Here is a 269,766-nt window from a genome sequence, read left to right on the forward strand (position 1 = left end):
GCGGTCCGCGCTCGCTCAGCGTCCCGCGTTCAGCCCAGGCAGCCAACACACAACCAGCTGCGCGCAGTAGGACCGCGCGGGCAGTGCCCGGAACCGCCGCGCAGCCGCGGAGCTGCTCGCCAGCGTGCGGACGCCCAGCGCCTGACTGGAGAACGGGAGGGGCGGGAAGGCGGCTGGGGCACAGCGCCCCTCGCAGGCACCCGGCCCTGGGTTCGAGTCTCAGCACCAGCTCCGCAGACAATGCCGGAAGGGCGCCGTGGCTCCGGTGGTAGAGCGCCAGCGCCCGGGCCCAGAGCTCGAGCCCAAGTAGACGCACACCTGGAGGGCGGAGGCAGAGGGGCACAGCGCCCAGGCTGAGCACCCACCGCACATAACGGAATCAGTTTGGAGGGTCCTGGGTTCGAATCCCAGGCCCCTGCGTGCTAGACAGGCCCTCTACTGTTGAGCCGCGCCCCCCGTCTTAATGTCCAGAAACTCCAAGAAGAAATCAGTGCTTTCTATGGGGTGCTTGTGTAGAAACGTTACATTTGCTCGCTTGCCAGTGTCTGAACTGCTCTCTCCTCCTCCTGGCTCGTTGTCTAGTGGGGACACATTCCTTCCGTCTGTTGCAGATTTTGCCCGTCTTTATCCCTGTCCTATATGCTGGTCTGTGCATTCTCCCACACTTCCCAACAGTGTCTCCGCAACAGAAGTGAGAGGGCCCACGGCTGGGTCGAGTGTCCAGGCCCTGCATACACGCCCCAGGACTGGTAGAAAAGAACCAAAGCGAGGAGAGAGAGAGAGAGAGAGAGAGAAAGAAGAAAAGAAAGGGAAAGGAAGGAAGGGAAAGAAGAGAGAGAAGAAAAGAAAGGGAAAGGAAGAAAGCAAGGAAGGAAGAGAAAGAAAGAAATTAAGGAAGGAAGGGAAAGAAAAGAGAGAGAGAGGAAGGACGAGAAAGAGGGCTGGGAAGGTGGCTCAGTGGTAGAGTGTTTGCCTTGCATGAAGCCCTGGGTTCAATTCCTCAGCACCATATAAGCAGAAAATGCCAGAAGTGGCTCTGTGGCTTAAGTGGTAGAGTGCTCACCTTGAACTGAAGAGCTGAGGGACAGCGCCCAGGCCAAGTTCAGGCCCCATGACTGGCAAAAAGAGAGAGAGAGAAAGAAAGAGAGAGATGAAAAGCTGAGGGACAGCACCCAGGCTCAGAGTTTGAGCCCCACGACCGACAAAAAAGGAAAGGAATTGGGGTACAGAAAGAGGAGGAGAGGTTGGGAGGAAATCAGTCCCTGGAGAATGGCCAGTCATGTGGGGAGGCCTTCCGGCAGAGGCATGGGGGTCTGTAATGCCCAGACATGAGGAAACTGTGACTCAAGCTCCGCTTCTCTGACTCCCCTTGCCACCAGGGCGTTCTGAGGGTACCCCAGCTAAAGAGCAGCCTCCCGGCTGCCCTGACACCTTACAGGCCTGACACCTGCCAGTAACCCTCCCGGGAGGGCTCACAGTTCACTTTTCTGACTGTGGGGTGTGAGTGTGTGGAGGTGCATGAGTGTGTCTGTGTGTCTGTGTGTATGAGGGGGTGTGTGCTGGTACTGGGGCTTAAACTCAGAGCCTGGGCACTATCCCTTAAGATGCTCTACCACATAAGCCAAAGTTCCTCTTCTGGCATTTTGCTAATTAATTGGAAATAAGAGTCTCACAGACTTTTCTGCCCAGACTGGCTTTGAACCTCAACCCTCAGATACCAGCCCCCTGAGTAGCTAGGGTTATATGTGTGAGCCACCGGTGCCTGGCTCTGACTATGTAATAGAAATAAGCATTAGAATTGGTGCAAACCATGGGAAGATGGTTAGCTCTCATGCTCAGAGATCCATGGGGCTCAGTACCTGCCTTGGAGACTCCCAGAGCCACCCTCAGTGCCACCACCTCAGACCCAACCCTGTCCACATCTCTGGCTGCTCATGTTCACACCCTGGTCTGAGGGTCTGCAGGCTGCACTGTGCACCTGTTTCCCCACCAGTAGCAGAATTTAGACTCAAAGTGCAGTGCTAGCTCTAGGCTCTTTCTAGGCTCTCACCGTGTCTCCTGGACAGAAGACTATCAACTAACTGCTGCACCCAGCAGGAACATCCTCAGACTCCTCTCCTAACACCCCACACCCCTAAATCCTGATTTCAAATGAAAATAACTTGGTTTATTAAATGATGTTTTTAAGAAAGTGGACTTTTGGAAACATGCTTCCCTCCTGCCTAGCAATCCCTTGGGTGGGTCAGAAACTGCTTGGGCACTGGGCCTATCAGTCCTGTCACTTGGAGGGCCAGAGGACTGGGAGCTGGGCCTATCAGTCCTGTCACTTGGAGGGCCAGAGGACTGGGAGCTGGGACTTATCAGTCCTGTCACTTGGAGGGCCAGAGGACTGGGAGCTGGGCCTTATCAGTCCTGTCACTTGGAGGGCCAGAGGACTGGGAGGGGTGCACAGACCCTATCTAGGACTGGCTTCCCTCCAGAGGTCTGTCCCTCCAGAGAGAAGTAAGGAGAATAATCTTTAATTCTCCATACCTTGAGCTCCAATGGCAACAGATGATTCTTCCTCCTGCCAACATGTGGCCTAAGGTTAACATTTCTCACAAAGGTTAAAGCAGTGAGGCTGGAACTTAAAAAGTTAGCATTTGGGGGCTGGGAAGGTGGTTCAGTGGTAGAGTGCTTGCCTTGCAAGCATGAGGCCCTGGGTTCGATTCCTCAGCACCACATAAACAGAAAAAGCCGGAAGTGGTGCTGTGGCTTCAGTGGTAGAGAGCTAGCCTTGAGCTGAAGAGCTGAGGGACAGCACCCAGGCCCAGAGTTCAGGCCCCATGACCAGCAAAAATAAAAATAATAATAATAATAATAATAATAATAATAATAAAGTTAGCGTTTGGGCTGGAAATGTGGCTTGGTAGTAGAGTGCTTGCCCAGCATGCATGAAGCCCTGGGTTTGATTCCTCAGTACCACATACACAGAAAAAGCTGGAAGTGAAGCGGTGGCTCAAGTGGTAGAGTGCTAGCCTTGACAAAGATGCTCAGGGACAGAGCCCAGACCCTGAGTTCAAGTCCCAGGACTGGTTTTTTAAAAAAAGTTGGAGCTGGGGATTTAACTCAACAGAAGAACACCTGCCTGGAGAGCGCAAGGCCCTGAGTTAAGTCCTAAGCTCTGGAAAAAAAAAAAAAAAAAAAAAAAAAAAAGCTTAGAGTTCCCACAGTTCCTCACCCATGGGCTCAAAACGGGCCTGGAGCTTGGAATTTTGCCCAAAGACCTGCACAGACTCAAGATCCTTCTGTCAGAGATATCAAGCCTGGTCCAAGCCCAGATGGAATCTAGCCCACACCACCAAACCATCAGGCTAATTCCTTGTGGACACAAGCCAGAAGCCAGTGGCTCATGCCTATAATCCTAGGTACTCAGGTGGCTGAGACCTGAGGATTGAAGTTTAGAGCCAGCCTGCCAAGAAAGTCCATGAGACTCTTTTTTCCAATTACCCAACAAAAAGCTAGATGTGGAACTATGGCTCAAGTGGTAGGGCACTAACCTTGAGCAAAGAAGCTCAGGCTAGCACCAAGGCCCTGATTTCAAATTTTTCAACACACACACACGCGCGCGCACACACACACACACACACACACACACACACACACACACACACGGACACTGGTAGCTCATATCTATAATCCTAGCTAGTTGGGAGGCTGAGATCTGAAGACTATGGTTCAAAACCAGCCCAGGCAGGAAAGTCTGTGAAATTCTTATCTCTAATTATCAAAAAGCCAGAAGTAGAGCTATGGCTCAAGCAGTAGAACACTAGCCTTGTGCAAAAAACTCAAGAGACAGGGGCTGGGAAGTTGGCTCAGTGGTAAAGCGCATGCCTTGCATGCCAGAGGCCCTGGGTTCGATTCCTCAGCACCACATAAGCAAAAAGAAAAAAGCCGGAAGTGGCGCTGTGGCTCAAGTGGTAGAGCGCTAGCCTTGAGCTGAAGAGCTGAGGGACAGCGCCCAGGCCCAGAGTTCAGGCCCCATGACCAGGCCCAAAAAAACAAACAAACAAACAACAACAAAAAAAAAACTCAGAGACAGTGTGCAAGCCTATGTTCAAGCCCCATGACTGATAGAAAAGATGAAAGAGAAGTAAGGAGGGAAAGAATAAGAAAGAGAAAGAAAGGAATAAGATGGGGCTGGGAAGGAGGCTCAGTGGCAGAGCGCTTGCCTTACATTCATGAGGCCCTGGGTTTGATTCCTCAGCACCACATAAGCAAAAAGAAAAAAGCCAGAAGTGGCGCTGTGGCTCAAGAGGTAGAGCACTAGCCTTGAGCTGAAGAGCTGAGGGACAGCGCTCAGGCCCAGAGTTCAGGCCCCACGACTAGATGCAAAAAAAAAACAAAAAAAAAAAAAAGGAGGCTCAGTGGTAGAGTACTTGCCTTGCATGCATGAGGCCCTGGGTTCGATTCGCCAGCACCACATAAGCAAAAAGAAAAAAAGAAAAAAAAAGCCAGAAGTGGCGCTGTGGCTCAAGTGGTAGAGTACTAGCCTTGAGCTGAAGAGCTGAGGGACAGCACCCAGGCCCAGAGTTCAGGCCCCACGACCGGACCCAAAAAAAAGAGAAAGGAAGGAAGAGAGGAAGGAAGGAAGAGAGGAAGAAAGGGAAGGAGGGAGGGAAAGAGAAAAAAGAAAGAAAAAAGAAAAAGGAAGGAAGAGAGGAAGAAAAGGCAGGAAGGAGGGAAGGAGGAAGATAGATCATGGACATAGTTCATAATCTCCTTGGACCTCCATTTCCTTATCTTTACAAATCCAATGACAATAAAACAAACCTTCCTTCACAGAAGAGCCATGGGTGCAGTATGGAGAGGCTTGATGCTGTGCTCAGAACTTAGGAACCCCCTGATAGATACTGGACTCACACCACACAAATGGTCCAGTGTAAACTATTGCCAAGTGCACGGGTCAGTGAAACAAAGCTGTCTTTTTCATCTTGGCTTATAGGCACACATTTTAACCTGTGTGGGCACGCGCATGGGTGTGTGAGCCAATACTGGGACTTGAACTCAGATCCTCACATTCTTGTTTGGCTTTTTTTGCCTAAAGCTGAAAAAAGTGCCCAACAGCATTTTCATACTAAAAATAAGCAGGCCAGGTACCAGTGGTTCATACCTGTTATCCCAGCTACCCAGAGGCTGAGATCTGAAGATCAAGGTTCAAAGCCAGGGGGCTGGGAAGGCGGCTCAGTGGTAGAGTACTTCCTTCGCATGCCTGAAGCCCTGGGTTCAGGGTCTCAGCACCACATAAGCAGAAAAACCCGGAAGTGGCACTGTGGCTCAAGTGGTAGAGTGTTAGCCTTGAGCTGAAGAGCAGAGGGACAGCGCCCAGGCCCAGAGTTCAGACCCTACGACCAACAAAAACAAAAAAAGCAGTTCAAAGCCAGCTCAGGCAGGAAAGTCCCTGAAGCTCTTATCTCCAACCGACCACCATAGCGGCCAGAAGTAGAGCTGTGACTCAAGTGGTAGAGCGTCAGCTTTGAGCACAAAGCTAACAGACAGCACCCAGGCGCCGAGATCAAGCCTCAGGACCATCACAAATAAATAAATGAATAACGTAAGTAACAGTATTGTACAACCACTGCCCCAGTCTAGTCCCAGGTCATTTCCATCCCCTTGCTCAGTACTTACTTCCCCTCTTCCCTCTCTCCAGCCTTGACAACTATAGCCAGGCTCTTCAGGATAGGTCATGCACATGAAGTCATATAACATATAGCCTTTGTGTTTAGCTTTTTTTCCCCTTTATCACTGTGGATTTTATTTTTTTTTGTTGTTATTGTAGAATTGATATACAGAGGGGTTTACAGTTACATGAATCAGGTAATGAGTCCAGTTCTTTTTTTTTTTTTTTGGGGGGGGGTCCTGTTGAAGGGCCTGAACTCTGGGCCTGGGCGCTGTCCCTCAGCTCTTCAGCTCAAGGCTAGCGCTCTACCACTTGAGCCACAGTGCCAGCTTTTTTCATTTTGTTTATGTGGTGCTGAGGAATCGAAGCCAGGGCCTTAGGCATGCAAGGCAAGCGCTCTACCACTGAGCCATCTTCCCAGCCCCTACAGTTCTTTTTTTTAAACTATCATTGTGTTTTCAAGGTTCACTATCTTGTTGAAAGGGTGATATTGACCAAGAAACGTTGTATTTATAAACTATTTTGTTGAATGGCAACACCTTGGTACAACTACTTAAAAATAACAAAATTTTTCAAAAAAAATTCTGAGGGAATATAGGACACTATGTGAAAGGAAACATACTTACTACCTGACGTATGTCACCTCTAAAACAACAGTAAATTAGGAAGAAAAATATTTTGTGTTTATTTTTTCTTTTGGTGTTTGTTTCCCAAATGACATAGCAGTTATGAACTTATAAAACCCTGTGCAAATGTATAGTAATATATACATGCTGATGTTTATATATTTATGCGTTTAAATATTTGTATAAATATACACTTATACCTTCAGTATTAGCCAAGTTTAATTAATATTTGTTGTCTTAATTCGATAAACCAGTTAACAAACAAAGAAGAAGGAGGAGGAGGAGGAGGAGGAGGAGGAGGAGGAGGAGGAGGAGGAGGAGGAGGAAGAGGAGAAAAAGAGAAGGAGGAAGAGGAGGAGGAGGAAGAAGAGGAAGAATTAGTCTAATTAGAAAAGAACATCCGGCTGGGAATGGGGCTCAGTGGTAGAATGCTGTGGCTTCTCCCAGGGCTTTAGTTCGTATTCTTCTTTTTGGTGCTACGGACTGAACCCAAGGCCTCACTTGTGCTAAGCGTGTATCCCACCACTGAGCTTCGCTCAGGCCCGTTTTGGATAAGTTATCAGACATGATTATTGAATGTTTTCTCTCCTATGGGAATGACTTATGTTAAAGCTGCCACCATCAAGACATTCTGGGTGTGGTGAAGGATTGATGACAGACCAATGGGACAGAGGGCAACCAGGCAGTGTGCTGCACTCCTTCGATTCTAGCACTCAGAAGGCAAAGACAGAAATACCATGAATTTGAGACCAGCCTCGGTTACATTGTAAGAATCTTTCTCAAAAATTAAAAATTCTGGGGCTGGGAAGGTGGCTCAGTGGTAGAGCGCTTGCCTTGCATGCCTGAGGCCCTGGGTTCGATTCCTCAGCACCACATAAGCAAAAAGAAAAAAGCCGGAAGTGGCGCTGTGGCTCAAGTGGTAGAGCGCTAGCCTTGAGCTGAAGAGCTGAGGGACAGCGCCCAGACCCAGAGTTCAGGCCCCACGACCGGACCCCCCCAAAAAAAAATTAAAAATTCTGGCTGGGTGCTGGTGGCTCATACCTGTAATCCTAGCTACTCAGTAGGCTGAGATCTGAGGATAGCAGTTCAAAGCCAGCGCAGGCAGGAAAGTCTGTGAGACTCTTATCTCCAATTAACCACTAGAAAACCAGAAGTGGAGTTTCCAGTACCACAATCAAAGTGGTAGAGGACTAGCCTTGTGCAAAAAGCTCAGGGGCAACACCCAGCCTGGCATAAAACAAAAAACAACGCCGGGCGCTGCTGGCTCACACCTGTCATCCTAGCTATTCAGGAGGCTGAGATCTGAGGATTGTGCTTCAAAGCCAGCCCAGGCAGGAAAATCTGTGAGACTCTTATCTCCAATAAACCACTAGAAAACCAGAAGTGGCGCTGTGGCTGAAGCGGTAGAGCGCTCGCCTTGAGCTGAAGAGCTGAGGGACAGCGCCCAGGCCCAGAGTTCAAGCCCCATAACCAAAAAAAAAAAAATCTTAGCCAGCCCCTGGTGGCTCATACTTGTAACCCAAGCTATTCAGGTAGCTGAGACTAAACAGCAAAATTTGAGGGCAGCCCAATAAAGAAAGTCCGTGAAATTCCCCTCCAAAATAACCAGCAAAAAGCTAGGCTGGGCTAGGCGCCAGTGGCTCATGCCTGGAATCCTAGCTACACAGGAGGCTGAGATCTGAGGATCACGGTTCAAAGCCAGCCCGAGCAGGAAAGTCCATGAGACTCTTATCTCCAATAAACCACTCAGAAAACTGGAAATGGGCTGGGAAGGTGGCTCAGTGGTAGACCGCTTGCCTTGCATGCCTGAGGCCCTGGGTTCCATTCCTCAGCACCACATAAGCAAAAAGAAAAAAGCCGGAAGTGGTGCTGTGGCTCAAATGGTAGAGTTCTAGTCTTGAGCTGAAGAGCTGAGGGACAGCACCAAAGCCCAGAGTTCAAGCCTCATGACAAACAGACACACAAAAAAGCTAGGCTAGAGGCTTGGCTCAAGTGATAGAGCACCAGCCAATCAAGCAAACTGTTAGTAAGCTCAAGACTCTGAGTTCAAACTTTGATTCTGGAAAAAAGAGAGAGGGAAGGAGGGGAAAGAGAGAGACACCACAATTCAAAAATGAGCAAAATACCCAACTATATATTTCACTAAGATATATGAATGACAAAAAGCACATGGCAAGAGCCTCCACTTCCTTAATGTTCAGGGAAATGCAGTTTGAAATAAAAAGCTCATATTAGTACACATCTGCAAAAAGAGCTAAAATGCAAAAATGCCGACAAAGATGATGAGATACAAAATGGTAAAACTACCAGAAAATAATTTGATAACTCCTTATAACAAAGTTAAATGTGCACTTGCGTGTGCGCACACATGCACGTGTTGGCACTGAAGCCTGAACTCAGGGCCTCTTACTCTCACTTGGCTTTTTCCACTCTAAGGATAGTGTTCAACCATTTGAAACACACCTTCACTTCTGGCTTTTTACTAGTTAACTCTAGAAATAAGAGTCTCATGGACTTTTATTCCCTGGCTTTAAACTGGGATCCTAAGATCTCAGCCTCTGTTGGGCGCTAGTGGCTCTCTCCTGTAATCCTAGCTACTCAGGAGGTTGAGATCTGAGGATCGCAGTTCGAAGCCATCCTGGTCAGGAAAGTCCATGAGACTCTTATCTCCAATTAACCACCAGAAAACGGGAAGTGGAGCTGTGGATCAAAGTGGTAGAGCGCTATCCTTCAGTGAAAAAGCTCAGGGACATCACCCAGGCTTGAGTTCAAGCCTCACAACTCACAATATATATAAAATAAAATCAAGTGACGATTTGTTTCATAAGACAATGGCCAGTACGGAGGGCTGCTGCAGCCCCAACCCTAACTCATGGATTGCAGTATCAATCCTAAATCTCTTTGGCTGACCTGCCACCTGCTCCTGATGGTCAGGGTGGACCTAATGCTGGGGATACAGGATACTTGCTTTTTTTTGGAAGAAACCCAAGAATCAGAGACAGTCAAGTGGATGGCACAGGTAGCATGGTTCAGTATAGAGCTGGACTTCAGACACAGTAATGAACTCCTAGGATGGTTGGGCCCCTATCTGTCCTGGATTGTGTCAGACTACGGCCAACACCCCTCTAAGGCCAAGGGGCAGGCAACAGTGATAGCCTTCAGCCCAAGTCCCACCAGGCCAGGACTCCTATTGTCCCTAGGTCTGATAACAAACCGCACCCTGGTGGCCCCCTCGCTGCCCCCAGTCAGTGGCCACAGCTCGTCAGGGTCTCTACTCTGTGTATATAAGAGACCCTGGAAATGAACCCCAGCAGGCTAGTCTGGAGAGCACTTAGCTCCTGCACAGCCACCCCACCACCACCACCATGTCTCTGATCAACAGTGAAAGGGCCATCGTCAAGTCCATTTGGGACAAGATCTCCTCACAGGCTGATGCCATTGGCGCCGAAACTCTGGAGAGGTGAGCACCAAACAGGATAGCCTGAGTAAGCAGGTCAAAGGCCAGGGAAAGGGCTGATTAGGTGGAGAGGGTGACAAGGTGTGGGGAGGAACAGTCGGGAGGGATGATGAAGAAGTGGTGAGAAGGGTCTCACACAGAAGGGTGCAGGAGGGCTGGGATGTGGCTCAGTGGTAGAGTGCTTGCCTCGCATGCATGAAGCCCTGGGTTCAATTTCTCGGTACCACACAAACAGAAGAAGCTGGAAGTGGTGCTGTGGCTCAAGTGGTAGAGCCTGAGCTGAAGAGCTGGGTGGGGAGAGGAGGAAAAGCCTTGAGCAGGAAAGCTAACCAAAGGGGCAGGTGAGGATCATGGAGGGCAAGGAGCGGGAAGGAGTCAGTGAGCCTCGGAGTAGGGCAGGGAGGCGGGCAAGACCAGGCAGGACTGGGCTGGACCAGGGAAGACATCACACGGTCCTCCCAAGCCGGGCCAAGGGTCTGGACAAACCTGTCCAGTGGACAGACAGACAGATGGATGAAGGGATGTGGGCAGTGGATGGATGAAGGGATGGTGGGCAGTGGATGGACAGACGGATGAAGGGATGGTGGGCAGTGGACGGACAGACGGATGAAGGGATGGTGGGCAATGGAAGGGGAGGCCAAGCCCACGTGAGCCTGGGGCAATAGGAAACCCCAGCCAGTCGTGTCTTTATGGAGCTTAGCTGGGCCTGAACGCCCGGCCTGGGCGGCCCTCGGCTCTTCAGCTCACTGCTGGGCTTCACCCGCCTGAGCCTCGCTTCCACTTTCTGGCGGTTTCTTGGAGATCAGAGCCTCACAGGCTCTCCTGCCTGGGCTGGCCTCGAACCGCGGTCCGAGTGGCCGGGATGGCAGCGTGAGCCTCGGCGCCCGGCTCGCCTTCGTTTTAAGCACCACCGAGGCGTCTTTCTCCTGGAAGCCCCGCGTCCGCGCCCCTCGCGCGGACCCTCACCCTTCCCTCCGCACGCAGGCTCTTCTGCAGCTACCCGCAGACCAAGACCTACTTCCCGCACTTCGACCTGCACCCGGGGTCGCCGCAGCTGCGCGCGCACGGCGCCAAGGTGCTGGCCGCCGTGGGCGAGGCCGTCCAGCACATCGACCGCATGCCGAGCGCGCTGACCAAGCTGAGCGAGCTGCACGCCTACATCCTGCGCGTGGACCCCGCCAACTTCAAGGTGGGCGGGGCCGGCGGGGCGGGGCCTAGAGGCGTGAATGAAGGCGGGTGGGCGGGGCCGGGAGGGATGAATGGAGGCAGGTGGGCGGGGCCTAGAGGCATGAATGGAGGCGGGTGGGCGGGGCCGGGAGGGATGAATGGCGGCGGGTGGGCGGGGCCTGCGGCGGGGCCCGACGCGGGGCGGGGCCGGGGAGCCCAGAGCGCCGGTCGTCTCGCCGAGCCCGCGCCCAGCCCGCGCTGAGCCCCGCCCCGCCCCGCCCCGCAGCTCCTGTCCCACTGCCTGCTGGTCACCCTGGCCGCGCGCTTCCCCGCCGACTTCTCGGCTGAGGTCCACGCCGCCTGGGACAAGTTCATGTCCATCCTGTCCTCCATCCTGACCGAGAAGTACCGCTGAGCCCGCCGGCCTCCGGGCGGGCCGCGCCCCTGCCCCTCTCCGCCAGGCCCGCGGCTCTTTCCCGAATCCCCAATAAATGGCTGAGCTCGGAACGAAGCGCGTCCCGCGTGATGTGTTGGGGAGAGGCGAGGGCGCGGGGGCCGTGAGCGCGCGCCGCCGGGGCCTCGGAGCCGAGGACGGTTCTCCCCGAGCGCCGGGTCTCCCGGGCCCGTTTCCCCCGGGGCCCCTGCCCGTTCCCCCCGGGCCCTGCCCGTTCCCCCCGGGGCCCCTGCCCGTTCCCCCCGGCCCTGCCCGGCCCCCCCCCGGGCCCCTGCCCGTTCCCCCCGGCCCTGCCCTGCCCCCCCCCGGGGCCCCTGCCCCCCCCGCCCTGCCCCCCCCGCCCGGCCCCCCCACCGGGCCCTGCCCGTTCCCCCCCGGGGCCCCTGCCCGTTCTCCCCCGGTCCTGCCCGTTCCCCCCCGGGGCCCCTGCCCGTCCCCCCGGCCCTGCCCTGCCCCCCCCCGGGCCCTGCCCGGCCCCCCCCGGGCCCTGCCCGTTCCCCCCGGGGCCCCTGCCCGTCCCCCCGGCCCTGCCCGTCCCCCCCCCGGGCCCTGCCCGGCCCCCCCACCGGGGCCCGCCGGCCTCACCTTCCCCACACGTCGAAGGCTCCGCGTGGTGCGCGTCCAACTCCTCCTGGAGCTTCGCGTCTCAGCTCCCGGGCGGGGCCGGGGCCGGGGCCGGGGGGCCGCGGCGGGACGGCGGGTCCGCTCGTCCTTCTCCGTTCCCCGCGGGGTCTCCGGGCTCCAGGCTCCCGCGCGAGTCCGTGGAGAGGAGGCGGCACGGGGCGCGTTCAGCGCGCGCACGCGCCGTGTGTCCGGGCTGGTTCTGGAGGCTCCCGGAGGTCGGAGGTCACGGCCTCCCGGCCCGGGTGGCTTCGAACCGCGGCCCTCGGCTCTCGGCCCCGCCCCGCCGGCCAGGCCGCAGCCCACGGGCCGTGTGCTCCGGTGAGACCCCGCGGGCCGCGCCGCCGCCACCCGCGAGGACCGCAGGGATCCTTCGGGAAACTCCTGGAAGCCAGGATTTGCCTCCCGCGAGGCGGGGCGCGGGGAGCCACGTCAGGGAAACCGAGGCAGGCCGCCAGTCAGGGAAACCGAGGCAGGCGACACGTCAGGGAAACCGAGGCAGGCGACACGTCAGGGAAACCGAGGCTGGCGACACGTCAGGGAAACCGAGGCAGGCCGTCAGTCAGGGAAACCGAGGCAGGCCGCCAGTCAGGGAAACCGAGGCAGGCGACACGTCAGGGAAACCGAGGCAGGCGACACGTCAGGGAAACCGAGGCTGGCGACACGTCAGGGAAACCGAGGCAGGCCGTCAGTCAGGGAAACCGAGGCAGGCCGCCAGTCAGGGAAACCGAGGCAGGCCGCCAAGTCAGGGAAACCGAGGCAGGCCGCCAGTCAGGGAAACCGAGGCAGGCCGCCAGTCAGGGAAACCGAGGCAGGCGACGCGTCAGGGAAACCGAGGCAGGCGACGCGTCAGGGAAACCGAGGCAGGCCGCCACGTCAGGGAAACCGAGGCAGGCCGCCACGTCAGGGAAACCGAGGCAGGGCCGCCACGTCAGGGAAACCGAGGCAGGGCCGCCACGTCAGGGAAACCGAGGCAGGCCGTCAGTCAGGGAAACCGAGGCAGGCCGCCAGTCAGGGAAACCGAGGCAGGCGACACGTCAGGGAAACTGAGGCAGGCCGTCAGTCAGGGAAACCGAGGCAGGCCGTCAGTCAGGGAAACCGAGGCAGGCCGTCAGTCAGGGAAACCGAGGCAGGCCGTCAGTCAGGGAAACCGCAGCGGTGGTGCCTGCGGCGGCTCTCGGTTCAGGCCCCCCTCCCCCGCCCCCCCCCGCGGGCCGGGCTCTCGGTTCACCCCGTCCCCCCTCCCCCCGCCCCCCCCCCGCGGGCCGGGCTCTCGGTTCACGCCCCCCTCCCCCTCCCCCGCCCCCCCCCGCGGGCCGGGCTCTCGGTTCACGCCCCCCTCCCCCTCCCCCGCCCCCCCCCCCGCGGGCCGGGCTCTCGGTTCACGCCCCCCTCCCCCTCCCCCGCCCCCCCCCGCGGGCCGGGCTCTCGGTTCACGCCCCCCGCCCCCCCCCACGCGGGCCGGGCTCTCGGTTCACGCCCCCCTCCCCCTCCCCCCGCCCCCCCCCACGCGGGCCGGGCTCTCGGTTCACGCCCCCCTCCCCCTCCCCCGCCCCCCCCCACGCGGGCCGGGCTCTCGGTTCACGCCCCCCTCCCCCGCCCCCCCCCCGGCCGGGCTCTCGGTTCACGCCCCCCTCCCCCTCCCCCGCCCCCCCCCGCGGGCCGGGCTCTCGGTTCACGCCCCCTCCCCCTCCCCCGCCCCCCCCCCCCCCCGGCCGGGCTCCTCCCGCCGGTGGTGCACATGCGCAGCACAGGCCCGGGGCCACGGGGCGGGACCCCGGCGCGGCCCGGACCCTGCCTCCCCCTCCCCGCCTGGCCTCTTCCCCAGCCTCTCAACCCCGCGGCAAAGGCGGCCTTGGTGGAGGCCAGGATCTGGCAGACCCTGGGCCTTGAACCCAGCCCAGCCTGGGCGGCCTGAGCTCTGGACTGGCGGCCCATTCCAGACTCCGCAGGGCTCCTCCGGGTCTCTCCACACTCTCATCTGAAGATCTTTTCTGGACACAGACTGGGTTAAGAGAGTGGAACAGGAGCAGGCCTGGTGAGGCACACCTGTAATCCTAGCTTCTCCACAGCCACCAAGGCAGAAAAGTCCAGGAGACTCGTCTCCAATTAACCAGCAAAATGCTGGACTGCAGATGTGGCTCAACTGGTAGAGTGTCAGCTGGAGCGAGAAAGCCAACAGTGCGAGACCCTGAGTTCAAGCTCATGTACAAGTATGAAAAAAACAACCCACAACTAAATAAACAAAACACTGGAATCGATCTGTATTTTCACATATACCTTTTTTCAAGCTCTGTGTGTGTGTGTGTGTGTGTGTGTGATTTCAACTAGGGGGAATCCCTCTGCTCTACCTCTCCATCCTGAAAAAAGCCAAAGTGAAGTATAGGATATTGCCCAGTGGCTTCCATTTGAGCTGAAGAATCATGGGCACAACTCCACTGACACTCTCACTTAGCTGTGTTTTATTTATGTCACTTCCTATTGTGACACTAGGGAATGAACCCAACATTGTTCCTATGATAGGCAATCATACACAGTTGATATATCCAGATCCTCTTGTACTTCATTTTATATGATGGGGTTTCTACTTACACAAACTTGTCTCCAAGTGATGGGCTCAAGAATTTCTCCTGCCTCAGTCCCACATTGTCTAGACCTGTAGGTGTGTGTTATCACAACTAGCTCCCTGTTCTTTTACTTACTCTTACGTGAGAGGTCTTTACACATTAGGATGCAAGTCAAATTTGGTGAGGTTTACCAGCTTGGTCCCAGCTACTCAGAGGGCTGAGAAGAGGGCTGGGAATGTGGCTTAGTGGCAGAGTGCTTGCCTAGCATGCATGAAGCCCTGGGTTCCATTCCTCAGTGCCAGAAAAACCTGGAAGTGGCACTGTGGCACAAGTGGAAAAGCACTAGCCTTGAGGCTAAAGAAATTCAGGAACAGTGCCCAGTCTCAGAGTTCAAGCCCCATCACAGACAAAAAACAAACAACAACAACAAAAGACTGACTATGCCAGGCTTTGGTGGTATATGAATGGAGGTAAACCAAGGATCCAGTGGATGAGGCAGGGGGGTCATGAGTCTAGGCCAGTGTGGGTTACATGTTTAGACCATGTTTAAAAAAAAAATTAGCTGGGTTCTGGTGGCTCACACCTGTGATCCTAGCCACTCAGGAGGCTGAACTGAGGACTGCATTGCAAAGCCAGCCCAGGCAGGAAAGTCCATGAGACTCATCTCCAATTAATTGCCAAAAAGCTGGCAGTGCAATGCTCGCCTTGAACAATAAAGCTCAGGGACAGTGCCCAGTCCTTGAGTTCAAGACCCAGGCCTTGTGCCTGCGCGCGTGCGTGCACACACACACACACACACACACACACACCATCTTCCCCAGGAAGCCTGCTCAGGGTCTCCCGCTAACCCAGGGCTCCCGGCCCTTCCTCCACACACTCAGGGCCTTCCCAGGACCGACACCTCTCTGTGAACCTGCCTAAGCCCAACTGCAGGCTGCGGCCCTGATGTTCAGCCCGTTGCTTTGTCAATTAACCATGTTTTAACTAACAAGTCTTTGGACTTGGGTTGTTGCTGTGAACCAGGGCCACTGGGCCACGGGTGGGGAACAAGGGACAAAGGGTGGGGGCGAACGAGGCCTCCCCGCCGCGTTCTGCCCCGGCTCAGGGCCCGGCTGCTGCCATCCTGGGTGAGGGCGCCTGGGTCTGGGCCCTTCTCCGCCCCGCTGGCCTCTCGCGCCCCAGGCCATGGGGCGCGGGCCCGAGGGCTTCTCCTCGACGGCGCCTCTGCGCGCGGGGCCGAGCTTCCCGCCCTCCCTGCCGTGCTCCGCGGCGCTGTGGAGCCCAGGCCCAGGCTGGCTGCCCCCGGGGGCCCTGGGGCCTCCCAGGCCGGCCGCCCGGGTCCGGAGAGAGGCCCGTGGGCTCTGCGGAGGAGGACGGCCGGCCGCCCCGGCCGGTGGGCCCAGGCCTGGGGCTGTGATGCCGGGTGAAGGCCGGGTGCCGGGAGCAGGACGCGGTCCGGCCCGGCCCCGCCTCGCGGGCGCCCCCTCCCGGCCGACCCCGCGCGCAGCCCCCGAGTCGGCCAATCGGCGCGGCCGCGGCGGGCGTGTCCCCAGCCGCGGGACATAAAAGCCGGGCGCGGCTGGGGTCCCGCACACTTCTGACTCGCACAGACTCAGAAAGGATCCACCATGGTGCTGTCTGCCGCCGACAAGGCCAACATCAAGGCCGCCTGGGACAAGATTGGCTCCCATGGCGCCGACTACGGCGCGGAGGCCCTGGAGAGGTGAGGACCCCGCCGGTCCCGGGCCCCGACGCGCCCCGGGCCCCGGACCCCGCGGACCCCGGACCCCGGACCCCGGACCCCGCGGACCCCGGGCCCCGGACCCCGGACCCCGCGGACCCCGGGCCCCGGACCCCGCCAACCCCGCCAACCCCGGACCCCGGACCCCGCCAACCCCGGGCCCCGGACCCCGCCAACCCCGGGCCCCGGACCCCGGACCCCGCCAACCCCGGGCCCCGGACCCCGCCAACCCCGCCAACCCCGCCGGCCCCGGACCCCGCCAACCCCGCCAACCCCGCCGGCCCTCTTCTCCCGCAGGATGTTCCTGGGCTTCCCCACCACCAAGACCTACTTCCCCCACTTCGATCTGAGCCACGGCTCCGCCCAGGTCCAGGGCCACGGGAAGAAAGTGGCCGAGGCGCTGACCACCGCCGTGGGCCACCTGGAAGACCTGCCCGGCGCGCTGTCCGCGCTCAGCGACCTGCACGCGCACAAGCTGCGCGTGGACCCGGTCAACTTCAAGGTCGGCGGGGCCCCGGGAGCGGGGGGGGGGGACCCCGCACGCACGCCGCCCCTCACCCGCCCGTCTCCTCCCGCAGCTCCTGAGCCACTGCCTGCTCGTGACCCTGGCCAACCACCACCCGAGCGAGTTCACCCCCGCGGTCCACGCCTCCCTGGACAAGTTCTTGGCCGCTGTGAGCACCGTGCTGACCTCCAAGTACCGTTAAGCGGGGCCCGGCGGCCCGCCCCGCCCCCGGCCAGGCCCCGCCCCGCCCCCGGCCAGGCCCCGCCCCCGGCCAGGCCCCGCCCCGCCCCCGGCCAGGCTCCGCCCCCGGCCAGGCCAGGCCCCGCCCCCGGCCAGGCCCCGCCCCGCCCCTCTTCGCAACACCCCTCTTGGTCTTATGAATAAAGTCTGAGTGGCGGCAGTCTGTCTGTCTGGCTCGGTGTTTACGGGTGCCCGGCGTGGGAGGGCGGCGACTGCGAGGCGAATCCACAGGGTTCCCAGCGCGGCCGGAGGGCGCGGGGCTCCGAGCCCCTCCGCTCGCCCGCGCCGCCCGGCCGGCGTCTCCCCGGACCTGCAGGTCCGCCCCGCGCTCCCGCGTCCCCCGCAACGCGCTCGGACCCCGGCTCCGCCCAAAGAGGGCACTGGAGGCGCGGGGCAGCCGCGCCGCCCTCCCGGCCCGCCTTCGGTGTCCCCGGTGGACCGGAGGCGCCTCCCCAGGCCCCGCTCCAGGCACCTCATTGCGGGGACGGCTCCGCGCGCGCCCAGCTGCTGGATCCGCACGCCGGGAGCTGCTGGGCCCGGCGCGGCCGCTGGGCAGCCCAGCCCCCCCCAGCCCCGGGTCCCCCCAGCCCAGCCCCCTGACCCCCAGCCCCCTGACCCCCCAGCCCAGCCCCCTGACCCCCAGCCCCCTGACCCCCAGCCCCCTGACCCCCAGCCCCCTGACCCCCCAGCCCAGCCCCCTGACCCCCAGCCCCCTGACCCCCCCAGCCCAGGCCCCTGACCCCCCTGTCTCCCCGCAGCCAAGCCAGGGACCCCTGGGAAAGCTCGCTGAGCCGGCGCCGGTGGCTCAGGCCTGTCATCCTAGCTGCTCGGGAGGCTGGCGTGTGAGGCTTGTGGTTCAAGGCCAGCCCCGGCAGGAAACTTTTTCTTGTCTGTCATGGGGTTTGAACTCACAGCCCTGGGCGCCGTCGCTGAGCTTTTTTGCTGAAGGCGAGCGCTCTACCACTTGAGCCACAGCTCCACTTCCGGTTTTCTGGGGGTTCATTGCAGGTAAGAGTCTCACGGACTTTCCTTACTGGGCTGGCTTTGAACCGCAATCCTCAGATCTCAGCCTCCTGAGCAGGTAGGGTGACAGGCGTGAGCCACCGGCTCCTTGAGACCCTCATCTCTAATAAACCACCAAAAGGGCTGGGAAGGTGGCTCAGTGGTAGAGCACTTGCCTTGCATGCCTGAGGCCCTGGGTTCAATTCCTCAGCACCACATAAGCAAAAAGAAAAAAAGCCGGAGGTGGCGCTGTGGCTCAAGTGGTAGAGCGCTAGCCTTGAGCTGAAGAGCTGAGGGGCAGCGCTCAGGCCCCCCCAAAAAATAAAAAATAAAATAAACCACCAAAAGCCATCGTGGAGCTGTAGCTCAAGTGGTAGCTTGCAAGGCGTGAGCACAAAAGCTCAGGGACAGTGTCCGGGCTCTGAGTTCAAGCCCTAGGACCACATTTACAAAAAGAAGGCTCCCGGCAGACTGCTTGAGCAGTGCCAGCAGTGCCAGCACTGCCTGAACGAGCCTGAGCTCCGGGTCAAGCAGCCCTGTTACTCCACTAGGAAGAGCAGAGGGTGCCTCAGCCAGTGTGCCTCAGCCAGAGGGGAAGCAAAGGGACTCACACACATAGAATGAGGTTTTCATAAAATATGGCTGACATGGTGACATACCTGGAGGAAACACAACATGGAAGGAAAAGTCCAGGCTGCACATTGCATGAGTCCATTTATATGAAAAGTCCTTGGCAACCAAAGACCAGTACTGGCTGCCAGGGGCTGGAGGTGGGGAACTTGTTAATTTTAAGATGACTAAGATGGAATTTACGTTCAGTGAGCCTCACAATTCACAAAGTATACAGGTGGCATTGAGTTACTGCTGTATGGATGTTTACTATGATGCTGGAGAGACATCTCAGGTGCTCTGTGTCAGTTGTGCTGAACGGAATATCTACTGAGCCTGGCACTGGAAATCACAGCTTGAAGCCAGCCCAGACAGGGAAGTCTGTGAAACTCTTCTCTGCTAAATTACCAAAGGTCCTGAGTTCAAGCCCCAGGACAGACACATGTTTGGGAGGGAGGTTACACGGGGGGGGGGGGGGGGGCACACAGACATGCAGTCATCACGCCCAGTGTCCAGATGTAAACCCTGAACTCAAGGGTAAGGATGGAAGGAGGAAAATGGGGAGAGGGGTGTTGGTCAAGATGCCCTGGAGTGGGAACCTGGCGTGGAAGTGTAGCCTGTGTAACTACCAAATGAGGAAACAAATTGAAAAAGATCTTTGCTGTGGGTCGTGGGGCCTGAACTCTGGGCCTGGGTGCTGTCCCTGCGCTCTTCAGCTCAAGGCGGGCGCTCTACCACTTGAGCCACAGCACCACTTGCGGCCTTTCCGGTGGTTCATTGGAGATCAGAATCTCACGGCCTTTCCTGCCCGGGCTGGCTTTGAACCACCAGCCTCGGATCTCAGCCTCCCGAGTAGCTGGGATGACACGGAGAGGGGCGGGGCCGGGTGGGCCGCGCAGGGGCGGGGCGGGGCCAGGCGGGCCGCGTGTGGGCGGGGCCGGGCCGCGCTGGGGCGGGCAGGGCGGGGCGAGGCCGCGTGTGGGCGGGGCCGGGTGGGCCGCGCAGGGGCGGGGCGGGGCCAGGCGGGCCGCGTGTGGGCGGGGCCGGGTGGGCCGCGCAGGGGCGGGGCGAGGCCGCGTGTGGGCGGGGCTGGGCGGGCCGCGCGGGTGCGGGCGGGGCGGGGCCAGGCGGGCCGCGCCCCCGGAGGCCTCTGAGCGCAGCCGCGCGGCGGGGCCGCCGGAGACGGCGGGGATGGCTCTGTCCGCGGCGGAAGGCGAGATGGTTCGCGCGCTGTGGAAGAAGCTGGGCGACAACGTCGGAGTCTGCGTGGCTGAGGCCTTGGAGCGGTGCGAGCGGCGGGTGCAGGTCTGCGGGCCCTCGCGGGCCGACTCCAGGGCACTCACCCCCCTCCTCCCGCAGGACCTTCCTGGCTTTCCCGTCCACCAGGACCTACTTCGCGCACTGGGACCTGAGCCGCGGCTCTGCCCGGATCCAAGCCCACGGCCGGAAGGTGGGCGCCGCGCTGACCCTCGCCGTGAGCGCCCTGGACGACCTGCCCGGCTCGCTGTCCGCCCTGAGCGACCTGCACGCGCGCGCGCTGCGCGTGGACCCCGCCCACTTCCAGGTGAGCCCGCGGGCCGCGCCGCGCAGCCCACCTCCGGATGGCCCGCATAGACCCCGCCCACTTCCAGGCGAGCCCGCGGGCCGCGCAGCCCCGCCCACCTCCGGATGGCCCGCATAGACCCCGCCCACTTCCAGGTGAGCCCGCGGGCCGCGCAGCCCCGCCCACCTCCGGATGGGCCGCATAGACCCCGCCCACTTCCAGACGAGCCCGCGGGCCGCGCAGCCCCGCCCACCTCCGGATGGGCCGCATAGACCCCGCCCACTTCCAGGTGAGCCCGCGGGCCGCGCAGCCCCGCCCACCTCCGGATGGGCCCGCGTAGACCCCGCCCACTTCCAGGCGAGCCCGCGGGCCGCGCAGCCCCGCCCACCTCTGGATGGGCCCGCGTAGACCCCGCCCACTTCCAGGCGAGCCCGCGGGCCGCCGGGCCGGCGTCGTGGTGACCCGCGGCGGGGCCGCGCTCCTCTCCGCAGCTCCTGGGCCACTGCCTGCTGGTGACCCTCGCCCGGCACTACCCCGGGGACTTCAGCCCCGCCATGCAGGCCTCGCTGGACAAGTTCCTGAGCCTGGTGACGGCGGCGCTGGTCTCCGAGTACCGCTGAGCCCAGGTGGCGCGCGGCGGCCCTGCCGAGGCGCGAGTGCGAGGGAAGCTCCCGGATGTGCACGCGCGCGGGGTGTGAGCGCTGCGGTGCTCGCACGCGGGTGACCCGCCAAGGACGACATGGCGCCCTTCCTCGGACTAGAGCCCCACGGCCACTGGGTCACTGGGGGCTGCGGAGCGCCGTGTGCACAGCCCATGGCGGCCTGCCTTGCAGGGGTGCTCCGGGGCTCTAGCTTGGGGTACTGTCTGCCCCAAACGCAGGGCAGTGCTCTGAAGCCGGCTTGACCTCAGGTGCCCTGGCCGTCCAGAGCAACATGGGAAATTAAAGAGAACTGGAATTACAGCAACATCTCTCTCTCTCTTTGGTGCAAGTATTAGGAGCGTGAACCCAGGGCCTCTTGTTCTTGCTTGGCTTTTTCGCTCAAGGTTGGTGTTGTACCACGAGCCACACCTCTGCTTTGGCTTTCTGCTTACTGGAGATAGTCTCAAAAGGACTCTCCTGCCCTGGCTGGCTTCAAACAGCATCCTCAGATCTCCGCCATCTGGGAGGTAAGATTGCCGGTGTGAGCCACCATCAGTACCCAGCTCTACACAACTTTTTTTTTTGCCAGTCCTGGGCGCGGTCCCTGAGCCTCTTGCCCAAGGCTAGCACTCTACCATCTGAGCACAGCACTACTTCCTGTGTATGTGGTACTGAGGAATAGAACCCAGGGCATGCTAGGCAAGCACTCTGCTAAACCATTTTTCCCAGCCCAACAATGTTTCTTAAAACACCCCTTTCCAGATGAGTCAAGAGGCAGGAAGGCTTTCTGCAGCCCTGGCAACCCTGTCCCTTATCAGGTTCTAGGTGTTGCAGGAGGTAAAGGTCTGCCCACTTGTCACATGCCAAGTTTCATACCTGTGTCCTCTATCTGTGTCCTCCCAGACTACCCTCCAATACACAGGGCGTCCAGTTTCCGTCAGTCAGTCATACTTCATAAAGGGATGAGTCCCCTGTGAGCAGCAGCAGGAGACAAGTAGGAATCCGACAGCCCACCTATGGCATGGGCCACACAATGCCCCAGGATGTTCGCCCTAAGGCTGCATCTCCTCCCACAAAGACCCTCTGGCTGTCCAGTGGACATTGTCCACAGGCCTATCTCCGGCCTCCTCTTCCTTCTAAAGGAAAGGGTTGCAGTGTAGCCCCCACCCTCAACCCACAGCACCAACCCTGTGGTCTGTACTAGCGGGATAAATAGCTGAGACGTGGGGCATGAGCCAAGTGGGGCACTAAGGACCAAACACATCTGGCTCAGTTAAGGGTGTTTTCTAGGAGTGCCCTGGCATATGGTCAGGTCCTGTGAACTGCCTCATGTAGAAGACAGAGAGACCCTAGCATAGCTGACAGAGGCAGCCCATTAGGTCTATTTATTCCTATACAATATAAACCCACACACAGGAGCAACTGTACAACTTGAAGTCACAGCTAGCGCCAAACAACAGAAATGTTTAAACTACAAAAGATGAGTTGTATTCAGCAAATATAGAATAATTTTAGGCTGTGTTGAATGTTTTGTCAGACTATTTACAGCTCCAGGACTAGGGTTCAGATCTCTCCAGCCTCCTTCTCCTCTGACTTCTGAGAAGTTGTCTTCCCATTGGAGCTCTCCAGCCTCCAGTCAGAATACCCTCGCTCACTCCGTCCGCACTCCCAGGACTTCTCTCTCGATGTGCGCTCCCTGGAGAACCTGGGAAAGGGGAACCAGAGGCTAAGAGGAGGCTGCTGTCCCCCTCTGGATGGCTACTCAGGAAGCAACACCAGGCTAGTCAGTCATGCCACCACTACAGCCTAGGGCTACCCGCCTACCACTTGGAATGTTAGGCAGCCACAGAAAAATGACCTTTACAAAGATTTTTAATAAGAAAAACAGAAAAGGAGAATGCAACAAAATTATGGGTGTAGAACATAAAACACTAGGTAAAACTACAATGGGGAAAAAAAAAAGGTCAAAATGAACAACAGCCTGGTCAGAACACAAAGCCTTGGACAGGATGGTCTGTACACCAGGGGAATCCTGGTTCAGTGCAACACCACCCAGAGGGACAGGCAGGAGCTGCTCATACCTTCCTCTCGTCTCAAGCCCTGCGTCCCACAGTTGCTTGGACAGGGTCCCCACAAACTGTGTGGCCACTAGATGTGGCTAAAGGACCCACTGAGAGTCTCACAACACCCTGGGAACACAAAGAGCTCACTCCTGGCTGCAGGTACTGAGTCAGAGTAGTTACTTGTATTTTGCACTCATGTCCCTGGAAGCCCGGCGGTGTCCCCGGCTGTGGCTCTGGGAACGGCTGCGATGACGTCGGTGGCTGTCTCGGGACCGAGACCGGGAAGATTTGCGCCGTTCTCTCGAGGTAGATCTTGACCGTCTCCGACGTCGATCCCGATCTCGGGAGCGTGACCTGAGATAAATCAGAAAGTGCTGGGGGCCAAGCTCGCTCCATGAGAGACAAACCCCACTAGGTTAACCTTCAGGCTCCTTTTCTGTCCACAGCATCACTATTATGTTTCTCCTTCCTCTTAAAAATGTACACAATGTTTGTAATTGTCCCATGGATTAATCTGACTGTTCCTCTGAATGATGTCTTCTAAAGAAGGATCCAGGTACTTCTAGTCAGCCTGCAGGCCTTTGAAAACTTCCTTTTCAAAATGAATTGGGGCCTAGAGATAATTTTTACTATGCTGAGCCCCAACCAGCATGTCCTTCTCAAGTCAGCCCAGATAGAAGTCATAAAGTGGTAAACATCACGTATTAAGAAAAATACTGGGGGCTGGGAAGGTGGCTCAGTGGTAGAGTGCTTGCCTTGCATGCATAAGGCCCTGGGTTCGATTCCTCAGCACAACATAAGCAGAAAAAAAAAAAAAAGCTGGAAGTGGCTCTGTGGCTCAAGTGGTAGAGTGCTAGCCTTGAGCTGAAGGCCAGCACCCAGGCCCAGAGTTCAGGCCCACAACCGGAACCCCCCCCCTAAAAAAAAAAAAAAGAAAAAGAAAAATGTTGCTGGGCACTGGTGGCTCATGCCTCAGGAGGCTGAGATCTGAAGATCATGGTTCAAAGCCAGCCCAGTCAGGAAAGTCCATGAGACTCTTACCTCCAATAAACAAACCACCAGAAAACCTGAAGTGGCATTGAGACTCAAGTGGTAGAGTGCTCACCTTGAGCTGAAGATCTGAGGGACAGGGCCCAAGCAGAGTTCAAACACCATGACTGACAAGAAAAATGTTACAGGGCACTGGTGGTTCATACTTGTAATCCTGGCTATTCAGGAAGCTGAGATCTGAGGATTACAGTTTGAAGCCAGCTGGGGCAGAAAAGTTTGAGACTTTTTTTTTTTTTTTTTTGGTCGTTTGCCGGGACTTGAACTCTGGGTTTGGGCGCTGTCTCTGCACTCTTCAGCTCAAGGCCAGTGCTCTACTACTTAAGCCACAGCACCACTTCCAGTTTTCTAGTGGTTTATTGGAGATAAGAGTCTCACTGACTTTCCTGCCTGGGCTGGCTTTGAACTGTGATCCTCAGATCTCAGCCTCCTGAATAGCTAGGATTACAGGCGTGAGCCACTGGCACCCGGCTATTGAGACTCTTTATCTCTAAGCAACAAAAAAGACACAAATGGTATAGCTTCAGTTGTAGAGTGCCAGTCATGAGCAAAAAACTAAGTAAGGGACAGCAGCCAGGCCCTGAATTCAAGCCCCAGTAGGGGTACCCAAAAAAAGCAAACCACAACAAGTGCTTTCAGAAATAAGACATTCAACTAAGCATTGTGATGGATCTAGAAACCTACCTCCTGCGATCTCTGGTTCTTGAGCCAGACCTAAAAAAGGAAAAAAAGACGAATGACATCCCTAAAGCATTCTAATTCACTGCCAACGCAGGGGTGGGGTCCTAAACGTAAGGTGGAGACTTAATACTTTCTTAGGCATCTGAAATTGAATATGGACAAAGCTAAATTTTACCCTTTACGGGGCTCCTCCATTCTCCCTGCTCCAGTAAGTGGCAATCACAGGCCAGAAATGGCAAAGGTAGCTTCCTTCCTCATTCACACTTCACATGGTCAACAAGCAAATACCATGCTTTACCCCAGATGCCCATCTGCCCCTTGCTTGATTCACACTGCCACCAACTTCATCTGAATCCCTCCCACCCTCAGAGATATTGCTGCTCCACCGGCAAGGGGCCGGGCGCCGGTAGCTCATGCCTGTAATCTTACTCAGGAGGCTGATATCTAAGGATCGTGGTTCTAAGCCAGCCCACGAGTGAGCCAGTCTATCGTGTTGTGGCTCAAGTGGTAGAGCACTCGCCTTGAGCTGAAGAGCTCAGGTAAAGCGCCCAAGCCCAGAGTTGAAGTCCTTCAACTGACCAAAAAAAAAAAAAAAAAAAAAAAGAGTGGCAAGGCATCCTGAATCCAAACCCCAGCCCTCACATATAGCTGTTCAGTACTCCCAAATCACAAAGTGCCACGCCGACCCCAGTAGAGTCTGCTTAGCATGGGAAACCATCTATCAGACCATGATAGGGGCCTCGAGACCTATCTCCAAGTTTTGGGACTTCACCGAAGTCTACCTCAGAGAATGGGGCTTTACAGAAACATATCTCCAAGTTTTGGGACTTCACCGAAGTCTACCTCGGAGAATAGGGCTTCTAAGAGGCCTACTCCTGGGAAAAGGCTGGCAAAACCCCTGGAAAAGATGTGTTTCTGCCTATCTTTTCCTCATAAGAGTGCCTATTAATCTTTTACTGCTTCTACTGCTCTTTGTACTTACTCATTGTCAACGTTCCCTTATTCAAAGCTCTTTCTTAAGAGTGTTGACGACTCCAATATCTGATGAGTGTCTTAAAAATATGACTAACTCACCAGAGTTAAGTGCTACCCTGAAACCCCTCTTATGGAGGCTAGTAGACAAGTTATAAGTAAATATAAAAGTATTGGGGGTTTCACAAAGTCACTCCAGCAGAAGGAATTGTAAGAAATTTACAAGAAGCTGTAGGTGCAGCTAGAACAGAAAGAATGTATGGCAATTGCTGAGATAACTACTTAGGAGAAAGAACTTCCTGTCACTCTCTTTCATTTGTCAAAAGACTTGCTAAATCTAAGTCTCCTTGGTGCTTACAATTAAAGAAGGAACAGGAAAGATCTTAATGGGACAGTTAAGGCCTCTATAGAATAAAGTAGTGGTTAATTGGTGACAATCATCGAAACCAATTGTATTTCTTAAAAATAGAGGTAAAGCCGGAAACAAGTGCCTATCAGGCGACCAGCTGGTGACGGCCCAAGAATGAAGCCCTGCAGCAAGATTATGTAACCTTTTGCCCTTTCTTATGGAGACTTTTTGCTATAAAAGTTTGTTATTCTCTGCATTAAATCGCACTCAGCACTCAGCATCCACTCCTAATGTGTGTGAGTTGTCTGTTTGCCATCTCCCCGTCCTATTCCAGGTTCCTCCCCTAGGTATCCTCCGTCATCCCGACAGAACCAGGTCCGCGGCAACAAAGTAAATAAATACCACAGCCCATACAAAGCCCTTTCCTGATGGGGGCTTAAGACAGCAACCTGGGTCAGGCGCTGGTGGCTCACGCCTGTAAACCCTAGCTACTCAGGAGGCTGAGATCTGAGGATCATGGTTCAAAGCCAGCCTGGGCAGGAAAGTCTGTGAGACCTTAACTCCAATTAACCACCAGAAAAGTGGTGCTGTGGCTGAAAGTGGTAGAACGCTAGCCTTAAGCAAACTAAACTGCTCAGGGACAGTGTACCAGCCCTGAGATCAAGCCCCATGACTGACAAAACAAAAAATACCCAAAAAAACCCCCAGCACCTTGGCTGCTGGAAGATCAGTTTCCCTATGTGCCTAGCCGTCAAAGGAGCTGGTTCTTAAGGGGAGGAGGAACCTCTCTTTCAGGCAGGCACATGCTATATTTCACTGGACTGAATATATTCCTGCACTCCTTCAAGTAATACAGCAGTACACGGAGCAGAAGCTGACTGAGGCCGGAGGACGACTGTGGCCACTGGCCACCTATGCTCACCTCCTGCTCAGCCGTTCCTCTCGTTCTCTCTCCTCTCTCCTCCTCAAGCGATCCTGGTTTCTTTTTTCTTGCTTTTCAGCCACAGTTTTCTAAAGGAATTAAAAAAACGAGCAAATAAAAATGAGACAAGCCGGCCAACACAGGTTCACACCTATAATCCTAGCTACTAGGAAGCTGAGATCTGAGGACCACGGTTCAAAGTCTGCCCGGTCAGCAAAGTCCGTGAGGCTCTTACCTCCTATTAACCACCAGAAAACCAGAATTGATTCTGTGGCTCAAATTGGTAAAGTGCTCTCCTTGAGCACTTGAGCAGAAAAAGCTCAGGGTCAGCACTCAGGGCATGAGTTCAAGCCCAAAAGCTGACACAGACACACAGACACACACGAGAAACGAGAAACCTGACTGGTCCTGAGGCTTAAACTTAGGGACTGTGCTCTGTCCCTGAATATTTTTGCTCTCTAGCATTCTACCACTGAAGCCACAGCACTACTTCCTGATTTTTACTGTTTTTTTTTGTTTGTTTTTTTGTTGGTTACAGGGCTTGAACTCTGGACCTGGGCGCTGTCGCTCAGCTCTTCAGCTTAAGGTGAGTGCTCTACCGCCTGAGGCACCATGCCACTTTCAGTTTTCTAGTGGTTTATTGGAGCTAAGTATCACGGACTTTCCTGCCCAGGCTGGCTTTGAACCACGAACTCAGATCTCAGCCTCCTGAGTAGCTAGGATTACATGTATGGGCCACCAGCGCCCGGCTAAGATATTCTCTCACTCTCTCTCTCTTTTTTTTACAGGACATGGAGCCTGAACTTGGCCTGGGCGCTGTCCCTCAGCTCTTCAGCTCAAAGATAGCACTATACCACTTGAGCAACAGCAACACTTACCACTGAGCCACCTTCCCAGCCCTCTCTTTTTTTCTTTTGTGCAGGTCTTGGGGCTTAAACTCAGGGACTAAACACTGTCCCTGAGTTTTTTTCGTGCTTAAAGCTAGCACTCTACCACTTGAAGTACAGCTCTACATCCAGTTTTTTGGTGGTTAATTGGAGATAATGTCTGGGGACTGGGAAAGTGGCTCAGTGGTAAGTGCTTGCCTTGCATGCATGAGGTCCTGGGTTGATTCCTCAGCACCATGTAAGCAGAAAAGACCAGAAGTGGTGCTGTGGCTCAAGTGGCAGAGCGAGCGTTCACCTTGAGCTGAAGAGTGCAGGGTCAGAGCCCAGGCCCAGAACTAAGGCCCCATGACTGACAGAAAGGAAAAAAAAAATCTCCGGGTGGTGCCCAAGGTGGCTTCAAACCATGATCCCTAGGGATGGGAATGTGGCTCAGTGGTAGAGTGCTTGCCTAGCATGCACGGGTCCAATTCCTCAGTACCATATAAACAAAAAAAAGATGGAAGTAGTGCTGTGGCTCAAAAGCTACAGTGCTAGCCTTGAGCAAAAGCAACTCAAGGGCTCAAACTTAGGGCTTGGACAGTACTGAGGCCCTAAGTTCAAGTCCTAGAACTGGAAAAGAAAACAAAACAAAAAAACAAAGACATGATCCTCAGATCTTAGCCTCCTGAGTAGCCAGGATGATAGGTATGAGCCGCCAGCACCAGAACATAAAGCTCTTATTCAGGCTTCTCCAGAAACGGACTATATTAACATACCCTCAACTGATCAAGCTTCTCTCGGATCTGAATGAATCCCAAATGTAACTTGCCCCCAAAATGGTCTGCTAGACGGCGGTCATTGTCGTGAAGGCCAAGGTAGGCTGAACAGACTTCACAGACACGGAGCTTTTGCTGCTGAAAACTGGATGCAGGCATAGAATTTCTGTATTCTTCCTGGAGAAAGAGATATGAAGGTGACATCCAGAATCCACTATATAGTATCAACATCTTAAATGGAAATAATTTGACAATAAAAGCGAGTTTTCAAAAAACACTGCCTGTGCCTCACACTTGTAATCCTAGCTACTTAGGAGGCTGAGATTTGAGGATTACAGTTTGACCGCAGCCTATGCAGGAAAGTCTGTGAAGACTCATCTCCAATGACACCAAAAAGTTGGAAGTAGAGGTGTGACTTAACTAGTAGAGCACCACCAGTCTTCAGCAACCCAAGTGTGAACTGAAGCCCCAGGACCAGTAACTAAGAATATAAGCAAAAATAAAACAAGCCAGGCACTGGTGGCTCATGCCTGTAATCCTAGCAACTCAAAGGCTGAGGATCTCAGTTCAAAGCCAGCCTGGGCAGGAATGTCTGTGAGATTTATCTCCAATTAACCACCAGAAAACTGGAAGTGGTGTTATGGCTCAAGTGGCAGACCACTTGCCTTGAGCTGAAGAGCACAGAGATAGCGCTCAGGCCCAGAGTTCAAGCCCTTCGACCAACAACAAAAAAGTAATAATAAATAAAAACAAATAAAAACCCCAACCAACTAGACAAGTCAGAAGTGGTGGTGCCACCATGCCTGTAATCCCAGCCCTTTGGAGGGGAAGCAAGAGTGTCTTGAGGGCTGAGAGTGGTAGAGTGCTTGCCTAGCATGCATGAAGCCCTAGGCTCAATTCCTCAGTCCCACTTACACAGAAAAATCTGGAAGTGGTGCTGTGGCTCAAGTGGTACAGTGTTAGCCTTCAGCAAAAGACGTTCAAGGACAGTGCCCAGGCCCTGAGTTCAAGCCCCAGGAGTGGCAATGAAACAGGTCTACACCAGCCAGGTACATACATGCATGCAAACATACATATCATCTCCCTTTTCTCCAGCCCATCTTTCCACCCCTATTGTTTTACTCAACTCAGTTTGTGTGTGGGGTTAGGTGGTTTTAGCTAAGGGGTTTTGTAGGATCATCCCATTCTACCTAGAGACTACCCCCAAGGAAGTCATTCATACCCTCATAACCCCATCTCTGGTACATTTGCCTTCATGAAATTAATACATGGAAAAGAAGGGATAACAAGTACTCTGTAAATTGTTAGAGTGATGGATATGGGTTATTATATACTTTCCCAGATCTGTAGAATATGCATCAACCCAACCTAAACTGGCCTTTAAATTGAAATCATATGTCAACACAGGTCCACTGATGGTACCCTACTTTACTCTATGGGAGATGTTGATAACATGGGAGGGAGGCTGGTAGGGAAATCTCTGTCTTGCTCTTATCATTGAACTCACAATTGTTATAATCCGTTATCAGTGCCCCATCTTTCTACTCTGCTACTTTAGCCTCCTTCCGGAGTGCCAAGATAACCAACAGCAGCCACTATACCAAGCCACTAACATTTCTCTTTCCTAAGACACTTTTCCACCAACCTCAGCTTCTTTTTTCTTTGCACGAACTTTCTCAACTTCCATAAGAATCTTCTGGGATTCGTCCACATTTCCTTCAGCTCCTAGCTGTTCAGCTTTAGCAAGGAGTTTTCCTATTTCTTCATTCAATTCATGTACCTTTTCTGCCTGAGGGGAAGAGAGATTCAAATAAGCAGAAACCAAGTTTTTTGTTTTGCCAGTCCTGGGGCTTGAACTCAGGGCCTGGGCACTGTCCCTGAGCTTCTTTTGCTCAAAGCTAGCACTCTACCACTTGAGCAACGGCACCACTTCCAGATTTTTCTGTTGCATGTGGTAACTGAGAAATTGAACCTAGGAGCCTCATGCGTGGAGGTAAGCACTCTACCACTTAAGCCACCTTTCCAGCCTCAGAAACCAAGTTTTGAATGCAAGGGAAGTAACTTTTTCTCTCAACACATTCCTGAGGCTCAAACTCAAGGCCATGGAGCTCTTGGGCTGGCTTCAAAACATGATCCTTCATTTACGCCTCTGATAAGCCAATGCTCTGTTCAACATATTTCTTTCCCTAACACTGAAAATAAACCAAACATCTTAAGACCCACAGATAACCACATGTGCATTTTAAATATCATGAGTTTTCTATCACTTGCAGAAATCTGAGAGCTAATGTTTAGAGCCAGCCCCAACTCTTTATCTTAAGAAATTAACCAGCAAAAAAGCTGTTAGTACCGGGCATTGGTAGCTCACACCTGTAATCCTAGCTAGTGAGGAGGTTGAAATCTGAAGACTGCAGTTTGAAGCCAGCCTGGCCAAGAGAGACTCTTATCTCCAACTAACCACTAGAAAAGTAGTGCTGTATAGCTCAAAATGGTAAAGTGCTAGGCTTGAGTGAAGGAGCTCAGGGACAACACCCAAGCCAAGTTCAACCCCTACTGGCTCATGCCTATAATCCTAGCTACACAGGAGGATGAGGTCTGAGGATGGCGGTTCAAAGCCAGTCTGGGCAGGAAAAGTCCGTAAGTCCGTGAGACTTTTTCCTTGGTCAGTCGCAGGGCGTGAACCTTTAGCCTGGGTGCTGTCCCTCAAGCTCTTCAGCTCAAGGTGAACACTTTACCGCTTGAGCCACAGCACTACTTCAGGTTTTCTAGTGGTTTATTGGAGTTAAGTCTCACGGACTTTCCTGCCAGGCTGGCTTTGAACTGTGATCCTCAACTCTCAGCTCTCAGCCTCCTGAGTGGCTAGGATTACAGGTATGAGCCACTGGCACCTGGCAAATGACTCCTTCCTTCCTTCCAGACATACCTTTGCCGAAACTTCTGCACTGATTTCCTCCTGTGTTTCCGCCAGTCGTTTCTTGGCAAGCTCAGTCCTCCTGTCACACTCTGCAATGAAGGACTCCAAATGATCCATTGCCTAGCTCAGGGGAAAGAGAGAGCGATTACTATTTATACAATCTCAGAATCAATTTCTTTTTTGTCAGTCATGGGGCTTGAACTCTGGATCTGGGCACTGTCCCTGGGTTCTTCAGCTCAGGGATAGTGCTCTACCACTTTAAGCCATAGCACCACTTCTGGTTTTCTGGAGGTTAATTGGAGATAAGAGTCTCACAGACTTACCTACCCAGGCTGGCTTTGAACCACAATCCTCAGATCTCAACCTCCTGAGTAGTTAGTTAGGCTTATGGGCATGAGCCACGGGCACCAAATGTTACTTTTCTTTTTACCTTTCTGTTGTGGGGCTTGAACTCAGGGGCTTGGACTAGCACTCTACCACTTTGAGCCATAGTACCACTTCTGAACTTGTAAACTCAAAGCTAGTACCCTACCACTTGAACCACAGCTCCACTTCTGGCATTTTTGCTGGTTACTTGGAGATAAAAAGTCTCATGGAATTTTCTGCCCAGGCTGGTTTAAAACTGATATCCTCAGAACTCAATCTCTTGAATAGCTAGGACTGCAGGTGTGAGGCAGCAATGTGTGGCTCAAAATAGCTTTAATTTCAAAACAACTTCTATCCTCAATAATCTTACCAAAAAACCTCAAGGAGAATGAACACATTGGCCATACTCAGTTCTCTGGGGACAGAAAAGGTTGAACAAGGGCCAGTGTTAAAAGGCTGTATGAAATGCATTCAGTCTTTGTAAGCCACAGAACGTTATTCCCTCATGTTGAGGGCAAAGTAGCCTCTTTCACCTAAAATATGATAAAATAGGCCATATGCCGATGGTTTGGGCTTGTAATCCTGATTATACACAAAGCTAGCTATCATTTGAAAATTAAAGTGTGGAGCCAGCTCAGGCAAACAAATCCAGGAGGGTCTTTGATTCTTTTTCCCAGCAAAAAGCTGGAAGTGGAGCTGTAGCTCAAGGGGGAGTGACCAGCCATGAATTTTTGAAAAAGCTGAGCACAGGGCCCAAAGTCAAGCCCAGTATAAGCATAAAAATAAACAAATTTAGAGAATAGATAAAAAGACACAAACAATTACAACAACTAAGGAGTGATGATCTGTGTCCTGTCCATAGCGGGTTAGTTGTCAGAAGGTATACCAGAGGGCTGTAATCTTAGCTATACAAGAGGAGGCAAAAAGTTACCAAGACCGGGAGCTGGGAAGGTGGCTCAGTGGTAGAGTGCTTGCCTTGCATGCCTGAGGCCCTGGGTTCAACTCCTCAGCACCACATAAGCAGAAAAAGGTAGAAGTGGCGCTGTGGCTCAGGTGGTAGAGCGCTAGCCTTGAGCTGAAGAGCTGAGGGACAGTGCCAAGGCTGAGTTCAGGCCCCATGACCGACAAAAAAAAAAAAAAAAAAAAGTTACCAAAACCATCTCAACAAAAAATATGGACATGCTAGTGTACATCTGTAATTAGTTATGCGGCTAAGAAAATCAGTCTGGAGGCTGGCCATGGGTAAACATGAGAAATCCATCTTTTCTTTTTACTTGAGACCAGGACTCAAACACTGTATCCGAGGCTTGGCTAGAACTCTGCTACGTGAGCCATGCCTCCAAACATGTGAAATCAACCTTACCTGAAATACAATGGCAGGAAAGTCCCTGAGACTCATCTCCAACAAACTACTCAGAAAAAGCCAGAAGAAGTGCTGTAGGTCAAGAGGTAGAGCTTAGCCTTGAGCACAAAGAGGCTTAGGGACAGTACCCAGGCCATGAGTTCAAGACCCAGACAGGCAAAAAAAAAGAAAGAAAGAAAGAAAAAAAAAGGCAGAAAGGGAAGGATAGGGATATGGCTCTATCAAGAAAAACATGATGATAACTGTAAGGTCCGCTCCTGGATAGCTAGCAGACTCTACCCTCCTCGCAGCAAAGTCTCCACCCCGTACCTGCATTACCTAGGCAACTGGGACACCTGGAAGAGGTCACATCTGCATCCGCTGAGGTCACATCTAAACTATATGTGGCCACACCTTTCTCCGCCCATACCCTAGATAAGGCCTAGCCCAGGCCCAGATGCTCTCTCTCTGCTCTTTTCCCCTGCTCTCTCTTTCCCAGGCCTTCCCCACCACGTGGAGGACCAAGATGGTCTGGTGTCAGCTGGAACGATGAATTAACCTATCCCTTACCTGAATATCACGTGCATGGTGCTGTTCTTACTCGGCCACCTCTTTTTAAAAATCAAACAATGAACCACGTTTGAACCCTAGTACAGTCAAAAGCAAAGCAAAATGAAACAAAAAAGATGGCAGTCCAGGGGCTGGGAAGATGGCTCAGTGGTAGAGCGCTTGCCTTGCATGCCTGAGGCCCTGGGTTCGATTCCTCAGCACCACATAAGCAAAAAGAAAAAAGCCAGAAGTGGTGCTGTGGCTCAAGTGGTAGAGCGCTAGCCTTGAGCTGAAGAGCTGAGGGACAGCGCTCAGGCCCAGAGTTCAGGCCCCACGACTGGACCAAAAAAAAAAAAAAAAAAAAGTTGTAAGGGGAGCTGTGGCTTAAATGGTAGAGTACTAGCCTTGAGCAAAAAAGCTCAGGAATAGGGCCCAAGACCAGCACGAAGAAAAAGAAAAACGGACCAGCATAAGGAAAAAGAAAAACAAACAAAAGATTGGTCACAAGGCTGAAGTAGCATAGCATGTGCCTAGCAAGTACAAGGTCCAGCATTCAAGCCCTGATACTACCAAAATAGTGAAGTGGGGCACCTGAGATTTGATGATCCTGTTTCAAAACCAGAGGGGCAGTCAAATCCAAGACACTTTTTTCTCCAATTAAGCGGCAAAAATCTGGAAGTGGAAGTGTAGCTCAAGTGGTAGAATATTTCTTGAGCAAAAAAAAAAAAGCTAAGACATAGGGCACAGTCCCTGAGTTTGGACCCAACCACTGGTATATGAGACAAGCACGCACACGCACATCAAAAAAGGGAAAAATAAAATTCAGGGTAGTAATACGTTGACAGACACAAAGAGATGCTATTTGTCACAGTCTAGTACTCAGCTTGAGTGATAGGATTACAAGTTGCCATTTTATTACTGTTCTTTATTACATTATTCTTGATAGTTCACTCTTAGATTCTTTACAATAAGGATAAACATACACCAAATATAACTTACGTCCAATTCAAAAAACAGGTCTCTTTCTTTACTTGCAATCTCATAGTCTGCACGGAGGGCCAAATCATGGATTTTGGTACATTCTCCTAAATCCATCCGCTGTGGGAAACAAAAAGTTTACACAATTTAAACAAAAAGTTTAACCAATTTATGGTTTACTAAAATTCCAATCAGGGGCTGGGAAGGTGGCTCAGTGGTAGAGCGCTTGCCTTGCATGCCTGAGTCCCTGAGTTCGATTCCTCAGCACCACATAAGCAAAAAGCCAGAAGTGGCACTATGGCTCAAGTGGTAGAGCGCTAGCCTTGAGCTTAAGAGCTGAGGGACAGCGCCCAGGCCCAGAGTTCAGGCCCATGACCAGACCCCCCAAAAATAAATAAAATAAAATAAAATTCTGATCAAACAGTCCAGGAATAGAGCACACATCAGGATTCTGAGGCAGAATCTTCGTAATTTCCAGACCAGTCTGGCTTATATAGACTCTGCCAGTGGCTCACACCTGTAATCCTAGCTACTCAGGAGGCTAGGATCTGAGGATCAAGGTTCTAAGCCAGCCCAGGCAAGAAAGTCAATGAGACTCTTATCTCCAATAAACCACCAGAAAACCATAGTGGCGCTGTGGCTCAAGCGGTAAAGCACTCGCCTTGAGCTGAAGAGCTCATAGACAGTATCCAAACCCAGAGTTCAAGCCCAACAACTGAAAAATCAAAACAAACGAAAAACGTAGTCAGGTTTTGGCAGTCACAACACAGAACTTAACACTTGGCTTTCGGTATAGCTCTTTGTATATTTAAATAAACACGGGGGGGGGGGGCTGGAAAGGTGGCTCAGTGGTAGAGCGCTTGCCTTGCATGCCTGAGGCCTTGGGTTCGATTCCTCAGCACCACATAAGCAAAAAGAAAAAAGCCGGAAGTGGCACTGTGTCTCAAGCGGTAGAGCACTAGCCTTGAGCTGAAGAGCTGAGCTGAGGGACAGCGCCTAGGCCCAGAGTTCAGGCCCCACGACCGGACCCCCCCAAAAAAATAAAAAAATAAATAAATAAAATAAATAAAATAAACAGAAAGCTGGGAAGGTGGCTCAGTGGTAGTGCTTGCCTTGCATGCTGAGGCCCTGGGTTCAATTCCTCAGCACCACATAAAACATAAAAAGCCAGAAGTGGCGCTGTGGTTCAAGTGGCAGAGCACTTGCCTTGAGCTGAAAAGCTCAGGGACAGTGCCCAGGCCCAAGTTCAAGCCCCACAATCAACCAAAAATAAATAAATAGCAGAATAGGTGGCTGATTCAGAACCCAAATAAATGCTCTAGCTATCTCTTTGCCTGATGAATACCCCTGGACAAAAAATAAATGGACAATAAACCCACTGACTGACTATTCTGTGTGTGCGTCCCAGCCCAAAGTGTAGAACAATTTACTACAATCTCTTCCTCTTTTATTTTCTGAGACATGGTCTCACAGCCCCTACTAGCCTTGAACCTTCGATCCTTCGGCCTCTACATCCCTAGTGCTGGTATTACAGTGGTGCACAACCAGGTCCAGATTTGAAGTGTTATTGGTGTGTGTTTGTGTGAACATGTGTGTACACACATACATGCACATGTGGGGTGGGAAAGTGGATTAGTGGTAGAGTGCCTTGCATGCATGGCATGAGGCCCTGGGTTTCACATCTCAGCACCACCTAAGCAGAAAAAGCTGGAAGTGGTGCTGTTGCTCCAGTGTAGAGTGCTAGCCTTGAGCTGAAGAGCTGAGGGACAGTGCCCAGGCCCTAAGACCAACCCAAAACAAACAAAAACATGCACTTGTGTAAACCAGTCCTGGGGCTTGTGATAGGGCCGGGTGGTGTCCCTCAAGCTCTTCAGGTCAAGAAAGGTGAGCAGCCGGGTGCTAGTGGCTCACGCCTGTAATCCTAGCTACTCAGGAGGCTGAGATCTGAGGATCTCGGTTCAAAGCCAGCCCGGGCAGGAGAGACCGTGAGACTCCTATCTACAATAAACCACCAGAAAACCGGAAGTGGCGCTGTAGTAGCTCAAGTGGTAGAGCACTCGCCTTGAGCTGAAGAGCTGAGGGACAGGGCCCAGGCCCAGAGTTCAAGCCCCCACGACCAACAAAAAAAAAAAAAAAAAAAAGAAAGGTGAGCAGCAGGGCGCCAGTGGCTCACAACTGTAATCCTATTTACTCAGGAGGCTGAGATCTGAGGATCGAATTTCAAAGCTAGCCCATGCCTGGAAGTCCAAGAGATTCTTATCTCCAATAAATGACTCAGAAAACCGAAAGTGTTGTGGCTCAAGTGGTAGAGCCGCTAGCCTTGAGCTGAAGAGCTGAGGGAAAGCACCAAGGCCCAGAGTTCAAGCCCCATGACCAACCCCCCCCCCAAAAGCATTCTACCACTGGAGCCACAGTGCCACTTCCAGCTTTTTTTTTTTTTTTTTTTTTTTGGGTCCCGTCGTGGGGCCTGAACTCTGGGCCTGGGCGCTGTCCCTCAGCTCTTCAGCTCAAGGCTAGCGCTCTACCACTATGAGCCACAGCGCCACTTCCGGCTTTTTTCTTTTTGCTTATGTGGTGCTGAGGAATCGAATCCAGGGCCTCGAGCATGCAAGGCAAGCGCTCTACCACTGAGCCACCTTCCCAGCCCCGACTTCCAGCTTTTTGAAGATAAATGTCTCATGGACTTTCCTGCCTAGGTTGGCTTCAAACCACAATCCTCAGAACTCAGGCTCCTGATTAGCTAGGATTATATAGGTATAAATCATCAGCACCTGTCTGGAGTGTTAATGTCAAAATATTATTATTACTATTTTGCCTGTCTGGGAGTTCGAACTCTGGGCCTGGGCACTGTCCCTCAGATCTTCTGCTCAAGGCTAGTACTCTATACCACTTGAGCCACAGTGCCACTCCGGCCTTTTCTATTTATGTGATAGTGAGGAATCAAACCCAGGGCCTCAAGCAAGTGAGGCAAGCACTCTACCACTGAGATACCTTCCCAGCCCCAATGTCAAAATACTGAGTCCAAGCATTCTTATGCTCTGGTTGGCTAAACAATACAACAGCGAATATACTGAGATTCACAGTATCAGTCAAAAAGGTGCATGTCGGGCTGGGAAGGTGGCTCAGTGGTAGTGCCTGCCTTGCATTCATGAGGCCCTGGGTTCGATTCCTCAGCACCACATAAGCAGAAATAGCAGAAGTGGCGCTGTGGCTCAAGTGGTAGAGCACTAGCCTTGAGCTGAAGAGCTGAGGGACCGTGCTCAGGCCCAGAGTTCAGGACCCACAACGGACCCCCCCCCCCAAAAAAGGTGCATGTCAAGTCACACACAGCTGTAATCTTAGCTACTGAGTAGTAGGCTGAGACCTGGAGGATCAAGGTTTGAATCTACCTGGGGCAGAAAAATCCGCCAGGTGCCTCTAACTGACCAGCAAAAAGCTGGCTGGAGGTATGGAGGTAGAGCACCAGCCATGAGCAAACAAGCCAAAGGGGTATAAAGGCTGAGTTCAAGCCCAAAACTATCCCCCTGCTCCCCCCTCCCTAACAAAGGTAGGAGCCCGACCTGTATTCCTACCTACTCAGGAAGCTGAGATTTGAGGATCATGGTTCAAAAGCCAGTCCAGGCAGTAAAGTGTGTGAAACTCTTATCTCCAATAAACTACCAAAAAAGGCAGAAACACAAATGTGGTCCAAGAGGTAGAACAGTAGCCTTGAGCCAAGAAAAAAAGCTCAAGGACAGGCCCTCAGTTCCAACCCCACAACTGTCAGGCGCGCGCGCACGCACACACGCACACACACACGCACACACGCACGCACGCACGCACGCACGCACACACGCACACACACACACACACACACACACGCGACACAAAAGCAGGAATTCTAATAACCTTAAGCTTAAACTACTACTGTGCTCAAAAAACTTCTGCATTATGATAAACATCATTAACATTAGAGGCAAATTAGAGAAGCTTCAGAAGTGCTTGTTCAGCAGTCTATTATCTATCTGAATTCCCAATCCACATCCTAAAACCATTAGCAACCCCAAAACTTATTTCCCACATTTACCAAGTATTTTCTTCATATGCAAATAGATCTCCTGGTTTCCTCCTCCCTTCTAGCGTTTTCTCTTCCTCTACCCTAAAAACCACTTGCCTACATACACAAGCAACTGAGTTCACTCTAGTATTACCACAATAGAAAACAACAACAAAAGCCGGGCGCCGGTGGCTCACGCCTGTAATCCTAGCTACTCAGGAGGCTGAGATCTGAGGATCGCGGTTCAAAGCCAGCCCGGGCAGGAGAGACCATGAGAAACCACTAGAAAACCAGAAGTGGCGCTGTGGCTCAAGTGGTAGAGCGCTAGCCTTGAGCTGAAGAGCTGAGGGACAGCGCCCAGGCCCAGAGTTCAGGCCCCACAACCGGACCCCCCCCCCCAAAAAAAAAAAAAATCCCCAAGCCTATGCTGAGTTGAGTATTTACCCAATTACAACGATTAGAGAGATATTATCCAGTCCATGGCTCCTTACTTACTTACTCCCATAGCTTTACTCATACCAATCCAGATACAGTAACAGCAATCCTGCTGCTCCTCTGATCTCTCTTTCCACCCCGTAGCATACTACATCTCTGAACTTAACAGTTGTTTATTTTTTCATTATTCAGAGTTCTTATCAAAGGTCCCAGAGACACCTTTTTTCACCAGTCTACCTAAAATAGTTCACTGGTCTGACGTGGCAGATCAGTCTGAAATCCCAGCTACTTGGGAAGGCAGAGGTTGGGAAATTAATGGTTCCAAGGCCAGCCCCGACAAAAGGTTAGCTAGACTTTTATCTCAACAAACAAGCTGGGAATAGTAGTTCACACCTGTAATCACGGTTCTTTGGGAGGTATAGACAGGGGGATTAAAGTCCTCCATGCTAGCACACACATAAATGAGACCCTACCTGAAAAACAACAACAACAACTAAGGGCCAGGTACGCATCTACTCAGGTGGCTGAGGCAAAGAACAGTAATTTGAGGTTAACTCAATGAAGTCTGTGAAACTATCTCCAAACACCCAACAAAGCTGGGCAATGGTAGCTCATGCTGGTTAAGATCTGAGGCCTATGGTTTGAAGACAACCAGGGCAGGAAAATTCATGAGACACTTATCTTCAATTCCTCAACAAGGAGGCAGAAGTGGAGCTGTGGTTCACCGGTATAGCACTAACCTTGAGCAAAAACTAAGAGCCAGTAATCAGGTCCTTAGTTTAAGCCTGAGTTCCAGCATTAAAAAAAGGAATGTGGCTGGAATGTGGCTTAGTGGTACAGTGCTTGCTTGCCTAGCATGCATGAAGCCCTAGGCTTAAATCCTCAGTATCACATGAGCAGACAAAGCCTGCAGTGGCAATGTGGCTCAACTGGTAGAGTGCTAGCCTTGAGCAAATGAAGCTCAGGGACAATGCCCAGACTCTAAGTTCAAGGACCAGGACTGGCCTGGAGGGGGTGGTAGTGAGGGGAGGAGGAATAGAGCTCCTTGTTGGGGAAGGGGGGGGGGGGGGAAGAGGCCCAGTGCTTGGCTAGGTGAAAAATCTAGCATACAATAACCTGAAATTAAACAAACCACCTAAATCTACAAAGGCTGAGGTAAAGTATACTTTTCACTACATCAGGAGACCTGTACTACTTCATTGGAACAATCTCACTATAAATTACTACCAACCAGATAGCTTTACAGAGCTTTATGAATGAAAAAAAATGTTCTATAACATAAAATTATATCAAACAAACTCAATCTTTAGAAATGTACCAACTAGGGCTGGGAAGGTGGCTCAGTGGTAGAGCGCATGCCTTGCATGCCAGAGGCCCTGGGTTCGATTCCTCAGCACCACATAAGCAAAAAGAAAAAAGCCGGAAGTGGCGCTGTGGCTCAAGTGGTAGAGCGCTAGCCTTGAGCTGAAGAGCTGAGGGACAGCGCCCAGGCCCAGAGTTCAGGCCCCATGACCGGACCCAAAAAAAAAAAAAAAGAAAAGAAAGAAAGAAATGTACCAACTATTCTATACACCGAGTATCCCAAGAGATCCCCAAACATCCTTACCGTCCCAGCCAGGATGTCATGGGGGCAGCAGTCCAGAAGGTGACTCTTGCAGACTCGGTCATCTGTAAACTTGACCCTCTGTCTGGTTTCGTCTCCTGAAATTCATTTATGGTTTTAAATAAGACAGTATTACAATGTTAACCAAATTAGAGTGTCTGGCACAAAAATTCACCTGGATGATTTGTTGACTATCACTTCTTCTCCCCATCATATACTGAAAAGCTGATCTAAAGATAATTTACAACTGCAGTGGAACACAGTTTTTAAAAATAGTACGTTTATCAAGAAGAATCACACTTAATGAGATCTGACTCCATCACTGTGCCAAACAAGTCGAGTCAGAAGTAAAAGGCTGAGCACCAAAAGGCCATTAGTCAAAATGCACATGTAGGGACTGATATACTAAAACCCATGTAATCACAGTGCTATGAATCACCACTGATGACCTATAGCTGGCAATTTCCACCAACAAAAGCTATTTTCTGTTAAGGACAAATGCACGGGCAATGTCTTGCTCAAAATTACACAAAGAAAAAAGCCTTAAAATTCTATCACTGACTGTTAATTCATTTTTCCTACAGTCCTTTCATCCCCGCCCTTAAAAAAGTTGGCACCTGGGAGTCACTTTTTACAAGACAATACCAAAAAAAAAAAAAAAAAAAAAAGGCAAAAAAAGAACTAGGTTAGTCAATACACACTGTGAGCTCCAACACATACTGTACCCATCTGCATTCTTCAAGAACTCAGCTGCAGAATTTTATGCCCGCTGTTGAAAAGTTTTAAAGGAAAAGTTTTCTTGCCCACACCTGCAGTAAGGAAGTCAGGGGGAATGATACATAAAAGTAAAGGCAAAGTGGTATGTGACAAATTTTAAAGCTAATCTGTGTATAGGACACAGAGCTGTGTAATAGTCAAGGAGGGATATATTTCAGGACTCGCAAGCATCCAGGATTAATGTAGTGTCTTTTAATTGAAAATGTTTTTTTTTTCTTTCTAAACTACACTTTTAAAGTTACTTGTGAAAAAAGCAAACACTTTTTTGTTATAACAGCTTAGAAATTGGTTGTGACTCACGGCTCGATGAACATGAGGCTTTTCTGCAACTCCCTTGCAGATTGATGTAGGCAGGCAAAGATACACTGAACCTTTATAAATAAAATAGAGGGGCCACAATTGTTCAGTTTGTATGAAATAAAAATATGGGAAGCAATTCAAAAGCAACTCATATACAAAGAAAGCTAAAAGCACTTATTCACCTATGAAATAAAGTGCAAAGAATCTGCACAGCCCTGCAAATGTGCCAGTGTGAAATTACAACTCCATTACTTCGGTAGGAAAGAAAACACAAACCACGGCAGGTATAGGGTTTTCCAAGGGTGCAATGGCTTTCTCCTGAGAGGCCATCGCGATCTTGCGTTCCTCCCTACGGTAACCTACCTAACCGCTGCTGTGTGGCTGGGGGCCGGGGCGGGGGCTGCAAGAGTGAACACTCGCGGGAGCCCTCGCGAGAGCAGGTCAGCGCGCGGCTCCCAGCCGGGGAACGCGCGCGCCCGGACGTCGAGGCCCGCGGCCCCCTCGGGCGGGGCTTCTTCCCCGAGGACGCCGGGGAAGTTCCGCCGCCCGACGGCGGCCGCCCGGGCCGCTCCCGGCCCTTCACCGCCTCCCCGCGCGCGGAGGAGCGCGGCGCCGGCCGGGAGCAGGTCGCAGGAGCCACGCGGCCGCGGAGCCCCGCAAGGCGGACCCGCTCACACAAAGGCCCGGCGCCCGCGGGCGGCGGGCGCGGGAGGGCAGCGGCGTCGGCGCAGGCGCACTCGGGCGCGGCCCCCGCCGCAGGCCGCCCGGCGGCCTCGTCCCACTCCCGCCCTCAGCCCCGCGCCTGGCCGGCCGCCCCCACTCACCGTCCCGCGCCGTGCCCATGAGCTGGTCGAGGAGGGCTCTCATCTGCGCCTGGGCGGACATGGTGGCCGGCGGGAACGGCCACAACAGCTTCTCTCAGGTGGGCGACCGCAGCAGCGACGACGAGAGCCTGGTGGCGTCGGCCCCGAGCCCGCACGGCCTTTTCGCCGTGGAGGGTGCCGGGAGGAAGTGCGTGGTGCGGGCGCGGCGCCTGCCGGGAAATGTAGTTCGGGGTGGGGCGCTGGCGGGCCGAGGGGCGGAGCTAAAACCCCAGTCCTAGTGACAAGAAAAGCCTTCAACTTTTTCTTGCTAGCCATGAAATTACCCCGACTTGCGTGTTTGCTTTGTCTTTAAAACAAAAATCATCTGAGGAGGCTTGGGGTTTTCTTGGAGGGAGACGTCTTCTCAATTCCAGCTCCTAATGGAAAAAGTATGCGGAGAGCCGAAGTTGCCTCTGCCACTGGAATCTGGAAAGATAAAATGTGGGCTTTTGTGACTTACTTGTTCCAGCCCAACTCACTGGGACCCACAGCTGATTCTGAATATGTATGTTTCTGGCTTTTGTTTCTATAAATTGTAGCGCTGCTGCGGAAAGGCAGAGAGAGATTGAGAAGGTTTCTTTTCCCAATTTTGGCTAAAACTGTAAAAACATTCTCCCCCCCACCCCCGCTTTTATATTTTATGCCTTCTTTTTCTGGTGAAGGCAAGGGACAGGACCTTGAACCAGGGCTTTTTTGCCAGGGGCACCAATAACAAAATGAGGGTGCTAACTGTGCCTCTCATGACTTTGCAAGAGCAAATGAAATTAAATTAGATCCTACGATGACTCCCTCTGTAAGTTCATGATCTTCCATTTAGAGGGTAAAAGGAAATGTGAAAACAATATTATGTTGCAATGGAGCTATAATGTGCATCTGGGTGTATAAATTGGGCATATTGCTGTTAATTGACAGAATTGGGTTAGTCTGGCTCTTACTGTACCATCCACATTACCTTCATCTTTTACCTGAAGACAGGAACAACTTTGCTAGGGAGTTTCCCCATTTTCATTTTCAACTCTCTCCCCCCAAAATACACAAATATTGCCTCCACAAAGCAGGGCATGTGATCTCTTGAATGGAAACTCAATTACAGAATGTCTTTCCATTTGTACTTAGAATAAAACTTGAACTCCTTTCTATAGGTAATTATTCTAAGAAATCTGGTCCCTTTGGGGCCATATCTCCTATGGATTCTACTCTGGATAAGACCATTAGGTGCTACTTCTAGTATTAAAACATCTTTGTAACATTGAAATTGGAAATTTAAAAAGAAAGACATTCTAAGACTAGGAGTTAGGACACTGGTGGCTCATGCCTTTAATCATAGCTACTCAGGAGGTTGAGATCAGAGGATCCAGGTTCTGTTTTTTGTTTTAACATTGTTGGTTATGGGGCTTGCACTCTGGGCCTGGGTGCTTTTCCTGTGCTCTTCAGCTCAAGGCGAGTGCTCTACTGCTTGAGTCACACCACCACTTCCAGTTTTTTAGTGGTTTGTTGGAGATAAGAGTATCAGGGAGTTTCCTGCCCAGGCTGGCTTTGAACTGTGATCCTCAGATCTCAGCCTCCTGAGTAACTAGGATTACAGGTGGAAGCCACTGGTGCCCGACTAGGATCCAGGTTTTGAAGCCAGCTCTGGAAGACAAATCCAAGAGATTCATCTTCAGCAAAAAGCTATAGCTCAAGTGGCAAAGCATCAGCCTTGAGCAAAAAAGCTAAGACTTAGTTGGGCAGTAGTGTCGCACATCTGTAATCCTGGCTACTCAGAAGATTAAGATTTGAGGATCAGGTTCAAAGCCAGCTCAGGTAGATAACTATGAGACTTCTATTTGCAATTAACCAGTAAAATGACAGAAGGAGGGTAGGAATGTGGCTTTGTGGTCGAGTGCTTATCTAGCATGCATAAAGCCCTGGCTTCCATTCCTCAGAATCGAAGAGAAAAGAAACAGAAGTGGCCCTGTGGCTCAAGTGGTAGAGCACTAAACTTGAGCACAGAAAGCCTCAGGGACAGTACTCAGGACTGGCAAAAAAAAAAAAAAAAAAAAAAAAGCCAGAAGTGAAAACATGGCTCAAATGGTAGAGCAGCAGGTCCAATGCCAGCCTGGTAGGAAAGTCCGTGAGACTCATTTCCAACAACCCACTAAAAAAACGGAAATGGTGCTGTGGCTCAAGCAGTTATAAGTGCTTTTCCACTTCAGCCAAAAAGAGTTCAGGGACAGGGACAAGGTCGTAAGTTCAAGTCCTAGAACCTGCACAAAAACAAATAAAAAGCAACCCTTAAAACACAGACGAACATTCTGAGAGGAGACACCATGAGTAAAAAGTGCTTGAGGCCAGGCGCCGGTGGCCACGCCTGACATCCTAGCTATTCAGGAGGCTGAGACCTGAGGATGGAGGTTCAAAGCCAGCCCGGGCAGTAGAAGTCGGTCGTGGGCCCTGCACTCTGGGTCTGGGCGCCGTCCCTCAGCTCTTCAGCTCAAGGACGGCGCTCTACCACGGCGCCACTTCTGGCTTTTTCTGCTTATGTGGTGCTGAGGAATCGAACCCAGGGCCTCAGCATGCAAGACAAGCGCTCGACCACTGAGACACCTTCCCAGCCCTCAGGGGACTCTTATCTCCAACAAACCACTAGAAAGCCACCAGGAGAGCGGAGGTGGCGCTGTGGCTCCAGAGGTAGAGCGCTCACCTTGAGCTGGAGAGCGGAGGGGAGCGCCCAGCCGAGATCAGGCCCACGACCGACAATAAATAAACAACTGACGTGCTTGGAGCGATGCGCAGCCCGGAACAGAGGATCAGCCAAGGCGAGGCCCGCCGCCGCCGAGGACAGCCAGGGACGCGGGCGGGGCGGGAGAGGGGGCCGCCGGAGCGCGCGCGGCTGAGACCGCCAGAGGCGCTCTGCTCCCGCGGCTCCGCCTAGCCGCAAGCCCGATCCTGGGCTGCTCCGGAACTTACGTCAGCTGATGGGCGGATCCGCTCAGACAACGCAGGCCAGAAGTGACGTAATGAAGGCGGAACCTGGCAAGAGCCCAGTCCTCACGGGAGGGAGGGACACAGCTGAGGCTGGAGGAGGCGTGGCCTGGGGCGGAGGCGGGGCCGCCCGAGGGGCTCGGCTAACCTGGGAGGGGGCGGGCCCGTGGCGGAGGCGGGCCGCCGGAGCGGCGCGGCTCAGGCGGGAGGGGGCGTGGCCCAGGCGGGAGGGGGCGTGGCCCGGGCGGGAGGGGCGTGGCCTGCGGCTGTAGGCCGCCGCGCTCGCGCCGTCTCTGCTCCCGGGTCCCTGGGCCGTGGGTCGCTGGCTCCCGGGGCTGCAGCTGAGCCGCTCCCGCCGTAGCTATTTGAGGAGGAGCCGGCGGTGCCGCACCCCCATCTCACAGACGCGTGGGAGCCGGTCCGGAGCCTGCTGAGGTAATCGCCGGCCCCCCGCGCGGGCCGGGCGGGGTCCGGCGTGCGTGCCGGGCGGCGCGGGCGGCGTCCCGCGAGGCCTGCGGGGCGGCGCGGTGAGCGAGGCCGCTCGGACCGCGGGGCGGGCGGGGCCGGGGGCGCTGGGGACCCGCGTGGCCCGCTGCGGGCGGGCGGGCGTCTGCGGGCTGCGGCGCGGGCCCGCGCGCGTGAGGGACCCGGGGAGCAGGTCCGTATTATGGAGGGAAAGTCAGGGAGCAGCTGGGCCCGCGGGCAGGGTGGGGCCGGGCTGGGCACGGTGGGCGTCGTCTAGGGCTCAGCCTCTTTCCGTGCCTGGGGGGGGCTACTGATGTGCCAGGTCAGAGGTCACCGCGGGTCACCGCGGGTCACCCCGGGCTGGGACCCGCGTGGCCGTCGCGGTCCCGCGGTCCCCGCCCGCGCCCGCCCGCGCCCGTCCTCCCTCCCTCTGGGCGCGGCCTGTGCGGTGGACACCGGCCTCCCTTTGTGACCCCGGTTGGACCTCTGACGTTCTGCTCCTGCTGTTACTCGATAAAAGCAATTTCTGCTCTGTGGGAGGAGAGCGCTCCGCTCCTGTCATCCCCCCGAAGTCCTGGGCCTAATGTTGATTTAGGGTTCCTGTGAGTCTGATTATAAACAGCGGGGCCTGGGGAAGGGTCTTCCCCTGACGGCCCGAGCCAGTGGGAAACCAGATTTCCCCAAAGAAAATCAAAGTGCTCTTCACTAGAGAGAAGGCATGGGTGTCAGATAGAGACAGTTGAACTATGTCCTTTTTGTTCTGGTCGGTTGTGGGGCCTGAACTCTGGGCCTGGGCGCTGTCCCTCAGCTCTTCAGTTCGAGGCGAGCGCTCTACCACTTGAGCCACAGCACCACTTCCAGTTTTCTGGTGGTTTTTGGAGATAAGAGTCTCACAGACTTTCCTGCCTCGTCTGGCTTTGAACCGAGATCCTCAGATCTCAGCCTCCTGAGTAGCTAGGATGACAGGCGGGAGCCACCTCCACCTGGCGTGTGGATTTTTTTTTTTAAGTGAACACATTAGTAAATGACTTCCAAAAGAAGTCATTCAGTGGGCCATAGCAAGAATTTGGATATTTATTCAGACATGTGAATCTTATGTTTATTTTCTGCCAGGGCAACTATGCTTAGTCCTTGAGGGGGAAAGGCAATAAAAAGAAGTGTCTGGCTGGGCACTGGTGGCTCCCTCCTGTAATCCTAACTACTTAGGAGGCTAAGATGTGAAGTTCATAGTTCAAAGCCAGCCTGGGCAGGAGGTCCAGGAGACTCTTATCTCCAATTAACCACTAGAAAACCGGAAGTGGCTTTGTGGCTCAAAGTGGTAGAGCTCCGTCTAGCCTTGAGTGTAAAAGCTCAGGGACAGGGCCTAGTCCCAGAGTTCAAGCCCCACAACCTACAAGAAAAAGAAGTGTCTGTTTTTAAGTTCCTCACAGGCTGGGGGTAGGTCTCACCAGACTCGGTGAGTCTAGAACAGTGTGTGAAGAACACAGACATCAAGGGAAGTGGACATCAGGCATGAGTTGGTTTTTGCTCAAGTTGCTTTTGCTCAAGCCTAGTGCTCTACAACTTGAGCCACAGTGCTACTTCCAGCTTTTTTGTGTATGTGGGACTGAGGAATCAAAGCCAGGGTTTCATACATGCTAGGCAAGCACTTTACCACTAAGCCACCTTCCCAGCCCATGAGTGGGCTTTGCAGACACCGGAGCAAGTAGAGAAAGGAAGCCAAGTGAAGTGGAGAGTGCAGAACAGCAGTATGGCGGGGGGGGGGGGGGGGGGGGGGGGGGGGGGGGGGAGGGAGCCAGGACTGAGACCTGAGACCTGGGGTGAGCCTGGGCCTTGGAGAGAGGGAGCCTCTCCAGAGGCAGACAGGAGCTGCGATGCTAGGATCATAAGACCCAGAATTAACCTAGGTGTTGGCTTGGTTCTGAAGTGGGGCTGACTCATCCAGAATTGTAAACAAGGCAGTAACATGACCAGGAGATATTTTTGGAAGATTGGAGAGGGCTCCAGAAATCCTAGTAAGAAGGTTTAGCAATATGACTTAAAACAATAGCTATGGAAGGAGGGATGGGGTAGAAGAGATAGATGAGTTAGAACCTATAGGACCTGTTAGATGTTTCAAATTTATTCAAAATTGGTTTCTATTCAAAACTCACAAACTTATTCTTTCCCCCCTCTCACAAACTTAATCTTACTTGTAAAATCCTTTATGAAAGTTAGATAATCAAGATGTTTTTAAAAAAAGGTGGAGGTGCCTGGCACCAGTGGTTCACGCCTGTAATCCTAGCTATTCAGGAGGCTGAGATCTGAGGATTGCAGTTCAAAGCCAGCCAGAGCAGGAAAAGCTATGACACTCTTATCTAATAAACTACCAGAAAACCGGAAGTGGTGCTGTGGCTCAAGTGGTAGAGTGCTAGCCTTGAGCCGAAGAGCTGAGGGACAGTGCTCAGGCACAGAGTTCAAGCCCTATGACCAACAAAAAAAAAACAAAACAAGGTGGAGGCATGGTGCAAAATGACTTAAGTAGCGGCTGGAAAGGTGGTTCAGTGGTAGAGTGCTTGCCTTAAGCTGAAGAGCTGAGGGACAGCACCCAGGCCCAGAGTTCAAGCTCCAGGACTGACAAAAATAAATAAATAAATAAATGGCTTAAGTAGTAAGGCTCCAGCCATGAGCAACAATGTTGAGCAAAGTACAAAGCCCAGAGTTCAAGTCTCACAACCAGCAACAACAACAACAAAGGCTGGAGCCAGGTACCAGTGGCTCAAAGAGAAAAAGACCAAGTGTGATAGTACACACCTAAAATCCCTGCTACTTAAGAGGCAGACACTCAGAGGATCAAGACCAAGCCCAGGCTGGCAAAAATTTATCCAGACCCCATCTAAATAAACAAGCCAGGCATGGTGATGCGTCTATAATCCCAACTATGGAATAGTGTAACTAGGAGATCCGTATCTGACCCAGTCAGAAATTGGAGACCCCATATGAAAAACGGAAAGGAGCTAGAGATATGACTTAAGTGGCAGAGTCCTTAATTCAAATAGTAATACTACCAAAAAAAGTGGTCAAGTCAGTTATACTTTATCTTCTTAAGAGATTTTTCCTCCGCTGTCTAATGTAAGGACTCATTGATAGTGTGAGAATCACAATAAGCAATATCTGCCTTAGATTCAGGAAAGAAACTTATTCCATGGACAAATGTATAAAATTTGTTTTGGATAATAGCTGCTCGTCTGGATGCCAGTCAGTGTTCATTCCCAGCTTATATTGAGGAGATGCCATCCTTGGTTACTTTGAAAGACTCAGTTACAGGCCTGGGAATGTGGTTTTGCAGTGGAGTGCATGTCTAGCATGCTTGAAGCCCTGGGTTCGATTCCTCAGTACTACATACACAGGAAGTGGTGCTGTGGCTCAAGTAGTAGAATGCTAGCCTTGAGCAAAAGAAGCTCAGGGACAGTACCCAGGCTCTGAGTTCAAGCCCCAGAACTGACCAAAAAAGAAAAAAGTCTCAGTTACGTAAAGGAAAGGAACTTTGTTGAGGTTTTTTTGTGCTGACTGTATGTACTGTGATACTTTTGGCTCTAGAGAGCCATGACCTTAAAATTTGTTCTCATTTGAAAAATTATTGTGGGCTTCTTTTTTGTATTGAGATTATTTTTGGTAAAGGCCAGAAATAGTTATTCACTGCAAACAACTGAACACTGTAGTTGTTACTGTCTGATATCTGCTTGCTAAGCTGAAATATCCTACTTGGTTACTGTGGGTGTCTCAAGCATCTTGTGTTCAGCTGCTGTCAATGCATGGACCAGCGATGGCAGTGGCCCAGACCACTTACTATTGCTCAAAGTCTCACTCACCATGGAGCCAAAGGTGGCCTTGAACTTGCTGTATAGGCCAGGCCTTGAGTTTTGCAAACATAAATTAGCTCAAAGGAATGTTATAATTTTTAAGATTTTTAAAACCAAAAAATAAGAATTTAATAACGGAGATAAGATTTACTATTAAAGCAACCTGAAGGGATACTTTCTGCAAAAGTAGTTTTTAGCCAGATGTGGTTGTGTAAACCTGTGATCCCAGCAGAGGCAAGAGGGTGGCAGGTCTGGGCTGCACACACCGTGAGACCCGGTCTCAGAACCAAGGCCGGGTGTGTGGGAGAGAGCTTGCCCAAAATGGTTTAACCCCTAGCACTGCGAAACACAAATACTTCTTTCACCAAATTTCTGTAGTTCAGAAAAGAACCTCTACTTCCAAGATACCTTTGGAATTACTAGTTGTTTGTTCCGACAGTTTTCATTCTGCCCTCCTGGGGGTTTTATCCTTTTTCTATAAAACAATTAGAATGAGGATTTTATTATCTGTTCTCTCTACTTCAGTAACTATTCTCAGAACCCTTGGAGAAAAGGGAGGTACCTTTTATTGAGGTCCATCATTTTATTGAGTTGCACAATTTTATTGTTCCTCTGCACACTTAACCTGTGAGCTCGCTGAAGGACAGGTGTGCCAGTGCTGGTAGCCTTGAACTGAGCAGTGACCGAGTGGTTTCCCTATAGGTCTGTAGTACCAGGGATAATCTGTTTGAAAAACCATACATAGAATCACCCTTCACATCACAGTTTTTACCGTAATGGAGCTGGGATGTAGCTTGGGCCAGCTGAAGCGTTGTCTAGTACTTGGAGAACATTAGTACTTTCTTTGCATTGATGAGCTAATTCCCCCCCCCCCCCCCCAGTGCTTTTGGAGTAGGTAAGACACATCTCCAGTGCTCTTGGGGCTTTTTTGTTATTGTTGTTGTTGTTTGTTTTGGACACGAGGTCTTGGTCTGAGTCAAACCAAGTAGTTAAGGCTGGCCCCAAACTCTTTTTTTTTTTTTTTTGTCAGTCATTGGGCTTGAACTCTGGGCATGGGCGCTGTCCCTCAGCTCTTCAGCTCAAGGCGAGCGCTCTACCACTTGAACTACAGCGCCACTTCCAGTTTTCTGGTGGTTTATTGGAGATAGGAGTCTCACGGTCTCTCCTGCCCGGGCTGGCTTTGAACCGCGATCCTCAGATCTCAGCCTCCTGAGTAGCTAGGATTACAGGCTGAGCCACCAGCGCCCGGCAGTAATTATCTTGAAATAGAGCATTTTAGGGGTCTGGCCACTTTCAGTATGTCTTCAAGTTACCACAAAACTCCACTATTACTGATTTTCTCCCCAAATACACAAAACAAAACAAAACAAAGAATTCTTCTGTTTGGAACCAGATGGCTTTGAAGAATTGACCAGAGCTGCCTGTGGGGAGAATAGTTCTTCCTCTTGAACTTGGTATGAACCGCTGACCTCATTTCCCCTTGTTAAAGGTTTTCTGTACTTTCTTTTACTGTAAGTTTTGTTCAGATGAAAAGATGTTGCAAAAGTAGTAGAGAGCTACTTGCAACTTCTCTGTCCCTGGACGGTAACATCTCATGTAAGAGGCAGGAGCTGGCCGGCCTTACTCCTCCAGCCTCCAGTGTTCACATGGGCTGTGCAGGCGTGTGCCTCACCTACTGCCCTTCAGCTCAGGTAGATTCTGTGAGGACGGCACCACAGTTAAGATGCAGACCTGCCCGTGGGGTAGCAGGGCTCAGCGCAGCAGGCCTCACGCTCCCATCCTGGACTGCAAAGCGTTTTGTTCAGTCCTGGGCATGTTCAGTTCTCACCGCTTGCCTTTCTTTTTTTTTTCTGGCTTAAACTCAGGGCAGGGCCTCATGATTGGTTTGGCCTTTTTTTTTTTTTTCTTCACTCCAGGTTGGTTCTCTACCACCTGAAAACAGCTCCACTTCCAGCTTTTTGCTTGTTAAATGAAGATAAGTTCTGCCATCACTGGCATCACTGGCACAATTCTCAGATCTCAGCCTCCTGAGTAGCTAGGACGACAGGTGTGAGCCACCAATGCCCAGCTTCTTTGCCTGTCTTACAGTACTGCCTTACCCGTCCTATAGCCCTCACAGGGGTTTGCTCTTAGAAATCCAGCTCAGCTAGAAGAACTCATGTTGAGTGAGATAAGCCAAGAGCAAAGAAACAAATGGCACATGGTCTCCCTGATAAGTGGATGTTAAATCCAAAATGTTAGGTGATACGACAAAATTAACAAGACTCATCTGGTCAAATCACTACTAAATAACCCCATGCTGGGCTGGGAAGGTGGCTCAGTGGTAGAGCGCTTGCCTTGCATGCCTGAGGCCCTGAGTTCAATTCCTCAGCACCACATAAGCAAAAAGAAAAAAGCCGGAAGTGGCGCTGTGGCTCAAGTGGTAGAGCGCTAGCCTTGAGCTGAAGAGCTGAGGGACAGCGTCCAGGCCCAGAGTTCAGGCCCACGACTGGACCAAAAAAAAAAATTAAAAATTAAAAAAATAAGATAAATAACCCCATGCTGCTGATCACATGTATGGTATATATGTGCACACCGGAGGGAAACCAGGAGGACGACCCAGAATTAGAGGGAATCAGGGAAAAATACAACAACGGGACCCATTAGCTGCACTGGACATTGACCAAAATGAACTAAACAACACAATGGCAGCAATGGGAGGGAGGGAACAAGTGGGAAAGAGGGAACAGCTGATGCTATGCAAAACAAAAGAAAGGTACATACCACCCAATGAGGAAGAAATAACTGAAGCTCATAGAACTCATAAATGTTATAGACCGTGATAGACAATTTGCCCCATGAAAGTTAGAATATGTCTGAAATTTGGGAAATTATGTAACCACTTAATCACAATAAAAAATTTGAAGAAAAAAATGTCTAGCTCAGATGGTGTTTAGGAGCAATGAAAAGCTAGTTGCAGTGTACTGTCAGGTTTCATGAGGGAGGAATCAGCCTTACCGCCCGTCTGTTTCATATGTTTTTGGTGTAAATGACATTTGGTTTGATTTGAGCCTGTGATTCTACTTGGGGTTTCACTCTTCCTTTTCTCCCAGCACCCAGGCCCAGAGTTCAAGCCCCATGACCAACAAAAAAAGGGGGGCTTCTGTGCTGCACACCACCAGCAGCTTCACTACAATTCTAGCTACTTATGAGGCTGAGATCTGAGGAGATCTGAGGATCCAGGTTCAAAGCCAGCCTGGACAGCAAGGTCAATGAGACACTTACCTTCAGTTAACCACTAAAAGTCTGGAAGTGTGACTCAAGTGGTAGGACAGTAGCCTTGAGCACAAAATCTCAAGGGCCCAGACCCTCAGTGGTAGCCCCAGAACCCATGTATCAAAAAAAAAAAAGGGAGGGGGTGGCCTGTCCTCCCTCTGCTGTGCTTCCCTTCAGGCTGACGGGTTTGGAAGCCAGAACTGTAGTCATCCCTGAGGGCTGATGAGGCATGAAATACAAGGGCAGACTCCGGGGTAGGGCTTCTCCACCCGCCTACTCCTGGGAGTCACCAGGAGAGCTGTGATGGCACCTGGGCCTCCAGCCCCCACGGAGGGGGCTCTTGAGTTAGTCTGGGATGTGGCGTTGTCCCAGCGTAGAGCTGAGGCTGAGAAGCAGCACGGCTGTGGCACAACCTGACGTATTCGTTCACTGGCAGCTTGAGGTGTGTTTGCCAATGGCTTTCTGATCCCATAGATCCACCTTATGAAGACACAGATCCCCTGTCCCTGCCCAGTGACGAGATGTGCCGGCAGCTGGTCAGGAGCTCCTGCTGACGTGCTCCAGGTAAGGCTGGGGAATGGGCTGAGCGGGTGGAGGGGGAACAGTGTTCTTACATAGTGCGTGAAATTGAAGGGCGGTTGCCTTTCTGCCTGAAGATATGCTGAATGCTGACAGTTGGAGATAGCCAAGGCTCAGAAAGCCTATTAGGTAATGGTGGTTCACAGATGGCATTCTGGCTTCTCATTCAGCTCTCATCGATGCTTTAACTGTTTGAAGTGTCCCTTCTTTGCACATGGGGTAGCTAGATTTGCTGATTAAAGAGGTCTCTTGTCCTCCAAGCCCTGGCCCTTTCCCCTGGACTTTCAGATCTGGTAGCTGCTGGCCTTTCCCCTGGTCCCCTGGTCCAGATCGCCTCTGCCACACCTTGCCATTCCCTTTTTCAGGCGCTGGCTTAATGAGGCTCCTGGTATGACTCATTGTTTGATTTTCCTGTGTTCACTTCATCACCTTGGATAGGATCACCTTTCCCAACCTCCAAGTAAATAAAACTCATGCCTCAGCATTAAGGAGAGCACACACTGGTTTATTTTTAATTGTGATAAAAGACATGTACCATGTGATGCATGCCTGTCACCCCAACACATACGAGGATTGTGAGTTCGAGAGACCCTCGTAAAAGCAGTGCGCACACGCGCATACACACACACACACACACACTGTTTCCTATTTGATTTTCTCTCCCATAGCCACCCACAGTCCAGTGGCAGGCGGGCCCTGGGCCAGGAGAGAGCATTCTCTCCACAGGACCCGGTTATCACATACTGTGTGTGTCCGCATGGCTGACCACCTTCCTCCTGCATGCCGTGGCTGCTTAAACTTTCGTTTGTCGTTTGTCTTTTATTTTTATTTTTTTTACCATTAGTAAGAAAAGCTAGCGTTGGAGTATGTTAGATTCTGTTGTAAGTGGTTTATATGCATGCTAATTTAATCCTTAAAAGTAGATGTTGTATCCCTTTTACTGATAAGGAAATAGAGGTGCAGACAAATTAAATCCCAGTCCCAGGTCACACAGGCTAAAGGTAAGCTTGACCCCAGAACCCGTCTTCACCTAAGATTCCTTGATCGTCAAGTCCATGTGTGAGAATGTAGATTTTACTAAACTCTTACTTGGGTAGCCTTTTGCCCAGAAGCTGGCCAGATGTGCCCAGCAGATGCAGGCATGACTTATTAGTTAATGATTAATGTGTGAGTTGCAATCAGCTGCCCACTACCACATGTAGATGAAGCCGGCAGGAAACACCAGTGTGCTAGGTGTAGAGTATTTCCTGCTGGCTCTGCACAACCGGTTTGCCTTTCCTTCTGCGTTCCTTAGAGACCCTAAGTAGAATCTGTTGATTCTGCCATCCTACACATTTACATAGTGTTTTATTTTCCTTGTAGTATTTAGTCACTGAATACAAGGCTTCTCGGTAGTTGGGTAAACACTGTACCATTTGAACTATGTATTCTCAATCCTTTGTCTTTATTTTGGATTTGAGGTATGGTTATACTAACTTTACCAAGTCTGGCCTCAAATTCATAATCCTTCTTTCAGCTCTTGAATACACCACCATGCCCAGCTGATAGAGCTTTTGTCTGAGGGGCTGATGGTTCAGAGCTGCACTGTAACTTGCTCAGTGCTGCTTTGTGCAGTGGGGCAGCTGGCCTTAACCACCTCTTGTTTTATTGATGCAGTGATCATTAGTTCATGCTTGGAATATGCACAGGATGACGGACAATAAGGATTTAGAAGCTGAGAACCACCCCTTGAAGAATGAAGGCAGAAAATCACAAGAAAATCTGAAAAATCAGCTGAAAAATGAAGAACATTTGAAAAGCAAGCCTCTGCAGTCCAGGCTCTCGCGCTGCCGGGCAGTGGCCTTCTTCCTCTCCTTGTTTATCTGCCTTTCTGTAGTGTTTGTGGTCTCGTTCCTTATCCCATGTCCAGCATCACTTCAGATGTGGAGGATTGATTACAACGCTGCCGGTGAGCCTCAAAGGGTCTCTCCTCTCGCCAGCTTCCAAACACTCTCCTGGGCAGCAGGATGTGTCTGTGGGTCCAGAAGTGGAGCTTGACGGGCACTACTTCATCACTCAGTCACTGGTGACTATGTATCCAAGGCATTCTGGGATTTATAAAGAGAGCTGTTGATTTGGGGGGGCAGTGCAGAGTATTAAGCCACACCCCAGTCCTTAGGGAACTGTGGAGCAGCCTGAGTACAATGGAAGTACTGCTTGGTTGGGAAAATCAGCACAAGTGGCCTGTTGGTCACATTTCAATGAAAGAGATCAAATGGCTAAGGGTTTGGAGATGTCCGTGTAACATGTGAAAAACCTGCAGCAATTACGTTGATGCGCTCTGGCCGGTATAAAACTGCACCAAAGTGCACCTTCCTTTCTCCTCCCCTAAATCGGTGCTTGTGAAAGAAAAGCAATTGAATTGGCCTTACTTGGTCTCCTGGGAAACAGCATGTTCCCAGTCAAGCTGCTGGTGAGTGTAAGAGGTTTCAGATCTTTGTACACTTTCCCTTTTCTGGTGGGGTAAGCTGGTCCTGGGGCTTGAACTCAGGGACTGGGCTCTGTCCTGGAGCCTCTCTGTGCTCAAGGCTAGCGCTCTACCACTTCAGCCACAGCACCACTTCTGGCCTGAGCTGGCTTTGAACCTCAATCCTCAGCCTCCTGAGTATAAGGGTTACAGGCATGAGCCACCAGCGACCGGCTTGCCATCTCTTCTCGGTGCCTGCCAGTAGCTAGAGTTACAAGCACACACCACCATGCTTGCCCTATTTATTGAAATGGGGTCTTACTATTTTTTGTCCAGGCTAGCCTTGAATTACAGTCCTCCCAATTTCTGACCTATCCCTGCCTCAACCAGAAGCATGTGCCTTCACACTTGTCTTTTATCTAGACTTTTGGTGTTCATAATGCTTGATGGTGTTTAGTGTACATCTTGCTCATGTATATCAGAGTATTCTCTTTTTTCTATGTGTGCCGGTTCTAGGACTTGCACTGAGAGCTTGGATGCTGTCCTTGAGCTTTTGTGCTCAAGGCTAGTACTCTACCACTTGAACCAGAGCTCCATTTCTGACTTTTTGTGATTGATTGGAGATAAGAGTCTCACAGACTTTCCTGTCTGGGTAGGCTTTGAACTGGGATCCTCAGACCTCAGCCTCCTGAATAGCTAAGATGACTGGTGTGGCCATGGCACCTGGCTGCAAGGTTATGGATCTTTAGATTGACTTCACTATTAGTTCAGAGAGATTGTTCTTATCATTAAAGGGTATTGGATTTTGTCAGATGCCTTTTGTATGTCTACAGGTATGTGGTATTCTGTCACATGGAGTATTAGTTGATTTTACATTTGTTGAACCAATGCTGGGTTCCTGGGATGAAAAGCATTAGATCAATAGTTGAGAATCTTTTTTACAGGACAGTACTAAGAATTAAACTTAGGGCCTCGTGCTTGTTACTGCTAATAGAGCAAGTACTCTACTACTTGAGCTAATCTTTCCCCTTCCCCCTTTTGCTTTTACTCTTGCTGACTTTGCCCAGAACTACCTCAGACTGCAATCTTCTTACCTCTGGCCTTCTTAGTAGCAAGGATTACAGGCATGTACCCCTATAACAAGTTCATTTTTTTTTCCACTACTGGGGCTTGAAATCAGGGTCTTGAACTCTAATTTTGGCTCTACCTCTTACACCACACCTCCATTTTCAGCATTTTCTAGTGAATTGGACATAAGAGTCTCACAGATTTGTCTGCCTAGGCTAGTTCTTTGATCCCTAGAGCTTAGCCTTCTGTGTAGTAGGATTATAAGGCAGAAGCTACTGGTGCCCAGCTTCTAGCTGATTTTTGATAGGGTCTTACTAACTTTTGCCTGGCATGACCTCAAAATCTGGGATTATAAGGATGAGCTACCATGTCTAGCTCTGTTTTCCTTTTTCTGAATATTTTAAATAAAAATTGATTGAATCTGTGGAGTCACACAAAGGGCCATCTGCCCCCACATTTTGCTTATCCATCCATCCATTAATGGACATGACAATTTCTACTTTGGGGCCATTGTGGATAACGCTGCTATACACAAGTAATATGAATCCTTGCTTTGAATTTTGGCAGATAAGAACCAAAGGAATGCCGGGCGCTGGTGGCTCACGCCTGTAATCCTAGCTACTCAGGAGGCTGAGGTCTGAGGATCGCAGTTCAAAGCCAGGAGAGACCGTGAGACTCCTATCTCCAATAAACCACCAGAAAACCGGAAGTGGCGCTGTAGCTCAAGTGGTAGAGCGCTTGCCTTGAGCTGAAGAGCTGAGGGACAGTGCCCAGGCCCAGAGTTCAAGCCCACGGCCAACAACAAAAAAAAAAAGAACCAAAGGAACGGAGCTTCTGGAACACATGCTAATTAACTCTTCTAAGAAGCTGCCAGACATTCTTTACGGTGTTGCACCTTTTTACATTCTTACCAGCAATGCACAAGAGTTCCCAGAACAACATTTGTTTTCTGCTTTTGTTTTTGTTTTCCTGAATACAGAGTCATAATGGGTCTGAAAAGATATCTTAAGGTTTTTTCATTTCCCTAATTACTAGTGATAATGAACATCTTTTTATGTCCTACTGGGCCTTTGCATCTCTTCTTAGGAGAAATGTTTATCAAATCCTTTACATATTTTCCAACTGAATAGCTGAATTTGCTGTTTAGGATAGTCTTAAAATATTCTGGGTTGGAAGTGGCACCATGACTCAAGTGGTAGAGCACTTGCCTTGAGCTAAAGAGCTCAGGGACAGCACCCAGGCCCAGAGTTCGAGCTCTACCCCTCCCTCACACACACACACACACACACACACAGTGATCCCTGTCCTACATATGATTTGTAAATACTTTCTCCCATGTCATGGTTGTCTTCTTACCATTTTTTGGCGGGGGGGGGGGGGAGGGAGGGATCAGTTGTGGGGCTTGAACTCCGCCTGGACACTGTCCTTCAGCTCAAGGTGAGCCACAGCACCACTTCTAGTTTTCTTGTGGTTAATTGTAGGTAGGAGTCTCACAGACTTTCCTGCCTAGGCTGGCTTTGAACTGCAATCCTCAGATCTTAGCCTCCGGAGTAGATAGGATTACAAGTGTGAGGCCACCAACACCACTTTTTTTTTTTTTGGTCCGGTTGTGGGGCCTGAACTCTGGGCCTGGGCACTGTCCCTCAGCTCTTCGGCTCAAGGCTAGCGCTCTACCACTTGAGCCTCAGTGCCACTTCCGGCTTTCTTTTTGCTTATGTGGTGCTGAGGAATCAAACCCAGGGCCTCAGGCATGCAAGGCAAGTGCTCTACCACTGAGCCACCTTCCCAGCCCTACCACCAACACCACTTTTGAAGGTCAATTTCTTTTTTCTTTTTCTTTTTTTGGTACTGGGGTTTTAACCCAGTACCTCACACATGATAGGCAGGTTCTCTACCTACCTTAAACTATGGCTCAACTTTTTTTTTTTGTACTGTTCCTAGGGCTTTGAATTCAGGACTTGGGCACTATCCCTGAGCTTTTGTGCCAAAGGCTAGCACTGAACCACTTGAGCCACAGCTCTACTTGAGCCACAGCTTCATGTCTGGCTTTTTTGTTGGTTAGAGAGAAGAGTTTCACAGACTATCCTGCAATTGCTGGCTTTGAACCATGATCTTTAGATCTTAACCTTCTGAGTAGGTAGGCTTACAGGTATGAGTTACTGATACCCAGTGTTGACCCTTTTTTAATTTTTATTTTTTTATTTTTTATTTTTTGGGTCCGGTCGTGAGGCCTGAACTCTGGACCTGGGCGCTGTCCCTCAGCTCTTCAGCTCAAGGCTAGCGCTCTACCACTTGAGCCACAGTGCCACTTCCGGCGTTTTTCTTTTTGCTTATGTGGTGCTGAAGAATTGAACCCAGGGCCTTGAGCATGCAAGGCAAGTGCTCTACCACTGAGCTACCTTCCCAGCCCCCTTATTTTATTTTTGAGTCAAGATCTTAATCTATAGCCATACCAGCCTCAATATGCCTGATCTTGTCTGATCTCAGAAGGTGGTCATTTAAGTCTTTTGGTGAAAGGAAGCAGCAAGCACTTAGGCTGCGTCTGTCCCACACTGGCCTAGGACTCTCTCCTTAACAAAAGGTGTACAAAAGACCTTTTCATGGTACCAGAATGTCTGTCTTGTTCCTTGGTAGTGCACTTAGGCAATGGAGATGAGGATCTTGGGTTCACAACCAGCCTGGCCTACAGAGCAAGATCCTGTTATGCACACACACATGCACGTGCACACAGAAAGGAAGATGTTCCCATTTTCATCCTTATGAAGATTTGCTGCACTTCTGAAGAGAAACTCTGGAAAATGTATCTTCCTAGTGAGGAATATGCTACTTTTGTTGGGTGACAGGTTTCAATGCACAACAGACTCCAGAACAAAAGTGCGTGGTGCGTGGCCTTCCCCGTAGACAGTCATACCCTCGGCAACACTCTGTGGATTTTTTTTTTTTTCAGTCATCTACGACTTTCTGACCATGGAGGACATAAACAGGGACAGGATTCAAGATGTCCTCTTCCTTTATAAAAACACCAACAGCAGTAACAATTTCACCAGATCCTGTGCTGGTGAAGGTAATTTTTACTTTATCTGAACAAGGGACTCTGTGGGAAGGGTCCCTCTCCCTTCTATGGTATTTGGGTCTGGCAGAGGTGAGACGGCCGGCTCTCCTCCCCACCCCACGGGGCCAAGGCCATCACTACCCCAGGTTGGTGAGGATTAGGGAAATGGGTGCTGGCCTAGGCAGGGTCAGTGAGGACAACAAGAGCTGGCAGTGTGGCTAGGTCAGTCTGACTGGCCACTGCGGTTTTCCTTCTAGGCTTTTCCACCCCGTGTGCCTTTGTGGCTGCTGTGTCTGGGGCCAATGGTGAGACCCTCTGGGAGAGGCCTGTGGCCCAAGACGTGGCCATGGTGGAGTGTGCTGTGTTGCAGCCATCAAACAATGAGGCGTCTTCTACCTGCATCTTTGTAGGAAGACCTGGTTCTCTCATTGCAGTTGACCTATTCACAGGTATGCTGCCAAGGAAGATGCTCTTGCTGGGGAGGCATCAGCCCTCTTACTGGGGAGACTTCCAGGTGTGACTACTGGGAATGCACACACCTCAGGTCCTCCAGCTGCTTGGCATGTGACACTCGTGTCTTACGATGCCCAATTTGCATGTTTCAGCTACATGAGGCAATTGGCATCACCCACATGGGCAAACAAGTGAAGAGGAGATGCGTAACGGCTAAGCTGGCCCTGTTGGTGCTTGTACTCTGGGGCTCAAGTCTGCTGAGCCTTAACAGGCCATAAGTGAGCACCAGGGGAAGAAAGCATTGGAGATGGCCCAGAGTCATAAGGCATTCTGTGCCTCAATTTATAGATTTTGGTATTTCCCTTACGTGCTGTTGTTTTGCTTACGTTTGTATAGCCTAAGTGTGTATGGTGCTGGGATCCATGCTAGCAAGTACTCTATCACTGAACTACGCATCCAGACCAAAGTCTCGGCTGGGTGGCTCACACCTACAATCCTAGGCTGAGATCCGAGGATCATGATTTGAAGCCAGCTCAGGCAGGAAAGGCCATGAGACTTTTTTTTTTTTCTTTTTTGTCGGTCATGGGGCCTGAACTCTGGGCCTGGGCACTGTCCCTCAGCTCGTCAGCTCAAGGCTAACACTCTACCACTTGAGCCACAGCACTACTTCCAGCTTTTTCTGTGTATGTGGTACTGAGGAATCGAACCCACATTCCCATCCCTAGGCCCTTTTTTGGGCATTCTCCTTCCTGAAACTAAAGGATGTACCTGTGTCTGGAACCAAGGCAGGTTCCTGGGGTTTCTAGCTCTGGCAGGGTCAAGTCCTGTCCCCTAGGTAGGCGGGCAGTCATTGGCCAAGTCTCCTGTAACAGACCTTGCTCAGGACCTGCTAATGGGAAACCCAGACATGAAATAAGGAGCGATTAGCAGCTACCATTTTCTTGTGGGCACTCAGTCGCTTTTCACTCGGGCATACTGTATCTGTCTTTCCTCAATGAGGACCGTTAGCTGTGCTTGCTCATGACCCTGTTTCTGAGCATGCAGCATGCTTGTGGGTGGATCTGCCATGCAGTTGCCACAGGATTCAGGGCCACAAGCAATGGTGATGTGCCTGGTTCCAGGGAACACCCTGTGGAGCCACCCCAGCAACCTCAGCGAGAACACCTCCGTCCTGAGCCCTCTGCTCCAAGTGCCTGATGTGGATGGCGATGCTGTTCCGGATCTACTGCTCCTCACCCAGGAGGGGAAGAAGGTGAGGATCAGCATGCCTCTCCTCCCAGGTGGCCCAGGCCCATCCACTTCCTCCTGGAGAGGATTTGTGTCTGACCACTTGTCTGGACATTCAGCTGGGGCTCTGTACAGACAGTACACTGAACTGGCCCATCCCTATAGGCAGCTGTGAGCCCTCCCAGAAAGTAGGGTGGGATTTAGCCCAGGGCTTCCCTTTAGCTCCTAAGCAGGGTGTGCAACACATGCTCCCAGTCACTCGCTCTTATTTCAAGGCATTCTTGCCCCCAAAACCAAGAGAATTGGATGCCTTTTTTTCGACAGCTCCTAAAATGCCCCTCTCCCCGCTGTGGATCTAGGTCTATCTCTCCCCTGCTGCCCTTTATCACTGCAGGTCAGCGGGGACATCTATTCACTCAACACCGGGCACCAGATTGGCCACAGAGGTGCCCTTGACGTGAATGGAGACCATGGGGCCTTTCTCCACATCACCTGGACAGGTGCACACTACATCCTCCTGCCCTGCGGTACGTCCTCTGCCACACACCTGGGACAGACTTTTCTCTTAAAGCCATGCGGGGGGCTGGGAAGGTGGCACAGTGGTAGAGCGCTTGCCTTGTATGCATGAGGCCCTGGGTTCGATTCTCAGCACCACATAAGCAAAAAGAATAAAAGCTGGAAGTGGCGCTGTGGTTCAAGTGATAGAGCTCTAGCCTTGAGCTGAATAGCTGAGGGACAGCGCCCAGGCCCAGAGTTCAGGCCCCACAACCAGACCAAAAAAAAAAAAATAATAATCAAAGCCATGTGGGTCTTTTTTTTTTTTTTAAGTAGTTGTACAGAGGGGTTCCAATTGTGAGTATAATGCTTCTTGGTTAGTGTCACCCCTTCCTTTGTTCCCTCCCTCTTTTTTCTTGCCCTGGTTACATAGTTAATTTTTTACATAATTTACACACACAATGTGTCCCCACACACACTCTTTGCCCACCTCCTAAGCTATGTTTCCATTTCCTGGTATTCATTTTAATAAATGGTAAATTAGTTATTCAGAGGGTCATGCTTTGCACACTTCCCCTAAGTATACTTGGTCTGTTTATGTGTAAATGTATCGAGCCCTATACGTGTTGTCAAGTGGTGCTGTTCTTAACTAACAGGCACTTAGGAGAAAACTGTTTCTGAGGGAGACTACTCCCGCCCCCGGTTCAGCAGCGCCTTCTCCACTCCTGTTCTGTTCTGTGTGTTTATTCTGTCAGTGCTCAGGGCCCCCACGGTTGAGCAGCGCCTTCTCCACTCCTGTTCTGTTCTGTGTGTTTATTCTGTCAGTGCTCAGGGCCCCCACTCTTACTTGCCTTTCTTGCTCAGGACTGGTGCTCTACTACGGGAGCCACACCTTTACTTCCTGCTTTGTTGTTGTTGTTTGTCAGCTGGATATAGACTTTTTTGCCTGGGTTGGCTTTGAACTAAAATCCTCAGATCTCAGCCTCTTGATCAGCTAGGATGACAAGTATGAGCCAGCGTCACCTAGCTCTGCCTGTGTTGTTGGGAGTCGACACACACTGATGGTCCGGGGTGCATGTGGCACTGCGTGCGCCTGGACGTAGGAGCAACTGTGATGACGTTCGCTCTTCTGTGTTGTGAATAGTGAGCTTTCTCTGTGGCTGCTCCGTGAAGGGTCTTTATGAGAAGGTGACTGGGAGAGATGGCCCGTTTACCAATGACCCCCTCTGGGAGAACATGCTCAATACCTCTGAACACAGGAGGCTTCTGCACAGGTTGGTCTGACACAGAGAGCTCCGTCCTACAGGCCATGGGCCTCAGTCAGGTATGATCTGTATGGACATGGGGCAGCCAAGCAGGCACCGGGCCTTGCTGGACGCAGGCCACGGCGCCTCTAGCCACAGGCAGTGGGTAGATGAAAGCCAGGTAAGCGCAAAGGGGCGGGGGTGCTGACAGGACTCCTGTCCCCATCCCCCTGCCAGCTCTCAGGATAGGGAACCGGGGAGGGAAGGCTGTGGCGTTGGGCCCCACAGGAAGCCACCCTGCCGCCAAGGCTTATCCCAAAGTCCCTGAGCACTTTTCTCCCGCTGTCCTCACCCAGCTCTGGAGAAGTCCGCCACCTGATGAACGTCCAAGGGAACGCTGGTCAGGACGTGCTCCTTGTGACCTCCGAGGCCTGCGTGCTGCTGGATGGGCAGGAGCTGACCCCCAGGTGGACCGTCAGTGGAGCCCAGATCCTGAGGTACAGAGTTTTTCTCCAGAGCTGGGCAGTGGTTGCAGACCGCACGTGGGTCCGCCTCTCCAGAGTCCCCAGCCCACGGGCCGCTGGCACAGCCCATGGCACCTCCACCAGCGGAATCTCACCTGCCCTTTGCCTCCGGGTCGGGGGGCCAGCTCCTTGTCCTGGGGCTGGATGTGGGCAGCCCAGCCCTGTCTAGATGAAGCCACAGAAGACTGAGTAGCATATCTGTCCCAGGAATTGCCCTTATCTTAGAGCTCCTTACTGAGACCCCTTGTGACCTCTTGTTCTCTCTCTTTCTAGAAAACCCATCCTCGGCCACTACAAACCAGACACCCTTGCTGTGGTCATTGAAAACGGAACCGGCATTGACAGACAGGTGAGCTGGGCTTCCTCTAGAGTCTTAACTTGTCTAAGGACAAACTGTGTGAAAGTAGACAGGATTCTGGCCCTGCTAGTGCTGCCTTCGGAAGCGGTGAGAATGTTCTGGCTGTGCTCGGAGCACGGCTGCCGCGCTGGGGCTGACAGATGGTCTCAGCGTCTCCTCCTTCCCCAGATGCTGTTTCTGGACCTCAGCACGGGGGCTGTCCTGTGGAGCCAGGCTCTCCCAAGCTTCCCCGGCGCCCCGCCATCTGTCAGCCTGCTGACCACAGACCACCGCTCAGCCTTCTTCTTCTGGGGCCTCCATGAGTTGATTGGCACCAGTGTGATGGTATGGGGATCCTATCAACATCATTGCAGAAGCCAGGGACAGAGCCCAGGCCAGGGCCCTCCTGAAGGCTGTCCGTGACCGGGCCAGTGCAGGATGGGGGGGGGGTCCTGAAGAAGTCTTCTTGGGGCATGTGAGTGGGAGCTCAAGAGACTCTGAAGGCTGTGTTAGGGCAGGCACTGATGGACACCAGGAAGACCAGAACCAGGCCCAGGTTGGGGGAAGAGGGAGTTGCAGGTGGGTATGGAGAAGAAGTTACCTGTTTGTGAGCCCCCAGGCTGGGCCAGGTTGACACAGAGCTCTAGGCGTGGTCGCTCTGACAGCGCCATCCATGGGGGGTGGCCTGAACACTGCCCTGGGCAAGGCTGGGGCCCAGGCCTGGCTTGGACAGGAAGAGCAGGAGTGAGGCCTGTTGCTGGTCCCCACCCCAGGAGCCCCGAGACGCCCGGCACAGCCTGTACATGTTCCACCCCACCCTGCCCAGTGTCCTGCTGGAGCTGGCCAATGTGTCTGCCAACGTCGTTGCCTTTGATGGTGAGTACAGCCTCAGCCGCAGGCCTGGGGCTGCTCCCCGCCCCAGCTCCGCGCTGGCTGGTGCTGAGAGGTGCTGTTCCCATGTCCCCCACAGTGGTCCTGTTTGAGCCGAATCGCCATGCTGCCTGTGTGCTCCTGACAGGCCCTGCAAGCTCCCATGAGCCTGGCCTGGTCTCCGTGGCCAAGCACAAGGTGCAAGACCTAGTCCCCGGCAGCAGAGTGGTCCACCTGGGTGAGGGCGGGTCAGAGAGCGACCGGGCCATCAAGGACCGCTTCTCCCGGCTGAGGTACCTCAGTGCGGCCTAGCCGGCGGCAGCTGGAGCACAGGGAGCCATCCATTCCCTGCTGCCGCCCTGCCGGCCCCTCCCTCTGGACAGCATGACCGCCTCCTCGGGAGCTGTGGCCTTACTAGACGTATTGGGTGGTTGGTGGGAGGGCACCCCGGGCCTCCTCCCAGCACACCTGTCCTCCCTGGCCCTCCACAGTCTTGCCTACAGCCAGGGGTCAAGGCCAGACTGCCTCCCTGTTGTCTCCCTGGACCACTGGGCAGCGCCCATTCTCCGTGCCCTCCTTACTACTAGCCTCTCACCTCACGGGAGTGGCCGAGGTGGAGAGGCACGCTCCCCCTCCCCCCGCTCAGGCACTGGTTCCCTTCCTCCTGTTCCTGCACCAACCCCACCCTCGGGGCAGCGAGCCCTGGAGGCACCCAGAGAATCATCGTGGGAACTGGCGCCTGTGCAGCCCCTCCTAGAACAGATGGAAGATGTTGGGTGTGGAGGGAAAAGAATGGTTCTCGGTTCTGGAGAGCAGGGATTGGCTCTGCAGGCGGGCAGGGACTGTACTACAGTGTATGGTGCCCTCAAGGTCCCAGGGGTATGTTCAGTCTGCCCCTCAGGAGGTCTCTGTGCCCAGGGGTATGTTCAGTCTGCCCCTCAGGAGGTCTCTGTGCCCAGGGGTATGTTCAGTCTGCCCCTCAGGAGGTCTCTGTGCCCAGGGGAGGGGAGCACCTCCCACTCCACTCCTAGTGCTCACCCGAGCAGGACCCACTTCTGTGCCTTGTTGCTACTGAGGCCCCAGGGCAGCCGGGTACCAGACCGGAGCCCAAGCTTTGTAGCCAAAGTAGCCCTCTGACTCCACCATCGCAGAAAACAACAGCATAAATGATTTGCACTGTCACTGGCCAAGTGTGAGTCTTGTGCCATCTGCCTGCTCCAGCACTGGGAGTGGCGACCGGGAGGGGCTGGCCATACTGTGGGCTCCAGGGGGCAAAGGCCCCACCTGTATCTACCCAGCAGGTGTGCCAGCTGCGCCCACACCACATCCACAGGCTCTAGGATGAGGACTTATGTGCCGTGGGGAAGATGGCGTCCCTGACAGAATGCCCCCCACCCCGGGAAGATGGCGGCCCTGACAGAATGCCCCCCACCCCGGGAAGATGGCGGCCCTGACAGAATGCCCCCCACCCTGGGAAGATGGCGGCCCTGACAGAATGGCCCCCCACCCCGGGAAGATGGTAGAACCTGGGGTACACTCTGGAGAGGAGTTGGGGTTCACTGGTTGCCGTGGGCAGGCAGTCTGTGAGGCTTCATGGGAGACCCTGGGTCCATGGCCAGAGCCCCTCCCACACAGCGCTTGGGCTCCCTCTGCACCTGCACACCCCACTTTCCTTGGAGGCAGGGCACAGATGCGCTCCTCAGCGCCCCCCCCCCTCCCCAGTCTGGACAGATCCGGCCCAGAAGGCCCAGTTCCTCCATCAGCCCTACAGCCCAGGACTCCACACACCTCCCCCACATCACATCACACACCACAGGCCTGCGCTGCACACGCTTGTCACACACCGCATGCGTGCACACCACAGGCGGGACCTTGGGAGGCGTTCAGAACGCATGAGGACCAGCAATTTTATTTCTGTGCAGCAGCGGGAGAAGGGGCCAGTGCTGGGGATGGGGTGGTGTGTGGAGGGGGCCCGTCTGGGGCCTTATTCTGGTATGCAAGAGGCATAGGGGCACTAACGCTGGTGACGCAAGTGACACCAGCTCTGCCACCTTGGTGGGAGCGTCACGGTTGGAGTCACGGGTACGCCAATCTGGTAGGAGAGGCCAGGGCTCTGGTGGGAGCGGGTGCCGTGGACAGCAGGTCACAGCGGGAGACTGGAGCCGTCTTGGGCAGGTGCGAGCACACAATCTTTTGGAAAGTGTGCCTCACTGGCTCACCTAATGTTCTGGAGATTGGACGGGCATCCAACGATGAGCTGAAGAACACAGGCTGCAGGGCTCTGAGGGGCTCTGCCGGCCTGCCCTCTAGTGACAGGGCTTGCTGCAGCTGAGCTTAGCCCCCTCCTGGAGTCGCAGCTGGGCCGGCCCAGCAGTGATGAGGAGAGCATCTAGGCCTCATCACCGCCTGAAGCTGCTGCAGACTCCCCTGAGCCAGGAAGGAGCGCAGGGCTGGGGCTGGAGTGCCGGGGCTTCCGCATGAACGGGAACACCCTGTGGTGGGAAGAGGCTGAGGTGAGTGTGGGTGGCCAGAGGACCCGGTCCCCTAGTTGCATGGGCCTTCCTGGCCAGCAGGCACAAGGCCCTGCCTGAGCTCACCTTCGCCTGGTCTCTGGTGGGACCACAGCGTCTACCAGAAGGCTCTTGTACATGTCAGACTTCAGGAATCGTGGGTAGGAGTCCTGCAGGAGACAACAGGGCTCCCAACATTCCACTCCTCACCCTTCAACCAAATCTGGCCACGCATTGCAGGACCCTGCCCTGCCTCAGCCCAGGGTGTGGAGGTTGAGGTTAGCTACCCCAGACTTGTGGTCCTAGCCACTCCAGAGGCTGAGGCCTGAGGATCAAGAGGCAGCCAGCCCAGGCAGGAAAGTCTATCAGACTCCACTTCCTGAATAACCAGCAAGTCTGGTTGCTGGTGGCTGACACCCATAATTTTGGCTACTCGAGACTGAGAAGCCAGCCTGGGGAGGAAAGTGCATGTGATACTTATCTCCAATTAACCACCAAGAAGTCAGAAGTGAAGCTGTGGCTCAAGAGGTAGAGTGCCAGCCTTTAAGTACAAGAGCTCAGGAACAGTGCCCATACCCTGAGTTCAAGCCCCAGGACCAACGCACACACACACGCACACGTACACACACACACACACACACACACACACACGATTTGAAGCCAGTCTGGGCAGACAAATCCTTGATTTTTTTTTTTGGGGGGGGGGTCCAGTCGTGGGGCCTGAACTCTGGGCCTGGGTGCTGTCCCTCAGCTCTTCAGCTCAAGGCTAGCTCTCTACCACTTGAGCCACAGCGCCACTTCTGGCTTTTTTCTTTTTGCTTATGTGGTGCTGAGGAATTGAACCCAGGGCCTCAGGCATGCAAGGCAAGCGCTCTACCACTGAGCCACCTTCCCAGCCCCTGGCTTTGAACTGTGATCCTCAATCTCAGCCTCCTGAGAAGCTAGGATTACAGGCCTGAGCCACCAACACCCAGCTTTGGCGAGAATCTTATCTCCAGTTAACTAGCAAAAAGCCAAAATAGGCATAGCTCAAGTGGGGGAACACCAGCCATGCCTGAGAAAAGCATGACCCGATTTCAAGCACGAAAACAAAAACCAGCAAAAGAGCAGAGATAAGATGGAGACATGGCTCACATGGTGGAGTGCCATCCAAGTAAGGAGGCCAAGCAAGCATGAGGCCCTGTGCGGCAGCTCACCCCTATAATCCCAGCTGTTTGGGAGGGAGAGATAGGACAAGTTCAAATGACAATCCAGGAAATGTTAGAAGCCCTATCTCAAAAAAAAGGAAGTAGAGTTGTGGCTCATGTGGTATAGTGTTAGCCTTGAATAAAGAAGCTGAGTTCAAGTCCCAGGACTGGCACAGAGAAACACACACAAAGGGCTAGAATGGGCACTTGCCAGTAAGCCCTGAGTTAATCTCTTGTAACCTGTACAGCAATTCCCAGGCAGGGAAAGTAACAGCAGTGCTGTCTAAGGCAACTCCCCAGTTGAATGCATGTAAAAAGAAGTAAATGTTTTCCAGGTGCCATGCTGCACCTGGACAGGAGGAGCTGCATCAGCACCCTCAAAAACCAGGATTTCAAGTCAGGCACCTTGGCTCACACCTGTAATCCCAGCTACTCCGGAGGCTGGGATCTCAGGATCGCACAGTTCAGACACAGCTGGGGTAGGAAAGTCCAGGAGACTCTTATCTCTAATAAACTACTCAGAAAATGCTAGAAATGTTGCTATGGCTCAAGTGGTAGAGCACTAGCATTAAGCACAAACCAGCTTAGGGACAGCACCCAGGCCCCAAGTTCAAGACCCAGGACAGAAAAAACAAAACAAAAGTAACAGGATTTCAGTGTGGGTGGAGGTCCCAGGTCAAAGAGGTTGAGAAAAATTTCTAACCTGAATCTGGATTGGAAGTATAATGCTACGTAGACGTGCTGGATTTGAACTCAGGGTCTTGGATTTGCAAGGCGGACATTCTACCACTTGAGTCAAGCCTACAGATACTTTTTCCTGGTACACAGGTTTGAACTTAAGTACCTTGTGCTACCTGGCTTGCCACAGGAGGCTGCCCAGGCTGGCTTTGAATTACAGTCCTCCAGGTTTATGGACGTGAACCACTGTCACCACGCTGTTCAAGCCATTCTTGATCATGGTAAGGGAAGGGATGCCCCCAGAGGAGCACAGGGGCATGCCATGTGGACGATGCCCCCATAGACAAAGATGCGACAGAGAGGTGGAGCTTCACACGCTGCGGTCTACCTAAAGCTGGGTTAAGGAAGGCATTCTTGGCAGACAAAAACCGATACTGGAGATAGGCCCGAAAGGCTCCACGGAGCAGGGACCCGGAGGCTGCCACCCACCTTCTTCATGAGCATGTAGATGTGCAGCTGCGCGTCGTCCAGGACATAGCGGTGGGGCTGGGACAGCCCCTCCAGCGTCTGCTCCATCGTCCGGCTGTCAATGTTGACCCAGCGGGCAGCTCCAGGGGCCAGAAACTGCCTGGGGACGGAACGGCCCAGTGGGTCCAGGCTGGTGCCTGCCTGCCCGCTGAGCAGGGCCACCCACCCCCACTCACTGGTACACGGAGTCCACCAGGCCGGGGACCTGGGCCTGGCCGCCGAAACGCAGCTCCTCGCACGCCTCCCAGAAGCTGAGGTTCTCCGCTGGAGGCCAAGCACCACATCAGGGGCCCAGCCCCAGCCTCAGCCGACTGGGCACCAATGGCTGGGTGGGAGGAGTCCCAGGCACACCCCCCCTCTTGGGCCTAGGGCAGGGGTAGGAGCTGCTTACCACTGAACTCCTTCTGGAGAAAGTCCATGAAGTGAGCCCTGCCCACAGGGTCCCCCAGGAGCTCCCAGAAGCTGAAGCCCCAGCGCTCCACACGCAGCTTAGTAGGTGTGGCCACACTGGGTGGGGGAGAGAGGTGGATGCTGACTCTTGCCAGCCCAGGCCAGCAGTGCCCCTCTGTGGCCGCCCACCCACCCGCCCACTTGGGGCTCACGTCGGAGCATTCATGGTCCAGTAGTCCACACTGTCTGTGATCCAGGGGTTGCTGGGCAGGCACCCTGCCATGATCGGGTCGTGTGAACTGCGCTGGCTGCTGAACTTAAGGTACCTAGGACATACCAGTAGCTAGTGCGGACCGGCCTTGGGGAGGAGGCTCTGGAGAGTCGGGGGAGGGTACCCCACACTCACGCCTCAAGACAGATAGAGGACTTCACCCGGGTTCTGCCAAGCGCTTTCCTGGTGTAGTCAATCTACAACACGGGACCCGAGTGGAGAGCTGGGACCTGGACCGGCAGGATGGACTGACCCTTCTCCACACTCCCCCCCACCCTTAGAACTTACTTCCCGCTTGTAGAAGTCCGAGCTCTGGGTCTAGAAAGGCAGAGGACGCAGTTACCAGGCAGGTGGGGGGGGACTGGAAAACCCACCAACCCAGCACCCACGGGCCTGAGCCCTCAGCCTTCCGGGATGTGGCAGAGCGTGGCTCCTCCACCCTTCACCCCCGGAGCCCTCTCCTCTACAAGGCCTCTGGAAGCCAGGGTCTCAGGGTGTTATTAACCTGCTGCTTTTTTTCAGCATTGGAACCTGAACTTAGGGCCTTGTGCTAGCTGGGCAGGTGCTCTGTTCTCAGACGTATTTCTAAACAGACGTGCGAAGTCCTTGTCTAACTCAAAGCTCCAGAGCTCCCCCAGGCAGCGCTGAAGTCTGGGTTGAAGTGAGAGGGCAGCGGCTAGCTGCCCCAGGCCCCAACCCTCCACAGCCAACACTGAGACAGAGCTGAAGTGGAGGCCGCTGCTGATTTCCCATTTACCCCAACTCTTTGGCTGCCTTTGCGTACAGAAAAGTTAGGGTGCTGACATTAGCCGTAAGAAATAGGATCTGCTGTGGATGGGGTTTGAGGGGCTGACGTGTCAGCATCTGTCTGCCTTCATCCTTTCTCTGGTTTGGAAGCCACCAGAAGCCCTGGAGGGAGAGGGCTGGGGCCAGGTTCCCGGGCCGTACTCTTGTTAGTCACCCTCCCACCTCCCTGTACTCTGACACTGTCCAGCCCAGGGAGAGCCCCGCACCCTCTCAGCTGGGGCCTTTCCACTTATGCGCACCAGGATGGCAGGTGGGTGTACAGGGGCCCAGGGCAGGGGAGGGGGGAGAGGGGGGCTGGGAGTGCCAGGGACTGAGGGGGGGCTGGGAGTGTGAGGGGCTGAGGGGGGGCTGGGAGTGTGAGGGGCTGAGGGGGGGGCTGGGAGTGTGAGGGGCTGAGGGGGGGGCTGGGAGTGCCAGGGACTGAGGGGGGGCTGGGAGTGTGAGGGGCTGAGGGGGGGCTGGGAGTGTGAGGGGCTGAGGGGGGGGCTGGGAGTGCCAGGGACTGAGGGGGGGCTGGGAGTGTGAGGGGCTGAGGGGGGGCTGGGAGTGTGAGGGGCTGAGGGGGGGGCTGGGAGTGCCAGGGACTGAGGGGGGGCTGGGAGTGTGAGGGGCTGAGGGGGGGCTGGGAGTGTGAGGGGCTGAGGGGGGGGCTGGGAGTGTGAGGGGCTGAGGGGGGGCTGGGAGTGTGAGGGGCTGAGGGGGGGGCTGGGAGTGTGAGGGGCTGAGGGGGGGCTGGGAGTGTGAGGGGCTGAGGGGGGGCTGGGAGTGTGAGGGGCTGAGGGGGGGCTGGGAGTGCCAGGGACTGAGGGGGGGCTGGGAGTGTGAGGGACTGAGGGGGGGGCTGGGAGTGTGAGGGACTGAGGGGGGGGCTGGGAGTGTGAGGGGCTGAGGGGGGGCTGGGAGTGTGAGGGGCTGAGGGGGGGCTGGGAGTGTGAGGGGCTGAGGGGGGGCTGGGAGTGTGAGGGGCTGAGGGGGGGCTGGGAGTGCCAGGGACTGAGGGGGGGGCTGGGAGTGCCAGGGGCTGAGGGGGGGGCTGGGAGTGCCAGGGGCTGAGGGGGGGCTGGGAGTGTGAGGGGCTGAGGGGGGGCTGGGAGTGTGAGGGGCTGAGGGGGGGGCTGGGAGTGTGAGGGGCTGAGGGGGGGGCTGGGAGTGCCAGGGGCTGAGGGGGGGGCTGGGAGTGTGAGGGGCTGAGGGGGGGGCTGGGAGTGCCAGGGGCTGAGGGGGGGGCTGGGAGTGTGAGGGGCTGAGGGGGGGCTGGGAGTGCCAGGGGCTGAGGGGGGGGCTGGTAGTGGGCAGGGCTGAGGGGGGGGCTGGGAGTGGGCAGGGCTGAGGGAGGGGGGAGAGGGGGGGCTGTGAGTGCCAGGGGCTGAGGGGGGGCTGGGAGTGTGAGGGGCTGAGGGGGGGGCTGGGAGTGTGAGGGGCTGAGAGGGGGGCTGGGAGTGTGAGGGGCTGAGGGGGGGGCTGGGAGTGTGAGGGGCTGAGGGAGGGCTGGGAGTGTGAGGGGCTGAGGGAGGGGCTGGGAGTGTGAGGGACTGAGGGGGGGCTGGGAGTGCCAGGGACTGAGGGGGGGGCTGGGAGTGTGAGGGACTGAGGGGGGGCTGGGAGTGTGAGGGGCTGAGGGGGGGGCTGGGAGTGTGAGGGGCTGAGGGGGGGCTGGGAGTGCCAGGGACTGAGGGGGGGGCTGGGAGTGCCAGGGGCTGAGGGGGGGGCTGGGAGTGTGAGGGGCTGAGGGGGGGGCTGGGAGTGCCAGGGACTGAGGGGGGGGCTGGGAGTGTGAGGGGCTGAGGGGGGGGCTGGGAGTGTGAGGGACTGAGGGGGGGCTGGGAGTGCCAGGGGCTGAGGGGGGGGCTGGGAGTGGGCAGGGCTGAGGGAGGGGGGAGAGGGGGGGCTGGGAGTGCCAGGGACTGAGGGGGGGGCTGGGAGTGTGAGGGACTGAGGGGGGGCTGGGAGTGTGAGGGACTGAGGGGGGGGCTGGGAGTGTGAGGGGCTGAGGGGGGGGCTGGGAGTGCCAGGGACTGAGGGAGGGGCTGGGAGTGTGAGGGACTGAGGGGGGGGCTGGGAGTGTGAGGGGCTGAGGGGGGGCTGGGAGTGCCAGGGGCTGAGGGGGGGGCTGGGAGTGTGAGGGGCTGAGGGGGGGGCTGGTAGTGGGCAGGGCTGAGGGGGGGGCTGGGAGTGTGAGGGGCTGAGGGGGGGCTGGGAGTGCCAGGGGCTGAAGGGGGGGCTGGGAGTGTGAGGGGCTGAGGGGGGGCTGAGGGGGGGGCTGGTAGTGGGCAGGGCTGAGGGGGGGCTGGCAGTGGGAGGGGCTGGCAGTGGGCGGGGCTGAGGAGGGGCTGGCAGTGGGCGGGGCTGAGGGAGGGGCTGGCAATGGGCGGGGCTGAGGGAGGGGCTGGCAGTGGGCGGGGCTGAGGGAGGGGCTGGCAGTGGGCGGGGCTGAGGGAGGGGCTGGCAGTGGGCGGGGCTGAGGGAGGGGCTGGCAGTGGGCGGGGCTGCATGCAGGGGCTGGCAGTGGGCGGGGCTGAGGGAGGGGCTGGCAGTGGGCGGGGATGAGGGGGGCTGGAAGAGGGAGGGACTGGCAGTGGGCGGGGCTGAGGGAGGGACTGGCAGTGGGCGGGGCTGAGGGAGGGGCTGGCAGTGGGCGGGGCTGAGGGAGGGGCTGGCAGTGGGCGGGGCTGAGGGAGGGGCTGGCAGTGGGCGGGGCTGAGGGAGGGGCTGGCAGTGGGCGGGGCTGCATGCAGGGGCTGGCAGTGGGCGGGGCTGAGGGAGGGGCTGGCAGTGGGCGGGGCCGGCAGTGGGCGGGGCTGAGGAGGGGCTGGCAGTGGGCGGGGCTGGCACTGGGCAAGGCTGCATGCAGGGGCTGGCAGTGGGCGGGGCTGAGGGAGGGGCTGGCAGTGGGCGGGGCTGAGGTAGGGGCTGGCAGTGGGCGGGGCTGAGGGAGGGGCTGGCAGTGGGCGGGGCTGGCAGTGGGCGGGGCTGAGGAGGGGCTGGCAGTGGGCGGGGCTGGCACTGGGCAAGGCTGCATGCAGGGGCTGGCAGTGGGTGGGGCTGAGGGAGGGGCTGGCAGTGGGCGGGGCTGAGGGAGGGGCTGGCAGTGGGCGGGGCTGAGGGAGGGGCTGGCAGTGGGCGGGGCTGGCAGTGGGCGGGGCTGAGGGAGGGGCTGGCAGTGGGCGGGGCTGCATGCAGGGGCTGGCAGTGGGCGGGGCTGAGGGAGGGGCTGGCAGTGGGCGGGGCTGCATGCAGGGGCTGGCAGTGGGCGGGGCTGAGGGAGGGGCTGGCAGTGGGCGGGGCTGCATGCGGGCGCTTGCGGCAGGTGTCACGGAGGGGCAGAAGCGTGCGTGTTCAGCTGCCCGCCGCGGGCCGAGGGTGGCTGGGAGCCAGGATTACCGTCTGCAGGCGGCTGGCCGGGCGGGCGCCCCTCTCCGGACCCTGCTCCAGGACATGGCGGGCCCCGGGCTGGGAGGAAACGGGAGCTGAGGGCTCGGCCCGCGGACCCGCCCGACGCCCTGCAGCCTCCGCTGCGCGAAGGGCGCGCAGGGCAGCCCGGCCGGTCCTGAGCCCCTCGCGCCCGCTCCCCCTCTGGCCTCGACCCTCGGTGTCCCAGACGGTCAGACCAGCCCTCTCCCCACCGGGGCCCGCAGGCAGCTCGCCGGCCGGGTGCGGACCCCAGAGCGCCTCCGTCAGCTTCCCTCCCTGGGGCTCCCTCCCCGGTCCCGGGCGGGGCTCACCGGGGGCCTGTTCACCAGCCAGTACGTCTGCTCCTGGCAGGCGATGACCAGCCTGTCCCCCTTCCTGCGCCGCTTAGCTGCCCTGGAGGAAGGCTGCGGTGAGGAGCGCAGGGGCCGGGGCGGGGGACCGGGACGGCTGCCCGCGGCGTGGGGACCAGGGCCCGGCGGGACTCACCGCAGCTGCTCTCGAGCCTGCATCAGCACCAGGTCCCACGTGTGGTTGAGCTTCTTGTGCAGCTGGTCATACTGCTCCTGGGGGCAGCGAGCACGCCGGTGGGTGTCCCCTGCCCCGCGTGTCCAGCTCGGGGACAAGGCCCCGCACCTGCCCTGTGTGCGAGTCATCTCTGCCCGGAACAGAGGTCAACAGGCTCCGGGAAGCCGGGGCTCTCAGACCTAAGGCCCACGATGGTGGTGGGATGGGTCCCAGCACACGTGTGCGTTATCGAGGCCTGGGCTGTTCGTTCTGGGGCAGACGGTAAGGCTGCACCCCTCGGGTGGGACCTACCTTCTCATAGTCAGCTAAGGCTCCCTGTTTCTGGATGTTCTTCTTGGCCAGGTAGATGGCTGGAAGGACAGGGACAGTGCAGGGACAGCTCTGCCCCTGCCCCGGGCTGCCCCGGTCACCGGTCCTCACACTTACCGTAGTCCAGCTCTGCGGCCGGCCACAGGGTGCTCGTCCAGAAGTACGGGGTCTGGGGGACAGGAGAGGGGTCTGGGGGGACAGGACAGGGGTCGGGGACAGGACAGGGGTCTGGGGGACAGGAGAGGGGTCTGGGGACAGGAGAGGGGTCTGGGGGGACAGGACAGGGGTCTGGGGGACAGGAGAGGGGTCTGGGGGGACAGGACAGGGGTCTGGGGGACAGGAGAGGGGTCTGGGGGACAGGAGAGGGGTCTGGGGACAGGAGAGGGGTCTGGGGGGACAGGACAGGGGTCTGGGGGACAGGACAGGGGTCTGGGGGGACAGGACAGGGGTCTGGGGGACAGGACAGGGGTCTGGGGGGACAGGACAGGGGTCTGGGGGACAGGACAGGGGTCTGGGGGACAGGACAGGGGTCTGGGGGGACAGGAAAGGGTCTGGGGGGACAGGAGAGGGGTCTGGGGGGACAGGAAAGGGTCTGGGGGGACAGGACAGGGGTCTGGGGGACAGGAGAGGGGTCTGGGGGACAGGAGAGGGGTCTGGGGACAGGAGAGGGGTCTGGGGGACAGGAGAGGGGTCTGGGGACAGGAGAGGGGTCTGGGGGGACAGGACAGGGGTCTGGGGGACAGGAGAGGGGTCTGGGGGGACAGGACAGGGGTCTGGGGGACAGGAGAGGGGTCTGGGGGACAGGAGAGGGGTCTGGGGACAGGAGAGGGGTCTGGGGGGACAGGACAGGGGTCTGGGGGACAGGAGAGGGGTCTGGGGGACAGGAGAGGGGTCTGGGGACAGGACAGGGGTCTGGGGACAGGAGAGGGGTCTGGGGGGACAGGACAGGGGTCTGGGGGACAGGAGAGGGGTCTGGGGGGACAGGACAGGGGTCTGGGGGACAGGACAGGGGTCTGGGGACAGGAGAGGGGTCTGGGGACAGGACAGGGGTCTGGGGGACAGGAGAGGGGTCTGGGGACAGGACAGGGGTCTGGGGGACAGGACAGGGATCTGGGGAACAGGAGAGGGGTCTGGGGACAGGACAGGGGTCTGGGGACAGGACAGGGGTCTGGGGGACAGGACAGGGGTCTGGGGACAGGACAGGGGTCTCCGGGGCCTGAGGATTCCCCACTCCCCTCTCCACTCTCTCTGAGAAGACTGACTGGCTGCGGGGCTGCGGGGTTGTCCCGCCTGCGCCCGCGCCTCAGCCCCGCGTCCCCGCGCCGCCCCGCCCCACCCCAGCCCGGCCGGCCGGGGCGCACCTGGAAGCGGTAGGGCGTCTCGTCCGGCCGCAGCGACGGGCTGCGGGGCTCGCGCAGAGGGTAGATGTAGCCGTGCTGGGCCAGGAGGGTGCCGAGGTGCAGGGCCTCTGCGGGGCGGGGCGGCGTCAGCCAAGCCCGCCGGGGCGCGGGGGTGCGGGGTGCGGGGTGCCCGAGGCGGGGCGGGGCGGGGCGGCGTCAGCCAAGCCCGCCGGGGCGCGGGGCGCGGGGCGCGGGGGGCGGGGCGCGGGGCGCGGGGGGCGGGGCGGCGTCAGCCAAGCCCGCCGGGGCGCGGGGCGCGGGGCGCGGGGGGCGGGGCGCGGGGCGCGGGGGGCGGGGCGCGGGGCGCGGGGGGCGGGGTGCCCAGGGCGGGGCGGGGCGGGGCGGCGTCAGCCAAGAGCCTCCCCTGCGACTCCCCGCTGGCCCTCACCCTCCTCAGAGACACAGAACTTCCGGACCAGCCACTCGGCGACGTCCCTGCCTGAGAGAAGAGACCGGGAGGAGCGGCGGGGAGAGAAGGTGAGCGCACCTGAGCCGGACGGCCGCGTCCCCTCCGCCACGCCCACCCAGCGCTCGCCACGCCCACCCAGCGCTCGCCACGCCCACCCAGCGCTCGCCACGCCCACCCAGCGCTCGCCACGCCCACCCAGCGCTCGCCACGCCCCTCCGGTGCTCGCCACGCCCACCCAGCGCTCGCTCCCCCCCTCCCGGCGCAAGTCCCCCCCGCAGCGCCCCGCCCCGCCCCGCGCTCGCCCCGCCCCGTCGTCACCAGCCACGGCGTGGGGGATGACGGTGATGAGCAGGCGCTGGCTCCGCATCTTCACGCCCTGGTCCGGGTCCTGCATGCTCACGACCACGCGCTCCATCTGCGTGGAGGGGCCGTGAGCGCCCGCTCTGCGGGGCACCCGGCCCGGGTTCTGGGGCCAGCGCGATCCTGCGGGATCCAGGCCGCTCCCGCCCCCGGCCCGCCCGCCGCGGCCCGGCCCACCTTGCTGAGGTCCGGCCTCTGCTCGCGGGGTCGCCGTCCCGGAGAGGCGCGGCCGGCGGCCGTGGCCATGGCGGATGTCGGAGTGGCCCCGCCCGCGCCGCCTGCAGGATTAACCTTCGCGACTGACCCACGGGCGCACGCGCGCGCACACACACACACGCACACACACACACACACGCACACACACGTGCGCACACACACGCACACGGCCTGTCTGTGCGTGGCTCAGTACCTCGGTGGGGTTGAAGCTGCTGAGCACGGGTGATGCTGTTGACGGGTGTTCCCGGCACTGTCCCCCCACAGCCCCCACTGTCCCCCCACAGCCCCCCCACTGTCCCCCCACAGCCCCCCCACTGTCCCCCCACAGCCCCCCACTGTCCCCCCACAGACCCCCTGTCCCCCCACAGCCCCCCCACTGTCCCCCCACAGCCCCCCTGTCCCCCCACAGCCCCCCCTGTCCCCCCACAGCCCCCCCACAGCCCCCCTGTCCCCCCACAGCCCCCCCACTGTCCCCCCACAGCCCCCCCACTGTCCCCCACAGCCCCCCCACTGTCCCCCCACAGCCCCCCACTGTCCCCCCACAGCCCCCCTGTCCCCCCACAGCCCCCCCACTGTCCCCCCACAGCCCCCCTGTCCCCCCACAGCCCCCCACTGTCCCCCCACAGCCCCCCCCACGGCCCCCCACTACCCACTGCCCCCCACTGCCCCTTGACACCCGCGGGCCCTGGGCCTCCACAGGCTGGGGACCTGCCTCTCTTTGTCCCTCTGCTAACAGCCTGGTCACCCCGCCTTAGGCTCCAGTTGTGGCCTTCAGACCCCAGTGGGAGAGTATTCTCTTCCTTACCCACTCTGGGGCAGCCTTGGACTAAGCCAAGCATTGTCCCTGTGGTTCCATTCCTATTACTGTCAAGGCCCAAGAGAGACTGGGAACTGGGTTCCTTCGGGGGGGGGGGGGAGGGAAATAACTCCCCAAAATTCCAGATCTCCATCCCGACAGCCGGGCCAGCAGCCGTGGAGGCGCTGGCAGCTGGAACTGTCCCAGCCTGGCATCGGTAGCTCACCCTGTACGCCCTTGGAGGGGACTGTCCCTCAGCCCCTGATCAGGGGCGTGGATGGACTCAGGGCCGGGCGCTGTCCCTCAGCCCCTGGTCGGGGGTGGACTCGGGCCTGGGCGCTGTCCCTCAGCCCCTCCTTGCCCAAGGCAGGCACTCTGCATGACGGGTGTTTTCTGATCAACTGGAGATAAGAGTGAGGAGGACTTTCCTGCCTGCGCTGGCTTCAAACTGCGATCCTCAGATCTCAGGGTCAGTGACAATGGATGTGATCTCCGTCCGTCCATGCCCGCTGCCCATGCCAGGAGCCTCCTTCGCTCCCCCCCACCCCCCGCGCGGGCGGCTCACCAAGGCCAGAAGGGGCTGTGGGGACCCTGGCCAATGCCCCAGGCCCAGCGGGCGCCCATGCAGCCCTACCCCAGGGTCGGAGGGCACGGGCTGGGGGTCAGGGAGGGGTCAGAGGGCGCCGGCCCCCCCTGCGCATGCCCCCCTCTTCCCCTCTGCAGGTGACCTGGCTGATGTTGATGTTGGAGCCGGCGCCTGCGCCCCTCACCATGGACCTCACGGGTAACTGCACGGCCAGAGCCCGGCCGGACCCCAAGCCTGGCCGACCCCCCCCCCACCGACCCCCCACGCATCCCCCGCTGACCCCCCCACGGCCCCCCCACCGATCCCCCCCACGATCCCCCGCTGACACCCCCCACCGATCCCCCCCCCCCCGCCACCCCTCCTCCTCCCCTACCGACCCCAGGGCTCTCTCCCCACAGGGGACCTGGCCACCCTGAAGACCTGCGTGTTCACCCAGAAGGAGGGTGTCCACTACCAGGTGAAAGTCACCTTCAAGGTGGGCGCCGCCTGGGGATCACCGCGCTCGCCTGCCACAGCCTTCTGCAGGCCCTCTGGTCCTCTAGGTCCACAGGGAGATGGTCAGCGGCCTCAGGTGTCTGCACCACACCTACGGGGCCGCTGTGAGGGGAGGGGGGAGGGGGGTCAGGGAGGGGGTGGGGAGGCCGGCCAGCAGGCAGAGGTGGAGAGGGCGGCTTCGGTGCCACAGTGGGCCACACCGGCCCCTGACATCCCCCCTCCCGCGGTGGTGGGCAGCTGTGGCCCCAGGGCCCTGGAGTGCCAGGTCGTGACGCCGGCGGAGGCACTGCCAGCCCACTGGAGCGGGCCCCCACGTGGTCAGGTCCCTCATCATGGACGACGACAGGACCGACCACAGGTCCTGGGAGTGGCGCCTCCAGGTCCCAGGGACTGCAAGGACTGAGCCGACCTGGGGCTCCCACTAATGTCAGCTGCACAAGGACCTCCAGGCCCCCCTCCCCCCATCCCAGTGCCCAGACTACGTAGCCTCTGCTCTATCTGCCCCCCCCCCCCCCAGTCTGGCGCCCTGCCCTGTGTTGCCTCTTTCTGCCTTCTCCTACCTGTGGCTTTATCTTCCTCGAGACCTAGCCAGGTGCCACGTGGCAGCTGCTGCTTGGTCCCCAGTCTCCTTATCTACTCTAGCCTTCAGGGGCCCAGCACTGCCATGGAGCGCCTGTCCATGCTGCTGCTGCTGCTCCTGCTGGGGGCCTCGGTCCCCCACCCCTCCAGGGGTCTCCCTGAGGAGGACATTCCCAAGGAGGATGGGGTCTTGGTTCTGAGCCACCACACCCTGAGTGTGGCCCTGCGGGAGCACCCGGCCCTGCTGGTGGAATTCTGTAAGTGCTTGGGCCACAGGTTTGAGCGCCGGAAGGCTCAGACTCCTGCAGCCTGGACCCCGGGACTGTCCTTGCAATCCGTGTCCTCTTGACCCGAGGTTTCCCGGGAGGGTCCTGGACGGGGAGGCCTGGCGTTGAGTATGGCCGGGAGTCAGGGGTTGCTTCAGTCTGAGTGGACACAGATGGTGATGATGCAGGAGGCACCCAGAGGACATAACCCACACACCCTGGCCCTGCTAGCTATGGCTGGACACCGATGTCCCCACCTCAGAGACACTTCTCCAAGTGTCCTTCAGGGTACAGGCTGTGGTCGCTGTGGCATGCACTTCTGTGGCTCTTTAAAGCCACTGTGAGCCTCAGCCACACGTCCTCTGGAACCCTGGATCGAGGCTCTTGTCAAATCTCCCCCACCTTACTGTGATCCTGGGATTTTTTTTTTTTTCTGTATTATTTTTTTGTCAGTCATGGGATTTGAACTCAGGGCCTGGGCGCTGTCCCTGAGCTCTTTTGCTCAAGGCTAGCGCTCTACCACTTTAAGCCACAGCTCCACTTCCAGTTCTTGAGTGGTTCATTGGAGATAAGAGTCTCAGGAGGAACTTTGCTGCTCAGGCTGGCTTTGGGCAGCAATCCTCAGATCTCACCTTCCTGAGTAGCTAAAATGACAGGCATGACCACCAGCACCTGGCCAGCCTGGGATGTTTGAGAACCTCTTCTGTGTGGCACTGGTGGAGGCCTAGGAGGAGAGTATGAAGAGAACTCCCTTTCTAAACCCACTGGATGTGGTAGGAGGGACCTGGCGTGGTGGGACCTGGGAGGCCTGGTGAGCTCCTGGCCTTGTTCCCCAGACGCTCCGTGGTGTGGTCACTGCCAGGCACTGGCCCCCGAGTACAGCAGGGCAGCTGCTCTGTTGGCAGCCGAGTCAGCCCCGGCCACATTGGCCAAGGTGGATGGGCCTGCGGAGCCGGAACTAACCAAGGAGTTCGGTGTGACGGAGTACCCAACGCTCAAATTCTTCCATGACGGGAACCGCACGCACCCTGAGGAGTACACAGGTGTGGGACAAGCATGGGGCAGGGGCAGGCGGGGGTGGGGGGTGGGGGCGGGGGCTGGCGCTGGACCCGTGGGACTCCCCACAGGGCCCAGAGAGGCTGAGAGCATGGCCGAGTGGCTGAGACGCCGGGTGGGGCCCAGCGCCACTCTCCTGGAGGACGCAGAGGGTGCCCAAGCACTGAGGGACGCCCAGGATGTGGTTGTGATCGGCTTTTTCCAGGTAAGCTGGGCGTGGGGCCCCGTGTAGGAGCGGGTACGGAGGCCTGCCAGCCTCACGGGCCGGCCCTCAGGACCTGCAGGACGAGGATGTGCCCACCTTCTTGGCCCTGGCCCGGGATGCCCTGGACATGACCTTCGGCCTCACGGACCAGCCGAAGCTTTTTGAGAAGTTTGGCCTCACCAAGGACACTGTGGTCCTCTTCAAGAAGGTGGGTGGGGACCAAGGTGGGGGTGGGGCCAGAGCTGCGGCTCGGGCTGACACCCCTGGCGTCCAGTTCGACGAGGGAAGGGCTGACTTCCCAGTAGACGAGGAGCTTGGCCTGGACTTGGGGGACCTGTCCCGCTTCCTGGTCACACACAGCATGCGCCTGGTCACAGAGTTCAACCGCCAGGTGAGGCTCAGGTACCTGCGTGCCAGGGGGCAGGGGCAGGGACGTGGCCTGTGAGGTCACGAGCCCCCCACTCCTGCAGACGTCTCCCAAGATCTTCGCTGCCAGGATCCTCAACCATCTGCTGCTGTTTGTGAACCAGACGCTGGCTCCACACCGGGAGCTTCTGGCAGGCTTTGGGGAGGCGGCTGCTGGCTTCCGGGGGCAGGTACCGTGGCGCTGGGGGGGTGGAGGGAGGGGGCAGAGCGGCAGAGCGCCAGCCTGGGTTCCCGCCGCAGGTGCTCTTCGTGGTGGTGGACGTGGCCGCAGACAATGACCACGTGCTGCAGTACTTCGGCCTCCAGGCTGAGGCGGCCCCCACTCTGCGCTTGGTCAATATGGAGACTACCAAGAAGTACTCGTGGGCAGGCGGGGAGCCCATCACCTCGGCTTCCGTGGCTGCCTTCTGCCACGCCGTCCTCCATGGTGAAATCAAGGTGTGTGGGCCCAGGGTGGGGACAGGCTGCGGGGAGGGCTGGCCTGGTGCGGAGGACCCTCAGCGAAGCCTGTTGCTCCCCTAGCCGTACCTCCTGAGCCAGGAGATACCCCCCGACTGGAACCAGCGGCCCGTCAAGACCCTGGTGGGCAAGAATTTTGAGCAGGTGGCTTTTGATGAGACCAAGAACGTGTTTGTCAAGTTCTGTGAGTGCTGAAGGTGGCAGGCAGAGGTGGGGTGGGGGGGAAGGGCAGGGAGGGACCAGCCGGCCCAGCCCTGACGCTTCTCCAGATGCCCCGTGGTGCAGCCACTGCAGGGAAATGGCCCCAGCCTGGGAGGCACTGGCTGAGAAGTACAAGGACCGTGAAGACATCGTCATTGCGGAGCTGGACGCCACAGCCAACGAGCTGGAGGCCTTCACCGTGCACGGCTTCCCCACGCTCAAATTCTTTCCTGCAGGGCCAGGCCAGAAGGTGGGGGTGGGCTGGGTGGCGGCCACTCCTCTGGGGCCTTTCCATCATGGCCTGGGAGGATGGGGACAGGACCTCATGCTCTCCTGTCCCCCCGCACCCCCACAGGTAATTGAATATACAAGTGCCAGGGACCTGGAGACCTTTTCCAAGTTCCTGGACGGAGGGGGTGAGCTGCCTGAGGAGGAGCCCACGGAGGAGTCCGTGGCCCCCCTCCCGGTGGGTACTGCGTCCTAGGTCCCCAGCCTCTGGATGGGCTCCTGGCAGGGCGGGGCTGGGGGCAGGGCCCTGAGCGGGACATCTGCCATCCTGTCTAGGAGCTACTGACCAACTCTACCGTGGGGTCCAGGGAAGAGCTGTAGCCATGCCCTCCCACAGCGGCCGGCCCGGGGAGCAGTCGGCCTCTCTGGTGCCAGAGGGAGCTGTGTGCTGTGAATAAAAACTTAGTCCCACACTCTTTTGTGTGTTTCCTGAGCGAGGTCGGCTGCTGGTTTCTGTGGCTGGTCCTGGACCGTGCCTAGGACCCACCTCAGCCTGTGGGGCCCTTCAGGCCTGACTGTGGGCTCTTTGCTCCTGAGCCTGAGGTGAAGTTCAGACCCTGTGCTCCGCCCGTGGGAGGCCAGGATGGCCTTCTTCACCACTGGACTGGAGCAGGGGACAGCCAAGCCCCGGCAACTGCAGACAGGCACACCCCACAGCCAAGGGAGGTTCAAAGACTTTTATTTCATAATTATCCAAGTACCTTTGAAAAGATAATTGTACAAGTCATTGCATGAAAAACGGGCTCGAGGCCGCCCCTGCCGGCCCTGGCCTGAGAAATGTACACTATTTACACGGGCCCTTACAGAGGGGCCAGGCTGAGCTGGCCAGCCCGTGGCTGGAGATAGGCCGAGGAGGGCCTATGGCACCCTACCGCCAGATTCACACGGTGGCAGGCAGGGTACAGCTGTGTTGAAGGCACTCAGTGACGTGTACAACTTACAGGCCCGGACCCGTCAGGTCTCTCAGTGTCCCAGAGGGAGAGGTGGACCTGGCACGCGGGCCAAAGCGTGAGGCATCCGTGGGTGGGCCTTGGGCTCAGCAGCACGGGGCTGCCGGGGGTCACTGGGGTGGCTGCCCTGCCGGGGAGGAAGCTATAGTATTGCTATGGGGGTGAGCCCTCGTCAATGGCCAGAGAAGCCCAGAGGGACCCCGGAGGAGCAGGGTGTGGGTGGTATACCTTCCCCGGACGCGACCCCGCGCTGTCCTGAGTGCGAGACGGTCACATGGCTCTGAGGGCGATGCACAGTGGTGGTGTGTCTGCGTCTGCAGCTCTGCTCAGTCAGTCCACCTTCTCCACCTTGCCAATGATCTTCTCCTCAAAGACGGGCAGGACGGCTTCATCTTCCCGCACCTCCTCAAACACCACCCCACAGTCAAACTCGTCACTCACTTTCTTGAAGTAGTATCTAGGGACAGAACATGGCAAGTGGTGAGGGAGCCACTCAGAGGAGGAGTGTGTGTGTGTGTGTGTGTGTGTGTGTGTGTGGCGCGTGTGTGCGTGTGTGTGCGTGCGTGTGCGCGCGCGCTCAGGGCAAGGTTCTGTCCCCGTTGGTGCAGTGACTGACCACACGGGAGATGACGCCAGGCCCGCCTTGGGGCTCGAGCTTGGCAAGGCTGCACACCCCGCGGGGTGTGTGGGGCAGCCTTGGGCTTCCGAGGGGCCCTGACTCGGCCAGCATAGGGGCCCTGTCCACCTCAGCTTTCTTCCAACAAGCAGCAGAAGACTGAGGCCATGCTCATGGTCACAGAAGAAACCACCCCAAATGAGCTCTGGCCCAGTTCAGCAGCCTCTGCAGAATCGCAGGGCACCTCCTGCTTTCCCACAGTGCTCCAGGAGTCCCGGGCCTATCATGAGTGGGGGAGGAGGAGTCAGGTAGAACACCTGACTCTGCCAGCAGGGGACCACGGCGGGGCACGGCCAGCCGAGATGAAGTCAGCACATGCAGGTTATCGACCCGTTTGAGTCTATTTCCTTAGCTCTGAAATGGAGCCCAAGCCACCTGGAGGCTTGGGGCCTGCAGGGCCTGGGTTCTAAGGAAGCCTCTCTCCCACATGCCCAGCCGGCCTGGAGCGGCAGGCAACAGCTGGGTGGGAAGTGGCTTAAGAGGTGGGTGGGACTGGGGGCGGCCCCCCCTCTCACCTGTAGCTCCCCTTCTTGGTCAGCAGCTCCTTGAACTGGCCCAGGGTGACGGCACGGCCCCTCACGAGGGTCCGGTAGGGGATGGGCTCACCGCAGAAGTAGTAGGCCACAACGATGCTGTCACAGGGCTGGGCACTGCCGCCGCCTGCCTTCCTCTGTGATTTCACCCTACGGCAGACGGTGGCAAACGTAAAGGGCACGTTCCCAGACCCCGGCAGCGACCAGAGGACGGGGCGGCGCCAGAGTGAGCTCTACGGAGAAACACGCTGTCCAAGGCCCCGCCACTCACCACTGTGTCTCTGAGGGCCAGTTACAATCTGGTGCCCAGTGCCACGGGATGCTCGCTGGGAAGCCAGCTCGACGCCCCTGGAGGAGCCTTAGGTCTTGCTGATGAAGCAGCACACCCCTCAGCACCCCCAGGGAGCTGGCTGCTCACGTGGCCACGCCAGACACCGGGCCCACCACTCTAGTAGTCCAACTGTCTGCACTCTAGTAAAGTCTAACCTCCCAACGCTTTCAAACATCGGAAGGGTAGGGACTGGACAATGGAGTTGTGCATAGATCTACAAGTTCAGTCCACAGGGTAGCTGGGTCTCTAGCATGGGCATGGAGCTAGAACTTGGGGTTCAGCCTAAAGTGCAGCGTGGCTCTGAGTTAGGTGGTGGGCAGTGTCTCTTCTGCTCTTCCCATGACCCTGGAACTCCCCAGGCTTGCATGGGTCCAGCCTCTGGGCACCCTCTTGAGTCTAGACGGGGCAGCTGCCCCGGCACACGACTGTCCACTTCACACGCGAGGCTCCCAGGCACCGGCCTGCGTGGACCATCCCTTGGAGGATCACGGAGGCCTCAAGAGCAGCAGCAATCTGGAAGCTATTTCTTCAGCAGACTGGGGCCACGTGAGAGCACACAGTGTGCTGCTGGCTCACGGTCAGAGCTTACAGACTCGGGGCTGGGTGAGCCTCGCAAAGCCTAAGGCCCCAGGGCATCCCATCCTCCTTCGAGCAGAAGCACAGGAAGGGAACGGTCAGCAATGACCACACTGCCCACATGGGGCCACAGCAGCGGCAGGCAGACCTCACGACAGATCAGTGCAGCTCAAGCTACTGGCACCACGTCAAGAGGACTGTGCCTGAAGAGAGGCATTAATCAGGGGAAGATGGGGGAGAACAGTGAAGGGGGGTACTGATCAAGCAAGATGCACTGTGCTCATAACCTGACCTGTGGAACTGAAACTCCTTTGTACAGCTACTTATTAAACAGATTAAGGCCAGGCGCTGGTGGCTCACACCTGTAATTCTAGCTACTCAGGAGGCTGAGATCTGAGGATCATTTCAAAGTCAGGAAAGTCTGTGAGACCCTTATCTTCAATTAACCACCTAAAGACCGACTAAATAAAAAAGAAGAGCAATACACCACGGCCAATTCTGTGCAGGTTTGTGGACCTGTAAGTCTAGCATGGCTAGGAAGCACTTCGGGCAAAGGACAGATGAAGAACAGGCCTAGGGTCAGTTGGTCACCACCTCTCCTGATGGAGAGGCCTTCCCCAGCCTCGGGGCTCCTACAGACACAGGCCGGGTGGTGGGACCGGGAGGACCCTGGGTCACACGTACTCTGTCTCGGAGAGCTCCAAGTCCGACACGGCTGGCACCACGCTCAGCACCGGCGTGCACACTGGCCTGACGCAGGCGCGTCCCCGCTGCATGACCGCCTGCACATACCTAGGGAACAACCCACGTCAGTGGGAAGAGCCATAGCCAGCACTCTGGACACTGGGCAGCGGACAAGGAAAGCAGCCGCGAAAGAGCCCGCCCACGGGAGCTGCCGCTGGCAGGAAGTAAGAGACACGGAGCACGTCATCACCCAGGTCAGGGCCCTGCCACGGAGCACGTCACCACCCAGGTCAGGGCCCTGCCACGGAGCACGTCACCACCCAGGTCAGGGCTCCTACATTTACTCTCCGTGATCCCTGGAACACACTGAGGAGAACTGCTGACCTGGGGGCCAGGAGCTGCCTTTCTGTCCCCTGCTGACATCTCCGCACTGCAGAGCCTCCTGGAGAGACCCGTCTGCAGCCACTCCCTGGGGAGGCTCTTCCTATCGGGTTCCAGGGTATCAACGTCTGAAGGCCAGTGTGGACCCAGTGATGGATGATGGCAGTGTTCTATGTGGACATCAGGGCCTGTTATTATGACTGAGGCCTGTCTGTACGGATTCCACACCTGCATGTGTTACTCAGGGACACTGAACGGTGTCTACTGTGACCTGCCTGGGGCCATCCTGAAGCGTGTGGGCCTGGCACATCTCCATCCCAGGAGCCTGTAGCTACTCATAAAAACTTCTGACCTCAGACAAGACAAACCAGTAACTGAGAGGCTGGAGGCACTAGCTGAAACCCTGCAGGAGCCCAAGCCCCCAGACATGGGCTTAGTGGCTCTTGTATCCCTGGCCAGAGGGAGAAAATCATAGCAATGTCCATCACGTGGGGTGCAACCCTGCCAGGTCATGGGCCCAGACACGTGCCAAGCTCAGCCGGGGGAAGGGAGGCATTTCCTGCACAGAGCACAGGTGGCCTAGCCTTCGGGTTGAGACCGCTATGACTTGTTCTGGCCCCACAGCTGCTACAGACTCAGAGCCTATGTAAGTCATGAAGACCACTGAGGACCAAGGGTCACAAGCACACTTACACCAATCCAGACCAGAGACACAAGCACACTTCCTGAGGGAATGGACAGGCGGACACTAATGCAGACCAGGGTTGCACAGCTACGTAAGCAGCAACTTGGAGAAACGGGTTTGGACCCAGGACCATGCCACATAAGACCAGGCTGATAAGAGAAGCCAGCAACTTCTGAAGGAACAGTGCGAATTCTGGTGGCTACGAAGTCCAGTAGAACAGCCTCAAAACCATAGTCTCGCCTGGACAAAATACTCTGCCACCCAAAAGAGGAGTCTCCCGGTGCCGGTGGCCTGGGCGACACAATTTCCTCTTGAGGACAGAACAGGTTTTGCTGAGCTACAGTGTGATGAGTCCGACCACTGATACCCTGAAGGAAGAGAAGGCCAGGAAGGAGAGGCTGCGCTACACCGCCAGCGCCCTCTTGTGGCTGGGCCGCGCGTGGCTATCCCCCAAGGAGGACAAGAAGCCTGAGGTTGCTAGCTGCAGACCGGGCTGCCCAGCAGCTGTTGGCCCCCTGACTGTGTGCCTGCCTGCCCCTTCCCCGGCAAACTGGGGACCACAGAGCTCCCTGGCATGAGCTGAGACACGCTCTGTCGACCTCCCACCCCCACTATTTCCCAGTAGGGCTTCTCAGTGGCTCTAGGTGGAAGAGGAGCCAACCTTGTGGATCGCAGGCCTTGGGGCCACCTCTAAGGTAACCTCCTGCTTCAACCCACCTCTGCTTGGAGGGCAGCTTGCTGGATCTCTTCTCCTCCTCCTCTAGACGCCTGCGGGCCTCCTCCAGCTGTGTCAGGGGGTTGGGGGCTGGGTTGGGGGGCATTGTGGGGTCTTGAATGAAGAGGTGCGAGGGCTGAACGGAGTTCCGCAGCTGAGCACTCACCCAGGGGTGCACGGCCCCGGGTCGCTCAATGGACAAGGGCCTGGAGCTCTCATGGGCCTGCTGCTTCCTGGTCCCAGAAGACCTTCAGGAGGAAGAACAAGGCATGATAACCACAGACAGAAGGCCTGTCAGCTCCTCAGACCTCATGTACGTGTCTCTTCCTCTCTTTTTTGGTACCAGTTCTGGGACTTGAGCTCAAGGACTGAGGCTAGTACTACCACTTGGCCACAGCTCCACTTCTGGCTTTTTAGTGGTTAACTGGAGATGAGTCTCACAGATTTTCCTGTCCAGGCTGGCTTCAAATCATGACCAGCACAGTCTCCTGAGTAGCTAGGATTAAAGGTATGAACCACGGGTTACCTGCCAGTCCTGGCTTTTTGATAGTAATTGTAGAAGACTCTCTCAGATTTGTCTGGCCAGGTACTTTAAGTTACAATTTTGAGTAGCTATAATTATACATATGAGCCATCAGCCCTGGCTGTATTAGGGTTTTAGGAGACTACTGAGCTCACTACCCAATCTACTTGAGCACTGTTCACAGCCTTTTTTCTTTAGTGTTTTTTTTTTTTTTGGTCCAGTCGTGGGGCCTGAACTCTGGGCCTGGGCGCTGTCCCTCAGCTCTTCAGCTCAAGGCTAGTGCTCTACTACTTGAGCCACAGCGCCACTTCTGGCTTTTTTCGTTTTGCTTATGTGGTGCTGAGGAATCGAACCCAGGGCCTCATGCATGCAAGGCAAGCGCTCTACCACTGAGCCACCTTCCCAGCCCTGGCTTTTTTCTTTTTGCTTATGTGGTACTGAGGAATCGAACCCAGGGCCTCAGGCACGCAAAGCAAGCGCTCTACCACTGAGCCACCTTCCCAGCCCCTTCTTTAGTTTTTGAAAAGGGCTTTTTCATATTTTATGCCAGGGCCAGCCTGAGTCATGACCCTCTTATTTGCCCTTCTCCTGCATAATGAAGATGACAGGTGTAGTTTACGGTGTCCCTTTCTTTTTCTTGGCTGAGGTGAGATCTTGCAACTTTTTACCAGAGCTAGCCTTGAACCGAAAAGCTTGATGCCTATGCCCCAGTTAGCTAGCTAGGGCCAAATACTATCTCAAAGACAAAAAAAAGTTAGGACTTGCCAGTGGCTCACGCCTGTAATTCCAACTGCTCAGGAGAGTGAGAGCTGAGAATCACGGTTGAAAGCCAGCCTGGCCAGGAGAGTCCATGAGATTCTTAACTCCAATTAACCTGGAAAAACCCACAAGTGAAGCTGCAGCCCAAGTGGTAGTGATCTTTGAGCACACCAGAGACAATGCACAGGCCCTGAGTCCAAACCCAGGGACAATGCACAGGCCCTGAACCCAAGCCCAAGGACCAGAGACAACGCACAGGCCCTGAGTCCAAACCCAGGGACAATGCACGGGCCCTGAGTCCAAGCCCAGAGACAACACACAGGCCCTGAGTCCAAGCCCAGAGACAACACACAGGCCCTGAGTCCAAGCCCAGAGACAACACACAGGCCCTGAGTCCAAGCCCAGGGACAATACACAGGCCCTGAGTCCAAGCCCAGGGACAATGCACAGGCCCTGAGTCCAAACCCAGGGACAATGCATAGGCCCTGAGTCCAAGCCCAGGGATAATACACAGGCCCTGAGTCCAAACCCAGGGACAATGCACAGGCCCTGAGTCCAAGCCCAGGGACAATACACAGGCCCTGAGTCCAAGCCCAGAGACAATACACAGGCCCTGAGTCCACGCCCAGAGACAATGCACAGGCCCTGAACCCAAACCCAAGGACCAGCACCAAAAAACTAAAAGATTTTAAGATTGATTGTGTTCCACAGTGCAAGGCTCTGGTTCCATCCCTAGCACAAGAAGTTAGCCACTCAGTACATATTTCTTTTTTTTTTGTTGGTCGTGGGGCTTGAACTCTGGGCCTGGGCGCTGTCCCTCAGCTCTTCAGCTCAAGGCCGGTGCTCTACCGCTTGAGCCACAGCGCCACTTCTGGTTTTCTAGTGGTTTATTGGAGATAGAGGAGTCTCACGGACTTTCCTGCCCGGGCTGGCTTTGAACCCTGATCCTCAGATCTCAGTCTCCTGAGTAGCTAGGATGACAGGCGTGAGCCACCGAAGCTTCTCTTAGGTATTTTTGTTTGGCTAAAGAAATAAGTACTGAGCCAGGTGCCGTGGCTCACACCTGTAACCCTAGCTACTCAGGAGGCTGAGATCTGAGGATCACAGTTCAAAGCCAGCCCGAGCAGGAAAGACCGTGAAACTCCTATCTCCAATAAACCACTAGAAAACCAGAAGTGGCGCTGTGGCTCAAGTGGTAGAGCGCGCCTGCCTTGAGCTGAAGAACTGAGGGACAGCGCCCAGGCCCAGAGTTCAAGCCCCATGACTGACCAAAAAAAAAAAAAAAAAAAAAAAAAAAAAACTTAAGAAAACTGGCAGCAGGGCTGGGAAGGTGGCTCAGTGGTAAAGCGCTTGCCTTGCATGCCTGAGGCCCTGGGTTCGATTCCTCAGCACCACATAAGCAAAAAGAAAAAAGCCGGAAGTGGCGCTGTGGCTCAAGTGCTAGAGCACTAGCCTTGAGCTGAAGAGCTGAGGGACAGCGCCCAGGCCCAGAGTTCAGGCCCACGACCGGACCCAAAAAAAAAAAAAAAAAGAAAACTGGCAGGAAACAAAAATCATGGAAAAACAAGTATACTTCCTTGGCCTTCCCTCATAGTATTTCAGTCTTTCCTGCATTATAAACTCTGAATCCAACCCGTGATGGAGCCAGTGATGACATCACCCCAGGTGTCCCTTTCCAGCAACACAGAAGCCCCGGGCCCGCAAGGTGCAGCCCACCTGAAGGCAGAGCCCCACCAGGATGTCTGTGAACACTGTCCCTCTGTCAACCACTAAAACTCTAGTTCCAGGGAAACCATCTAGAAAGACCACTCCTTATAACAAAGCCAATTTGTTAACAGACATCTATGTAATCTCAACAATCAGGAGGCTGATGCACAAGGACAGAGTTCAAGGCCAGCCTGGGCTACAAAGCAAGTTCCAGGTCAGATTCCGCTGCAGAGTATGACAGTCTCCAAAAAGGGAAAAGCAGCAGCTGGGTGCTGGTGGCTCACAGCTGTCATCCTAGCTACTCAGGAGGCTGAGATCTGAGGATTGAGGTTCAAAGCCAGCAAGGGCAGGAAAGTCCCTGAGATTCTTATCTCTAGTTGACTCAAAAACAGGAAATGGAACTGTGGCTCAAAGTGGTAGAGCACTAGCTCAAAGAGCACCCAGGACTGAGTTCAAGTCCCATGACCAACAACAACAACAAAGGTTTAGGCAAATGAGGAGCCTTCTGTAGGGTTGACCCTGGGACCCTTGCTCCACAACACCCAGAGCAGCCTCTGCCTCTCAGGAAAGGGGAAAAGCAGCTATGAGGCAATCCCAAGGTTGGCTTATATAACTTTCAGGTAAAAGACTCTCAGGAGGAAATACCTGATCCAGAAGCCAGAGATACCCTCCTGAGAGAGGCAGTGTGAAATGCAAGAGGATGAGGGCCTCGGCTGCTGGCCCCGGTGGCCAGCTCTGCCGGGGGGGGGGGGTGGGGGGTGCCACTGTCCCACCTTGAGTGGGCAGGCTCTGGACAGCACACTCACCCATGGCCGGCCTTTCGGTGCCTACTGATCTCCTTCTCCCCCTCGATTATCCACTGCATGATCTTCTGGTTCTTTTCCACATCTTCTGTGGAGCCTGGCACCTCAGAACTGCTGTTTTTCCCAGAGTCTGTCTTCTTGGCACTTCTTTTGGAGGACGCGCCTGCCTTCCCGCTGTAAAAGCAGGGCCTGGAGGTCACTTTTGGCTTTCCTTCCAGGCCTGAGGTCTCCTGAGCCCTCACACCCCAACAGAAGGCCCACTCCCCACTGTGAAAGTCACTGTCTCTGAACATGCAAAAACTTGGGTGGGCTGGGAAGGTGGCTCAGTGGTAGAGTGCTTGCCTCACATGCATGAGGCCCTGGGTTCGATTCCTCAGCACCACATAAGTAGACTAAAGGCCGGAAGTGGCACTGTGGGCTCAAGTGGTAGAGTGCTAGTCTTGAGCTGAAGAGCTGAGGAATAGTGCCCAGGCCCTGAGTTCAGGCCCCACAACTGACAAAACAACAACAAGCCGGTGCGGAGGCTCACGCCTGTAATCCTAGCTACTCAGGAGGCTGAGATCTGAGGATCTCGGTTCAAAGCCAGCTGGGGGAAGGGGGAAGGGAAGTCCGTGAGACTCTTATCTCCAATAAACCACTAAAGAAAACCGGAAGTGGTACAGTGGCTCAAGGGGTAGAGCGCTTGCCTTGAGCTGAAGAGCACAGGGACTGCGCCCGGGCCCAGAGTTCAAGCACCAGGACCGACTAAAACAACAATAACAAAAACAACTAGGGTTTGTTTTGTCTTCAAGACATTGAGAGCAGCTGGGCGCGTGGCTCATGCCTATAATCCTCAGTGCTCAGGAGGCTGAGATTTGAGGACTGTGGTTCAAAGCCAGCCAGTCAGGAAAGGCCGTGAGACTCTATCTCCAATAAACTTAGAAAAAGCCCAAAGTAGTGCTGTGGCTCAAGCGCTAGAGCACTAGCCTTGAGCAAAAAGCAGCTCAGGGACAGCACCCAGGCTCTCCAGAATTTAAGCCCCAACACCAGAATTAAAAAAAAAAAAAAATTGGGGGGCTGGGAAGGTGGCTCAGTGGTAGAGCGCTTGCCTTGCATGCATGAGGCCCTGAGTTCAATTCCTTAGCACCACATAACCAGAAAAAAAAAAGCCGGAAGTGGTGCTATGGCTCAAGTAGTACAGTGCTAGCCTTGAGCTGAAGAGCTGAGGGACAGCGCCCAGGCCCAGAGTTCAGGCCCATGACCGGACCCCCCCCAAAAAAAAAAAAAAACTGGGAGACAAACCCTTAAGAGAGAGTTAGCGGCTGGGAACTAGTCGGATCGGGCCCTGTCCTTCACTTTCCAGCTCCCAGGGCCCTGCTGGGTGTTCCTGACTCCTGTGACTTTGACAGAAGATTAAGCCTTCGGAGGGGCAAGGCCTCATGCCCTGGCCCACCTCCTGGTTGCTCTCATAACCACGGTACTGGCAGGAGGGCTCGGGCCACCCCCTGAACGGGTGTGTGGCAGGGCCGTAGAGAACTCACCTGAAGGCCAGGTCCCCGGCACTGGGGGTGGCAGCTGTGGTCTCGGAGTAGCTGCGGGGCTTGGAGTGGCTGTGTGACTCCGGGCCCCAGGTGAAGCTGTTCTGGACCCTGCGGGTGGCCTCCACCTCTGCCTGGTCCTTAGGCCTGGACGCACTGTGGTGAACGTGGTGGTGGACGTGCCTGTGGTGGTGCAGGCCGGCAGACTCCAACTTTGTCCCGGACTTGGACACGTGCTTCCCGTGCCCTGAGGCCACGCCCCCTAGCAGTGCCAGCTTCGCTGTGTGCCCACTGTCAGGGGAGCGGTGGCCTGGCCCTGGTGACTGGCAGCCAGGTGTCCTCATGACCCGCTGCACGTGCTCATCAAGGATGCTCTCCGGGTTCTCCTCATGGGCGTCGCGCAGCCCAGCACAGCCCATGTCCACGTAGCGGGGAGGGCAGTGGTGCCAGGCTGGGGCAGGAGGCAGCTTATGACCGGCCCCGGGGGGCCCAGAGGGCAGGTCTCCGTCCTCGCCTTCCTCCTCCTGCGGAGACAGAGCAGCACTTTCAGAACTGGTCCTGTGTGCACCCGGAATGCAGGTGCAGGAGTTGTACTGCGGTCTAGAATGTGGCTGGGCCACAAAAGGCACAGAAGACTCCTGGGAGCAGTGGAGGACAGACACACAGGGGACAGGGGCTCCTGGGAGCAGTGGAGGACAGACACACAGGGGACAGGGGCTCCTGGGAGTAGTGGAGGACAGACACACAGGGGACAGGGGCCTGGTGTCAGCTGTAGCCACTGGGGAAGCTCTGTACAGGTTTCACTTTGTCTGAACAGAGTTTATTTTAATTTTGACAGAGTTTTCTTTTCTCTTTTTGTGCTGGTTCTGGGGCTTGAACTCAGGGTCTGGGTGCTATTCCTGGGCTATTGTGGTAGGCTCCCACTCTACAACTTGAACTACAGCGCCACTTTCAGCTTTTTCTGCATAGGTGGTGCTAAGGAATTGAACCCAGGGCCTCATGCATGCGAGGCAAGCACTCTACCACTGAGCCACCTTCCTAGCCCCCTTCAGGTTACCCTAAACACAAGACTTCCTAGCCACAGGAACGTGCCCTGGTGCATGGCCCACTCACCATTCTAACACGCTTTAGCCGCTCCTCCAGCCTCTCCTCAGCCTCCCGTGTGCGCTGGACAGCCTCTAAGCGATGGATGAGCTCTTCAGCAAATTTCTGTGGCTCCACACGAATCTCCTTTGGCATTCGGTAAGTGCGCTGCAGTGAGACAGCCATTCTTAGCAGATTTCACCCCACACCGGGAGCGAGTGCACTATTAGAGCACTAAACATGGAAGGCTCATCTGAAAGATGCTTCTCTTTGCACTTGGCGCCAGCTTCCCTACCACTCTTCCTCTTCTCCCAGAGGAGATGGTTTCCTTCTAGGTTCTCACAACTACCAACCTGGAGGGTTAAGCATGCAGTCTCTAGGACAGAGTCAGAGATGGTCAGGGCTCAGTAGGCAAGGAGATGATGCATACAAGTTACGACTCACCATGGTCTCATCGGATGCGTCCTGAACCAAGGCACTCCCAACTTGTTCACAAACACAAAGGAGCAGGCTGGGAAGGCGGCTCAGTGGTAGAGCGCTTGCTTCACATGCATCAAGCCCTGGGTTCAACTCCTCAGCACCACAAAAGCAGAAAAAGCCAGAAGTGGTGCTGTGGCTCCAGTGGTAGAGCACTAGCCTCGATCTGAAGAGCTGAGGGACAGTGCCCAGGCCCAGATTTCAGGCCCCACAACCAACAAAGATAAAAACAAAAACAAAAAACAAGCCAGGCGCCGGTGGCTCACGCCTGTCATCCTAGCTACTCAGGAGGCTGAGATCTAAGGATCACGGTTCAAAACCAGCCCGGGCAGGAAAGTTCATGAGACTCTCATTTCCAATAAACCACTAGAAAATCGGAAGTGGTGGTGGCATGGTTCAAGTGGTAGAGCGCTCGCCTTGAGCTAAAAAGCGCAGGAACAGCGCCCAGGCCCAGAGTTCAAACCCCATGACTGACCAAAAAAACCCTCCCCAAACCCCCAAAGAGCACCAAGGCTACCGTGGACACAGCACGGGCTCTTTGGGTCCTGAGGCGGTGCAAGCCCACAGCACCTTCAGGACTTGCATCCCGTCAGAAACCACAGAGTGATGCCTCGTGCTGAGGCACCTCTGCAGCCGATGTGTGATGCAGAGGTGGGGGCAGGGAGGCGTGGAGGTGGAGGGAGTCAGCATGGACTGTTACAGGAACCACCACACCTGTCATCCTAGCTACTCAGGAGGCTGAGATCTGAGGATCGTGGTTCAAAGACAGCTCTTATCTCCAATTAACCACCAAGAGCCAGAAGTGGAGCTATAGTTCAAATGATATAGGGCCTAGAGTGAAAAGGCTAAGGGACAATACCCAGACCCTGAGTTCCAGCCCCAGTACCAGTACATAGACACACAAACGAATCAGGCAAACAGGTGCCAGCTATTCACATCCGTAATCCTAATTACTCAGAATCATACACACATACATACAGCATCATTCATTTTTGATAAGTAGACAACATCAGTGACAAGATTAAGCCAAATACGTGCCAAAGAATGATTGGAAGAGCCGGGTACTGGTGGCTCACCCCTGTCATCCTAGCTACTCAGAAAGCTGAGATCTGAGGACTGCAGTTCAAATCCAGACCAGGCAGGAAATCTGTGAGACTCTCTATCTCCAATAAACTATCAGAAAAAGCCAGAAGTGGTGCTATGGCTCAAGAGGTAGAGTGCTAGCCTTGCGTAGGGACAGAGCGCGGGGCCTGAGGTCAAGCCCCAGAACCAGGAAAATTAAAAAAAACTAAGATTCTAACTAAAAAATGCTGGTAGCTGGGCACCAGCTTATACCTGAAATGCTAGCTACTCAAGAAGCTGAGATCTGAGGACTGAGGTTGAAAGCCAGACTGAGCAGGAAAGATCATGAGACTCTTATTTCCAATGAACCACCAAACAGCCATAGTAGAGCTGTGGCTCAACTGGTAGATCACCAGCAAAGAGCTCCTGGACAGTCCCTAGTCCCTGAGTTCAAGTGCCAGCACCAGCGCCAAGAGAAGTAAACCAGAAATACCACACGCTAACTGCTCTCTTCACCACCAGCGAGGAGCTTGCTGTCACACTCCACGTGACCTGCTGCCAGTGAAGTCCTGAGCCCAGGCTCGCCAAGACGTTCACACGGTCACATCCACTACTCAGCCACAAAACAGGGTGCGTCTGCCAGGCGCTGGTGGCTCATGTCTGTCAGGAGGCTAAGATCCGAGGATCACAGCTCAAAGCCAGCCTGGGCAGAAGCGTCCAATTAAACCATGAGGAAACTGAAGTGGCACAGTGGCTCAAAGTGGTAGAGCTCTAGCCTTGAGCAAAAGAGCTGAGGGACAGTGACCAGACCCCGAGTTCAAGCCCCACGAAGAATGTGTAGCTGTGTAGTCTGGGGCTCTTTGGACTAACTTTCACTGGCAGTTATCACCTGCCATTCTCCTACTCCAGGATTATCCAGGTCCAGATCACCGGCTATGCCTCGCCCACTAGTGGGTACCATGGTGGCCAAAAACTCTGGGCCTGGGTGCTGTCTTTCAGCTCTTTAGTTCAAGGCTAGTGCTCTACCACTTGAGCCATAGCACCACTTCCCACTTTTTCTGTATATGTGGTGCTAGAGGAATTGAACCCAGGGCCTCATGCATGCGAGGCAAGCACTCTACCACGGAGCCGCCTTCCCAGCCCCCGGTTGTGGCCAATTCTGAGCGGTGGAACCAGAGTCCAATCGCAGACAGGCAATGGGGGCTGCGGGGCAGTACTTACGGGAATGTGAGGCAGAGGCACCCTCCCGTTGACCTGGACGCTCTCCTGCATCTCCCTCCGGTGCTGCTTGCGGGTTCTGTACGGGGGAATCCCATCCCTGTGCAGAGGAAGGGTTGGCTGGGTTAGCTCCAACAGGAAGTGAGGGCCAGGGGCGTGAAACGTGGCTCGTCAGTCATGGTGGCCATACCTCGGGTGCAGTGCCACACGTGTACAGGTACCTGGGATGCCACACACGTGTGGACTTGCACATGCTCATGCACACGACTCGTATGGGATAGCAAAGCACGGCTGTTTTGGAGTGTTTTGCTACCTAGCTAGCATTTTATTGGGTATTTTGGTAAAGTCTGGCCGTACAAGCCTTACCTATGTAACCTGGGATCAACCAACTGCAAGTCAAGGCCTCCTGAAGGCCCTTCAAGAACGGGAAGGTGCAATGTGCGAGAGGCTGCATGCAGTTGCAAAGCCTCTGGCTCTTGTGGCAATGCCTGCTAAGACCTCACACCACTGCCAAGACCAGGGGCAGTGTTCAGACCGGAAACATCTACGAGGGGACGAGGAGGGGGGCAAGACAGCTTGTAGGGGAGGACTGTGCATGGCCAGGTGCACGTGGGCCTCCCGCAACCCCATTCCCACACGCTTAGACCAGGACAGTGCAAGTAAGAGGGACACCACAGGGCCAGGAAGGAGCAAGCCCACCCCACACCTGGGACGGTGACGTTATAAGGCAAGCTTCCGTGTCCTGACAGAGGGCACGTGAAGGCTCAGCTGTAACTCAGGCCCTGGGCCATCCTTGAGCCATGAAGAGAACGGATTCAGGGCTGGGACTGCGCCTCAGTGGTGGAGTGGTTGGGAGCATGCATGAAGCCCTGGGTTCATTCTTCAGTACCCATAAACAGAAAAGGCCAGAAGTGGGGCTGTGGCTCAAGGGGTAGAGTGCCAGCCTTGAGCAAAAGAAGCTCACAGACAGGGCCTTGGCCCTGAGTTCAAGCCTCAGGTCTGGCAACAACAACCACAACAAAAGGACGGGTTCAGAACAGCAACCAATTTCACAAAGGCCTGTGCAACAAGCGGCCTTCCCAAGTCTGCATTCTCTGTCCTGCGCCTACTGTGGAGATGGCGCATCCAGCGGCTGACCCACCATCGAACTGAGCCCTGGACTATGAAAACTGAGGAAACAGAAGCCAGACTCTCCGGCAGGGCAGCTCTGGGGTCAGTCTGAGCTTTGCCCCAGGTTCTCCTCTCTCAAGGGTTCTGGATAGCTGTGGCCTCAGACAGCGGTGGTTGATGACACTTTGGTGCTCAGACTGGGTTATCGTTGGTGGTTTGGTGCTGGGTAGAGTCCCATGCCTCAGCTGAGTTTTGAGGACGGCACCTGCAGAGCTGCTTGTCTATGCTTCAAGTGCACTTGAGCTACGTTCTAGGGGAACCAGGAGACCAAGCCCATGTAGCGGGGTAGGCACAGACCAGGGAGACGATGGTCAGGAGGGGCAGGACTTACACGCTGCTGTCTGTGAGGGACAGGGTGTCAGCGTCACTGGACAGGCTCTGCTGCTCACTGTCATTGGTGCTGGTAGCTGGGGCCAAGGCATAACCAGAGTTGACATAGTAGGGGTTGACCGGCTCCCGCCAGGATCCATACCTGTAAACAAGGAAGGCACATGAGTGGCAGCAGATCAAAATCCTCCTGTCCTGGGACTTGAACTCAGAGCCTGGGCACTGTCCCTGAGCTTCTTTCTTTGCTCAAGGCTAGCACTCTACCACTTGAGCTACAGCACCATTTGCAGCTTTTTCTGTGTATGTGGTGCTGAGGAATCCAACCCAGGGCTTCATGCATGCTAGGCAAGCACTCTACCACTGTGTCACCTCTGCAACCCCATATCCTCTTGTTTTAATCCCTATTTTCAGACATATCTGGATTTCAGTGTAGAACTGGCTCATCCCCTGTCCCCATCTTACCCAATGGAGTGGTTTAAAGCCCAAGATACCTTTCCAAATCTATGTTCTGCTATTTGGAAGACATCTAAGCCTTCATTTATAGATTATCACATGGGTTTGGTTTTTTCCCCCTACGTGTAAATGTAAACAGCTATCTTTCCTTAAAAAGCACTCTTAAAAGCTGGGTGCCAGTGGCTCACACCTGTAATCCTAGCTACTCAGGAGGCTGAGATCTGAGGATAGAGGTATGAAGCCAGCCTGGGCAGAAAAGTCCCCGTGAGACTCTTATATCCAATTAACTACTCAAAAACCAGAAGTGGCGGGGCTGGGAAGGTGGCTCATTGTTAGAGTGCTTGCCTTTCATGCATGAGGCCTTGGGTTTGATTCCTCAGCACCACATAATCAGAAAGAGCCGGAAGTGGGGCTGTGGCTCAGGTTGGTCTCAGCGCTGGTCTACAGCTGAAGAGCTGGGGGACAGCGCTCAGGCCCAGAGTTCAAGTCCCATGACCAACTAAATACATACATAAATAAATCTATCTAACTCACGGACTTTTCTGCCCAAGCTGGACCTGTGCCTCACCAATAGGCAGGAGTACAGGTGTGAGTTACCTGCACCCAGCTGGAAAGTACTTTCTCCCTAAATATAGTTTTCATTTTTAACTTTGTTAATGGTGACTTGAGTCATACGAAACTTTTTATTTCTTTCTATGAAATTATAATTTCCAGTCTTTATAGCTTTTCTGAGGTGCTAAGGACAGAACCAGGACCTCACAAGTATGCGAAGTGCTCTACCGTTGAGCTACACCTCCAGCTGTTTTTATTATGTTTGGGGGGACAAGGTCTCACTAAACTGTCCACACTGACCTCAAACTTATCATCGACCTAGCTCAGCCTCTCAAGGAGTCAAATTCCACGTGCACCACACTTGGCCCTTATTACTACTTTATATCAACCATTTGCAGACCTTTCTCACCCTAAATTAGAAATATAGTCCACTTTTCTTTTTAAGCTCCACTACATTTTGTGTATTTTGTGTGTGTGTGTGTGTGTGTGTGTGTGTGTGTGTGTGTGTGTGTGTGTGTGTGCATGCGCGCTCCAGTCCTGGAGCTCAAACTGAGGGCCTGTGCAGTATTCCTAGCTTCTTTTTTGGTAAGTCCTGGGTCTTGAACTCAGGGCCTGGGCACTGTCCTTGAGCTTCTTTTGCTCAAGCTAGCAGTCTACCACTTGAGCCACAGCATCACTTGTTTTTTTCTGTTTACGGGTGCTGAGGAATCGAACCCAGGGCAAGTACTATACCATTGAGCCACATTCTCAGCCCTCCCTGAGGTTTTTTACTCAAGACTAGTTTTCTACAACTTGAGTCACAGCTATACATATGTTTTTTTTTTTTGGTGGCTAACTGCAGAAGTTTCCTGGACTTTCCTGCCTGGGTTGGCTTTGAACACCAATACTTAGCTCTTAGCCTCCTTCTGAATAGCTAGGATTACAAGCGTGAGCCTGGCAAGCTCTTCTTTTTTGGGAGGGTGCTGGTCCTGGGGCTTAAACTTAGGGGCCTAAGCATTGCTCAAGTGCTCTACCACTTCAGCCAAAACTTTCTGGAAGTTCATTGGAGGTAAGAGTCTTACAGACTTTCCTTCCTGGGCTAGCTTCAAACAATGATCCTCAGCTCTCAGCCTCCCAAATAGGATTACAGATGTGAGCCTCTAGCTCCAGGGACTTCCTATGCATACACATAAGTATATAAGCATATACTTAAAATCACATCTACCTGCATTGCTGTGTGCCTGTAATATCTAGCTCATCCCCAGCACTAAAATGGATAGTTGTTAGCACTAAATATCAAATCATCAACAAGTGCTACATCTTAATCGACTAGAATGATCTCTAGCTGCTGTCCCCTGCAAGGTGCTGTCTTCTACTTATGACCCTGGCCAGCACATCTGCTTCTCCCGCCAACTGGGAAGTAGTGAGGGTGCTGGGCTGGTACTGTGACGGTGCTCAGGGCCTCCCAGGAGCACATGACCAGGTGTGCAGCTGTCATAGAGCAGTCTTCACTGACTGACACCATCTGCAGGAAGTCTTTGATGCCGAAGGACAGGGACAGGGGTTTGTTTCTAAGGTGTTAAACTCCCTTGTGGCCATCTATGTACATGAACAGAATCTTCTAGAAGCCCCAATTCCACTAACACTGAAAAGGCCCTTAAACAGAACAGGGAACTGGCATCTAGGAATGTCAGACCCTTGTCATCAGGACACACTGGACAAGAGCTGGGCCAGGCAGCAGAGCTGGGAGCAGGCAGCAGAGCTGGAGACAGACCTTCAACCCAAATCCAGGCCTCCACCTCTGTGCCACCTGACAGACACCAGTATCTGAGGCCACAGACACGAATGTGGGCCTTGTGTAAGAACACCACTGCCTGGCGCTCCTCGACTTCTTCCGTGGGAGGTTACATGGGAGGCTGCGGTAGTGGGACAGGGCCCACCTGCTAGCGTGGTTGCTGCTCAGGAGGCAGATGCTCAGAAGCCCATGCCACCAAATGGGAAACCTGTTCACTGAAGGTGAGTCCCTGCCCAGTCCGGTCAGACGGTCTTGCTGACCTACCGCCGACTGCTTCAGGCCAGGCACCATTCAACGGCTTCAGCCTGAACAAGGGGATCTTGGTGGCCATACTTTATAGCCATCCCACCCCACCTTACAGATACAACGCTGCAGCACATACTTTACATCCTTTATGTATCATGAAATACTTTCCATGTATTTGAAATGACAGTCATTCCTTCTTAAAAGTTACAGCCACAGCCACTTACTGGCAATCAATGTTGTCACATTAAGTGCTATTCTTCTTTCTTTCTTTTTTTTTTTTTTTTTGGGTCCGGTCGTGGGGCCTGAACTCTGGGCCTGGGCGCTGTCCCTCAGCTCTTTAGCTCAAGGCTAGCGCTCTACCACTTGAGCCACAGCGCCACTTCCGCCTGTTTTCTTTTTGCTTATGTGGTGCTGAGGAATCGAACCCAGGGCTTCAGGCATGCAAGGCAAGCACTCTACCACTGAGCCACCTTCCCAGCCCTCTTTTTCTTTTTTTGTACAGATCCTAGGACTTGAACTCAGGGTTTGGATGCTGTCCCTGAGCTTTTGTGCTCTATCACTTGAGCCACAGCTCCACTTGTAGCTTTTTGGTGATCAACTGGAGATTAATTTGGTGGTTAATTGAAGGGTCTGATGGACATTCCTTTCTGGACTGATTGTGAACCACAATCTTCAGATCTCAGCCTCCTGAGCAGTTAGAATTAAAGTGTGGGCCATTGGTGCCCAGCTATGAGCTATTCTGAAGTGTGCCCATTACTATTGCCAGGCACCAGTTACCTAGCTGCTCAGGAGGCTGAGATCTGAGGATCATGGCTCGAAGTCAGCTTGGGCAAGAGAGTCTGTGAGACTTTATCTCCAATTAACTACCAAAAAGCCAGAAGTGGAGCTGTGACTCAAGTAGTACAGTTCTAGTCTTGAGCCAAAAAAAAACTCAGGGGCAGCACCCAGGCCCTGAGTTCAAGCCTTAGGACCAGCACCAAAAAAAAGAAAAAAAGAGCCGGGCGCCGGTGGCTCATGCCTGTAATCCTAGCTACTCAGGAGGCTGAGATCTGAGGATCTCGGATAGAAGCCAGCCAGGGCAGGAAAGTCTGTGAGATTCTTTTTTTTTTTTTTTTTTGTTTTTGTTTTTTTTTTTGTTGGTCGTGGGGCTTGAACTCTGGGCCTGGGCGCTGTCCCTCAGCTCTTCAGCTCAAGGCGAGCGCTCTACCACTTGAGCTACAGCGCCACTTCCGGTTTTCTGGTGGTTTATTGGAGATAGGAGTCTCACGGTTTCTCCTGCCCGGGCTGGCTTTGAACCGCGATCCTCAGATCTCAGCCTCCTGAGTAGCTAGGATTACAGGCGTGAGCCACCAGCGCCCGGCTAGTCTGTGAGATTCTTATCTCCAATAAACCACTAGAAACCTGGAAGTGGTGCTGTGGCTCAAGCGGTAGGGCGCTTGCCTTGAGCTGAAGAGCGCAGGGACAGCGTCCAAGCCCAGAGTTCAAGTCCCACAACTGACAAAAAAAAAATATTAAACTTTGATCACTTTCTATAAACACTTAATTAAAAAGGTAAAATCATATCTAGGCACTGATGGCTCATGCCTGTAACCCTAGCTATGCAGGAGGCTGAGATCCAATAAGCTACTCAAAAAGCTAGAAGCAGAGCTGTGGCTCAAGTGGCAGACACTAGCCTTGAGCACAAAGAAGCTCAAGGATGGTGCCCAGGCCCTGAGTTCAAGCCCCACAACCAACAACACCAAAAAAAGTAATACTACAGAGAGATGGGCCCGGTGCTATCCCTCTGTTCTTTACACTGTCAAGAGCCTCCCTAGTCCATGTCCATCCTTCCTCCTTGCGCACTCACAGGCATGCGCGTCTTCCACATGCATCCACATGATCTAATGTGGAACAAACTCGACTGTGTACAGAAGACGACAACTCACAAGAGAGAAAAGAAAGCAGAGGGAAGCTACCACTTGCCTGCTTACCAACTTTACAGAGTCAGCCTCCCAGTGTCTGAGAAACATTCCACTTGGCTATGACAGAAGCGTTCTGCCAATGACTGTACGAGGAGATATCAGAATCGGGGGGGGGGGGGGGGCGGTGGCTCATACCTGTGCATCAGCTACTCAGGAGGCTGAGATCTGAAGATCATGATTCAAAGCCAACCCAGGCAGAAAAGTCCCCATGAAAGTCCCCAGAAACCAGAAGCAGAGCTGTGGCTTCACGGGGTAGAGCACTAGCCTTGAGTAAAAGAGCTCAGGGATAGTATACAAGCCCTGAGCTAAAGCCCCATGACCAGAAAAAAAAAAGAGGAAATACTGTGCATGTAGCAAAGGACCCTGCCTAAGGGACAATGAAAACCAGCAAGGACCCTGTGTTTCCCTGACAGCAACGTGCGTGGGATGCGCTTCTCCATGTTCCATGAGCACCTGTGAGTACGTACAACGAACGCGTGTCTCTGTCAGTGTGTACATGCATCTGTGCTGTTCATACAGGCACACAATCACAAAGAGAAACAGCATTATGTGGCTCACTTCATTCCTCTTTAAACTTCTCTGCCATTTCATTTAAAATTTCTAAAAATAAAAACCAAAGGGAGCCAAGAACTGGTGGCCCATGCCTGTAAGCCTAGCTACTCAAAAGTTGAGAAAGTTGAGATCTGAGGATGGTAGCTCAAAGCCAGCCCAGGCAGGGAAGTCCAGGAGACTTTTATCTCCAATTGACCATCAAAAAGTTCAAAGTAGGGGCTGGGAAGTTGGCTCAGTGGTAGAGTGCATGCCTTGCATGCATGAGGCCCTGGGTTCGATTCCTCAGCACCACATAAGCAGAAAAAAAAGCCAGAAGTAGTGCTGTGGCTCAAGTGGTAGGGCACTAGCCTTGAGCTGAAGAGCTGAGGGACAGCGCCCAGGCCCAGAGTTCAGGCCCCACAACTGGCAAAAAAAAAAAAAAAAAAAAAAAAAGTTCAAAGTAGAACTGTAGTTCAAGTGGTAGAGCACCAGCCTTGAGCAAAAAGCACAGGGGACAGCGTCGAGGCCGAGTTCAAACTTCTGGACCAGGATGCACATGTGTGAACACGTGCACGCACATGCGCGCGCACACACACACACACACACACACACACAAACTACAATAGGGGTCCACACAAATTTCAAGTTTTTTATTAGCTTACATTAGACGGGATCTCTCTTATATGTTCACAATCTCACCCACTACTCTACCACTCTCCTGTAATCTACTTCCCAAAGCAATCGCAACAGGTTTTATTGTTCTATTTTCACAGATGCAAGCAATCTACTTTAACATTATTCATCTCTTTCCAAATGATTTTTGACAAAAGTGCAAAAGCAATCAAATGCAGAAAAGAGTCTTTTCAATTTACTAAATAATCCTTAACTCTAAATGCCCCTGCCCCTCTCAGCCACATCACACGTGAATTTACCTCTGGGCTCTGCTTGTAAGCTGACTGGACTGACCTCTAGCTGCAGGCTTTCCACAGGGGCTGTAGCAGGTTCTCCTCTAAGGATGGCCTTCAACAGCACTATGTGCTGTTCCCAGGGGGCCGGAACAACTAATCACACGCACAGGCCAAAAGACAAACCGCAACCTACGTCTCATACTTTGTATAAAACCGATCTTCAAACCCTACCTGCCACCACGACCTCCAAGCCTGTGAGACCCATGCCCCCGTCCACCCAAATGGCCCAGGCAGCCTTGTGTCCCTAGCACCCAGTGCTCCCCTCTGACCTGCTCCAACACCAGCTGGTGCTCAGGCCCCTGTGAGAGTCAATGGACCTCTAACAGCACACACAACTCACTCAAAAGTGGCTTTTAATCATCCCTTTCTTCACACTCACTCCATCTGAGCCACCTGCACCTTGCTCCCTTTTTCTCCCTGTTGGACAGGAAGTATAAAAGTCAACAACAACAACAAAAAGTCACCCTAAAAATGTGTGGCAAATTCATTCACATACTATCCACATACTGCAAGGTTTACATACAGATTGCATACTATCATTTCAATGTACTTATTTATTTTATTTTATTTTTTGCTATGTTAGGGCCTGGGCACTGTTCTTGAGCTTCTTTTTGCTTAGGCTAGCACTCTCCCACTTGAGCCACAGCTCTACTTCAGGCTTTCTGTGTATGTGGCACTGAGGAATCAAACCCAGGGCTTTGTGAGTGCTAGGCAAGCACTCTACCACTGAGCCACCTTCCCAGCCCCAGCTTCTTTTTGCTCAAGGTTAGCACTCTACCACTTGAGCCACAGTGTCACTCCTGGCCTTTTCTGGTTTATTGGAGATAAGAGCCTCACAAAGCTGGGTGTGGTGGCTCACGCCTGTCATCCTAGCTACTCAGGAGGCTGAGATCTGAGAATCAGGGTTCAAAGCCAGCCTGGGCAGAAAAGTCCGTGAGACTCTTATCTCCAATAAACCACTAGAAAACCAGAAGTAGTGCTATGGCTCAAGCAGTAGAGCACTGGCCTTGAGCTGAAGAGCTGAGGGATAGTGCCCAGGCCCAGAGTTCAAGCCCCATGACCGACAAAAAAACAGTTCCTCATATATTTTCCTGCCTGGGCTTCAAACTGTGATTCTCAGATTTCAGCCTCCTGGGTAGATAGGATTACAGGCCTGAGCCACTGGAGCCTGGCTATAATTTTTGTTTGTTCCAGTCCCAAGGCTAAGGTGTTGTCTTTGAGCTTTTGTGCTCAAGGCTAATGCTATACCACTTGAGCCACAACTCCTCCTCGTTTTTTGGTGGTTAGTTGGAAGAAAAAGAGTCTCAAGGACATTCCCAAGGACATTCCTGTTTGGGCTGGCTTCAAACCACAATCCTCAGATCTCAGCTTCCTGATTACAGGCGTGAGCCATGGGTGCCCTGAACAAACACCTGTCGGGCTGCACCGTGGTTCCCAGCAGAACCCTAACGCAGCATGGCTTAAAAGCCAGGAAGTTGCTGGGTGCTGGCTGCTCATGCCTGTCATCCCATCTACTCAGGAGGCCGATATTTGAGGATCGAGGTTCAAAGCCAGCCTGAGCAGCAAAGTCCGTGAGACTTTTACCTCCAATAAACTACTCAAAAACGCTGAAAGTAGTGCTGTGGCTCAAGTGGTATGATGCTAGCCCTGTAGCACAAAGAGGCTCAGGGACAGTGCCCAGGCCCTGAGTTCAAGACCCAAGACTAGCAAAAAAAAAACAAAAGCCTGCTGGCCCAAGACATTCTTCAGCTTTCTGCTGAGATAGCAGCAGTGAGGCCAGTCTTAGCTGGCATGGAAGCAAATGCAGAAGAGCCTTGCTGCTAGGAAGCAGGGCGGCCAGGGGCCAGGGCACTGGCTAATCAGCCCACTGCTTGTAGGACATTGTGTCTGCCCACCTTTAGCCTCAGACTAGCTGTCCAGACCAAATTCAGCTGTTTCTAGCTCAAAGAACCAATATGTACCGTGCCAGAAGAGCACAGCCAGGAGGCAAGACCATGCCTGGAGGGAATGAGCACAGCTTCCCCCCAGGTTCAGTATGGTCCTTCCCACAGCCTCCCTCCCTGACCCAGGGACGGGAGCCCATGCCAACCTCACCACACAAGCTCAGCTAGGCTCTACCGAGGGGTCAGGTAAGCAGATTTGGCCACATCTTCAGGTCGTACAGCCTCAGGCCCTGGCAGACCAAGATAAGAAAATTCTTAAAGTGCTTACTGACCAGCAGCTCATGCAGAGAAAACGGCAGGAGTAGCGCATGCCATCATGACAGCGTCCCGATGCTGCTCACTTCTGGATGACAGCGCCATTGATGTTAACACTGGCCACTTGTGAACACACTATGCTCTGACATGGTCCATTCACAGACTACAGAGCCATGACATCAGACTGTCCATTCACGGACAAAGCACCATCAGTGCTCTGGTGCTATCCAAACAGATGACAGTGCCATGTGGGCTCTGATGCTGTCTGTTCCTGTATGACAGTGCCGTCGGTGCTCTGATGCTGTCTGTTCCTGTATGACAGTGCCATGTGGGCTCTGATGCCGTCTGCTCACAGATGACAGCGCCATGTGTGCTCTGATGCTGTCTGTTCATGTATGACAGCATCATGGGTGCTCTGATGCTGTGTGTTCGTGTATGACAGTGCCATGTGGGCTCTGATGGTGACTGTTCATGTATGACAGCGCCATGGGTGCTCTGATGGTGACTGTTCATGTATGACAGCGCCATGAATGCTCTGATGCTGTCTGTTCACAGAAGACAGCGTCATGTGTGCTCTGATGCTGTCTGCTCACAGATGACAGGGTCATGTGTGCTCTGATGCTGTCTGTTCACAGATGACAGCGAACTGGGTGCTCTGATGCTGTGTGTTCATGTATGACAGGGTCATGAGTGCTCTGATGCTGTCTGCTCACAGATGACAGGGTCATGTGTGCTCTGATGCTGTCTGCTCACAGATGACAGCGAACTGGGTGCTTTGATGCTGTCTGTTCATGTATGACAGCGCCATGGGTGCTCTGATGCTGTGTGTTCGTGTACGACAGTGTCATGTGTGCTCTGATGGTGACTGTTCATGTATGACAGTGTCATGTGTGCTCTGATGCTGTCTGTTCATGTATGACAGCATCATGGGTGCTCTGATGCTGTGTGTTCGTGTATGACAGTGTCATGTGTGCTCTGATGGTGACTGTTCATGTATGACAGGGCCATGTGTGCTCTGATGCTGTGTGTTCACATATGACAGCACCATGGGTGCCCTGATGGTGACTGTTCATGTATGACAGCGCCATGGGTGCTCTGATGCTGTGTGTTCACATATGACAGCGCCATGGGTGCTCTGATGGTAACTGTTCGTGTATGACAGCGCCATGGGTGCCCTGATGGTAACTGTTCATGTATGACAGCGCCATGGGTGCTCTGATGCTGTGTGTTCATGGATGACAGCACCGTGTGTGCTCTGATGCTGTCTGTTCACATATGACAGGGCCATGGGTGCCCTGATGGTAACTGTTCATGTATGACAGCGCCATGGGTGCTCTGATGCTGTGTGTTCACATATGACAGCACCATGGGTGCCCTGATGGTAACTGTTCGTGTATGACAGCGCCATGGGTGCCCTGATATTGTTTACTCATGGACAACAAAGCTCCTACAGTGAACAGTACATTTCTAATCCTAGCCACTCAGAAAGCTGAGATCTAAAGATTATGATTCGAATCCAGTTGACAAAAGTATTATCTCCAATTAACCCGGCAAAAATGTTACACTGAAACAAAACTTGAGGCTAGTGGCTTAGACCTGTAATCCCAGCTACTTAGAAAACTGAGATCTGAGGACCACAGTTCAAAGCCAGACTGGCATAAAAGTACGTAATACTCACCTCCAATTATCCACTGCCCTTACAGCTAAGTAAGTACCACCCAACTGAAGCAGCCTACAATGCCCTTTTGTGTGTGTGTGTGTGTGTACACGCGCGTGCGTGCTTCAGTTCTGGGGTTAGAATTCAGGGCCCAGGTGCTTTTTAGTGGTTAACTGGAGATAAAGAATTTCATGGATTCTCCTGAGTAGCTAGGATGACAAGTGTGAGTAACCAGCACTGGGCTCCACATTCACTTTTTTTTTTTTTTTTTGTCGGTCATGGGGCTTGAACTCTGGGCCTGAGCGCTGTCCTTCAGCTCTTCAGCTCAAGGCTAGTGCTCTACCACTGGAGGTACAGCACCACTTTCTCTACATTCACTTTTTTTTGGTCATGGGGCCTGAACTCTGGGCCTGGGCGCTGTCCCCCAGTTCTTCAGCTGTAGACTAGCGCTCTACCACTTGAGCCTCAGCCCCACTTCTGGCTTTCTCTGCTTATGTGGTGCTGAGGAATTGAACCAGGGCCTCATGCATGCAAGGCAAGCACTCTACCACTGAGCCACCTTCCCAGCCCTCATTCAATTTTAACTTCATGGCAGAGGTGACTTATTACAAATAGAACAAACCAAAAACAAAACAAACAACAAAAAAACACAGTAGAGCTGCTATTATGACCAAGAATTGAATAGCAACTTTTAGAATTAGAAATCAGAACCGAGATATTTTTTCCCCTGCAGTCCAGCCTTCAAACTTAAAAGAGGTTTTAAGTTATTTCAATAGGTATTATTTTATATGATCAGAGGCACAGAAAGCATAGTGTGCCTTCAGGCTCCTCCCCTAAGAGTTCAGAGATACCTTCTTTGTTTTATTTATTTATTTTTGTCAGTTGTGGGGCTTGAACTCTGGGCTTGGGCCTGTCCCTGTGTTCTTCAGCTCAAGGTGAGTGTTCTCCTGAGTAGAGGCATGAGCCACCGGCGCCCAGCTTCTTTGTTTTATTTTTATGAGACAAGGTCTTACCATGCAACTCAGGTTGGCTTAGAACTTCCTATGTAGTCCAGCCTGGACTCTGTGACCCTCCTGTCCCTTGCTAGGATTATAGGCCTGTGCTACCATGGTTGGACCTGTAGTATCATCTTTTTTTTTTTTTGGTCTGGTCGTGGGGCCTGAACTCTGGGCCTGGGCGCTGTCCCTCAGCTCTTCAGCTCAAGGCTGGCGCTCTACCACTTGAGCCACAGCGCCACTTCCGGCTTTTTTTTCTTTTTGCTTATGTGGTGCTGAGGAATTGAACCCAGGGCCTCATGCATGCAAGGCAAGCGCTCTACCACTGAGCCACCTTCCCAGTCCCCCGTAGCATCATCTTTATTGTTTTGTTTTTATTCTTTTGTGTCAGTCCTGAGTGCTGATACTGAGCATTTTTACTCAAGGTTAGCACTCTACCACTTGAGACATAGCTCCATTTCCAGCTTTTTGGTAATTAACTGGAGAATCTCACAGACTTTCCTATCCACGCTGGCTTCGACCCACAATCCTCAAAGCTCAGCTTCCTGAGGGGGAGGAGGGGAGGGCCTCGGCACATGTGCCAGTACTGGAGCTTGAACTCAGGGCCCTGTGTTCTCACTTAGCTCTTTTGAGCAAGGTAAGAACTCTACCACTTGAGCCACACCTCCATTTCTGGCTTTTTGCTGGTTAATTGCAGATAAGAGTCTCATGGACTTTCTGTCCAAGCTGGCTTTAAACCTTCATCTTCCAATGATAGATTTGAGCCACTGGTGCCCTGCTATAGTATTATCTTAACAATGTTTCTAACTGGATCAGACAAGTAGGTCACTAGTAGAGCATTTGGCTACCATTCACAAATCCCTGGATTCCATGTCTAGTACCACAATAAATAAATAAAAGAAAATGTTCCTAATCAAACTCGAATGCTTTTACGTTATTGTTCTTAAAAAGTCAAATATTTACTTTTCAAACATCTTCAGAAAGTTTATCATCCACACATACACAAACAAGTACAGGAGAGAGAAAAAGGGTCCAAATTCAAGGCAGTCACATTGCCAGGGGTGGCTTTCCCAGCAACCGAGGAGCCTGGCTGACAGGATGTCTGGGGAGGCTGAGGGAGGCTGGCTATGGGAAATACTGTGGGATGACCAGACAGCTGGGATGCCCGCAGGGCCTGAGAGCAGTGAGTCCTGAGAACGCTACTCCAAAGAGGTCTCAGTGTGCACAGAATGCCCATGAGCAGCTCCTCCATCTAGGTTAGGTTTTAACCAGGTTTCCTTAACAGGGTAAGTTTAGGGTACATTCTTTCCTAAAGCACTTGTTACTGGAGGGTACCAGTGGCTACCCCCAGGAGGCTGAGATGTGAAGGTGACAGTTCTTATCTCCAATTAATCACCAAAAAGCAGGAGGTGGAGCTATAACTCAAGTGTAGAGCACCAACCTTGAACAAAAAAAAGAGCAAAAGGACAGCATCCTAGCCTGAAGTTCCAGTCCCAGTACCCTCTGCCCCCTGAAAAGTAAGAAAAAGAAAATGCAAGCTTCCCGCTTACAAGTCCAATAGCTGCTAACCTGGAAGCCAGATATGTAAGCTCCGGTAACCACATGGGGTCCCAAAGAAGAAAACAGAAGAAACAGGTGTCAATGCTGTAGATAGTCCTCCGTCACTCACTCATGATTTAGAACAAGCAATCCCTGGACTAACTACATCACCGTCCCAACACCTGGCTGGCACGGGAAAACATCAATCCTGGAACTTTAAGCACAATCCCGACAATGTCTTCTGCGTGCTTGGACACATCCAGGAGGCATCTCCAGAAGACCACCACAAAAGTAATCACTGAACTCTCTAAAGTTCAACACATTTGTAAGTCTATTCCTCCTGAGCCCAAAGGATTATGTCTCCAGGTAAATCCATCTTCTATGTAAAAAGATAATAAAATTTGAACCACATTATGACTTCTGAGAAATTCTCTTTGTGTGTCTGTGTGTGCAAGCACACACACACACATACTCACACACCCGTGCATGCACACTCAACAGTCCTGGGCCTTGAACTCAGGGCTTACATGCTTTCCACTCTACCATCTGAGCCACAGCTCCACTGCTGGCCTTTTGGTGGTTAACTGGAGATCACTCTCTGGTGATTGTCTGCCAGGGTTGGTTCAGATCTCAGCCTTCTAAGTAGCTAGGATGACAGGTGTCAGATACCAGCACCCAGCCCGAGTACTCTTATTTATTTATTTATTGTCGGTTGTGGGCCTGGGTGCTGTCCCTCAGCTCTTCAGCTCAAGGCTAGCACTCTACCACTGCAGCCACAGCGCCACTTCCGGCTTTTTTCTTTTTGCTTATGTGGTGCTTGAGGAATCGAACCCAGGGCCTCATGCATGCAAGGCAAGTGCTCTACCACTGAGCCACCTTCCCAGCCCCGAGTACTCTTTCTTAATGAGTCAGTCTTTTTTTTTTTTGGGGGGGTCCGGTCGTGGGGCCTGAACTGTGGCCCTGGGCGCTGTCCCTCAGCTCTTCAGCTCAAGGCTAGCACTCTATCACTTGAGCCACAGCGCCACTTCCGGCTTTTTTTTTTTTATGTGGTGCTGAGGAATCGAACCCAGGGCCTCGAGCATGCAAGGCAAGTGCTCTACCACTGAGCCACCTTCCCAGCCCCTAATGAGTCATTCTTTTTTTTTTTTTTTAATTTTATTTTATTTTATTTGTGAACATACTGTACAGAGGAGTTACAATTACATGGGCAGGATAATGCATACATTTCTTACCAAGCATTGCAGCCTCCTCCTTTGTTTACCCTTCACATCCCTTCCCAGCCTCCCCCCTCCCCCCATCCCAATCCTATTCCTTCCCCACCCCCACCCCCCCTGCACCGACTTTGTAAAGCTCATTTTGGACATGACAACTTGTACTTCTCTAATGAGTCATTCTTAATGAGTCATTCTTTTTTTTTTTTTTTTTTTGTCGGTCATGGGGGCTTGAACTCTGGGCCTGGGCGCTGTCCCTCAGCTCTTCAGCTCAAGGCGAGCGCTCTACCACTTGAGCTACAGCGCCACTTCCGGTTTTCTGGTGGTTTATTGGAGATAGGAGTCTCACGGTCTCTCCTGCCCGGGCTGGCTTTGAACCGCGATCCTCAGATCTCAGCCTCCTGAGTAGCTAGGATTACAGGCGTGAGCCACCAGCGCCCGGCTAATGAGTCATTCTTAATGAGTTGCAAAGCCATATACTTAGTCTACTCTTCTTCTCATCTGTACTGAGCCTTGAACCCAGGGCCTCTCGCATGCTAGGCCAGTGCTCTCTGGGACACACTCCCACCCCTTTTATTTTTTTATTTTTAGATAGGATCCTGCTAAGTTGCCCAGAGTGACCTCAAACTCGCAATCCTCCTGCCATAGTCTCTCGAGTACCTGGGATTACAAGCAGGTACCACCATACCCAGCAAGACTATTCTCAACACTACAAATATGTTTTTGGTTTTTGTCGGTCGTGGGGCTTGAACTCTGGGCCTGAGCGCTGTCCCTCAGCTCTTCAGCTCAAGGCGAGCACTCTACCACTTGAGCTACAGTGCTACTTCTGGTTTTCTGGTGGTTTATTGGAGTTAAGAGTTTCATGGACTTTCCTGCCCAGCGCTGGCTTTGAACCGAAATCCTCAGACCTCAGCCTCCAGAGTAGCTAGAATTACAGGCATGAGCCACCGGTTCCTGGCTTACAAATAATGTTTTTTAAGTCCAGTTGGAGGCATAGCTCTAGTGGTATATTCCCCGAGTTCAACTCCCAGTACCACAAAATAAATAAACCTGGGCTGGGAAGGTGGCTAAGTGTTACAGCACTTGCCTTACAAACATGAGGCCCTGGGTTTGATTCCTCAGCACCACATAAGCAAAAAGAAAAAAGCCGGAAGTGGCGCTGTGGCTCAAGTGGTAGAGCGCTCGCCTTGAGCTGAAGAGCCAAGAGACAGCGCCCAGGCCCAGAGTTCAGGCCCCAGGACTGGACCCAAATAAATAAACAAACAAACAAACCATCAGAGGTGAAGTTATCATAGAAAGCATAACCATAATTCAACCATAGGAACAGTACATTCAGTTTGGATTGAAAGACAAGGCCACCTGTTACCAGCACCTTTCCCTTGTTCCTTCTCAGGTGAGTATAGAAAATGGGACAGACACCTTGTGCCAACTCACCTGAACTCTTTGCCTTCGCTGTACCGTCTACTTGAGGTCCTTGGAGCAGCTGTCTCCAGGAGCAGCTTCTGGGTGAGCCTACTGGGAGGAGCAGAGTCTCTGCCATCATCCTCATCTGCATCTTGGTCACATTTCCATTCCTCATCTTCATTCAGTGTGGGCAGGTATCCAGATATGCCCTTCCCTGTCCCTGACCCTGAGCTCTGGTCACTGCAGACCTTCGGGCTCTCTGAGCCTGCCCTTGTGTATTCCAAGTAAATGTCAGACTTGAGGAAGGATGGATAGGTATTCTCCTCCATGGTAGACTGGATTTCTGTCTGGGCCTGGTCAAACATGGCAGGATCAATGTGCTGCTTCATAACGCAGTCCTTTATGAAGCTCTTAGTGGCTGGTTTAGCTTGCCGTGAGACGATGCCACTGCTGTCCAGGATGTACTTCCGGTAGATGGCTCTGGCCAATTTTAGCCTTTTTTCCTCATTTGCATCGCAGGGCTCAAGCTTCCTAAAGCCAGTACAGGCAAACCAGAAGTCCAGCAGGTCAGCACAGCCCTCCTGCTTCAGGAAAGTCCTGAAGAGGCTGATCCCATCCTGATCATCCAGTAAGGAGTGCAGTGACTCTGCCCACCTCAAGTATGGTGGGGTGGGGGAGGCGCTGCCCTCAGGCTCATACCCCAGATCCAGATCTGAGCGCCTTGGGGTAGCTGTGGAGGTATCGCCTTTAATGCTGACACCTTTCCCAGGGCAGAAACTGTGGCTGACAGGCCTCGGGTCTGTGGACACCAAGTCTCCCTCCTCACCAGGCACTGGGGGTCGGGGGGCATCTTCGGTGAAACTTGCTCCGAGGTCCAAGGGGAAACCCTGCTCCTGGATATTCATTTTGGGACTCTGCGTCAATGAACAATGAGCGCTGACCCTAATACATCAGTACTTATAGCTCCAAAGGGAATCAATCTGTCCTGTTGAAACCATTAAGAGGACAAAGATTAGGAAAAGTTGTCCATGGATGCACCCAGAGGTTCTCTCAAGACACGCAGTGGAGCCCTCCCACTCTGTTTGGAGGAGAGACTCAGTTTAGATTTCCAGCAGAGACACGTTGGCCCCATGATTTGTTCTACATTGAGACAACTTATGAAAACTTGTAAACATGCTGAGTGAGTGCACAGAACATGAAAGGGTACTTCCCCTCCAGGGGTCCTTTATGAGAACCCACAGAGACGAGGGGCCTGAGGACCACCCATTGTGGCCAAAGAGCTGAATGAAAGCACAAGGTGAGAAGGCTGGAGGAAGGAGGGTGCTCTGGCCCTAACCACTGGCTCATCACACGTGAGAACAGCTACCCCACCAGCCCTGGGGGTGAACAGGCCTACTACGGAGCACTAGGCAGACGGCCGCTTTCCAAGGACCAAGTCTGTCTTTTCTGCCTACTGAATCACTTCATGCTTAGCACATGTGCAACAGGTGGCATATACAGCAAGATGTTGGTGCAACTCTTAACACACCTGCAGGAGCAGCTAATCATGGTCACCCTCAACATCACAGAGGCAGCAAAAGAAGAGCATGGCTTAAATCCACAGGAACTGGCCTATCAGTGTAGTGTACATTACATCACTTCTCTACATCAATGGAGACAATCCTGGAAGTGCAGAAGGGTGTGCGCTTGGTTGCTAACACCTCTTCTCACAGGAAGAGTCCTTTCAGAGAGCAAATAGTGAAAAGTACCTAGAAATTCAGGCCAGAGAAATTATAGAAAAATGAAATCAAAATGTAATTATTTCTTTTAGCTAAAGAAGCATATAACTGGGCTGGAAATGTGGCTCAGTGGTAGAGTGCTTGCCTAGCATGCATGAAACCTTGGGTTTGATTCCTCAGTACCACATAAATAGAAAAAGCCACAAGTGGTGCTGTGGCTCAGGTGGAAGAGTGCTAACCTTGAGCAAAAGAAGCTCAGGGAGAGTGCCCAGGCCCTGAGTTCAAGCCCCAGGACTGGCAAAAAAAAAAAAAAAAAAAAAAAGCGTTCAATTTACATACTTTAATTGTGAAATGAAAACCAGAACACTGACTCTCTCAGAAGTTGGGAAAGTACAGTTCTGTCCACCGGATCACATGAATGCTGTCCATGGTCTTTGTTCCTTCCTATTATAGCCTACGTAAGTCCTCAGAGCCCACGAGCTCTGGCTGGGCCTCTCACCCTAGCCAAGTGGGAGACTACAATACCACTTGCCCTGGTGCAAGTGGCCTAAGCAAAAGGAGAAAACACACGCATGCATGCACCAAGGTCACACACCTGGGGCACTGAACAAAGGGTACAAAATAATTTCTAAAGCCAACATGAATGGTGACTCCAGATTGCCAGGCACTGGTCTCCGTGAAATCCATAACCAACTATGTTCTCGCACTGCACGTACTTAACCTGCCAACAGCTGCTGGTGGCTGAAGTGCAGAATCAGAGTGAGTCCACAATTACATCCCCAAATGACATTTCTGCAACTAATGACTTCTTAGGTAGGCTCAGCAGGACCAGATCTGTACTTAGCGCAAGGCCCTCGGCCTCCCTTGGCTGCAGGCCCTCTGCTGCTCACGGGCAACACGACTCTCTTCAACCGCAGTCACTTCCCAGGAACTCCGGATGTCTGTAGACCTACACCAGCACAGTCTACCATCTTCTTGTTCAGGATTCCATTACAGGCACTAAATACTTGACCTTACCCTTACAAGGCAGCTCATTATTAGCCTTGAGAAAGAACCAAAGCATGGAAATTGAAAAGCAGCTAAGCACAGCATGTTCAAACAGGAGGCTAGTCACTGTCACTTTTGCCAAGGTATGCATGTCTTCTGTGGGAATTACTGCTGTGGAACCCCCTCCGCACTTGAGATCCTGAGATCAATGGGCACTCATAATATTTAAAATATGGACAAAAAAAAAAAAAAAAGACACTTGGGGCTGGGAATATGGCTTAGTGGTAGAGCGCTTGCCTAGCATGCATGAAGCCCTGGGTCGATCCCTGAGTACCACATACACAGAAAAAGCCAGAAATGGTGGTGTGCCTCAAGTGGTGGAGTGCTAAGTAGCCTTGAGTAAAAGAAGCTCAGGGACAGGGGCTGGAAAGGTGGCTCAGTGCTAGAGTGCTTGCCTTGCATGCATGAGGCCCTGGGTTTGATTCCTCAGCACCACATAAGCAGAAAAAGCCAGAAGTGGCGCTGTGGCTCAAGTGGTAGAGCGCTTGCCTTGAGCTGAAGAGCTGAGGGACAGCGCCCAGACCTAGAGTTCAAGCCCAGGACTGGCCAAAAAAAAAAAAAAAAGAAGAAAGAAAGAAAAAAGAAAAAGAAGCTCAGGGACAGTGCCCAGGCCCTGAGTCCAAGCCCTAAGACTGCCTCCCCTCCCCCCCCCCGAAAAAAAAGACACTAGTCCTAGATGCCAAACATGAGCTCTTCACAGATGCCAAATTACTGCATTATAGAAACAGCAGCAAATCCAAGAAGCAGCCCTTGATTATAGAACTGCAGCTATCTTCAAAACTCACATTTTAATAAGCTAATCAAGTCTATCAAAATCGTTTTAAACTAGTTTTTAAAACCCAGAGGAAATATGCCCTATTATTTCATATCTATTTTTGGCTGTCAACTGACAGAAGACGTTCGGTGTCTATGGAAGCACATGAACATCTCCATAAACTACTGAAGCACTCCAATTCCCTACATCTCTAGGCTGCCACAGAGAACAAACTGCATTCAGAGCACACATGTGTACATATCACACATACAATAGCTATGCTAAGTGGGTGAGAGTCTAATGCCCACAACTTCAAATCTGGACCTACAACCACAACCTGTAAAGTGATTCCATAGAGGTAATGTACAAGTCTGATACAGCATACAGCTCTGGAGCCCAGGGCCACAGGTTTGATGCTTTCTAGCTATGTGTATGTATGTGTTTCACTGCAACATACTTGAGGCTTCTGATTTACATTGAGTGTAGAGATAACAGCATGACTGACCTTTCCCCAACTGTCTGTCAGTTAAATTATTTAAGAGCCTGGGTTACTGCTTTCACACATAATCCATATGCTCATCACATAAAATTTTCAATGGCCAATGTCACCCTCCCCGCAAACAAGTACACTAGTGTCTCTGAAATAAGAAATCTGACTAATCAACGCGCTGAACCTCAAAAGAAAACATGGCTTTATTTATTTTCCCAGTCTCGAATGCAAGTTCCTAAAACTAAAACCGGTATTGAGACAGGACCTGTAAGTCCAGAGAACCATCACAAGGAGGGGTGCGAAAAGGAGGGGTGCACAGAACAGTGAGAACCCTTCATAAGTTATCTTGGAAACGCACTGAGAAGACTCCCCAGAGGATGATGTATCATTGCTCTGCTGTCTACCGCCCAGCTCAAGTGTGCAGCTCTAGTTTCACTGGAGGGGGCGGGTGTGTGCGGGAAGGGCAGAACGGAGGAGAGAGAACCCCAAGAGACAGGACCAACCTGAAGGGGTGCAGACATCAGAACAATGGCGTCCAGCCAGGGGACCCACAGCCTGGACCCAGAGAGAACCGTCCTTGGATTTCACTCCCTCCTTCCAACTTTTTCCAGGGAGGGCCGGGCCGGCACACTTTCTGTCCCCAGTAGCAACTCTGCCCTGGCCGGGGCCCGGAGGCGCGCGCGCGCACGCGCACACACACACCTGCGTCTCCCGGGCCGCCACCCCGTCGCACGCCCCGACGCCCGGGCCCCTTCCCGGCAGGCCGGGCCCGGGGCCCCTCACGCCGCGCTCCGCGCCGGCGCGCCAGGCCCCCGCGGCCGCGCCCCGCACGCACCCGCCCCGCGGGCTCCGGGCCGCCCCGGCCCGCGCTGACACGCCTCCGGCCCGCAGCCCGCGCGCCCGTCTTCCGGGTCTGCGTCCGCCGGCCTAGCGCGGCCTACCCCGGCGGCCGCGGGCGGCGGGCCCTCGCGCCCGAGGAGCGCGCCCGGCGGCCCCGCACTACTCACCGGCGCGCGGCGGCGGCGGCGGCGTCGCGGCCCCGGGCCCGGCTCCCGACGCGGCGCGGCCCATGCGCTCAGCGGCGGCCCGGCGGGCGGGCCCCGGCGGGGGCGCGGCCCGGGGCGGCCCCCATCCCGGCGGGCGGCTCAGCGGCCCGAGGCCCGGAGGCGGCGCGGAGCAGGCCGCGGAGCGCCGCCGAGGCCCGGCCGCCCGCTTTCACCTCCCGCCCCACGGGGACGCGGCTCCGGCCCGACTCGAGTGGGGCCCCTGCGGCAGAGGTAGCGACGGCCGCGGCCGCTTCCCGGAGCCCGCAGCCCTAACCCACCCGAGCGCCCCCGCCGGCGCAGCCCGGAAGTGCGGGGGCGGGACCTCGGGCGCAGGGCGGGGCCGCGGGCGGGAGCGAGGGGACGGGGTGAGGAGCGCGGGGCGGGGCCTCCGCGCGGGGCGGGGCCTCCCTCCGCGCGGGGCGGGGCCTCCCTCCGCGCGGGGCGGGGCCTCCCTCCGCGCGGGGCGGGGCCTCCCTCCGCGCGGGGCGGGGCCTCCCTCCGCGCGGGGCGGGGCCTCCCTCCGCGCGGGGCGGGGCCTCCCTCCGCGCGGGGCGGGCACCGCTGGGAGGCCGTCCGTGCCGGCGGCCGCTGGAAGACGGCCACGCCCGAGCGCGGCGAACCCGGCCCGGGCTCCGACCGAGGAGCGTGGGAGCGGCGCGGCCGGACAGCGCCCACGAACCGAGGCCGTGCGGTAGGCAGTGGCAGGGTTTTTCTGCGGCACACCGCGGAGGACGGCCCTGGAGGTCCGCCAGCCCCGGACTCGCGAGGCCGGTGTCCGCAGGCCTATCCCGCGCCCTGGGGTGCGCGGGTCCGGGCTCCCGGCTGGCGGACCGTGAACCGGAGGCTCCGTCACTTGCACAGATTTCCCAGGAGTGGGGCTGTCGGTGGGCAGGCCGGGGGCTGGGCCGTCCGGCCCTGGCCCCTTGACCGCCCCCCCGTGCCCGCCTCTCATCAGGCGGGCAGGCCGAGGCCCCGCCCCTCCGGCCAGCCCCTCATCAGGCGGGCAGGCCGAGGCCCCGCCCCTCCGGACAGCCTCTCATCAGGCGGGCAGGCCGAGGCCCCGCCCCTCCGGCCAGCCTCTCATCAGGCGGGCAGGCCGAGGCCCCGCCCCTCCGGCCAGCCTCTCATCAGGCGGGCAGGCCGAGGCCCCGCCCCTCCGGCCAGCCCCTCATCAGGCGGGCAGGCCGAGGCCCCGCCCCTCCGGCCGGCCCCGCCCCTCCGGCCAGCCCCTCAGCGCGCAGGCCGAGGCCCCGCCCCTCCCGGCCTGTCCACAGCATGCAGGCCGAGGCCCCGCCCTCCCAGCCGCCGGCCCTCAGCGCGCAGGCGGAAGCCCCGCCCTCCCCGCCGGCCGGCCCTCAGCGCGCAGGCGGAAGCCCCGCCCTCCCCGCCGGCCGGCCCTCAGCGCGCAGGCGCAGGCTCCGCAGTGCCGCGGGAGCCACGGTCTCCCGAGAGCGGCGGGCAGCACTGGGCCGCTAGCTCCTCGCTGGGTTTCTCCCAGCACCAGCCAAGGTCCGGACCAGAGTTCCCTTCCATCTATGCCCGCAGTGCCGTCCTGCCCCTGGGCCGCGGCGGCCCGCCCGGCCCGCACCGCGTCGGGCCGCGCCACCTGTCCGAGGCAGCGCGGTTCGGGCCTCCCCGCACAGCCCGGCTTCCTGGGGCCGCAGCGGGCCCGGGGCTCCGCACCCCGGCCGGCGCCTCACCCGCCCTCAGCCTTGGCTTCCGGAGCTCCTGGCGGGCACCACCCGCCCTGGATACCTCCGGGCCATCAACAGTGGCACTGCCCCCCTCAGAGTCGAGCCCTTCATCCTTCACAGCTCCAAGGCGTGCACAGAAATCCGGGGCCACCGAGCCACTGCCACCCGGCTGCGCACCCGTGGCGCAGCCCCCTGCAGCCTGCCCACAGAGACACGGTATATCTATAGTGCCCAGTGCCCAGGTTGCGGTGTGAGGGGAAGGAGCGGCACAGTCACAGCCTACCAAGGGAGCCGCTCAGGCCCATCAGCATGCCCCGGGTCAGGGAAAGGGCTATCCGCAGAGCATAGAGCTAAGCCAGCACAAGGCCACTGGATCCTGGTAGCAGGTGTCACACACCCGCTTCCAGCTAGGACAGCCCCAAGTCCCACGTGCTACACACTGGAGACCCCTGCAGAACAGTGGACAGCAAATTCAGCCTCAGAAGAGACAGTAGATGACCACTGGGTGGGCAGTACATAGCCCTCATGGCAAAGCAGACCTCTGTAGGATGAGGCAGCCCCAGGTGGAGTGGACAGATGGCAGGACCCCTCAGGTACTGGCTTTGTGCCGCCCGCCACCGCACTCCCAAACCCAGACCCCAACACTTGCCTTGGTTCTGTAGAGCTGCTGCTTCGGTCAGGCCAGGGTCTTGAAGTTGAGTATGAGTCCACCCTCCTCCTAGCCCATGGCGGTGTGTGTCCCCATGCCCTGGGGCCAGAACAGGACCCTTGGGCCTCCAGCTCCTCAGAGTCCTTGCCCTGAAGGGAAAGAAAGTGAGTCAAGAAGTCTGGAGAGGGCTGGGACTGTGGCTTAGTGGTAGAGTTCTTGCCTTGCATGCATGAAAGTCCGGGGTTCAATTCCTCAGTACCACATACACAGAAAAGGCCAGAAGTAGTGCTGTGGCTCAAGTGGTAGGTATAGTGCTAGCCTTGAGCGGAAGCAGTCCAGGGACAGTGCCCAGGCCCTGAGTTCAAGCCCCAGGACTAGCAAAAAAAAAAAAAAAAATCTGCAGCCCTATTAAGGTAATGTGGTGTAGGCGCTGGGAAGGAGAGCCAAAGAGGTGGATGAAGAGGCAGGAGCCTCTACCCAGGCCTTAAGGAAGACTCTAAGGAGAAGCAGGCAGGGAAGGCAGCATTGGGAAACTGAAAAGTTTGCATCCTCTTTTCATACACAGAGAACTTTAAAATGCAAAAGCCCTTTGCTGTGAACAGTTTGCCACTATACTTGGATTCTAAATTTCATGGCATTTGTTCCGGCTCTTTCCAGGAGCCAGAGGAGATACATAAAAAAAACTCAAAAGCAGAAATGAAGTTATTTTCTTCAAGGCAGATAAAAAAAAGGGGTACTTTGAAATAAAATAGAAGCCTTAAATATGTTCATCCACTTCATGGAGGCTTTTTTTTTTCTTGTGCAGGTACTGGGGACTGGGAACTGTCAATTCAGCCTTTTTGTTCAAGGCTAGCACTATACCACTTGACCCACTTCTGGCTTCTTAGAGTGACTGATATGTAGTGACAAAAAAAATTGTGGGCTGTAGCAATAGATAGCAAATGAAGACCTTGGACAGGTCTTAACTGGGTTATTTGCCATTCAGTTGGCTGTTGAATTAGCCAATTGTCTGGATCCAAAATGGCCCAGAGGCAGGACCCAGGAGAAAGGAGTTGGGTGATCCAGTCCTGACAAATGAAGTCTAGACAGTCCCCACTGCCAGTCAGTTTGGGTTCTAGCCATGAACCCAGCACCAGGTAGCCCTCACCTGAGTCTTCTATTTGTGTGTATATGTAGTACTGGGACTTAAACTCAGGGATTCTTGCTCTTACTTGGCTTTTTCGCTGAAAGCTAGTGTTCTACCACTTGTGCCATATCTTCACTTCCAACTTTTTAGTGGTTAATTGGAGTCTCACAGACTTTTCTGCCCAGGTTGGTTTCCAACTTCAATCCTCCATTCCCAGCCTGCTGAGTAGCTAGGATCACAGGCATGAGCCACCAGCACCCAACCTTTCTTCTTTTTCCGTAAGCTTTGAGCTCAGGGAAGAAGGTAAGAGTTTGTTTGTGTCCCATAAAGGACTAGGAGCCATGCATGAGATACAGCACTGAGGAGAAAAGCTAGAGGGCCATAAATGGGTGACACAGTTGCTTCCCATGGGTCCTAGGTGCTGTCCCTGAGCTCTTTTTGCTCAAGGCTAGCACTGTAGCACTTTGAGCCTCAGTGCCGCTTTTGGTTTTCTGGCAGTTAATTGGACTTTTCTGCCCTGGCTGGCTTTGAACCGTGATCCTCACATCTCAGCCTACTGAGTATCTAGGATTAGAGGTGTGAGCCACCAGCGCCTGGCTATCTCTTTTTTTGCTTCTTGTGCTAGCAGTAAGGCTTAAACTCAGGGCCTTATCCTCTCATACTACTTACCCACCTCCCCTCCCAGTCATGGGGCTTGAACTCAGGATCTGGCTCTTGTCCTTGACCTTTGTTGCTCAAGGCTAGCATTCTACCACTTTGAGCCACGGGTGGCAGGTCAGGGCCTGCTGGCTAGGACCCAGGCCTGGTGTCTCAGAAGGGCCACTGGAAGAGGCAAGAGCCTGCAGGTCACCCCACCTCCAGGCCCTGGGCCTCTGACACCCCCGTGGGTCTCAGCAGTTAAGAGTTGTGCATCCCTACACACTAGGCCACTTATTTCCAACTTGCCCACCTCACTAACTTGGAGCCTTTGTCCTTCTGTTACTTAACCTAGGTGGCTTTTTTCACCCTGCCAGGCTCTGTCCTGCTAAGATCCCAGTACTTCTGTACCATTTTACATTCCAACTGTCTCAGCCCAGAGATTCCTCAAACCTGCAATCCCGTCCACAGACCAGCTGCCACCACTCAAGCTGGCAGACAATGTCCTGACAGCCAAGGTCCTTCCCAGCTGCCCACCCCCATAGCCCACCTAGGCCTCTCCTCCTCCCTGTGTCCTCTGCTGCTACCTGAGATGTCTCTCTCAGCTGCCTAGGAGCCCTGTCATCACTGTGGCCAAATTCTAAGTATGTGATTATGTATGCCAGGGTCCCCATAGTCCCTTTGTTGCTGTAGAATCTATGGTGGCAAACAAAAGTACACTGGATTAGCCACAGTGGATTAAAAGATTTGCCTCTCAGAGTTCCCTAATAAGCTAACAATTGTATGGACAGCAGCTTTGAACCCCCAGGATGCACTTTTTAGGTCAGCTGGGAGCTCAAGGCCTCTGTGGGCAGCAGGGGACCTTGCTATGGTTGTGCACAGCCCCTTCTCACACACAGCGCTGCTAAGGAGCACGTCTGCATTTTCAGCTCCCCCAAGGTCCTCGAGCAGAACATGAGGGGCTAGATACTAGAGGATGGCGAAGGCCCAAGTGGGGGACAGCGGCGGGGAGGGCGTGGCCTGTCTAGGACCACTTCCCGAAGAGCGTGAGCACCATGGGCCTGGCCCGGCCCAGCCACACTGCGTCTGCGCATGTCACACACAACAGCAAGGACGTGGGCAACGTGGAGGGCGGCACCATGGGTCCATGGCGCTGCTGTGCTGTGTGCCCGGCCCGCACGCGTGCACACGCGCACACACACACACACTCACAGCATGCAGGTCCTCCTTTGATCTCCAAAGGGGACCCCATTGACAAGCTGTTAGTCGCAGCTGCCCGTGCAGGCCCGCTCTCAAGTCCCGAGTAATGGGATTTGGTGCTTCTGATCTGTCTGGACTCCCATTATAGGTTAATTTTTTTTCCTGCTTTTTCTTCTCTTTTTTCTTTCTCAAAAGAAAATGCTCCGCAAATTGTGCCGACATATTACCCAGCCTAGACACAGGGCCGATTGCAGTTGGGGGGGTGGTGTGGGGTGAGGGCGCGGTCTTTGATGGGCCTGTGCGTGAAATCTGATGTGGGGGACCTACCAGGGCGGTTTTTAGGTCCTTGGTACGGTGGGCTTCCTTCGGCCTCGTGCTCGTTCCTTTGTCTCCTGACCCTTCCTTGGGTAACGCAGGGAGTGGATACAGGGTGTTGGTGGGAGCGGGTGTGTGTGTGTGTGTCTGTGTGTGTGTGTCTGTGTGTGTGTACGCGCGCACGAGGTTAAGGTGGGCTGAGGGCAGGGCTATAACCACAAGAACAATGGAGTGCCAGGACCACCTAAGTCTACCTGTCCACCTATTTGTCCATCCATCTGTCCACCCACCTGGCTTACCTCACCTGCCTGGCTCCGTGTGTCTGCTCGTGCCCCACCGTCCTGCTGTCCGCCATGGTGGGCTTGGCCGTCCGTCCGAACACTTTGAGCCACTCCAGGAAGCGGGTCCCTGCTCTTGGCCACTGTGTGGCTGGGAGGCAGAAGCGTGACTCTAGGCTGCAGCTCGGGCTCCTGCCGCCGATTGGCTGAGGCAGGGACCAGATGACAGGCCTCGAAACCCTATGGTAGCCATGGCAACCAGCCCCTTTAGACACCGCCACCCCCCAGCCACTCCTGACTGCTGAGGGAGCAGGCAAGGCTGCCAGGAGGCCCGTGCCAGGGCCCCCTCAGAGGGGTAACCAGGTGTGGGTGTGCGGTAGTCACTCCCATACCAGCTGTTCAGTGTTTTTGTGTACTTCATGTCCAGTGTATGGGGTCTCTGCCCCTCTCAGGCCTGTCCGAGGCTGTTCCATGCTCTGTCTGACTCCTTGACCGCGGTAGGAGCAGTGAACTTTGCAGCCCTGCTGACGGGACTTCAGGTCAGGCTTGCCCCAGGGGATGAAGGCCGGGCCCAGTTGGGTGGAGAAACCGTGAGCAGGGACTGTGGTGGGAAAGGAGAGGTCCACACAGGTGGGCAGTCAACTTCTCAACTTACTTCAGATGGAAAAGAGCCTGTAGCTGTATCTCTGACCACAAACCACTCTACCACACTTGTGTGGGCCACTGCGGGCTGAACACAAGGCAGAGGCTCCTCCCCAGAGCCTCCCGAGGCGCTGGCCTTGGTGTTGCTCTTTCTTGTAGCCCTTAGGTCTCTACTGGCAAGACTCTGGAGCCTGGTTCCCAGGTTGGGAGACAAATGGGCCCTCTGCCACACACCTGACTTAGCACCTGTCCTTCCCTCGACTGCTGCGCCCTCTAGTGTGCGGAGAGCTTTCGCCCGCAGAGCCTGCCCACAGCAGCCTGGCAAAGCACTCCCCGATGTCCAGGTCAGGGGTCATCCAGACGGGGTTCTCGGCAGCAGAGCCACATGTCACTCCCCCTTGGACTGACCCCCTTAGGCCCTACAGACACCAAGACATCTCAGCAGCCACCGTCTTGTTTCTGTGACAGCCAAGAATAGCCCCCTTCAGAGCTCTAGCAGGCTGAACCCCACTTTCTAGCCTACGCCTAGGCTGAACCTGCTGAGCAGGATGTGGCCAAGAGCTGCCTCAGGGTTTCAAGACGTATGAGCTCAGCTTCAGGGGAAAGACCTGTCAGTGAGGAGGCCTCTGCCAAGCCAGAGGGGTGAGGGGTGCTGCGCGCACGCACGCATGTGGGTGAGAGAGAGAGGAACGTGAGTCTCTAGGATCGAGTGGACTCAGGGCAGGCTGTGTTAGTCCCAAGGAACCAGTTGTGGACAGATCTGGCTGGAGGGGGTCAGGACTAGTGTACGGGTAGATCTGGGCTGTGGACAGGTCTGGCTGGAGCCGGTCAGGACTAGTGTACGGGTAGATCTGGGCTGTGGACAGGTGTGGCTGGAGGTGGTCAGGACTAGGTATGGGTAGAGCTGGGCTGTGGACAGGTCTGGCTGGAGCTGGTCAGGACTAGTGTATGGGTAGATCTGGGCTGTGGACAGGTCTGGCTGGAGCTGGTCAGGACTAGGTATGGGTAGAGCTGGGCTGTTTCACCAGCTTCCAGACATGGCCACCTGAGCTACCTTCCTTCACAGGGATGGGCACCTTGCCTTTAAGGCCTCCTGGCTGTGATATGGAAGCCACCACAGACAATCTCATGCAGAGGGAGGGTAGAGGCGGCGGCAGCCTAGTTTATCTACAGGAGTGAGGGAAAGGGTCATCCTGGAGCACAGGGTGAACCTGGGGAGTTACAGAGGAGCTGAATGGTGTGCGGCCTAGGCTGCAGTGCGTTCAGTGAGACCAGGCTTCCAGCTTGAGGGTGGGAGGGAGCCAGGGACTCCATTACAACCGGCCCCTCATGCCGGGAGTTCAGGTCTGAGCTGTGGGCAAGCTGTGAGGGCAGCAGATAGAGAAGGGGATTAAAGAGCATGAAGCCAAGCACCCTGCACAGGTATGCTTGGCATACAGGTGGGCCTCTGGTCACCCGCATCAAATGGGGGAAGAATGGGGACAAAGGTGCGCCCAGATAACTCCACAGGATCACTGCCCTGCCTCTCCTACCAGCTAACTCCACAGGATCACTGCCCTGCCTCTCCTACCAGCTAACTCCACGGGATCACTGCCCTGCCTCTCCTACCAGCTAACTCCACGGGATCACTGCCCTGCCTCTCCTACCAGCTAACTCCACGGGATCACTGCCCTGCCTCTAACAGGTAACTCCACAGGATCACTGCCCTGCCTCTCCTACCAGCTAACTCCACAGGATCACTGCCCTGCCTCTAACAGGTAACTCCACAGGATCACTGCCCTGCCTCTCCTACCAGCTAACTCCACAGGATCACTGCCCTGCCTCTAACAGGTAACTCCACAGGATCACTGCCCTGCCCCTCCTACCAGGCCTCAAGCAACTGAGTACCCTGAGTGGGGCTCAGGAGCAGGTGAGGGTCTTGGTGAAGCATCAAGTACAGAGCTCTGGCCTGGGCCGATTTTGTCCTGTACCCCTGCCATGGGTGGCAGAGGACCTACCTTCCTGTCTTCATACTGGGGATGCTGTCTCCTAGCTTTTTTGTTCAAGGTTGGCACTCTACCACTTGAGCCACAGCTCTACTTCCCAACTTTTTGGTGGATAATCGGTCTCACCAACCTTCCTGCCAGCTGGCTTTGAACTGCAATCCTCAGATCTCAGCCTTATGAATATCTAGGGTTATAGGCTTGAGCTCACCCTAATCTTTTCCAGTTCGGCTACCTGCTTTTTTTTGTTGTTGGTGGTGGTGGTCATGGGCCTTGAACTCTGGGCTTGGACGCTGTCCCTCAGCTCTTCAGCTCAAGGCGAGTGCTCTACCACTTGAGCCACAGCACCACTTTGGGTTATCTGTTGGTTTATGGGAGATGAGTTTCTTGGGGGCTGGGAAGGTGGCTCAGTGGTAGAGCACTTGTCTTGCATGCATGCGGCTCTGGGTTCAATTCCTCAGCACCACATAAGCAAAAAGAAAAAAGCCAGAGTGGCGCTGTGGCTCAAGTGGTAGAGCACTAGCCTTGAACTGAAGAGCTGAGGGACAGCACCCAGGCCCAGAGTTCAGGCCCCATGACTGGACCCCCCCCCCAAAAAAAACCCAAAAAAACAAACAAAAAAAAAAAAAGAGGGGCTGGGAAGGTGGCTCAGTGGTAGAGCGCTTGCCTTGCATGCATGAGGCCCTGGGTTCGATTCCCTAGCACCACATAAGAAAAAAAGCCGGAAGTGGCGCTGTGGCTCAAGTGGTAGAGCGCTAGCCTTGAGCTGAAGAGCTGAGGGACAGCGCCCAGGCCCAGAGTTCAGGCCCCACGACTGGACCCCCCCAAAAAAAAAACCCCAAAAAAAAAAAAAAAAAAAAAAAAAAAAGGGGCTGGGAAGGTGGCTCAGTGGTAGAGCGCTTGCCTTGCATGCATGAGGCCCTGAGTTCGATTCCCTAGCACCACATAAGAAAAAAATCCGGAAGTGGCGCTGTGGCTCAAGTGGTAGAGTGCTAGCCTTGAGCTGAAGAGCTGAGGGACAGCGCCCAGGCCCAGAGTTCAGGCCCCATGACCGGAACAAAAAAAAAAAAAGTTTCTTGGACTTTCCTGCTCGGGCTGGCTTGGAACTGTGATCCTCAGATCTCAGCCTCCTGAGTAGCTGGGATGACAGGCGTGAGCCACGGCGCCCCGTTTGGCTTCTTTTAACATTGAAGCCTACCTCAGACTGCTGTCACAATCACGTATGGACTCAACTAATCCCTGGGACACAAGGTGTGTCTCCACTATCATGAGCTCCCATCACAGCCAGCAGGGGCAGCAGTGTCTTGTCGGTTTGGGTTTGGCTTTGGTCAACACCTCACAACCCTTCCTCACGCTAGACTCTCGGGTGTGGTCCACGTAGGGAAGAACTGAGGGCAGCTCGGTGAACTGGCCTGGCCAAGACCTGGAGGGAAAAGGGCAGGACACACAGCCCGCGGGGAGATGCAGACAGGGCGCGTCCTAGGCTAGCTCCAGGGGCCTGCGGCTCAGTTCCCAGTCCCACGTGTGAACACGAGCTTGCTCAGTGAGTACCTACACTGTCTCCTCTGCCCCAAGCTGAGGCTCCTCCAGACAGCTCCAGGGACAGAGCAAATTGGACAGAAGCAGTACAGTGGGCCTCACCTATATCCTGGCCACTGTGAGCCCACCGTTCACTGAACTCCATCATGTCGACTGAGTCAAGGGTGTGTGAGAATGTGGTGACACTGATGCGACCTCCGTGGGACAGAGCCTGGTCCATTCCTGCCTGCCCCTCAGAAGAGTGAGCAATGCCACGCTTCAAGGCAAGCAAGCGGCAGGGACTTGCTGAGCTCAGACTCCAATTCTCTCATCGGCAGCCTGGGCCACCTCTCAATAACCCCCACACCCCAGAGCTGGACCACAATCCCGAGTACATGGAACTGGATAGACACGTGCCCAGAGCGGGACTGCCCAAGGGAGACAAGAGGCCCTTGTCTTCAGCCTAAGAGTCTCAGCCCTCCTGGCCCCTACCCCACTCTCACTGCACATCCCTCTAAGTCAGACCCCGGAAAGCTGACAAAAGAGACACTCCAGGTCCCAGACAGCCACTGAGGTACATGCTTGTAATCTCAGCACTTTTGAAGGCTAAGACAGAATTGATCGTTTGAGGCCAGCTTAGCTGACCCTGTGATTTAAAAAATACACACACAAAACAAAACCCTCCAAGTCCTGTTTGACTAGGCCTTGTCTCTGAAGAAGGTAAGGCAGGCCCATCAGTGAGCCAGGGGTTCAAGCCCAAGGGTAGGAAAGACTGGCTTAAATTTAAAACAATGGATACTGGATGCTAGTGGGCCACACCTGTAATCCAGAAGTGGAACTGGGGCTCAGGGCTCAACCTTGAGCAAAAATGGGACAGCCATTGGGGCTTGGAAGGTGGCTTAGTGTGGTAGAGTGCCTGAAATACAGGAAGCCCTGGGTTCGATTCCTGAGTACCACATACACAGAAAAAACCAAGAGTGGGTCTGTGGTGGCTCAAGTGGTACAGTGCTAGCCTTGAGCAAAAAGCACAGGAACAGTGCCCCGGCCTTGATTTCAAGTCCCAAGACTGGCAAAAAGAAAACATAAAGAAAGAAAACACCCCAAACGGACTGAAGCTAAGGCCTAAGAACCACACCAACCCTTTTAGACAACTAACAGACCCCTGTGGGCCATCAGAGCCACATCAAGAGCTAGCTGAGTGTTTTGGATACAATTTTAAAAGAATTGTTTAGTCGGGCACCAGTGGCTCATGCCTGTAACCTAAGCTACTAAAGAGGCTGAGATCTGAGGATCGCAGTTCAAAGCCAGCCCGGGCAGGAAAGTCTGTGGGACTCTTATGTCCCATTAACCACCAGAAAACTAGAAGTGGCACTATGGCTCAAGTGGTAGAGTACTCGCCCTGAGCTGAAGAGCCCAGAGTTCAAGCCCACAACCGCCAAGAAAGAATGAAAAATAATTGTTCACATGGCAGGGATGGCACTGGAATGTGGAAGTACTGGGACCTTGGGGGCCAGGAGACCAACATGGACAGGTAACTGTGGGTGTTTCCCCTGGGCTCTGACCATAAGACAGGCCCTGACTCTTACTAACCTTCCCTGCCTGGCAGGGAAGCTATGTGATCCTCCGGGATCTTCCTTTCACCAGCTGTGATGTGATTAGCACCTCCTCCCCGACATACAGCTTGTTTTCCTGAGACCAGAATGGGCCTCCTTCCCTTCCAGGGCAGGGCTGGGATACTGACTGGGATACGCCAGGGCAGGGCAGGCCCGGGAGTGGATCCGTCCCTACCTCAAAACACAGCTCAAGCAGCAGGAGGCACAGGTACAGGGAAGGGTGGGGCGTGGCGGAGGTCAGCGGCGGGAGCCCCTGCGAGACCACTGGGCCCCACTGCCTCCTGTTCTGTACAGGACACCACAGGGGCCTTCCTAGGCGCAAGCCAAGCCTCAGCCTCTCCTCCTATTCTGGAGAACATTCTAGAACAGACAGGGAGGTACGTGTAATGGGAAGAAATGAGTCCATTCTGCTACACCTTAGATTATAAATTATAAATTATGCGGGCCCCTTTCCAACAGAAAAAAGACGAACACCAAAAGCCCCAGGAGGAGCACACACGCAGCTGGGCTCCGTTTACTCCCTTCCAGACCCACAGGCACAATCAACGCTGCCAGCCACCATCACCCACCTAGACGGCCACTGCTTAGTTCCAGGTCTCCAGTGCAGGGACAAAATGCCCCCCAGGGCCTCTGAAAAGACTGCCCCGTGTGGCCAGTACACAGGAACCCCTGTGGCCACTCCAGGATGTGGCCGAGAGGACGCTGGGCCCTGTGGTCACTTCCCACTGGCTATCTTCTGCACCACTGCGGGCTCTGACAGGACCTGCTGCTGAAGCTGTTCCACCAGCTCCTCCACATAGATCTTGAATAGGGGGACGGGGTCCTGGATGAGAGAGGGTCAGAGTGAGGCTCACATTTGCCCAGAGCAGCTAGAGCTCTGGCAAAGGCGGGAACCAGCTGGCGGCCACTGCTCAGAGGATATGGGGTCGATGCCCAATGAGCCCCTCAGGCTCAGTGACAGGGTCACACGAGGTTGCTTGTGGCAGTGGAAGGCACCGCCTACGCAGGTGGCTTTCTTCCCTTAGGGACACAGGAGTCACAGGCCTGCCTCTGGCTGCCCTGGGGTCACAGATACACACTAAGTGGAGTGAGTGTGGGCAGCTAGCTGCCAATGGCATTGGCAGCTGCCTGAGCCAGCAGCCCCCACAGGTCCCAGACCCTTCTTGGGAACAGAAACAAAAGAAGGCTTTGGAGAATGTCAGGTCCTGAGTAAATGCAGCAGGGCGAAGGTCCTGCGCTCCCCAGGGGACAGGGGGCAGGAGGCAGCATGCACACCAGCAGGTGTGGCCTCCCCAGCCCAGGCTCTCTCCACCCGTCTGTCCCTTGGCCTGGAAGGCAGCAGTAGCCCGGCGCTCACCTTCTCTTCCAGGAGCCTCTGCTTCTCCACAGCCTCCTCCATGGTCAGGCCAACCCACTCGGCCTCTGCCTCTGGGATGGCAAAGTCCTGGTCAGGCAAATGGAGAGCTCAGAGAAGCCCAGTGTCTAACAGGCAGGAGCAGCAGGGAGGGCAAGGGGAAGCCCTCACCTTGTACTTGTTGTAGATGGCTGCCCTCCGTTCGGGGTCATCCGGATGCAGCTGAGGGTCCTGGCGGGCAAGCCTCAATAGCATACCTCGCTTGAGATCCATCCCAAACTTGGAGCACAGGTCCTCCTTTGGGGTCTGGAAGGGGGTTCACATGAGGCCAGGTGCTGTGCCAGTGCCCCACCACCCCACCACCCAGCCCAGAGCAGGCCAGAGCAGAAGGCTTTGCTCACTCAGATCCCTCCTGCAGGCAGCAAAGACCCATTTGGGCTGCCGTGGGGTGTGGTCACGGTTTTGTACTGGCCACGGCAAACACCATGTGGCCCAGTGTCCAGATGCTGAGCCTCCCTGGAATCTGGCCGCCAGGCCCTGCTATACACGCACTGCCCCCTTGCCTTGAGGATATAGAAGTCGAACCCATAGGCCTCGTCGATGAGATCCAAGGTCCGCATGGTGACAGTCACAGTGAACTTCTTATCCAAGATCTCACTGTACAGCTCCCGCTGAAACAGCTGGGGCTTCCACACCTTCTTCACTCTTGCTGAGAGCTGAAGGTGCAACAGAGACTCCGTAAGTGTAAATCCCTTCCAGGCCCTTCATGGTGGGCTGGGCCACTGGCTCCCACTCACCTATGCTTCTCCCGCTGGAGGCGCTACCTGGTACGCACTGCTGTGAGATTCTAGACCTGGGGCTGACCCTGGCCGCTAACCTCAGGGCTGGCTTCTCCTTCCCTTGACCCAAGCCTGCTGATATGTGTTCCAAGTGCTCAGATGACGGTAACATAAGCAACCCAAGGGCCACATGAAAAGGAAGGTGGAAGCCTGGCGGGGCTCCAACAGTCTCCTTTCCTAGGACTTAGGAGAGAGACCAGAGGCTGACTGCCCCTGCCAAGGGTGTCTCTGCTTCCTTGTTTTTCTCTTTTTGTTTGGGTACTGGGACTTGAACTCAGGACTTTGGGATCTTGCTTGTCTTTTTCACTCATGGCTGGTGCTCTACCACTTGACTCATACTTCCACTTAAGCCTTGTACTAATTAATTAGAGATAAGAGTCTTGAGAAGGCCTGCCTAGGCTGATCTTCAGATCTGTCCCCCAAACAGCTAGGATTATAGTTTCAGGCCCAGTGCCCAGCCCCTTCCTACCTTGTCTGTGTATGTGTGAGTGAGTGACAGTGTCCCAGTCCTGGGGCTTGAACTCAGGGCCTGGGCACTGTCCCTGAGCTTTTGTGATCCAGGCTAGTTCTACACTTGAACCCCAGCTCCACTTCCAGCTTCTTTGGCAGTTAACCGGAGATAGTCCCACGGGCTTTTCTGCCCCAGCTGGCCGGCTCTGAACTGTGGTCCTCGGGTCTGGGCTGAGCCGCTGATGCGGGCCTGCCTGGCTACTTCTGTCCCCACCGCACAAACGAGGCCAACGGTGCCCAGCCCGGCGGCCCTCAGCGCCTCCTCCCATCCCCGGGTGCTGGGCCGGGCCCAGGCCTGTCCCAGGCGGCCTCCTCTCAGGACACCCCGCGGCCGGCTCTCGGCCCATGTTTGCCTGTTTTCCGCGCGGTTCCCCTCCCCACCCCCTTGGCGCACTGGACACCGTAGCAAACCGTTGTGCCCGGCCGGTTCGCCGTGCCGGGGGCCGCCCGGAGCTTGAACCCGGGGGGGGGGGTGGCCGGGGCCAGGGAGGGGGTGGCCGGGGCCCGGGGGGGGGTGGCCGGGGCCCGGGGGGGGTGGCCGGGGCCAGGGAGGGGGTGGCCGGGGCCCGGGGGGGGGTGGCCGGGGCCCGGGGGGGGGTGGCCGGGGCCAGGGAGGGGGTGGCCGGGGCCCGGGGGGGGGTGGCCGGGGCCCGGGGTGGCCGGGGCCCGGGGGGGGGGCCGGGCCCGGGGGGGGGCCGGGGCCCGGGGGGGGTGGCCGGGGCCCGGGGGGGGGGGGCCGGGCCCGGGGGGGGGCCGGGGCCCGGGGGGGGTGGCCGGGGCCCGGGGGGGGGGGGTGGCCGGGGCCCGGGGGGGGGTGGCCGGGGCCCGGGGGGGGGTGGCCGGGGCCCGCGGGGGGGGTGGCCGGGGCCCGGGGGGGTGGCCGGGGCCCGGGGGGGTGGCCGGGGCCCGGGAGGGGGTGGCCGGGGCCCGGGGGGGGGTGGCCGGGGCCCGGGGGGGTGGCCGGGGCCCGGGGGGGGGGGGCCCGGCCGGGCCGCGCGCTCACCTTGTCGTCGTTGGCGTACCTGTAGCCCAGGACCCAGCCCTCGCCGCCCCACAGCCCGCGCTGCGCCTCGGGCGGCCGGTGCAGGGGGACCGGCACGTCCTGCACGCGCTCCCGCTGCCCGCTCCGGGGGTGGATCTTGAACCGGGCCCCGTGGGGTCGGTAGTGGACGGGCGCGGGCGGCCGCTCGTCCTCCAGCGAGCGCAGGAAGTGTGCGGGCAGGCGGGAGCAGATGCCGTCCCGCAGCCGCAGGCGCGGCCACAGGTGGCGCGGGAACCTGTGCAGGGGCATCGCGGGGGGCGGCGGGGGGAGCGCGGGGGGCGGCGGGGCGCGGCGGGGGGGAGCGCGGGGGGCGGCGGGGCCGGCGTCCTCCCGAGGCGGCCTCAAGCCCGCGGACGCGCGGCACCCAACGGAAGCGGAAGTGCTCCGGGCTGCTTCCGCCCGCGGCCGATGGGCCGCAGAGCCTGTCAGTCAACCCGAGCTGGCGCGCGGCCCGGCGGGTCCACGGAGGCCGCGGCCCCGGGGCCGGGCGCAGGACCGCGCTCCAAACCGCTCCGGCCGGGCGCGGCCCGGGCCGCGGAGCTGAACCCGAGCCCGAGCCCCGCCCCGCCCCGCGCCCGGCTCCGCCCCGCCCCCGGCTCCGCCCCGCGCCCCGCTCGCGGGCCCTCGACCCCTTCACCCTGTCAACGCTCAGGCCGCGGTGCCGGGGGCCGCGGACACCGGCCTCTGGGACGCGAGGGCCACGGGGTCCGCGGGCGCAGCCCCCCGAGGGCGGCTCCCCTGCGGCCCCCGGACCCGGCCCAGCACGCAGCCGGGCCCGAGAGGCCGTCCCGTCCCGTCCCGTCCCGTCCCATCCCGTCCCCCGATGGGTGGTGAGGCAGAGCGACCTCTTAGCTCCTCGGGCCACTCCAGGCCCCAGCGCCTCCGGGGTGAACCCGGGCAGAGCAAGGCTGGCGCTGTCACATCCCCTTCCCAGGATGCGTGTGGCTCCCACAGAGGAGAAGGGGAGAGACCGAGGCAGAGACCCCGGGAGACAGGCCCTGGGCAGGCCGGCCGTCAGGGAGCGCACGGCCGGGACGGCGGCGGCGGGGCGCGCAGCAGGTCCTATGTCCCAGCCTCACACAGAGTGAAGGCAAAGGGGGTTCTCTACACTTGTAACCATCCCCAGGGCCACGGAGCACAGGGCTCCACCCCACACGTGGTGTCGGCAGTCTCCAGAGGCCATGGTAGGAACAGCGGAGCCTCAGACACGGGAGCTGGCGGCTTGGAGAGAGTGGGCGGCCCTCTCTGCTGTAGGAGGAAGCAGTCGCAGCACAATTTTATTCTGTTGGGAACCAATCTGGCTGAGGCTCTTCTTCCTATGACTCAGCTCCTGGTTGAAGAGTCCATCCAAGCAGCAGAGTTCCCTGAGCTGGCCGCATTATGTCACTGTGTACAGTTCATCTCGATCATTCCTACAGATCTGATAGTGACAGGGGAGCTTCTGTGAGCAGGCCCAGGGCTCAACCTGTTCCTCCCGGGGTGGCAGCAGGAAAGCCGCGCCTCCAGCCAGCAGCATGTGCCAGATGCTGTGTGTGTAGTAATAGTTGTCACTCGTCATCATGGAGGTGTAGATGGCGATGCCCACGGAGGCCATGGAGATGCCAGGCAAGAGGTAGAAGACCCAGCGCTGCCACGAGGTAGGGTAGCATTGGCGCCGATGCCCACAGCGGTACACCTGGAGCAGACAGACACACAGCCGTTGCTGTAGACTGGCTGCAGCCTCCAACTGACTAGGCCCAATGGTTGCAGGGGCCCCTCTGGGTCTGGGCAGCCAGAACCATGAGGTAGGCTGCATGGGGTGAGGGGCTCAAGGGCACATGGCCACACATCCTCAGTCCTCAAACCCGGGTCTCAGATGCATTACTGGCCTTAGCAGCCCTCAGCCAGTGCTGTGCCCCCCAGCCTTCTCCACAGGACTAGGGGCATGGCTGGAACAAAGGTCCTGACTCTTCTCCCAGAACCTGGGCAAGAGCATCTGTCTTTTCTCGCTCCTTACCCACATGGAGGACATGATCACGAAGGCAAAGAGGCAGGGCCCCATCAAGTTCCAGATGCCCCTGCGGTCCAGCTGCAAGGACATGGCCATGACCAGCGTGCCCAGGACAAACAGGATCTGGAAAAGACATGGCGACAGCCGTGTGTCCCCAGGTTTAGCTGGGGTCCTCTATACCAACCCAAGACTCACAGGAGCAGGCGGCCATGCACCTGCCATGGCCCTTGGCACTTCTGCCTGTTCTCTGGGGAGCTGCTGGCTAACTTTGCCCTGCTCTGTGGGCTGGGAGAAAAGCCCCTGATTGCTTATAGATGAATACAGCCTTGGTGCTTCTGGGACCCCAAGGTCCTAGAACCCCACCACCACGGGGTCCTGACCAGCACGCACTCCAGTGGTGCCTCCAGGACATCACCTGGCCTGCAGTTCAGAACAGACCCTGCAGACACAGAGAACACAGTCCACCAGTACCACAAAGCATTTCCACTGGCCACACTAAGCCCCTGTCATGTCCGAGGGCCAGGGATTCCAGAAGCGTAGCTGGGGTTTCTCAAGGAGACGGGATAGGGCCTTGTAGAGCCTTGCTCACTCTGCCCACCACCGTGCTTCTGATGTCCCCTTATTGCCCTATTCCTTCACAGTTACTGGTGGTTTTTTCCAGTGACAGCTACATACCATGTGACTTCTCCTTTCTTTTTTTTTAAGAGGTACTAGAATTTGAGCTGAAGTCCTTGAGCCTGCTAGGTGGGCCCTCAGTCACTTGAGCTACTCCACCCATCCAGAATAGCTGGTTGTCAGGCGACTCAAGCCAAACGCCCTTCCTGTGCCCTCTCCCGCAGCCCTGGCGTGCTGCGTGTGGGCTTCTGTGTCCTGGGAGCTCAGCTCATCCCGGAGGCCACTCACGTGTTTCAGCACAGTCTTCAGCCGGGCCATGCAGAGGATGGTGACCCAGGTGGATGCCCCAGAGCCCAGAAAGTCACAGTACTGCAGTGTGTCGTAGTTGAGGATGCACAGCATGGCCTCCCCTGGCTGGTCACAGGCGTGGTAGAACTGCAAAGCGGGGCGGTGAGCGCAGCCCGGACCTCCCCACCCTCAGGTCCCGGGAGGCATGGACCGGGCCTACCGTCGAGAAGAACATGGTGTACAAGTAGACGAAGGCTTCCACCAGGAAGGCACGGTGCACTGACACGGCGATGGGGGCCAGGAACATGAGGTTGCTGAGGGTGAGCAGGAGCGCCGCTGCCTTCTGCTGCGCCACCGTCTGGGCCGTGCCGTTATCCGTGCAGCTCCATCCACGCCAGCCTGGAGGCCACGCAACAGCCAGGGTGCTGAGCGGGGCAGCTGGGACCAGGCCTGCATGCGGGCAGGGACTGGACGCTTTGGAGCCCTTTCCTCAGGCGGGAGCAGGCCAGGTCAGAAGGGACAGCCGGCACCAAGGCCGGGTGCAGCAGGTGGGAACAGGCGTGGGCAGGGGACGGGGGAGCAGATGATGACAGAGGGAGCCACGTGTGGGCAAGTGTGCTAGGCCTGGGCAGGTGAGGGCCAATGTAGGGGCATGGGCTGGCCACGGATGCAAGCCGAGGTCGGGAGGCTCGCTCGGGATACTCGGGTCTCCCTGTGTGAGTGGACTATGGAGGGCCCGAAGGGGGGGTGGATGGCATTTGTCCTGGCTTTGCGCTGTGGGAGCACTCCGTCCGGTTCTGGCGGGGGCAGGGCAGGAACGCCAAAGGCGGCCGAGAGACGGCCCTGCCTGGACTCACCCGCCTTGCAGCTGCAGCCCGCATACACGTAGCTGTGTCTGCGGAGTAGGAGGCACTGGCCGTATGGCCCACAGTCATCCAGACAGGGTGTCAGGTACAAGGTGGTCTCCACGCGGACCCGGGCCTGCTCACAGTCCCTGCAGAGAAGGGGCCACGAGGCTGGACCGCCAGCAGCTTACAGACACACGCACGCCCCTGGCCGCGCTCCACCTCAGCCTTTCCCTCTGTCAGGACTGCCGTGGGAGGGGGAGAGGAGGGAAAGGGAAGAGCTCCTCACACGGAAGGCAGACGTCCTGGTGGCGGCAGGACATTGGGTCACTCCCAAACACCAGGCCCGGGCACCCAGTCATGATTCTGAACGCAGGGACTCGCCGGCAGCCCCGCACCGCGTAAGCCCTAGGTTTACATACCTGGGGCTCTCGGGGCACACAAGCTGCAGGGAGAGGTACCAGCTGTCTGTCTCTGGGTAGGGGATGGTGAGGCTGGCCGTGGGAGATAGAGTGTTCAGAGACAAAGGGTAGCCCTGGAAGAAGGCTGCACGGAGCGGGAACAGCGTGTCAGAGGGGGCCGGGAGGTCCTGCCACCCTCCCTGCCAGATGCGGCTGCCATCGTACCTGTGGTGCAGTTGAGGGAAGCGTTGAAGCGGAGGAAGGGTGAAGCGGCATTCACACAAGCGGCTATCAGGGTGCTGTTCGTGATCTCTGTCTGGAAGGGAGCATGGTGTGAGAGTGGGCTCCTTACACACACACCCCCCCGGGAGGCAGCCCCGCTGTTCACCAGGTGCCACTCTCTGCTGGCACTTCCCTCGATGCCCGCACACTCGCCTCGAACGACCCGCTTACAGGGACGGGGCTGCCCTGAGGGGCACCGTCCGTGCTCAGATCGACCGGTGCTGCCACTCTGCCGTTGCCTCAAAGTCCAGCCTGCTGTGGGCTCCCTGCAAAGCCAGTCCCCCAGCGCGCTGAGCCTGCACGGAGCCCCTCACAGGCAGCCTGGTTCAGGCCTGTACCTCGTTTGCTCTCAGGGTGACGGTGAAGGAGCCCCCGCTGTCCATGCCTGTGTCGAGGTGGAGACGCATCACAGAGAGTGAGTCCGGGCGCAGCAGCACCGTGACCCCGTCCAGGGGCTGGAAGCGCACGGACAGCACGTCCACGTCCTCCCTCAGGAGTGGGTAGGTCAGGAGGCGCAAGGGGCCACCGCACTCTCGGCCACAGGGGCCCGGGGCCCGCGGCCCGGGGCGTGGGAGCTGGTCTGCAGAGGTGTCATTGCTCTGGTCTGAACTGTTTTGCCCGAGCCGGTGTAGAGTCACCCTCCACGGCCTGCAGGCTGTGAGGACGGGGAGCTTAGACGGGGGCCTGGGCAGGACCCCTCCCCCCCGCTCCCGGTGGCCCACCTGTGAGCGTGGCCTCGGCACTGAAGGCTACCGACAGCGGTGGCTCGGCCAGGCTCTCGGCTACCACTTGCAGCCACCGGCCCCAGGGTGGTGAGGGCAGCAGAACGTGGCAGGAGGGGGAGAGGCTGCTGCAGGTCAGCACCTTCTGGAAGTTTCTGGGCAAAGCGGCTGTGCCCACCGTGAGCTGCACAGGGCAGCCGGGGCCGTCTTTGGACGCACACCCCTGCAGCTCCAGCCGGAGTTCCTGGGTGTACTCGGGGACAAAGACCCTGCAGCGAGGGGGTTTGCCGTGCTCAGGTTCTGCGGGTCTTCCGCTTCCAGGAGAGATTCCTCGGCCTTCCCCAGGGCCCCACTCACTTGAGGTAGGTCGGGCGGGAGAGGAGGGTCTTCAGAAGGGGCACATCGGGCTCCAGGATGGAGACCTCAACCATGCGCATGACCAGCATGTCAGGCTGGAAGATGTAGGCACAGGTGGAAACAAAGTCCTGGGAGAGGAGGGATGGGGGCAGGAGCGTCAGGACTAAGGGTAATGGGGCCGGTGGAGCCCAGAGAAAGCCAGCCGTCAGCACAGGGGGCCCTGCCTCTCACCTTCACCTCAATCTTCTGGGAGGAGGGGGGCAAGTGGGCGGCCACAAACCAATCCCCAGGAGCCGGGTGGGAGATGTTGACGGAAGTATTGCCCAGCAGCATGGTGCTGAACAGGGTCCTGATGCGGAAGGAGGCCCGCACGGAGGTGGTGTTGGAGAAGCTGGTGCCCAGAGGGTTGATGACAGGAGGGGCCCCGGCGCGGAAGTGCCTGGAGGAAGAGGACAGGCGGGACCACGCGTGATGCTCGGGCAGGCACAGCACGCGTGGGTGCGTGCGCGTGTGCAAGGGCTGGGCACCTACACGGTGATCTCCACGTCGGGGCACGCGCGGCTGCTCTCCTGGGACGCATGTAGCAGCCAGTGCAGCCGTGCGGTGTCTGGGGGCACACGGAAGTGGAAGAGCCGGACACTGCCGTACCAGCTGTAGAAGGACAGCTTCTGCGGGGCCTGGGAGAAGTGTTCGGGGACCAGGTCAGCCTCTGCGGAAGGAAGCTGCGTCAGCTGGAGTAGACACTGCCTCTGGGAGGCAACCCAACCCCCACAGCACCCGGCTTGGAGCCCCCGAGGGAGGGGAGGGCCTGGCCCCTCCGTGTGCAGACCTTGGCCCAGGGTCCAGCTACCTTCTGACCCCTGGAGGCTAAGTCATTTTCCCCTCCGGTGAGGCAGCAGTTGCTTTTTTTGCGGGGGGCGGGGGGGAGGTCCGGTCATGGGGCCTGAACTCTGGGCCTGGGCGCTGTCCCTCAGCAATTCAGCTCAAGGCTAGCGCTCTACCACTTGAGCCACAGCGCCACTTCCGGCTTTTTTCTTTTTGCTTATGTGGTGCTGAGGAATTGAACCCAGGGCCTCAGGCATGCAAGGCAAGCGCTCTACCACTGCACTGCCTTCCCAGCCCGAGGCAGCAGTTTCTGTTCCTTCCCTGCGGAGGGCCGCAGCCACTCCCTGGGATCTGGCTCTCATGCAGTGGCTTCCAGTCAAGCCCCACGCCCTCTCCCACCGGTTCTTCAGAGGGGCCCACCCAGGGCCCACCAGCCCTCTTCCTAGATGGCCATCAAATACGGGTTCTGCCCTACTTGAGCCCAGCAAATGCTGAGGGGCCCACCCACCAGCAGCCCTCTTCCTAGATGGCCATCAAATATTGGTTCTGCCCTACTTGAGCCCAGCAAATGCTCCATTTCTCCTCCCAGCATGATGGGCACAAAGCAGCCCTGCTGGACAGGTGCAGGCCCAGACCCAGCGTCTGGCTGATCCCTAGACTGTGACAACTGGGACATCGCTAGATCTCTACCTAGAAAAATACCTTGATAGGGGAGAAGACTCCAGTCCAGAAGCTTGGCTAGCCAGGGGCTCCCAGGACACTCACCCAAGCATGGTGGTACAAGGGCAAAGCAAGCGCCAAGGGGGACAAACGGCCTACCTAGACAGACCCCGTCCTGCGGACGCTCAGTACTCCACGCCCCCATCTCCTAGACATACCCCGTCCTGCGGCCGCTCAGTGCTCCACGCCCCCCATCTCCTAGACAGACCCCGTCCTGCGGCCACTCAGTACTACACCCCCATCTCCTAGACAGACCCCGTCCTGCGGCCGCTCAGTACTCCACCCCCCCCCCCCATCTCTAGGGACAGCTCAGGCCGGTGTTCTGTGTGCCCTTGAATGTTGTTCCTCTCTAGGTGTCAGACTCCCTGGGAAGGCCAAAGCGGACAGCATGTCCACTTTCCAAGGTTAATAAGTGGAAAAGAGCTTCCAGAAAAAGAACAGCCTTTAGGCTCCTCGGTGCTGAGTGCCCTCCACCCAGAAGCCTTCCTCTGGCCCCTGGAAGAGTGGTGGCCCCAAGAGAGGGAGGGAGAGCCGGGTGAGCAGCTGCTCCCCAGCCAGCCTTGTGACTCCGCCTCGCAGCAGTCAGCTGGCAGGGCCAGAGCGCTCAGAGCAACCTGGAATTGTGCTGGGGAGCAGGGACAGGGCCAGTTCTACCACAATGTGTTATTCCAGGCTTTTCCGTATCTGCTGTCCAGTGGGTCCTTTCACCAGGCTGTGGCCCAGGCTTCAGAAGCTGCTGTGGCCCCTCAGGATAACATGAGAATGGGAGGAGGGGGCACAGGTCCTAGGCAAGGTAGACCCCTTCTACCTTGCTACTCAAACATCCAGCCCCTGAGGAGCTGGGCAGGGAAAGTTCTTCCTGTGTGCAGACCAACCTGTGTACCCGCAGACCAACCCTGTGTACCCACAGACCAACCCTGTGAACCCACAGACCAACCCTGTGTGCCCGCAGAACAACCCGTGTACCCACAGACCAACCCGTGAACCCACAGACCAACCCATGTACCCACACACCAACCCTGTGTACCCGCAGAACAACCCGTGTACCCACAGACCAACCTGTGTACCCACAGAATAACCCTGTGAACCCGCAGACCAACCCTGTGAACCCACAGACCAAACCGTGTACCCACAGACCAACCCTGTGAACCCACAGACCAACCCTGTGAACCTGCAGAATAACCCTGTGTACCTGCAGACCAACCCTGTGTACCCACAGACCAACCTGTGAACCCACAGACCAACCCTGTGTACCCACAGACCAACCTGTGTACCCACAGAGCAATCCTGTGAACCCACAGCCCAACCTGTGTACACGCAGACCAACCCCGTGAATCCACAGACCAACCCTGTGAACCCACACACCGACCCTGTGTACCCACAGACCAACCCTGTGTACCCACAGACCGATCCTGTGAACCCACAGACCAACCCTGTGAACCCACACACCAACCCTGTGTACCCACAGACCAACCTGTGTACCTGCAGACCAACCCGTGTACCTGCAGACCAACCCTGTGAACCCACAGACCAACCCGTGTACCTGCAGACCAACCCTGTGAACTCACAGACCAACCCTGTGTTCCTGCAGACCAACCCATGTACCCACAGACCAACCCGTGTACCCACAGACCAACCCTGTGTACCCACAGACCAACCCTGTTTACCCAGAGCAACCCTGTGTACCCACAGACCAACCTGTGTACCCACAGACCAACCTGTGTACCCACAGACCAACCCTGTTTACCCAGAGCAACCCTGTGAACCCACAGACCAACCTGTGTACCCACAGACCAACCCTGTGTACCCACAGACCAACCTGTGTACCCACAGACCGACCCTGTGAACCCACAGACCAACCCTGTGTTCCTGCAGACCAACCCATGTACCTACACACCAACCTGTGTACCCACAGACCAACCCTGTGTACCCAGAGCAACTCTGTGTACCCACAGACCAACCCTGTGGACCCACAGACCGACCCTGTGAACCCACAGACCAACTCTGTGAACCCACAGACCAACCTGTGTACCCACAGACCAACCCTGTGAACCCACAGACCAACCTGTGTACCCACAGACTGACCCTGTGAACCCACAGACCAACCCATGTACCTGCAGACCAACCCTGTGAACCCACACACCGACCCTGTGTACCCACAGACCAACCCATGTACCCACAGACCAACCCATGTACCTGCAGACCAACCCGTGTACCTGCAGACCAACCCGTGTACCTGCAGACCAACCCTGTGAACCCACAGACCAACCCGTGTACCTGCAGACCAACCCTGTGAACCCACAGACCAACCCGTGTACCTGCAGACCAACCCTGTGAACTCACAGACCAACCCTGTGTTCCTCCAGACCAGCCCATGTACCCACAGACCAACCCTGTGAACCCACAGACCAACCCGTGTACCCACAGACCAACCCTGTATACCCAGAGCAACCCTGTGTACCCACAGACCAACCCTGTGAACCCACAGACCAACCCTGTGTTCCTGCAGACCAACCCATGTACCCACAGACCAACCCGTGTACCCACAGACCAACCCTGTGTACCCAGAGCAACCCTGTGTACCCACAGACCAACCAGTGGACCCACAGACCGACCCTGTGAACCCACAGACCAACTCTGTGAACCCACAGACCCACCCTGTGAACCCACAGACCAACCCTGTGAACCCACAGACCAACCCTGTGTTCCTGCAGACCAACCCATGTACCCACAGACCAACCCGTGTACCCACAGACCAACCCTGTGTACCCAGAGCAACCCTGTGTACCCACAGACCAACCAGTGGACCCACAGACCGACCCTGTGGACCCACAGACAGACCCCGCGCACCCACAGACCAACCCTGTGGACCCACAGACAGACCCCGCGCACCCACAGGCGCTGCCGGCGCCCCTCCACCCCGGCGGGCCTGGGCGAGGGGAGAGCCCGGCGGGTCGGACAGCGCAGGTCCACCACCGCGGATTGGGACGAGGGCGGCAGTGCCTGCGAGCAGAGCCGCGGAGCGCGGGCTCCCGGGGCCCAGGCCGGGGGCGCTCCAGCCCCGGCGCAGTCGGCCCGCTGGTCCTTCCCCACAGGCCGGCGGGAAGCCCGGCGACCCCACCGCCCGGGCCCTCGACGCCCCGGGGCCGCGCGGGGGGAGCCGAGGCCGCGCAGGGAGACGCGAGGACGCGCAGGGAGACGCGAGGACGCGCAGGGGGAGCCGGGGCCGCGCAGGGAGACGCGAGGACGCGCGGGGGGAGCCGGGGCCGCGCGGGGGGAGCCGGGGCCGCGCGGGGAGACGCGAGTTCGCGCGGGGGGAGCCGGGGCCGCGCGGGGAGACGCGAGTTCGCGCGGGGGGAGCCGGGGCCGCGCGGGGAGACGCGAGTTCGCGCGGGGACCCGGAGCCGCCCCTCGCCCCTCGCCCCCGGCCAGGGGAGCGCGCCGCGCCCGGGTGAGTCACAATCCCGACCCGCCGCTCACCGCTCTTCCAGCCGTCGCCGGCGGCGGGCGGGTGCCGGGCCGCCAGCAGCAGCGGCAGCGGCAGCGGCAGCGGCAGCGGCAGCAGCGGCCCCGCCACCGCCGCCCGCGCCGCGCCGCGGGTCCCCGCCGGGCCCATGGCTCCGCCCGGGCCCCGCGCCGCCGTCCCGGACCCGCCACGGACGCGGGCTCCCCTGGCCCAGCCGCACCGGCCGCCGGCGCCCCGGGCACTTCCGCCCGCGAGGCCCCGCCCCGCCGGGAGCCGGCCGGGCTCCGGGGCCCCCGGGGGCCTCGCGGGTGGAGGGGCCGCGGGAGACCGACGGGGGCCCTCGGGACGCGCGGGGCTGGAGCCGGGGGACGAGGCGTGGAGCGGGCCGCGGGGGGGGGGCGGGCGGGGGCCGCGGGGGCGCCGGGGCCGCGGGGGGGGCGGGCGGGGCCGCGGGGGTGCCGGGGCCGCGGGGGGGGGCGGGCGGGGGCCGCGGGGGCGCCGGGGCCGCGGGGGGGGGGCGGGGCCGCGGGGGTGCCGGGGCCGCGGGGGGGGCGGAGGCGCCGGGGCCGCGGGGGGGGGGGCGGGGGCGCCGGGGCCGCGGGGGGGGCGGGCGGGGCCGCGGGGGTGCCGGGGCCGCGGGGGGGGCGGAGGCGCCGGGGCCGCGGGGGTGCCGGGGCCGCGGGGGGGGGCGGGGGCGCCGGGGCCGCGGGGGGGGGGGCGGGCGGGGCCGTGGGGGGGGGCGGGGGTGCCGGGGCCGCGGGGGGGGGCGGGGGTGCCGGGGCCGCGGGGGGGGCGGGGGTGCCGGGGCCGCGGGGGGGGGCGGGCGGGGCCGCGGGGGCGCCGGGGCCGCGGGGGGGGCGGAGGCGCCGGGGCCGCGGGGGGGGGGGCGGGGGTGCCGGGGCCGCGGGGGGGGGGGGCGGGCGGGGCCTCGGGGGGGCGGGGGTGCCGGGGCCCGGAAGGGGTTCAGTGGTAGAGCGAGCGCTCGCCTCGCAGGAGGCCCCGGGTTCGAGTCCTCGGCACCACTTGAGCAGAAGCGGCCGGAAGCGCCCCGGTCCCGAGTTCAAGCCCGGACCCCCCCCCCCTCGCCCCCCTAAGGAAAGCAAAGCCTTGACCGAAACATCTAGCAATGGACCAATGGACACGAGAGGCTGCGGGGTCGCGAGGCCGCTCCTCCCCCCCCCCCCCCCCGTGAGCGGTGCGGGCCGGCGGCCCGGGAGGTGGGCACGGGGAGGAAGGGCCCTCCGGTGTGGCTGCAGGCCGCCCTAACGGGTCCCACCGCGTCCTCCCCAGCCACGCGGCGGGAGGCTCAGCACAGCCCTTGGCCGCCGGCCCCGCACCACGGCGGCGGGCCGGGGCGCGTGACACTGCGGACGTGCGGGGCCGGCACGTGCCGCGGCGGCGGCAGCGGCAGCTACCGCGGGACCTGGCCTTTCCAGAGCTGGGGGGGGTGATGTCACAGAACGTCCTAGAAGCACTGGCCTGCAGGTTACACTGGCGGCCTTGGGGGCCCGGGCGCACCTGGAATTGTGTGCGTGACAGGACACCGGAACGCACGCTTGCCGGGCAGTCCCCGCAGCTGAGCCACGCGTCCAGCTCGGCCACCCCGGAGCTTGTGCGTGGTCCTGGGAGGACCGCCTGGTCAGCGCCGGTCCCGGAGGGCGCTGGCCTGGATGGCAGGAGGCCGAGGAGGGGCGCGGGCGGGGCTGGCCCTCCGCAGCTGCGGGGCTCCCCGCACAGTTGCGAGAACTCCAGGCGCTGGCCGCCTCCCGGGGCGGGGGGGCTGCTCCCGCGTCGCCGCGGGCGGCCGGGCCTCAGTCCTCACCCGGCGCGCGGGGAAGCTGGCCCCGCGCCGGGAGGCGCCCGCGGGCCCGACGCGCTGCGCCCGGAGGCGGAGCCTTCCCTCCCCCGGGTGTGGAGGGCTCAAGCTCAGGACCTGCGCCTCCAACCCCGCGGCTCGGGGCGAGCCTGGAGCGCTGGGCTCAAAGCCCCGCCGGGGCTCCGACCTCCCACCGCCCACCGCCGTGCGCGCCCCACCGGCAGCCGCGACCTGCGGGCCGGGCCCCGGGGCGCCGACCACGCCCGCAACGCCGGGCAGCACCGTGGTCACAAGGCCGGAGGCGGGCGGCGGCCTCTCGCGCCCCCGCGGGGACCCCGCCCGGCGCCTCGGGCCGCACCTCCACGTCCAGCGCTTTCCTTCTCGAACTCGGGGCCGGCGCACACCGCCGCGGAGACCGCGCAGTCCCGGCGGGGTTCGCGGACACCTCGGAGTGTTCTTCGGGGTTTTAGCCCCAGTGGCCCGCAGCGTCCGGGCGGGAGGCGGCGCCGGGGCGTGGCGAGAGCTTGGAGGGGCGTGGCGGACCCGGCCGGGGGCGTGGCGAGAGCTTGGAGGGGCGTGGCGAGAGCTTGGAGGAGCGTGGCGGACCCGGCCGGGGGCGTGGCGAGAGCTTGGAGGGGCGTGGCGGACCCGGCCGGGGGCGTGGCGAGAGCTTGGAGGGGCGTGGCGGACCCGGCCGGGGGCGTGGCGAGAGCTTGGAGGGGCGTGGCGGACCCGGCCGGGGGCGTGGCGAGAGCTTGGAGGGGCGTGGCGAGGCTGAGGTCGGGCCTGGCGGGAAGGTACCGGCGGAGCAAGCTTGGAGGGGCGGGGCGGGCGGACTGGCCGGGGCGGGCCTGGCGAGGAGGTGAGGCCGGGTCCGGGTGGTGCGTCCGGCGGCGGCACTGGCCCCGCGCTGTCGCCTCGCTCGGGGCTGCCCAAGTTGGGGGAGCGAGGAGCGTCCCCGGCGGCGCCGCCGGCACAGGTTCGGGGCGGCCGGGGCTCAGGTCCGGTGGTCGCCGCTAGGGTGGCCCTCCGCGAACGCTGGGCCTCGAGCCGCCGCCGCCCTGCGTCCTCAGCGGCTCCACGGAGGTGGCCGCGTGCGCCCGAGCGACCCCGGGGTCGGGAGCGGCCTCCCCTCCGCAGGGGGGACCCCGGGGTCGGGCGGCCCCGGTTGCAGAGAAGCCAGATGGGGTGCAGGGAGGCTGTGGGGCTGGGGTCCGGTGCCCCAGGCGCCCTCTTTCGGGGGTCCCGTGGCGCCCGCGCGCGGTCTAGGCGGGCCTCGCTCTCCAGGGGCCCTCCGCCTCCTGCTTCCCGCGTCCCCCGTCCCAGACGCATCCCGCCCTCCTCTCAAGGTCCCTTCGGGAGCCCCGCTGCCCACGGGGGCGATGGGGGCCCTGGATGCGGTCCCCCCCAAGCAGGGGGCAAGGCCGCGGGAGGGGGGGTCCCGTCTCCGCCTTCGGCCAGGTGCGGCGGGCCGGGGAGGAGGCGGCGCGGGGCGGGCCTGGGGTTCCTGACGGGACTCGCCGATCCGAGGAGGCCCAGCGTCCACACCGGCAGGCGGGCTCCGGGCCAAGCCGAAGAGGCTGGGCGGTGGAGCCACCGCCGCACGGACCGGAACGAGTCCGCCAAGTAGGAGTCCGCGACGCGCACCTGGCTATCTGCCGCCGCCGTCGGACGGCCACAGCCGACTCCGCGGGGCCTGGGGCGCCTCGCCCGGGCCGCCCGCAGCGCGCCGTCTAATCACATTAAAAGCTGGGCCGGGTCGGCGGCGGCGGCGCGAGGCTCGCTGCCCCGCCCCGCCCCGCCCCGAGGCAGCGGCCGGGGACGCCCGACGCTCACTTCCGCCTGTCGGGGAAACGTCGTCCACGCAGCGGCCCCGCCAGGGCCCAGAGACCCGCTGCGGTCCCCAAGCCGGGAGCGCGCGGGGAGCCGCGGCGATCGTGCACCGGGGCCGACCGCGCCCGAGCCTCGCGCCTCCCAGCGCCGGAGAAGTTCTGGGGCTGCGCCCGGTGGACGCTGCCCGCGGGGAGAGGTTAAAACGCAGCGCCCCGAGCGAGCCAGCTCGGCTCCACTCCGGCGGGGACGCGAGGCGTGCGCAGCAGCTCTGAGCCCGCGTCCCCAGCCCAGGAGGGAGGGGAGCCCGACTGGGGAAGGGCCGCGCGGGGCCGCAATTCCCGCGACCGCCGCAGCCGCGACGCGCTTCCAGGGAGAGCGACGAGAGTGCGCCTGCGCGGGGCGCGCGCGACCCCGCCCCCGGCCCGCGGTCCCAGCAGGCCGCGCGCCGCGGTCGGCTGGGCATCCCGGAAGCCTACCGCGAGGGAGCCCGTGGCGGGGCCCAGGAGGCGTGGCTTCATTTCTGGAGGGCGGGGGCTAAGGAGGCGTGGCTTGATTTCTGGAGGGCGGGGCTCGGGGGCGTGGCTTGATTTCTGGAGGGCGGGGCTCGGGGGCGTGGCTTGATTTCTGGAGGGCGGGGGTTCGGGAGGCGTGGCTTGATTTCTGGAGGGCGGGGCTCGGGAGGCGTGGCTTCATTTCTGGAGAGCGGGGCTCAGGAGGCGGGGCTCGATTTCTGGAGGGCGGGGCTCGGGAGGCGTGGCTTGATTTCTGGAGGGCGGGGGTCCGGGAGGCGGGGCTTGGTTTCTGGAGGGCGGGATCCGGGCGGGGCTTGCTTCGTGGCGGGCTGGGGCGCGGGGCGGGCGCGGGGCGGGCGCGGGGCGGGCGCGGGGGCGGGCTGGAGCGCAGGGCGGGCGCAGTCAGTCCCCAGCGCCCCGACCTGCTGGCTCCCGGCGCCATGGCCCCGCCGTCGCCGGACGTCGAAGCTGACGACTGTCTCCCCGAGTACCGCCACCTCTTCTGCCCGGACCTGCTCCGGTGAGCGCCGGGCGGGGCGCCCGCGGGGACGGGGTGGGGGCGCTGGCCACGCTGGGGCCTGAACTCTGCCCGGTGTCCTGCGGGCTGGCGTCGCCTTGGGAGCGGTGAGGGCCCGCGGGAGGAAGCGTTTGGACATCAGGTGCCTCTTGATGACCTTCCTCAGAGCTGTAGGTTGAACCTTTCCTGAGAACCCTGAAAGTCTAGGAAAAGCAGCTGTGTGCACAACAGCGTTTTCTTTTCTCACAGAAGCACACCGGGTTCGGGCGCCGCGGTCGGGGCTCAGAGTCCTTCCTGGGCCACAGGCTTGGCACCCCCCCCCCCCCCCCGCCAGTCCTGGGGCTTGAACTCAGGGCCTGGGCGCTGTCCCCAGCTTCCTGGGCTCAAGCGCTCTACCACTGAGCCACATCCCCAGCCCCCTTTTTTTCTTGTTCCAGGGACAAAGTGGCCTTTATCACAGGTGGTGGTTCTGGGATTGGGTTCCGGATTGCTGAGATTTTCATGAGGTGAGCACTGTTTGGAAGTCCTTCCTGTCCTTCACCTCTGAAATCTTGCTGGTTCTTGGAGACACTGACCCAGGGCCTCCTGAGGCCTCACACCACTGGAGACAGGATGGACCATGTCAGACTCACAAACTGTCTCTTGGGCACACGTTCTGTGGCCAGGTCAGGGACACCAACGCCACCCAGTTGTCAGAATGAGTGTGGGAAGAAAGGCCCTTCTCCAGTGCCCCTCATGAGTCCCACCCCCTGGAAGAGACTTTAAGGCTCAGCCTTGCAGGTGGGCTGATCTTCCAGGTTGGTGACTTAGTGCTTGTGAACTTCTTAGCCTAAGTCCATCGGTGCTCAGGGCCTTTCCACATGTTATATGATATGCCCCAGCTCCTTTGGAACCTGTTTAAATAGGTGGTAACCCCATTGTCACCATGGGACTGAGTTTCTCCAGAGACGGTGTTGGAGCACACCTGCCTCAGAAATAAGGTCTCTGCACTTTCCTCCACGACCCACCCCAGTGAGGGAGTTTGCACCAGGGGACCGACACAGGTGTCTAGACCTGGTGGCCTTTTCCATGGCCGTGGTATTTGGGGCAAAATATCCCAACTCAGCAGTGGGCAACCCTACCATCCAGCTGAGGTCCCTGCAGAAGTACTCAGTCCGGTTCAACCCCTGTGCCCTCTGCCCGCCAGGCTTTAGTCCTTGAGCCCTACTTCTGCCTGAGCAGCCTTGGGAGGAGTGCACCGCTGTGCTGCTGTCCCTCTCTGACCTGTCTTTGGTTTTGCAGGCATGGCTGCCACACAGTCCTTGCCAGCAGGGGCTTCCCGAGAGTGTCCACGGTGAGAGGGCTTCTGTGGGCTGTCCACAGGCCGCCGTAAACCTGGGCTGTTGAGGGAGGGGGGTAGTATCCTTAGGTCCAGGGAATGGTAACACTAAGCCTTGTTTCCTCTCTGAAGTGGCCTCTGCTCAGAGTCCAGGCAGTGGGCCTGTGAGGCCCCAGGCTGGGAGGCAGCCTGGCCTCAGGAGAGCTCCCTGGGCTCACCAGCATTATCAGGGTCATCACCTTCCCCCGGGGAGGATAGCTGGGCCTGGGAGGAGGTCTCACCACACTGCCTCTGGTCTTCAGCTGAGGGCAGAAGCCAGTGGGGGGCTGGGAACGAGGCTCTGAGGCAGAGCACTTGCCTGGCTGGCATACGTGGAGCCCTGGGTTCAATTCCTTAGGACCACATGCACAGAAAAATCCAGAAGTGGTGCTGTGGCTCAAGCGGTAGAGTGCTAGCCTTGAGCAAAAGAAGCAAAAGAAGCTCAGGGACCTTGCCCAGGCCCTGAGTTTGAGCCCGAGGACTAGCAAAAAAAAATAAAAAATAAACCAGCTGGGAGCTCTGTTGTCCAGGGATGATAGGATGATGTAAAGGGGGGGTTGTGGGACAAGTTTCAAATGGCAGAGGGCACGGGTATCTTACCAAGATTCATCAGGTGCGTGCCCCAGGGACTGACCACTTTTAGGCTTCATCTTCTCAGAGGGGAATGTAGCAGCAAACCTGGGTCCCAAACAGAGTAAGCCTTCCCTGGCCTCCAGCTGGGGGAGACCCTGAGGCCTAGAGCCTCAGATCTCTGATGTCTACAGCCTTCGCGGGGCAGCTTGCCATTGCTCTCCGCGTTCCAGCAATGAAGTAACTAGTGCTCCCAGTATCAAAGGTGTTTTCATTTGTTTGGTTTTGGGGGAGGTACAGGGATGGACTCAGGGCCATACGGACTTGGTAGGCAATGGTTTACCAGTTGGGCCACACCGCTAGTCCCCACATCAATTTCTGGAACCTGCTTCTCTGTGCTGAGGCTGCTGGACTGTGCCACGTTTCTTTCTGTTCGGTGTCTAGGCTGCTGAGAAGCTGGCAGCTGCTACTGGCCAGCAGTGTCTCCCTCTGTCGATGGACGTTCGTTCCCCCCAAGCTGTAATGGTTGCCGTGGACCAGGCACTGAAGAAATTTGGCAAAATTGATATCCTTATTAACTGTGAGTCATGTTGAATGGGGCCATGAGCGTAGAACACGCTGGAGGTGCTATCTGGAGGCACTGGGACTCTTGTCCTAGGATAGGGAGCATATCAGAGAGCCTCGCTGCCTGCCCGAGGTTCAGCTCCAGCCCCTTCATCTTCCTGAGACAAGGCCTAGGCTCTAGGCCTCGCACCTGAAACTCATCATTTCTTTTTTTAGGTAAGGGGTCAGCACAGCTTCAGCTCACGTAGATGCCTTGTGAACATGACTGCTCCAAATTTAGGAATGTCCTTGTGTCCTGGAATTTCCACTTTAAAAAAAAAAAAAAGCCCTGGGCCTTGAACTCAGCACATGGTTTCTTAGCTTTTTACTCAAGGCTGGCACTCTACCATTTGAGCCATACTTCCACTTCTGGCTGGTTAGTTAGAGATAAGAGTCTCTCATATTTATCTACCAATGCTGGCTTTGAACCATGGCCCTCAGGTCTCAGCCTCCCGAGTAACTAGGATTATAGGAATGAGCCACCAGCACTTGGCCTGCACTGGTTATTTTTAAGATAGAGTCTTATTTTTTGCCCAGATACGCTCCTGGGCCACTGTCCACCTATTTTAGGGTTCCCAATATGGCTAGAATGACAAGTATAGACCACCGTGTCCATCTTCTTTTATTGAGATGGCATGCCCTGGACTTTTCTGCCCAGGCTATCCTGGAAGAGCAACCCTCCCAGTCTCAGCCTAAGTAGCTAGAATGACAAGGGCGAGCTCTTGGTGCCCAGCTCCTCTGTGCACCTCTGGGCTCTCTTTCCCTCCTTTGTTTCTCTCTTTGCTCCTCCGCTTCTTTCCTCTCTCTTTCCTTCCCCTCCTCTCTCCTCCTCCCCTCCCCTCCCTCCCTCCCTCCCTTCCTGGGGATTGAACGCAGGGACCTACTTGTACCACAAGCGCTCTATCACTGAGCTACTTCCCCATCTCTCTCATCACCTACATAAGGGTACCAGTCATGTATGGCATTTAGGGCTCACTCTGATTCAGTATGATCTCATCTTGATAACATCTGCAAAAATCTATTTCCAAATAAGATCACAGTTATACATAGATACCAAAGATTTGGACTTCAACTTCTTTTTTTTTTTTTTTTTTGGGTCCAGTTGTGGGGCCTGAACTCTGGGTCTGGGCGCTGTCCCTCAGCTCTTCAGCTCAAGGCGAGCGCTCTACCACTTGAGCCACAGCACCACTTCTGGCTTTTTTCTTTTTGCTTATGTGGTGCTGAGGAATCGAACCCAAGGCCTTATGCATGCAAGGCAAGCGCTCTACCACTGAGCCACCTTCCCAGCCCTCGGACTTCAACTTCTTTAGAGGATAACAACATCTTGTCTTATTCCTGTCAATCAGGAGTTGTCCAAGTACCGCCTACCCTATGGGACTGGGCCTAGCCTGGGAGTCGCCACCCGCACCGCATCAAGGTCCTCTTCCCAGGAGCTCCGCCCCCGAGTCCATCTTCCCAGGGTGTCAGCTCCTCTGCTGTCCACTACTCTGCAGGTGCAGCTGGGAACTTCCTGTGCCCTGCTGGCGCACTGTCCTTCAATGCCTTCAAGACTGTGGTTGACATCGACACCATCGGCACCTTCAATGTGTCTCGCGTGCTCTATGAGAAGTTCTTCCGGGTAGGTGCCAGGTAGGTCTGCTTCCGGAAGGTGCCTCCCTCCTGCTGCCTGCTTACCGCCCACCCTTTGTGTGCTGCAGGACCATGGAGGGGTGATTGTAAACATCACTGCAACCCTGTGTTTCCGTGGACAACTGTTGCAGGTGCATGCGGGCACTGCCAAGGCAGCTGTGGGTATGGACGCACCTTTGGCCTGGTCTTTCCCGACCATCCCTGGAGGCCCACAGTCTCCTGGAGGCTGAGTCCAGCTGTGGGCAGCAGAGGGGCCTGGCCTTGGCCTTCAGCCCCTCTGGCCGCAGAGCCACCCCAGGAGGCAAAGCCTCCTACCTGCCTTTCTTCCACCCAGATGCTATGACACGGCACTTGGCTGTGGAGTGGGGTCCCAGGAACATCCGTGTCAACAGCCTGGCCCCCGGCCCCATCAGTGGAACCGAGGGACTCCGCAGGCTGGGTAAGGAGCCCGGAATGCATCCGGAACCATGCAGGATTTGAAGAGCCCTGCCTGGCGTCTGCCGCTCAGGGTTTTGGCCTCTTACTCTGTGTAGCTTGGCCCACTTTGAAGGGCTCCTGCACTCTCACTGCCTGTGGGCACCCAGGCCCCTTGTCCCGCATCTCCATTACTCCATACCTGGCCACTCTTACTTGCCTTGAAGATACTAACAGTGTGGTTCAGGAGCTGCCTGGGATGGTGGGGCCCTGGGGTTCAGGGTGCTTGGGGCCTGAGCCTGCTGCTGTTTTCCTGGGGGCTCCCTAGGCAGGTTATGTGCACCTGATCTCTTGAGTCCACTGAAGAGGCTGGGGAGCAAGACGGAGATCGCGCACAGTGTGCTCTACCTGGCAAGCCCCCTGGCTTCCTACGTGACGGGGACGGTGCTCGTGGTGGATGGGGGGAGCTGGATGACATGCCCAAATGACATCCGGGAGCTGGTGGAGTTTGAATCCCACGCTGCTAAGCTCTAGGTAAGGTGCTGTTCCTGCCTTTGGGGTCAGCCCTGCCAGCACCCTGCCAGGTGTGGCCCTGTGGGCAGGTCTCTGCCCTGTCTGTTTGGCCACAGCCAAGGTGCTGCCTGGGGGGTAGACAGCAGTCCTCCAGGCTGAACAGGGAGGCGGGTGAGGTAACCCTGGTCTTTTCTAGTGACCCTGAACCCTGCTCCTGTTGGCGGCAGGTGCTGGAGGAATACAGCTTTGTGTGTGTGTGTGTGTGTGGAACTGGAGCTTGCACTCACGGCCAGAATGTTCACTAATCTCTATTTACTTTTTTGCTCAAGGATGGCATTCTACCACTTGAGCCACACCTCCATTTCTGGCTTTTTGCGGGTTTATTGGAGATCAGAGCCTCATTGACTTTCCTGCTCATCAGATATTTAGTCTCCTGAGTAGCTAGGATTATAGGCATGAGCCACGGGTACCTGGCACAACTGGTTTTTTTTTTTTAAACAGTGTCTCACTATGTAGCCTAGGCTGACTTGGAATTTGAGAGCCTTCTGCTTCAACCTCCCAAGTGCTGGAATTACAAGCATGAGCCACAACTGGTTTGGCATAAAACTGATAGAAAATACACGTCCAAGGCCTTCTGTCCCCCCACCCTCCAGTGGCTTACAGTCAAGCCAAATGCACTGGACCCCAACTTTGCAGCCCCACAACCTAACCCTTGCTTGAAGTGCCACACATGCCCTTTGCCCCATCCCAGGTTAGGGTCACCAAGCAATAAGCCCAGTTTGCAACTTGTCCATTCAGTTGTATGAACCCCGTTCCTAGAGTTTTGCCAGAAAGTGCATTTTTCTCCAGGTGCCGGTGGCTCACGCCTGTTATCCTAAATACTCAGGAGGCTGGGATCTGTGGATCACGGTTCAAAGCCAGCCCGGGCAGGAAAGTCTGTCCTGAGACTCTTATCTCCAGTAAACCACCAGAATACCAGAAATGGACTGTGGCTCAAGTGGTAGAGCGCTAGCCTTGAGCTGAAGAGCTCAGGGTCAGCACCCAGGTCCAGAGTTCAAGACCCATGACTGACCAAAAAAAAAAAAAAAGTATTTTTGCTTGTTTTTTAATTACTAGCATGGCACTGGTGGCTCATACCTCTCATCCTAGCTACTCAGGAGGCTGAGGTCTGAAGTTTAAAGCCAGCCTGGGCAAGAAAGTCTATGAGACTTTTATCTCCAATCAACCACCAGAAAACCGGAAGTGGTGCTGTGGCTCAAGCAATAGAGCACTGGCCCTGAGCTGAGTGGCTGAGGGACAGTGCCCAGGCCGAGTTCAAGCCCCATGACCGACCCCCCAAAAAAATTACTACTACTATAAAATACGTATGTGTTGGGCTTTACAGAAGACTTTACAAGGAAGATGATTAAAAAGATTCACTGTGTTTCCGTCAGGGATAGAGACCACCTCTCCAGATCCTGCGTCTGTCTCTGCAGCATCCTCTGATTCCCTAACCAGACCTGGAACCCCTCAACTTGTTTCTCAAGAAGGCAAGGTGAATCCTGCTCTGACATACTTTTTGGGGACACCCCCCATTGAATAAATCAGACCGGAATTTTTTCCCACAGCAGATTAAAATATAAAATAACTTCTTGACTTATGTTTTGAATTTATGTAAAATATCAATTGCTTTAAAAGTTCTAATTCAGGGCTGGGAAAGTGGCTCAGTGGTAGAGCGCTTGTCTTGCATGCATGAGGCCCTGGGTTTGATTCCTCAGCCCACATAAGCAAAAAGGAAAAAGCCGGAAGTGGCACTGTGGCTCAAGTGGTAGAGCGCTAGCCTTGAGCTGAAGAGCTGAGGGACAGCGCCCAGGTCCAGAGTTCAGGTCCCAGGACTGGACCAAAAAAAAAAAAAAAAAGTTCTAATTCAGCTGGGTGCCAGTGGCTCACGCCTGTAATCCTACCTAATCAGGAGGCTGAGATCTGAGGATCGAGGTTCAAAGCCAGCCCAGGCAAGAATGTCTGTGAGACTCCTATTTCCAATAATCACTAGAAAACAGGAAGTGGTGCTGTAGTCCAAGTGGTAGAGCGCTTGTCTTGAGCTGAGGGACAGCACACAGGCCGAGTTCAAGCCTCACTACCAACAAAAAATAAATAAAATAAAAGTTCTAATTCAAATGTTCAAAAAACTCTTATCTCCAATTAACCTCCAGAAAACTGGAAGTGGCGCTGTGCCTTAAAGTGCTAGAGCATTAGCTCTAAGCAAATGAGCTTAGGGACAGTGCCCAGGCCCACAGCTTAAGCCCTAAGACTAACAAAAACTGAACCCAGCGGCTCATGCCTGTGGTCCTATCTACTCAGGAGGCTGAGATCTGAGGATCAAGGTTGAAAGCCAGCTCAGGTAGGAAAGCTGCTGAAATTTTTTTTTTTTTGTCAGTCATGGGGCTTGAACTCTGGACTTGGGCGCTGTCCCAGTGCTCTTCAGCTCAAGGCCAGCGCTCTACCGCTTGAGCCACAGCACCACTTCTGGTTTTCTGGTGGTTCATTGGAGATAAGAGTCTTGGGGAAGGGCTGGGAAGGTGGCTCAGTGGTAGAGCGCTTGCCTTGCATGCATGGGTTGGATTCCTCAGTACCACATAAGCAAAAAGAAAAAAGCCGGAAGTGGTGCTGTGGCTCAAGTGGTAGAGCGCTATCCTTGAGCTGAAGAGCTGAGGGACAGCACCCAGGCCCAGAGTTCAGGAACCACAACCAGAACCAAAAAAAAAAAAAAAAGATGGGGCTGGGAAGGTGGCTCAGTGGTAGAGCACTTGCCTTGCATGCTCAAGGCCCTGGGTTTGATTCCTCAGCACCACACAAGAAAAAAGCCAGAAGTGGCGCTGTGGCTCAAGTGGTAGAGTGCTAGCCTTGAGCTGAAGAGCTGAGGGACAGCGCCCAGGCCCAAAGTTCAGGCCCCACGACTGGGCCCCCCCCCCAAAAAAAAAAAAAAGAGTCTCAGGGACCTGGCTTTGAATGGCGATCCTCATCCTCAGCCTCCTGAGTAGCTAGGACACTGATGCCTGGCTTAAAAATATTAGTTTTTAATAGCATACATTAGTTATGCATGGATGTATTTCTTATTCACTAAATTATTATTGTCTCTCTACTCTTCCCCTCTGTGGTGTGTGGCTCGGGATCAAACCAAACCAAGGACTCTAGGCATGCTAGGCAAGCACTACCGCTGAGCCGCATCCCCAGCTCAATGTTCTCATTGTTTTTCTTTCCCCATGTATATATATTAGTTGTACACAGATGTGTTTCTTTGTGATTTTTTTTTTTTTTTTTTGGTTGGTTGTGGGGCCTGAACTCTGGACCTGGGCGCTGTCCCTCAGCTCAAGGCTAGCGTTCTACCACTTGAGCCACAGCGCCACTTCCAGCTTTTTCTGCTTATGTGGTGCTGAGGAATGGAACCCAGGGCCTCATGTATGCAAGGCAAGCACTCTACCCCTGAGCCACCTCCCCAGCCCTTTTGTGATATTCTTATGCATGCACACATCGTATCTCATCAACCTCACCCCTTCTATCATTGTACCTTTTTCTTTGTTTTTTTATGCCAGTCCTAGGGCTTGAACTCAAGGTCTGTGCACTGTCCCTGAAAATCGAGATCCTCAGATCACAGCCTCCTGAGTAGCTACGATTATAGTCATGATCCACCAGCACCTGGCTCAATTTTTTTTTTTTTGTCAGTTGTGAGGCTTGAACTCAGGACCAGGGCACTGTCCCTGAGGCTCCTTTTGCTCAAGCCTAGCATTCTACCCCTTCGAGCTACAGTGCCACTTCTGGTTTTCTGTTTTTGTTTTGCTAGTCCTGGAGCTTGAACACAGGGCCTGGGTGCTGTCCCTGAGCTTCTTTGACTCAAGGTAGCACTCTACCACTTGAGCCACAGCACCACTTCTGGATTTTTCTGTGTAAGTGGTACTGAGATATTGAACCCAGGGCTTTTTATGAATGCTAGGCAAGCACTCTACCACTGAGCCACATTCCCAGGCCCCAACACTTCTGGTTTTCTAGTGGTTAATTGGAAGTAAGTAAGAGTTTCATGGACTTTCCTGCATGGGTTGGCTTTGAACCATGATCCTCAGAACTCAGCCTCCTGAGTAATCCTAGCTACTCTGGAGTGTGAGCCACTAGCTCCTAGCCATGGCTCATTAAAAACACACACACACAAACAAATGTACCTTTAAATAGTTGTAGAAAGGGGTTTCAATTCAACAAATCAGCCAGCTTCCCCCCCCCACCCCCCACCAGTCATGGGGCTTAAACTCTGGGCCTGGGTGCCATCCCTCAGCTCTTCAGCTCAAGGTGAGCTACAGCACCACTGCTGGGTTTCTAGTGGTTAATTGGAGATAAGAATCTCACAGGCTTAGTCAGGCGCTGGTGGCTCATGCCTGTAATCCTAGCTACTCAGGAGGCTGAGATCTGAGGATCGCGGTTCAAAGCCAGCCCGGGCAGGAAAGACCGTGAGACTCCTATCTCCAATAAAAACCACCAGAAAACCGGAAGTGGTGCTGTGGCTCAAGTGGTAGAGCACTGGCCTTGAGCTGAAGAGCTGAGGGACAGCGCCCAGGCCCAGAGTTCAAGCCCCACGACCAACAACAACAACAAAAAAAGAATCTCACAGGCTTTCCTGCCCAGGCTGGCTTTGAACCACATTCCTCAGATCTCAGCCTCCTGAGTAGCTAGGACTACAGGTGTAAGCCACTGGTGCCTGGCAGCCAGCTTGTCTTTTGAGATAGAATCTTGATAATTTTTAAAAAATTATTATTATTGCCTGGATGGCCTAGAATTACGATTGTCCCATCCCCACTTATGGCGTAACTGAGATTACAGGTATATACAACCCTACTTGGCCCAGATGCACATTGCATGCTGTGTTTGTTGAATGAAAACAGTAAACAAATCTCAACTTATTTACTCTGATGAGAGCCACACAGGTGATCTTTGAGATGCCACAGCATCTGGGTATGATCACTTTTGTCAATATAGAAAGCAAACCTTAAAATGGCACTCCCCTCCCCCCCGCCAAACCCCCCCCAAAAAACCCACAAGTGCTAACTTGGCTGACTTCTGTTGCCATGGTAACCTGGAGCAGCCTGACTCTGGTATGCTTCCCTACCAGCCCTGGCGCCAATGCCCACTTGCCACCTGCCAGAACCCCACTGGGTTTTCCCAGGTTTGGTGTCCATCTGTCCTTCCCAGCTTGGAGAGATGTGTGGTCCAAGTCGCTGGCTCCTAGGAGTCAGGCTGAGGGTGACCTTACATGTTCCCTTACCAAAAAGGCAGTGTCTGCATCAAGTATGGGAACTTGTAGCGAAGGGGCATACCTGTGGGCTGGGGAGGTTTGCTGGGGTTCCCAGTGGCCACAGCTTCCCGTTGTCTGTCTGCCTGCAACCACACAAGCCAATGACCGAGTAGAAGCAGGGGGGTGTGACAGCATGAGACCTGGAGAGCCTGATCAGCTGTGATATTTTGAGGCCAGCAGATATTCCTCTGTTCTCTGTTGTCTGCATCGTTTTGTCCTTATCCTACAGGACAGAGCAAGCCAGCCCTGCAGCAGTCAAGCCCTGGAATGTGTGTCTAGGCATACGTCTAGGCAGGGGTGAGCAGTATCTTGTCTGCTCTGGCTCTGTGCCGAGGCTGGGCACATGCAGGGGGCAGGACCATCCTTCTGGGACAGCAGACAGGTGGACTAAAGGTGAGGAATTCCCAGGCTGCACTGGGCCACTGGGGCACTTCCCCCAGCTCTGGGATACAAGTGGCTACTGGGATGTTTTTTGGACATATTGGGTAGGAGTCCTGCCCTATACATCCCTGGAGGAGTGTTTGGGGAGGACGCTAGGTCCTACACAGCCTGAGTCCTCTGAGCCTGCAGGGATACTCCAGTTCTGCTGCCACCTGGGCAGGCCACGCCCTGGCCCTGAAGAGACAGTGCTCCTTCTGTCTCACATTCCAATCCCAAGGAAAGGTGTGCATTCATCGTTTGGGTCAGGTGTCTGGCTCTAGTTCAGTGAACTCATTGTCAGGAGATCTTGTTGATGGAGCAGTATTCACTGCAGCTGTGGCTTGGAGAGGGGAGTTTTCTGGAAAACTGTTCACAGACCACCCCCTCTGGACCCTGCTTCACATGAGCCAGTCACTATAGTTGGATGGAGGTATAGCAAACATGTGTGTGTATGTCCTGTATTCCTGTTCTCCTCTCTGGTACTAGGGGACCTGGGAACCCAAGAGACAATGGGAAGATGTGAGATAGCAGAAATAAAAAGATTAGCTGGGCGCTGGTGGCTCACACCTGTCATCCTAGCTACTCAGGAGGTCGAGATCTGAGGATCACAGTTCCAAGCCAGCCAGGGCAGTCAAATCTGACTTCAATTAACCAACAGAAATCTGAAAGTGGAGGTGTAGCTCAAGTGATAGAGTACCAGTCTTGAGTAAAAAAGCAAGAATGTGAGGCCTTGAGTTCAAGTGCCAGCCAGTACCAACACACACAATAAAATAAGCTGGATACTCCATGTGTTGGAAATGATCTGTACAACCTGAGGGAAGGAGAGATGGGAAGGGAAAGAGGGAGAAAAATGAGAGAAGGGGTAACAGGTTAGACAAGAAATGTAATCACGGGGCTGGGAAGGTGGCTCAGTGGTAGAGCTCTTGCCTTGCATGCCTGAGGCCCTGGATTCGATTCCTCAGCACCACATAAGCAAAAAGAAAAAAGCCAGAAGTGGCGCTGTGGCTCAAGTGGTAGGGCACTAGCCTTAAGCTGAAGAGCTGAGGGACAGTGCTCAGGCCCAGAGTTCAGGCCCCACAACCAGACCAAAAAAAAAAAAAAAAAAAAAAAAGAAATGTAATCACTACCTTACTGTAATTGTAACCCCTCTGTACATCATCTTGACAATAAAAATTTTAAAAATGAAATAAAAAGCAGCTGGGTACCTGTGGCTCATGCCTAATAAGCCGAGCTACTTAGGAGGCTGAGATCTGAGGATCGATACTCTAATCTTCAATTAACCCTCCCCCAAAAAAAAGCTGTGAGTCAAGTGGTAGAGCACTAGCCTTGAGAAAAAAAACCCTTAGAAACAGTGCCCAGGCCCTGAGTTCAAGCCCCAGGACTGGCACAAAAGAAAAAGAATTAACTTTGAAGCCTGCCACATGTCCTATGATTTGGACAAAGAAGAGGATGGCGACATGAACTGATAGTAGGACAATAACTGTAATACATGCTAAGAAGAGGAGACTATGGTGTACTAACCTCTCTCCTGTAGGCCCCTTCACCAGCCCCAGGCTGTGTACGGCCACAGGAGGCGTGGTGGGCGTGGAATGTGGGTGCTGGAGACACTCTGTCATTGTACGGAGATAGGAAGTAGGTGCCAGCTTGCGTTCAGTGTGAGATGTTAAAATAAGAAAATCATCCAAACCTGGGGCTGAGTCAGGAAGAATTAAACTGTGCCTTACAAACTCATGCTCTATTTTTACTCTGAGAAATGTTCTTTACCAAATTTGAAGGTGAGAAAAAAATCCTTCCCACTGAATAAAATATCAGTAAATACTAGATAAGCTCTATGCCCCTGATTACACGAGGCTGCTGGGTGTGTGATCTGGACCTAAAATTGGCTTCTTGCTCAGTTTACTTGTTGAACACCAAATCTAGTTTTCCAAACTGTAAATATAAGTATTTGGCAGGCAGTGTTTGTTTACAGAGGAGACAGGACTGATCTGTGGTAAGTTGTATTCTTTATATAATTTGATGAATTTTCTTATGTCAGGGTCCCTGAATCCTTCACATGGTCAGTCTTGTGACTGTACTGGTAACTGCCAAGGACTTCCTCCTGCCCAGCAAATCCCACCCTCTCCCCTCCTGCAACCCCAGTGACCTGTGGTCTATCTTCGGTCACTATAGGTGAGTTTGCATATATACTTTTTTTTTTTTTTTTTTTTGTCAGTCATAGGTCCTGAACTCTGGGCCTGGGTGCTGTCCCTCAGCTCTTCAGCTCAAGGCTAGTGCTCTACCACTTGAGCCATAGCACTATTTCTGGCTTTTTTCTGCTTATGTGGTGCTGAGGACTCCTACCCAGGGCCTCATGCATGCAAGGCAAGCACTGTACCACTGAGCCACCTTCCCAGCCCACATATACTTTGAGTGAGAGGTTTGCTACTTAGCCCAGGCTGGCCTTAACCTTTTTTTTTTTTTTTTTTGTCTGTTGTGGGGCTTGAACTCGGGGCCTAAACAGGGTCTCTTTTGCTCTAACTCTACTACTTTGAGCCAGTACCACTTATGGTTTTGAGTAGTTAATTGAAGATGAGTCTCTCCAGGACTTCCCTGCCCGGGATGGCTTTGAACCGTGATCCTCTGATCGCGGCCTCCTGAGTAGCTGACGGGCGGGAGCCGCCCGCGGACGGAGGCCAAACTGGTTGGCTCAGATTTTTACTTATTTAGTCGAAGGTAAGCCTCCGCAGCCAGGCCCGAAATCCTCATAGGCTGAGATGCGAGGATCCCGGTTCGAAGCCAGCCTGGATCAGCACGCAAGGACGGCGCAAGGAGGAAGCGGCGGGAGGGGCTGACACCCCAGCGTGGCCGGAAGCGTCCTGCCGTCCTGCGCCGCCGCCCGGCTCCCCGGGCCACCCCTGCAAGCCAGGCGGGCGAGGGGCGCGGGGCGCGGGGCGGGGCCGCCCGCCGCCCCAGGCCGGCCGGCCCGCGGGCTCCTCCTCGCCGAGACTCTCTGGGACGCGGGGACGGGAGCTTCCTGCACGCCCAGCTGCAGCCGGCCGGTCCGCCGAGCCCGGGGCGCGGACGTGGCCGGCGCGGGGCCCCGGGGCCCGTCACACGCGCCGCTCCGGCCGCGGCGCACGACGCCGGCGCCGGCTGTTATAGCAGCCGGAGGGGGCGTGGCCTGCGGCGGCGCGGCGCGGTGACGTCAGACGCGGCGAAGGGCGGGCCCGCGCCTGCGACCCTCGCTCGGTCCCTCAGCGCCGGAGCTCCGGTGTCGCCCTCGCCCGCTGGCCCGGCTCCCGTCGCTCGCTCCCCCGGCCTCCGCCCGCCTCGGGCCGCGCCGCTGCCATGGGCCCGCGCCCGCCGCGCCGCCGGGCCGGGGGCCGCTGAAGCGTGGCGCAAAGATGGGCGAGGGCGGAGCAGGGCCCGAGCGCCAGCCCGAGCAGCCCGGGCGCCCCGCGCGCGCCCGCCCGCGCCGCCGCGGGGATGCCCGCGCCCGCCGCCGCGCCCTGAGCGCCTTTGTCTGCCGCCCGCGCCGCCCGCGGTCCCCCTAGCTCGGCCGGCGCCGGAGCATGGAGCCGGGCCCGCCGGACTCCCCGTCGGGCCGCGGCGAGCCGGCGCCCGGGGCCCAGCCCGCGGCCGCGGACCTCGAGGCGCCCGCCGCGCCGCCCGCCTGGCCGGAGGACCCGGCGGAGCTGCTGCGCTGGCCCGGGGAGCCCCGCCCGCCCGAGCCGGCCGCGCCGCGCCGCCGGCCGGGGGAGCGGGACGCGCCGCGCTCCGGGGCCCCGGGCGCGCCGTGCGGGAGCGCCGGGCCGGCCGCGGGCCCGGAGGACGGCGCTCGCCTGCGCGCGGTGTTCGACGCCCTGGACCGAGATGGGGACGGCTTCGTCCGCATGGAGGACTTCATCCAGTTCGCCACCGTCTACGGGGCGGAGCAGGTGACGGGCGGGCGGCGGGCGGGCGCCCCTCCGCCGGGGCCGGGCGCGTCCTTCCCGCGGGCCGCGCCCGCCGCAGCTTTGCGCCCTGTAGCGGGACCGGGTCCCGAACCCGGGGCGAGCGCGCCTCCGCCCCGCCACACTCCCCGCCCCGGCACGTCCTGGCCGCGGCGCGCCCGCCGCAGGCCGGAGTCGCCGGGCCTGAGCACCGCACCCGGCGGTGCGGGCCTGGCATGGGTGGTGCCAGATGCCGCTCGCGAAGGTCCTGGTAATTAAACGCGCCCACTTTCGCACCTGGGCCCGGCGGCGGGGCTGCGGGGGCCTGGCCCCGCGCACAGCCGAGGCGGAGGTGACAGCGGGCTGTGTGTGAGTCTGGGCGTCACCGACAGCACACATGTTGCAAGGTGCGCTGTCAGATAATTTATTTAAAATAAATAAAAGCCAGTTACTTAGCAGCAGGGAATCCCTGACGTGCTGATCTGCTCATTTTCATTTGCTATTCATTTTTCACACATACACACATTTGTTAAGTGGGTGTTCAAGTACATGGGCATGTTTGAGGCAAGAGGACTTTAAGAATTAAGCTGGGGGAAATGCCTGCGGTTCCCAGTACTGAGGAGGCCGAGGCAGGCGGACTGCAAGTTCGAGGCCACCCTAGAGCCCTTTTGTCAAAATAGAAAAAAGAAGAGAATGAGGTAAAACGACATACTGCTAGTTATAATGTCAGGACTTCAAGAATTCTCACAGGACCCATGTACCTTTTTTTTTTTTTTGCTATGTATTTTTTTTTCAAATTTTTTATTGTGATTAAGTGGTTACATAATTTCCCAAATTTCACAGTATAGTGGGATAGTGATACTCAGTTAAAGTCACGAACACATTCTAACTTTCCTGGAGCAAATTGTCTATCACGGTCTATAACATTTATGAGTTCTATGAGCTTCAGTTATTTCTTCCACATTGGGTGGTATGTACCTTTCTTTTGTTTTGCATAGCATCAGCTGTTCCCTCTTTCCCACTTGTTCCCTCCCTCCCATCACTGCCATTGAGTTGCTTAATTCATTTTGGTCAATGTCCAGTGCAGCTGATGGGTCCCGCTGTTGTATGTTTTTCCCTGATTCCCTTTAGTTCTGTGTCGTCCTCCTGGTTCCCCTCCAGTGTACACATATATACCATAGATGTGATCAGCAGCATGTGGTTATTTAGTAGTGATTCGACCAGATGAGTGGAAGTCCTTTGTTTCTAAAGTCCTGTTAATTTTGTCATATCACCTAGTATTTTGGATTTAACATCCACTTATCAGAGAGACCATGTACCGTTTGTCTCTTTGCTCTTGGCTTACCTCACTCAACATTTCTTCTAGCTCCATCCATTTCCCTGCAAATGCCATTATTTTGTCATTTCTAATGGCTGTGTAATATTCCACTGTGTATAGATACCACAATTTTTGGATCCATTCATCTGTGGTGGGACATCTGGGTTGTTTCCATATCCTGGCTATTGTGAACAGTGCTGCAATAAACAGACCCAGGTACTGAGTGTTTAACACGTTGAGCAGTTGGGTTCTAAGCACTGAAGGCTCCCTGGAATTTATGTCCAAGAGGATGTACAGGTGCTTGCAGCTCCCTAGACTACAGATTCAGGTTTTTTATTTTATCAGTTGGGGGCTTGAACAGGGTCTGGGTGCTGTCCCTGAGCTCTTTATCTCAAGGCTAGCCTTCTATCACTTGGAGCCCCAGCACACAAGTGTTTAGTTTTTTTTAGGAACCTCCCTGCCTCCTGGAGCTTAAACTCTAGGCCTGTATGGTGTCCCTGAGCTTCTTTTGCTCAAGACTACACTCTACCACTTGGAGCCATGGCACCAATTCCAGCTGTTTTCTGAGTAGTTTATTGGAGATAAGAAGTCTAATGGGGGCTGGGAAGGTGGCTCAGTGGTAGAGCGCTTGCCTTGCATGCCTGAGGCCCTGGGTTCGATTCCTCAGCACCACATAAGCAAACAGAAAAAAGCCGGAAGTGGCGCTGTGGCTCAAGTGGTAGAGCGCTAGCCTTGAGCTGAAGAGCTGAGGGACAGCACCAGGCCCAGAGTTCAGGCCCCACAACCGGACCCCAAAAAAACCCAAACAAAAAAACAAGTCTCATGGATATTTCTTGCCCAGGCTGGCTTCAAACCATAATCCTCAGATCTCAGCCTCCAGGGTAGCCACTGGCACCTAGCCAGTCTGGCTTTTTATTGGTTAATTGGAGGTAAAAGTCTATTGGATTTTTCTCTACAGGCTGGTTTTGAACTAAGATTCTCAGATCTCAGCCTCTGGAGTCGCTAGGATTATAGGCATTAGACACTGGTGCTTGACTTGAGGGTCCTTGGTGGTCCTTTACTATATGTTTTCAAACTTAGAAGTGTCTCCTTACCCTAGTCGGACCTGTCAGGCCAGTACTGCATTTGTTTTTCTTTATCATCACCTGATTCTGCTCATTATACTTTCATTGATCATTGCCCCTGTTCTATCTGTAACTAGGCTTACAGGATTAATCTCCATTTACAGTTAAGGAGTTGGAAACTCAGAAAGGTCAAATAGCTTTCCAAATGTCCTACATATCTAAAATAGAAATCTAGGTGCTTGGCTTTTCATCTATAGAAGACTTTAGGTGTTGTTGCTCAGAATATATCTGCCAGGTTCCAACTTAAAAATTCTTTTCATTTAGCCGGCATCATGCCTCACACCTGTTACCTTAGTTACTCAGGAGTCTGAGATCTGGGGATTGCAGTTCGAAGTCAGCCTGGGCAGAAAACTCCATGAGACTCTTATCTCCAATAAACTACTCAGAAAAAGCCGGAAGTGAGCTAGGAATGTGGCCTACTGGTAGAGTGCTTGCCTAGCACACATGAAGCCCTGACTTCCATTCCTCAGTACCACATAAGCAGAAAAAGCCAGAAGTGATGCTGTGGCTCAAGTGGTGGAGTACTAGCCTTGAGCAAAAGAAGCTCAGGGACAGCGCCCAGTCCCTGAGTTCAAACTCCAAGACTGGCGCAAAACAAAAAAAACAAACTATTAATTTGAGAAACATCTTTTGTCATAATCTCCAGTTGATTATGGTGGGAAAAACTTTTGGACTGCTATTTGGGCTAAGTGTTCTTGTAATTACAAAGTAGAAATGGGTTAGACTTCTTTTCTCTGACAGTTGCTGGTAGAATTGGGGAGAGGCCTAGATGACTCAGGACTAGATGGGGCTGGAGATGGAGAGTGGAGGGTAATCTCCTGGGTCATGGTTCTTGCCTGTCCTTAGGAAAAAGCAATGTTAGGTAGCTGGCTTGGACTAGCTTTCTGGGACTGTGGAGGAGAGCTTTTGATTTCTTTGAACTGTCTTAGTTACTATTTTGGAGTAGGTAATTTAAGGGATAATGAAAGGTTGGTTGTTAAGTCTGTGTAAGCTTTGGTAGTCTTTATTATGACTCAGGCTTGTTGTTTTTCAGTTCCGTGTCAGAATACATTTTGGAGAAGCAAAGGCAATAAATATTTGCTAATAGTGGAGTATTGAGAGGTAAATATTTTGGAACTTTGCCAGTGCTTGAACTTAGGGCCTAATACACTCAGCTTTCTTGCTCAAGGCTGGTGCTCCACTACTTGAGTCACATCTTCAGTTGGCTTTTTGCTGGTTAATTAGAGATGAGTTCTGAAAACTTTTCTGCTTGGGTTGGCTTTAAATCTCAATTCTCCAGATCTCAGCCTACATAGTAGCTAGGATTATAGACCTGACACACTAGCACCAAAAACATTTTGTGCTGGTTCTGGGACTTGAACTCAGGGTCTAGATGGTGTCCCTGAGCTTTTTTGCTCATGCTTAGCACTTTTATCACTTGGAGGTAAGAGTCTCAGGGACTTTCCTGCCTGGGCTGGCTTTGAACCATGATCCTCAGATCTCAGCCTCTTGAGTAGCTAGGATTACAGTGTGAGTTTCCAGTGCCCAGTTTATTTATCTTCTTATTATTTTGCCAGTCCTGGAGCTTGAACTCAGGGCCTGGGCACCACTGTTCCTGTGCTGCTTTGGCTCAAGGCTAGCATTCTACCACTTGAGCCACTGACGGCCTTTTCTGTGTATGTAGTGCTGGGGAATGGAACCCAGGGCTTCATGCATGTTAGGCAAGCACTCTACCACCGAGCCACCTTCCCAGCCTTCTCTTTTTTTAATTAATTAATTTTATTTTATTTTTTTTGAAGCACGGTCTTACTATGTAGCCAGGCTTAAGTATTACTCACGTATTCCAGTCTTACAATCTCGTCTCACCCTTCCAGGTGGTAGGATTTTAGGCATATCCAGTCAAACCTGGTGCCTCTGTAAAGCAGATTTTTGACATTATATCATTTCATCTGTAAATGTTCTAGCGTATATCCTTAACAGCGGGGGACACTATAGGATTTTCTTCTTTCCAGCTTGAGATTTCAACATCCTGATTACATTAGAGATCAGTCATATTACTGTTATGACGATAGGAACTAGATTATCTTCATTTTTGTCAGATTTTTAACTTTAATTTTTTTTTTTTTTTGGGTCTGGTCGTGGGGCCTGAACTCTGGGCCTGGGCGCTGTCCCTCAGCTCTTCAGCTCAAGGCTAGTGCTCTACCACTTGAGCCACAGCGCCACTTCCGGCTTTTTCTTTTTGCTTACGTGGTGCTGAGGAATCGAACCCAGGGCCTTGAGCATGCAAGGCAAGCGCTCTACCACTGAGCCACCTTCCCAGCCCTTAACTTTAATTTTTAAAATCTTTATTTTTATGCAGTACTGGGGCTTGAAGTCAGAAGTTAGGGCCTGGGCTCTGTCCCTGAACTTTTTCAGCTAAGGTTTGTGCTGTACTACTTGAACATAGCTTCACTTCCAGATTTTTAGTGGTTAATTGGAAATAAAAATCTCTCTGCCAGTTTTGAGCTTTTGTGCTCCAGCTAGTGTTCCACCAATTAAGCCACAGCTCCATTCCAGCTTTTGAGGAAAAAGTCTCAAGCACTTTCATGGCTTCCAATCTTGATCCTTGGCTCTCAACCTCTTGAGTAGCGAGGATTATAGGAGTAAGCCATTCTGTTCAACTGATTTTTGTGTGATTTTAAAAGGTAGCTTGCTAGTATCTTTTATGTTACCTGTTTATGAAGGTAGCATTTTAAATTATTTAAGTGGATTATCTGAATTTTTAATAGGAGCAGCTCCCATTTATAATACAGAGGGCCATTGTGTCCTTTCTTTCACAGTGCCAGCATCGTGATGGTGTGTGGTTCTCATTACCTCACCGAGTGGCAGATCAGGTGTAGTATCATGTATGCCATTGTAATGTTCACAGGAAAGGAAGAACCAGCCAGACTGAAGATTTCTGGTCGTACATGTATATATGTGTATGTGTGTGTGCCAGTACTGGGGCTTGAACTCAGGGCTTTGAGTTCTCCCTTAGGTTTTTTTACTCAAGGCTGGCACTCTATCATTTGAGCCACAACTCCATTAGTTGACTACTTAGAGTCTCTTGGCTTTGTCTTCCCAAGCTGACTTTGAATCTTGATTGTTAGATCTCAGCCTTTTGGAGTAAGTAGGATTACAGTGAGTCACCAGTGCCTGGGTGGTCTTCTCGAAACAAATTTGTAATTAGCTATGCCCAGACAGTAGGCATGGGCTTGGGGCAGGATGGTAGTGGTGGTCAAGTATCTCTAATAACTTTCGGAAGATTGAGGCTCTGCAGTCACCACAGACCTAGCACCACAAAGATAGAGATTGGAAATTAATTGAGTTTTGAGAAGGATTGGTCTCCTTTTCATTTGCTTTTGAAAGCACTCAGTTATAATGATGAAGCAAGCCTGTGTGTGTGTGTTTTGTTTCAGTCATGTAAGCATTTACTTCCTAACAGCTACTGATCTAGTGCTTTGAGTGCCCTCAGTCACGGCCCCAGTAGGCATTGCCAATTCTCTATAGCACTAAAGTCTGCCATGGAAGGGACTACAGATATTTACAAGGATCTTCTGCTTCTAATTACTGCACTTCTACTGTGAGTTGGCAGTTCCTAGGGATATCTTTAGTTGCTTCAGGGTCATGTGTGTGTCCTGGGATTTGAACTCAGCCTGGGTACTGTCCCTGAGCTTTTTTGCTCAGGGCTGGTGCTCTACCACTTGAGTCACAGCTCTACTTACAGCTTTTTGGTGGTTAATTGGAGACAAGCATCTCACAGACTTTCCTGCTTGGGCTGGCTTTGAACTGGGATACTCAGAGCTCAGCCTTCTAAGAAGCTAGGATTATAGGTGTGAGCCACTAGCCCCTGGTGCTTGCTCGGAATTTTATTTTTTGGTTGTGGGGGTTGAACTAAGGGCCTGGGCACTGTCCCTGAGCTCTTTTGCTCAAGGCTAGTACTCTGCCACTTTAAGTCACAGCTCTCCTTTTGGTGTTCTATTGGTTAATTGGAGTTAATAGCCAAGCCCCAGCTGGCTTGGAACCATGATCCTCAGATCTCAGCCTCCTGAGTAGCTAGGATTACAGGCGTGAGCCACGGGTACCCGTCTTGATCAGAATTTTTAATGTCAGCTTAGCATTTTGATATTCCAGGCAGTGTCCTAGTGGGGAGGATAGAATGAACAGGACTGTCTATTTCTTGTTTTTAAGACAGTGAACAGGTATTTCAGTATTGTAGACTGCAAAAAATACTAGGAAGGAAAGAAGAGCCCGTTATGAGGTTGGGTAATGGAACTTGGCTTGCTTTGGAGAGTTCCCTGTAGGGAAGCCCTTTTTTCCTTTTTTGAGGTGATGTCTGAACAGCGGTAGCTAAGTAGCATTAATAAGGTAAAGGGTGAGAAGGGAAGAATCTCTGGAGGGGCAGCCCACCCTTCGAGAGGCTGTATGGCACAGAGGTCTCCATGGAGGACCGAGGACAGTGAACATAGAGGAGGCACAGCAGCTACACCAGGGCTGAGTCTATTCCCAAAGCAGTTGGAATACATTAGAGTTTAAGTAGAGAAGGTAGTAATAAGACGTAGGGTTTGAGAAGAAGATTCAGTTTGGAGAAGACTAGACGGAACAGAGCAGACAGCAGCAATAGCATTATTATCATTATTATTATTATTATTATTTTTGGGGGAGAACTTGTTAGGAATTGTAAGCATGGCCAAGGCTGCTGGATGGGAGAGTGAGCAGCAGCCCGGAGAGGATGCTCAGGTACAGCGCCTGGTCCTGGAGTTCAAGGCCTACGACTGGCACACACGTACATCACCACCACCACCAACAAAAACCTAACACTACCTTCAATTTTTATTTATTTATTTTTTTGTCGGTCGTGGGGCTTGAACTCTGGGCCTGGGCGCTGTCCCTCAGCTCTTCAGCTCAAAGCGAGCGCTCTACCACTTGAGCTACAGCGCCACTTCCGGTTTTCTGGTGGTTTTTATTGGAGATAGGAGTCTCACGGTCTTTCCTGCCTGGGCTGGCTTTGAACCGCGATCCTCAGATCTCAGCCTCCTGAGTAGCTAGGATTACAGGCGTGAGCCACCAGTGCCCGGCTATCTTCAATTTTTCTAAAGACAGGCATGCTACAGAAACATCTGTCACAGTCATGTGACTGTATCATTGGTAAATTACCTATTACATGACCTTGTAAGTTCATAGATAAATTGGAAAGTGCTTACAGTGTTTCTGGACAGTAAGTCTGTGTGTGTGTGTGTGTTTTTTCTTTTTATGAAAGATTCTCTGCAAATAGCTATAAAAGCTCTGGGACAGACTACTTTCTACAAAAAGTAGAAAGCAGAAGGAGAAGCCAGTTTGCTGCCTTGAGCTCCGATTTACCACCCACAGCACCAGTGGTCTCAAGCCTAGGTGTCACCTTTCTGTTCCCTTTGTCCCTCCCGTAGTAAGAGGTATTGTGATGGGTGTTGCCCTAGGCCCTGCCAGCTGGTACCTCCATTTCCAAAGGGATTTTCTTTTGGCGGAAAGAGAAGAGATCCAACTACTTGGCTGCCAGACTGTCTGCTGTTGTCTCCTCTATTTAAGGGTGCGTCTTTCTTTCCTAGAAGAATTCAGGAGAGGCACAGTCTTTGATGGGTAGGAAGCTCACTTTTTTTTTTTTTTTTTTTTTTGGTTGTGGGCTTGAACTGTGGGCCTGGGCGCTGTCCCTCAGCTCTTCAGCTCAAGGCAAGTGCTCTACCACTTGAGCCACAGTGCCATTTCAGGTTTTCTGGTGGTTAATTGGAGATAAGAATCTCACGGGCTCTCTTTGCCCCATCTACTGCGAGAATGAAGACTATTCTCAGCAATCAGACTGTTGACATCGCAGCACATGTCAGGGACGCATGGTGATTGGGAAGGGTTCCCCGAGGCACCCTGCCGTGGGATTCACCCACATCAACGTAGAACTCAGCCTCCTTGAAAGAAAAAGAAGAGGCTCCAGATTGATAAATGGTGGGGAAACAAAGGAACTGGCCATGTGCACACTATCAGTAGTCACATACAGAACATGATCTGGGCTTCGTTACAAGATGAGGTCTGTGTATGCTCATTTCCCCATCAACATTGTTATTCAGGAGAATGAGTCTCTAGTTGAAATCCAAAACTTCTTGGGTGAGAAATACATCTGAAGAGTCAGGACAGGTGTTGGTTGTTCAGTCTCTCAAGCCCAGAAAGATGAATTCATCCTTGAAGGAAATGATATTGCACTTGTCTCAAGTTCAGCTGCTTAATTCACCAAGCAACAACAGTTAAAAACAGGATATCAGGGGCTGGGAAGGTGGCTCAGTGGTAGAGCGCTTGCCTTGCATGCTCGAGGCCCTGGGTTCGATTCTTCAGCACCACATAAGTAAAAAGAAAAAAGCCGGAAGTGGCGCTATGGTTCAAGTGGTAGAGCGCTAGCCTTGAGCTGAAGAGCTGAAGGACAGCACCCAAGCCCAGAGTTCAGGCCCCACAACCAGACCAAAAAAAAAAAAAAACCAAAAATAAAACAGGATATCAGAAAATTTTTGGATGGTGTCTATATTTCTGAAAAAGGAACAGTTCAACAGGCTGATGAGTAAGAGCTAAGTTAAGGCATCTTCGGAGACTCCTGGATCCTGACCAGTTTCTGATACTTCCATGATGCAATCAATAAAAGAATTTGATTGGGGAAAAACAAAAGTCTTATGGACCTGCCTCCTGTGCTGGCTTTGAACCGTGATCCTCAGATCTCAGCCTCGTGGGTAGCTAGGATGACAGCTTAGCCAGCCGCCAGCACCTGGGAGAGGCAGATTCTTTGATGTGTAGGAAGCTCACTTCTGAGGCTGCTGTTTTAGGACTAGAGTAAAGGCTTTCACTGTCACGTCTGGTTGTATAGTTGGCACTGTTGGGTTTGGCATCTCGAATGCATTTGATGCACTTTTTCATTCTCCAAATCCAAAAGATCAGCCCTGGTCCACTGTCTTTGAGGGGTGTGTGTGTGTGCACTTGTGCGCGCTTGTGCACATGCGCTGATACTGGAACTTCAACTCAGGGCCTGGACACTGTCTCTCAGCTTTTTTGCTCAAGGCTGGCACTTTGCCAGTTGAGCCACAGCTACACTGCTGGCTTTTTTTGGTGGTGAATTGGAGATAAGAGTCTTATGGTCTTTCCTCCCAGGGCTTTGGCCTTAAACCTTAATCCTCAGTCTCAGCCTCCTGAATAGCTAGGATTAAAGGCCTACGCCACTAGCGCTTGGCTGGAACTAGAAATTTAATCAAGGCCATTGGCTCCTTTGTGCAACAAAGTCTTCCCAGGCCTGGGCTTCTGCGTAGCCTTTTAAGCCAGCAGTTGCCAAGCCTAGAGGCCTTCAACCACCTGTAGGCTTGTTAAGACAAGTGCTGCGTGTAACCTTTAAGTTTCTGTTTCAGTAGTGCTTAGTGAGACCTGAGCATCTGCTGCCAATCAGAACTTCTCACCTGAGTCCTGTGAGAACATCATCGACTTGACTTTAGGAGCCTGGTGTACTGTGGACCATTATGAGGAAACTCTGGTGGTGGTGGGATCAGGCGAGAGAGCAAAACCCAGCTGTAAGACTGAACTTGGCTCTGACATAAACTTTTATTCTTCCTCCAATGGAAGTGCTTCAACATGGACTGGAGTTGGAGGCACCTCTTTTATGAGTCTCAGGGACGGGGGGCTTGTTTGGGGGCAGCTCTGAAAAGACCAGGAAGAGAGGCTGTGTTGTTATTATTATTTTTATGTGGTACTGAGGAATTGAACCCAGGGCCTTATGTATGCTAGGCAAGCCCTCAGCCACTAAGCCACATTCCCAGCCCGAGAGGCTGTGTTGATTCCAGACCTGTTGGACTCAACGCCTCTTGTTCTTCACCTGGGGCTGCTGCTCTGGGTGACCTGGCCTGAAGACTAAGAGAGTGACTGGGATTTTTAAGCTAGGAATTGGGGTCTTCGTTGCTGATCTGTAAGCAAGTGTGGTGAACAAATATGTCAGCTCTAGGAATAGAATTTGTAGAGCATTGTACTCTAGTTGAGGTTTCTGGGCTGGGTTCTGCCTCAGTGTATCTCCGCCCCGACTCCTTGTAAAGCATCTTCAGCACCGAGTTAGCAGCATTATGAGTGGCGGTACACACTTTGACTTTGAGACCTCTTACTCTGGTGAAGGTTGTGATTATTTCATAGGAGTTGAAAATTGACCACAGGAAGACAGTGGGCAACCATGCGACTCAGATGTCTGTGTATTTTTTTGTGGGCTACTCCAGTGGGAAGAAGCAAAGAGTCAGCGAGAGATGACTGCTTTTCTGTGTTGGTGACAGTGTTTCCCCAAGGCAGAGATGTGATCTATAGAAGCTATTAGGTGTCTGTTTGGGTTTCAGGGAAAGCTTGTGGCCTGTGTGAGTAGGAGCTCAGCTTCCACCTGCTGCTCCGTCGGGTGGCCTCTAAACAAAGGAGAATGGTGATGGTCTTTTCTTCTTGGTGTCACTCCCCTGAGATTCAGAAGTCACCTCTGCAAGTGTTTGTTTTCTTCCTCTACCCATATATTTATTATCCCTTGTATTTTCTTCATTTATAAAAACCTTTCCCCTACCTCTCTCACCCAATACTGGGGTTTGAGCTAAGGACCTTGAACTTTTGCTTAGCTTGGTTGCTCATTTGAGTCTTCTACTTGAGCCACACCTGTAGCTCAGCTTTTTGCTAATTTTTTTTCTTTTGCGGTTGGGTGTAGGGCTTGAACTCAGGGCCTGGGTGATGTCCCTGAGCTTTTTCACTTAAGGATAGTGCTCTACCACTTTGAGCCACAGCTCTACTTCTGGTTTTCTGGTGGTTGATTGGAGGTAAGAGTCTTATGGATTTTTATGCCCAGGCTGGCTTTGATTCATAATCCTCATATCTCAGCCTCCTGAGTAGCTAGGATTAAAGGTGTGAGACACCAGCACCAACCTTGGTGCCTTAATTTTTTTTGGTCCGTTGTTGGGCTTGAACTCAGGGCCTAAGCACTGACCTTGAGCTCTTTTGTTCAAGGCTAGCACTCTACCACTTTGAGCCACAGCCCCACTTCTGGTTTTTGAGTGATTAATTGGAGATAAGAGTCTCTCAGGGGGGCTGGGAAGGTGGCTCAGTGGTAGAGTGCTTGCCTTGCATGCATAAGGCCCTGGGTTCGATTCCTCAGCACCACATAAACAAAAAGAAAAAAGCTGGAAGTGGCACTGTGGCTCAAGTGGTAGAGCACTAGCCTTGAGCTGAAGGACAGCGCCCAGGCCCACAGTTCAGACCCCACGACCAGATCCCCCCCCCCCAAAAAAAAAAAAAAGAGTCTCTCAGGGACTTTTCTTCCCTCAGCTGACTTTTCTGCCTAGTCTGACTTCAAACTGCAGTCCTCAGATCTCAGCCTCTTAAGTGGCTAGAATTACAGGTGTGAGCCCCCCACAGTACCTTAATTTCTAAGCCACCTTTAAGGAGCCAGTCGTGGGGCTTGAGCTCAGGACCTGGGCACTGTCTCTGAGCTTCTTTTGCTCAAAGGTACTACGCTACCACTGAGACACAGCACTACTTCTGGCTTTTTCTGTGTATGTGGTGCTGAGGAATCGAACCCAGGCCTTCATGCGTGCTAGGCAAGCACTCTACCATACCACTAAGCCACCTTCCCAGCCAAGAACCTTTTCTATTGAACCTTTTCTATAAAACAACAAGAAACTTGAAGCCGGGCGCTGGTGGCTCATGCCTGTAATCCTAGCTACTCAGGAGGCTGAGATCTGAGGATCTCGGTTCAAAGCCAGCCCGGGCAGGAGAGACCGTGAGACTCCTATCTCCAATAAACCACCAGAAAACTGGAAGTGGCACTGTAGCTCAAGTGGTAGAGCGCTCGCCTTGAGCTGAAGAGCTGAGGGACAGCGCCCAGGCCCAGAGTTCAAGACCCACGACCAACAAAAACAACAACAACAAAAAAAAACAAGAAACTTGAAAAATAAATGCACATTTAAAAAATAACACAGGGAAGCCGGGTGCCAGTGGCTCATGCCTGTAATCCTAGCTACTCAGGAGGCTGAGATCTGAGGATCATGGTTCAAAGCCAGCCCGAGAGGAAAGTCCGAGAAACTCTTCTCTCCAATAAACCACCAGAAAACTGGAAGTGTTGTAGCTCAAGTGGTAGAGCATTAGCCTTGAGCTGAAGAGCTCAGGGACAGCGCCCAAGCCCAGAGTTCAAGCCCCACGACTGACAAAAGAAAAGAAAAGCTGAGCATGAGGCCCTGAGTTCAAGTCTCAGTATAGACAGATAAAGGATAAAATAAAAATCCCATCTAATGTTATGAGTTTTTTTCAAGTCCTAGCTTTCAGTTTAAGATGAAACAAGAGTTGTGCGAAGTATACTAGTACCTTCTTGTAATATTAGCTTAGTTCTAGACCAGCCTGGATCAGTATAGTAAGACTAAGTCTCAAAAACAAAAAGCAGCCGGGCACTGGTGGCTCACGCCTGTAATCCTAGCTACTCAGGAGGCTGAGATCTGAGGATCGCGGTTCAAAGCCAGCCCGGGCAGGAGAGACCGTGAGACTCCTATCTCCAATAAATCACCAGAAAACCAGAAGTGGCGCTGTAGCTCAAGTGGTAGAGCGCTCGCCTTGAGCTGAAGAGCTGAGGGACAGCGCCCATGCCCAGAGTTCAAGCCCCACGACCGACAAAAAAAAAAAAAAAAAAAAAAAAAAACAAAAAGCAAAACAACCCAAACTAAAACCACAACAAATGCTAACACTCACATATTAAAAAAACTAATAGCCACTAAAATCATGTTGTACAAGTTGGTATACTGGTGTTCCTATGTTGACAACATATTATCTTAAACTACATTAAAACTAAGTTCAACAAGGCACCAGTATTTCATGCCTGTAATCCTAGCTACTCAGGAGGCTGAGATCTAAGGATTGTGGTTCAAAGCCAGCCCAGGTAGGAAAGACTTTTATCTCCAATTAACCACCAGAAAATGAGAAGTCGCGCTGTGGTTCAAAGTGGTAGAGTGCTAGCCTTGAGCAAAAAAGCACAGGACAGTGCCCAGGCCCTGAGTTCAAACCCCAGGACCAACAAAAATCAAAACAAAAACTAACTATAGCTCTGCTGCCTCTCTGCTGAGCTGCTGGCACAAAGGATGTAGCAGTAAGCCACCAGAGATCCTCACGGAGGCTCTGTCCAGAAGAGGGCAAGTAAACCTGACCCCTTTGCCATCAAGATGAGGGAGGGTTTGTGGCTTTAGCTAAGTATCACTATCCCACAGTATTGTGAAATTTATGTAATCACTTAATCTCAATGAACAATTTTTTTTTTTTTTTGCCAGTTATGGGGCCTGAACTCTGGGCCTGGGCGCTGTCCCTCAGCTCTTCAGCTCAAGGCTAGCGCTCTGTCACTTGAGCCACAGCGCCACTTCTGGCTTTTTCTGCTTATGTGGTGCTGAGCAATCGAACCCAGGGCCTCATGCATGCAAGGCAAGCGCTCTACCACTGAGCCGCCTTCCCAGCCCGTCAATGAATAAATTTTTTAAGAGAAGATGAGAGGAAACACAGGGGTCTGAGGTTAGCATGGCTCAGGGCACTGAGATGGTATTTCTAGAAGCTCAGCTCCTGCTCCCTGTGGCTCAGAGTCCTCCTACTCAACGGCAGCTTCTTGCTGGGGCAGGTTCCCCTTCACTCTCTAGGCAAGAACGTTTGGCTGGAGTTTCTTTTTCTTTTTAAATTTAATTTTACTGTAAAGATGCTGTACAGAGGGGTTACAGTTACATGAGTAAGGCAATGAGCACATTTCTTGTTGAGTGTTGTTACCCCTCCTTTGTTTTTCTCCTACTATCCCTTCCCTCCCTCCACTCTCCCCCTGGCTAAAGTTTGCACTGTGTGAGCCATCTGCTGCCCTTAGGTGAAAAGCATCAATGCACTATGTTGAAAATGAACTTTGCGTGAGAATGGGAGGGAAAACTGGGAGCGTGAGTGACACTCCCTGACTTAATGTAACTTACCCTCTGTACCTCGCCTTCATAAAAACAATAAGAAATCAAAAGATTAAAAAAGCCCATGCAGGGCTGGGAAGGTGGCTCAGTGGTAGAGTGCTTGCCTTGCATGCCTGAGGTCCTCAGCATCACGTAAGCAGAAAAAGCAGGAAGTGGTGCTGTGGCTCAAGTGGTAGAGCTAGCCTTGAGCTGAATTACTGATGGACAATGCCCAGGCCCAGAGTTAAGGCCCCACAACCCACCAAAGAAAAAAAAAAAAAACCACCCATGTAGTGTGTGTTTTTCCCCTTGGGAAGACTTTGGTAACATGTTTTTATTGTACATTACAGGTAAAGGACTTAACCCAGTATTTGGATCCAAGTGGGCTTGGTGTGATCACTTTCGAGGACTTCCACCAAGGGATCATGGCCATCACAAACGGAGGTCAGCACCCTGTGCGTCTCTCGCTGTGTTCCTACCTCTCCCTTCTGCGGCTGCCCCATAGACTCCCACCCTCCTTCAGGCCCTGTCAAGTGTGTTTTTGTTGTTGTTGGGTTTTTTTTTTTTTTATTAATTATTCCACTCAAAGGTAATACTCAACCAATTGAGCCACAGCCCCATTTCTACTTTTTTTTTTTGTCTTTTTTGTGGTCATGGGGCCTGAACTCTGCGCCTGGGTGCTGTCCCTCAGCTCTTCACCTCAAAGCTTGCTCTCTACCCCGTGAGCCACAGTGTCATTTCTGGTTTTCTGGTAGTTAGTTGCAGATAAGAGTCTCAGACTTTCCTGCCTAGGCTGGCTTTGAACTGTGATCCCCAGATCTCAGCCTCCTGAGTAGCTAGGATTACAGGCGTGAGCCGCTGGCACCTGGCCCAGTTCCTGTTTTTATAAAGTGTTGTAGCTTCATCTATGTACTGCACGTTTAGTGAGGTCAGACTAAGTCCCAGATCTGAGGGGGGCACTGACTGCTGTGGGCCTCCAGCCTCCGCCTGGGTGAAGGACTGCTCTGGGCCTCCAGCCTCCGCCTGGGTGAAGGACTGCCCTGGGCCTCCAGCCTCCGCCTGGGTGAAGGACTGCTGTGGGCCTCCTTGTGGCAACTAGCTCACTGACATATTTCCCCCTCCCCAATTAGTAAAGGTACTTTACTTTCCTCTTGTTTGAGGTTGATTTAATCTAACTTTTGTGCGCGCGCGCGCGCGCGTGTGTGTGTGTGTGTGTGTACGCGCACGCGCGCACATACAAGCACTGGAGCTTGACCTCAAAGCCTGAGTGTTGTCCCTGAACTTGTTTGCCCAAGACTATCGCTCTACAACTTGAGCCACATCTCCACTTGTAGACTTTTGGTGGTTAATTAGAGATAAGAGTCACACAGATACTGTGTACTGGGCGACTCACACCTGTCATCCTAGCTACTCTGGAGGCTGAGATCTGAGAATCATGGTTCAAAGCCAGCCCGGACAGGAAAGTCCATGAGACTCTTATCTGCAATTAACCACTAGAAAACCGGAACTAGAGTGGTAGCTCAAAGTGGTAGAGCGCTAATCTTGAGTGAAAGAGCTGGAACAGTACCCAAGCCCTGAGTTCAAGCCCCATAACCAATGCTCCCTACCCCCCCCCCCAAAAAAAAAAAAATTCTGCTCATTCTGGCTTTGAACCATGATCCTCAGATCTCAGCCTCCTGAGTTGCTAGGATTAGACATGAGCCACTGGTACCTGACTTGCATTCTTTGTGGTTAGTATTTCCACTCTTATTTAATTAAGAATAAAACATTCTCGGGGCTGGGAAGGTGGCTCAGTGGTAGAGCGCTTGCCTTGCATGCATGAGGCCCTGGGTTCGATTCCTCAGCACCACATAAGCAAAAAGAAAAAAAGCCGAAAGTGGCGCACTGTGGCTCAAGTGGTAGAGTACTAGCCTTGAGCTGAAGAGCTGAGGGACAGCGCCCAGGCCCAGAGTTCAGGCCCCACGACCGGACCCCCAAAAAAAAGAAGAAAAAAAAAAGAAGAAAACATTCTCAGCAAGTCCCAGAGTTAGTTTGGATCCAGTTTTAGTGTTCTTTTTTTTTTTTTTTTTTGTCCAGGGGCTTGAACTCAGGGCCTGTTCCTGAGCATCTTTTGCTCAAGGCTAACACACCACATCTAGCTTTTTCAGTGTATGTGGTACTGAGGAATCAAACCCAGGGCTTCATGCATTCCAGGAAAGCACTCTACCACTGAGCCACGTTCCCAGCCCCCCTGCTGGGATTCAGAGAGTGAGACTGTGCTTCTTTAGCAGCAAGAGCATCTCAGGTCTGTGTCTCTGCCTGATGCCATGTTGAGGGGTGCAAGAGCATCATAGGAGACACCCTCTCCTTCCGTTGAGCAGACCTGTGTGCTTGAAGGATGGTCTGCTGGTGGATCAAAGAAAGGGAGGGGCCCTGGGCATGGGGACTGAGAGGGGTCCAGCCTGGACAGCGGGCGGTCTGCCCCTCCTGCAGGACCCCTGGGTAGCAGGTCTGTGATGATGAGAACTAGTGGAGGTGGCTACGGCTGAGACCTGTGGGCACTGTCAGTAGGGGTCTGTGCAAGCTCTGGGGAGAGACCAAGAAGAGCCGATCCCTGCCCCTGGGGGCGGGCCTTCTAGTGGGAGATAGACTATAGACAGTGAGATAGGGGTTGGGGGAGGGCGGAGAAGTGGTAGTGTTCTGGTGTGTGGGGGGACAGCGGGGGTCAGAAGATGGATGTGTGGGTAGACAAGACACAGTGGATCTGATGGCACCGTGAGAGGATTTGGCCTATGGGAGCACAGGTCTGTGAATCAAGCCCAGCAGAGTGCTCGTGGGGTGACTGTGTAATGGGGAGGACCCAACCTCAGTGCTAGCCTGCCAGGACCGTGGCTCCAGTGCTTAGCCTTCAGCAGGACCGTGGCCCGAGCCCCAGTGCTAGCCTTCACCAGGACCGTGGCTCCAGTGCTAGCCTTCATTCACCAGGACTGTGGCTCCAGTGCTAGCCTTCATTCACCAGGACCATGGCTCCAGTGCTAGCCTTCACCAGGACCATGGCTCCAGTGCTAGCCTTCACCAGGACTGTGGCCCAAGCCCCAGTGCTAGCCTTCACCAGGACCGTGGCTCCAGTGCTAGCCTTCACCAGGACCATGACTCCAGTGCTAGCCTTCAGCAGGACCGTGGCCCAAGCCCCAGTGCTAGCCTTCATTCACCAGGACTGTGGCTCCAGTGCTAGCCTTCAGCAGGACCGTGGCCCAAGCCCCAGTGCTAGCCTTCACCAGGACCGTGGCTCCAGTGCTAGCCTTCACCAGGACTGTGGCTCCAGTGCTAGCCTTCAGCAGGACTGTGGCTCCAGTGCTAGCCTTCACCAGGACCATGGCTCCAGTGCTAGCCTTCACCAGGACTGTGGCTCCAGTGCTAGCCTTCACCAGGACTGTGGCTCCAGTGCTAGCCTTCATTCACCAGGACTGTGGCTCCAGTGCTAGCCTTCATTTTCCAGGACCGTGGCTCCAGTGCTAGCCTTCACCAGGACCGTGGCTCCAGTGCTAGCCTTCACCAGGACCATGGCTCCAGTGCTAGCCTTCACCAGGACCATGGCTCCAGTGCTAGCCTTCATTCACCAGGACCATGGCTCCAGTGCTAGCCTTCACCAGGACCGTGGCTCCAGTGCTAGCCTTCATTCACCAGGACTGTGGCTCCAGTGCTAGCCTTCATTTTCCAGGACCGTGGCTCCAGTGCTAGCCTTCACCAGGACCGTGGCTCCAGTGCTAGCCTTCACCAGGACCGTGGCTCCAGTGCTAGCCTTCACCAGGACCGTGGCTCCAGTGCTAGCCTTCATTCACCAGGACTGTGGCTCCAGTGCTAGCCTTCATTCACCAGGACCGTGGCTCCAGTGCTAGCCTTCATTCACCAGGACCGTGGCTCCAGTGCTAGCCTTCATTTTCCAGGACCGTGGCTCCAGTGCTAGCCTTCACCAGGACCGTGGCTCCAGTGCTAGCCTTCAGCAGGACCATGGCTCCAGTGCTAGCCTTCAGCAGGACCATGGCTCCAGTGCTAGCCTTTATTCACCAGGACCGTGGCTCCAGTGCTAGCCTTCACCAGGACCATGGCTCCAGTGCTAGCCTTCACCAGGACCGTGGCTCCAGTGCTAGCCTTCATTCACCAGGACCGTGGCTCCAGTGCTAGCCTTCATTCACCAGGACCATGGCTCCAGTGCTAGCCTTCACCAGGACCGTGGCTCCAGTGCTAGCCTTCATTCACCAGGACCATGGCTCCAGTGCTAGCCTTCACCAGGACTGTGGCTCCAGTGCTAGCCTTCAGCAGGACCATGGCTCCAGTGCTAGCCTTCACCAGGACCGTGGCTCCAGTGCTAGTCTTCATTCACCAGGACCGTGGCTTCAGTGCTAGCCTTCATTCACCAGGACCGTGGCTCCAGTGCTAGCCTTCACCAGGACCGTGGCTCCAGTGCTAGCCTTCATTCACCAGGACCATGGCTCCAGTGCTAGCCTTCATTCACTAGGACCGTGGCTCCAGTGCTAGCCTTCACCAGGACCATGGCTCCAGTGCTAGCCTTCGTTCACCAGGACCGTGGCTCCAGGACCATGGCTCCAGTGCTAGCCTTCACCAGGACCGTGGCTCCAGTGTTAGCCTTCACCAAGACCGTGGCATAGCCTGTGTATTCTTTTGAATAAAGTGACAATGGACCTGCTGTGGATATTGGATATTCTGCTGCTGTTGCTGAGGGCAGTGACTTTACTTTTCTGTTTTTAGAAACGATTTTTCTTTTTTTTTTGCCAGTCCTGCAGCTTGAACTCAGGGCCTGGGCACTGTCCCTGAGCTTCTTTAGCTCAAGGCTAACGCTCTACCATTTGAGCCACAGCACCACTTCCAGCTTTTTCTGTGTATGTGGTGCTGAGGAATCGAACCCAGGGCTTCATGCATGCTAGGCAAGCACTCTAGCACTGAGCCACCTTCCCAGCCTACTTTTCTGTTTTTACATTTCATTAGGAAGGAAGAGTGAAAAGTAGACTGAAAGAAAGATGATTTTGAAATTATTTCACAGCACTTAGAAGAAAGCAAAAGAAACCTTTTTCTTTCTTTCTTTTTTTTTTTCAATCCTGGGGCTTGAACTCAGGGCCTGGACTCTGTCCCTGAGTTTTTTTCTGCTCGAGGCTAGAACTCTACCATTTGAGCTACAGTGGCACTGAGCTTTTTTCTGTGTATGTGGTACTGTGGAATGGAACCCAGGGCCTCATGCATGCCAGGCAAGCGCTCTACCACTGAGCCACCTTCCAGGCCCCAGCTTTTTTTTTTTTTTTTTTTTTTGTGCCAGTCCTGTGGCTTGAACTCAGGGCCTGGGCACTTGCTGCCCATGAGTTTTTTTGTCAAGGCTAACATTCTAACTTGAGCCTCAGCTCCACTTTGAGCTTTTTGGTGGTTAATTGGAGATAAGAGTTTCAAGGGTGCTGAGGGTGATTTTGGGCTGCAAACATCAGTTCTCAGGCTCCTGAGTGGCTAGGATTATAGGTGTGAGCCACTGGCGCCCGGCCTGAGCTACATTTGCACTGGGTTTTCTTTTAGGTCTTCCCTGCAGTGTGCCATTGTAACTGCAAGCAGCCTGTCTTCCGTGTCAGACTTCGTTGGCATTAGGGAGTGGCATAGTAAGAAGCATGAAGTCTTGACCCAGTTTCCAGAAAAGTGCAAAGAGATTTTTTTCTGTCATAGTCATGGGTCCTATTTCAGGAATAGGATGAAGCAGAGCTGTTCCAAATAGGCCATGGCTGTAGCTCACAGAGCTGAGGTACTCCTGAACTCCGAAAGGACAAGATAAATGCACAAAAAATTCCATTTAATGGAAAATTGTTACAGTTCTTACAGAGAAGACTGATAAAAGATTCATGCTTAGCTCCTGTCAGGAATGTGAACATACCAGGTACGTTCATGTCTTCTCTCTGAGTGCCATATGGAGCAGAGCTGTTCGTTTGTTACCTACTTTCACAGTCTGAGTAGACATCCACATGTCAATATGCTTGACTGCGTTTTAAAAGTTTCAGATTATTTTAGAAACACAAACATGTTAACATCTGACAGTGGAAAAACTGGTAGGACAATCTAGCCCTCTAAAAAACCGGGGCTCAGTTGACCACCCTGGGAAGAGTCTGCTTTAGGTCCAGAATCCAGTCCAAAAGATGTCTGTCCATGGTAGTGCCCAGTCTGCATTAGAAGCACTCACTCCTACGGCAGGACTGCAGTTTATGTGGAGGTGGAGTGTGGTGGCAGCCCTTCCTGATAGTCTGCACTTGAGATCCTTCACTCCAGGCCACTGTTCACATGACTCAAATGCTCTGCCACATTCCGAACACCACAGTTAGCTGTGCAAGAAACCCATGATCCTTAAAGCCACAGAGGAGAGCTATGTTGAATTATGACATGCATACATTTTTGAATTTGTGTAGCTATCAAATCATTCAGTTTAAGTTGAAAGAAGTCTAGACATCAGTCTAGGTATCTTGGTGCCCTGGGTACCCTGTGAATGCATTTCCTTGGATGTTCATTCCCACTTCCCAATGTCTTCTCTCCAGTTACCCAGGTCTGGTGGAGAAGACCTTTGGAACCTGCTGTGGCACATGACAAGACAGTATTCTCCGCATGAGGTCCAGATCACACTAGGAATCTTCTCTGGCCTCTGGTGGCCCAGCTGGAGGAAGCCAGTGATGACATTTCCAAAGTGGTTTTCCCGGGAGTTGTCTAGGGAAGGTCTCTATTTGACTTAGTCTTCAAAAGTTGCTATTCTGCAGTTTCTTGTCAAGTTAAACGCTTATCATACAACTTAGTTGTTTCATTCTTATTTACCCAAGAGAAATAAAAAGATGTCCACATAAATAGTTATATACAATTGTTCATAACAGTTTCATTCAAAACAGCATACTATAGTCAACCTAAACTTTCATAAGCAGGCAAATAAACTGGGATATGCATAAAGTACAGTATCACTCAAAAATAAAAATGAACTAATGACCATCCAATAGCATGTATTAGCCTCTAGAGATGTGGAGCCATACACAAGAATATGTAGAAGCACAGTTATTACAAATTTGAAGCCAGGCACCCGTGGCTCACGCCTGTAATCCTAGTTACTCAGGAGATTGTGATCCAAGGATCCTGGTTGGAAACTGCCCCAGGCAGAAAAGTCCTGTGAGACTCCTGTCTCCAATGAACTACTCAAAAGCCGGAAGTGGAACTGTGCCTCAAGTGGTAGAGCACTAGCCTTGAGCACGAAGAGGCTCAGAGACAGTGCCCAGGCCCTGAGTTCAAGCACCAGGGGAAAAAACAAAAGTGTCTCAGATTTGTCTGCCTGTCCTGGCTACTACTTGTGCTTTTTTTTGGCCAATCCTGGGATTTAACTCAGGGCTTGGGCACTGTCCCTGAATTTCTTTTGCTCAAGGCTAGCACTCTGTCCTTGAGCCACAGCACCACTTACCAGCTTTTTCTGTGTATGTGGTACTGAGGAATTGAACCCATGGCTTCATGCATGCTAGGGAAGCGCTCTACCACTGAGCCATATTTATCAGCCCCTACTTGGGCTTTTTAAATTAAGTGGCTCACATTAGATTGGTTACATTTAAGATGTTCAATAAATAACAAATTCTGTAAGTACTGTGTATTTCAAGTAATTGCATGAATAAGGGGCTGCTGGGAACAGCGTCACTTAGTTGTCACTGATGCGCCACCCTTGGTGTGTGCTGATGGCTCAGCATTATAGAGGCTGTGGAGATCGATGCCGTTCCCACTGAGGGAGATGACAGATGTTCTGGGCTTGGAGTGTTTGAGAAGTGACATCGTTATTACCCAGTCAGAATTTAGTCTGTCCATGTGAAGAGATGTTACCTTCAAGTTCAGTCTTTTCTTTGTCTGTTGTGGGGCCTGAACTCTGGGCCTGGGTGCTGTCCCTCAGCTCTTTAGTGAAAGGCTAACGCTCTACCACTTGAGCCACAGCACCACTTCCAGCTTTTTCTGCTTATGTGGTGATGAGGAATCAAACCTAGGGCCTTATGCATGCAAGGCAAGCGCTCTACCACTGAGCCACCTTCCTAATAAGCCCCCCTCCCCTTTTTTTAAAAGAAAAAGTATAATATAGTAAAAAGATGTTTGGAGGTATAGGTCAGCAATAGAATGTCTGCCTAATAAGTTTGAGACCCTGAGTTCAAACCCCCTAGTACAGCAAAAGGGAGTCTGTGCTGGGGATGTATTTTAGTGGTAGATTGCTTGCCCTGAATGTGCAAGACTATTGGTTCAATCCCCATAACTTTTTTTTTCTTCTAAGGTAGTCATAGGAAAAGGACAACTCACCTTGTTTCCTTTGCCTCAACAGCGTTGTGCAGTGTTACTTCATTCTGCACACACCTCCTCAGACATGAGTGGTTTTGCTCCTTGGCAGTCGTTTGGTGCATAGGTTCTTTTCAAATCTTGATGTTTATGTATTTAATTTTTGTGGTGCTAGAGACTGAACACAGGGCCCTGTACATGCCAAGCACGTGCTCTACCACCAAGCCACAAAATAGCAGCCTGACTTGAAAGTTTGCATGTTTTGGGATTGGATTTTATGTGCATGTGCACATGTACCAACTGATGCTGGGAGTCAGTGGCTCACGCCTGTAATCCTGGCTCCTCAGGAGGGTGAGATCGAGGATCCCAGCTTGGAGTCAGGGCAAGAAATTGTGTGATGGGCTGGGAAGGTGGCTCAGTGGTAGAGTGCTTGCCTTGCATGCCTGAGGCCCTGGGTTCGATTCTCCAGCACCACATAAGCGAAAAGAAAAAAAGCCGGAAGTGGCGCTGTGGCTCAAGTGGTAGAGCGCTAGCCTCGAGCTAAAGAGCTGAGGGACAGCGCCCAGGCCCAGAGTTCAGGCCCCATGACCAGACCCCCCCCAAAAACAAAAAACAAAACAACAACAAAAAAAAAAGTCTCTGGTTTGTCTGCCTGGATTGGCTTCAAATCACAGTTCATAGATCTCAGCCTCCTGGACAGCTAGGATTATAATGGTGAGGTCACTCAGGTTAGTGACCTGTATTTGTTTGCTTGTTTGTTTGTACCAGTACTGGGGCTTGAATTCCAGGCCTAGGTGCTGTCCGAGCTCTTTTGCTCAATGCTAGTGCTCTACACTTGAGCCACAGCTCCATTTCTGTCTTTTTGTGGTTAATTGGATAAAGAGTTTCACAGATGGAAGTGGCACTGTGGCTCAAGTAGTAGAGAGCCAGCCTTGAGCACAGAGGCTCAGGGACAACACACAGGCCCTGAGTTCAAGCTTCAGAACTGGCGGGGGGTGGGGGTGGGGGGGGGATAATCTTAGCTACTCAGGAGACTGAGATCTGAGGATCGCAGTTTGAAGCCAGTCTTGGTAGAAAAGTCCTCAAGAGACTCTTATCTCCAATTAACCACACAAAAAACGAAGTGGCACTGTGGTTAAAGCAGTAGAGCGCTAGCCTTGAATGTAAAGAGGCTTAGACACCACCCAGGCCCTGAGTTCAAGCTCCACAAGTGACCCAAAAAAGTCACTTTTCCTGCCTGGGTGGTTTTGAATGGTGATCCTCAGATATCAGCCTCCTGATTAGCTAGGATTATAGGCGTAAACCACTGGCACCTGGCTTTTTTTTTTTTTTTTTTTTGAGACGGCCCAGCTGGACACTGATGGCTCATGCTTGTAATCCTACCATAGCGGCTAGAGCTTTGGAGTTGTTAGGGTTTTCTATCTTCCTCTTTATATTTTATAATGCTCTCTAGAAGACGTGGCCTTCGAGTCTTACCCTCTGGTTTCTTCCCTTGAATTTCTTGCTCCTGTCCTGGTGTGCTCACTCCATGCCTAGAGCAACTGCCAGGCCTTCCCAGCTCCCACAACGCTTAGCTCTGAGTGTCTTCCCAGGGAGTCTCAGTTCAACCTACATCTTCATCTTCAGCCTGTCTGGACAGCTCTGGTGGCCTGCTGAACACTGGGTCTTCTCTCTGCAGATCCCGATGGCCAGCTGTACAGTGTGGAGCCTGCCCAGGACGAGTGTCCCACTGCCTGTGTGGACGAGTTTGACGACTTTGTCACCTATGAGGCAAGTGCTTCCCTCACGTCTGAACTTCGTCTTTTCCTTTCTGCTGCAATCCTGCTTCCTGAGATGCTGCAGTTGAATCCTCAAAGACAGCCTGCGGGAAGGCCCCGCACCCTCCTGCTCTGTAGGTTGCTGAGGGTCTCTGAGGTACAGGCTCTGGGCCTTGAGGTGTTTTGACTGGGATGGGCCAGTGGGTATCTGCTTCTGCTCCCCACAGGCTACTGCTCCTGGGGCCTGTCTGGGGACGGGCTCCTTGTTTTCTCGGCAGCCTTCCCTGGGGCATGTTGCGCAGAGGTTGGTGGACAGTGAGGCGCCGTGTGGTGCTGCTGCCATGGTCTGCCAGGTATGAACAGACAGAAGACTGAAGGTTCCCTTTCATGACTTTTTTTTTTTTCCTAGTCCTGGGGCTTGAACTCATGGCCTGGGAACTGTTTCTGAGCTTCTTTTGCTCAAGGCTTGAGTCTTGAGCCACAGCACTACTTCTGGCTTTTCTGTGTATGTGTTGCTGAGGAATCAAACTCAGGGCTTCATGCTTACTAGGCGAGCACTCTACCACTAGCCACATTCCCAGCCCTTTCATGAACTTCTAAACTGCTTTCTGTCTTTGGGGACATTTGACTAATACTTGCTTCCTGCTCGCAGATACAGTGGGAGTTGTCATGGTATAGCTTCTCTAATTGTGGGTCCTTGTCACCATAGTTAGGAAAAAAGTCATAGCTGAAGAAGACAGGACACTCTTTTTTTTTTTTTTTTTTTTGTCGGTCGTGGGGCTTGAACTCTGGGCCTGGGCGCTGTCCCTCAGCTCTTCAGCTCAAGGCGAGCGCTCTACCACTTGAGCTACAGCGCCACTTCCGGTTTTCTGGTGGTTTATTGGAGATAGGAGTCTCACGGTCTTTCCTGCCCGGGCTGGCTTTGAACCGCGATCCTCAGATCTCAGCCTCCTGAGTAGCTAGGATTACAGGCGTGAGCCACCAGCGCCCGGCCAAGACAGGACACTCTTAACTACACCCAGGAACCAATGATTAGATCTTTTTCTCTTTCCTGTTTTGTCGGTCATGGGGCTTGAACTCTGGGCCTGGATGCTCTCCCTCAGCTTTTCATCTCAAGGCGAGCGCTCTACCACTTGAGCCACAGCGCCACTTCTGGTTTTCTGGTGGTTCGTTGGAGATAAGAATCTCATGGACTTTTCTGCCCAGGCTGGCTTTGAACCGTGATCCTCAGGTCTCAGGCGTGAGTCACCAGTGCCTGGCAACATCTCTTTTTATGTTTGGAAAAAATATACTTCACAGTAACAATGTCGGAAGGTCATCATATACCCCATCCTACTACCTCCATGATGAGCATTTGTATCTGTAGATGAAGGGTACCAGCCATTGACCCTGGGTGGTGGTGCTGAACATTGACTGGAATCCTCAGCTTCCTTGGAGATTCCTCTGGCTTGGGTGTGTGTATCCATGACGGCCTGAGAGAGCATGATCTCCTGCCCAGGAGGTCCCCTGCATCTGCCGTCCTGCGCCCGCCCGCGCCCCCGCCTGCAAGCCGCTGGCGCCCCCCTCCCCCCCAGCCTGCAAGCCGCTGGCAGTTGGCGCCCCCCTCCCCCCCCCAGCCTGCAAGCCGCTGGCAGTTGGCGCCCCCCCTCCCCCCCAGCCTGCAAGCCGCTGGCAGTTGGCGCCCCCCCTCCCCCCCAGCCTGCAAGCCGCTGGCAGTTGGCGCCCCCCCCTCCCCCCCAGCCTGCAAGCCGCTGGCAGTTGGCGCCCCCCCCTCCCCCCCAGCCTGCAAGCCGCTGGCAGTTGGCGCCCCCCTCCCCCCCAGCCTGCAAGCCGCTGGCAGTTGGTGCCCTCCCCCCCCAGCCTGCAAGCCGCTGGCAGTTGGCGCCCCCCCCCTCCCCCTCCCTCCCCCAGCCTGCAAGCCGCTGGCAGTTGGCGCCCCCTCCCCCCCCAGCCTGCAAGCCGCTGGCAGTTGGCACCCCCCCTCCCCCCCTCCCCCCCAGCCTGCAAGCCGCTGGCAGTTGGCGCCCCCCTCCCACTCCCCAGCCTGCAAGCCGCTGGCAGTTGGCAGTCTTCTCCTGAGTTTATGGTTTGTCATTCTCACAGGATACATCCTTTCCACACCGGTTCTCTTGTTCACATGAATTTGTTTCTTCTCTGTCTTCCATTTTAAGCTTTTAGATGGTATGCTCAGGAAAGTGGAACTAGATACCCGATACTTAGAGAGAGATAGCTTTATTTAAAAAAAAAAAAAAAAGAAGAAAAGTAAAATGTTCATGCCATGTAATTTTAGGAGGTCTAGCCCTCTTATGAGTGGAGACTGTGTGTATTCCATTAAGAGGCTTTTTGGAGCCCTTTCACCAATGATCTTGAAAGAAAAATGGCCCTTTGTTGATTTTCTGAAAGTGGTTCCTGTCACACCTATGTTTTCTGGCTGGGAACGCCATTGTTTCAGCCTCGTGTTGTGGCGGCCATGTGGGTGAACAGTTACTGCTAAGCTTTATGGCTCAAAGCGAGAACTTCGTGCTTATAGCTCTTCACAGGGGTGAGTTGCTAACGGTGTCTCAGTGAGAAGGGGAAGAGTTGGGGGACTGGGTTAAAGTCTGCTGTTGACTCTCTCACAGGTGGGGAGAAGAAAGCTCACCACTTATTTAAGAATCCTGAGAGGGCTGGGAAGGTGGCTCAGTGGTAGAGTGCTTGCCTTGCATGCCTGAGGCCCTGGGTTTGATTCCTCAGCACCACATAAGCAAAAAAGAAAAAAGCCAGAAGTGGTGCTGTGGCTCAAGTGGTAGAGCAGTAGCCTTGAGCTGAAGAGCTGAGGGACAGCGCCCAGGCCCAGAGTTCAGGCCCCATGACCGGACCACCCCCCCAAAAAAAAAAAAAAAAAGAATGCTGAGATTCTGGGCAGCTGCCAAGGGGTTGGGACAGAGCCTGCTTGTCAGCATTGCTGGAAGGTAGTAGGGAAGTCACAGAATGAACAGACCAGCATAAGACAGTGTGCCTCTGCTCCTCCCACTTCTGGGGTTTGGAGAAAAGACTGATGAGAAATGTGTCTTTTGTAAAAAAATGTAATCAGAAAGATTATAAAATGTAAAACAAAGCTGCTCTGTTTAGAGCCCTCGCTGTTTATTAAGGCCAGGAAGGACACTTCCTGAACTTTGCCTCTCCTTCCCTGACCATCACCAGTGGGAGGCCTAACAGAGCATGTCTGGGAGCAAGTTAAACTTTCTCCCAGGCAGTGCTTAACCTTCAGATGGTCACATGGGTTTTACAGAAACCTCAGCGTGACCAACAAATAGGAAGGCAATGAACAGATAGGAGGTAAGGTCAGCCGGGAAAAGCCAGCACCTGGTCAGCTGGGGTGTGCGGTAAGTAGGGAGGCCGTCTCGGCGGCAGAGCGTGCTCTCCGGGGCCTTTGTGCGGTCCGGCCTGTGAGGGCGCTCCGTTGGCGTCTGAGGGTAAGAGGAGACGTGAAGGCACGCGTGCTCAGGATTGATTTCCCTGGATGAGAGGTTCGGGGACAAAAGCACCGTCATCTGGGCGGGGGAGGCCATCAGGCAGTGCTGGCCACCCCTGGATCGAGCCATGGGCCTCGCTGTCCACTGGCGATTTAATCACGCGGTCAAGGGCTCTGAATGAGTTTTGATTGACAAGTGAGTTCATCTGAATGGTGTTAATTAGTAACATTTTTACCAATTGGTAGCGTAGATTCAGCTTTTGGGCACAGCTGGGTTCTGGGTGGCTGGCAGGTATAACCTGAGGGGTAAGGCTGCTGAGTACTGTTTTTGAATTGTAATGGGTGGACGGTGGCCGAGTACCAGGCTCCAGGGTGATTTGTACCTCTCTTGAAAGAGCCTAGGAAAACAAATTTTACTGGCGCACTGGCGTTTATGTAGAATGCTGTACTCCATAGCAGGCAGCCAGACAGGCTCAGGAGAGGGCAGGCAGCATGCTGGCACTTGAGTGCATGCCGTCTTCACTGGTTGGGGCTCTCTAGCAGAGTTTCTGTCTCTGTGGTTGTGTCCAATAAGTTACAAGGAGTGAGCAACGTGGAGATGTGTGGTTTTGAGCAGGGGCTTTTTACTGCCCTATACTCACCAGGGAGTGTGTGAGGGCTAACAGACAAGGGTAAGTGCAAATTGTATTCACCCCAGTGAGACCTGGCAGCAGATCAGGAGAGACCATTGGCCAGCTCTTTAGAAATGAGGAGTCGAAGGTAGGACCAGCAGCTGCCTTCGGAGTCTGTCCCAGGTAGTCACGCGGCTGGGATACCCTCCCTGTTCCTTTCAGTGGGAGTTGTATAGGCACCACCTTTGCCTCTCCTGTTAGAGGAGTGTTAATCCCACCCTGAGTAGCCCTAAGCTCCAGGGCTACTTCACCCACAAGGACACTACCTTTCACACAGGTTGAGCAGGAACTTGGAGCAGACCCTAGTGTAGAGTTCCTTCCTTCTTGGGAAGAAAAGCACTCTGCTGGGCTGTGTGAGCTGTGCTTGAGGGAATGAAAAGGCTGGTTTGTTACTATAAAAGCTTGAGCTGGGAAGGTGGCTCAGTGGTAGAGCGCTTGCCTTGTATACCTGAGGCCCTGGGTTCGATTCCTCAGCACCACATAAGCAAAAAAAAAAGAAAAAGCCGGAAGTGGCGCTGTGGCTCAAGTGGTAGAGCGCTAGCCTTGAGCTGAAGCTGAGGGACAGCACCCAGAGTTCAGGCCCCACAACCGGACCCAAAAACAAAATTTAAAAAAAAAAAAAAAAGCTTGAGCTGTTGTTGGAAAGAGAGTCCATATGGCCAAGGAGAAGCAGTGGATGTCTACCATAAGTAAGGTGGTTGACAATGCTTTGGGGCTAGGGTGGTGTTTTGTTTTGTTTGTTTGTTTGTTTTTTTGCAGTCCTGGGGCTGGGGCTTGAACTCAGGACCTGGGCACTGTCCCTGAGCTCCTTTTGCTCAAGGCTAGCTCTCTACCACTTGAGCCATAGTACTACTTCCAAGTTTTTCTGTGTATGTGGTACATACACAGAGAGTCAATCCCAGGGCCTCATGCATGCTAGGCAAGCGCTCTACCACTGAGCCGCCTTTCCAGCCCAGGGTCCAAGTTTTGTTAGCCTGCTCCAAGGTCTTTGAAGAAGACCTCACTGCTCTGCTGGTGAGGGTCTAGCACTTCGGCACCGTCTGCTCCCGTTATTCTAGAATTAAGTGCTGGAAGAATCTCCATGTGGCTGTTCTGTGTACTGGGGGCAGTGTTGTTTCTTTTTGTTTTAGATTTTTTTCTTTTCTTTTGGCAGTAGTGGGTTTGGCAGTATTAGGCAGGTAGGTCCTTATACTAGTTAGACAAGTATTGTACCATCTGAGCAATGCCACCAACCATTTTATTTTTTCTGAATAATAATTTTTTTCCCCCCTTGGGCCTGGGGCTTGAACTCTGGGCCTGGGCTCTGACCCTGAGCTTCTTTTGCTCAAGGCTAGCGCTCTTCAACTTGAGCCACAGCACCACTTCCAGCTGGTTCTGAGTAGGTTATTGGAGATAAGAGTCTCAGGGACTTTCATGCCCATGCTGGCTTTGAACCTTGTTCCTCAGATCTCAGCCTCCTGAGTAGCTAGGATTACAGACGTGAGCCAGTGGCACCCAGCTGAATATGTTTTACGTTTACACCTGTTGGGAGTAAATCACAATCTTCCTGTTTACCTTTCTCTTATGCTGGATTACAGCTGCATTCAGCTGTACCTGGAACTTTTGGTCCAGCACAATCAACCTCCCAAGTATTGAAGAGATTACTCGTGTGGGCCACTGGCATTAGCACTAGCTGTATCTTTGTGGGTTTTTTTGTTTGGTTGGTTTTTTGTTGGTGGCGGGCTTAAACTCTGGGCCTTGAGCTCTTCAGCTCAAGACAAGTGCTCTACCACTTGAACCACAGTGCCACTTCCAGTTTTCTGGTGGTTCTTTGGAGATTGCTGCTCAGGTTGGCTTTAAACCTTGATCCTCTGATCTCAGCCTCCTAAGTAGCTAGGATTACAGGCATGAGCCACTGGCCCTTGGCTTGTATCTTTGTTTTTGAAACAGGATTTTACTGCTTTTGCCCAGGCTGGCCTTGAACTCAAGATCCTCCTTTAGAGTCTATGGAGGATTTTCTTATGCCCCCGGGTGAGTTTGTAACTACAACTTTCTGGCAGCACATTTCCGTGGGAGTGTGCAGCGCGGTCAGGGTTGTTAGCAGCCTCTTCTTACATAACATTAGAAGCCCACACTGAGTCCTGTGTCCTGCTGCTGGCTTCATCCTAGCCCCACATAGATGCCTGATCTGCATGTTTTTCTTGTCTCTCTGGCTCAGTCTCCCACAAATAGACCAGAGCTGGCCCTGCCCTGGTGTGTGTCCTGGCCCATCTTACTCAGGAGAGACCGCCACCCAGGGTGAGAGATACCATTGGATCTGGACCTCTTGTGTACATTTGTTAACTTCAGATTTTTTCACATTTATATTTTATAAACAGAATATGTTCATTTGAAAGTGAAAAGCCGTGAAAGAGAGTAGTAAGATTCTCCATTTAGAGAGGGGCCCCAAAGATGGGTCCCTAGTTTCAGATTTTGAAGTAGATGCTTTCTGTGAATTAGAAATTAGTTCTTGTGAATTTTATAGATTCTAGGTAACATTTGAGCTTTCATTTGGAAATCTGAGGGACACGATCAGATACTCAGAATATTGCAGTCCATGTTGTTCCAACTTATCCTGACTTCTGACTTCTTCACGGCCGGCGGGGGTTTTCCAGTCGCATGTGTCTTGTTCCAGTGCCCTGAAAAGCACCTCCTGTGTCATCCCCTGCTTGCACGAGGGGCTCTCCTGGGAGGTTGGCATTTCTAGCTTCCTTTGTAGATGAGGCTTGAGGGTTGAGCTACATACCTTAGGTCGTATGGCTGGTGGGCCGGGTAGAGCTAGTTTCTCTTCAGCTGTGTTCCACAGGTCTGAGTCTCTTCAAATGAGTCTTGGAGGCTCAAGTGGCACAAGGTGTCCTCGTAGTCTGCCCAGCAGACCCAGAGGGCAAAGGGCACATTTCTCCTGTAAGACGTGTGACTTCTCTGAAATCTTACTTGTTTGTAAATCGTTAGCCATAGAATCTTATAAGCATGCGATATTGCCTACTTTTCCTAAATAGAAAAATGTTCTGTTCAATGATTCTTTAGATCTATAATCTGCAAACATTACTGTGTAGTCCAGAAGTGTCTGTCTATGGTGACATATTAGACCCTATGCTAGGTGCTTTGTTCTTACCTGTGAGTAAGAACAAAACGTTTGTTGGGAAGGTAGTCATTTAGCTAGTTGACAGAATTGGCTCGATAACTGACTGATTTAGTAGTTAGACCTTTATTTTGAATTTCAAAGCAATAGGCTGAATTTATAGGCTATTGTAAATTTTTTTGCTAGGATTATTTCTTTTCTTTTCTTTTTTTTCTTTTTTCTTGTCAGTTGTAGAGCTTGAACTCAGGGCCTGGGAGCTATCTTTGAGCTCTTTTGCTCAGGCTAGTACTCTATCACTTTGAGCCACAGGACCACTTCTGCTTTTCTGGTAGTTAAATGGAGATAAGAATCTCACAAGGGCTGGGAAGGTGGCTCAGTGGTAGAGCACTTGCCTTGCATGCATGAGGCCCTGGGTTCAATTCCTCAGTACCATATAAGCAAAAAGAAAAAAGCTGGAAGTGGCGCTGTGGATCAAGTGGTAGAGCCCTGCCTTGAACTCAAGACAGTGCCCAGGCCCAGAGTTCAGGCCCCACGACCGGACCCCCCAAAAAAAAAAGAATCTCAAAAGACTTTCCTGCCAAGACTGGCTTTGAACCATGATCCTCAGATCTCAGCCTCCGAAGTAGCTAGAGTGACCAGTGGGAGCTACCAGTGCCCAGTTCTGCTAGCATTATTTCTGATGTTAGGGTGCTTTCCAGTTTTTAGGCATATTTATTTAGCTGATTTTAAAAATAATTCTGTATTTATGTGTTGAGAGAGTCTCCTAGCCTGGCCTGAAACTTGCTATGTAGACTGACTTCAGAGTTGTGATTTTCAGCCTCATACCTCCTGAGTGCTGGAATTATAGGTATGTGCCACCAGGCTCAGCTCATTTTTAAAAATTTTTATTTATTTTCTTTTTTTGCTGGTCCTGGGTACTGTCTCTGAGCTTCTTTTGCTCAAGTCTAGCATTCTACCACTTCTGCCACAGTGCTACTTCCAGCTTTTTGTGAGGAGTTTATTGGAGATAAGAGTCTCACAGACTTTCCTGCCCAGGCTGGCTTGGGACTATAGTCAGATCTCAGCCTCTTGAGTATCTAGGATTACTGGCATGAGCCAGAGGCTCCTGGCTTCCACATATTTTTGTTTGGTTTTATACATGTACCTATATCATGGGGGACTGGGAAGGTGGCTCAGTAGTAGAGTGCTTGCCTTGCATGCATGAGGCCCTACGTTCCATTCCTCAGCACCACATAAGCAGAAAAGGCCAGAAGTGGCGCTCTGGCTTAAGTGGTAGGGCGCAAGCCTTGAACTGAAGAGCTAAGGGACAGCGCCCAGGCCCAGAGTTTAGACCCCACCACTGACTCCCCCTCCCCCCCAAAAAAAGGCTGAGAGTCATTGGCTCCTAGCTAATCAGGAGACTGAGATCTGAGGATTACGGTTTAAAGCCAGCCTAGGCAGGAAAGTGTGTGAGACTCATCTCCAATTAATGCCCCCCCAAAAGTAAGAAGTGGCTTTGAGCTGTGGCTCAAGTGGTAGAGCACTAGCTTTGAGCAAAAAAAAGCTCAGGAACAGTGCCCAGGCCCTGAGTTCCAGCCCCAGGACTGGCACACAAAAAAAATAATAATCATGGGATTAGGGTATAGCTCAGTCATAAAGCACCTTTGACTGTGTGGATTCAGTGCTTACAGACATCCTCACTCTCACAAAAGCTTTTGATTTATAAGCTGTTATCTCAGTTTAGAAATGTAGTTAGATGGGGCTGGGAAGGTGACTCAGTGGTAGAGCGCTTGCCTTGCATGCATGAGGCCCTGGGTTCCGATTCCTCAGCACCATATAAGCAAAAAGAAAAAAGCCGGAAGTGGCGCTGTGGCTCAAGTGGTAGAGCGCTAGCCTTGAGCTGAAGAGCTGAGGGACAGCGCCCAGGCCCAGAGTTCAGGCCCTACAACCGGACCCAAAAACAAAATAAAACAAAAAAAATAGAAATGTAGTTAGAAAAAAATAAAAACAGAGAAAAGAAGTGAAGCTGTAGCTCAGGTGGTGGCATGCTAGCCTTGTGCAGAAAGGGCAAATGGGAGTATGAGCCCTGAGCTCAAGCCCCAGTACAAGCACAAAAATTAGAAAAATAGAAAATAGAAATGTGGATAGGATCCTATTTTGATTTCCTCTTTTCCTGATGGTACTCAGGATTTGAACTGGGGGCCTTCATGCTTGCTAAGCAAGTGCTCTACCACCATAGAGCCAGTACTCGCGTCTCCGGGGGTGGACCTCTGCTGGTGCCATGCCCCTGCTGTAGTGTGGTCTTTGTGGATGACCGGACTGATTACTGGTGGTCTCTCTCAGGCCAACGAGGTGACGGACAGCGCATATATGGGCTCTGAGAGCACCTACAGCGAGTGTGAGACCTTCACAGACGAGGACACCAGCACCCTGGTACACCCTGAGCTGCAGCCTGAGGGGGACGCCGACAGCGCGGGCGGCTCCGCCGTGCCCTCGGAGTGCCTGGACACCACGGAGGAGCCGGGCCACGGGGCGCTGCTGCTGCTCCCGGGAAGGTCTGTACCCGCAGTCCTCCCCACCATGGGCATCCTGGAGGAGACCCTCTGGGGTAGTGGGTGGGATCTCGGCTACATTGTGTCTGTCTTGCTTCTTATCCCCTTGTCGAGTTGTACCTGCTACCTGCGTGCAGAACTGAACCTGCCTGCGTGGTCTCTGGACAGGCACTTCACCAAAGAAAAGCTCAAAGGCAGTGGCCCACACCTGTAATTCTAACTCCTCAGGAGGCTGAGATCTGAGGATGGAAGTTCGAAACCAGCCTGGGCAGGAAAGTCTGTGAGAGTCTTATCTCCAGGTAACCACCAACAAGCCAGAAGTGAAACTGTGGCCCAAGAGGTAGAGCACTACCCTTGAGCAAAAAAGGCTCAGGTCATGAGTGCAAGTCCCAGGACCAGCACAAAAATTTTTCCCTTTTTTTTTTTTTTTTTTTTTCTGTCGGTTGTGGAGCGTGAACTCTGGGCCTGGGCACAGTCCCCCAGCTCTTCAGCTGTAGCCCAGTGCTCTACCACTTGAGCCTCAGCCCCACTTCCGGCTTTTTCTGCTTATGTGGTGCCGGGGAATCGAACCCAGGGCCTTATGCATGCAAGGCAAGCGCTCTACCATTGAGCCACCTTCCCAGCACCACAAAAAATTTTTTTAAATAGTGCAATCAACTAGGAAAAGGCCCTCGATCTTGAGTCACCTGGAAAATGCCAGTGAGAACTAGCTGCACGGAGCTATAGGCCCTGCAGAGAGGAGGCAGGATGTGTAAGTGGTTTCTCTTCCAGCTGATCTCCCCATAGGAAACGAATACTCCTCTGGACAGCGGAAAACTCAGGTTTTAATGTTGCACCTGGGAAATGCCATTAGGTTTATAGAAGTTATAAGACCAACTTAGTCTTCTGGGTTTTGTCAACATAGTTCTTTTTTTTTTTTAGAAAGGAAAATAATGGGTTTACTTGACATTTTGGAGGACCATTACAAACCTTCCATGACCAAAGAATACCTAGTATGATTTGGAATTTGCATTAACTCTTTTCAGTCCCTAAGATTCCTTTTACAGTACAAACTGAATTAAGTTCCTGTTTCTGTTTTTACATTCAGATGGGGCTGAATAGTATTGCAAAGCAGTAAGTACTAAGCTTAGGCATTCATTCTATTTTGCATCTTTTCTCTCCTCTCTTTCTTATTCCCCTTTTTCCTCCAAATTGCTTTGTTTAAACTATATTACCTGTTGACCAGTCAACTTAGTTCTTAAAGCCAGGGCTAGCGGACATGATGCTCATGTTCATGTCTTTGTTGCACCCCATCTAGATTACCTGTTCTTGTCTAACTGCTTGCCCTGGATGGCTTTCTCCCCTGGTCTGAAGACAACAGGATCTCATTGAGAGTAGCATGCTTGCTTCTGCTTCCTCTTCCTGGCAGCTCCCAGCTCCGCTGTGGAGATGTAGAAGCAGTCACAGACCACTAGGGGCCTGGCTGGGTGTAACCAAAAACCCAGCTGTCTACAGTGCCAGATTGTGGCAGGGCTCAGCCTGCCCTGGTTTGTTGCGTTGTATTAATTACACTCTGTAAGTCTCCTTTTTACTTTGTAGTGTATTTTTTTTGGGGGGGTCCGGTCGTGGGGCCTGAACTCTGGGCCTGGGCGCTGTCCCTCAGCTCTTCAGCTCAAGGCTAGAGCTCTACCACTCCAGACACAGCACCACTTCCGACTTTTTCTTTTTGCTTATGTGGTGCTGAGGAATCGAACCCAGGGCCTCGTGCGTGCAAGATGAGCACTCTACGGCTGAGCCACCTTCCCAGCCCCTTAGTAGTGCTTTTGTATTTCATTGGGAAAATGTTTATATCTGAATCCCTTTAAAATAGTTTCAAACTCAATTCACATAACTAGTTTTTCTGTGTGATATTATATAGAGGCTATTTTTTCCCAGATGGATGTCTAACAGACTTGTTCTTGTGTTTGCGTGTCTGTGGGTCATGGTGGGTGTGTGTGTCCGTGGGTCATGGTGGGTGTGTGAGTGTCTGTGGGTCCTGGTGAGTGTGTGTGGGTGTCTGTGGGTCATGGTGGGTGTGTGGGAGTGTCTGTGGGTCATGGTGGGTATGGGGGTGTCTGTGGGTCATGGTGGGTGTGGGGGGGTGTCTGTGGGTCATGGTGGGTGGAGGTGTCTGTGGGTCATGGTGGGTGTGGGGGTGTCTGTGGGTCATGGTGGGTGTGGGGGTGTCCGTGGGTCATGGTGGTGTGTGGAGGTGTCTGTGGGTCATGATGGGTGTGGGGGGGTGTCCGTGGGTCATGGTGAGTGTAGGGGTGTTTGTGGGTCGTGGTGGGTGTGAGGGTGTCTGTGGGTCATGGTGGGTGTGGGGGTGTCTGTGGGTCATGGTGGGTGTATGAGGGTGTCTGTGGGTCATGGTGGGTGTATGAGGGTGTCTGTGGGTCATGGTGGTGTGTGAGGGTGTCTGTGGGTCATGGTGGTGTGTGAGGGTGTCTGTGGGTCATGGTGGTGTGTGAGGGTGTCTGTGGGTCATGGTGGTGTGTGAGGGTGTCTGTGGGTCATGGTGGTATGTGAGGGTGTCTGTGGGTCATGGTGGGTGTGTGGAGGTGTCTGTAGGTCATGGTGGGTGTTTGTGGGTGTCCATGGGTCCTGGTGGGTGTGTGGGTGTCCATGGGTCATGGTGTGTGTGTGGGTATCTGTGGGTCCTGGTGTGTGTGTGGGGGCGTCCGTGGGTCCTGGTGGGTGTGTGGGGGTGTCTGTTGGTCCTGGTGGGTGTGGGGGTGTCTGTGGGTCATGGTGGGTGTATGAGGGTGTCTGTGGGTCATGGCATGGTATGTGTGGAGGTTTCCGTGGGTCATGGTGGGTGTGTGGGTGTCTGTGGGTCATGGTGGGTGTGTTGGTGTCTGTGGGTCATGGTGGGTGTGGGGATGTCTGTGGGTCCTGGTGGGTGTATGAGGGTGTCTGTGGGTCATGGTGAGTGTGTGGGTGTCCGTGGGTCCTGGTGGGTATGTGGGTGTCCGTGGGTCATGGTGGGTGTGGGGGTGTCCGTGGGTCATGGTGGGTGTGGGGGTGTCTGTGGGTCATGGTGGGTGTGTGGGTGTCCATGGGTCATGGTGGGTGTGGGGATGTCTGTGGGTCCTGGTGGGTGTATGAGGGTGTCTGTGGGTCATGGTGAGTGTGTGGGTGTCCGTGGGTCCTGGTGGGTATGTGGGTGTCTGTGGGTCATGGTGGGTGTGGGGGTGTCCGTGGGTCCTGGTGGGTATGTGGGTGTCCATGGGTCATGGTGGGTGTGGGGGTGTCCGTGGGTCATGGTGGGTGTGGGGGTGTCTGGGTCATGGTGGGTGTGGGGGTATCTGTGGGTCATGGTGGGTGTGTGGGTGTCTGTGGTTCATGGTGGGTGTGTTGGTGTCTGTGGGTCATGGTGGGTGTGGGGATGTCTGTGGGTCCTGGTGGGTGTATGAGGGTGTCTGTGGGTCATGGTGAGTGTGTGGGTGTCCGTGGGTCATGGTGGGTGTGGGGGTGTCCGTGGGTCATGGTGGGTGTGGGGGTGTCCGTGGGTCATGGTGGGTGTGTGGGTGTCCGTGGGTCATGGTGGGTGTGGGATGTCCATGGGTCATGGTGGTAGCAGGAGAGGGCATGTTCTTTGTGCTCTGTCCATTCTTGGGTCCATACACTGTTTCCTTTATTTCAGCATTGCGCTGATTCGTGTTGGCCTAGGTCCTCCAGGTTGTGCTTCAGTATGGTATCTTTGGGCCCTATGCACTTTTGTATTTGCCTTTTCTTTTTGGTACTGGGAATCAACCCCAGAACACTGCCCTTGCTAGGAAGTGCTTTGCCACCGAGCCCAGCCCAGCCCAGTGCACTCTTTTCTAAATGTAATTTTACTGTTATTACTCGGGTGTTATGCAGAGGGCCTGCCACTTCATGAGTCAGGCAATGCGTACACTTCTTTTTGGAATGTCACCCTTCTGTGTGCTTTTCCCCAGTGTCTCCCTCCTGTCCCTGCACAGTTGCATCGCTCATTTTTCACATAGCTTATATTCAATAGCATGATCGTGATTGTTCACCTTTCCTCCCTTCATTTCTGCTCCTTTTTTTTCCCCCCTAAAAGAAAAAACAAAAAAACAAAAAACACCACCACTCCTACTAGTGACCAAAATAACAAACAAAAAAAACCATGTTGGGCTGGGAAGATGGCTCAGTGGTAGAGCGCTTGCCTTGCATGCCTGAGGCCCTGGGTTTGATTCCTCAGCACCACATAAGCAAACAGAAAAAAGCTGGAAGTGGTGCTGTGGCTCAAGTGGTAGAGTGCTAGCCTTGAGCTGAAGAGCTGAGGGACAGCGCCCAGGCCCAGAGTTCAGGCCCTGCAACCGGACCCAAAAAAAAAACAAAAACAAAAAAACCATGTATCTCTTTCTTGGAATTCATTTTGATAAAAGTATTTTAAGTGTTCGGAGGAGGGGCTGGGAAGGTGGCTCAGTGGAAGAGTGCTTGCCTTGCATGCATGAGGCCCTGGGTTCGATTCTTCAGTACCACATAAGCAGAAAAAGCTGGAAGTGGTGCGGTGGCTCAGGTAGAAGAGTGCTCGCCTTGAGCTGAAGAGCTGAGGCCTGGAGTTCAGGCCCATGAACAACAACAACAAATGTGAGGAAGAGTTTGCCTTTGTGCTCCTCCACTAAGGGCATCCTCCTGTAGTCTTAGCGTCCTGTATAAATTGTCATATAACTGTGTAAGTTTTATTTTAGATCCAACTTCTATGTATAAGAGAAAACATGTACCCTTTGTGTCTGAGCTTGGTTTATCTCACTTAACATGGTTTTATCTAGGTCCATAGATTGTTCTTTAAATGACATAATCTTTTTCTAATGGATGAGTAAAATTCCATTGTGTATATGTACCACATTTTATTTAGCCACTCATGTATCATAGGTCATCTGGGCTCTTTCCAAAACTTGGCCATTGTGAATAGTTCTGCGGTGAACGTGGGTGCGCAAGTGTCTTTGCCATGTGCTGACTTAATGTTTTGAGTAAATGCTTAGGAGTGGTAGGACTGTGTTGTAGGGAAGATCTATGTTTAAGTTTTTTTTTTGGTCCGTTGTGGGGCTTGAACTCAGAGCTTAGGTGTTAAACCTGAGCTTTTTCGATCAAGGCTAGCACTCTGCTGCTTTGATCCACAGAGCCACTTCTAGTTTTCTTGTGGTTAATTGGAGGTATTAGACTTTTCTGTCTAGTCTGGCTTTTGGACTGTGATTCTCAGATCTCAACCTCTTGAGTAGCTAGGATTATAGCATGAGCCACTAACACTGGCCTTCTGTGAGATTTTTTTTTTGACGGTCCTGGGGCTTGAACTCGGGTCCTGAGTGGTATCCCTGAGTCTCTTTGTGCTCAAGGCTAGCACTCCAGTGCCACTTCTGGCTTTTTCTGAGTAGTTTATTGTATTGGAGTCTCACAGACTTTCCTGCCTGGATTAGCTTTGAAGCATGATCCCTAGATCCCTTAGGCTCCTGAGTAGCTAGGATTACAGGTGTGAGCTTCCAGTGCTTGGCTTTTTGTGAGATTTCTTTTTGAAGGGGGGGGGGCCAGTCATGGGGCTTGAATTCAGGGCCTGGGCACTGTCCCTGTGCTCTTCAGCTCAAGGTGAGTGCTCTACCACTTGAGCCACAGCGCCACTTCCAGTTTTCTGAGTGGTTTATTGGAGATAAGGGTCTCATGGACTTTCCTGTCCAGGCTGGCTTTGAATCTTGATCCTCAGATATCAGCCTCCTGAGTAGCTAGGAATATAGGTGTGAGCCACCAGTGCTGGCATTTTTGTGAGATTCTTATTTCCAGTTAACCACCAAAAAGCCAAAAGTAGAGCTGTGCTTCGAGTGGTAGAGTGCTATCCTTGTGCACAAAAGCTCAGTGATAGCACCTAGGCCTTGAGTTCAAGCCCCGTGACTAATACAAAAATACACACATTCATCATACATACATCTTGGACTTTTGCTGACCACTGAAAATAATCTGCCAGTTAAGAGGAACTAGTATGACAGCACACAATGTCCCACCACACTTTTAAACCAGCTGGTACAAGGTGTTCTTCACCCTGGCCCACCAGGGATGGTCTCATGGTACCAGACTGAGCTGGCAGCCCTGCTTAACACTGAAGGTCGGGATCAAAGTGTTCAAACTTTTCTGACCCTGCTGGCTGCTTCTAGACAGGGCCGTTGTTCTAGTGCCTGGGTCTTCCTTTTCTGAGAGGAATACCACCTTAAAATGGGGCTGTTTCCTGTGTTTGGGACTAAGTGCAACACGTTGTTAAGATTGATGTCACTTGTTCCTGTTGGTTTGTTTTTAGCATGGCTTCTTGGGAAGTAGGACTGAGGCCTGTACTTGGCCTAGTTCGCTCCTGATTGGGTCACTTCTCTGTGCTCTGCAGGTCGCGCTCGTGTGGCCAGGCTGTTGTGATGGTGATTGGCGGTGAAGAGCATTTTGAGGACTACGGTGAGGGCAGTGAAGCAGAGCTGTCCCCAGAGACTATGTGCAACGGTGAACTGGACTGCAGCGACCCTTCCTTTCTCACCCCCAGGTGATACCCTGCATTGTGCTTGGTCTTTCTCCCACTCTATCTTAGTTATCGGGAGTTTGCTGAGCTCACAAGTTGGTAGGAGGAGTCTTGCTTTATTCAATGCCATGTCCTTAAACATACCACATTCAGGGATTTTGAGTTTGTGCCGGGGTGAAGGTTGGCTTCATTCCCTTTCACCCAGTCATATGCCCAAGTCACTCCCAACCTCTGCTTCCACGTAGCTCAGAGCTACGCTTGGAACTCAGCCTGTGGGGTTCTGAGTGCTGACTTTGAGGGAGGTTGTAGAATCGCAGGCCAGTCTTTGTATTCACATTTTTAAATTTTTTTTATGGTTATTATAAAGGTGAAGTACTGAGGGGTTACCGTTAGTTACATAAATCAAGAAAAGAACAGATTTCTTTTTGGACAGTGTCCCCCTTTCCCTCACTCCCTCCCAGTTTTGGATTCATATTCTTATAATTACCTGATGTCTTCAAATTCTCTGGAAGATCTGGGTTTAAATAAACGAACTGGGTGCTGGTGGCTCATGCCTGTTATCCTAGCTACTTAGGACTGGGATTCAAGCCAGACTGTTTATCTCCAGTTGGCCACCAATAAGCCAGAAGTGAAGCTGTGGTTCAAGTGATAAAGTGCTAGCTTTGAATAAAAAAGCTCAGAGACAGTGTGCAGGCCTTTTTTAAAAAATAAAAATAAATAAGCTGAATGGTATCTAGTCAACAAGACCATTACTTTCTCTTAGGGCTATGACATCTAGTCAACAAGACCATCACTTTCTCTTAGGGCTATGCCTGAGGAGATACAGCAGAATTCAGAGTCTACTTGGCTTCGTTGCAGACAGGGGACCTGGGCCGCCAGCTCTTATCCGCATTGCACCCGCCCCTAGGTCTTTGTAGAGCCCAGATCTGGTTGGAGGTACCATCTGTGTTGCTGCTTCTCCCTTTTTCTCCTGGGCCCTGAAATCCTCTCCAGCAGCAGAGTCTCAACATCGGTAAAGCTGCTGTTTGTTGTCGTAGCTAGAGCTGTGGAGGTCAGTGTCAAGAAGGCCGGCCCCTAACTGAGCCAGGATTCCTCTTCTTACCCGGGTGCCTCCTCCAAGCTGCTGTTCGCTGTGGGCAAGCCCTCTAAGGCATCCCTGCCTGCTCTCCCTTCTGAGAAGAGACATTGGTGGGAAACAGTGGGCTCCTCCACAAAAGCGGGCATTCTGAGTCCCTGTCTGTCCTGCTGTGGCACGCTTCCTATCTGTCTCTTGTCTAGGTTTTTTCATTACTTTCTGTCTAAAGTAGAATTTCCCTGCTACGTATTATGTTTTCCTCTCACCCTTCTTTAAATCAACTTCCAGATTAGTTTCCAACAGTCTGTGGCTCCCAGTGCCTTAGGGATGGCATTGCCTCCTAGACCTTGGTTTCTGAGACCAGAAACATCACTGTGCACTCGTGCTACCAAGAACCCATTGGTAGGAAGTCACAGGAGGCCAACTAGCAGCACAGAGGATAAATTCCAGTTGTCTTTTGTTTTTGTTTTGTGTTCTAGGCCTGAACTCAGGGCCCAGGTGCTGTGCCTTAGGATTTTTTTTTTTTTTTTGGTCAGTCCTGGGACTTGAACTCAGGGCCTGGGCGCTGTCCCTGAGCTTCTTTTGCTCAAGGCTAGTGCTCAACTACTTGAGCCACAGCTTTTTCTATGTATGTGGTACTGGGGAATCGAACCCAGGGCTTCATACATGCTAGGCAAGCCTTCTACCATTAAGCCACGTTCCCAGTTTCACAGATGTGCATGCGGAGATTTGGCTTTGGCCCTTGATCCTCAGATCTCAGTCTCCTAAATAGCTAGGATTATATATATTGAGCTACCAGCACCCAGCTAACTTCTAAAGGTTTTATTTTTGTTTTTAACACAGATCTGCTGATGGTGTACCATCTAGACATTGTTCTTGATCTTGATAGTTTCTGAGATAGTTAACTAAAATACTACCGTGAGTTGTGGCATGTTACTATAATCCCAACACTTGACAGGCTGAGGCAAGAAAATGAGGGGTTCAAGGCCAGCCAGGACTGTGTATTGAGAGCTTCCTCAAAACCACAAAAGCACAGTGCTCCCTGGAGGCACCTTTGCTGCCACATAGATCCACTTACGCAGAGAGGAATGCTGTGTGCTCCTTACCTTCTCGTCAGGCAGGTTTTTGTTTCCTAGCGAGGCTCTTGCTGACCTGTGAGGGCAGGTGTTGCAGAGCCCTGCTAGGGATGGTAGATACCACAGGCTCCTTGGACGGATGTAGGGGAGCCTCCCACAGCTCCTTCTCTTCCAGCCTGCTTTTGTCTAGCACCTGTCCCATCCTCCTCATGGCACAGATAGCCTGACAAACCCTTTCCTCTTATGACCTTACACTCTGTCTCTCTAGTTCCGACCCACTTGCTTCAAAGCTGCGCAACATCCTCACTGATGAGGCCTTTGAGTTTTACTGTAGCCAGTGCCACAAACAAATCAACCGCCTTGAGGACCTTTCTGCCCGCCTGAATGATCTTGAGATGAATAGGTAACACTAGCGCATGGCCTTGCTTTGTTCTAGGGGTGAGGGAGACTTTGGCGGTCACTGCCTCCATGCTGAGCTGACCCAGGGTGCTCCGGCTGTGATTACCCTGACCAGCCTGAACGCCCGACCCAAAGAGGGTTCCAGACAGTGGGACTCTTCCTTCATTCGGGCCCCTTCCTGCATGCCCTGAGCTGTGCCTGTTACTCTTTTCCGCGCCCCTGTGCATGTGGTAGTCTTGCTAGCCATAGTCTTTGTGGGAAGAAACAGTCCAGTGTGCAAGAGGTCACGCCTTGCATCTTAGTTTAAAAAAAATCAACTGGGCGCTGGTGGCTCTCGCCTGTCATCCCAGCTACTCAGGAGGCTGAGATCTGAGCATCGCGGTTCAAAGCAGCCTGGGCAGGAAAGGCCGTGAGACTCTTATCAAAGTCACCAGAAAACCGGAAGTGGCGCTGTGGCTCAAGCGGTAGAGTACTAGCCTTGAGCTGAAGAGCTGAGGGACAGCGCCCAGACCCAGAGTTCAGGCCCCACAACCAAAAAAAAAAAAAAAAAAATCTCCTTAACTGAGTCACATTAGGGAGAAGTGGGGAATTTAAAATTCTTTGAAGCAGATGTGTGACCAGCTTTCTGCAGTCTAGGCTAATCCAGATGGTGTGTGCTGTGGGACCCTCTGTTCTGTAAGGGGGCTGTAGTCTGCCCATGGTGCAGGCCTGGTGTGGCTACTCTGCCATCAAGGCTGGGCCCCATGCTCCCCTACGCCTAGGAGCTGTGCCTGCTCTTCCCCCTGGCCAGTTCTGTTTTTCTTCTTACCTGGTAGTTTGTATCCCATCCCTTTGTTCTCTCTCTAAGCCCAAACAAACCAGCACTCGAGGGAGCTACAATTTCACAAACCTGTTGGGGGAAGATTTTCAGGTCATTTACTTACTTTGACATACCCTGGGCGTGCTGTTGGTTTAGCTTGTAGTGTTGACCAGTGCCTGGCGGGTGTTGGCCCTGTGAGCCTCTGGCTGAAGAGGAGGTGTGCCACACATGGTACTCTATGCAGTTGCTCCAGGTGCGCAGGCTGGTGCGGGACACATGTGCTGTGGGCTTCATGCAGCCATCCAGGATGGTCTCCTAGAAGAGGCCTTGAGCTAGTGGAAGAGTTTGTGTAGACTATCTGATGTACAGTGGGGTCTTGGCCACCTTAACAAGCAGAAACTCTTCCAGGGGTGTCCCTGGAAGGCTTGAGGAAATCTGGTGGTGATTTCAAGACTTACTGGCTTGCAGTTTTTTGTTTTTAATTTTTTTGTTTTTTGTTTTTAACTTTATTTTATTTTATTTTTGGTTGGTCATGGGGCTTGAACTCTGAGCCTGGGTGCTGTCCCTCAGCTCTTCAGCTCAAGGCGAGCGCTGTACCGCTTGAGCCACAGCGCCACTTCTGGTTTTCTAATGGTTTATTGGAGATAAGAATCTCACGGACTTTCCTGCCCGGGCTGGCTTTGAACCGCGATCCCCAGATCTCAGCCTCCTGAGTAGCTGGGATGACAGGCGTGAGCCACCAGCGCCCGCCTGGCTTGCGTGTTAGAGAAGCCAGTTTTCCTGTTACATCTTCAGCTAGGCATTTTGTGTGCTGTTCTGGGCAAGCGAGGAACTATGTGCTCCTTTGTTGGAGTGCAGCGTGTTATAAAAGAAGAAATGTGTCTCAACTCTTGCTCTCCAAACACTTTTTTTTTTTTTTTTTTTTTTTTTTTGGTCAGTCGTGGGGCCTGAACTCTGGGCCTGGACTCTGTCCCTCAGCTCTCTCCAAAGATTTTGACATGGAGATGATAATCTCTTGCCCTGCTGAGAACCTGCCTCCACATGAGCCTGGCCTTGTGGGGTGGTGGATGTGGCTTAGCACAAGCAGCAAGCCCACTGGGGTCTTTTCACCCTACGAGGTTCTGCTCAAGTGGGCAGACTGTGAAGCCACATGAGGAACAGGAGTGTGAGTCCTGTGTCCTGGTCTCCATGGATCACTTCACAGTAGCTCCATGGTCACACTGTATGTATGATAAAGGGGCTTAGGCTAAACCTTCCCTAGAGTCTTTGGAGTCATGTCTAGTGGGCTGTGTCTACAGATGCTTGAGAATCTCCGTGGAAACAATTAATTTTATAGGAACTGAAGTCTTTTCTACCCAGAGATGTACCCATGCAGAGGCTGACAGATACACTGCAGTCTGCCCTCACGCATTGTTTAGGAAATGCGATCAATATCTGCATCTACAGACCTGGAAGACCATGAGAAACTGAGTGGCAAAGACATCATACCTGCTGTGCTCTCAGGATTAAGGTCTACCATGTACAACTTGGTAGAAGGCTTTATTTGGGCTGCCAATCTCTGTGTTCCTGTCTCCTGAGCTGCTGAGCATCGGCAGAGCTGAGCCCAGTGGGCTAAAAGGGTTGCATCGTCACTCCAGTGCCCTCTACTGGTAAATCGTAACATTGCAACAGAAAATGAGTCCCTGGTGCCAATGTATTTCCCCAGAGCCAATATTAAGAATTTGACCCAAGGCCACAGGTATTGAACCTATGACTGGCGCAGCCTACAACGCAGCAGGTAGATTTGGCTCTCAAAAGAGATGGGGAGGCTGGTGAGGCATGGCTCCAGTGCTCAGAGATAAGTCAGACTTCTGCTGGTTCAGTAGGGAGGTGATACTATGGGATACAGAAACAAGAGGTGCATTTGGCTAAACTAGATGGACAACATGTATGTGTTATTGGACTGGCTTCAGGAATGGTTTCTCGAATCCCTTGTCCCATAGGTGTTTTGAGTATGAAGTATTGGGGCCAACCATGACAGGTTCTCCTGTCACAGGCAGGCCTGTGTCTTGTTTCACTGGGAACCTTTGGTGGCCAAGTATGGGTGGGCCATGGTGTAGCTTGAGAGCCATTTGTTATGAGATGATACGTGGAGGCTTGGGGCCCAGCCCTGACCTCCAGTCTGGAATTCTGGGTCTTGCTGAGTGTGTGTTCTGCGCATAGAGCCCTGCCTGGGACCGGGGACTGCATGCTTAAATCCGCTGTCTCCTCAGCCTGCGCTTCCTGTTTCCTCCTGCCCTTCTCTCTGCTCCCTGACATGATTTTCCTGTTTGTTTGGTTTTTGCACAGCCCAGCCAAGCGGCTCTCGAGCAGGAAGGTGGCAAGGTAGGCAGAGCCTCGACTTTTTTACTGAATGTTGACAGCTATACTTTAAAAACGAAATAAACATTTTAGCTGGGTATTGGTAGCTCATACCTATAATCCTAGCAACTCAGAAGATAGATCTGAGAATCACAGTTTGAAGCCAGCCCGGGCAGGAAAATCCATGAGACTGTTCGCTTCAGTTAACCACCAAAAAGCCTAGAGAGAAGCTGTGGCTCAAGTGGTAGAGCACAAAAGCTCAGGGACAGCACCCAGTCCCTGAGTTCAAGCCCTAAAAGAAAAACATTTTAGAAATATCTCTCTTAGGCACTGGGAAGGTGGCTCAGTGGTAGAGCGCTTGCCTTGCATGCATGAGGCCCTGAGTTCGATTCCTCAGCACCACATAAGCAGAAAAAAAAAGCCAGAAGTGGTGCTGTGGCTCAAGTAGTAGAGCGCTAGCCTTGAGCTGAAGAGCTGAGGGACAGTGCCCAGGCCCAGAGTTCAGGTCCTATGACTGACAAAAAAAAAAAAAAAAAGTTACCTGGTTTGGGATGGAAACTCACTTGAAGGATTGGGTTATGGGAGGGATTTCCAGGGCAGATTTGATACCTTCTAGTACTACATATTTCCTGTGCGTGCTGCGTTCCCTGTATCTGCTGTCGGCCAGGTGTATAAGGTACACCCAAGTGAGGGGCTGACCTCTCAGAACCCAGTCAGTCTTGCTTTGCTGCCCAGCCTGTTTCTGTTCTGCGGAGGTGACGTTAGGTCCTAAAGCTATTTGTTGGGTTTTGGTTGAAGGTGAGGGCACCTGGGCTGTCCAGTGGTGTCTTCATTGAAGTCAGCGTTCAGGATCTGTAAAATGCTGGAGTGTTTCCCCAAGCTACTGCTGGAGTCAGTGCTGCCCAGGCCTCTGTCGGGCCCGAAGACTTCCCCTCAGGAACCATTCCCTCCCGTCCCCGCTCACCCCCTTGTAGGATATCCCCCAGCTTTGTGGCTGTGGTCTTGGGCAGGTCTTCCCAGTACCTGCAAGTTCCTCTATTTGTTTCAAGGTTGAATCTCTGCCTTCTTTCACGTTTTGCCCTACTTATTCCTTCACATTATTTGCACAGCACATCTTCTGTAGATTCTTGAGTAAAGAGGTACCAGGTGATAACTCTTGAGACCTTGTGAGTGATGTTTTTTTTCTTTTGTTCTGTTTTTGTTTTTTTGTTTTTTGTTTTTTGTTTTTGCTGGTCATGGGGCTTGAACTCTGGGCTGTGGGCGCTGTCCCTCAGCTCTTCAGCGTAAGGCTAGTGCTCTACCACTTCCAGTTTTCTAATAGTTTATTGGAGAGTTTCACAGACTTTCCTGCCTGGGCTGGCTTTGAACCATTATCCTCAGATCTCAGCCTCCTGAGTAGGATTACAGGCGTGAGCCACCAGCACCCGGCTAGTGCTGGGTTTTTAACTTAGACTCCTATGCTTGCCAATCAGCTAAGCAGGTGCTTTACCATTTGGGCCATGTCCTTAGCCCTGTTTTGCTTTAGTTGTTTTTGGATAGGTTCTCACATTTTTGTCTAGGTTGGCATGGACAAATGAGTCTCCTACTTCTGCCTCCTAGTAACTAGGATTAGAGACGGCTGCTGTCCCTGAGCTCTTTTACTCAAGGCTAATGTCCTGCCACTTGGAGCCACAGGTCCATATCTGGTTTTTGAATGGTTAATTGGAGATAAGAGTCTCAGGGACTTTTCTGCCCAGGCTGGCTTTGAATAGGGATCCTCAGATCTCAGCCTCCTGAGTAGCTGGGATTACAGGGGTGAGCCACCGCAGCCTGGTGGGGATATCACTTTTTACTGGGCTGTTGAACCTTGATCTCCTAACCTCTGCCTCTGGGACAGCTGATTCAAGCTGCTCCTTGGATGCCCATACACTGGCAGGGCTTTGCTTGTGCCCTTTGCTCTGGAGTAAGAATGCCCTTGCTGTGGTTTCTGGTCTAGGATTGTTGCTAAGAGGATTAAATTACTGTGTTCTAATTTTTGTTTCTTTGTGACTTTTTCTCACTGTAGAAGCTTTTCAGATGTTTTCTTTATCCCTAAAACCATAAATACAAGCCAGATGCCTGTGGCTCATGCCTGTATTCCTAGATACTAGAGGCTAAGATCTGAGGGTCGTAGTTCAAAGCCAGGCCCCGCAGTGGAAAGTCCATGGAACTCTTATCTCCAATAAACCACTCAGAAAACCAGAAGTGGCGCTGTGATAGAGCACTTGGCTTGAGTGAAGAGTGCAGGGACAGCGCCCAGGCCCAGAGTTCAAGCCCCACGACGTACCAAAAAAAAAAAAGACCATAAATATAATCGTAAAGATCATAACGAGTCTGGTTTTGTCCATTTCTATGGGTCTTTTCCCACAGATCTGACATGCCTGGTCTGCTTGTCCTAATTCCTCTTCATATCCTGCAGCTCTTACGGCCTGCTCAAGGGCTGATGTCTAGAGGGGGCAGAAGCCAGGGTTGCACTGTGCTCTTAGTAATAAGACCAAAGTCAGGGTCAGAATGGTACAAACACATGGCTACTGGTAAGAACGCAGTCCAGCCATCTCCTGTCAGCCCCCAGCCTCTGGGGCCCAGGCCGGCTTTGTGTCTAGAGATGCACTGCTAAGAGGAGAGGAGCTTCATGGCTCTGCAAATCTGGGTGGTAAAGAGCTACATCTTTTTTTTTTTGTTGGTCATGGGTCTTGAACTCTGGGCCTGGGCGCTGTCCCTCAGCTCTTCAGCCCAAGGCGAGCACTCTACCACTTGAGCCACAGCGCCACTTCCGGTTTTCTAGTGGTTTATTGGAGATAAGAGTCTCATGGACTTTTCTGCCCAGGCTGGCTTTGAACCATGATCCTCAGATCTCAGCCTCCTGAGTAGCTAGGATGACAGGCATAAGCCTCCGGTGCCTGGCAAACTACATCTTTTGAACTACTCTCCAAGAATTTCTTTTCTCTTTACAGACACCTTTGGTATAAATAGGCCCAACTTGTGGGTATTCACAGTGAGATTTACAGAGCAGAAGCGTATTCTGTAGTGTACCTGCAGAACATAAATGCATTTAAACGTGTGCAGATTTTAATCTGTCCAAGGTTTTCCCTTCTGGGAATTCTGGGGAGAGCCCCAGAATTCTTGGGAAACACAAAGCAGCTTTCCCACAATCCACTTTGCAGAAGCGTTCACCTCTTTGTAGGTGCATTGTGGCTGAGGTGATGCCTTGGCAGAAGCGTTCACCTCTTTGTAGGTGCGTTGTGGCTGAGGTGATGCCTTGGCGGTGCCAGCTGTGCCTCTGACCAACATGCGTCTTTCCCTGACCTGACCGTCCTTTACTATCTGTAGAGATGGAGCTGGCGCCCTCCATGAGGCACCTGACGGGTCAGGTCCGGCTGGACCCTCAGCAGGTCCATTGGCTAAAGATAGGTCTTGGAGTTCCAGCACCTCATTATCCTCCTGCTCGCCTTTACCTGCCTCCCACAATCCCTTTTCCTGTTGGCCTCCTCACTAGGGAAGGATAAGTGAAGAATTCTCCTTTCCTCATGGGTTAAAAAACAAAAAAGCACTTCTGCTAGGCAACCATGCTGAGTGGTTGGGGACAGTGTGCTCTCCCTGTCCTGTGGTCTCTGCGTCTGAGGTAGGCAGCTCCCTGCCTGAGAGTGGTTTCACATTGAGTTGATTGTCCTGGGAGGTACGGAGCGATGACTGGCCAACACAGTGTCCATCAGCAAGCACCCTTTCAAGAGTCTAAGGAACCCAAAGTAGGTCCAGGGAACACTGGGTACCCCTATCAAGTCTGCACATATAGGTTTGTGGCTCTAGGAACAAAGGTGCCACCTTTCTTTTCTATTCACTAATGAGGTAGACATTTTCATGTAGTTATCACTAGCAGTTAGTTGAATTCTTTTACTGGGCTTCATCCTTAGCAAAACTGTCTACAAACATCCTCTTGTTTCAGCCTCATACTGGCTGCCGGAAGTTCCTTGCTGAGGGAGAGGAAGAGGAAGGCAGAGAGGGCTAGAGGCTTTTGAGGGTCACACGACTCTGGACTCAGACTTGTCAGGTTTGGGGCCTGGGTTAGTATTGGAGTTTCCAGGGCATGAGAAGACCATAAGATGCAAGCTTTGCTGTTATTCGTATGTCCAGACACATCTATAAGGATTTTAGACACTATAACATCATAAGGAAGTTAGTTTGGCACTTAACCAAGACATCAGCAGCTGGGAAGTAGTCCCTACCCAGTGGACTACAGGGTCAGGATTCCCTATTGACCTGGGTAGATCAAAATCCTGTCTACTGATATTGTTGCTGTAGAGGACATGTGCATCTTGGGCTTCTAGGGCCCATGGCTTCTCTTAGGACCCAAAACTGTCACAGCCCAAGGGTGCACTTGTCAACAAAGTGGTTAATGCCTATACTTTCAGCCCTCAGGTGGCTGAGGAGGAGTGAGGTAGGATTGTGAGTTTGAGGCCACCCTGGGCTATGCGCTAGACCCTCACTCAAAAAATAAAAAAGTAAGCCAGGCGCTGGTGGCTCACGCCTGTCATCCTTGCTACTCAGGCTGAGATCCGAGGATCACGGTTCAAAGCCAGCCAGGACAGAAAAGTCCATGAGACTCATCTCCAATAAACCACCAGAAAATCGGAAGTGGCGCTGTGGCTCAAGTGGCAGAGCGCTCGTCCTGAGCCGAAGAGCTGAGGGACAGCGCCCAGACCCAGAGTTGATACCCCATGACCAATAAACAAACAGATAAATTTTTGTGTGTGTGTGTGTGTGTGTGTGTGTGTGTGTGTGTGTGTGTGTGTGTGTGTGTGTGTGTGTGTGTGTGTGTGTGTGTGTGTGTGTGTGTGTGTGTGTGTGTGTGTGTGTGTGTGTGTGTGTGTGTGTGTGTGTGTGTGTGTGTGTGTGTGTGTGTACACCCCATGACCAATAAACAAACAGATAAATGTGTGTGTGTGTTTAAAATGAATCCTTATGGGTGTCCTGTACAGGAGTCAAAATCTTGAATTAACGTTTGATGGGCCTCCATCATGTTGAGAAATGATGTATTTTATTGCGCCCAAGTACAAAGTACGTTTGTCCCATTAGCTGACGGGGAGGGAGGTCGTACTGTTAGGGTCCAAAGAACAATGGGAGGACTCTGACCAGAGTGCAGCCTGCTCACTTCCAGCCCCTTGGTAAAGGCAGCTTACATGGAGAACCTCTCGTTCAATGCTTTGCTCAGGAGACTCCCCGCCCCCCAGCCAGGAGTAGAGGCCTCTGCCCTGTCATAATGCAAACCACTTTTGAGGAGGATTTGGAAGTGCTGGCATTAGAAGAGCTTGTCCTTTGGTTTTTCCCATTCTTTCCCCTACTGTGGACTCTCTTCCATAGGTACCTGCACCAGTCGGGGGCTCTGACTATGGAGGCCCTGGAGGACCCTCCCCCAGATCCCGCAGAGGGCCTAGAGGAAGACATTGCTGACAAGGTAAGCTATGGGAAATGGGAGCCGAGGACCCTGTGTGTTGGGGATGTTGCTGGCATCTGAGAACCTGTGGTTTGTCTGAGACGCTCGCCAGCCATTGGGGACACTTGGCCTTGCCCTGGCCTTGAGAAACTGTCAGGACAGCTCAGAAAGCCATGGCGTCATCAGTTGCTGGTTAGCTCTTCTGGGTCAGCCTGATATTCCTCAGTGAGGTCTGTAAGGGGTCCAGCGGCTCTGAGGCAAAGAGGGCACTCTGTGGCACCTGGGCAGAGCCAGCCAAAAGAAACGGGACGGAGCAGTGGGATCTACAGAACCTGGTGCCCCATCTCCGGCATGACTGGGTGCCTGTGTGTACCTTTGAGTCCATTCAGGACGGCAGCATCAATGGGATAACAGAGAGTCATCTGCCCAGGGCCAATGGAGACAAGACCAGGATACCTGGGGATTGGAAAGCAGCCAGGCCACTTGGCTGTAAATGGCACAGAGCCACAACATCAGGAATGGCTGTTTTCCTGGGGACTTAGCTCAAGTCCAGCAGTGAGGCAGTGGGCATCACTGGTCAGACCACTCCCCAGGGGCAGTCTGAGCCGTGGAGGGGGTGGCCACCCACCTGCTTCCCTCTGTACCCACCGTCCCTCTGCGGCAAGCCCCTTCTCTGTGGCATCTGGCATTCTGTAGACTAGAGAAAAGTCCTTTCTCTTCTTCCCTTCTTCCTACTGAGAGTTCCTGAGGGAGGGAGGAGCTAAAACTTGGTTTTTGTCCTTCCCGTCCCATAGGTCCTGGCCTCCTCTATGTATTTTGTCCTGCAGAGTAGGGCTCTTAAAGGTGGCAGTGCTGACCCACAGTGGGCCATGTACCAGTCAGAAGGTGCTCCTGGTCCCCACCACCTCGGAGGCCCCTTGTGTTCACCCTTGTGACTGCAGTCTGATTACAGAATAGTTGCTGAGCAGGGTTCTTGGGGGTGGAGTAGGGTGTGGACTCTTCTGCCTCTCTGTACTTACTTCTGAAGCCATCCTCTCATTATTGAGGTTGTCTTCTTGGAGAGGAGGGTGTCAGAGCTGGAGAAGGACAGCGTGGCTGCTGGGGAGCAACATGGCCGGCTGAGGCAGGAGAACCTCCAGCTAGTGCACAGGTGAGTAAGCACCTTAACCGCCTTGAACACACGATGTGATAGGCTCTCGTGGCTGAGAGCTACTAAAGTGCAAAGGCAAGGGTCTGGGTGCCGGTGGCTACGCAGGAGGCTGAGATCCGGGACATCATGATTTGACGCCAGCCCAGGCAGAAGTTTTTGAGACCCTGTCTACAAAGTTAACAGCAAAAAGCAGAGCTGGAAGCATGGCTCAAGTAATAGCAGACAACTGGGAATGTAGCCTAGTGGTAGAGCGCTTGTCTAGCTTGCGTGAAGCCCTGGGTTCCATTCCTCAATACCACATACACAGAAAAATCCAGAAGTGGTGCTGTGGCTCAAGTGGTAGAGTGTTAGCCTTGAGCAAAAGAAGCTCAGGGACCGTGCCCAGGCCCAGAGTTCAAGCCCCACCGACAAAAAAAAAAAAAAATTATCCAGTGAATTGGCGAGAAAGGTGGCTCAGTGTTAGAGCGCTCGCCTTGAGCTGAAGAGCACAGGGACAGTGCCCAGGTCCAGAGTTCAAGCCCCACGACCAACAAAAAAAAAAAAGGATGTGCTCATCCCCACTCTACCCTGCCTGCAGGTGCTGGCTTAGTAGGGCTGGGTGTGCCAGGTTAGAAGTAAGGCTCCTGGGGGTTAGAGATGTGCTCCGATGCTAGCTGATCCGTGTGCAGAAGCCTGCACTGCTGGTTCTCTCCAGCCTCTATGTGGTGAGTTGAGGCTCACTGTTTTCTATGATTAGTGCTTAGAGTTTAGCCTATAACTCTAGGAAACTTACCTCTCTAGTTTTAGAACCTTTTTGGTCTCTCTACTCAATCTCTCTTCAATTCTTTTTTTTTTTTTTTTTTTTTTTTGGGTCCAGTCGTGGGGCCTGAACTCTGGGCCTGGGTGCTGTCCCTCAGCTCTTCAGCTCAAGGCTAGCGCTCTACCACTTGAGCCACAGCGCCACTTCCAGCTTTTTTCTTATGTGGTGCTGAGGAATCGAACCCAGGGCCTCAGGCATGCAAGGCAAGCGCTCTACCACTGAGCCACCTTCCCAGCCCCATCAATCTCTCTTCAATTCTTTTGATCATAATAAACCTAAAACTTCCCTCCCATTTCATTTTCCTAATTTCTGATTTTGACTTTTTGTCCCTGTTCTCTCTTAGCCAGGCAGCCCAGATAGAAAAGTTCACAAGATTCTTATTTCCAACTAACTACCAAAAAAGAAAAAAGCAGGACTAGAAATGCAGCTCAAGTGGTAGCATACCAGCCATAAACAATCAAGTAGCACTGAGTTCAAGCCCCAAAACTGACAAAAAATAAAATAGATAAATCTTCAGTTTCCCTCACCAACTCTTCTGTTGAATTAAAGCTTTTGCTAGGTATGGTGCCTTGGGTCTGTAAGCCCAGCTCCTTTGGAAGCAGAGATACGGAAAGTCTCGGTGTGGGGCCATCCTAGACAAAAAGTTATGACTCCCTCCCACACATTCATCTGAATACAAAATAATCTGGATCTTGTGGTACGTGTCTGCCACCTCCGCTGTGATGAAGGCAAATAGGGTTGTGGGCCCCTGTGGTCTTGTGCATGCTAAGCAAGGGCTTTACGACTGAACCACACCCCTAACCCACAGCCTCATAGTTTCATTATTTTCTGCCAGTCCTGAGGCTTGAACTCCTCAGGGTCTGGGTGATGTCCCTAAGCCTCTTTGTGCTTAAGGCTAGTGCTCTACCACTTGAGTGGCAGCACCACTTCTGGCTTTTTCTGAGTTTGAGCCATGATCCTCAGATCTCAGCCTCCTGAGTAGCTAGGATCACAGCCACCAGCACCCAGCTCCCTCATAGTTTTAGTTTCTGAGAATTACTTTTGTCTTCCTCTCACAGTGTGGTGCTCATATTTCTTGGTAGCATTAGACATAGAGGTTCCCATGTGCCCAGCAGCTAGCCCCACATTCAGCCTGGATGTGGCTAGAAGCTTTGCCATAACTTTAACACACCATTGCTGAAACCCAGACTTTCCTCTGCATGCTGCAAGGTTGGTGGCCAGCTGTCACATTCGTTACCTGCAGAGGGTGGCACCCCGTGGACCCAGTGCGCTCTGGCCCCTCTGAGGCAGAGTGTGAGGACAACCCAGCCATGTGTTACAGCCCAAGGAGCAGGACCTGGGAACAGACACCATGTAGGCTTGCAGGCATGTTCATGTGAACCCTACTTTGCCTTTAGAGCTAATGCCTTAGAGGAACAGCTGAAGGAGCAGGAGTTGAGAGCCAGTGAGATGGTCCTGGAAGAGGCCCGGAAGCAGAAGGAGCTCTTGTGCAAAATGGAGCGCGAGAAGAGCATCGAGATTGAAAACCTGCAGGCCAGGTGAGCGAGGGAGGTCCTGCAGGCCAGGCAGGCGAGGGAGGTCCTGCAGGCCAGGCGGGTGAGGGAGGTCCTGCAGGCCAGGCAGGCGAGGGAGGTTCTGCAGGCCAGGTGGGTGAGGGAGGTCCTGCAGGCCAGGCAGGCGAGGGAGGTTCTGCAGGCCAGGTGGGTGAGGGAGGTCCTGCAGGCCAGGTGGGCGAGGGAGGTTCTGCAGGCCAGGTGGGTGAGGGAGGTCCTGCAGGCCAGGCGGGTGAGGGAGGTCCTGCAGGCCAGGCAGGCGAGGGAGGTCCTGCAGGCCAGGTGGGTGAGGGAGGTCCTGCAGGCCAGGCGGGTGAGGGAGGTCCTGCAGGCCAGGCGGGTGAGGGAGGTTCTGCAGGCCAGGTGGGTGAGGGAGGTTCTGCAGGCCAGGCGGGTGAGGCTCCAGGCAGGCGAGGGAGGTCCTCCACAACCTGGGAAGGAGCCCCACTGTGGCAAAGGGGGGACTTGTAAAGACCAGAACCTCAATCCTTTCCTAAAAGTCCCTGAACCGACGCCTGTCCTTCTGTGTTCCACATCGACACAGCAGCCTTAGCCAGGCAGCAGCCTGGGCCTGTGGCCTCAGCTGCTCACCCAAGCCGAGGAGCTCAAGGCCAGCATGGGTAGTAGAACCAGATGCTAAATTTAAAAAAAAAAAAAGTTTTTTTTAAAGAATTTACAGAATTCCTTTTGGGCTCCATGGAACTGATGCTATGGCCATTTGTACATTAACTGCCACTCTGCAAGGGGTGCCAGATAACAGAAATGTACACCTTATATGGAGGTGAAGTGGTCAGGAGCAAAACCAGGGGCCTTTGTAGCACACATGAGCAGCGGGGAGATGGGGAGAAGGCCCAAGGCTACCCCTCAGAGCAACTGCCAACGGAATGTGCAGACTTGCTTTAAGGAGTGGGGGCTGGACCCAGCCGGTGATGTAGGAGGCCTTTGGGTGTCAAGTAAGTATGGTGAGAAGGCCCTGGTCTTCAGTGAAATTCCCCAAACCTACCACCCCCATCTCACCACAAAGAAACCTGGACACTCAGTGTGAGCTGCCTTCTTCAGAGGACACGGCCAGGGCACTTGGCACTGTCCAGCTCACAGGAGGGACGACTGGGGGACAAAGGGATGTGAGGCTGTGCCGTGGCATCCGTAGATGGAGTGTGTTAGTAGTGTCTCCCTGCCGAGTGTGGCACAGCACATTCTGAGCCGTGGCAGCACCAGAGAGCCTGCAGGGACCCTGGGAAAGCCTGTGACTTCCCTATAAACCTGAAGTTATTCCCAAGCCCAAACTGAACTTAAAATCTGTCTGGTGTTAACAGAAAAGTGTTGGTCTAGAGCTGGGTGCTGGTGGCTCACACCTGTAATCCTAGCTACTCAGGAGGCTGAGATCTGAAGATTGTAGTTTGAAGCCAGCTCAGGGAGCAAAGTCCATGAGACTCTTATCTCTAACCAGAAAAGGACTGGAAGTGGGAAGTGGTAGCATGTCAGCAGAAAAAGTCAAATGAGAGTGAGAGGCTCTGAGCCCTCTCTCTCTCTCTCTCTCTCTCTCTCTCTCTCTCTCTCTCTCTCTCTCTCTCTCTCTCTCTCTCTCTCTCACACACACACACACTCACTCAAAGCTTTCTGTAAGGCTTTGTCTTTCCTTGGTGAGTTCAGGACTGGCCACAGCAAGTGGAGGTCACAGTGCAGCTTCCTGCCAGGGCTCCCCCAGATCTTGACACCTTTTTGGGGATTCGGTCCGAACCTCCTCTTTGTGCCCCAGGCTGCAGCAGCTGGATGAGGAGAACAGTGAGCTGCGGTCCTGCACACCCTGCCTGAAGGCCAACATCGAGCGTCTGGAGGAGGTGAGCCACTGACCCCTCGCAGTGTATTGGGCTGTCCAAAGTCGGCAGAGCTCTGCCCGCAGGGGGTTTCCCCACCCTCTGCTCTAAATTCCAAGTTGCAGCAAGGACATGAAGTCAGGCCTCTGAAGCAGAACAGTGTGTCCTGCTGGTGGCACTGGATCCTTCCCAGTTTCCAGATCTCCCACAAACTCAGTGCACAGGGTCCAGAGACCCACTATGGGATCAGCTCCATTTGTCTGAATTCACTGGAACATGCTCCTGAAGGGCAGACTGGCAACCCCGATCTCGGACACTGCAAGCAAAGGCAGTGCTGTGGGCTCCCCGCTCCAGTCATTTGCTGAGAGACCTCCTCTCTTCATTCTTTTTACACGTGCCTTTTGGGCACCTCAAAACCAGCATGTTCTGAGACCACCTGGGCTCCAGCTCATGTGAATCAGAGGAGCCAGGCTAGAACGACCCACAAGTAGTAGGTGTCAGGCCTTGCCCAAAGGACACTCCTTCCTTCCCTGCTAAAAACAGCAGCCCTTATGGCCTATGTGTGCATAGACCACAGGGCAGAACAGCCCTGCTACCTGTGAGCCCCCGTGTTTGTATCAGTAGACACACCGCGAGAGCACACTTGGGCACACTGCAGGAGGCGAGGCCACGTGTCCACACTGCTGTCTGCTTTTGCAGGAGAAGCAGAAGTTGCTGGATGAGATTGAAGAGCTGACACTGCGGCTCAGTGAAGAGCAAGAGAACAAGAGGAAGATGGGGGACAGGCTGAGCCATGAGAGGCACCAGTTCCAGAGAGACAAGGAGGCAACGCAGGAGGTGAGCAGAGCCACTTGCTCCTCCCATGTTCCTGCCCAGTTAGATGAAGCCTGGTACCTAGGGAAGGCTTGAGGAGCCTTTCATTCTTTTGGCTACCGGGCAAGACCAGTGGCCTTCTGAAATGTGAGCTGATAGTCTCGCAGCAGTGGGTGGCTAACAGGCAGGTGCCTGTCCTCCGGTTGCCTCGTAGCTTATTGAGGACCTCCGGAAGCAGCTAGAGCATCTGCAGCTCCTCAGGCTGGAGACAGAGCAAAAACGGGGCCGCAGCAGTAGCCAGGGTCTGCAGGAGTACAACAGCCGTGCCCGAGAGAGTGAGCTGGAGCAGGAGGTCCGAAGGCTCAAACAGGTACGGCTCAGCCCCTCGTGCTCACTCCAGCAGAAGCTTCCAGAAGGCTGGAATGGGAAGGGACCTCAGCTGGCCGTCTCCCTTGGCCAGTCCTTCCCTAGGCCAGCCCCTAGCAGGGGCCCTGGCCCAACGTGACGACGTGTGTCCTGCAGGACAACCGCAACCTGAAGGAGCAGAATGATGAGCTGAATGGACAGGTCATCACCCTCAGCATCCAGGGCGCCAAGAGCCTCTTCTCCACAGCCTTCTCTGAGTCCCTGGCTGCAGAGATCAGCTCAGTCTCCCGCGATGAGGTAACACACCCTACCACCTGCATCCCCGAGGTCTCTGCTCTGTGTTCTAACCCTTTGCTCTCCCCAATCTTGGCTCCCTGCTTTCACACAGCTCATGGAAGCAATCCAAAAGCAAGAAGAGATCAACTTCCGCCTACAGGACTACATAGACAGGATCATCGTGGCCATCATGGAGACCAACCCGTCCATCCTGGAGGTCAAGTAGAACAGCAGAGCCCTGGGCTGGTCCAGGACTCCATGAGTACACTGGAGTGGCCCTGCCTCACCACTCCCAGCTAAGGCCGCCAGACCCCACAGCGGCTGAGCCGGGGGCCGACAGGCCCTCACAAGGCCGGGCTGGGCGCGTGAAGACGGGCTGCGGAAGGTGGAGGGTAGTAAGAAGCCAGGAAGGGAAGCCCAGGTAGCAGACGAGGAGCGAGGCTGGGCCTGCTGCTGGCTCCACCCTTCGGGGAGCCAGGGCCTCTCACCCCGTCACCCAGCCCACAATCACCTGTGTCTTCTCAGCAGTGGTGGGCTCGGGGACAGTCTCAGGCTGGGGTGAGCCACCCCGTGTCTCCTCTGGCAGACCCTCTTCCCGCCATGCGGCCCTATGGGAAGAGTCCGCAGCTTTCTACTCAGGCCTCCTGACAGGTGCCACCCACGCCTGCCTGTGAGCCCTGGGCCCTCACGGGGGATGACGGTGGGGTAGGACAGCAGGCAAGGCTGGCACGCGTGAGTCGGGCTGGGAGTGGCTCAGGCGGGCCACATCTGGACCAGGGCCCCAGAGCCTTGCAGTCCCTCCGATGGCGTGAACCTCGCTGCTCTCCCCTCAGGTTCTGCCCCTCCCGTGGGGCCCTAGGCCAGGGGCCTTTGCTCTGAGCAGAGGACTTGAGAGCTCCCTTCCCGGACGGGTGGACACACCGACCCCTCTGCCTCTAGTTGCAGGTGCTGCTTCTTTGCAGAGACGTGACTTTCTCTGGCCGCCTAGAGCCTAGCACCCCGATAGTGCACAGTGCCCATCACTGCCCTGGTGCAGGCACGCTTCTCAGGCCTCTGGAACCAGGTTTCCCTTTTGGTGTCTGACTAAGTCATAAGGGTATATTTTGTAGGAGGGCAGGCTGGGAGACTGCACACAGACGAGGGACAGAGGAGCCCTTACCACCCTACCCTGCACTGCCCCAGAGTGGCATCACCCACAAGCTGCTCGACCTGCCTGGGCCAGGGCCCTGGCTGGCAGCCCCAGTGCCCCGGGGTGGCTGGAATCCCGCCACAAAGACTGTCTGTCCACTGTGTGCGAGTGTGTGCACGCCAGCATGAGTGTGCACACAGGCGTGCGTGTGCGTGTGCTCACACATGCTGCCTGCATCCCTCCACTGCCCCACCCACCCTCTACACTGCAGTTTAAGATGTTGCCGCGTATTGTACATTTTGGGGAAAGCCTTGGGTGTAAATCAGTGTAAACTTGGAGGAGAGATTTTTCTATCATGTAGAGTAGGTATTTTTTATAGATTGAAGGTTGATCAATTTTTTTAATACTTTCCAGAGAGAAAACTATCTGTGTATACACATGAAAAAATATATATATATGTATATGTATAATATATAAATACCGGAGCCCTGCCTCTCTGTGCCCACATCCTGGCCTCGTGGCCTGTGCTTGCGGACTGTCCTCAGTGCTGATCATAAACAGGTCTCCAGGAGACACTGGAGACACCAGCCCCCAACCTGCCCATCGCACCTGCTTCAGCTCCCTGGGGACGGCAGGGAGGGAGGCCAGCGGGTCCGCTCTGATGTCCCAACCCTGTGACATGGGCTGTGGCCTGTCCCTGCTGAGTGTACCGCAGTGCTGACCATAAATGGGCTTTGAAAAGGCACTGGGTGACACCAACCTCCAACCTGCTCGGCACACCTGCCTCAGCTCCCCAAGAGGGGGCGCTGGGGGCAGGAGGGCAGGAGGCTGGCAGAGGACTGATGATGTGTCGGCCACCATACATTAAAGCTGTTACTGCATACGGAGGCCGGGTCCTTCCTCCACAGGGGCTGTGCGTGGGATGGGGTGGCCGTGAGCCAGAGTTGGCTTCCCTGAGGGCCAGTTGTGGCACTCAGCTACTCCTTGGGCAGGATCTGGGCCCCTGTGACCTCCCGCATCCCAAGGAGTGCTGGGAGGGCATTGAGGAGCAGCTCAGCAGAGGCGTATATTACTATCACAAGTCTCAGGCCTGGGGCCCTTGTGCAGGGATAGTGTCTGGGAAAAGCTGCCCTGTGGTCAGGGATGAGGAGTGCAATGCATCCTTTAGGAGATGCCAGCACAGAGAGTACCACAGTGGTGACTGTAGAGGGCATCTCCAGGGCCCCTCACACAAATGACTACCTTGATTGTAACGCGGACATGCGGGGACACAGATCCAGGGAGGCTGGGGACTCAGCTCTGCTGACCCCTTGACCAAGAGCTGATGACAAGAGGGACCCAGGCTGGCCTACACCAAGGCCTCAGGAAGGAACAAGCCCAGGAGCCCTGGTCTCTTGGGTAGAACCGAGGAAAGTATCTGGGAGTGTAGGTAAGACAGGGCTGGGTTTTCTGCCTGCAGGACCTTGATTTGCCCCTCCACCTAGTTCACACCATCCATCAGCATCTGCCTGGCACCTAGGCCAGGAAAGCATCTCCACTGTGGCCTGGCAACTTCTCAGGCACATTTTGTGTATCCCTGTCCTGGAGCTTAACTGGGGTCCTGGGTGCTGTCCCTGAGCTTTTTCTGCTCAAGGCTAGTGCTCTACCATGTGAGCCACAGCTCTACTTCTGGCTTTTTTGGCAATTAATTGGAGATGAAAGTTTCAGACTTTCCTGCCCAGGCTGGCTTCAAAATGTGATCCTCAGATCTCAGCCTCCTGAGATCGGTGGCATGAGCCACCGATGCCTATAAAAGGCAGCTTTAGTTTCTGCATTTGATGTGACACTGGCTCACAGTCCACCCTCCCGCCAGCAGGGACTTGGGAGGGTACTGTTGGCCCTCTGGGATATAGCGAGAGGAAGGACATGTGATGAAAAACCGTTGGCAGAAAAGTTCCAGGAAGGGCTGCAGCACAGGTGGCGTCCAGCGAGCTGGAAGAGAGTGCCTGGAGAATGTTCCGGAGGCCTGCACCATCCAGCGAGAGCCCCTCAGCCTCTGATGGGGTAGTGGTCTGGCCACAGCATGCAACTGCTGTGTGGCCAGCAAGCAGGCCTGTCCTACGCTGTGGGTGACTCCCGACATTGTACAGAACTGCTGGCACTGTCTTGCCAGTCAATTCTGCCTGAGTTAGAAGTGGCGCTGTGGCTCTAGTGGTAGAGTGCTAGCCTTGAGCTGAAGAGCTCAAGAGTTCAAGCCCCACGACCAACACCAACAATAAAAAATCAATTGTCTGAGTAGAGTTCTACCTAAGAGCAGTAACCGGGTTCTCAGCAAACTGAGCAGGAAGCCCACGCCATGCCCCTGGCTGGACATAGGGGAGGCTTCCTAGATGGTGCCCAGCCTTTTTTTTTCCTGCTAGCAGTTCAGAAGCCTGAAGGAGACCCAAAGAGGGGCACAAATGGTGGCCAGTAGCCTCACCCTTCTACCTTTTTTTTTTTTTTAATCAAGTTATTACTCTTTCTGACCCAGGCACATGTATTTCCTACAGCAGGTAACCAAAATCTGGGCTTTGGACCAGATCTGCCGGTCCGTCCGGCCTGCTGGGCATTCCACCTCCCCCAGGTAGCCATCCCAAGAGAACCTTAGCTCCGTGATGGGTTCTTGGTGGTGGTTAAGTATCACACATACGGAGGAGTTTTCACTTGCACAAGTTAGATTGCGTCCACTGGCTCCTAATTAACATTACCTCTTCCATCATTCCCTTCCATCTCTGTTTTCTTTACTTGTATCCCTAAAGCACAGAAGAGTGTTGGGCTCCCTGGGCTCAGTAAAGACTTGGCCACTGAACCGCTGCTCTGTCCCTACGGGCCCTCCGTGTCCCCAGCTCTCGTAGGCCATCTGGTGACGTGCACCTGTCCCCTCCTGCAGGGCTGTGTTCTCAGGCCAGTACTGCACTCACACAGAGCAGGGCCTAATGGCCTGGGAAGCCCAGTCTGTTCTGTGGTCAGCCTGATGTGCTGTCTCACAACACTGAGATGATCACAGTGACCAAGAGCCTGGTCTTGCCTGTTTCTTCCAGTTCTCTCCTGAGTCAACCACCTCAACAGCTGTGACACTGCCAGGCCTCTCTGGGTGGGCCTCTCCCCGCCCGTGACAGGCCTTGCTGTCTGGCTTCCTCCTTCCCACATAGGGGCTTGGCTCAGCAAACCGGCTGTGGAGCTGGCCGCTCTGCAGTGGCTGAGCAGAAACCTCAGCTACCAAATCAACAGGCTCAAATCCAGCTGCTTCTCGGGCGGGAAGGCCATAGGTTCTTGTGCTCCTCTGCTGGCTGGTCTACTGGCCCCAAACCACACCAGCCACCAGCCTTGATCTCACAAGTACCCCCAGGAGACTTCCAGGCAAGTCTGGGAGATCACTAAGTGCCCTCAGGGTCCTCTCCTGTGGCCACACCTGGCCAGTGGCTGCACCCTTTACACAGGAGAGGAAGCCTGCAGAATTCAGCAGTGCTCAAGTCTGCAATCCTCAGCTGCCAACCCCCAGACCTGCCCTGCCCTGCCCCGGCCAGCCCCAAGGCCTTCCCTGCCCCACCCTGCCCCTGCCTGGCCTGGCCTGCCCTGCTGCTCCTGCCACTTCCTGGCCTGCCTGCACCTGCCCCTGCCCCTGCCCCACCCTGCCTCTGCTCGGCCTGCCCCTGCCCCTGCCCCTGCCCCTGCCTCTGCCCCTGCCCCTGCCTCTGCCCCTGCCCGGCCTGCCCCTGCCCCTGCCCCTGCCCCTGCCCCTACCTGGCCTGCCCCTGCCCCTGCCCCTGCCCGGCCTGCCCCTGCCCGGCCTGCCCCTGCCCGGCCTGCCCCTGCCCCTGCCCCTGCCTGGCCTGCCCCTGCCCCTGCCCCTGCCCGGCCTGCCCCTGCCCCTGCCCCTGCCTGGCCTGCCCCTGCCCCTGCCCCTGCCCGGCCTGCCCCTGCCCCTGCCCCTGCCCCTGCCCCTGCCCCTGCCCCGCCTGCCCCTGCCCGGCCTGCCCCTACCCCTGCTCGGCCTGCCCCTGCCCCTGCCCCTGCCCCTGCCCGGCCTGCCCCTACCCCTGCCCCTGCCCCTGCCCCTGCCCGGCCTGCCCCTGCCCCTGCTCGGCCTGCCCCTGCCCCTGCCCGGCCTGCTCCTGCCCCTGCCCCTGCACCTGCCCCTGCTCGGCCTGCCCCTGCCCCTGCCCCTGCCCCTGCCCCTGCTCGGCCTGCCCCTGCCCCTGCCCCTGCCCGGCCTGCCCCTGCCCCTGCCCCTGCCCCTGCCATGCCCCTGCCCCTGCCCGGCCTGCCCCTGCCCCTGCCCGGCCTGCCCCTGCCCCTGCCCCTGCCCGGCCTGCCCCTGCCCCTGCCCCTGCCCCTGCCCCTGCCCCTGCCCGTCCTGCTCCTGCCCCTGCCCCTGCCCCTGCCCCTGCCCCTGCCCCTGCCCCTGCCCCTGCCCGGCCTGCCCCTGCCCCTGCCCCTGCCCGGCCTGCCCCTGCCCGGCCTGCCCCTGCCCCTGCCCCTGCCCCTGCCCGGCCTGCCCCTGCCCCTGCCCCTGCCCCTGCCCGGCCTGCCCCTGCCCCTGCCCGGCCTGCCCCTGCCCCTGCCCCTGCCCCTGCCCGGCCTGCCCCTGCCCCTGCCCCTGCCCCTGCCCGGCCTGCCCGGCCTGCCCCTGCCCGGCCTGCCCCTGCCCCTGCCCCTGCCCGGCCTGCCCTCCGCGTCCAGGCTTCTTTCTGGTGCTGTTCGGCTTCGTGGCCCCGTGGTGTCCCCTTGGCTGCAGAAAACAGGACACGAATGATCTCAAGGAAGCAAGGGCCTTGAAGAGCGCCTGGGCCCGGGGCCCGGGAGGGTGGCCCCTGCCACGGCAGCTGGGGGGCCGGAGGACCCGAGTGCCCAGGGGACAGCCGCGACCGCGGCGGGACGCCGGACCCGAGGCAGACGGGCCCCCAAGAAGCCAGACCCGGCGCGGCCGAGGCGCCGGGGACGGCCGGGAGTCTCCACGAGCCTCCAGCCTGCCAATCGGGCGAGGCAAGCCGACCCCAGCCTGCGAGCTCCGGGCCGGAGCCGATCCACGGTACCGTGAGCGCCAACGGCGCCTGCGCGAACTCGAGCCCTTCCTCCCGGCCGGACCAACATGGCTGGAGGACCCGCCCCCGGGCCCTTCGCAGGGCCTTCTGGGAATTGTAGTCCGGACCGTCCTCTTCCCGCCAGCCCGGCCGAGGCCGGTGCCTGGGCGTCTCCAATAGCGCGAGAGGCGGGATTTCGGAGGTGGGTCGAGGTGGGTAAGCGGGTCCAAAACCAGCACCGCCAGAGACTACAGCTCCCGGCGTGCTTCGCGCGGCCCGGCGCTGCGCTGTGGGATCCGTAGTCGGAGCAGGACACCCAGCGCCGCGTGCGCCCCCGACGCGCCTTCGCCGCGGGCCCCGGCCGGGCGCCACGCTACGGAGGCGGCGTAAGGCCGCTTGGGTCGGCGCGGCAGGACCGGCGGGCAGCACGGCGGCGGCGTGAGGCTGCGCGGGGCCGGGCGCGCCGCGGCGGAGGCGCGGGAGGCCGTCGGAGCTGCGCGGCCGGCCGGCCTCCCGGAGCAGCGGCGGGTCAGTCAGCCGACCGAGGGGCCGCGCCCAGCCCGGGCGCCGGAGTCCGCGCCGCGGCTCGCGGAGGTGAGTGTCCCTGGCGGCGGGGTCCCGGGGCCGGGGCCGGGCGCGGGCATCGCCGTGCGGGGCTCCCGGCCGCCCGCAGCACCTGCCTGTCCTTGAGCGCCCTCTCGGGCTCCGCGCCGGCCGCTGCGGGCGGGCGTTTGCCGCGGGGCCTCGGCCCGGCCGCCCGGGGCCGCTGCGGGAGGCGCCCCGCGCCCGCGCCCCGCAGCCGCTGCCGGCGGCGGGAGGTGCCCTTCCGGGGCGGGGGTCCTCGGGGGCTGCGGCGGAACCGTGAGGCCAGGGCCGGGAGGGCGCGCGGAGGGAGCCCCGCCGCTCGGGGCGCCCGGGCGTGGAGCGTGCCCCCGCGGCGCGGCCCGGCGCGGCCCGGAGGTCGGGCTCGGCCCCGGGTCTCTCCTGGGGCTCGCGGGGTGCGCTTCCTGCGAGGCCCTGCCCTGCTAAGGACAGGCGTCTGGGAGTTTGGAACCTGGAGAGGCCGCACAACTTCATAGGAATTTACCACCCGGGCCTCTGAGAGCAGGAACAGCCTGGCCCCGACTCTGCCACAGTTTGGGGGGCATCTGAGGCCCCCCGCCACTCACTCCCCCGGGAAGCCAGGCTTTTCCTCGATTGTGACATTGCTGACCTTAGCTGACTTCTGAGAATTCAAGCGTGGTAGTTTGGCAATCTTCATCTTGCAGATGAGGAAACTGAAGTTTGAGGTACCACAGTTGCTAGCGGGAGAAGGGCAGTTGGAGCTGCAGTTCCAGGTCTTTGACTCAGCCTGCCTTTCCGAACTCCTTCTGCTACCTCATTCCTGGCAGTTGGAAAGAAGGGTTTTGATGTCCTAAAAACCTTCAGAAACTACACGCTGTTCACACGCTGGTCAGGAAAGCACTTGAAGGCAGGCAAAGCAACCCGTGGTCGAGCTGTGTGATAGCTTCTCCTAGTATAGCAGCGCCGATCGGTGCTGAGACGGCAAGTGATAAGAAAAAGCCATCTACAGAAACCAGGAATGCCATGGCTTGTCCTGTCGGTGTTTACCCTGGCCTGTCACGCTACCCTACACTTGGAAGCTGAACTGGCTTTTGAGGCACACCTGGCTTTAGTCTCTTCATCGAATATTGAAGCTCCGGATTCAGACCCAGAGCAGTGCACTGAATGCCCAGAGGGCCTCCACGGGGCCTCCCTGTCTTTCCGTCTGGTCTGGAAGGCATACCTCCTGGCTGTTCCCTCTCTCGTTCCCACCCCACACCCATTGTGGCACCTGAAGTAAGAGTATTCTGAAGGACAGTGCGTTCCTGTTCCTCACCTAAGCTATAACTCACTTCCTAGCTCCTCAGTGACCGCAGGCTCTGCCACCTTCCTCTCCCACCCAGCCTCTTCCCTCGGGGCCTCAGCTGTATGCATAGATCCACTTGATCCCCAGGCCTCCTCTGTCCAGTAGGCCTGGGATGGCTCCGACATCATGCTGGCTTCTCCCATGGGGTCTGCTAGTAGCTAGCACTCAAGCCTACATGATCCTCCTGCTCAAAACTTGCAGGCACTTGGAAGGCAGCCTGTTTCTGTTCCTCAGAAGGCCCCGATGCCCAACTCCACCCAGCCCCATGCTGAGCAGGTTGCCAGTGAGTATCTAAAGGTAGCTCCTTGCTGCAGGCTGCTCTGGGTGAGAGTATTACCTCAGCTTGGTCCACAGAGGCAGTGCTGCCCGCTCTGTGGGCATAGGAGGTGGCCTCACTAACCTTAGCTTGTTTCTGAGTGTGACTGTTGACCACATGTTACTGGGAGAAGACAGGAAGCGCTGGTTGGGGATGGGCCTAGAGCTCAGCTACACCCCTTGCCATTCATGGGACACAGCATGGCTGAATGGAGACTGTGACAGTAGTCCAGAGAATGCAGCCAGGCAGGGTGTGGAGTAAGAGCTCCAAGAACACCAGGGCACCCTGCCTCAGAACAGAGATCCAAGAGGCACAGGGCCGGGCCCTCAAGGTAAGCTGCGAGGCCTGGAGCCTGAGCACCCCTTTGCATTCTTCTGTACAAGCCAGCAACGTGGCTGTCCCTGGCAGCGACTCATCCGACACTAGGTTGGGCTCACTTGAGTCTCCATGTCATGAAAGCAAGTGGGACAAGTTCACAGATCTCACCCCAGGTATCCTGGCAAATGCCGGTCAGCTCTGTTTCATACTTAATACCCTGCTCCCCTCTGGTGGGGTGCGGCCGTCCCCCCATCCTGTGTGGACAAGCTGGAAAATGTGCGTGGATAGGACTTTGGACATTAGATAAACAAGTTGATACCCACTGTGTGAAGTCAAGGTACAGCTGTTTTCTCGGGGAGAAGGAACATGCATGGCTACAGAGCAAAGTCCTTGCACCCTCCTCCACTTTTCTTGAAAGGTTGCCCTTTGAAGTTAGAATCACTCAGGCAAATTGAACCTCTTGGACTGTCTTTCCTTTGCTCAGTCCTTCTGCCCATCTTCATGGGAAAGACTTTGAGCTCTGCAGGTGCTGGAGCCTCTGCTCTAGAAGGTAGAGAGGCCGGTGCTCGGTGGGGAAGGAAGTGCCAGAGGCCTGCTTTGGAGCCAGGACCCCATTCTTACAGCTTCCTCTGTGCCTTGCTTTGGGGCCTGCAGAGGACTGGAGTGCGGCTACGATCCCCCCCTGCCTCCAGCAGCCATTAGGCTGCATAGACCACAACTCCTGTCTTGCCACCACTTGGCAGACAAGAAAGATGGAAATGCCAAAAATGAGAGTACTTGTCTTATACCGTTTTCTCTGTTAAAAACAATGTTCCATTGAACACTGAACTTCTGCAATAAAAGCATATCCCAAGTATGTTCCTATTTTCCTGACAATACCATTTTGAAGAACAGTTGCTCTTTCTGTGATGTATCGTTAAGATGGTGTGTATCTCCAAAGACACAGAAGCACAAGTAGACACACACACACACACGTGTACACACATGTTCACACACGCACACCCTTCCATGCTGAGGAGGCTGCAGGACCGGCGTGAGTGCAGATCTCCCTCCAGACTGCTTTCCTTGAGCCTAGGAGGGCACCTGTCTCCTCCGGCCCTAGCAGGCGATGCCTGGAGTCCAGCCTCAGAGCTACCCTGAACGGGCCAGCAGTTGCAGCCCCAGTTCTGTTCTGAGGCCTGGCCTTAACTAACTTCTGTCTTTGAGTGGCTGAAAGATTGGGATTGGGAAATGCTTGACAGAAATGGAGAAATCTGAAATTCAAGAGTCAGAACAACTGTCTCTTCTGGTGCTAGCTCCTGCTTGGGAGAAAGAGTGAAAGGATACACGTTTCCCAAGGCGTAGTACTCTGCTAGGGGGCATTTTTTATTATTAGTAGAACCTGCGGCTTCTCCTGCCTCTCTTGTCAGGTCCCCGGAACTGTTCCCATACTGAGAGGTGAAACTGCCAGCTGCCAGTGCTCACGTCTACAATCCTAGCTACTCAGGAGGCTGGGCTCTGAGAAGCTCCATTCAGAGCAGCCTCAACAGACTCTTACCTCCACATTACTAACAAAAAGCCAGACGTGCAAGTGTGGGCCCAAATGTTAGAGTGCCATTCTTGAGTAAAAAAGCCAAATAGAAGGCCCTGGGTTCAAGCCCTAGTACCCAGTACTGGCCAAAAAAAGGGGTGGGCTGAGATCAGGAGAGTGTTGTTTCTTAGATGGCTCAGAAAGGGCCTGAGGGCCTTCTCCTGATTACCTGCCACGCTGAGCAGGTGCCAGGACAAGTAGAGCTGAGCCTGAAGCAGGGGCTGCCTGTGGGCAGTTGGAGTGGCCAGGTGATACCAGAACCTGTGTTCAGCCATTTGGCCTGAGCCCTGCCCCACATGGGTGTCGTTCCCAGGCAGTCCCAGGAAGTGTGCCAGCGAGGGTGACCTGTGGCACTTCCCCAAGTTCTGTTCTTTGTAGTAGAGCTGACTTGAGGTGGGGCCAAGACAGGGTTTTGTTTGCTTTGTGGTCAGTTGTGGGGCTTGAACTCAGGGCCTTGAGCGCTGTCCCTTAGCCTTTCTGTGCTAAAGGCTAGTGCCACTTGAGCCACAGTGTCACTTACAGATTTTGGGGTGGCTTTTGGAGGGGTTTTTGGTATGATTTTGTCTTTGTTTTGCCAGTACTAGGGCTTGAACTCAGGGCCTGGGCACTGTTCCTGAGTTGCTTTTACTCAAGGCTAGCACACTACCACTTCCAGCTCTTTTCGTTTATGTGGTACTAAGGAATGGAACCCAGGGCTTCATGCATGCTAGGCAAGCACTACTGCCAGGCTTCATTCCCAGTCCCACTTTGAGGTTTTGAGTGGTTTATTGGAGATAAGAGTCTCACAGACTTTCCTGCCCAGGCTGGCTTTGAACCCTGATCCTCAGATCTCAGCCTCCTGAGTAGCTAGGATGACAAATGTGAGCCACCGCACCCAGCTAGGACAAGAACTTTTAGAGTCCCCATCTCTGCCATTCTGGCCGCTGGACTAGGCGAATTGGGTGGAAGGGGGGTTAGTATGTGCTAGATCAGAACAGCGAGTAGCCAGTTAGACTCAGGAGGCCTCGGGTCTCCTTTTTTTATTTTTGGTCTGTTATGAATCTTGAACTCAGGGAGGACCTGGGCGCTGTCCAGCTTTTTTGCTCAAAGCTAGAGCTCTACCACTTTGAGCCACCAGTTTTCTGGTAGTAAAGTGGAGATGAGTCTCATGGACTTTCCTGCTGGGGCTGGCTCAGGTTCGGCCTCCTGAGTAGCGAGGATGACAGGCGTGAGCCACCAACTCCTGGCTGGCTCTTAATCCTGAATTTTTAGATTTCTTCATTTTTGCCAAGCACTTCCCAATCCCAGTCTTTTAGCCACCACTCAAAGATAGAAGTTAGAAGCCAGCCTAGGTAGGAAAGTCCGTGAGACTCTTATCTCCAGTAAACCACCAGAAAACCAGATACAGCACTGTGGCTTAAGTGGTAGAGCACTCACCTTGAGCTGAAGAGCTGAGGGACAGCGCCCAGGCCCAAAGTTCAAGCCCCACAACAACAACAACAAAGGATAGACGTTAGGAATGAAGTCCAGGCCCCAGAACAGATGTAGGTTTTAAAGGAACGGGTCCCTGGGTAATAGTGCTGAGGTGACACATTGAACTCCCGCCCCTCACCACCACCCCCCCATGCCACCAGGTAGTCGGCGGTGGTCTAGTAACACTGTGGAAGCAGGCAGAGCCTGGCTCAAGTGGCCAGTCCAGACTGGTGCCCAGAGGCCATATTTACCAGAGTCTAGACCCTTACAGGAGAGGCAAGCCCTCTTGGTGGACGCCATAGCGACCAGGCTGCTTGTAGCCCCCTTTCTAGGCACACGGGCAGCTTGTCACTTTTCAGCCTCTGGTGAGCTGATTGCCCGGTGCTGTGGTTTCCCTATAGGTTTATCTGGGCTGCAGAACTGTTGGTAGAGTAGCAAGGTTGGGGTACTCTGACAAGAAGAAACCCAAGGCCCCCGAAGATCCCCAGTTCACACCCTGCCAGCCTGAGTTCCCTGGGAAAGCCCACGTCACTGTGGGCCTGTCATTCAGGGTGTACTGAGGGCAGACCTGGGGTGGCCCCTGTACCCTGCCGGTGGCCCCGGCTGGTGGGGGGCGGGACTGGTGTGTGTGTGAGCCCCCAGCCCTCCCCGTTGTCACGCCGCGGGAGCCCTGGCTCGGTGGCATGGCTGCCCCAGCCCGGAAGAGGACGCTCGGCTGTCCTGGGAATGCCGCTCTGCCCGTTCCCGTGGCACATGGAGTCGCCTGCGCTGGGTGGGTCCTGGCCTGGTTTCTGGTAGGGACGGCCCTGCCTTCCGCAGCAGTAGCTGCACGCCTCCGCTGTTTGCTTGGAGGAGGCCTTGGAATCGCTTGTCGTCTGGCCTGGGGGCCTCCCGGTCTGATGGGCACCGTTCTGAGGTAGGCTGGGCGGCTCTGGTGTCGGGCCGGGCCTTGTTGCTCTGTGCTCCCTCGTCTCCGTGGGAGTTGTCTTGGGTTTGCTGCAGCTACAGTGGCCTGGTATTGAAATGGCCCTTCGTGAAACTGACCAAGAAAGGCAGGAGTGACGGAGGCGTCCCTTGGTGTGGGAGCTCCCTTCTGTTCTTCCCGTGGGGCGGGCCGTTCCGTGTCCCTGGCACTCCAGAGGGGGAGCCCACCGGGACTAGGGAGCCAGCCTCCCGCCCCGGCCTTCACGGGCGCTGTCCGCGGTCTTGGCTATTGTACTGTGAGGTCCTTGGCTAGAGCAGAGGGCAGGCGGACCAAGGCCCCCCACAGTGGTTGTCCAGCCCTTCAGCAGCACCACGCATCTTGCCTACCCTGTCTCCAGCCCCGAACACCTTCTGAGACGTACCCTAGGCCAGTGCTGAGAATCATCCTGCTCAGGACGGACTTGAGACCAGAGCCAGGACCTGGCCCCTGGCCTAGTGCACACCCACCTGCCCTGTGGAAGCCCCGAGCTGGGTTTGTCCTGGGTAGACGCCCCACTGTGGCCCGGCCAGGGCCCTGGTAATTAGCACTTGTCCTGGCAGAGTCTGGATCTAGGTCACTGCCCCCAATTTAAAATTGGAACGGAAGTTCCCAGATGAAGGCAGAGGAGCGCCTGCCCTGTGGTCCTGGGATGGAGCAGGTGCGCGCCCCGCCCCCGCCCCCGCCCCCGCCCCCACCCAGCCTTCACAGCACGTGTCTTGTCTTGAGCATGCCCTGCCCCTTCCCTCTGACTCCGGAGGCTGGTGTGGCTACGGTGCTCTCTGTCATGCTGCAGCTAGAAAGTCCATGTCTGAGCATCGTGGGTTGCCTCTCCAGCCCTTAGAACAGCCTGGTCTGGGGCAGAGATGGAAGGGCATTGGCTGGGTACACCAGCACAGAAGCAGAGTGGGGAGCAGCTCGCGCCTCCTTGGAGAGCGGCGTGGGCCTGTCTCCCAGGCCAGGGACTGCCCTGCTCTGCCGGGGCAGATAGGCTGGAGGGGTAAACCAGATGTGGAACGGAACTGGAAACTGTCACCCCTGCCCTCCCGAGAGAGGCACGGGCATTCCCTGACAGGCCTTGGCTCCTTGTCGCCCAGAGCCAGCATCTCAGGCCAGGAGGAGGCCAGCTTGAGGCCCTGTTGGGCAGATGGACCTCATCTCTACTCTGGGCTGCTAGAAGGGCAGGTGGGGCTGTGGGAGCCACACTGCAGGACACACCCACACCCCTAGCAGGACAGCGAGTACTTGCTTCCTGCTTTCCCCTTGAGTCTGGGCTGAGAGCCCCCACCGGGAGCAGGTCTGCTGCCCTGCAGCTGCTTGCTTGCTTCCGTCACCCTCGTTTGTTCAGGGAGAGTAGGAGAAGAGAGCATGGGCATGCTGCAGGAGCTCAAGCCTACAGTCCCCGCTACTCAGGAGGCTGAGAGCTGAGCACTGCAGTTTGAAGTTGGTTGGCCCAGACAGAAAATTCCTTCAGTCACTATATCTAATTAACCAGCAAGAAGCAGGGAGGGAAGTGTGGCTGAAGGGATATGAGTGGAAAGGCTGAATGAGAGCACAAGGCCCTGAATTCAAGCAGCAGTGCGCGCGCGCACGCACACACACACACACACACACACACACACACACACACACACACACACACACACACACACACACACACACACACACACACACACACACACACACACACACACACACACACACACACAGGAAAAGAGATGCCCTGGCCCATTTCCCAAGGGAAGCTCAGCAGTGCAGGGGTTGTTGTGCACTGGTGTCTGCTGGCGACAGCTGGGGACGTGCCTGACTGGGCACCTGCTGGACACCTCCCAGGGTCAGCAGCTGTGTGCATGGGAGCCCACGAGATACCCTGTCCACACCGAGATGGAAGACCGTCCCAAGGGCTGGGCTGGCCTAGGCAGTGGTGGAACATACTTGTCATTGTAGCACTCAGGAGACTGAGGTAGGAGGATTGAGAGTTTGAGGAGCAAGACTGTATCATGGGCGGGGGGTGGGGAGGGAGGAACTAACCAGTAAAAGGATACCCAGTATCTCAGTAATATCCTTTGTAATGCACTCATACTGAAAGAGCAACATTGCAGATATATTGGGTTACACAAAGTACATCAAAATTCTCTTGCAGCTAGGCCTAGTGGCTCACGCCTGTCATGCTAGCTACTCAGGAGGCTGAGATCGGAGGATCTCGGTTCAAAGCCAGCCCGGGCAGGAAAGTCCGGCAGACTCTTATCTCCAATGGACCACCAGAAAATCGGAAGCGGTGCTGCGGCCTAAAGTGGTACAGCGTTTGCCTTGAGCAAAGAGCTCAGGGACAGTGCCCAGCTCCCGAGTTCAAGCCCAGGGGAAGTGACAACTGTGTAGTTCAGGCTAGCCTAAGTGCCCAGGGCCTTAGCCCCCTGAGCGCAGCGAATTGCAGGAGTGTACCACTGTGCCTGGATCTGTGCTGTGCTGCCGGGCCAAGCTTCTGTGGAGGGCCTGGCTAGGAACCATGTTGTGGCTCTGGGGCAGGTGATCTTTGAAAGTAGCCACATGTGGAAGCAAGTGAGCATGGCCACATTCCACCAGTGTTTAGACCCTGCAGGTTGAATTGAATAACTTTTACCTTTTGATTTTTTTTCTAGCCATTAAAAAAAAATGTAAAAGTCAAGCTGGGGATGTAGCTCAGTGGTGGAGCACTTGCCTACAAATAGCTCTTAAGTTTGATCTCTAGTACCAGAAGAAAAGAAAAGTTACAAAAGCTGTTCTGATCAGCTGTTCATGGATCTGAGATCTGCATATGCTAGGCAAGGGAGTCCCTGAGACACTTACCTCCAATTAAACACACACCCCTACTTCAAAGACAGTGCCACACACACACACACACACCTACCTCAGAGACAGTGCCATACACACACACACACCTACCTCAAAGACGGTGCCACACACACACACACACCTACCTCAGAGACAGTGCCACACACACACACCTACCTCAAAGACGGTGCCACACACACACACACCTACCTCAGAGACAGTATACACACACCTACCTCAGAGACAGTGCCACACACACACACCTACCTCAGAGACAGTGACACACACATACACCTACCTCAGAGACAGTGCCATATACACACACCTACCTCAAAGACAGTGCCACACACACACCTACCTCAGAGACAGTGCCATACACACACACCTACCTCAGAGACGGTGCCACACACACACACACCTACCTCAGAGACAGTGCCATACACACATACCTACCTCAGAGACAGTATACACACACCTACCTCAGAGACAGTGACACACACACCTACCTCAAAGACAGTGACATACACACACACACCTACCTCAGAGACAGTGCCACACACACACACACCTACCTCAGAGACAGTGCCATACACACACACACACCTACCTCAAAGACGGTGCCACACACACACACACCTACCTCAAAGACGGTGCCACACACACACACCTACCTCAAAGATAGTGCCACACACACACACCTACCTCAGAGACAGTGCCACACACACACACCTAACTCAAAGACAGTGACATACACACACACACCTACCTCAAAGACAGTGTCACACACACACACCTACCTCAGAGACAGTGCCATACACACACACCTACCTCAGAGACAGTGCCACACACACACACCTACCTCAAAGACAGTGACATACACACACACCTACCTCAAAGACAGTGCCACACACACACCTACCTCAGAGACAGTGCCATACACACACACCTACCTCAAAGACAGTGCCACACACATACCTACCTCAAAGACAGTGACATACACACACACCTACCTCAAAGATAGTGCCACACACACACACCTAACTCAGAGACAGTGCCCATACACACACACCTACCTCAAAGACAGTGCCACACACACACCTACCTCAAAGACAGTGCCACACACACACACACACACACCTACCTCAGAGACAGTGACACACACACACACACCTACCTCAAAGACAGTGCCATACACACACACCTACCTCAGAGACAGTGACACACACACCTACCTCAAAGAGAGTACACACACACCTACCTCAAAGACAGTGCCATACACACACACACACACATCTATCTCAAAAACAGTGCCATACACACACACACACACACACACCTACCTCCAAGACAGCAGTGTTGCTGCCGACCTGCCTTGTCTGTGCCCCTAGTCACGGCCACGTCCTCACTGCAGACCCCACGGCATTCAGGTCCTGCTCTGTCGGTGGGGGAGCTGAGCAGCCAGGGTCTTACGGAGTTGCTAGGCCAACCGCGGCCAGTTCCTTGGGAGAAGTTGCCCCTCGGACTCTGAGAAAACCATCAGGTGAATTCGCTGTTGCCCAGGGCACCCAGCTGGTTCTAACTGGAACCAGGTGGCAAGACACCACAGCCCCCACTGGGCCTGGAGCACTGGGAACATTGAGAAGGCCTGGGATTCGTGCCACTGACCCCTCAGGCATCCGGAGCTGGCGTCCCCAGGCCTGCTGTGCACCAAGGACACATCCCAGCCCCTTTTCTACCTTTCCTAGCTCCATCTTGATACCAGCGTGACTGTCCCCGGTGTTTATTAAAGGGCTGATGCTGAGTGACAGCAGCGTGAGGACTGCTCTGATCAGAGCCTGATAGAGTGCTGACCCACCCATGGGAGAGCAGCCCAGACGCCCACCTTGGCCCACTGCCCTGGAAGGAAACCCTAGTGACCTAGTATCCGCATCCATGGGTCAGCTTCCCAAGTCCCAGTGAAGGGACTCAGTGCTTTGCTTGGTTTCATTCCTCAAAGTCAGCTTTTGTGAAATGGCCATTTCTGCGACACACACAGTCCACCTGCTGAGACTCCAGCCGAGATCCAGGCAGGCCCTGGAGGGAGACCAAGAGGCCTGGCCCATGCCTGGGCCATGGGCAGCCTCAGGTCCCTTGTATTTCCTGGGGTCTGGTTCAGGCCAGGGACTGTGGTTGGCATGGTCAGCTGCCATCCAGAAGGCTCAGCTTAGCCCAGACACCTTGGGTCGGTCTCTCTCTCTCTCTCTCTCTCTCTCTCTCTCTCTTTCTTTTTCTTTCCCTCTTTCCCTTCCTCCCTCCCTTCTTCTCTCCCTCCTCCTTCCCTTCCTTCCTTCCTCTTTTGGTCAGTTGTGGGGCGTGAACTCTGGGCCTGGGTGCTGTCAGCTCTTCAGCTCATTGCTAGCGCTTTACCACTTGAGCCACAGCGCCACTTTGGGTTTATTTCTGTGTATGTGGTGCTGAGGAATGGAACCCAGGGCCTCATGCATGCTCCGCCACTGAGCCCCCTTCCCAGCCTCGAGCCCTGGGTTTCCCTCTCACCTTCAGCGGCTCTGGGCATCTCTGAGGCTGACCAGACTGCCGCCTCTCCCTCACTTTTCCTTTCTTTGGCTAAATGCTTGCTTGTCCCTTCCCTCTGTACTAAGGCCACGCTGGTGGGTAAGGTTGGTGGGTCTTGGGACAGGTGGGGCAATGTCCCGGGCCCCCGGGTGTGCTGCGGGTCAAGCATCTGTGGCTGTGGAGGATGCTGACTTTCAGCCTCCAACGCCTGTCCCCTGGTGAGCCGGCTGTGAGGGGAGCCTCGTGGTCCGCCCTGAGCCCTGCCCCTGCCCTGCTCCCTTGGCCCACGCCTGGTGGCGTGGCAGGCTGGGACACCCTCCAGGGCCTCTGGGCTCGGTCTGTGAATCACACTGTCTTCTCTCTATTCTCTCTCTGTTTATCTCTGTTGTTGTGTCACCGACCAGCCAGCAGCCTGTCTCCGGCGTGGGCACCCTTCCCGCTCCATGCTCCCGTTGGCGCGCAGTTGGCCAGAGGTGACCAGGCCTGGCTCTCGGCGTGGCCACGCTCAGCGGGGCCATGGGGAGCTCTGCCTCCTCCCTGGCCGCCGAAACCGAGTCGGACCACGGCTTCCCCAGGGGGCCCCCCTACTCGGGGCCCCCTGCAGCAGCTGGCTGGTGTAGGAGCGGCCCCGGGGGAGCTGTCTGGGGGAGTGCCCTGGTCGCCAGACAACACACACGTCCCCCCCGGGCCCGAAGGTAAGAAGGCGGGAAGGGCTGTCTCTGGACAGGAGGGCTCCTTTTCAGCAGGTCCCTCCTTGGCAAGGTGCTTGCTCAGAATCCAGGCACTGGAATCTCACACCTGTCATCCTAGCTCCTCAGGAGGCTGAGGACTGAGGATCACAGTTTGAAAAGCCAACTTGGGCAGAAAAGTCCATGAGACTCTTACTTCCAGTTAACCACCAAAAAGCTGGAAATGGAGGTGTGGCTCAGCTGGTACAGTGCCAGCCTTGAATGGGAAAGCTAAGCAAGAGGGTGAGCCCTGAGTTTGAGCCCCAGTCCTGGTGTGTGTGCGTGCACATACGTGCCCGACATACACGCACAGTGTGTGCTTCGAATTAGGATTCCTGTTTCTCAAGCCAGCCACTCCGGTAGTTCACTCCTCACCTGAGGTACGGTAGAGCTGAGAAACTGATTATCTCTACTATTGGCTGAGCAAATCTGGAACCTGTCCTCGTCCCAGGATGCTTGGCATAGCCCGCCGCTGGGCAGTGCTTCCCATGGCCAGTGGTGCTCTGAAAACTGTCCGGAGACCCTTTTAGGTCACCGGCCACCAGCGGTGGCCCCTGTGGTCAGTGAACCCAGGAGTGCCGGTGTGCTGCCTCAGGTCCTCTGGGGCCGCTGCTCCTGGGCTGTGTCTCCCCTGCTCCCACATGGCTGCCTGCAGGGCAGCATGAGTCTGCATTTGCTTCGGGGACCTCCACCGGCCGGGCTCCCTCCTGTGGAGAGGAGGCCTGGTGCTCTCCAGGCCCTCGGGCCTGAGCCCCGGGCAGAGTCTGCAGAAGTAGCTCTGCTTTCTGGGTGCCAGCCCTGCCCCTGCTGTAGATGGCCCACCCGTCCCCTTGCCATCTGCTGGGTGTGGGAAGGGCAGACATAGAGGTGCCGGGTGCGAGATGGGCCTCCTGGAGTAGCTTGAGCACCGAGGTCTGAGCCCCTGGCTAGAAAGGCCCTGGAGGAGGTCACAGTCCTTAGGAAAGTCCAGAAACTGAGTGACGTAAGTAGATGGGAGCCATTGGGTGTTCAAAGTTCACAGCTGTGCCAGGGGCTCTGTTCCATGTGTGAGTGCGCGTGTGTGAGAGTGTGCACATGTGATGCCAGGGGCTCTGTTCCATGTGTGAGTGTGCGTGTGTGTGAGTGCGCACGTGTGAGTGTGCACGTACGATGCCAGGGGCTCTATTCCATGTGTGAGTGCGCGCGTGTGTGTGTGTGCGTGTGTGCATGCACATGCGATGCCAGGGGCTCTATTCCATGTGTGAGTGCGCGCGCGTGTGTGTGTGCGCACGTGTGCATGCACATGCGATGCCAGGGCTCTGTGCCATGTGTGAATGCGCATGTGGGTGAGTGTGCGTGTGCGTGTGTGTGCGTGCACATGCGATGCCAGGGCTCTGTGCCATGTGTGAGTGCGCATAAATGTGTGTGTGTGCGTGCACATGCAATGCCAAGGCTCTGTTCCATGTGTGTGCATGGGAGTCTGCATGTGTGAGAGAGACAGAAAAGGGAATACTAAAAATTAATCTTCAGTTTCTCTCATTGGTACCACAGTGCTCCGAGGAATGCCTTGGTGTGTGTGTGTGTGTGTGTGTGTGTGTGTGGTACTAGGGTTTGAACTGTCCCTTCCACATAACAGGCAAGCACTCTGCCATGAATTCACACTTCTGCCTCTTTTGCTTTCTTGGGAGATAAGGTCTTGAGTCCACCCTGGACTTTAGCTTCTTATATAGCTACAATGAAAGGCACAAGCTCCACACCCAGTTTTTATTGACTGAGATCAAATCTCCCAAACTTCTCACACAGGCTGGCCTTGAACCATGATTTTAACAGTTTAGCCTCTTGAGTTGCTAAGCTTATAGGCATGAGTCACCTTGCCCAGCACCATGTCTTTTATTACCTTTTTTGCCCAGTCCTGGGTCTTGAACTCAGGCCCTGGGCACTGTCTCTGAGCTGCTTTTGCTCAAGGCTAGCACTGTGCCACTTGAGCCACAATGCCACTTTACCAGCTTTTTCTGTTTGTGTAGTACTGAGGAATCGAACCCAGGGCTTCATGCATGCTAGGCAAGCACTCTACCACTGAGCCACCTTCCCAATCCCCTCCATGTCTTAAACAGCTTTTTTGAGATATGGCTTTGTATAACATCAGATTCACGGGGGCTGGGAAGGTGGCTCAGTGGTAGAGTGCTTGCCTTGCATGCCTGAGGCCCTGGGTTCGATTGCTCAGCACCATATAAGCAAAAAGAAAAAAGCCGGAAGTGGCGCTGTGGCTCAAGTGGTAGAGCGCTAGCCTTGAGCTGAAGAGCTGAGGGACAGCGCCCAGGCCCCACGACCGGACTCCCAAAAAAAAAACAACAGATTCACCTTTTATAAGTTCAGTCATTTTCAGTTATTTCCTAACTGTACAAACATCACAAGCCAGGGTATAACATCTCTGCACCGCACAGAGATTACACCAGTTTGCTGACCTGCTTCTCATCTCCAGGTCTGCCTTCCCTAAAAGCTGCTCACAACGGGAGTTGCGGTGCCTCGCCTCGGCGTGGCTTCCACACGAGCCTGTTCACTGCACGCCACCCCTCTACTCCATGGGCGAATGAACGCCAGTGTGTGACAGTGTGTGTGGATTTCACTCCTTGTCTGTGGGTGAAGCTAGACCACCTTTGATTGTCTGCTCACAGACGCCTGTAAATAGCTCTTTGACCCTTCGTGTTAAATGTTCGCGTGGGCGAATGAACGCCAGTGTGTTACAGTGTGTGTGGATTTCACTCCTTGTCTGTGGGTGAAGCTAGACCACCTTTGATTGTCTGCTCACAGACGCTTGTAAATAGCTCTTTGACCCTTCGTGTTAAATGTTCGCGTGGACATAGATTTTCGTGGTCTTAGGTGGGTCCCTGAACTGGGGCTGCTGGATTTGTGGTGAGTTATGTAACATTCAGAGAAGCTGCATGCTGCTTTCCCGGCAGCTGTGTCGATTTTGTTTCCACCAGCAACGTCAAAGTGTTTCTGTTCTCTGTCCGGACGCTGCTTGTAATGGCCTGGCTTAGTCTGTTCTCCGGTCCTGGAGGTGTGTGGTGTCCTCCTTGGTCTGGCTGGGCGTGCTGAGCATCTTGCGTGTTTTTGTCCACCTTTATATGTTTTCTTATTTCCATTCATGTCTATCCTCAGGAAAAACTGTTAGAAGTAGACTTGCTGGCCCGGGCCGTGGCTGGCTGTCCGCAGCCCAGCGCTAAGGCCGCGTTGGCCGGAGGCACACCAGCCAGCGACGCCACTCGCTTGTCATATGGGTGAATGGTTTTCCCTTCCTCTTTTACTATGTTCACGTGTACAAATGGAACTTGGAGACTTTTAACTCCTGAACTAGGGTCATCAGACATGTCCTTCTGGAGTGAGGGAGGGGAAGGCTCGGCGCGGCCCTCCTCCCCCACCCTGCCGCCTGCTGGGCCCACCTGTGCTGACGGGCAGGTAGGCGTGGGCCTGCGACATGGACACGGGCACCGTGGGAAGCAGGCAGTGACGGGCTGCGGGAGCCCTGCCAGCCTCTGCCACCCCCACTGCAGGGGTCCCAAGCCCCCTGAGCCAGCCCTCCTGTCGGGAGCCTGCTGTGTCTGATACCCCGCTTCTGGGTGTCTCATCAGCAAGCAGGGAGGAGGGCACACCCCACCCAGGAGAGTGGGTTGGTGCCTTCCTTACCCCAAGGTGACCTTGAAGGAAGACATGCCCTCCACTGGGCAAAAAGACTTGAGGTGCAGTCTGCCTTGGGGAGCAGCTGCTGACCTGAATGCAGCATCCTCCAGAACGGTGAGTCAGACAAAGGCTGGGCAGTGGACAGGCGCTGCACCTGTCTCCTGGCATGGCCTGCCAGACTGGCCACAGGGGAGGTGAAAGGGCTTCAGCCAGGGTCCTGCGCAGGTGCTGTGGGGGACACCACACGCCCCACTGGCTCCTCCCGAAGGGGCAGGTGTCTCCGGGTCTCCGGCCCTCCCCGGTTACTCAGGTGCTTTGATGTGTAGGCCAGGAGCTCACGGCCTCCCTGAGAACTGGAGCTGATGTGGGCCCACCAGAGCAGGGCCTGCTCCCTGCGGACCTGCTGCAGCGCCTCTGTTGACTCCAGCCCTGCTTCCTGGGGGGGGGGGGGGGGTGGATTCCTCTGTGTCCTGCAGTGCAGGTGCCTCAGGGCTGACTCCACGAGCTTCATGATTTAAGGGCACCTTGTGTGAAGAATCGTAAAGAATCTTTAAACCTTGTCGGGCTGGGAAAGTGGCTCAGTGGTAGAGTGCTTGCCTTGCATGCCTGAGGCCCTGGGTTCGATTCCTCAGCACCACATAAGCAAAAAAGAAAAAAGCCGAAAGTGGCGCTGTAAGACCTGAGGGACAGCGCCCAGTCCCAGAGTTCAGGCCCCACGACCGGACCCAAAAAAAAAAAAAAAAAAAATCTTTAAACTTTGGTTCTTCATTTCCGGTGCTAGGGATCAAAACCAGTGCCTCACGCATGCTACATGGGCACTCCGCCTGGGAATGACACCTAGCTCTGGTTGGAGAATTCACAAAGGCCTTGCCACCTATTGAAAGGTTGGTCTGACCCTTCAGCTCCAGATGCAGGCTTTGCTTTGCAGGCCTGGCCTTCTGCTGCATTAGGAGTCTCAGGTCTGGGTCCTGTCCCATCTGCCCACCCCAGAGGCCCACAGCTCAAAGCCAGCCAGGCAGCCGCTGTAGGAATCCCTAGTACGACGGCCTCCCCTGGCAGCAGAAAGGCCATCAAGTGCCATCCAGTTTATCTTGTTTATCAGGTCCTGTCTTGGTTGAGATCTACCCGTGCTACATACGGAATCATTCGATCGTTTGTGCCCTGCCTTCCCTCCTCCCAGGTGTGGGCTGGCACCATGCCCCAGTTCAGCTAGGCCCAGGGGAAGCCGTGGCCACACAGACTGGCTCCTGGGGTCAGTAGGGACCTGCACGCTCTCCTTTCCAGTGCTGTGTGTTTGGTTGTTTGTTGTATGTTTTTGTCAGTCATGGGGCCTGGGCACTGTCCCTGAGCTCTTTTTGCTGAAGGCTAGTGCCCTACCACTTTGAACCACAGTGCCATCTCTGGCTTTCCCATGGGTTAATTGGAGGTAAGAGTCTCTTAGACTTTCCTGCCCAGGCTCCTGAGTGGCTCGGGGCAGGCATGAGCTGCCAGCGTCTTTGAGGCTCTTCCTAGGTCTGTGCCAACAAGTAGGGTACATCCCGGGAGGAGCTCCTAGAAACTGCGTGGGGCCCAAGGCTTCTCTCTGGAGACGCCTCCTGGGGAGTGGGCCGCCCTGGGGTGTCCAGCATGGCTGTGCTGAGCGGAGGCCCATTGGGGTGCTCGTGTGTGTTGGTGGAAGTTTTTGTAGAACATGGACTCTGAGGGAGCTTTGACCAAGAATGGGTCTCCGTACCGGGGGAGGTGAGAGGCTTGGGGCTTTTCTGGGTACAAAGGCCCAAGTCAGACCTGACCCACCTCTGGTTCAGGGGCTGAGCCCAGCCTAGTGCAGCCACCAGACTGCGGCTCCAAGGCTCTTAGAAAGCCCCCTCGTGCCTTTGGGTCTTCCGTGTAAGGAAGACTGCCTGCCTTCCTGCCAGCACTCAGCCCGAACCGTGGGAGGAGCAGCCCAGGCAGCTTCTGGAACAATTGTGGTACTTGGTCCAACTTGTTTCACTGATTCTTCTGAAGAGGCCAGTTTTCTTTCTTCCTGAACCAAGAGGGCCAGAGGCACATGCTTTGTACCTCCATGTAAAAAGCAATTGATTTCTCCACAAAGCAGAGTATTGGGCGTTGGTTTGAGACTAGGAGTTTGGAAATGCCTTGGTGGTTTTCACCCTGCAGCCGGCATAGGCCCAGCCCCCTCCCCACCCACCCGGTGGGGCCTGGCCCCACCTGAGGCCAGCCTTCTTCCTAGGCACGAGGCCCTCACCTCCTGCCCTGGGGACTGCATTCCACGTCCACCTCCACTGTGGGAGGAAGGGTGTGGCACGTCGCAGGATGGGACCTCGTGCCCGACCCTGGGCAGCCTCCACGCAGCTCGGCAGTGTGTGATGCGGGTGCCAAGTCTGCGGGGGCACTTGCGCAGCCCCAGGGCTAGGGCCCCCAGGGGCACCCATGCCCCGCCGTGGACGGAGGTGTCACTGTGCCAAGGATGCTCTGGGCAGATGGCAACACCCCTGCCCTCCTGAGCTCCGGGCAGAACTCAGCCTGGCCCCAGGGGCCCACATTTCTCGTCTCTGGCTCTGCGGCTGTGGACGGCCGCCTTCCCAGGGAAGGGTGACGTCCGGCGACTCACAGCGCGGTGTGACCACAGGCCTTGTGGCACCCGCCGACCAGCCCTTTCCTTGCAGCCACACACACTCGCCCGGGTCTATGGCCACAGCCGGGGAGTGGTCCTGTGCGCGCTGCACCTTCCTGAACCCCGCCGGCCAGCGCCAGTGCTCCATCTGCGAGGCCCCCCGGCACAAGCCCGACCTCGACCACATCCTGCGGCTCAGCGTGGAGGAACAGAAATGGCCCTGTGCCCGCTGCACGTTCCGGAACTTCCTAGGCAAGGAGGCCTGCGAGGTGTGTGGCTTCACTCCAGAGCCCGTGCCCGGGGCCTCCCTGCTGCCCATCCTCAACGGCGTCCTCCCGCGGCCGCGCGCCGCCGTCCCTGCGGAGCCCAAGGGCAGCGGCCAGGAGGCGGCGGGGCCGGACGCGGGGCCGGAGCCGGCCGGTGAGGAGGCCGGGGCCGAGCCCGGGCGCGGCTGGGCCTGCCAGCGCTGCACCCTGCACAACACTCCGGTGGCCAGCTCCTGCTCGGCCTGCGGGGGCCCCCGGAGACTGTCGCTGCCCCGCATCCCCCCAGAGGCGCTGGTGGTCCCCGAGGTGGTGGCCCCCGCGGGCTTCCACGCCGCTCCTGCCCCGCCCCAGCCCGACCTCCTCGGGAGAGGCTCGGGGGCCGACCCCCCCTCCGCGGACCCGGAGGCCCCCAAGGCCCCGCCCTTCGGCCCCTTCTCACCCACCCTGCAGAACAATCCCGTGCCCCGGAGCCGCAGGGAGGTCCCCCCCCAGCCGCAGCCGCCCGCGCCCGAGGCCGCTCAGCCCGCGCCCGCCACCAGCCAGGGCCCGGGCCGGGCGGCGGCCGGGGCCTCGCGCCTGGCAGAGCTGCTGTCGGGCAAGCGGCTGAGCGCGCTGGACGAGGAGGCCCCGGAGGGCGGCCCCGGCCCCGGCGAGGCCTGCAGGGACACCATCGACCTGGCCGGAGACACCGTGCGCTACACCCCGGCCAGCCCCTCCAGCCCCGACTTCACCACCTGGTCCTGTGCCAAGTGCACCCTCAGGAACCCCACCGCGGCCCCCCGGTGCTCGGCGTGCGGCTGCTCCAAGCTGCACGGCTTCCAGGAGCACGGCGAGCCTCCCCCGCACTGCCCGGACTGCGGCTCGGACAAGCCCGGCCCCTGCGGCGGCTGCTGCGGGCGCGGCCCGCCCTCCGCGCCCAGGGCCGCGCGCGCGCCCCCCGAGCGGCCCGGCCAGTGGGCCTGCCCGGCCTGCACGCTCCTCAACGCGCCGCGGGCCAAGCACTGCGCCGCCTGCCACACGCCCCAGGTCCTGGTGGCCCAGCGGCGCGGCGCGGCGCCTCTGCGGCGCAGGGAGAGCGTGCACGTGGAGAAGCGGAGGCAGACGGACGAGGGCGAGGCCAAGGCGCTCTGGGAGAACATCGTGGCCTTCTGCCGGGAGGTGAGAGCCCGCGCTGGGCCGTGCCGGGGGCGGCCGGGGGCTGCCGGGGGCTGCCGGGGGCGGGAGGCCCGGGCCGGCCGGGTCCCTCTGCGCCGCGGCACCCCTGCCGCCGCCGGCTGCGCCCCGCCCCGCCCCGCCCCGCCCGTCTGAGCGCCTGGCTGTGGTCCCGCAGAACAGCGTGAGTTTTGTGGATGACAGCTTCCCCCCCGGGCCCGCGTCGGTGGGCTTCCCGGTGGGCGACAGCGTCCAGCAGCGCGTCAAGCAGTGGCTCCGGCCCCACGAGATCAACTGCTCCGTCTTCAGGGACCACGGCACCCCGTGGTCGGTCTTCCACACCCTCCGGCCCTCCGACATCCTCCAGGGCCTGTTAGGGAACTGCTGGTGAGGCTGCGCTCTCCGGCCGGGGTCGGTGGGCTGGGGTGCGAGGCCGGCCCGGGTCCGGGCGCGCGCGGTCAGGCGGCCTGCCTCCTGCAGGTTCCTGAGTGCGCTGGCCGTGCTGGCCGAGCGGCCCGACCTGGTGGAGCGCGTGATGGTCACGCGCGGCCTGTGCGCCGAGGGAGCCTACCAGGTGCGCCTGTGCAAGGACGGCACGTGGACCACGGTGCTGGTGGACGACATGCTGCCCTGCGACGAGTCCGGCTTCCTCCTCTTCTCCCAGGTGGGCGGGGCCTGGCGGGGGCGGGGCCGGCTGCCCCCTCTTCTCGCAGGGGGCGGGGCCTGGCGGGGCCGGCTGCGTGTGACCAATCCAGCTTCCTCCTCTTCTCGCAGAGGGCGTGGCAGGGGCGGGGCCGGCTGCCCCTCTTCTCACAGGGGGCGGGGCCGGCTGCCCCTCTTCTCGCGGGGGGCGGGGCGGGGGCGGGGCCGGCTGCCCCCTCTTCTCGCGGGGGCGGGGCCGGCTGCCCCTCTTCTCGCAGGGGGCGGGGCGGGGGCGGGGCCGGCTGCCCCCTCTTCTCGCGGGGGGCGGGGCGGGGGCGGGGCCGGCTGCCCCTCTTCTCGCGGGGGGCGGGGCCTGGCGGGGGCGGGGCCGGCTGCCCCCCCTTCTCGCGGGGGGCGGGGCGGGGGCGGGGCCGGCTGCCGTGTGACCAATCCAGCTTCCTCCTCTTCTCGCAGAGGGCGTGGCAGGGGCGGGGCCGGCTGCCCCTCTTCTCACAGGGGGCGGGGCCGGCTGCCCCTCTTCTCGCGGGGGGCGGGGCGGGGGCGGGGCCGGCTGCCCCCTCTTCTCGCGGGGGCGGGGCCGGCTGCCCCTCTTCTCGCGGGGGGCGGGGCGGGGGCGGGGCCTGCTGCCCCTCTTCTCGCGGGGGGCGGGGCCTGGCGGGGGCGGGGCCGGCTGCCCCCTCTCCTCGCAGGGGGCGGGGCCTGGCGGGGGCGGGGCCGGCTGCCCTGTGACGAATCCAGCTTCCTCTTCTCACAGGGGGCGGGGCGGGGGCGGGGCCGGCTGCCCCTCTTCTCGCAGGGGGCGGGGCGGGGGCGGGGCCGGCTGCCCCCTCTTCTCGCGGGGGGGCGGGGCGGGGGCGGGGCCGGCTGCCCCTCTCCCCGCAGGGGGCGGAGCCCGCCTGACCCCGCCCTCTCCCCCAGGCTCAGCGGAAGCAGCTGTGGGTGGCTCTCATCGAGAAGGCGCTGGCCAAGCTGCACGGCTCCTACTTTGCCCTCCAGGCAGGGCGCGCCATCGAAGGCCTGGCCACGCTCACCGGCGCCCCCTGCGAGAGCCTGGCGCTGCAGGTCAGCTCCACTAACCCCCGCGAGGAGCCCGTTGACACTGACCTCATCTGGGCCAAAATGCTGAGTTCTAAGGAGGCTGGGTAAGAGGGGCGGGCGCTGCCACCGCCCGCGGCGTTGGGAGGCGAGGCAGGCGGAGCGGTGGGAGAAGCGGGGGGCCGCGTCCTCGGACTGCGCCTCACAGAGCTCCGCGCGGGCCGGTCAGAACCGAGAGGCCTGGCCAGAACTCGGCCCCCAGCGGGGCCAGGCCTGTTCCCACCTCGGGAAGGCCACATCCCATCCCGGGCCGGAGCTCAGGGTCTCCTGATCGAGAAATGGGCAGGATGAGCACACGGAAGGGCCCTGTGAAGTGGAGGGTGTGTTCTGAGACCTGCCTCCACCTGAGGCTTGAGAGAGGAGGCCCGGCTGCCAAGGCCCCCGCCCTCGGCTGGCCCTGGGCCCGTCCCACAGGCCTCCCGAGCTTGGGCAGAACCCGTCCTGAGGGCTTGTCCCCACAGACGGCGAGGAGCCTCTGCCTGCCCCCCGCCCGTCCATCAGCAAGGGTCACCTTCCTGCACAGGTTCCTCATGGGGGCTTCCTGCGGCGGAGGCAACATGAAGGTGGATGACACGGCCTACGAGAGCCTGGGCCTGCGGCCTCGCCACGCCTACTCCATCCTGGACGTCCGTGATGTCCAGGGCTCCAGGTAGGGGCCCAGTGGCAGGCAGCCAAGCCTTGGACATGGGTGGGAACGGTGGGGAGTGGTCGTGGGTTCTGGCCCCGTGGTCTGCCTGGTGGGAGCCGTGGGGAGCCAGTGGGTCCCCAGCCCCGAGGGGTGCCGTCGTGGCTCTCAGCCCTGCGGTCCACAGGCTCCTGCGGCTCCGGAACCCCTGGGGCCGATTCTCCTGGAACGGCAGCTGGTCAGATGAGTGGCCACACTGGCCAGGGCACCTGCGGGCCGAGCTCATGCCCCACGGCAGCAGCGAGGGTGTATTCTGGATGGAGTACAGCGATTTCATCAGGTACCAGACACCCTGACCCGTCCTGCAGCCCTCCTCTCCCACTCACCTGGGCAGGACACCGGCTGGGCTGACTGCAGAGCCCAGGTCTGCATATTGGTGTTGTTCGGGGGCACAGGTCAGTCAGCTTGCTGTCCCGGAGAGAAGCCAGGGACCCGTGGCTCGTGCCTATAATCCTAGCTGTTCCAGCAGTTAGATCTGGTGGAGCAGGAGTTAAAGCTAGCTCAGGCAGAAAAGCACATGAGATTCCATTGAAAAAGGAAGAAAAAGGAAGCAGGGCTGGAGGCCTGAGTTCAAATACTAGAACCACCAGAATAATACATGAGTAGAAGGAGGAAAGGTTTCTGTGGTTTCTCAGTGCACAGGCAGCTGGCTCTCTTGCTGTAGGCTTATAGTGAGGAAGAAATGACGACCTACAGGGCCTGACCAAGCAGATGGAGGCTAGGAGGCAGAGAGACAGGAAGGGACCAAGGTGAGGTACAGCCTTCCTCTAACAAGACACGCTCAACATGAACTCACTGTCCCTGGTGGGTTAATCCATTGAGGACACCAGCACTCTTGTGAGCAAGCCATTTCTCAGCAGGAGACAATCCTTACACACCTGAGCTCTGAGGGGACACTTAACCTCCCACGGGAGGCAGCCAGGTCAGCAGAGCCTTTCCCCGGCGTGGTGAGGGCTCTCGGGAGGGCGTGAGCCCAGGGCCTTGCTGGGTGCCCAGAGCCAGGCAGCAGAGGCCCGCAGGGTGGGGCCCACCCCGGGCAGAGGTCTGAGGCTGCGGTCTCCTCAGAGGCCTCGTCCTCGCCCCCAGGTACTTTGACTCCGTGGACATCTGCAAGGTCCACTCGGACTGGCAGGAGGTGCGGGTGCAGGGCAGCTTCCCCAGCACGGCCAGCCGGCCGGTGGGGGTGACGGCGCTCACCGTGCTTGAGCGAGCCTCGCTGGAGTTTGCACTCTTCCAGGAGGGCAGCAGGTGGGCAGGCAGGCGGGCGCTTCTCCCGGCCCCCCCCGCCCCCCCCACCCCACCACAGCCACACGAAGCCCCCGCCTGCGCTCTGACCCGCAGGCGCTCCGACACCGTGGACAGCCACCTGCTGGACCTTTGCATCCTGGTGTTCCGCGCCACCTTCGGCAGTGGTGGCCGTCTGAGCCTGGGCCGCCTCTTGGCCCACAGTAAACGTGCTGTCAAAAAGTTTGTGAACTGCGACGTCATGCTGGAGCCCGGGGAATACGCCGTGGTGTGCTGTGCCTTCAACCACTGGAGCCTGGCCCCGCCGGGCCCGCCCACTGCCGCCCAGGGTAATAGCCCCCGCCAGGCCCCCCGCCCCTCCCGTCCCGCCCGCCTCCCCACGCTCCCAGCCTGCCCCAGGAAGGCCGCTGGCCCCTTCATCCACACCCTCCCACAGCCCTGGGCCCCTCGGCCGGCGCGCCTCCCGGCCACGTGCTCGCGGTGTACAGCTCCAGGCTGGTCATGGTGGAGCCAGTCGAGGCCCAGCCGACCACACTGGCGGACGCCATCATCCTGCTCACGGAGAGCCGCGGCGAGCGCCACGAGGTAGGTGTGCGGTGGCCCGGGGGCGGGAGAGCGGGGGGCGGGCCCCTGTGCCCACCAGCCCCGCGCACCCTGTACCCGCGCAGGGCCGGGAGGGCATGACCTGCTACTACCTGACGCACGGCTGGGCGGGCCTGATTGTGGTAGTGGAGAACCGGCACCCCAAGTCCTACCTGCACGTGCAGTGCGACTGCACAGACAGCTTCAACGTGGTGTCCACGCGCGGCAGCCTGCGCACGCAGGACAGCGTGCCACCCCTGCACAGGTGGGTGCCCGGCCCCCGCCCCTCCCGGCCCCGCCCTGCCCGGCCCCGCCCCTCCTGCCCCCTCCCAGCCCTGCCCTGCCCGGCCCCACCCGTCCTAACCAGCCCTTCCCCCCAGGCAGGTTCTGGTGATCCTGTCCCAGCTGGAGGGCAACGCCGGATTCTCCATCACCCACCGCCTGGCACACCGCAAGGCCGCCCAGGCCCTCCTCAGCGACTGGACGGCCTCCAGGGGCACCCACAGTCCCCCGCTCACCCCCGAGGTTGCTGGCCTGCACGGGCCCCGGCCGCTGTGAGGGCCACACCCGGGGCGGGCTGTGTGCAAACCACCCCTGCCCCCTCCACATGCACTTTATGAGGGAGACCCTGAAGGAGGGTGCTTGAACCAGAATCTCAGGACCCCACCTGGGGGGGCCGCTGGCTGCAGGGCACGGCTTCCCTGGGCCATCCCCCCCTCCCCCTCCCCCACCCTGGGCACCGCAGCCCCTTGGCCAGGACCCCATGGGGGGGCCCGCTGGCTGCAGGGCAGGGCTTCCCTGGGCCATCCCCCCCACCCCCCACCCCACCCTGGGCACCGCAGCAGCTTACTGGCCAGGCTGCCCAGCCACCAAGCAGAATACCTCGAGCCAGCTGGGCCGTGCGCCTGCCCCTCCCACCCGCCGGCCCTGGAGATCGCTTCGGGCATTGGAGCCACACCGCAGTGCCCCTCCCCGCCAGCATGGCAGCCAGGGTCTCTGTTCACAAAACCAAATCTAGTGAGAGCTGGAACTCCCCTTGAGGTCCATGGCTTCCTGCCTCAGTTTACCCAGCCCAGCTCCCTGCCCTCACGCGGTGAATGGGGTCTCTGGAGCCTGTCACACGGGCAGCGCATTCCAGGAGCAGGTTCCGGTGGCCACAGGCCAAGGCTTGCAGACAGGCCTCCTCCAGCTGCCCCTCGGTGACTCTATGCAACTCCCGGAATGCCTGCCAGGACTGAAGCCATGACCGGGTGTGGGGCTGGGGCCAGGCCTGGCCCGGCCTGCTGCCTAGAGGGTGCTTTGTCCTCCACGCCTCCGACCACGGTCAGGCGGACCAGCCCCACAGAAGGACCCCAGCCCCATCCCAGGCCCGAGCCGGGCTCAGCTGCTTCCCCGGCCCAACCAGACCAGGAGGCTGAGCTGCCCACCCGCCCAGTGTCCCCCAGCCGCTCGTCTGGGCCGGCTTCCTGGGCCTCCTGCCCCTCTGTCAGTCTCCTGCCCGCCGCCCCCCATCCTCCCCCCCCCATGGCAGCCCCCCCCCCCCCCCGCAGGGCTTGCAGTGTTTTTACACTGAGAGAAGCCCTCCCTCCCCCTGGGCCCCCTTTTACTCCGAGCTGTGAATATTTTTAACACTGTAAATACAGCCAGCTCTTCGGACACAGAGACTATTTTATCAGCTGCCAGTCCCTTCCCGTTCTGATGACTCCATGGGCGGTTTCCACTCAGGCTCCAAGGACCAAATAAAAGCATTTTGTTTCGTAAGGGAGCCTCCTGTCCGTCTTCACCCCTCTAGGGCCCCATGAGAAGGTGGCTGTCGCAAGAACCAGCGGCTGGCGTCCCCCCGATAGTGCTGTGGGGCTGCCAAGGGGGTCCCGTGGCCACTCCCACCTCAGACCAGCCTCGGCTGGGGGGGGGGTCAGGCGACCAGCCTCAGCTGGGGGGGCGGGCGACCAGCCTCGGCTGGGGGGGGGGTCAGGTGACCAGCCTCAGCTGGGGGGGCGGGCGACCAGCCTCGGCTGGGGGGGCGGGCGACCAGCCTCGGCTGGGGGGGCGGGCGACCAGCCTCGGCTGGGGGGGGGGTCAGGTGACCAGCCTCGGCTGGGGGGGCGGGCGACCAGCCTCGGCGGGGGGGGGCGGGCGACCAGCCTCGGCTGGGGGGGGCGGGCGACCAGCCTCGGCGGCGGGGGGGGGGGGGGGGGGGGGACAGACACTCTCTGGGAAGAAGCAAGTGTTCAGGGCAGGCAGAGCTGTGTAGGCCCTGCAGCCAGGAAGGACTCTCAAGGCTGACAGGACAGGATGTATGTGTGGCTTTTCCCTGCCTGCATTTGGTGCCCTGTCTGAACCCATCAGTCACCAGACAGGAGCAGATGGAGCTGGGGCGGGGGTGGCGTGGGACCAGAGTTGCTCTCGCCCTGCCTGTCCTGCCTTATCCCCTCCCTGACCTGGTCCAAACGGGTATCACAGGTGATGCTGAAGCCCTTGGCCCAGCCGGCTGGCAGCCCAGGCCCCTTGGGGGGCCGGCGGGGGCCCTGGTGGGCAGAGGCCAGGGTGCAGGGCCAGCCGGTGTGCAGCGGAAGAGGCCTGTCACAGGCCAGCCCATCGAATGTGAAAGCAATTAAAGCCACCAGCAGTGTTCGCTCCAGGCGGGCCTCAGGCGGCGGGGCAGCTGCCACAATGTATCTCACCTCAGCGCCCACAGCTCGGCCCTGCCCCTCTGCGGCCGCTTGCCAAGCTGGACCTCCTCCTCGGGGTGGGGGTGAGGTGTCTGTTCCCACCATGCTTTGGCACGGGCTGGCTTCCTCCACCCCTGGTGTCTGGGGCAGTTCGGGTCCCCTCCCCGCCTCCCCAAACCCTTTTCCTTGGTCCTGGACCCACCACATTCAGCCCCCACTTCTTTGGCCTCCATCACCTCCAATCTCAGGACAGCACAGGCCCGAGGCCCAGGACCCCAGGGTTTCCTTGTCTACGCAGCTTTACATCCTCCCGTCCTGCCCCCTCCCCAGCCAATATCGACCCTCCCCTTGGTCCCAACACGGGGGTCCAGGCAAGGGAGCCTCCAGAGAGGGGCTGGAGATGCACAGGCAAGACCAGCCTGGTGCCGGGCAGGAAGCCAGGGCTCCCAGTGGCCACTGTGGACCTGATGCAGGTCCGGGCGATGGGAGCTGCTCCCCAAGTTTAAGGAGGATGAGGTGGCCGGCTGGCCAGGGTCAGCGGCGTCTGCAGGCCTCCGCTGATCAGCGGGCGTGCAGGCGGCTCAGCCATGCTGGAGTGCAGCTGGGGCCTGACCCCACCTGGTAGGGGACGGCCGGCCTGATCCCAGTGAGCAACAGATGAGTCCCTGCAAGGGAAGGGCCCCGGGGTGCAGAGGCCTCTCCTCCCGCTGCTGCGTCCCGCCTCTGGGGCTCCTCACAGCTGCCCGCTCCCCATCTCCTCTACCAAGAGTTACACCCTAGCCCCGGCTCTCTGCAAAAAGTGGCCCTGTTGACCCCATGCTCCCACGCCCCTGCCCTGGCCTCTCGGCCCTGCCGCTGTGATGGTCTTCCTGAGGTGGATGGTGGCCTGTTCTCACTTGTGAGGCGTCCCTGTCAGAAGTACTTAGTGTACAAATTAGCTGCAGCCTCTGCCTCCCTGCACACAGCTCTGGGCACTGGGCTGACCCGGCTGCAGCTCCCGGGCCCCCTGCCTCCTGCCTGGGGCACAGGGCCATTCCGTGTGCACCCCTGGCTGCTGCCCACGTCCAGGCAAGAAGGCTCGGACTGCTGGCCAGCCAGGGGTCTTTCCAGGGCCCCCACGTTGAGATTGGCAGGGGTGACCACAATGGCAGAGGGGGAGTTATTTCCAGAACCAGCACCTTGAACCTACAAGGTGGCAGTCCCAGTGTGGGGGACAGCAGAGGGCCTGGACCGGGGGCCAGCTCACAGGCCCCCTGTGCCCCACCCGCCAGCTGCCTGCCACTCAGGCGGTGAAAATTATCTGTGACAGGCTCGGGAAGGCCGGCCCTGGGGGCCGAGAGCAATGCACACAGCTTCTCTCCCCAACATATGGCTGCTGTCGGCCCCGGGCAAGCACTCCGCCAGAGCCGGGCTGGGAACCGGGGCGGGGGCTCCGGGCGCCCAGGCTCCCCCGCCCGCCCGGTGGGCTGCTCACTCTGGATCAGGAGGCCCCTGCCACCCAGCTCCCCTGACGAGGTCTTCCCCCACCACAGTACCTTCTGGCCCCTTGACCATCCCAATTACCTGCTGTCCTTGGGGGAAGCCCCATGTCCACACCAGGCTGGCTGGTGACTGGGTGTGTCCAGAAGGGGCCATTAGACAGATCCCAGCGGGATTTCCCAGGCCGTGTGTGCCCAAAGTGGGGGTCATACCCCTCCTGAGCCCTCCTGAAGCCAGGCTCTCCCTGCCCACTCAGGCCACGCCCTGTCTCTCCATTCATGTCTCTTCTGTGTCCCTGCTGTGGTTCTCCAGAGCCACAGGGTCTGCAGCTGTGGCCTGTGTGGGGCCCTGAAGCATGACGGGTCCCCTCCAGCCAAGCTCTGGCCCTGTCCTACCCCCTCCAACCTGGAAGCTCTGAGGCCACCTTGAATGGACAGGGACGCAAAGCTCCAAGCGGGACCCCTCCCCGGGGCCGTTCTGGGTGCTGCCACATGTCCTATGCTGTGGGACAAGGGTGAACAGGTGTGGCCAGCCGTGTTGGGCGCCCCGGGGCCCCAGGGCGTCTGCCGCCGCACAGGCAGCCCCACTGTGGGCGTCAGGACCTGCCCAGGGCCCCAACGCCACGCTTCCCTCTGCCCACCAGGGCTGGTGGGCAGCTCAGCCCACACTTGTCCCCTGGCTGCGACACTAAGGGTATGAGACAGTGCTGAGACTGGTTCTTCGGCAGCCTGTGGGCCCACAGTCCACACAGCCCCAACACTAATGGAGGTGACAGCCCAGCAGCCGGGGGCAGAGGGAGCAAAATGGGTTAATGGCTGAAAAGAGGCTCTGGCTGGGGGCAAGGCCTGCACCCAGGAGTGGCGTTGGGCCTCCGTCTTCCGTCTAGGGTCCCACGGAGCTGGAAGCTAGCTGCTGAGGTGTGGCTTCCTCCATCCTTCTTCCCCTTTTTTTATGCCATCCTGGACTTGAACTCAGGGCCTGGGTGCTGTCCCTGACCTTCTTTTGCCCAAGGCTAGCACTCTACCACTTGAGCTACAGATGTGCTTCTGGCTTTTTTATATTTCGGTAGTTTAGTGGAGATAAGAGTCTCACAGCCAGGCACCGGTGGCTCACGCCTGTGATCCTAGCTACTCAGGAGGCTGAGATCTGAGGATCGTGATTCAAATCCAGCCCAGGCAGGAAAGTCCGTGAGACTTTTTGTTGTTGTTGTTGTTTATGGATCTTGAACTCTGGGCCTGGGCACTGTCCCTGAGCCTTCAGCTTAAGGCTAGCGCTCTACCACTTGAGCCACCTTCCCAGCCCCATGTCTGTGAGACTTTTATCTGCAATTAACCACCAGAAAACCGGAAGTGGTGCTGTGGCTCAAGTGGTAGAGCGCTCTCAATGAGCTGAAGAGCTGAGGGACAGCGCCCAGGCCCAGAGTTCAAGCCCCATAACTGACAAAAAAAAAAGTCTCACAGACTTTCCTGCCGAGGCTAGTTTTGAACTTACATCCTCAGCTCTCAGCCTCCTGAGTAGCTACGATTACAGGCAGCCAGTTCCCCGCTTCTGAGAGGAGAGCTCTGTGTCTCCGAGTATGAGCTGGGGTCCCACAGCAGGACAGGGGGCCAAGCACCGAAGACATGGGTCCCACCGCTGTCACCGGGGTCACCCCATGGTGGGGAGCACAGGCCCCAGTGGCAAGAAGGGACAAGTGGCCATGGGGCTGGATGAGGCCCCTCGGCCCACAGGAAACTGCCACCTCCAGGGGGCTCTCCAGACCCCTCGGGCGAGTCTGGGGGTCCTGCTCACCCCCACCCTGTGCGGACCCCTCCCAGATGCCCAACGCGTGGCCGGGCGATGTCCCTGGGGTCCCTTGGGCATTGCCTCTTTCTTTCTGTCCCCCGGCCTTTTGCCAAGGCCCATCCCTGTGGAGGTGAACGGCCCCAGCTCCCTCCTGCTTTCCCATTAAACGCAGTCAGCTACCGGCCTTTTGCCAAGGCCCATCCCTGTGGAGGTGAACGGCCCCAGCTCCCTCCTGCTTTCCCATTAAACCCAGTCAGCTACCGGCCTTCCCCCTCTGTCTCCACAGAGCTGGCCGGGCAGCAGTCGGGTCTCTGGCTACAGACCCCATCCCTGAAGCACTTCATTACACATCTCTAGGTGTCTTCCTCGAACCACGAGCTCCGTACTCACCCAAGGTGTTGTGAGTTTACTCTGTGCGTGCTGAGATGAGGGCTCCCTTGGACCAGGGCATCTCTGAACGGCAGCTGTGGCCTCTGGTCTGCTCCGGGATCTGGGGTTTCCCAGACTCTCGTAGGCACAGAGCTGTCCCTGAGGCTCAGGAGCCAAAGCCTAGTCTCCAGCTCTACTCTCAGGGTGACCTGGGCCACTGGCTGCTTCGGCCAGAGCCCAAGATGAGGGCCCTGTCTCCTGGTCCCACTGTTTCACAAGGCTGTTGGCATGATGGTCGGTCACCCAAGCGGTCTCCCCAGGCCTGGCCAGGCGGGCAGATAGGAAGCCTGCATGGTTTAAGGACACAGCACCTTGCAGCCCTGGTTCCATCTGGAAGGTGACGGAGAGAGCTAGCGGCATGGGCTGTGCGGCAGCTCCCGAGGGCCCTGGGCATCCACCAGGAGACCGATTCTGCCTTTTGTGTCTGGTGCGCCCCCTGGCTGCCGCAGCTGAGGCCTGAAACCCCGAGTCACCAGCGGGTCCTCTGCGTGTCACAGCTGCTTCCCACCGGCCTCGGCCGCTCCACAGCCTGGAGCTGAGCCCGCGGGGCCGTCTCCAAGGCCGGGAGGTCCCAGCCTCCTCTCACTGCACAGCCTGAAGTCTAAAATGCCACGGAACGCGTCTCTGGGTTAGTGTCTTCCCTCAGTCACAGGCCAGCTCTCAGGAGAGACCGCATCTGGCCCTGCCCCACAACACCAGTGTCCACCTGGGGGGCAGGCCCGACTGGACAGGTGGCTGAGGTGGCTGGGCAAGTGTGGCCCTGGGACTGCAGTGAGGTGCTGAAGAGGGCGCCTGGGTCTGTGGCGTGCCTGGGGACCTGGGCACCTCACCACCCCAAATGTCTGAGGGTACCGAGACCCTCAGAGAGCCCCCCAGGCGGGGCAGGAGCTGTGGTCCCCAGGTGCTTTCTGGGTCCAGCGGGGCCATGGGGCTGTGACCCAGGGAGGGGGACTGTGGGGTGTGACATGGGGCAGGGGAGGGGTCGCGGGGGGGGGGCGGGGGTAACATGGACCTGGGGGTTGTGGGAGGGACGTGTGTGACACGAGCTGGGGGAGGAGGGACACGGGGTCGGGGGTCACGGTGTGTGTGTGACATGGGGCAGGGGGGTCGCTGAGGGGATGACAGGCTGGCGGTCACTGGGGGGGTGACACGGGGCAGGGGTCGCGGGGTCGCCGCGTGGCCCCGCGGAGGCCCGGCCCCTCCCTGCGCGCCCAGCCCCGCGGGCCGGGCTCGGGGCGCCGGCGGAGGCGGGGCCGGCGCGCGCGGTGCGGGGCGGGAGACGCCGGCTCCGCGCTGCCCGCGCCCCGCGCCCCTGCGCTCCGGGAGCGGCCGCGGGCGGCGCCTCCCGCGCCCCGGCCCCGCGCCCCGCCGGCGCCGATCCGGCCCCGCGCCCGGCGCACGCGCGCCTCGCCGTCGACTTGGGCGGGCGCCGCGGCGGCGTCGGGCAGCGCGGGCGGCGGCCGGGCGGGGGCCGCGCCCGCCTCAGTTTCCCCGCGGGAAGTTCGCCCTCCGCGCGGCGCGCGGCCGGGCGCGGGCTCGGCGGACGCGGTAAGGACGCGGGGCGAGGGCGCCCAGTTGGCGGCGGGGAGGGCGAGGCCGGCGCGGGGAGGGGACGGGACGGACGGGCGGGACGGGCGCGGGGCGGGCGCGGGACGGGAGCGGGGCCGGGGAGCGGGACGGGCGCGGGGCGGGCGCGGGACGGGCGGGACGGGCGCGGGACGGGCGCGGGACGGGGAGCGGGACGGGCGCGGGACGGGCGCGGGGCCGGGGAGCGGGACGGGAGCGGGCCGGGAGCGGGGCGGGCGCGGAGAGGGGACGGGACGGGCGGGACGGGAGGGGGACGGGCGCGGGACGGGCGCGGGGCCGGGGAGCGGGATGGGCGCGGGGCCGGGGAGCGGGGCGGGAGAGGGGCCGGGGAGCGGGGCGGGAGAGGGGCCGGGGAGCGGGGCGGGCGCGGGGCGGTCCGGTCCCTCGGAAGCCGTCCCGAGCCGGGTCCCGGCCGCCGCGCGCTCGTCCCGCGCAGCCCGGAGCGCGGGGCCCGAGTCTGGGGCGCTTTTTGCGTCGGGGGCTCTGCGCGGGGCCCCGGGGCGGAGCTGGCGTCCTGCCCGGACCCCGGAGCCCCCACCCCGGACCCCGGACCCCGGTTCCCCCTCCCCGGACCCCGGAGCCCCCACCCCGGACCCCGGTTCCCCCACCCCGGACCCCGGACCCCGGTTCCCCCTCCCCGGACCCCGGAGCCCCCACCCCGGACCCCGGTTCCCCCACCCCGGACCCCGGTTCCCCCACCCCGGACCCCGGACCCCGGTTCCCCCTCCCCGGACCCCGGAGCCCCCACCCCGGACCCCGGTTCCCCCACCCCGGACCCCGGACCCCGGTTCCCCCTCCCCGGACCCCGGAGCCCCCACCCCGGACCCCGGACCCCGGTTCCCCCACCCCGGACCCCGGTTCCCCCTCCCCGGACCCCGGAGCCCCCACCCCGGACCCCGGACCCCGGTTCCCCCTCCCCGGACCCCGGACCCCGGTTCCCCCTCCCCGGACCCCGGACCCCGGTTCCCCCACCCCGGACCCCGGTTCCCCCTCCCCGGACCCCGGACCCCGGTTCCCCCTCCCCGGACCCCGGACCCCGGAGCCCCCACCCCGGACCCCGGTTCCCCCTCCCCGGACCCCGGAGCCCAGCCCCGGTTCCCCGGCCCGGCCCGGGCGCGGGCTTGGTCCGCGCAGCGCGGGCGCCCCTCCCGCCGGTCCCCGCGGGACGCACAGCTGCGCGGCTCCCGGGGCCGCGTGATCGATGCCCGCACGGCCGGGCTCGCGCGTCTGTCACCGCGCGGGGCGGGCCGGGCGGGCGGGGCGGGGCGCCCCGCACCGGAGTCCGGGCGGGGTCCGGACCAGGCCCGAGCCGGGAAGGGCGCGTCCTGGGGTGAGGGGACTGCAGCCGTGAGTGTGCACGCACGCGTGCAAATGCTGTGTGTGCGCGCACACGCGAGCCAGCAGTGTGTGTGCGTGTGCGTGTGCGGTGCCTGTGCACACGCAGGACTGCGGAGGGTGTGCTCGGTCAGCAGCAGCGTGTGGTGTCTGTGCCCTGCAGTGTCTGCGTGAGCAGGGGCGGGTAGGTGCGTGAGCAGGGGCGGGTAGGTGCGTGAGCAGGGGCGGGTAGGTGCGTGAGCAGGGGCGGGTAGGTGCGTGAGCAGGGGCGGGTAGGTGCGTGAGCAGGGGCGGGTAGGTGCGTGAGCAGGGGCGGGTAGGTGCGTGAGCAGGGGCGGGTAGGTGCGTGAGCAGGGGCGGGTAGGTGCGTGTGCCCGCAGCACGGGGCTCGGGCTGCACACCCTGAGCCCGGTTGGCTCGGCCAGGCAGGTGCTGTTCTTCGGGCACAGAACAGGGCTACTCAGGGGGAGTCTTGCACGCTTGTGTGCACACACCCAAAGCTCACCACGCACCCATGCGGGCGAGAGGGATGGGCAGCGGGAGGCCCAGGTGGCGGCCCAGATGGAGCGAGAAGCTCCGGCCCAGTGTGCAAGGCGTGGGGAGAAGAGGGTCTTGGCTGAGCGTGGCCACTGCGGGCTTGGTCGCTGACCTGCCTCAAGCCACCCAGATGGAGCCGGGCTGAGCAGGTGGCTGCACCACAGGGCCATGCTGTGACGTCCGTTCCCCCCAGCCCGGCCTGACCCCCCTCCGCCACCAGCAGGCCCACCTGACACTGCGCGGGCAGGCCAGGCATGTGTGTGTGTGCGCATGGGCATGTGCATGCACGCTCTCACACACGGGCAGCATTACCAGATATGCAGACCTCTTGCTTTCACCTCAGTGGCTTTGCCTTGGCCTCCGGCAGGGGCAGGCAGCTGGGCAGGAGCAGGGTCTCTGGAGAGACACAAGACCAGTCTCTTACCAGCCTGGCAAGAAGGGTGGGAGCTAGGTGGAAGAGGATTATTCTAGAAATCCGCCTATGGATGCCATCCTGTTTGGGGGATCTGTGTAGGGCCTCTGGGTAAGCCCAGACCAAACTTTCACTGGAAACTCAGCTGACGTCGGGGTCAGCTCTGACCAAATGCCCTACGTTTCCATTTGCCGGACTGGGGCAAAAGAAGGTGGTCAAGAATGAGTGATCTGGGGGCTGGGGAGGTGGCTCAGTGGTAGAGCACTTGCCTGGCATGCATGAGGCCCTGGGTTCGATTCCTCAGCACCACATAAGCAAAAAGAAAAAAAAAGCCGGAAGTGGTGCTGTGGCTCAAGTGGTAGAGCGCTAGCCTTGAGCTGCAGAGCTGAGGGACAGCGCCCAGGCCCAGAGTTCAGGCCCCACAACTGGACCCCCCCCCAAAAAAAAAAAAAAAAGAATGAGTGATCTGGGCCCGGAAGGTGGGTCAGTGGCAGAGTGCTTGCCTAGCATGCATGAAGCCCTGAGTTCGATTCCTCAGTACTACAGACACAGAAGTGGTGCTGTGGCTCAAGTGGTATTGTGCTACCTTTGAGCAAAAGGCGCCCAAGTCCCGAGTTCAAGCCCCAGGACTGGGAAAAAGAAAAAAGAAAAAAAGAATGAGGGATCTGCGGTGCAAAGGCCAAAGGAGAAGGTGTGGAGGGGTGGGGGGTGACGCAGGAGTGACCTGGGTTCTTATTCCTGGGCGGGCCTGGAGTAGGGAGCAGAAAGGCCTCAGCTGGCCTGACCACGGACCCCTCCACAGGCGGTCATGCTGGTGCCCGAGCCCGCCCCCTAGCCGCTGCCATGTCTCGGGAGGCTGGCTCCTGTCGTCTGGGGGCCGGGGCCAGGGTGCGCTCCCGAAAGCCCAAGAAGCCGCACTACATCCCGCGGCCGTGGGGCAAGCCCTACAACTACAAGTGCTTCCAGTGCCCCTTCACGTGCCTGGAGAAGTCTCACCTCTACAACCACATGAAGTACAGCCTCTGCAAGGACTCCCTCTCCCTGCTGCTAGACTCACCCGACTGGGCGTGCCGCCGTGCGTCCCCCCCGCCCAGGCCCCGGGCCCCCAGCCCCGCGGGCCCCCGGGCTCCCCCAGATCCAGACAGCCGGCCCGCCGCGTCCAGCCTCGTGGCCACTGACGGCCTCCCCCGCGCCCCCAAGGCTGGGGCAGAGGGGCCCCCAGGGGCCCTGCCCGCCCTGGCTCGCCATGTCCTGAAGGGTCCTGGCCCTGGTGGTGAGCTCCTGGCAGAGTCATGGAAGCCAGGGCCGGGCAGCGGCCTGAGGAGCACGGCGGCGGCCGGGGCCCCTGGGGGACCTGGGGGCAGCGTCCCCTGCTACCCACCCCCCGGCCCCGGAGAGTTTGCTGAGGCCCAGGGCCTCCACTTGTCACTGCTGGGCGTCAACTACCCCCTCAGCCCCGGCCTCTTCTCCTACCTGGGGCCCTCCCTGGCCGCGGCTGCCCACGTGCCGCTCCTGGCCTCGGCCAGCCCCCTGCTGCCCCCCACGGCGGCCTTCGCGGCCCCGCAGACCCCCGAGCGCCCGGCCTTCACCCCTCGCCTGTTCTACCCACTGCTGCTGGAGCACAGCGTTGGGCTGCCGGCAGGCAGGGCTGCCCCGGCCAAGCCCTCCGGGCCCCCCAAGGGGCTCCCGGGGACTCTGACTCCCGGGCTACTGAAGATGCCTGTTTTCCCCGGGCTGGGGAGGTTCTGGCCCCATGGACCCCCTCGGGGCCCAGGGCAGGAAGGAGAACTGGAATCGGCGGCTCAGAGAGACCCCCAAAGGCAGCTGGCGCCAGGAAGCAGGCCAGAGCACCCGAAGGCCTCCTCCAGCCTGGCCGAACTCGGGCGCCAGAGCAGGTGGGTGTCAGGGCCGCGGGTTCCGGGGGAAGGCATTGGGGGAGGCTGGACGGGAGACGGGGCTCGGTCTTCAAATTACTGACCACAGACCTAACATAAGAGGGCATCCTTTTTTCTTTTGTCTTCAATACTGGGGTTAGAATTCAGGTTCATGTGCTTTCTTTTTTTTCTTTTTCTTTTTTTTTTTTTTTGTCGGTCATGGGGCTTGAACTCTGGGCCTGGGCGCTGTCCCGCAGCTCTTCAGCTCAAGGCGAGCGCTCTACCGCTTGAGCCACAGCGCCACTTCTGGTTTTCTAGTGGTTTATTGGAGATAGGAGTCTCACGGTCTTTCCTGCCCCGGTTGGCTTTGAACCCTGATTCTCAGATCTCAGCCTCCTGAGTAGCTAGGATGACAGGCGTGAGCCACCGGCTTTTTAGACAGGTGTTCTACCATTTAAGTCTTGTCCCTAACCCTTTTTGCTTTGTGTGTGTGTGTGTGTGTGTGTGTGTGTGTGTGTGTGTGTGTGTGTCCTGTGACCTGAATTCAGGGTGTGGACACTGTCCCTGAGCTTCTTTTGCTCTAGGTTAGCACTCTACCACTTGAGCCACAGCTCCCCTTCCAGCTTTTTCTGTGTATGTGGCACTGAGGAAACAAACCCAGGGCTTCACGCATGCTAGGCAAGCACTCTACCATTGAGCCACATTTCCAGCCTGAATCTACCACTTAAGCCATGGCACCATTTCCAGCTTCTTGGCAGTTAGTTGGAGATAAGAGGATCATGGACTTTTCTGCCCAGGCTGGCTTTGAATTGTGATCCTCAGATCTCAGCCTCCTGAATAGTTAGGATGACAGGTGTGAGCCCCCAGTGCCTGGCTGTAGTCATTGTGAGTAGGACCTCGTGTTTATGCCCCTCAGCCAGACTCACAGTTCCGCTGGGATAACAGACTTAGCCACCATTGAGATGGGGTTTCACAAACGTTTTGCTGGGGCTGGCTTCAAATTACTTCCGTCTCCCAAGAAGCTAGGATTACAGGTGCGTGTCACCATGTCGGGCTCAGAGGGCTTCCCGTTTGTCGTTGTGGACCCCGGCTCTAGACTGGGGTGTTATTCTTTTCCCCTGGGGCATGGTTGACACACTGGGCAGAGGACACAGGCAGGGGCTGGGGTCCAGCGGGGCCCGTGCAGCCTCCTGACCAGGGGCATGGTTGACACACTGGGCAGAGGACACAGGCGGGGGCTGGGGTCCAGCGGGGCCCGTGCAGCCTCCTGACCAGGGGCATGGTTGACACACTGGGCAGAGGACACGGGCGGGGGCTGGGGTCCAGCGGGGCCCGTGCAGCCTCCTGACCAGGGGCATGGTTGACACACTGGGCAGAGGACACGGGCGGGGGCTGGGGTCCAGCGGGGCCCGTGCAGCCTCCTGACCAGGGGCATGGTTGACACACTGGGCAGAGGACACGGGCGGGGGCTGGGGTCCAGCGGGGCCCGTGCAGCCTCCTGACCAGGGGCATGGTTGACACACTGGGCAGAGGACACGGGCGGGGGCTGGGGTCCAGCGGGGCCCGTGCAGCCTCCTGACCAGGGGCATGGTTGACACACTGGGCAGAGGACACGGGCGGGGGCTGGGGTCCAGCGGGGCCCGGGCAGCCTCCTGACCAGGGGCATGGTTGACACACTGGGCAGAGGACACGGGCGGGGGCTGGGGTCCAGCGGGGCCCGTGCAGCCTCCTGACCAGGGGCATGGTTGACACACTGGGCAGAGGACACGGGCGGGGGCTGGGGTCCAGCGGGGCCCGGGCAGCCTCCTGACCAGCTCTTATCCCCCCCAGCCTGCCGCCCGAGACGCTGCTCTGGCCTGAGGATGAGGAGCCCGGTGGCCCGGAGGCCCCAGGCCCGAGGGGCCTCCTCCCCCGGCAGCCACGAGGCCCGGTGCTGGGCAGCCCGGGGCCCGTGGGCGAAGACCTGACCCGGGCCCTGGGTGACTTTGCCAGAGTGGAGCAGTGCCTGGGGCAGCTGACCCCAGCGGGGGGCCTGCCCCCCCGGCCTCTGCGGGAGCAGCTGGGCAAGATCCGCCGCGAGCTGCTCACCATCCACCAGGCGCTGGAGCAGGCTGCCCGGCCGCCAGACGCGCCCCTCGACCTCTCCGTGAAGCGGGCGCCCACCAAGGGACCAGAGCTGCCTGCGGCCTGGGGGCTGCCCCCGCCAGGCCCAGTGCCGGCCCCGGGGGCCCCGGAGCGCCCCGACCCGCTGGGTCCTGCAGCCCTTGAGCCTTTCCCTGGCCACACCACCAAGTGCGAGGCGGACTCCAGCGTGCCACCTCCCGGCCTCCTCCTTCAGCCCCCCGAGGACGCCGCCGGGCCT

General features: G+C 55.8%; 14 protein-coding genes and 1 pseudogene across 27 annotated transcripts in view; 10 read left to right on the forward strand and 5 right to left on the reverse strand.

Moving 5' to 3' along the window:
- The first annotated feature begins 9,650 nt into the window (after positions 1-9,650).
- Positions 9,651-11,408, forward strand: LOC138825369 (hemoglobin subunit zeta-like). The gene is made up of 3 exons (XM_070019823.1): positions 9,651-9,745; positions 10,727-10,931; positions 11,196-11,408. The coding sequence occupies exons 1-3, from the start codon at positions 9,651-9,653 to the stop codon at positions 11,322-11,324; spliced, it is 429 nt and encodes a 142-aa protein (XP_069875924.1). The 3' UTR covers positions 11,325-11,408.
- Positions 11,409-16,124: 4,716 nt separating this feature from the next.
- On the forward strand, positions 16,125-17,197 carry LOC138825370 (hemoglobin subunit alpha-1/2). Its single transcript, XM_070019824.1, has 3 exons — positions 16,125-16,274; positions 16,590-16,794; positions 16,871-17,197. The coding sequence occupies exons 1-3, from the start codon at positions 16,180-16,182 to the stop codon at positions 16,997-16,999; spliced, it is 429 nt and encodes a 142-aa protein (XP_069875925.1). The 5' UTR covers positions 16,125-16,179; the 3' UTR covers positions 17,000-17,197.
- A 67-nt stretch (positions 17,198-17,264) lies between these two features.
- Positions 17,265-21,153, forward strand: LOC138825372 (hemoglobin subunit theta-1-like). Of its 2 annotated transcripts, none has more exons than XR_011371396.1 (3): positions 17,265-17,353; positions 17,796-18,045; positions 20,008-20,095. XR_011371396.1 is itself a non-coding variant. In XM_070019830.1 (3 exons), the coding sequence occupies exons 1-3, from the start codon at positions 19,840-19,842 to the stop codon at positions 20,809-20,811; spliced, it is 429 nt and encodes a 142-aa protein (XP_069875931.1). In that variant the 5' UTR covers positions 19,826-19,839; the 3' UTR covers positions 20,812-21,153. The 2 variants fall into 2 exon arrangements, 1 of the variants encoding a protein (XP_069875931.1); XM_070019830.1 differs by lacking the exons at positions 17,265-17,353; positions 17,796-18,045 and adding exons at positions 19,826-19,934; positions 20,683-21,153 and having other exon boundaries at positions 20,008-20,212.
- Positions 21,154-22,191: 1,038 nt separating this feature from the next.
- On the reverse strand, positions 22,192-42,868 carry LOC138825371 (putative RNA-binding protein Luc7-like 1). Of its 4 annotated transcripts, none has more exons than XM_070019827.1 (11): positions 42,633-42,868; positions 41,809-41,879; positions 40,735-40,829; positions 34,679-34,777; positions 31,432-31,542; positions 30,154-30,297; positions 28,509-28,685; positions 26,867-26,955; positions 24,627-24,656; positions 23,076-23,249; positions 22,192-22,537 (listed from the first exon to the last, which is right to left on the reverse strand). In XM_070019827.1, exons 4-11 carry the CDS (start codon positions 34,772-34,774, stop codon positions 22,396-22,398), a joined length of 963 nt encoding a protein of 320 aa, XP_069875928.1. In that variant the 5' UTR covers positions 34,775-34,777; positions 40,735-40,829; positions 41,809-41,879; positions 42,633-42,868; the 3' UTR covers positions 22,192-22,395. The 4 variants fall into 4 exon arrangements, with proteins under 4 accessions (XP_069875928.1, XP_069875927.1, XP_069875926.1 ...); XM_070019826.1 differs by having other exon boundaries at positions 40,907-41,879; positions 42,633-42,660; XM_070019825.1 differs by lacking the exon at positions 41,809-41,879 and having other exon boundaries at positions 42,633-42,791.
- Positions 42,869-45,908: 3,040 nt separating this feature from the next.
- On the forward strand, positions 45,909-66,674 carry LOC138825373 (protein FAM234A-like). Its single transcript, XM_070019831.1, has 13 exons — positions 45,909-46,070; positions 53,672-53,761; positions 55,433-55,724; positions 60,238-60,354; positions 60,600-60,791; positions 61,917-62,047; positions 62,417-62,549; positions 63,662-63,791; positions 64,118-64,258; positions 64,559-64,634; positions 64,812-64,967; positions 65,396-65,498; positions 65,593-66,674. Exons 3-13 carry the CDS (start codon positions 55,457-55,459, stop codon positions 65,802-65,804), a joined length of 1,659 nt encoding a protein of 552 aa, XP_069875932.1. The 5' UTR covers positions 45,909-46,070; positions 53,672-53,761; positions 55,433-55,456; the 3' UTR covers positions 65,805-66,674.
- A 678-nt stretch (positions 66,675-67,352) lies between these two features.
- On the reverse strand, positions 67,353-78,679 carry LOC138825375 (regulator of G-protein signaling 11-like). The gene is made up of 17 exons (XM_070019833.1): positions 78,455-78,679; positions 78,236-78,332; positions 77,897-77,947; positions 77,470-77,576; positions 76,226-76,277; positions 76,091-76,149; positions 75,761-75,837; positions 75,586-75,667; positions 75,245-75,313; positions 71,345-71,374; positions 71,192-71,253; positions 70,998-71,111; positions 70,787-70,902; positions 70,572-70,659; positions 70,357-70,495; positions 68,090-68,172; positions 67,353-67,984 (listed from the first exon to the last, which is right to left on the reverse strand). The coding sequence occupies exons 1-17, from the start codon at positions 78,521-78,523 to the stop codon at positions 67,882-67,884; spliced, it is 1,398 nt and encodes a 465-aa protein (XP_069875934.1). The 5' UTR covers positions 78,524-78,679; the 3' UTR covers positions 67,353-67,881.
- Positions 78,680-81,048: 2,369 nt separating this feature from the next.
- On the forward strand, positions 81,049-84,261 carry LOC138825374 (protein disulfide-isomerase A2-like). The gene is made up of 11 exons (XM_070019832.1): positions 81,049-81,206; positions 82,052-82,258; positions 82,343-82,476; positions 82,547-82,684; positions 82,751-82,867; positions 82,947-83,072; positions 83,143-83,340; positions 83,425-83,545; positions 83,631-83,812; positions 83,918-84,028; positions 84,127-84,261. The coding sequence occupies exons 1-11, from the start codon at positions 81,050-81,052 to the stop codon at positions 84,169-84,171; spliced, it is 1,536 nt and encodes a 511-aa protein (XP_069875933.1). The 5' UTR covers position 81,049; the 3' UTR covers positions 84,172-84,261.
- Positions 84,262-84,513: 252 nt separating this feature from the next.
- Positions 84,514-120,613, reverse strand: LOC138825376 (axin-1). 3 transcript variants are annotated; one of them, XM_070019835.1, is made up of 11 exons: positions 120,533-120,613; positions 115,547-116,501; positions 100,032-100,172; positions 98,534-98,630; positions 95,804-95,941; positions 94,694-95,214; positions 93,177-93,347; positions 89,384-89,629; positions 87,601-87,708; positions 85,992-86,159; positions 84,514-85,257 (listed from the first exon to the last, which is right to left on the reverse strand). In XM_070019835.1, the coding sequence occupies exons 2-11, from the start codon at positions 116,419-116,421 to the stop codon at positions 85,131-85,133; spliced, it is 2,592 nt and encodes an 863-aa protein (XP_069875936.1). In that variant the 5' UTR covers positions 116,422-116,501; positions 120,533-120,613; the 3' UTR covers positions 84,514-85,130. The 3 variants fall into 3 exon arrangements, with proteins under 3 accessions (XP_069875936.1, XP_069875935.1, XP_069875937.1); XM_070019834.1 differs by lacking the exon at positions 120,533-120,613 and adding an exon at positions 120,029-120,274; XM_070019836.1 differs by lacking the exons at positions 87,601-87,708; positions 120,533-120,613 and adding an exon at positions 120,029-120,272.
- A 12,091-nt stretch (positions 120,614-132,704) lies between these two features.
- Positions 132,705-136,251, reverse strand: LOC138825378 (large ribosomal subunit protein bL28m). The gene is made up of 5 exons (XM_070019837.1): positions 135,931-136,251; positions 134,142-134,294; positions 133,750-133,884; positions 133,582-133,668; positions 132,705-133,047 (listed from the first exon to the last, which is right to left on the reverse strand). Exons 1-5 carry the CDS (start codon positions 136,216-136,218, stop codon positions 132,940-132,942), a joined length of 771 nt encoding a protein of 256 aa, XP_069875938.1. The 5' UTR covers positions 136,219-136,251; the 3' UTR covers positions 132,705-132,939.
- Positions 136,252-137,220: 969 nt separating this feature from the next.
- Positions 137,221-149,628, reverse strand: LOC138825270 (post-GPI attachment to proteins factor 6-like). Its single transcript, XM_070019666.1, has 14 exons — positions 149,148-149,628; positions 148,655-149,050; positions 142,001-142,178; positions 141,701-141,908; positions 141,470-141,597; positions 141,113-141,381; positions 140,729-141,045; positions 140,334-140,424; positions 140,130-140,253; positions 139,720-139,856; positions 139,083-139,261; positions 138,863-139,009; positions 137,966-138,082; positions 137,221-137,644 (listed from the first exon to the last, which is right to left on the reverse strand). Exons 1-14 carry the CDS (start codon positions 149,626-149,628, stop codon positions 137,348-137,350), a joined length of 3,069 nt encoding a protein of 1,022 aa, XP_069875767.1. The 3' UTR covers positions 137,221-137,347.
- LOC138825396 (peroxisomal 2,4-dienoyl-CoA reductase [(3E)-enoyl-CoA-producing]-like) lies at positions 146,412-157,879 on the forward strand. Of its 2 annotated transcripts, none has more exons than XM_070019888.1 (9): positions 146,412-146,465; positions 151,596-151,664; positions 152,440-152,491; positions 153,530-153,665; positions 155,182-155,306; positions 155,386-155,479; positions 155,652-155,756; positions 156,060-156,265; positions 157,678-157,879. In XM_070019888.1, exons 2-8 carry the CDS (start codon positions 151,660-151,662, stop codon positions 156,263-156,265), a joined length of 723 nt encoding a protein of 240 aa, XP_069875989.1. In that variant the 5' UTR covers positions 146,412-146,465; positions 151,596-151,659; the 3' UTR covers positions 157,678-157,879. The 2 variants fall into 2 exon arrangements, with proteins under 2 accessions (XP_069875989.1, XP_069875987.1); XM_070019886.1 differs by lacking the exon at positions 146,412-146,465 and adding an exon at positions 151,042-151,161.
- Positions 157,880-165,741: 7,862 nt separating this feature from the next.
- Positions 165,742-226,550, forward strand: LOC138825387 (rab11 family-interacting protein 3). Of its 3 annotated transcripts, XM_070019863.1 has the most exons (15): positions 167,317-167,426; positions 180,645-180,738; positions 190,277-190,368; positions 199,903-200,114; positions 206,503-206,652; positions 209,048-209,182; positions 212,306-212,341; positions 217,694-217,787; positions 218,813-218,916; positions 221,113-221,253; positions 223,028-223,109; positions 223,785-223,922; positions 224,113-224,268; positions 224,421-224,561; positions 224,653-226,550. In XM_070019863.1, the coding sequence occupies exons 2-15, from the start codon at positions 180,720-180,722 to the stop codon at positions 224,764-224,766; spliced, it is 1,614 nt and encodes a 537-aa protein (XP_069875964.1). In that variant the 5' UTR covers positions 167,317-167,426; positions 180,645-180,719; the 3' UTR covers positions 224,767-226,550. The 3 variants fall into 3 exon arrangements, with proteins under 3 accessions (XP_069875966.1, XP_069875964.1, XP_069875965.1); XM_070019865.1 differs by lacking the exons at positions 167,317-167,426; positions 209,048-209,182 and adding an exon at positions 165,742-165,898; XM_070019864.1 differs by lacking the exons at positions 167,317-167,426; positions 180,645-180,738; positions 190,277-190,368 and adding an exon at positions 193,616-193,673.
- LOC138825399 (large ribosomal subunit protein uL6-like) lies at positions 173,440-175,377 on the forward strand (annotated as a pseudogene).
- Positions 226,551-231,278: 4,728 nt separating the features above from the next.
- Positions 231,279-257,049, forward strand: LOC138825380 (calpain-15-like). Of its 5 annotated transcripts, XM_070019846.1 has the most exons (13): positions 231,279-231,305; positions 243,006-243,296; positions 249,659-251,030; positions 251,203-251,411; positions 251,505-251,688; positions 252,606-252,829; positions 253,306-253,431; positions 253,595-253,747; positions 254,554-254,715; positions 254,809-255,041; positions 255,149-255,297; positions 255,381-255,559; positions 255,675-257,049. In XM_070019846.1, exons 2-13 carry the CDS (start codon positions 243,118-243,120, stop codon positions 255,850-255,852), a joined length of 3,348 nt encoding a protein of 1,115 aa, XP_069875947.1. In that variant the 5' UTR covers positions 231,279-231,305; positions 243,006-243,117; the 3' UTR covers positions 255,853-257,049. The 5 variants fall into 5 exon arrangements, with proteins under 5 accessions (XP_069875947.1, XP_069875949.1, XP_069875946.1 ...); XM_070019848.1 differs by lacking the exons at positions 231,279-231,305; positions 243,006-243,296 and having other exon boundaries at positions 249,376-251,030; positions 255,442-255,559; positions 255,675-255,768; XM_070019845.1 differs by lacking the exons at positions 231,279-231,305; positions 243,006-243,296 and having other exon boundaries at positions 249,377-251,030; positions 255,442-255,559; positions 255,679-257,049.
- A 5,197-nt stretch (positions 257,050-262,246) lies between these two features.
- LOC138825385 (proline-rich protein 35-like) overlaps positions 262,247-269,766 on the forward strand; it is a 7,767-nt gene continuing 247 nt past the window's right edge. The window contains exons 1-3 of the mRNA XM_070019860.1: positions 262,247-262,287; positions 266,333-267,425; positions 269,235-269,766. The exon at positions 269,235-269,766 is cut by the window's right edge and continues 247 nt beyond it. Of these exons, the coding sequence (XP_069875961.1) occupies positions 262,266-262,287; positions 266,333-267,425; positions 269,235-269,766 (1,647 nt within the window). The 5' untranslated portion in view covers positions 262,247-262,265. The remainder of the gene's footprint in view (positions 262,288-266,332; positions 267,426-269,234) is intronic.

The sequence above is a fragment of the Dipodomys merriami genome, unplaced genomic scaffold, assembly GCF_024711535.1.
Source record: "Dipodomys merriami isolate MVZ:Mamm:240054 unplaced genomic scaffold, mDipMer1.0.p SCAF_137, whole genome shotgun sequence".
Taxonomy (NCBI): domain Eukaryota; kingdom Metazoa; phylum Chordata; class Mammalia; order Rodentia; family Heteromyidae; genus Dipodomys; species Dipodomys merriami.

What these genes read in the sequence shown, in the direction of transcription:
- LOC138825369 (XM_070019823.1), top strand. Translation starts at nt 9,651, where the DNA reads ATGTCTCTGATCAACAGTGAAAGGGCCATCGTCAAGTCCATTTGGGAC. An exon ending in GGCGCCGAAACTCTGGAGAG is followed by an intron (nt 9,746 to 10,726) that starts GTGAGCACCAAA and finishes CTCCGCACGCAG; the next exon opens with GCTCTTCTGCAGCTACCCGC. An exon ending in TGGACCCCGCCAACTTCAAG is followed by an intron (nt 10,932 to 11,195) that starts GTGGGCGGGGCC and finishes CCCGCCCCGCAG; the next exon opens with CTCCTGTCCCACTGCCTGCT.
- LOC138825370 (XM_070019824.1), top strand. Translation starts at nt 16,180, where the DNA reads ATGGTGCTGTCTGCCGCCGACAAGGCCAACATCAAGGCCGCCTGGGAC. An exon ending in GGCGCGGAGGCCCTGGAGAG is followed by an intron (nt 16,275 to 16,589) that starts GTGAGGACCCCG and finishes CTTCTCCCGCAG; the next exon opens with GATGTTCCTGGGCTTCCCCA. An exon ending in TGGACCCGGTCAACTTCAAG is followed by an intron (nt 16,795 to 16,870) that starts GTCGGCGGGGCC and finishes CTCCTCCCGCAG; the next exon opens with CTCCTGAGCCACTGCCTGCT.
- LOC138825372 (XM_070019830.1), top strand. Translation starts at nt 19,840, where the DNA reads ATGGCTCTGTCCGCGGCGGAAGGCGAGATGGTTCGCGCGCTGTGGAAG. An exon ending in GTGGCTGAGGCCTTGGAGCG is followed by an intron (nt 19,935 to 20,007) that starts GTGCGAGCGGCG and finishes CTCCTCCCGCAG; the next exon opens with GACCTTCCTGGCTTTCCCGT. An exon ending in TGGACCCCGCCCACTTCCAG is followed by an intron (nt 20,213 to 20,682) that starts GTGAGCCCGCGG and finishes TCCTCTCCGCAG; the next exon opens with CTCCTGGGCCACTGCCTGCT.
- LOC138825371 (XM_070019825.1), bottom strand. Translation starts at nt 42,693, where the DNA reads ATGTCCGCCCAGGCGCAGATGAGAGCCCTCCTCGACCAGCTCATGGGC. An exon ending in GTGCAGAAGTTTCGGCAAAG is followed by an intron (nt 30,298 to 31,431) that starts GTATGTCTGGAA and finishes TCTTCCCCTCAG; the next exon opens with GCAGAAAAGGTACATGAATT. An exon ending in CAAAGAAAAAAGAAGCTGAG is followed by an intron (nt 28,686 to 30,153) that starts GTTGGTGGAAAA and finishes CTCTTTCTCCAG; the next exon opens with GAAGAATACAGAAATTCTAT.
- LOC138825373 (XM_070019831.1), top strand. Translation starts at nt 55,457, where the DNA reads ATGCACAGGATGACGGACAATAAGGATTTAGAAGCTGAGAACCACCCC. An exon ending in CAGATCCTGTGCTGGTGAAG is followed by an intron (nt 60,355 to 60,599) that starts GTAATTTTTACT and finishes TTTTCCTTCTAG; the next exon opens with GCTTTTCCACCCCGTGTGCC. An exon ending in TGATTGGCACCAGTGTGATG is followed by an intron (nt 64,968 to 65,395) that starts GTATGGGGATCC and finishes TCCCCACCCCAG; the next exon opens with GAGCCCCGAGACGCCCGGCA.
- LOC138825375 (XM_070019833.1), bottom strand. Translation starts at nt 78,523, where the DNA reads ATGGCCACGGCCGCCGGCCGCGCCTCTCCGGGACGGCGACCCCGCGAG. An exon ending in GTTCTGTGTCTCTGAGGAGG is followed by an intron (nt 77,577 to 77,896) that starts GTGAGGGCCAGC and finishes CCCGCCCCGCAG; the next exon opens with AGGCCCTGCACCTCGGCACC. An exon ending in CCACCAGAGACCAGGCGAAG is followed by an intron (nt 67,985 to 68,089) that starts GTGAGCTCAGGC and finishes TTCCCACCACAG; the next exon opens with GGTGTTCCCGTTCATGCGGA.
- LOC138825374 (XM_070019832.1), top strand. Translation starts at nt 81,050, where the DNA reads ATGCTGCTGCTGCTGCTCCTGCTGGGGGCCTCGGTCCCCCACCCCTCC. An exon ending in TCCTCCATGGTGAAATCAAG is followed by an intron (nt 83,341 to 83,424) that starts GTGTGTGGGCCC and finishes TTGCTCCCCTAG; the next exon opens with CCGTACCTCCTGAGCCAGGA. An exon ending in CTGCAGGGCCAGGCCAGAAG is followed by an intron (nt 83,813 to 83,917) that starts GTGGGGGTGGGC and finishes GCACCCCCACAG; the next exon opens with GTAATTGAATATACAAGTGC.
- LOC138825376 (XM_070019835.1), bottom strand. Translation starts at nt 116,421, where the DNA reads ATGAATATCCAGGAGCAGGGTTTCCCCTTGGACCTCGGAGCAAGTTTC. An exon ending in TTGGAGCTCTCCGAGACAGA is followed by an intron (nt 86,160 to 87,600) that starts GTACGTGTGACC and finishes CGTCTGCCGTAG; the next exon opens with GGTGAAATCACAGAGGAAGG. An exon ending in ACCAAGAAGGGGAGCTACAG is followed by an intron (nt 85,258 to 85,991) that starts GTGAGAGGGGGG and finishes TTCTGTCCCTAG; the next exon opens with ATACTACTTCAAGAAAGTGA.
- LOC138825378 (XM_070019837.1), bottom strand. Translation starts at nt 136,218, where the DNA reads ATGCCCCTGCACAGGTTCCCGCGCCACCTGTGGCCGCGCCTGCGGCTG. An exon ending in GGTACGCCAACGACGACAAG is followed by an intron (nt 134,295 to 135,930) that starts GTGAGCGCGCGG and finishes TTGCACCTTCAG; the next exon opens with CTCTCAGCAAGAGTGAAGAA. An exon ending in AGAGGCTCCTGGAAGAGAAG is followed by an intron (nt 133,048 to 133,581) that starts GTGAGCGCCGGG and finishes TCTCTCATCCAG; the next exon opens with GACCCCGTCCCCCTATTCAA.
- LOC138825270 (XM_070019666.1), bottom strand. Translation starts at nt 149,628, where the DNA reads ATGCGTCTGGGACGGGGGACGCGGGAAGCAGGAGGCGGAGGGCCCCTG. An exon ending in CCCAGAAGATTGAGGTGAAG is followed by an intron (nt 141,598 to 141,700) that starts GTGAGAGGCAGG and finishes CTCCTCTCCCAG; the next exon opens with GACTTTGTTTCCACCTGTGC. An exon ending in TCACCCTGAGAGCAAACGAG is followed by an intron (nt 140,425 to 140,728) that starts GTACAGGCCTGA and finishes GCTCCCTTCCAG; the next exon opens with ACAGAGATCACGAACAGCAC.
- LOC138825396 (XM_070019886.1), top strand. Translation starts at nt 151,082, where the DNA reads ATGGCCCCGCCGTCGCCGGACGTCGAAGCTGACGACTGTCTCCCCGAG. An exon ending in GCTTCCCGAGAGTGTCCACG is followed by an intron (nt 152,492 to 153,529) that starts GTGAGAGGGCTT and finishes TTCGGTGTCTAG; the next exon opens with GCTGCTGAGAAGCTGGCAGC. An exon ending in CACTGCCAAGGCAGCTGTGG is followed by an intron (nt 155,480 to 155,651) that starts GTATGGACGCAC and finishes TCTTCCACCCAG; the next exon opens with ATGCTATGACACGGCACTTG.
- LOC138825387 (XM_070019863.1), top strand. An exon ending in TCGAGCAGGAAGGTGGCAAG is followed by an intron (nt 212,342 to 217,693) that starts GTAGGCAGAGCC and finishes TCTCTTCCATAG; the next exon opens with GTACCTGCACCAGTCGGGGG. An exon ending in AGGTCCGAAGGCTCAAACAG is followed by an intron (nt 224,269 to 224,420) that starts GTACGGCTCAGC and finishes TGTGTCCTGCAG; the next exon opens with GACAACCGCAACCTGAAGGA.
- LOC138825380 (XM_070019844.1), top strand. Translation starts at nt 249,423, where the DNA reads ATGCCCCGCCGTGGACGGAGGTGTCACTGTGCCAAGGATGCTCTGGGC. An exon ending in GGCCTGTTAGGGAACTGCTG is followed by an intron (nt 251,412 to 251,504) that starts GTGAGGCTGCGC and finishes TGCCTCCTGCAG; the next exon opens with GTTCCTGAGTGCGCTGGCCG. An exon ending in CGTGATGTCCAGGGCTCCAG is followed by an intron (nt 253,432 to 253,594) that starts GTAGGGGCCCAG and finishes TGCGGTCCACAG; the next exon opens with GCTCCTGCGGCTCCGGAACC.